This window comes from Hypanus sabinus, unplaced genomic scaffold (assembly GCF_030144855.1).
Source record: "Hypanus sabinus isolate sHypSab1 unplaced genomic scaffold, sHypSab1.hap1 scaffold_757, whole genome shotgun sequence".
NCBI classification, from domain to species: Eukaryota; Metazoa; Chordata; class Chondrichthyes; order Myliobatiformes; family Dasyatidae; genus Hypanus; species Hypanus sabinus.
In genome coordinates this window covers 1-231,000 of record NW_026781608.1, presented here as the reverse complement: position 1 = coordinate 231,000, position 231,000 = coordinate 1, and the positions used below count along the sequence as shown (strand labels likewise).

General features: G+C 44.6%; 6 protein-coding genes and 2 long non-coding RNA genes across 24 annotated transcripts; 3 read left to right on the top strand and 5 right to left on the bottom strand.

Moving 5' to 3' along the window:
* The first annotated feature begins 6,915 nt into the window (after positions 1-6,915).
* On the top strand, positions 6,916-55,717 carry LOC132390070 (zinc finger protein 235-like). 6 transcript variants are annotated; one of them, XR_009510768.1, is made up of 5 exons: positions 9,342-9,494; positions 12,154-12,330; positions 20,692-20,762; positions 24,949-25,048; positions 26,287-27,313. XR_009510768.1 is itself a non-coding variant. In XM_059962658.1 (4 exons), exon 4 carries the CDS (start codon positions 22,797-22,799, stop codon positions 23,985-23,987), a length of 1,191 nt encoding a protein of 396 aa, XP_059818641.1. In that variant the 5' UTR covers positions 9,379-9,494; positions 12,154-12,330; positions 20,692-20,762; positions 22,429-22,796; the 3' UTR covers positions 23,988-24,808. The 6 variants fall into 6 exon arrangements, 2 of the variants coding, with proteins under 2 accessions (XP_059818641.1, XP_059818642.1); XR_009510765.1 differs by lacking the exons at positions 9,342-9,494; positions 20,692-20,762; positions 24,949-25,048; positions 26,287-27,313 and adding exons at positions 6,916-7,048; positions 50,978-55,077; positions 55,585-55,717; XR_009510766.1 differs by lacking the exons at positions 9,342-9,494; positions 20,692-20,762; positions 24,949-25,048; positions 26,287-27,313 and adding exons at positions 6,951-7,048; positions 50,978-55,077; positions 55,585-55,717 and having other exon boundaries at positions 12,158-12,330.
* LOC132390069 (zinc finger protein 850-like) lies at positions 36,311-140,890 on the bottom strand. The gene is made up of 7 exons (XM_059962657.1): positions 140,171-140,890; positions 128,509-128,757; positions 111,813-113,222; positions 96,412-96,541; positions 92,464-92,552; positions 82,368-82,712; positions 36,311-38,257 (listed from the first exon to the last, which is right to left on the bottom strand). Exons 1-7 carry the CDS (start codon positions 140,762-140,764, stop codon positions 36,665-36,667), a joined length of 4,410 nt encoding a protein of 1,469 aa, XP_059818640.1. The 5' UTR covers positions 140,765-140,890; the 3' UTR covers positions 36,311-36,664.
* Positions 40,088-58,474, bottom strand: LOC132390073 (uncharacterized). Its single transcript, XR_009510769.1, has 3 exons — positions 57,183-58,474; positions 55,630-55,779; positions 40,088-40,379 (listed from the first exon to the last, which is right to left on the bottom strand). It is a non-coding gene; the product is annotated as an uncharacterized LOC132390073 (long non-coding RNA).
* Positions 67,091-96,141, top strand: LOC132390072 (gastrula zinc finger protein XlCGF26.1-like). Its single transcript, XM_059962660.1, has 4 exons — positions 67,091-67,159; positions 72,353-73,727; positions 78,444-78,449; positions 95,312-96,141. The coding sequence occupies exons 2-4, from the start codon at positions 72,761-72,763 to the stop codon at positions 96,130-96,132; spliced, it is 1,794 nt and encodes a 597-aa protein (XP_059818643.1). The 5' UTR covers positions 67,091-67,159; positions 72,353-72,760; the 3' UTR covers positions 96,133-96,141.
* Positions 119,629-128,647, bottom strand: LOC132390074 (uncharacterized). Its single transcript, XR_009510770.1, has 4 exons — positions 128,509-128,647; positions 124,742-124,914; positions 123,375-123,541; positions 119,629-120,008 (listed from the first exon to the last, which is right to left on the bottom strand). It is a non-coding gene; the product is annotated as an uncharacterized LOC132390074 (long non-coding RNA).
* Positions 140,891-155,131: 14,241 nt separating the features above from the next.
* LOC132390076 (zinc finger protein 850-like) lies at positions 155,132-170,097 on the bottom strand. 2 transcript variants are annotated; one of them, XM_059962670.1, is made up of 3 exons: positions 169,535-170,097; positions 167,890-168,239; positions 155,132-158,495 (listed from the first exon to the last, which is right to left on the bottom strand). In XM_059962670.1, exon 3 carries the CDS (start codon positions 158,089-158,091, stop codon positions 155,944-155,946), a length of 2,148 nt encoding a protein of 715 aa, XP_059818653.1. In that variant the 5' UTR covers positions 158,092-158,495; positions 167,890-168,239; positions 169,535-170,097; the 3' UTR covers positions 155,132-155,943. The 2 variants fall into 2 exon arrangements, 1 of the variants encoding a protein (XP_059818653.1); XR_009510773.1 differs by lacking the exon at positions 155,132-158,495 and adding an exon at positions 165,254-166,674.
* A 9,955-nt stretch (positions 170,098-180,052) lies between these two features.
* On the bottom strand, positions 180,053-188,509 carry LOC132390068 (zinc finger protein 229-like). Of its 2 annotated transcripts, none has more exons than XM_059962655.1 (2): positions 188,500-188,509; positions 180,053-183,379 (listed from the first exon to the last, which is right to left on the bottom strand). In XM_059962655.1, exon 2 carries the CDS (start codon positions 182,966-182,968, stop codon positions 181,913-181,915), a length of 1,056 nt encoding a protein of 351 aa, XP_059818638.1. In that variant the 5' UTR covers positions 182,969-183,379; positions 188,500-188,509; the 3' UTR covers positions 180,053-181,912. The 2 variants fall into 2 exon arrangements, with proteins under 2 accessions (XP_059818638.1, XP_059818639.1); XM_059962656.1 differs by lacking the exon at positions 188,500-188,509 and adding an exon at positions 187,350-187,494.
* A 14,151-nt stretch (positions 188,510-202,660) lies between these two features.
* On the top strand, positions 202,661-230,989 carry LOC132390075 (uncharacterized). Of its 10 annotated transcripts, XM_059962667.1 has the most exons (7): positions 202,676-202,862; positions 206,407-206,575; positions 220,207-220,373; positions 223,770-223,861; positions 225,443-225,609; positions 228,228-228,399; positions 228,498-230,989. In XM_059962667.1, exons 4-7 carry the CDS (start codon positions 223,852-223,854, stop codon positions 228,569-228,571), a joined length of 423 nt encoding a protein of 140 aa, XP_059818650.1. In that variant the 5' UTR covers positions 202,676-202,862; positions 206,407-206,575; positions 220,207-220,373; positions 223,770-223,851; the 3' UTR covers positions 228,572-230,989. The 10 variants fall into 10 exon arrangements, 8 of the variants coding, with proteins under 8 accessions (XP_059818646.1, XP_059818644.1, XP_059818652.1 ...); XR_009510771.1 differs by having other exon boundaries at positions 202,661-202,862; positions 206,411-206,575; positions 220,211-220,373; positions 228,228-230,989; XR_009510772.1 differs by having other exon boundaries at positions 202,661-202,862; positions 206,411-206,575; positions 220,211-220,373; positions 225,443-228,399.
* The last annotated feature ends 11 nt before the right edge of the window (positions 230,990-231,000 follow it).

Sequence of the window (231,000 nt, the reverse complement as noted above, 5' to 3'; positions counted from 1 at the left end):
CTGGTCTGTCTACCATTTAACCATGGCTGATTTTCATTCCAACACCACATTCCTGCCTTCCTCCTGTAACCCTGAGCTGCTCAGCAATCATCAGTATGTTAAACTCTGTCATATGTACACCCAAATGGCAGCTTCAACCACCCTCTGTGGCAACAAATTCCACAGATCAGACATCTTCTGGCCATAAATGTTTCTCATCTGAGTTTTAAGGGGAAGCATCTTTATTCTGAGACTGTGCTGTCAGATCACAGACTCTCCGTCTAATGGAAACATCCTCTCCATGTCCACTGTATCCAGGCTTTTCAGCATTCGGTAGGTTTATTAACCATACATCCCTCCACCACCCCCACCGGCCCTCTCAACACCATTGAGCACAGGTCCAGAACCATCATATGCTCCTCACACATAAAGCCGATCATTCCTGAGATTATTCATGTAAACCTTGTTAGGAACACTGTACTGAACACATTTCCAGGAAAAACAGAAAAATTGGTACCAGGATAATTGACAGGGAAACGTTGTGCTTTCTTTACAGTTCTACTATCACATGTGTTGGCGCGTGGCCAAGTGGTTAAGGCGTTGGTCTAGTGATCTGAAGGTTGCTAGTTCGAGCCTTGGCAGAGGCTGCCTGTGTGTCCTTGAGTGACGACACCGGTGCCAAGCTGTATGGGTCCTAATGCCCTTCCCTTGGACAACATCAGTGGAGAGGGGAGACTTGCAGAGACTCTAACGGAGGCCTACAAACTATCACAGCCATTTTCATTTCCAGGTTAAAACAGGTCCATTTCATGAAATATAAACCAAGAAATAAAAAGAAACTGGAATTACCAGAAAGACTCTGCAGGTAAGGAACAGCTTACAATACAATTCAATTAATAACATTTCATCAGATTGAGTTCAAACATTTTCAGTTTTTAGTGCAGATCTCCAGCACAGCTGCCTGATTTCCACTGTGTGATTTCCAAACACAGTTTGAACACCAGACTCAGGGTCTATTTCTACTGTTGTAAACATGGAACAGCCCATTTACTCACAGCCTCTCCCTGTGAGGATGGAATGGGAACTCATCCTCTCCTCAGACTGGCAGTCATTGCTTCCAAAGGAACTCCAGAAACAAACATCTGATCCCAGACCAGAAATACTCGATCAACAGCTCACAAGCCCAAACAGCTCGATCCCTGATTCCACTTTAGCTGGATTAAAAACTATGATATCCCAGGACCCAACACAGCTGAATCTGCCACTCACTGACCCTGAGAGTCTCACACATCGTCCCCACATCTCACACTGGATAGTGCAATCTGGGATTTCCCCACACCCAATGTCCAGCTGCTCGACATTTCTGCTTCATTGCAGGATGACCATCCGGCCCATCTGCAGAAGCTCAAACCAAAGTCAAAGCTAAAACACCAGCAGTTCCATTTGCCTGGAAAGCCGATCACAGGATTAGAGCCCAAGCACCAACTCTCCCAGTACTCTTTGCTGCCAGTAAAATGCTGCAGTGTGTCAGCCCGTCACTGTTCATAAACGAGCACCTCCACACCAATGCACAACAGACCTGGGACCCGATGACCCTCCGGCATTCCAGCTAACAAAAACTGATTCTGGAAATGACTCAGCGAGGCCAAAGGTACAAAAGAACACTTCACAATGAAGACAGAGGTTGGAAGAAAGATTGCTGATATATAACATTGAGCTGGTGGGATACAGGGTGGACCGAAGATGACCCAGATGGGAGATGTAAATCACTGAAGCAGGAAGATGGGTTTAGGAGACTGCACAGAGGTTGAACAAGATGAGCAGAGATAAGCAGATGGAACCAGGTGGGAGAAGGGATCATACATTCAGGGGTGCAGTGCTACCAGAGCTCACCGGACAACCGCTCCGGCACCTCTGTAAAAAAGTCAAAATAAACAAGCGGGTAATTTAACAGCGGCCACATATTAAAAAGAGGGAACTCTACGGAAGCAGGGGTTGGGAAGTGGGGGTGTTGGCTGGTGGGGAAAAGTGCCAGTAATAACATTAGGATATTTGATCGTTTTTGGTGAAATCCTGGAGCTGTGACTGTTTTTTATTTAGGTATTTGTGTAATTCCTTCTCGCTCGACCCGTTGTCCTAGGAAGCTGAGAAATAGCTGCACACAAATGCAAGCATTTTCCCGCTCTTTCCAATTTGTACCGTTGGATACCAGGAAGCAGTTATATTAAGCAAGGTATGAACATAGAAACTCTAGTTTAAAAGTTGAAAACAATGAAAGAAAAATTCACTGCTCGCTCATCTTTGTCCTGATTCTGATCAAATACACAAGCTAATCATCCAAAATCCTCTTCTACACCTGGATAAATTTAGTTTTGTTTTACAAGCTAAATGGAAAAAAAGCATTTCTGGGCTATAAGCTAGTTTTACGTCATTTCAACTATCATTAGTAGCGGATCAACCCCTTGGCCTCGCTCCACCAACTGTAGCTGATGGGAAAGAGGCTCTTTTTCTCTTTGTGTTGATAGGAAAAAGAGTAATTTAGTGAGGCAATGAACGAGATGAAATGCATTTCCAAAACTCCCAAATGGTTGCTGTCCTCCCCTGTTAACATTTGTCACTTCCAAACTACGAGATTTTCTATTTGTATAAATGCGATAACAATTTATGTAAAGATTCAAACTTCTTTAACTTTTTATATATTTAAAGACTAAACAGGATCTGTAAAGGTCGAACTATGTAACACCCAACGTGTGAGGAGATTGTATCGACACTCACACATACACTTCCCGTCCAACCATTTCTGCGAGAGAAACGGTACGAGGCAGAGTTGCCAACCTACCACTTTTGAGACTAGTATTCAGCAATATTCGTGGCTTTAGCAATAGTTCATCACAGTTTCTTTTTTCATCCTTGATTACTTGGTTCCAATTTAGGTGGCTAAAAGTGTAAAAAAATGAATTGCTTTATTTCTGTTATTTTTATACTTCTGAGGAACACTGCTAAGCGCTGCGGGCCCTGCCGTCTGCTCCGAATCAGTCGTATTAGTAAGGCTACATCTATGGTGGTCCGTGAATTACTCGCTAATCCTAAAGTAAATTTTTCTCACTAACAACCCTTTGCTTCTAAGCAAAGTTATTTTACTTGCTTGATAATTATATTCTATGATAATAGGTTAAGTGCAACCATGCAATACTTCGTCATATTATTAAATTAAGTATTATATGTTTAATCTTACCAGTTATACACTGAAATGTAATGATAGGCTGTAATCTTGTTAATGTCTTAGCTATCACTATATTTCTGTGGATCTCTGGAATTCATATATTTCTTTCACCTTGGTTTACTGCTTGACATTATAGGAAGCCCTATATATGTCACATCAAATTTGTGCACCTACTCATTGCACGAATGGGGCAAGGCAGTTGCCCAGTAAATGAAATGAGCATGTATACAAATTGGGTTTCACAAACTGGGGGTGATTGATAAGTTCATGGCCTAAGGTGTAAGGAGTCAATTTTACAAAACCTAGCAATTTTCAATTATCTGAAACAGAAATACCACAAAAGTTATTAACTTCAAACTTTCTGCATAATCACTCAAAGAGTTGAACGAAACGTGCAGGTACCGAGAGCTGTATAACTTCAGAACTTCCAAATTAGGCCACGAACTTATCAATCAAGCAATCTCCCGCACCCCCACACCCCCACAGCTAAAACATTACCACTGCAGCCATGCTCCAGCCGTCCGGCAGAGCTCGGGCCCGGCCCTTTCCCAATGCAACCGGCCCCAGAGTTACACAACACCGGGATCATTCCCTACTCACCCCTGCTCGAATCGGAGAACCGCCAACAACAGAGGCAGTCGGCACCGCGCATGCGTTCAGCAGGCGTTTCTTCGCAGCGCCACCGGCTGCCGGAGGTCTGCACATCGTCGCCGAAGGCCGGAGATCCGCACAGCGCCACCGCTGGCCGGAGATCCGCACAGCGCCACCAGTGGTCGGAAGCCGGAAGGACAACGGAGAGGTAAATCACAAACGAGACAAAGTCTGCAGATCCTTGAAATCCAAACCAACACAAACAAAATGCTGGCCGAACACAGCAGGCCGGGTAGCAACGGGAATGGAAATCAGAATGAAAATGTTTGGACACGGGGAACTCCCGCTCGGAGCGGATAGTTCAAAGGTTAGTTTATTATGAAAGCAGGTATCCATAAATAACAGGGAGTTTTTGTTTCTCCATAGAACCACGAAACAAAGAAAGAGCATGAAAATCGTTCACAGAGAAAAATCAAACTTCCACCCCACCCCCCGGATCAAGAAGAACGGGATCCCAATCATCAAACCCCAAAACCCACACCTCACGCACAAAAGTGAACAATAATATCGACCCCCGATAAAAAAAAAAACACCCCTACCCTCCACAACTGCGGAGGAGACGGTGTCATCACTGTCGAGGCGGCCGCATCGGGAGCAGCGGACACAAGAGGCGACCCCGGAAGATTCACAGGTGAAGTGTCGCCTCACCTGGAAGGATGTTTGGACAATGGAGAGACTTCGGCCGTCCGGCCCTTTCACTGTGACACCCCGAACTCCACATCAAATCCGTCCAAACGAATCTGGGTGAATTTAATGACCAATAAATATATTTCCTCTCAGCGATCAGCTGTCTGAATGATCCCCTGACTCTGAGAGGAAGGGGTATCTATGGTCCACACTGTCAGGGTGTTGAGTTTACCAGGAGACAAAGACTGCAGGGACGAGAGATTTTCTGTTGTCTAATACACTGTGTGTGGACCCCGCTGGCAATTCAGGTGTTGTGACCCGAATCGAGACAAACACCACGCTGCCCACTCCACCAACAACACGGCACAGCCGGACACATAACAGGGGACTTTACATCCCACAACACTGGATTCAGTGATGAAACCCGTGATTAATGTTGTTGTCCCACGGAAAAGTCCATTAAGGTGCTTTTGAATGCCAGCGCTCTCCCACAGGTGACGACACACAGCTGCTCACCCCACGCGCCTGACGTCACACATGGGCTCCCCACACCGGGATCTGCCCTCACGTGCGCGGTATCTTACGTCACCCACGCGCTGCTGTGCTCGAGCTTTATCGGTTTAACGGCTGGGCTAATAAGCACGTGACCAGCCCCTCCCCCACCGCTGTCAACAGAGGATTCAGGAGCTGCGCTATTCCCATTGGTGAGAAGCGATGTCAATCACTGGTTACAACCAGTCGCGGAGGTGGACAAGCCGTGTGGGCGTTACGCCGCTGAGTACGTCTCCCGCTCAAGCGCCGACCGCCTCCTCAGAGCGGAAAAACCTCAAAGTAAATGTCCGCTTTCTGATTTATTTCCATTTCCCTCCGAGGGAATTTGGGGGCGTTTGTGAAGCGTCTCCTGCGGCCGGAGTCTGATGTATCGCTGAGAGGTAGGAGGAGACCGCTCGGCCCGTCGGTTTGATGCTGGTTCCCCGGGGAGGTAAACCGGGGATTTTATTGACAGGATGAAGATGGCGTGAGATGCTGAGAGAGGGTGTGGACAAGATGTTTGTCCCGGTGGGGACAGGAGGGGCTCATCTGGGGAAATGTCTGAGCCCACGGTGGTGCCGAGCAAAGAGATTCACCACATTGGGGGCAAACACCGGCAGACTGTTGCCCTGCAAGCGGGGCCGGTGGTCCGGGCAAAGTGACAATTGTTTGGGCTTTGTTGAGATTGTACCTGGAATATGGTGTAAAATCCCGCTCCCCAGACTAACACGGGTTATACAGACCAAAGAACAAACTGCCAGAGGAACTCAGCGGGTCGGGCAGCATCTGTGGAGGGAAATGGACCGTCAACATTTCGGGTTGAGACCCTCCCTCTGGACTGAGAGTGGACGGGAAATAGTCAGAGAAAAGAGGTGGGGATGGGGCAAGAGCTGGGGAGTGAGAGATGGATCCAGGTGAGGGGGAGGTGGGAAGGTGGAAATAGTGACAGGGGTGCGAGGTGAGTGTTTGGGGCAACACGGGGCTGTAGAAGGTGGAAATTAATTCCATAGATGATTCACAAAGCGGTTAGAGAGTATTTGTTACCGAGAGTGCAATGAATACTCACCTGACTGATCCCTGGGGTGGTGGGGTCATCATGTGAAGAAAAATCAAATGTGATAACCATTTCATTCAGAGAATCGAGGACTGAGAGGTGAACAAATTGAAATGCACAACATCATTACCAGTTGAACAGGGATCCCAGTGTCTGAAAAAAGGGGTGGACTGGCCGGGACTGAGATGAGGGGAAATGTCTCCACTTAGAGGGTGTTGGATATCTGTAAATCCCCTCCACAGAGGGTGGTGAAGACTCGGTGATCGTCCTCACATTAAACAGAGGTCGGCAGATGTGTGGAGACGGAAGGGATCGAGGATATGAGGATCGGACAGAAACATGTGGCTGAGATGGGAGAGCAGCCGCCATCTTGTTGATGGTTAGAGGGGCTGAATGGCCTCCTGCTGTTTCTCACTTGAGGTCTCTGTGTTCCAATCCAGTCATGCTCCGGAGGAAATTAGTGTTTACAAACATAGACTGATCTTAATGAAACCTGCACATTTCCTGTGTGGGTCTGAATTGTGTGTCGGACCTGGATGGGAATCGAAACTAAGGCTGAGAACTCTGTGACCTGAGAGTGGAGGGAAAGGGATCGGGGAAGATATGGAGCGAAAGAATTAAAACTGTTGCTTTAATAATACGGGAAATAATGAAATAATGTAGGAAACGCGGCGGATGGGTTGGACAGCGTGTGGGGGGCGAGGAGAGGAGTCGCCGGGTCACGTGGGAGACCCCGCGGCCATCACGTGATCCAGTTTCACAGCGGATCCGCAGCATCCGCAGGTTCGACTCCTAGGCCCCGCATTAGGCCACATTAGACTCCTAGGCCCACCGCCCTGATGACGGGCTGACGACATCGCGCACGCTCAGTTCTTTCCGTTCTTTGTTCAAGCGGATCGCCATCGGGAGGTGTTCCTCGCCACCAGGGTGGGGAGCCGGGAACGAATGGTTCTCTGCGGGGCGAAACCTACGATTTTGTATTGGTGAGTGTTGAAGCCGGTCGCGAGTGGCGTAGGGGATCTGATGTTGGGCAGTGAGTCCCTTTAACTGTTCCGAACTCAAACAAGAGAAACCTGCAGATGCTGGAAATGCGAGTAACGCTCACAAAATGCTAAAGGGACTCAGCAGGCCGGGCAGCATCTAGGAAAAGAGTACAGTCGACACTACCGGCCGGAACCCTTCGGCAGGACTGGAGAATAAAAGGTGGGACGGAGAGAGAAACACAAGGTGATCGGTGAAACCTGAAAGGGGAGGGGATGAACTTTCCCGAACTGGCGGCCTCGCCTCGCTTCCTTCACAGAATCTGCCGGGGTCAGTCCGGGTTGTGAGACCTTCACACCGAACCGTCTGAGATGAACCGCCGCTCAGCCCCTGTTGTTCTGGTCCTATTAGCAGGATGAAGTAAAACATGTTTCCATATTGACACTGACGGAGATTTTGTATAATTTGTGTTCCGTGTGTTATCTGAATGTACTTGCCTGTGATTCTGCCACAAGTCAGTGTTTCTCTGTACCTGTACCTTCCCGTACTTGTGCACTGGGCAGTAAGTTTCGGGGCTTTGGAGCGGGTGCAGAAGAGGTTTACCAGGACACTGCCTGGAATAGAGGGCCTGAGCTATAACGGGAGGCTGGACAACCTTATGTTGTGTACTCTGAGCCGTGCCGGCTGGGGTGAGACTGAATAGACGTTTAGAAGATTACCAAAGGATTAGAAACAGTGTCTCAGAAAGGCAGCGTCCAGTATTAAGGAACTCCAGCACCGAGGGCATGCCCTTTTCTCAACGTTACTATCAGAGAGGGAGTTAAAGAAGCCTGAAGGCACACACTCAGTGATACAGGAACAGTTTCTTCCCCTCTGCCATCGGATAGCCAAATGGACATTGAGCCCTTGAACACGACCTCACTTTTAAAATATATAGTATTTCTGCTTTTTGCACAATTTTTAATTTATTCATAGAATAATAGAAACTTGAAGCACAGTACAGGCCCTTCAGCCCACAAAGTCGTGCTGACATGTCACTACCTTAGAAAATACTATGGTTACCCATAGCCCTTTATTTTTCTAAGTTAGTTTTTTCTCCAGTGCCACCAGGTTCCTATCCAAAAATCTTTGAAAAGACCCTATCATGCCCACCTCCATAACCGTTGCAGGCAGCCCATTACACCACTCTCCACCACTCTCTGACTAAAAAAACTCACCCCTGATATCTCCTCTCTATGTACTCCCCAGCACCTTAACCCTATTCCCTCTTGTGTAACCAATTCAGCCCTGGGAAAAAGCCTCTGACTATCCACATGATCAATGCCTCTCATAAACTTGTATACCTCTATCAGGTCACCTCTCATCCTCCGTCACTCCAAGAGAAAAGGCCGAGTTCACTCAACCTATTCTCATAATGTATGCTCCCCAATCCAGGCAACATCCTTGTAACTCTCCTCTGTACCCGTTCTAAGGTTTCCACATTCTTCCTGTAGTGAGGTGACCAGAATTGAGCACAGTGGAGTGTGACCAGGGTCCAATATAGCTGCAACAAAATCTCTCGGCTCCTAAACTCAATCCCACGATTAATAAAGGTCAATGCACCATATGTCTTCTTAACCACAGAGTCAACCTGCATAGCAGATTTGAATGTCCTATGGACTCGGACCCCAAGATCCCTCTGATCCTCCACACTGTGAAGAGTCTTCCCATTAATGCTATATTCTGCTATCATGTTTGACCTAATAAGTTGAACTGCTTCAAACTTATCCGGGTTGAACTCCATTTGTGACTTCTCAGCCCAGTTTGGCATCCTTTCGGTGTCCAGCTGTAACCTCTGACCGCCCTCCACACTATCCACAACACCTCCAACCTTTGTGTCATCAGCAAATTTACGAACACATCCCTTCACTTCCTCATCCAAGTCATTTATAACAATTACAGTGAGCAATGGTCCCAGATATACATATACTGTAATTTTAATTATTTTATTTTGTTTTATTTTTCTTCTATATTATGTATTGCATTGAAATGCTGCTGCAAAGTTAACATAGTTTACACAACATGACAGTGATAATAAACCTGATTATGAATCTGTGTGGACAGATGATATATTTTTCCTGAGAGTTCAAATATCTAATACACTTATGGGGAGACGAAATGTAAATGGCAAGTTTGTCTCTTTCCACAGAATGGTTGGTAGCTGGACTCTCTGCCTGGGGGGGGGGGGGAGACCCCACCAGTCACGTGATCCTGTTTGCCCCTCCCATTTATCCACAGATGTAACTAACTCTTCGCGCATGCTCACTGTCTCCGGTTGGGTGGTGTTTTCCTTTCTGCTCAGTGCTGAAGCGGATCGTCTGTGGGATTGGGAAAGGGTCCTCCCCTCCTGGGTCAGGAAGCCAGGGATCAGATCACAGTCTGCGGGCCGAAGATATCGTTTTCCCATCAGTGAGTATTGAGACCGATCCCGAGTGGGGAGATCCAACGTTAGCCATGAGTGCTGAACTGAGGGCCAATTACTCATTTATTTTCCAAATATCTGGGCTCTTCAAAAATATGTAGATGTCACTTAATCTGTATTGAACGATCCAAACCAGGAGCCCAGGCTGTTTATTACCACAGAGTTGAAATGGGAGACCCACCAACAGGACACATGAGCCTGTTTAACACTGATCTACCTCGCCCTCTGGTTTGTGACTCAAGATCATGTGGTGTGCGGTCAGAGTCCCCGGATGTGAGGTGATGCTTCCTCCATGTTGTGTTGGGGAATCTGATGTTGGCCACTGAGTCCCGTTAACTTCCCCCAGCTTGTCTCATTTCCTGAGCCTCCTCGCATTTGTCTTTGAGCTTTATGGCTGGTGTCTTCTCCCGGACTGGGGTGGGTGAGGAAAGAGAATGTCCCAGGCAGTGGGAATCTTTGATTTCACTACCTGCTTTCCTGTGGGACTGAGAAGTCTAGTGTGAGAATGGTTTCTGTGTTGTGCTGATCTGGATCCAAAGGTCTTTGCTGTTCCTCGCAGTCATGGGCAGAGCATTTACCATGAAAAGCATGAAGTGTCTGAACTTTCTAAGATGTGTTGAGAAAAATTTGGTGAGGGTTCAAAGTATATATGGCAAAGTTCTTGTTGTTTGTTCTAACTTTGTCATTTTAAGATCCTTTATACAGTAGTGTGTACTATTAATTCAGTATCTGTGTATTGCTGGAGAACCTTAATTGATCGTCCTTGATTTCTTCTCCCCCTCATTCTATCTGCTCATTCCCTGCCCATCTTGTTCAGTCTCTCTCCCACCAACTTCAGTGACATGCATCAACTATCTGGGTCAAACTTGGTCCACCCTGTATCACACCTCTTCAATGATATATATCGGCAATCTTTCTTGTCTTCATTGTGAGGTATTCTTTTACACCTTCGGCCTCACTGAGTTATTTCCAGAATCAGTTCTTGTCAGCTGGAAAACCAGAGGGTCATCAGGTACCAGTTCTGTTGTGCATTGGTGTGGGAGTTCTATTTTGTGAACTGTAACTGCTGACACACTTCTTCATATTACAGTCAGCAAAGAGTTCTGGGAGAGTTGGTGCTTGGGCTCTAGTCCTGTGATCAGCATTCCAGGGAAATGGAACTGCTGGTGTTTTGGCTTTGACTTTGCTTAGTGCTTCTACAGATGAGGCTGGATGGATGTCCTTCTTCGAGCAGCTGGACATTGGTTGTGGGGAAATCCCGGATTGCACTACCCTGTGTGAGATGGGAGGACAATGTGTGAGACTCTCCGGGTCGATGAGTGGCAGATTAAGCTGTGTGACTCTGTGAGGTTGGGTCCTGGGATATCATAGTTTTTGATCCAGGGAAAGTGGACCCGGGGATTGAGCTGCTTGGGCTTGTGAGGTGTTGATCGAGTATTTCTGGTCTGGGATAAGATGTTTGTTTCTGGAGTTCCTTTGGAAGCAATGACTGCTAATCAGAGGAGAGGATGTTCCCATTCCATCCTCACAGGGAGAGGTTGTGAGTAAATGGGCTGTTCCGTGTTTACAACAGTAGAAATAGACCCTGAGTTTGGTGTTCAAACAGTGCTTCGAAATCCCCCCCTCACTGTCATCTGTCTGTCACTCGGTGGAAATCAGGCAGAATCCCAAGTTGCTGGAGATCTGCAATAAAAACTGAAAATGCTTGGTCATTCTGACAAAACATTATTACCCTGAATTGTAAAGTTTGTTCCTCTCCCAAAGCTGTTCCTTACCTGCTGAGAATTTCTGATAATTCTAGTTTCTTTTCATTACATTTACCTTGGAATGGTTTATATTTCCTGAAATTAACCTGGAAATGGAAATGGCTCATTCTGTGCTAGTAGAAAAATAAAGAAATCTCAACTTACCCTGTAAATTATCCTGGTATCAATTTATCTCTTATTCCTGGAAATGTGTTCAGTACAATTGCTGCTAACATGGTTTACAAAAATAATCTCAGGAATAATCGATGTTATGTATGAGGAGCGTTTGGTGTTTCTGGACCTGTGCTCAATGGAGCTCAGAGGGACGGTGGGAGTGGTGGAGTGATGTATGGTTAAGTAAACCTACTGAATGCTGAAAAGCCTGGACACAGTGGACACGGAGAGGATGTTTCCATTAGACGGGGAGTCTGTGATCTGACAGCACAGTCTCAGAACAAAGATGCTCCCCTTTAAAACTGAGATGAGAAGAATTTTTTGGTTAAAGGATGTCTGATCTGTGGAATTTGTTGCCGCAGAGGTTGGTTGAGGCTGCCATTGGGTATATTTGTGGCAGAAATTAATATATTCATGATTGGTGCATAGCTCAGGATTGCAGGAGGAAGGCAGGAATATGGTGTTGGAATAAAAATCAGCCATGGTTAAATGGTGGGGCAGACCAGATGGATCAAATCACCTAATTCTGTTCCTGACTGTATGATGGCTCCTGCTTATCCCATATCGTTTTGTGATGTGTGAGGGACAATAGAAGGTTGTTCACTGAGATCATTATATCTGCCTTCAACATTTAAATTTCAGTGAGTTTTGTTCTTAGTAACATTCAGCAGAAATGTTTGGTTCTCCTTTTTAATGTTAACATACTTCATTATCTCTCTGGTTAAAGTTAGACCTGCGGTGAGAAGTTTATTTGAAGAAAAACCCCAACTGGAAGCAAACCACAGCTGAAGACGAGGGAACAGCAACAAGTGAATTGGCCCGAGGACTGAGAACAGCAACTGGAGAGACCAACTTTGCATCAAGAGACTCGGATTTCCCAGTGATTCAGTCAGGAGAAAGTTTGGTGAGTCTCATTTACTCAAAAACATGTACTTTGGACATTACATACCTGTACAAGGGAAAGTAGGAAATAGCTGGAGTGAAACTGAATGTGCCCAGAAGAACCAGTTATGCTTCTGACAGACCCAGTTGCAATCAGTCCCGGTCTGGTAATGTGCTTCCAGCAGCCCAGCCCTTTAAAACCACTCCCATTCAGTGGAAGTCGAATCTGGATAAAGTCACTCAGAGACCGTACGGTACAAACTCTTTGTTCCAAGCGCCCGGGGCTTACTCAGTTAGTCACTCAGACAGGAACAGACTGTGAATGCTCCCACCCTATCCACCAATTCCCCTTACACATTAGATGTATCTGTCCAGATACTCCCCCACACAAGACCGGATGGAGCCAAAGTTATTTACTGTGACAGCCCCTAAAGACAAATTACAAAATAGTCATAATGGCTTACACACACAGAACAGACTGATGCTGTCCTATCTCTACACATGAGTGCACAAGGAGATAAGCATCCTGAAACCGTAGCTCGCTACCCTCAAAAAGAAATATGGCTCAGCATGGCTTAGTACATCTGTTGATCATCAGGAGTTTCTTTCAGAAAAACAGGCTGTTATAGTTTAACGAAGTGTTAACCCTTTTACATACTTTATCATTCCCTTCTTTAGATCATTACATGATCAACAAAGCAGTAACTTTTTTACAGAGAAAGCAACTGAGTACAGCTTTGACTTCTCAGTGGGGAAAAACAACAGACATCAGTAATTATAACAATGATATGTACAACTTTTAGGAAATAGGATTAGGACTTTGCCCCACATATTACCTTACAGGCCTTTGAAGATCACCATTTCAACCCTTCGGTGAACCCGTGTAAATCCTGCCCTACTTTCTTGATGCTGTCAATCTCCTTTGCAGTGTGCTTGGAGAGGGATGTAACGTTAGTAGACTCATCAGGGATATAGGTGCTGCATTCTGTGTCAATAATAGCACAGGTTCCCCCTTTCTCAGCTGGGATAAAATCTAAAGTCGTACGATTCTGTACGACTGTTTGCCAGATTGCAATCATTTCAATGGATGTTTCTGTTACTTGGGCCTGTGTTTCTGTCACAGGGCCCCTGCAGCATTGTGGCCAGCTCCTGAAGTTCTTATAGCCAAATTGATTATCTCTCATGAATTTCTGGCTACGCTATAGGAGAGAAAAACTATCATCAAAAATCGCTCAGTCTCAGTTATTCCTCTCGGCTGCTGGGCTCCTGCAGATATGGCCAGGATGCATGTTTCCCAGCGTAGGAAGTTCCGCTTGGTGGGGCCCTGAGACACCATCCCTCAAAACACTGACAGCCACGGTCATCACAGACTGGACCACAGTTCCTCACTCTCTTCCCCGGGTGTTATTTGAAAAAGCCCAGGCAGATAGTTCCTCACTCTAGTTGAGCAGGATTACTGACATTTGAATCATACTTTTACCATACCGAGGAATTTCAGCACAAACCCAGCAGGCCCCTGGTTCTACCTGCTTGGCATAGGTGTGACAGAGAGACAGAAAGGTGTTAACATGGGGGCCCCCGGGTGCTGGGGTGAGCCCTCTTAAAGACATAAACACGAGCAGCACTGTTACGTACCCAATTGGTTTAAATGAACCAGCAGCTATAGACCACACCTGGAGTCTGGTTTTGATGTTAAAACCACTCTCTTTATTCGTATCTACTTATAATATAACAAATTAAGCAAAATAATCAAAAGTTAAAAAGTGTTATGAGTACACATACGTGTAAATATAACTCCCAAACCTTTGAGCTCAGGGAATACCAAGCTTAAAGTCTTAAGATGGTGAACTATGAAAGTTCAGTTCAGCCATGGAATAAATGACAGGTTAACAGTCGCTGTAGGTTCTATCCGTCGTCGTTCTAAATCTACATACAAATTATCACCAGAAGCAGCTTATCACAGGCGTACTGTCTTCAGAAGGAACTACCACACAAGCAAGGGTTGACACACAGGTAGATTCCACAAGGTACTCCCAATCCAGATCCAACACACAAAGTATTACCGACAGTGATTTCCACAGAATATCCCTTCTCACAAGTGGTTACCACATAACACACCCGAATCCGGCTAAGGGTTAACAAAAATGGTAGCCGCGAGATACTCCAACAACATCCCCAGATGGATTATACGAATTATCACCAGCAGTGATTGGTCACAAGGGTACCTCTTCAAGTGAATTACCACACCCAGGCAAGGGTTAGCACAAGTGGTCTTCACAGGATACTCCCAAGCCAACAGATCCACTCCTATGGATCAAACAAAGTGACAATCACACATTCAGTACACGCTGGATCAGTAATCAACCCACCTTGTGGGCACAGGAGAGTCCAAACAGTGGCCTTTGGCCACTAGGCCCTTTGTTTCGAACTTTCCATCTTCTTTCTTTCTCTCCGGCTGACTGTGTTCGTGACTATCCTTGCTTAAATAAAACAAACAGTGAGCTATATAAACACAAGCTGTGAAAAAGTGTAAACATGCTGCATAGTCAAATAGTTCCGCCCCTCTCTCTCTTAGTAAGAATCAAACAGGAGAATATTAGTTCCCTCCGGGGTTGATCGGGATTCGAAAGTCGGGTCCCAAAAATATGTCGAAGCTCGTCACATTCGATTTCGGTCATTGTCAGGCCAATCCATATTATTTGTATTAATAATGTTGGCTAACTTAGTTGGTAAGCATTGGAGCAGTAAGTCATTAATAATGGGTATTTGTCCCTCCAGTTTAAAGGCTTGGTCTCCTGTGAAACTGCCGTAGCAGGCCACAAATCACATCCACCCATTCACGCTCCGCTTTTAGCGGCTCCCAACCTTTGGGATTCCTTCTGCAGTACATACCTCTATCCCATTCCATTATTCCTCCAGCTTGCTGATAATATACTGTTCCACTTTAAACGTATGTCACATCCGGAACTTTTTCCAGTTAGCCGAGGATTTCCTTCCACACCGCTGTGCGGTGTTGGGAAATCATGTACAAGGCAAGTTACAGCAGTAGTTTGCCATTGCCTTCTGCTGGGTGAGTTGTTTTGTTTAAGAGATCACCAGCTGTAACCCAGCGCGGATGAAAGTGTGCAAGGGAGTCGGCTGGATTCGAACTCAAGACCTCTCGCCTCAAAGTCCAATTCTGAAGCCAGTAGGCCATCAGTGGCGTAGCTGGCAAAGTTTCATTTTACATCTGCCTTTTCCTTCCATTCCCTTTTCAATGATTTCCACTTCTTTCCTCAGTTCTTTTTCCATATCAGATTTACTGCTTGTTCTCATGAGGTAATAACCCAGGCTCCCCCACCCCCCTCCGTCCGAGGCCACATTTTGTTCCCCAATTTCTTACTCAGCGCTGCACTAAACATTTGAAAATCTTTTTCCTTGTCTGGAAAACTCTCACACAAAATTGTGTCGGGCTGCTCCTGGCACACTCGTATCAATCGACTGCAATTAACCGATTATCTCTAAGTAATTTATCAGGCACAAAGCCTCCTGCTCAATTAACAATCAGATAAATTTACCCGGCAGGCACCTCCTGCTCAATTGATGAATTTACCTGACATGTCTGCTTCCTGCCCACTTAGTAAAGTTCACCCAGTACCGTCTCCTGGCCACTTAATAAACTTTATCCAATACTGCCTCCTGCCCACTTAGTAAAAATTTTGCCTACCTTATACTAGTCTCCCGACAGATTTTTTTCCCGATCCTGTCAAGGTATGTGATCAGCCTTGGGCAAGGCACCATACATCCAAAGGAACTAACAGTGAGCGACAAATGTAAAATACCTATTGGGCTCCCGGTCAGTCCCCACAGTCCCCAGAGTGGTTCAGCTGCTTACTCAGCCCGTCTGCTCAGTGCTCTGTAGATAGAGATCCTGTTTGTGATGCCAAATGTTAAAGCTGAATCTGAATAAAACTCGAGAGACAAGCTTCTTATTGACACCACAGTTTATTGCACATTCTCCTGCAGGACTTTGAGCCCCAGTTGTCAAAGGGAAGGCACGTAAGCACTGCCACTATCTGACAAGTCGACTGACTTAGGTTACAGCCGTATATTTATACATAGTACACGCCATGCATCACTATTTCAAGATGTTATTTGAACTGGTATGCCCACCAAGTGTGTTGGTGCAAATCTTAATTACTTAGATAACAGAGTTTGTTATATTGAGGTTTTAATTATGGATGGATGTACTGTCCAGTCCTTATTCCCTTTGCAAAGCCCTGACTTAATTACAAACAGATGTTCATTCCTGTCCTTATCAGTGAGTCCTCTGCCCCTTACTCAAATGAGGGTAGAATGTATAATGGTATCAACTAACAACGGTACAGTATACAATGTTATCAGCTCTCAGTGTGTCTCTCTGCAAGCCACAGAGAACTGGCAATGAGCCTGGCTGAGCTAACCACTGAAGACAGTGTTTACTTCGGTTCAAATATTCCTATTCAGTCCCAATTATTCTTTTAGCCAGAGGTTACATAGGTTACATAGGTTTTGTTTTATATATCCTCAATTCCTCAGGAGGGTTCAGGGGAAATATTTATGTCCAATATAGAAACTGGTGTTACCTGTGTGTATTGAAGAATGAATTGGGAGAAATTGTTATGGGAAACAGGGAAATAGCAACAGAATTTAATGCATACTTTAGATCTTTCACCAGGGAGGACACAGGCAATCTCCCAGATGTATGCATGGGCCAGGGTCATAAGATATCAGAGGAATTGAGACAGATTGACATTAGGAAAGAAACTGTGATGAGTAGACTGGTAGGACTGAAGGCTAATAAATCCCCAGGTCCAGATGGTCTGCATCTGCGGGTTCTAAAAGAGGTGGCTCAGGAAATTGCGGATGCATTGGTAATCATTTTCCAATGTTCCTTAGATTCAGGATCAGTTCCTGAAGATTGGAGAGTGGCTAATGTTATCCCACTTTTCAAGAAGGGAGGGAAGGAGAAAACGGAGAACTATCGCCCTGTTAGCCTAACGTCAGTCGTGGGGAAGATGCTTGACTCCATTATTAAGGACGAAATAGTGGCACATCTTGATGGCAGTGATAGGATTAGGCTGAGCCAGCATGGATTTACCAAGGGCAAATCATGCTTGACTAATCTGTTGGAGTTTTTTGAGGGTGTAACAAGGATGTTAGACGAGGGTAAGCCAGTGGATGTTGTGTACCTAGATTTTCAGAAGGCATTCGATAAGGTGCCACATAGGAGATTGGTGAGTAAAATCAGAGCTCATGGCATTGGGGGCAGGGTTTCAACATGGATAGAAAACTGGTTGGCAGATAGAAAGCAAAGAGTAGCAGTGAATGTGTGTTTCTCGGACTGGCTGGTGGTGACTAGTGGGGTACCACAGGGCTCTCTATTGGGACCACAGCTCTTTACGATTTATGTCAACGATTTAGATGAGGGCATTGAAAACTATATCAGCAAGTTTGGTGATGATACTAAACTGGGTGGCAGTGTGACATGCGAAGAGGACGTTAGGAGAATACAGGGAGACTTGGATAGACTGTGTGAGTGGGCAGATACTTGGCAGATGTCATTCAATGTGAATAAATGTGAAGTTATCCAGTTTGGAAGCAGGAACAAGAGGGCAGAGTATTGTCTGAACGGTGTAGAGTTAGGTAAGGGAGAAATGCAAAGAGACCTAGAAGTCCTAGTTTGTCAGTCAATGAAGGTGAATGAGCAAGTGCAACAGGCAGTGAAGAGGGCAAATGGAATGTTGGCCTTTATTACAAGGGGAATTGAGTACATGAGCAAGGATGTCCTTTTGCATTTGTACAGGGAAGTGGAATAAAGTTAAATAGCCATCACAGAGAACTCTTGTTGTTATCCCACACAACAACAGATGGAACACTTTAGAAACTGTTGGGGTGGGGAGGGTAGATTACCTGACAGAGAAAAGTCAAAGGGGTGATAGTGAATTCATTAGTTAGGGGAACAGAACAGGAGGGGACTGAAATCCTAGTGGTAAGGCTTGCTAGTGCTAGTGTGGGTGAAGAGTGTGATGTGGTTAAAATAAGTTGCTGGGGAAATGGGAGCCAGAATGACAGAACAGATAGTTGAGAGGGTGAATTGAATTGAATTGACTTTATTCGATACATCCTTGCTGCACACGAGGAGTAGAAATCTTTACATTACATCTTCACCAAAATGTGCAATGTGTAATTAATAGTAACTTAAAATAGATAGTTTGTACATAGGACAGTCAGTATAACATTGAAATGCAATTGTATCAGCATGAATTAATCAGTTTGATGGCCTAGTAGAAGATGATGACCCAGAACCTGTTGGTCCTTTTGCTGTGGTACCGTTTCCTGGATGGTAGCAGCAGGAACAGTTTGTGGTTGTGGTGAATTTGGTCCCCAATATCCTTTGGGCCTTTTGACACACTTGTCCCTGTAAATGTCCTGAATAGTGGAAAGTTCACATCTACAGATGCGCTGGGGTGTCTGCACCACTCTCTGCAGTTTCCTGCGATTAATGGAAGCACAGTTCCCATACCAGGCAGTGATGCAGCCAGTCAGCATGCTCTCAATTGTGTCCCTGTAGAACGTCCTTAGGATTTTGGGTCCCCGTCCCCAACTTCTTCAACCATCTGAGGTGAAAGAGGTGCTGCTGTGCTCTTTTCACAACACAGCCAGTATGTACAGACGATGTGAGATCCTTGGTGATGTTTATGCTGACAAATTTAAAGCTGTTCACCTTCTTAAACCCAGATCGATTGATGTCAACAGGGGTTAGCCTGTCTCCATTCCTCCTGTAATCCACAATCAGCTCCTTTGTTTTTGTGACAGTGAGGGAGAGTTTGTTTTCTTGACACCAGTCAGATGTTGTTCAGACCTCAGATAGAGTCAGCAATCAAATGGTTGAGCATGGTGTGATGAATGTGCTGAGCTGTGTTTATCGCAATGCAAGAAGCATCGTAGGAAAGCCAGATGAGCTCAGGACAGGGAATTATGATACTGGAGCCATTATTGGAATTTGGTTGCTCCCAACAATCTGAGGGATTTAGAGGAACAACATTGTAGAGAGATTGCAGACCATGCCAATAAACAAAGGTTGATTCAGTAAGTGATTCTAACTTTACATATATAGACTGGACTCCCATACTGTAAAAGGACTAGATGGGGTAAAGTTTGTCAAATGTGCCCTTAATCAGTATGTGGAATTTCTGATATAGAAGTGTACAATAAGCTGTTAGGAAATGATCCAGGGCTGGTGACAGAATTTGTGATCATAATGCCATGAAATTCAAAGTAAATATGGAAAAAGAGGGGTCTGGACCATGGGTTGAGATTCTAAATTGGAGAGAGGTCAATTTTGATGGTATCAAACGCATCTGACAAGTGTGGTTTGGAACAGGCTCATTCCTGGCAACACAGTTCTTGTAAGTGGAAGGCCTTCAGAAGTAAAATTTTGAGGGTGTAGGGTTTGTATGTGCCTGCCAAAATAAAAGTTGAAAAGTTACAGGTGCAGGGAACCTTGCTTTTCAAGAGATATTGAGGCCCCGGATATTTTGTTCCTCCAAATGCCTCAGACTGTTGGGTGCTACCCGGACCCATTAATGATGACAATATCAGGACTCCACACCCTGAGCTCATGTGGCTTTTTTTTAAAGTTGTCTGCTGTTGGTTTCTAAAAGCTCCCCAATAGTCTTTGCTCTTTTGTTTGCCCACTCTTTGGCTTTTATGTTGGCTTTGGCTTCTCATTTCAGTCACGGATATGTCCTCCTGCCTTTCCAATGCTTCCACTTCTTTGGGATGTATCGATCACTCAGCTCCCGAATTGCTCCAGAATCTCCAGCCATTGCTGCTCCATTGTCACTCCTTCCTTTTCCCTTCCAAACAAGTTTGGCCAGCATCTCTGTCACAGAAACATGGAGAAGTTCAGTCCAGAAACAGGATATTTGGCCCATCTAGACAATGCCAAAAAACATTTAAGCGGTCTAATGCAAATACCTGCACCGGGACCATCACCCTCCATACTCCTACCACCCAGGGTCCCATCCAAACTTCCTTTAACTGGTGAAACTGAGCTGATTTTCACTACTTATATTCATCTCATTCCACACTGTCATGACCAGTGAAGAGCTTTTCCACATGTTCCCATTAAATTTTCACCTTCCCCACTTACCCATGACCTCTGGTTGTCATCCCACACAACCTCAGTGGAAAAAGCTGCTTGCATTTATCCTATCTATACCCTCATACTGTTGTGTACTTCTAAGAAATCCTCAAACCAGTGTACTCTTTCCTTGTTTATGTTTCGAGCCATTTTCAGGTGTATAAGATGATGAGGGGCATTGATCGTGTGGATAGCCAGAGTATTTTTTTCCCCCAGGTCTGAAATGGCTAACACGAGAGGACATAGTTTTAAGGTGCTTGGAAATAGATACCGAGGGGATGTCAGAGGTAAGTTTTTTACACAGAGAGTGGTGGGTGTGTGGAATGCACTGCCGGCTATTTGTGTGAGAGTGTTTCAGTTACTGTGGGGCCAGGCACCCATGCAGCTCAGTGGGAACAGGGAATAATACCAATGGAGAGAGTCAAACTAAGCCAGGTCACAGATTGGAGATGGCAAAAATGCCCCATTCTTATAGAGACAGGAAGAAAATCAGAGCGTTCAATGCTCATTCCAGATACCAGCACTGTGCCCAGTTAGAAGATGAATTCTCCATCCAACTTGGGTTGAACCTCACTGTAACAGTGTGATGTCAGATCACACCTTCACAACTCAAGTGATCTCATCAGAAATGTTGTTCTACACCAGGGGTGGGCAAACTTTTTGACTTGTGGGCCACAAAGGGTTCTAAAATTTGACAGGGGGGCCGGACCAGGAGCAGATGGATGGAGTGTTTTGGTAATACACCTCATAAGAGAAAATAAAATATCATGGAATATGTAGAAAACATGTGCTTTAATTTCAATTGAAAATGAACAAATGCATTACAACAAAATATCTGTCTTTGAAGTCCCATGGTATTTAGCTATTTATTGAAATGACTTTTAAAACACTGAAAATTAAATGAATAAAATACAGCCTTTTTTAATAGTAAATTATTATTTTAAAGCACTGAAAATTCTGTTATCCTTCAAGATATTATCATCATCACTCTCCTCCTGACTGTCTTTATTTCAAAAACGGTAGGAGATGCAGGTCTACTTGTCCTGCTCCTTCTTATTCAACTGTCCCCTGTGCCAAAACTCAACAACGACCAGCACAAAGACAGAACAGTGACAGCGCGCCAGTATGCGGAGCGCGTTATTTGATCTGGAGCGCATTTTTTATTTTGAGAACGTACGTGCACCTGCGCACTACTCATGTCCATCACTTAACAGAAATGACATGTAACATGTAAGGATTATTGAAAAAAATATTTTCAAATGCATTTTTTACATAACACAATGAAGAAACTTATTTTTAATTTCATTGGGAACAGTGTTGTTGGTCTCCCTTTTCAGCCAGCGCATCAAAGTCTGGATTTAGTTTTGTTGTGGCGATTCTCAGGATGGATCTGAGGTGTTGGTCAGTTAACTTGGATCTGTGGCTGGCTTTGTTGATGTTCATGACGCTGAACGCCTGTTCACACAAATAGGTCGAGCCGAACAAAGAGTAAAGCGCAAATGTGGAGTAATACGCTGCACCTCAACAAAGGTCAATGTGTAGCGGTGTGCTACATGCAGCGCTAAAATTACGACACGGAGTCGGTAACTGCAGTCGAAGAAAAAAAACTTCATTCGAAATCCCCAACCTCACTTTTAAGCCTCCCTCAACCTGCTCCCCGTGGCGCAGAGGCTCCAAAGCTCTGTGCTCGCAAATCTCCGCAGGCTATCTCCCTTAGCCGGAACGCTGGCTAATTGTGAGCCGGTTCGGATGTGCCAGGAAATGGGTCACCACAAATGTATATAGAGTGCGTCATCTATTGGGAAAACGCCAGAATTGTGGGGAAAAAAACGTTAACAAGGTTATTAATATAATTTCATCAAGTTCTGCAGGCCGGATTAAAAAGCTTAACGGTCCGCAGTTTGCCCATGCCTGTTCTACACCCACTGATGGATTTTTAAAATCTTTTTACAGGTTACAAATGACAAGAAATTTGTCTACTGAAATCTGGAATACAGTTTTGCTGTCTCAGTCCAGATATTTAAGAAATGGATCAAGGGATTCACTCGATCATCCTTCCTGCTCAGACTGTGGGGAGGGATTCACTCGATCATCTGAACGACTGGCATGTCCATCATTCTAATCAGGGGGGAAACCATTCACCTGCTCAGACAGTGGGAATGGATTCAGTCGGTCATTTCAACTGAATGTATATCAGCAAGTTTACACTGGCAAGGCCATTCACCTGTGCTGTGTGTGGACACTCCGGTCAGTTCACACTGGGCAGAGGCTGGTCCTCTGCTGAATTTGTGGTGTAAGGATTCACTCGGTCATCTGTCCTAATGGCTCACAAGCGAGGTCTCCCCGGGGAGCGGCCGTTTACCTGTTCGGACTGTGGGAAGGGATTCACTCAGTCATCTGAACTGAAGGTACATCAGAGAGTTCACACTGGGGAGAGGCCATTCACCTGCTCATACTGTGGGAAGGGATTCACCACATCATCTCACCTACTGATTCACCAGTCAGTTCACACTGCAGTGAGAGATTTCACCTGCTCAGTCTGTGGGAAGACATTCACTCGGTCATCTAACCTACAGAGACACCAGCAAGTTCACACTGGGGAGAAGCTGTTCACCTGCTCAGACTGTGGGAAAGGATTCACTCGATCATTCAACCTACAGAGTCACCAGCGAGTTCACACTGGGGAGTGGCTGTTCACTTGCTCAGACTGTGGGAAGGGATTCAGTCAGGCATCTCACCTACAGAGACACCAGTCAGTTCACACTGGGGAGAAGCCATTCACCTGCTCATTCTGTGGGAAGACATTTACTCAGTCATCCAACCTACAGACACACCAGCGAGTTCACACTGGGGAGAAGCCGTTCATTTGCTCAGACTGTGGAAAGGGATTCACACAGTTAGGTAGCCTACAAGCACACCAGTTAGTTCACACTGGGGAGCGGCCATTCACCTGCTCAGACTGTGGGAAGAGATTCACCACATCATCTCACCTGGTGACTCACCAGTCAGTTCACACTGCAGTGAGGGATTTCATCTGTTCAGTCTGTGGGAAGAGATTCACTCAGTCATCTAACCTACAGAGACACCAGCAAGTTCACACTGGGGAGAAGCTGTTCACCTGCCCAGACTGTGGGAAAGGATTCACTCGATCATTCAACCTACAGAGTCACCAGCGAGTTCACACTGGGGAGAGGCTGTTCACCTGCTCAGACTGTGGGAAGGGATTCACTCAGGCATCTCACCTACGGAGACACCAGTCAGTTCACACTGGGGAGAAGCTATTCACCTGCTCAGTCTGTGGAAAGTCATTCACTCAGTCATCCAACCTACAGACACACCAGCGAGTTCACACTGGGAAGAGGCCATTCACCTGCTCAGACTGTGGGAAGAGATTCACCACATCATCTCACCTAGTGACACACCAGTCAGTTCACACTGCAGAGAGGGATTTCACCCTCTCAGATAGTGAGAAGGGATTCACTCAGTCATCTGATCTGCTGGCACACCGGTGAGATCCACTGGGGAAAGGCCGTCGACCTGTGAATGTGGGAAGGCTTTCACACGATCATCTCATCTATTAGAACACCAGTGAGTTCACACCACGTCTGCTCAGACTTTGGGGAGAGATTCTCTCAACCGTCTCCACCAAAGCTGCATCATTATGTTCCACTGGGGAGGGGCCATTCACCTGTTGTGAATATGGGAAGGGATTCATTCAATAATCTAACCTTGTAACACACGACCGGGTTCACATTGGGGAGGGAGAAAGTTTCAATAAGCTGCAGGCTGAATGCATCCCCATTGCTGAATGCAATTTCGAGAGTGACAGGCGGAGTCTAGTACAAGAGGGCATGACTTGTGGTTTGCAGGACACCCATTCAGAACAGAGAATCAGAGAATTTTTTTTTGTCAGAGGGTGATGGATCTGTGGAATTTGTTGCCACGGGCAGCAGTGGAGGCCAAGTCATTGGGTGTGTTTAATGCAGAGATTGATAGGTATCTGAGTAGTTAGGGCATCCAAGGTGATAGTGAGAAGGTGGGGGAATGGGACTGAAGGGCAGATTGGATCCACTCATGATGAAATTGTGTAGCAGACTCGATGGGCTGAATGGCCGACTCTGCTCCTTTGTCTTATGGTCTAATGTGATTATTTTTTCTCATGTGCGTTATTCCTCTTCCTCCTTCTGTCCAAGGAAGTGTTAATCTAGGTGGGTTTGAGTGTAAGTAGTCTTTTCTAAACTTGTCATTTCTGTTCTTACTTATCTTTGTAAATTTTACTGAGTGAAATGGGACTAAGATATTTTCATTAAAAAAAAGTCAATGTCGGTATTGATGGAAGTGTTTATTGCCTTTGTTGTATTTGTTGAGCATAGAGCTCTGTTCCACAGTTTTTTAAAGCCTTGAAATAAATTTTGTCAAAGGTTTTCCCAATATTGCACTACTTTCTGTTGTTTTTGCTTGTTGATTTTCCAGATACGTGGTTATCACGAGTCCCAAAGAAGGGTCATGGCCGGAAATGTTGATTCCCATCCATTAATGCTGCCTGACCTGCTGAACTTCTCCAGCACTTTGTGTGAATTTCTCTTGATTTCTTGCATCTGCAGGTTATCCTGTTTCCCAGATATTTATATGTTTAGTGAAATAACAAGCCAATAGTGGGGTTGTGTGGCTCTGTTGGTAAAATATTAAATAAAATCATTAGATAAGAGGAGGCCATAGGGTTGGGCAGTGTAAAATCTGTGGGTAGAAATAAGGATCAGCAAATGTACAAAAAAATCCTTGAATGGAATTGTATAGTGACACCAAAACAGCATGTGGTCCACAATTTACAATGAGAGATAGAAAATGAGTGCCAAAAGGGCAATGTTACAATGTTCATGGGGGATTGTCATGCAGGTGATTAGGAAAATCAGGATGGTGTTGGTCTCAAGAGGAGGAATTCCTGGATTGCCTACAAGATGCTTTTTAGAGCAGCTCGTGATTGAGCCCACTTGGGGATCAGCTATTCTGGATTGAGTAATGTAAAGAACCAGAAATAATAAGGTCACTTGAGTTCAAGGAACCCTTTGGGACAAGTGATCTTAATATGATCAAATTCACCCCGACATTAGAGAAGGAGAAACTAATGTCAGATATGAATAAAAAGATAATTAGAGAGGCCTGAGAGAAAATTTGGTCAAAATTGATTTGGAAAGAACACGGGCAGGGATGAAAACAGAGCAGCAATGGCTGGAATTTCTGGAAGTGACGGGATATTCACATCACAAAGAGGAAGTAGTATTCTAAAGGTAAGGTGACAAAACCGTAGCTGCTAAGAGAAACCAAAGACAACATAAAGACGAAAGAGGGCACAGAACAAAAATCACCAGGCAGTTAGAGAATTGGGAAGTTTTAAAAATGAACAGAATGCATCTAAAATCATTAAGAAGGAAAAGATGGAATACTTAGGTGAGCTTGCCAGTAATATTAAAGAGGATACCATTTTTAATTTCAGGTACATATAATGTAAAAGAGAAACTGAAATGGATATCAAGCCACTGGAGAATGATGCTGGAGAGGGAATAATGGGGTGGGGGTGAAAGGTGATGGCTGATGAACTGAATAAGTATCGTACTCTTTGGAAGACACTGGCAGTAATATGGAAGTCCCAGATGTCAGTGGTCAGAATGTGTAAAGTTATGTTACTCGGGAGTAAGTAGAAGGAAAGGCAATGGGCTGTGATTTTTTTTTACTGGAAGGAGAAATCGATATTCATGCCTTCAGGTTGGAGCTATGCAGTTGGAATATGATGTGTTTCTCTTCAACCCTGAGGGTGTCAAGTGGATCAACTCCAGCCATTGCTATTCTGCCATCATCGCTGCCAGTGTACCCTTCCAATCAACTTTGGTAAGCTCTTCTCCAGTGCCTCTGTAGTTCCCCTCACTCCACTAATAATGATGCATCTTGTTTTACCTTTCCCCTCTCAAAGTGAAGGGTGAATTCAGTCATGTTATTATCATTGTATTCACCTGCTCCCTTTACCAAAAGCTCCCCAATCAAATTTGGTTCATTCCAAAATTAACTTTTCCCCAGTGGGCACAATTGCAAAGGTAGGTCACATCCGGAATTTTCAATTTAGCGGGCGATTTCCTCTGACGTATTGGGAAATCGTGTGCGAGGCTAGTTACAGCAATGGCTTCCCATTGTTGTATTTGCCTTCTGCCGGGTGAGATATTTTTTAAGAGATCACCAGCTCTTAAACCAGCACGGATGGAGAGCATGCAAGGGTGCCGGCTGGATTCGAACTCAGGACCTCCCGCCACTGATGCCACTACGCCACCAGCCAGCTGCACAATCCCAAGCTGTTCTGAAAGGCATCTCATTGGTATTTTCCAAATTCCCTCTCTTGAGATCAAGCACCAATCCAATTTTCACAATCTACCTTCACCCATCCCACTCATGGACTATTTGTCTCACTCCCATCGGGGGTAGATACGCAGCGACCTCACCAGGACTACCAGCCTCCGGGACAGCTACTTTTCCCAAGCAGTAAAGCTGATAAATATCACTACCCACTAACCCACACTTCCGCAACACCAAACACCTCTGCTTTATCATTTCCTATCTGTCATCTTATATGCAGGCATCCTATGCCGAGCGTCCCTTTATGAACATACAATCAATCCGTGCACAGTATATAAGCCGTGGATATATGTTGTTACTGTTGTGTTTCTGTGTTGCATTTGAACGGGAGGAATAATTATTTCGACCTCATTTACATGTGTCTGCTGGAAATAGAATTAAACAACCCTGAATCTTGAAGAAGCATTTCAGCAGGCTGAAGCTTCACATTTCTGTCTCTCAGTGTCATTACGACAGAGCGCCACCTGGTGACAATGGAGTCCACTGTTACGAATGTGCCACAACTCTGAGGGGCCGAAGGGTACAAAGTAGCCCCCTCATTTTTGAGAATCGCAAGATCGCTATTAATTCGGGTCTGGGACCCAGGAAATGAGAGAGAGATGTCCAGAATACACACGGTTTGGAATGTGTCCTGGCCTCAGCAAGACAAAGCCACGGATGACGGCCATTGTCTCTTGGAGACGGAATTGTGTATTGAGTACTGTACTATTCATTGAAGCCCTCAGGGAATGACCAGAGTGGTCTGGTTGAGGGATTGCATCATCCCAACCCGATCGACATCTGAGACCCCGTAAGTAAGGATAAAAGAGGGTCTGGGGAACAACCCCTTCAGACGCACCAGGAGAAACGCTAGAAATCCCGTGACAGCGTTTAATAGCGACAGCCGGTGGGGGGTTCGTGTGCGTCCTTTCCCTTGCCTGGGATTGGGACCTTACCACGGAAGAACGGCTTAGCTAAACGACTGGCTACACCAAGGGAACTCTCGAAGGATCGAATTTATGAAAAGGAAAAGCTGGCAAGTTTCTAAAAATCTCTCTCTTGACTCCAACCAAAGGCTGCAGCCTGAATGAACTGAGTGACTTTTATATTTCTATCGGACAATACATTATCCCCGAGACAACGATAGAGCTTATTTCTTATTGATTATTATTATACCCGCACTTTTAGATTCAGTATTGACGACGTATATTATCTGTATGTTTGTATTGATGTTATTTTTGTGTTTTTTTTTCTAATAAATACTGTTAAAAATAGTACCATCAGACTTCAACGGAGCTCTCTATCTTTGCTGGTAAGCGACCCAGTTACGGGGTTCGTAACACCACAAATCAGGGGGTCCTGTTATTGTGGTAAATCACCACGATAAGAAGGGTTGTAGGGGCTGGACGCCAACTGCAAGTAGATGAAGTGCCAGAGATGCCCCTAACCACTCTCCTCACCACTGGTCAGGGTCCCAAACAGTCCTTCCATTTGAGGCAACTTTTCAACATCGTGCTTGTTTGGGTCAGCTACTGTTTCCAGTTTTGCGGGTGTGCCCTCCTCGACATTAGAGAGACCAGATGTCGTCTCTGCTTTCTGCACTTTGTCCCAATGAGATTCTGCAGATGTTGGAGATGCAGTGTCACAGACACAAAATGTTGGAGGAAGTCAGGAGGTCCGGTAGCTTCGATAGAGGGGATAAAGCAAAACAGAGATTCCCCATTTCTACACTCATAGTTTGGAACACCTGCATAAGGTCACCTCAATCTCCTGCACTTCAAGGTGTGAAATCCCAACCTGTCCGGCCTCTCTCCAGAACTCAGTGCCTCAAGTATCAGCAGCATTCTCGTAAATCTTTTCTGCACTCATTCTAGCTTAGCGTCCTCTTTCCTAATATTGAATACAATAATCCAGGCGTGGATACCCTAACAATATCCGATCCCTAATGCAACCTCACTGGCCTCTTCTTCAGACCATGAGCCATGAGATATCAGACAGGGCCTGCTCAGCCAATCGAGTCTGCTCCGCCATTCCTTCGTGTCCAATTGATTATCTCTCAACCCCATTCTCCTGCCTTCTCCCCATAATCTTTCAAAATCCATTTAAAATACACTCAATGACTTGGCCTCTACTCCGTCCGTGGCAATAAATTCTAAAGATTTACCACTCCTGGATTAAAGAAAATCCTCCTCATCTCTGCTGTCAGTGGATGCCCGATGCATTGAGGTTGTGACCTGTGGTCCCAGACTCACACAGTACAGGGTGCATCTTCTTCAGTGCCACGCTGTCGAGGCCTTTCAATATTTAATAGGTTTTAATGAGATCCCCTCTCTGTCTTCTAGACCAGCGAGTACAGGGTCAAAGCTATCTATCGCTCCTCATTCGTTACTGGAATCATTCCCGTGAACGTTCTCTGGACCCGCTCCAATACGAGCACATCTGTTTTCGCAGGTTGTAAACTGTTCACAATACACGAAGTGCAATCTGTCCAATGCGTTTTAAAGCCGCAGTGTCACATCCTTGTTCTTATATGCTAACATTACAGTTGTCATCCTTCATCGATTCAATCTGCAAGCAAACCTTTAAGGACTCCTGCTCAAGGATTCCCAAGTACTTATGCACTTCTGATTTTTGAATTTTCTCCCATTTATTTATTTATTCCTTCCACAATTGTACATGCCCGTACATTTGCATACACTGTACATTTCCGTACATTTCATCCACGAATTCGTTGTCCGTTCTCCAAACCTATCGAAGACCTTTTACAGACTGCAGCTTTGCTCTAAACTATCTGTCTGTTATTAGTATCAACTGCAACGTTCTGTGGATGCTGGGAATCCAAGCAACACATACACAAAATGCTGGAGGAACCTAGGAGGCCAGGCAGCACATATGGGAAATAGCAAACAGTCGACGTTTCGGGCCGAGACCCTTCATCAGGACTGGGAACAAAAAAGATGAGACGTCAGAGGAAAAAGTGTGGGGGTGAAAAGGGTAGAAGAAGTGGTAGGTGATAGGTGAAACTACGAGAGGGGGAGTAGTGAAGGCAAAAAATAAATTCTTAGGATTTTATTTCCTTAACGACCCTCGAAAAATCATTGCTAATGCCTCCACATCTCTTCAGCCACCTCTTTCCGATCTCTGGGGTGTATACTATACTGTATAGGTGACCTGTTTACCTTCAGACCATCTCTGTTTCCAAGAACCTTCTCCCGAGTAGCGTAACTTCACACATTCTGACCACTAACATCTGGAACTTCTGTATTCCTGTCGGTGTCTTCGAGAGATTAGAGTGATGTACAATACTTATCCAGTTCATCTGCCATCACCGTGCACCCCGAGTCCATTAATACCTCTCCATCATCATTTTTCAGCGGTTCGATATCCATTTCCGCCTTTCTTTTACACTAGAATTACCTGAAGAAACATTTGGTATCCTCTAATATTACCAGCTAGCTCACTCAAGTGTTCCATCTTTTCCTTCATAATTAATTTAGTTGCATTCTGTTGGCTTTTAAAATCTTCCCAATCCTCCAACATACTAGTGATTTTTTGTCTATGGCCTCTCTTTGGTTTTTATGTTTTCTTTGCTTTCTCGTATAAGCCACGGTTTTGTCACCTTAGCTTTAGAATACTAGAAATTTGAGGGGCGAAGAACATCTCAAACAGAACTGTAGTCAGCTCGACTTCTTCGGTCTGCAGGGAATTCAAGGGAAACCTCTTCACCCACAGACTGGTGACTGTTTGGACCTCATTCACAGGGACAGTGAGAGGTGAACAACAGGGGAGGATTTGAAAGACCTGCTGTGGAACTGACAAGTTCAAGCCGGCCTGAGTTGACTCTCTGCTGTACACTAGGTGTGTTATAAATTCACTAAGTACCGGAGACAGTGTTTAATATAGAGTTGATTTATTTGTCACAGGTCTTGTCCCATTAAAGGTGACTATGCAGCAGAATAAACTCCTCCCATGCCCAGCGACCCGGGTGCAGAACTGGGTGTGGTGAGCAGCAGCAATACTTGCAGAGTTCAGCACCAAGTCACTCTCAAAATTGCATTCAGCAATGGTGATGGACAAATATCCAGCATGCAGCTCATTGAAACTTTCTCCCCATTGTGAACCGGCAGTATGTGGGAAGTGTAACGTGCTGGAAGGTTTCACTACTAAAGTAACGGCCTCTCTGCAATGTTTCGCTGCTGAGGTAATGGTTTCCCTGTAGAAGCAATGTTAAGGGTACGACTAGAGGAAATAGGGTTCTCGAGTGTGGGGCTATGCAATGACAGAAATATTCTTTCTTGTGAGTCTGGAAGAGAGATTTTCACGGTTTTTTGCTGGGGAGAGATGAGAAGACGTGAACGGAGAGAGTGGGCACTTTCTTTATTTTTCATTTTCTTTACTAACCCTATAGTCAAAGTAACTATTATAGAGCTGAATCGTTTAATTGCATATTGTGTATCGTTTGTAACTTCAGGATACTGATCTGTAACATGGGACACATCACACAGCATTCACCCAAATGAGATTTCTTAAGTTTGGCCGGGCTGGGGGTGGGGAGGGCTATCACCCCTTATATTAAATTGCCAGCTGAAGCGAAAGTTGAGTAAGGTTAGATGAATGAGTGAATAGCTTCCCTTATTCACAGCAGATGAACAACCTCTCCACAGTGTGAACTCAATGATGCACTTTTGGTTGATTTGGCTGTGGAACTCTCCTTCTAAAGTCTGCACAGGTGATCAGTCTCTACCCTATGTGAACTGGTGTCTCTGTAGTTGAGATGACCGAGTGAATCCCTTCCCACACATTGAAGCCTGAATTATTCTTCTCCGTCGAGGTAGCCGCGTACCCGACGCTGCACCCTCGGCTTTATCGTATCCCGTAGCCTAATGCGCACATTCCTAAAAATGCAACTACGCAGACAAAAACTGTGATTGGTCCACTTGGTAGCAGCCAGTTTCCTTTTCTTTTTCAATCGTTTTATTAAGTTTCAAATTTAATAAGCATAGCAATAATCTAATAATACAAAGAGATCGGAATTACATTAATAATGGTTATCATGTAAAAGCACAGATTCCAAATGACAAATATAGTTTAGCCTCCCAATCTCATAGCAACTAACCATGAAAGAGATATTATATAAGGAAAAAAAACGTAAACTAGAAAGAACACTAAACTAAAAAAAAGACAAAATTGGGCTGTCATATTACAACGGCTGAAATTATTTGGCGTTAACTCCGCTCGTCTATACAAGTACAAAAACTTATTACACAAGATTCAGAAAGGGTCAACTTGCATCATATGAAATTATTGAATAAATGGCCTCAAAGTCTCTTCAGATTCAACCGAAGGATCCACAGTACCGCTCCTAATTTTTTCCAAGTTTAGACATACTCTGGTTTGGGAAAACCATTCAAATGTAGTAGGGAGATTGGAATCTTTCCATTTAAGTAAAGTAGATCTGATGGCCATTAATGTAACAAACACAATTAGATGACAAGCAGACGAGGATAAATGACTGGAGTCTACCACCGGACCGGTCCTCCAAAAATTGTGGTAATAGGATGTGGCTGTAAATCAATACGCAGAACTACTGAGATAATATCTCAAAATATCCTTCCAATTTTTTTTAAGAAGAGGACAAGACCAGAACATATGTGTCAAGGAAGCTACCCCGGAATTACATCTATCACAGACAGGATTTATATGTCAGTAAAAATGAGCAAACTTATCCTTGGACATATGAGCCCGATGAACCACCTTAAATTGCATGAAGGCATGTCTGACACACACTGAAGAGGTATTTTCTAGTTCAAGAATTTTCTCCCATTTTTGTATAGGTAAAGGTATCCCAAGTTCTCTTTCCCACTCATTCTTAATTTTATCAGAAGTACCTAAGCGTATTTTCACAATTAAATCAAATAAATGATATTAAACTCTTCTGATATGGATTTAAACTTATTTTTTTCCATAACTTCAATTTGATGTGATATCGCAACGGAAGGTTCAAAGGTTTCTAATCTGCAAATATCTGAAAAAGTGTGATCCAGGCAGATTATATTTATTAGAAAACTGTTCAAAAGCCACAAAAGATCATCCATAAATAAATCATGAAAACAAAGAAAAGCTTGATCAATTCTAAATGGTTGAAAGAAAAAAATGGATGTCATAGAACTTGACAGTATATATTTATTTGGTCCAAAAAATTACCAACATTGAAACCATATTCCTATTGTATGCTTAATTATTGGAATTACCATCTGCTTATTAAATTTGGTAAGTGCAAAGGGAAGCACAGCCCCTAAAATAGAAGCCAATGAAAACTCCTGTCGAGACTCCCGCTCAATGTTCATCCAACTCTTGTGTCCAAAACATTAAATATCGAATATTAATTGCCCAATAATAAAATCTAGGAAACGGCAAAACCAAGCCACATACCTTTTTTGATTTCTTTAAATATTTCTAATATAACCTGGGATCTCTATTCTGCCATATATATGCAGAAATTTTAGAATCAATAATATATAAAAAAGTTAGAGATAAAAATTGATACCACCTGAAATAGGTACTGATATTTAGGTAAAATAATCATCTTAATAGCATGAATGGAACCAATCAAGGATAAGGAAAATGTGGACCATTTAGTAAACAATTGTTTAGCATGATCAATTAAGAGTAAACATTAACTTTAAATAGATCATTGTGCTTCTTAGTAATTTTAACACCCAAATAAATAAAATAATCAGCAAGCAATCTAAATGGTGACTTGTCTATAAATTGAGATTTGCATTTTTAATGGAGACAGCATACTTTTATTAAGATTCAGTTTAAAAGCAGAACTACTACTAAACTGAGCAAGTTGTGTTATTACTGCAGGAATGGATGTCTCTGGATTAGAAATATATAGCGAAAGGTTATCTGCATACAGTGATACTTTACGCATCCCATTCCCATGAGTAACACCAAATACATTGGATGAATCACGAATAGCAATTGCCAAGGTCTCCAGGCTAATATCAGATAGTAAGGATTTCAAAGGACAGCCTTGTCTAGTACCTTGGAAAAGCCTAAAGAAAGGGGGTCTCTGATCATTAGTGAAACAGAAGCCAAAGGTATATGTTATATCAATTGGATCCAAGATATAAATTTTGGACTAAAATTAAATCTCTCAAGAATTTTAAAATATTCCCATTCAAATTTATCAAACGCCTTCTCGGCATCGAGGGAGATAACACATTCTGGAGTCTTAGATAAAGTAGTGTATACAATGTTCATTAACCTCCAAACATTAAAATGTGTATAATGATTTTTAATAAATCCTGTCTGATGCTCGGCGACAATTTGTGGCAATATCTTCACCAATCTAATTGCTAATATTTGAGAAAGGATTTTAGATTCAACATTCAAAAAGATATAGGTCTGTCTGATGCACATTCAGTGAAATTTTTGTCATTTTTAGGAAATAAATAAAAAATAAAAAACAAACCACCCATTGTCAAAACATTACGAGAGGAATGTCAAGCAGATGTTAGAGAAAAACAGCCAATTGCAGACCAGAAAAGGTCTTAAAAAATGACACAAAATACAATCTTAATAATATTTCAAGAAAAAGGAAATAATCAGCAAATCAGAGTCTTAATGATTTTCAAAAGCAAACAATTAAAAATAAAAAAGTAAAACAATGAAGGAAAAATAAAGTAACTTTAACATGGAAACATAATAAGTATCCGAATGTCAAAACACAGTACGAATGTAATCAACCCAAGGGCAAATTTCTTAAGTGTCCAAATCTAGAAGCTGGTTGTTAACTAATAAACCAGATACACACATACAAAAAGGAATGGTAAATTTCAGAGACATCCAAGCTCAAATGTTGATCTTCAAAACATTAGACATCTACGTTCAAGCTCAGATCTTCGAGAAATTGTTTTGCTTCATTCACGGATTTAAAGCATTTGAATGATTTATCAGGCAGAGCAACCCTTAGGTGAAAGGGATATAACAAAGCTGAACAAAGATTCCTCTGATATAATTCTGACATCACCATTTTAAAATGCAATATTTCTTGCATACCTCAGGACAAAAATCTTCAACAAAATGAAACTTAAGATTCTCATGCTCAGTAACTCCTTTCTGACGAGCAATCCAAATGAAGAGCTCCTTATTATTCACATTGTGACATCGAAGAATTACATGACGTGGTTTTAACCCGTTCGACAGTTTTGGTTTCAGCACCCGATGTGCACGGTCGAGTGCAGGAAGGGAAGGAAATACCTCCGAGCCAAAGACCTCCATTAAGAATTTTTAAGATAGTACACAGGGCCCATATGTTCAAAGATAAATTGGCGCATATTTTTCCTAATATAAACCCTATTTGTGACAGGTGTAATGCAGAAGTGGCTACTCTAACTCATATGTTTTGTTCATGAGTTAAGTTTAAATAATTTTTGGAGGGATGTGTTTGGAATATTATCTAAAGTTATAGATGCAGATGTTCAACCTAATCCACACAGCAATTTTTGGGATTATTCCAAGGAAGCATTTTATCCATTTGATTTTGACATGATATACTTTCTGTTTTTACTACTGCTGTTTATATATTTTTTTATATTATCTACTTGTTAAACTCCTCTTCCAATTTGTATATTCTTTATTTGGAAACCAATAAAAAAGATTGAAAAATGAGATGAAGAATTGAGAAAAAAACTGAGTAAGATCCCGGCTCTCAACGTCCTCACTGAGTCTATTATTCGCAAATTCAGTCTGTGGCTTTGACTCTCCAAATCAGTAAACCTGACTTTATTCTGCTCCAATGTATGAGTGGTCAAAGTTCACTTCTTTTCCAAAGAATTCAATTTATGATCCCGGTTTAATAAGCTCTGAAAATTGCCGCTGCTGTTTTTCATTCTTCTTTTCAAGTGTTGCCAACCTACCTTCGCTCTCCTTTAACCATACTTCCAAGGTAGTAAATCTTTCATCAAGTTTTTCATCCAAAAGATTCGAGATAGCCTGTAAAGTAAGTTGAAACTTTTTAGGCTGTTCAAAGACATCTTCTTTCTTCCCATTTCCATCACCGGTTTCCTTGCCTTCGGCTAATGCCTTTCTTCCTCTGTTAGCCATTTCAGTCAAATCAAATTCAAATTCAAACAGATAAAAGTGTTATAAACACTTTGATAAAGATGTCAAAGGGGTGGTAAGGAAATTTAAAATGAACAGTGCAAAGCCAGAATGCAACCTACTCCATGTAGCGCCTCCATGAGAGTCCTTCGCCTAATGTAGCCTAACGCGCACCTTCTCAAAAATGCAGCTCCACGTCGCGGTAACACAGATGGCAAGAACTGTGATTGGTCCACTTGGCAGCTGCCAGTTTCCTCCTGCGCATTTCCTCTTGCTTCGAAGTTGGACAGTGGACCACATCAAGGAGAGGTTAGGTGAGGTAGTCAGAAAATATGTACATGTGCACGACTCTTCATTGGCAGACAATAAAGACTTGAAAATGGCATCAAAATCGTGCAAAGAAATTTCCAACATTGCTTTGGACATCATGGACTGCAAAAGGTAATGGAAAAACTTCTCATTTTTCTGCGTTGCAGTAATTTCAAAAAAAGTAACACTTCTGCAACATTGATTAGCTCCAACTCCAACAAGACGTAGTCAGCAGTCGCCATTGTTCGCAACTCAACACAAGTCAATTCAACACAGTAGCACAGAACCCCAACACCAACTAGCATTTTGGCAGTGATGCAGACACACAAAATCACAAGTAGAAATGCTCACAACGGCATAGCGTCTATGCAGAGGTATAATTCAGGCTTCAGCAGGTGAACAGCTTCTCCCCAGTATGAACTGACCGGTGTGCTTGTAGGCTGGATGACTGAGTGAATCCCTTCCCACAGTCTGAACAGGTGAACGGCCTCTCCCCAGTGTGAACTCGCTGGTGTGCTTGTAGGTTACCTAACTGAGTGAATCCCTTCCCACACTCTGAGCAGGTGAATGGCCTCTCTCTGGTGTGAACTCGCTGATGTACTTTCAGAGTGGATGATTGAATGAATCCCTTCCCACACTCTGAGCAGGTGAATGGCCTCTCTCCAGTGTGAACTCGCTGGTGTCTCAGTAGGTGAGATGCCTGAGTGAATCCCTTTGAACATTCCGAGCAGATGAACGGCCTCTCGCCAGTGTGAACTTGCCGGTGTGTCTGTAGTTGACATGATCGACTGAATCCCTTCCCACATTCTGAGCAGGTGAATGGCCTCTCCCCGGTGTGAACTCGCTGGTGTCTCTGTAGTTGAGATGACCGAGTGAATCCCTTCCCACACTCTGAGCAGGTGAATGGCCTCTCTCTGGTGTGAACTCGCTGATGTACTTTCAGAGTGGATGATTGAATGAATCCCTTCCCACATTCTGAGCAGATGAACGGCCGCTCCCCAGTGTGAACTCGCTGATGTACCTTCAGAGTGCATGATTGAATGAATCCCTTCCCACAGTCTGAGCAGATGAACGGCCGCTCCCCAGTGTGAACTCTCCGATGTACCTTCAGTTCAGATGAGCAAATGAATCCCTTCCCACAGTCTGAGCAGGTGAACGGCCTCTCTCCAGTGTGAACTCTCTGATGTAGCTTCAGTTTAGCTAAGCAAGTGAATCCCTTCCCACAGTCCGAACAGGTGAACGGCCGCTCGCCGGTGTGAAGCCGCTGGTGAACCAGTAGGCTGTACGACTGTGTGAATCCCTTCCCACAGTCTGAGCAGGTGAACGGTCTCTCCCCAGTGTGAACTCGCTGATGTGCCAGCAGCTGTGATGACAAAATGAATCCCTCCCCACAGTATGAACAGGTAAACGGCCTCTTCCCAGTGTGAACTGACATGTGTGATCGTAGGTGGGCAGACTGAGTGAATCCCTTCCCACAGTCTGAGCAGGTGAACGGCTTCTCTCCAGTGTGAACTCGCTGATGTATTTTGAGCTTAAATGACTGAGTGAATCCTTTCCCACAGTCTGAGCAGGTGAATGGCCTCTCACCAGAGTGAACTCGCTGATGTACCTTCAGTTCAGATGACTGAGTGAATCCCTTCCCACAGTCTGAGCAGGTGAACGGCCTCTCCCCAGTGTGAATTCGCTGATGTACCTTCAGATGGCATGACTGAGTGAACCCCTTCCCACAGTCCAAGCAGGTGAACGGCCACTCTCCAGTGTGAACTTGCTGGTGAGCCATTAGGCTGGATGACTGAGTGAATCTCTTCCCACAGACTGAGCAGGTAAATGGCCTCTCCCCAGTGTGAACTCTCTGATGTAGCTTCAGATGGCATGACCAAGTGAACCCCTTCCCACAGTCCAAGCAGGTGAACGGCCTCTCTCCAGTGTGAACTCGCTGGTGAGCCATTAGGTCAGATGACCGAGTGAATCCTTCCCCACAAATTCAGCAGATGACCAGCCTCTGCCCAGGGTTAACTGACTGATGTGTCTGCAGGTGGGAAGACTGACTGAATCCCTTCTCACACACAGAACAGGTGAATGGTCTCGTCCCTGTGTGAACTTGCTGCTGTACCTTCAGTTGAGTTGACCGACTGAATCCATTCCCACTGTCTGAGCAGATGTTTGAAATTACAGGCGTGCCAGTCGGTCAGATGATCGAGTGAATCCCTCTCCGCAGTCTGAGCAGGAAGGATGATCGAGTGAATCGCTTGCTCCTCTTCTTAAGTATCTGGACAGAGACAGCAAAACTGGTGTGTTGTGTTCGGGATTCCCGTAGACAAATTCCTTGTCATTTTTAACCTGTAAAAAGATTTACAAAATCCATCAATGTGTGTAGGACAACATTTCAGATGAGATCACTTGAGTTGTCAAGGTGTGATCTGACATCACACTGTTAAAGTGAGGTTCAACCCAAGTTGGTGAGAGAAATCATCTTGTAACTGGACACAGTGCTGGTATCTGGAATGACCATCAATTCCCTGATGCTGTTCCCGTTTCTATAAGAATCAGGCATTTCTGCCATCTCCAATTTGTACCTTGGCTGAGTTTGACTCTCTCCATTGGTATTATTCCTTGTTCCCACTGAGCTGCCTGGCCCCACAGTAACTGAAACAGTGAAGTCGGCAGTGTATTCCATGCACCCACCAGGCTCTGTGTAGAAAACTTACCCCAACATCCCGTCGGTATCTATTTCCAAGCACCTGAAAACTCTGCTCCCTCGTGTTAGACACTTCAGCCCTGGGAAAAATCCTCTGGCTATCCAGACGATCAATACCCCTCATCATCTTATACACCTAAAAAAGTTCTAAACATGAACACGGAAATTATACATTGCTTTGAGAATTTGTCAGACGTATACAATATGATGAGGGAGAAGATAGGGTAAATAAATGCAAGCAGCTTGTTCCACGGAGGTTCGGTGGGACTACAACTAGAGGTCATGGGTAAGTGGGGAAGGTGAATATTTAATGGTAACATGTGGAAAAGCTCTTTACTGAAATGGTTGTGAGAGTGTGGAATGAGATGCCAGCACAAGTGGTGAATATGATCTCAGTTTCACCGTTTAAAAGGAGTTTGGATGGGAGCCTGGATGGTAGGGGTATGGTTTTTTTTATAAAAAGGGCCCAAAGGATATTGGGAACCAAATTCACCACAACCACAAACTGTTCTTGCTGCCACCATCCAGGAAACGGTACCACAGCAACAGGCTCCGGGACATCATCTTCCACCAGGCCATCAGACTGATTAATTGCTTTCTTGACTGTCCTATATACAAACTAAACATTATAAATCAATTTCAATTACACATTGCACATTTAGACAGTAATGTAATGTAAATATTTCTACTCATCTATATGAAGGATGTACATAATAAAGTCAATTCAATTCACCATCTCCACTATCTGTTCTGTCATTCTGGCTCCCATTCCCCCTACAACTTACTTTAACCATATCAGCCCCAAACCCCACTAGCTCTAGTAAGCCTTACCACTAAGATATTAATTGCCTCTTGCTCTGTTCCCCTAACAAAGCCACTTATCAGCCCTTTGACTTTCCTCCCCCCAACAGTTTCTAAAGTGTTCCTCTTGTTATTGTGCAGGCATGGCACTGGAGTACTCTACGATGGCTATTTAATCTCATTCCCCTTCCCGATTCTCACCCAGTTTCCTGTGTCCTGCACCTTGGGTGGAACTCACCTCTCTTCATGTCATATCTTTCACCCCGTCCTACTGCTGGATGATCTGGAATTCACCATTTCAAGATCCAACACCTTAAAGTGCAGGGTTACAAACTGCAGCTGAATACACATCTTGTAGGTGAGGGCATCAGGGACACTGGAAGTCTCCCCTCCTTCCCTCCAATATTCCCTCTAATTTGTAGTAACCAGTGTGCACATGAATCGTGTACTGTTCATTTTTTACCCAGTGACAAGATGTGCACAGTGAATTTTATACAGAGAGGTATTCATTTTCACAGTTGGTAAATCACAGTCGATAGGAACTTTGAACTCCTCTGGGTTCGATCCAGTTCATCTGCACTTTCACACAATCTATGTAGCAGGCCTGTAATGGGTAACAAAGGATTTTCTCACCAAAGCTTTTACATATTGTCCATATGTGGTTTGCTTGCTAAATTACACTTTAAAAAGTCAGATTTCCAAATATCACTCCACTTCTTCCCACTTGCAAATTCTCCAGCAACTTTAGCACCACCATATGCACACAGGTATCACCAGTTTCTGGACTCTACATAAATATTTCCCCTGAACCCTCCCCCAAATGACTGAAAGTGGTGAACTGAGGGATGGCAATGCCAATGAATATGAAGGGAAGGGCAGTAGTCTGTCTCATTGGAGTCTGGCACATTTGTGATGTGAAACCACTTGTTGCCCAGGGCAAAGGTGTTTGCGATCATAATGAACCTAGAGAGAATGGTTCTCACCAGTAGAAAAGTCCAGAGCAAGAGGAGGTAGAACAAGCAACACACACAAAATGCTGGAGGAACTCAGCAGGCCAGGCAGCATCTACGGAAAAGAGTACTAATGCTGAATTCCTCCAGCATTTTGTGTGTGTTGCTTTGAATTCCAGCATCTGCAGATTTTCTCTTGTTTGTGATTGGAGGTAGAACAAAGGTGATTTTCTCAACTGCTGATGTAAAAGATTTTGTTCCCTTTCTCCGAGTTCCTAATCCTTGCATTTAGATAGCTGGAGCTCAGCTCTGTCTGAGAGATCCATCGGTTCCCATTCCCTCATCAGCCAGAAGTTCCCTGGGGCCTGTGTATGGATCGTGGGGTTGAGAGAGAGGGGAGAGAGCAGGACTGTCCGGGACTGCGGGTCACGGTGTCCGAAATTCACAGAAATTATCCCGAAGTTGGTGTTTAAGATAAAAACACGGAAAATCGCTGTTATCTATACCCGCCATTTTCAAGGCCTTCTGTGTACTGCACGCATGCGTGACACTCGGGGACGGCCTCAGCCAGACGCCTGCACATTTCATCGGCGTTTCAGCACCGGCGAAGTTTTTAACACAGGGCCTTATGGGTAATCACAGTGCTATTAAAGATTTCTGCAAGCACCGGTTCACTTTCCATAACTCAATTTTTTCGTGTGTATAGAAAAATCTGCAGCTGTTTTAACGCAGAAAGCGGCTCCCATAAACAATATACTCAATATCAACGTGTATCTAATGCCAAAGTAAAATGCAGATATAAAACATAGGAGATTCTGCAGTTGCTGGGAATACAGAGACACACACACACAAAATGCTAGAGGAACTCTGTAGTTCAAGCAGCAACTAAGCAGCGGAGTCCACAGCCTAGGCATGCTGAAAGGGCTCGGTGTAAATGTTGCCTTTTTATGCCTCTCCACAATTGCTGCCTGACTGTTGATTTCCACCAGTATGTTGCAGAAATTAACCACCTTTTTTTTTTGATCAACCAGTTTCCAAATGCTTCTAATCTTTCTTTTGTAGCTACATCCAGCTGGTCTGTTTCCTCCTTCTCCTCGTAAACTCTAGACCCCAACTCTCTCAGGAACCCAAAAGCCCTGACTCAGGCTGGCAACTCTTCGGTTTCTGACTCTGCTCCATCGAAGTTTCACTCGATAGTCTGCTGTCAGAACTTTAGAGGTGCATTGAATTGCGAGACCGGGGAGGGGGAGAGAGAGAGAGGGAGGGGGGGAGAGAGGGGGGGAGAGAGGGGGGGGAGAGAGGGGGGGGAGAGAGGGGGGGGAGAGGGGGGAGGGGGAGAGGGGGGGGGAGAGGGGGGGGAGAGAGGGGGGGAGAGAGGGGGGGAGAGAGGGGGGGAGAGAGGGGGGGAGAGAGGGGGGGAGAGAGGGGGGGAGAGAGGGGGGGAGAGAGGGGGGGAGAGAGGGGGGGGAGAGAGGGGGGGAGAGAGGGGGGGAGAGAGGGGGGGAGAGAGGGGGGGGAGAGGGGGGGAGAGGGGGGGAGGGGGGGAGGGGGGAGGGGGGAGGGGGGAGGGGGGAGGGGGAGGGGGGGAGAGGGAGGGGAGGAGAGGGGGGGAGAGGGGGGGGAGAGGGGGGGGAGAGGGGGGAGAGGGGGGAGAGGGGGGAGAGGGGGGGAGAGGGGGGGAGGAGAGGGGGGGAGGAGAGGGGGGGAGAGGGGGGGGAGAGGGGGGGAGAGGGGGGAGAGGGGGGAGAGGGGGGAGAGGGGGGAGAGGGGGGAGAGGGGGGGAGAGGGGGGGAGGGGGAGAGGGGGGAGAGGGGGGGGAGGGGGAGAGGGGGAGAGGGGGGAGGGGGGGAGAGGGGAGAGGGGGGGAGAGGGGGGAGAGGGGGGAGAGGGGGAGGGGGGGAGGGGGGGGGAGAGGGGGAGAGGGGGAGAGGGGGAGAGGGGGAGAGGGGGGGAGGGGGGGAGGGGGGGGAGAGGGGGGAGAGGGGGGAGAGGGGGGAGAGGGAGAGGGGGAGAGAGAGAGGGGGAGAGAGAGAGGGGGAGAGAGAGAGGGGGAGAGAGAGTGGGGAGAGAGAGTGGGGGAGAGAGAGTGGGGGAGAGAGAGTGGGGGAGAGAGAGTGGGGGAGAGAGAGTGGGGGAGAGAGAGAGGGGGAGAGAGAGAGGGGGAGAGAGAGAGGGGGAGAGAGAGAGGGGGAGAGAGAGAGGGGGAGAGAGAGAGGGGGAGAGAGAGAGGGGGAGAGAGAGAGGGGGAGAGAGAGAGGGGGAGAGAGAGAGGGAGTCAAAACCACAGTGAGCTCATCGTCTTGTTCAGCCGGAGAAAATCATGCAGGGAATTCATGCAGGTGTATAAGATGATGAAAGGCATTGGTCGTGTGGATAGTCAGAGGTTTTCTCCCAGGGCTGAAACCGCTAACACGAGGGGGAATAGGTTTAACCTGCTTGGAAGTACATACAGAGGAGATGTCAGAGCCAAGTTTTTTAAGCAAAGAATGCTGTGTGTGCGGAATGCACTGCCAGCGACGGTGGTAGAAGCGGATACAATAGGGTCTTTTAAGAGACCCTTAGATAGGCACATGGGGCTTAGGAAAATAGGTGGCTATGTGGTAGGGTAATTCTAGGCTGTTTCTAGAGTAAGATAAATGGTCGGAACAGCAATGTGGGACAAAGTATCTGTAACGTGTTATCGATTTCTATGTTTTGATGAAATTTATGGGAAACCTCCTATCCCACGGAGTGGTGATTAATTGCAACCTGTCATCTCAGGGAGAGTGAGAGGGGAACGGGAGGGGTAGATTTTGATATACTGATATGGAACAGAAACATGAGCAGGGACTAGATGGGCCGAGTGGCCTTTCTAGTGTACATAGTGATTGTGGTAGAGACAGTAAGTACCTGAGACACGGGATTTGATACCGAACTGATTTATCATTCACAGATCCACAATATTAAACACCAGTCTAGTTTAAGGCTAACATCAGCAGAACAGACTCCCCCAATGCTCAGTGACCAGGGGTCAGTCCTGGGTGTGATGAGCAGCCGCAAGAACTGCAGACTCTGACAGTAACAGTCCCTCATGGAACCTGCAGCTGCCTTCAGTCATCATGATGGTTAAACATTTAACACGGAGCTGATTTGAACTTCCTCCCTGATGTAGGAGCGCTCAGACCGAAGATGTAGGGGAGAAGGAAAAAAAAGAGATAATAAAGTTGTTCGCACAGATAGGGATAAACAGAGAGGAAGAGGTGGAGAGTTTCTTAAATGCATCTATTTTAATGCTAGGAGCATTGTAAGAAAGGTAGATGAGCTTAGAGCATGGATTGATAACTGGAAATATGATGTTGTATTTATTAGAGAAACATGATTGCAGGAGTGGTGTGATGGGCAACTAAATATTCCTGGATTTCATTGCTTCAGGTGTGATTGGATTGGAGGGGCAGGTGTTGCATTGCTTGTCTGAGAAAATATTATAGCAGTGCTTTGACAGGACAGATTAGAGGGCTCATCTAGGGAGCATTTTTCGGTGGAATTGAGGAATGGGAAAGGTGTAGTGGGGTTGTATCATAGACCACCTAATCGGGAGTGAGAATTGGAGGAGCAAATTTGTAAGGAGATAGCAGATACTTGCAGTAAGCACAAGGTTGTGATTGTGGGAGATTTTAATATTCCACACAGAGAAACATCAAAAATAGATGCAGGAGTAGGCCAAAGGGAATAATGTCACATTTATCCACGTTAAATTGCAACTGCCTTGAATTTGGCCACTCATCTAACCTATCCAAGTCACCCTGCATCCTCCTCACAGCTAACACTGCCGCCCAGCTTCGTGTCATCCGCAATCTTGGAGATCTTGCATTTAATTCCCTCATCTAAATCAGTAATATATATTGTAAACAACTGGGGTCCCAGCACTGAGCCTTGCAGTACCCCACTGCTGACTGCCTGCCAATCTGAAAAGGTCCTGTTTATTCCCACTCTTTTCTTCCTGTTTGCCAACCAATTCTCTATCCACATCAATACCACACCCCCAGTACCGTGTGCTTAAGTTTGCACATTAATCTCCTGTGTGGGACCTTGTCAAAAGCCTTTTGAAAATCCCAATATACCACATCCACTGGTTCTCCCCTATCCACTCTACTAGTTACTAATTACTCTTCAAAAAATTCTATAAGATTCATCAGACATGATTTTCCTTTCACAAATCCATGCTGACTTTGTCGGATGATTTCACCTCTTTCCAAATGTGCTATTATCACATCTTTGATAACCGATTCTAGCACTTTCCCCACAACCGATGTCAGGCGAACCGGTCTATAATTCCCCCATTTCTCTCTCCCTGCTTTTTTGAAAAGTGGGGTTACATTAGCCACCCTCCAATCCTCAGGAACTAATTCAGAATCTAAGGAGTTTTGAAAAATTATCACTACTGCATTCATTATTTCTTGGGCTACTTCCTTAAGCACACTGGGATGCAGACCATCTTGCCCTGGGGATTTATCTGCCTTTAATCCCTTCAATTTACCTAACACAACTTCCCTACTAACATGTATTTCCCTCAGTTCCTCCATCTCGGTCCTGTACTAATTCCATTAGATTATTTATGTCCTCCTTAGTGAAGACAGAACCAAAGTAATTATTCACTTGGTCTGCCATGTGCTTGTTCCCCATGATCAATTCACCTTGTTTCTGACTGTAAGGGACCTACATTTGTCTTAACTAATCTTTTACTTTTCACATATCTATAAAAGATTTACAGTCAGTTTTTATGTTCTCTGCCAGCTTTCTTTTATAATCTTTTTTCCCTTTCCTAATTAGGCCCTTTGACCTCCTCTGCTGGACTCTGAATTTCTTCCAGTTCTCAGGAATGCCACTTTTTCTGGCTATTTTACTATCCCTAATTTCCCTTGTCAGCCACGGGTGTACTACCTTCCCTGGTTTGTTCTTTTGCCAAACTGGGATGAACACTTGTTGTAGTTCATCCATGCAATCTTTAAATGCTTGCCGTTGCATATCCACAATCAACCCTTTAAGTATCATTTGCCAGTCTATCTTTGCTAATTCACGTCTCATACCTTCAAAGTTACCCTTCTTTAAGTTCAGAACCTTTGTTTCTGAATTAACTATGTCACTCTCCATCTTAATGAAGAATTCCACCATACTATGGTCACTCTTACCAAGGGGCCTCGCATGACAAAATTGCTAACTAACCCTTCCTCATTGCTCAATACCCAATCTAGAATGGCCTGCTCTCTAGTTGTTTCCTCGACATGTTGGTTCAGAAAACCATTCCGCACACATTCCAAGAAATCCTCTTCCTTAACACCCTTACCAATTCAGTTCACCCAATCTATATGTAGATTAAAGCCACCATTACAACTGCTGTTCCTTTATTTTACGCATCTCTAATTTCCTGTTTGATGCCATCCGCAACCTCACTAGTACTGTTAGGTGGCCTGTAAACTACTCCCACCTGCGTTTTATGCCCTTTAGTGTTATGCAGCTCTACCCATATTGATTCCACATCCTCCAGGCTAATGTCCTTCCTTTCTATTGTGTTAATCTCCTCTCTAACCAGCAACGCTACCCCACCCCCTTTTCTTTCCTGTCTGTCGCTCCTGCATATTGAATATCCCTGGATGTTGAGCTCCCATCCTTGGTCACCCTGGAGCCATGTCTCTGTGATTCCAACTATATCATATACATTAATAAGTATCTGCACATTCAATTCATCCACCTTGTTACAAATGCTCCTTTCAGTGACACACAAAGCCTTCAGGCTTGTTTTTACCACACTCTTAGCCCTTATACACTTATGTTGAAAAGTGGCCCTTTTGATTTTTGCCCTGGACTTGCCTGCCTGCCACTTTTACTTTTCACCTTACAACTTTTTGCTTCTAGTCTCATTTTGCACCCCTCTGTCTCTCTGCACTTGTTCCCACCCCCCCTGCCACATTAGTTTAAACCCTCCTGAACAGCATTAGCAAACGCTCCCCCTAGGACTTGGAGGAGGGACAGCCCTCAGTGATTCCTGTGTATGCTCCCTGGAAGCCTCAAGAAATGATAATGATCATGAATCAGGCCCCAGATAGAAAAGAAAAACCAGCACAGTTTGCTCAGTGTGTCCACAGTACTATGCATATGTTTAATGCGACTTGGCAAGATTTATTCAGTCTCTGCTGCATGACTCTCTCAGCTGATAAAGGGCAGAAATGGAAGGCAGAATTGCGATATCAATCCTATCATGTGTTACAGGCAGGAAACCATAATGAGAATGAACAGACAGACCAGATCATTCAAGCCTTGGAAAGGGCACTCCAGCAATCTGTAAACATCACTAAAGTACTTGAATGCAAACCTAACCCTGGGGAATCGGGACCAGACTATTGGGAGTGATTTGTGGCCTGCTACAGCACCTTCGCAGGAGACCAAGCCTTTAATGATGGGAATCTGTCCCCCCAGTTCAATGCCCTACTGCTCCAATGCTTACCAATGCTCCAATGAGTTAGTCAAAATCATTAAAACAAATAATATGGATTGGCTTGACAATGACCGAAATCAAACATGACGAGCTTTGACATATTACTGAGACCTGACTTTTGAACCTCGATCAACACCGAAGGGAAATAATATTAAAGGTGAATATTTTCAGCGGGAAGAAGGATGCGAATGGGCTATATCTAGGGAACAGAAATGGGAACAAAATCCTACCAAGGGACAGGTGGGGACAACAACCTGTTTAGAAATGGACAAGCAAGCATGCTTCCTACTGTGAGTACCACCCCTCAGGAAGAGCCCAGTGTAATATTGACAGGTGCTGGAATTTCAATTCCATTTATGACTGATGTGGGGGCAACCACAACCACTCTCAAACAGGAAACAGTATCGGAAAAGGGATTCCAGCAATCAGACGCTACAATCACTCTGTCAGGGTTCAAAGGTACGGAACATACGTACTCATGTGCCCAGAAACTGCAGGTGGAATTCCAGGGGAACCAGTGTGAGGTTTCAGTTACTGTCACCAGCAGACGGGGGTGTAATCTCGTAGGGAGAGACTTGCTCTGTCCATTGGAAGTTGAGATTCTATGCTCGGACAAGGATATCATGCTGGAACTGTGAACAATTAATAGCTTCCTCTGACCACCCAGTGGTGGGCACTTTATCTGGACTTCAGTACACTTGAACCCCTTCTGCCAGCAGCCAGCTCTCATGTGACTCTGTGCTATGACCCTACGTGGTGCTCACCTGAGGAAACCCCTCGAGGGACAGAAGTTCCCAGTCACGGTGATTGGAGAGGATAAAGGAAGAGACGGCATTGCATTTCTGGCAGAGGTTCCAGATTTCTTTTGGCGATAGACAGGATTGGTGGTTCCCCATACCACCGTTAGGGTTTGCCCTGGGTTCAAGGTAAAGAGCCGAGGGCTCCTTGCCTACACCCTGATGTAACAAGCCTCCAGCACCGAGGGAGACTGGCAAGACTTGATCGTGGTCCAACTCCAATATGGGAAGGAGTCTGAGGTGAAAACGGGACATCTGGTGAGACACTCTTTTAATAGTGACCAAACCCAAGACGTTGTACCCCATCTATGGGCACAGTCCATGAAGTCAGCCCTCCTGTCTGGATCACAGAGAAAGAAAGACAGACTCTCCCATCCATTCCGCAATATCCCCACTAGCCCGTCCAGATCACTGGGAAAGAAGGACAGACTCTCCCATCCATTCTGCAATACCGCCTCTAGGCTGAGGCAACATTTTATGAGGATGGAAACTCTTTTGTGGATCCAGCAGGAAAGTAATATTCTGACTATGCGATAGTGATGGACGGTGAAGTACGACTTCCTTTACAGGTGGATCTTTCTCGTGTCTACAAGTTGATTTTATTGAATTGCCGAGAGTACATTGCGATAGATACTGCTTAGTTATTATAGATCTGTTCAGTTGATGGATTGAAGCTTTAGCAACTACCATTAATACTGCTGTGACAGTTGTGAAGGTATTATTACGGGAAATAATTCCCAGGTATAAGCCGGAGATGCTGAGTTCAACAATGGCCCACACTTTATGGTGAAAGTAAATGAAGGAGTATGTAGCAAACTAGCTATCCAGCAACAATTCCACTGTGTACACCATCCACGGGCCGCTGGCAGAGTGGAAAGAGCCAATGACACTCTGAAGAGTAAACTAGCCAGACTAACAGCGGAGACTGGACTCACTTGGTTGAAGGTCCTACCATTAGCCCGATTCCACATGAGGGTTACCTCACAGGGGAAAACAGGGTTGTCACCAGCTGAAATCATTTCCGGACGACCCACGAGGACACCCTGGGAACAAAGTCTCAGGATTAAAGGCAAGGTGAATAAGAATAAGGAACCTTGGATTTTGATGGATATTGGAACTCTGATGAAGAAGAGAGAGATGTATGACATGTATAAGAAACAGGGAGCAAATAAGGTACTTGAGGAGTATAAAAAGTGCAAAAAAATACTTACGTAAGGAATCAGGAGGGCTGAAAGAAGACATGAGGTGGCGTTGGCATTCAAGGTGAAGGATAGTAAGAGCTTCCACAGGTATATTAATAGCAAAAGGATAGTTAAGTGATAAAATTGGTCATCTTGAAGATCAGAGTGGTCGACTATGCATGGAACCAAAAGAAATTGGGGAGATGTTAAATGGTTTTTTTGTGTCTGAATTTACTAAGAAAACTGGCATGGAGTCAATGGAAATAAGGCAAACAAGTATTTACATCATGGAACCTATACAGATAGAAGAGGAGGAGGTGCTTGCTACCTTGAGGCGAGAAGATAAATATCCAGGAACTGACAGGGTATTCCCTCGGACCCTGAAGGAGACTAATGTTGAAATTGCTGGTACCCTGGTAGATATATTTAAATGTCATTATCTACGGGTTAGGTGCCAGAGATTTGGAGGATAGCTCATGCTGTTCTGTTGTTTAAAGCAGGCTCTAAAAGTAATCCAGGAAATCATAGGCTTGAAAGTTTGATGCAGGTCATGGGTAAATTATTAGAAGGAGTACTAAGAGACAGGATCGACAATTATTTAGATAGTCAGGGACTTATTAGGGAGAGTCAACACGGCTTTGTGCATGGTAAGTCACGTTTAACAAATATATTAGAGATTTTCAAGGTGGTTACAAGGAAAGTGGATGAAGGCAAGGCAGTGGATGTTGTCTACATGGACCTTTGACAAGGTCCCGCATGGGAGGTTAGTTAGGAAGATTCAGCCACGAGGTATACATGGTGAGGTAGTAAATTTGATTGGGAATTGAGAATGGGAGAAGCCAGAGAGTGGTAGTGGAGGATTGCTACTCTGACTGGAGGCCTGTGACTGGTGGTGTGCCACAGGGATCAGTGCTGGGTCCACTGTTATTTGTCATCTATATCAATGATCAGGATAATAATTTGGCAAATTGGATCAGCAAATTTGTTGATGATTCAAAGATTGGAGGTGTAGTGCACAGCAGGAAGGTTTTCAAAGCTTGCAGAGGGATCTGAACCAGCTGGAAAAATGGACGATGGAGTTAAATATAGACAAGTGTGAGGTATTGCACTTCGGAAGGTCAAACCAACGTAGAACATACAAGGAAAATGGTAGGGCACTAAGGAGTGCACTAGAACAGAGGGATCTAGGAATACTGATAGAAAATTCCCTAAAAGTGGCATCACATGTAGATAGTGTAGTAAAAGGAGCTTTTGGTATTGTGCTGTCTTTACGACAGTTATTTAGTTTATAATATTTTCGCTTAATAATTCATTCGATAGTATTTTCTAATTAGAATTAGAAGTGTTTAAAGTATATTCATTGCATGTAAAATATATCGGCATGCGATGATGTCACATCCGGTTTCGCCGCGTCTTGTGGGAAAGTACCGGTTTGAAATTAACGCGAGGTTGGGGGCTCACCACGAGGCTCACCTGAGCAGAAGTTGTTTTGCAGGCATGAGAAATCACAGTGAGAGCAACGCTGTAAGTTAATAGATAATCGATATATTGAACTAAGATGTTAATGCTGATCCTGTTAAAAGTAACGACGGTCGATAATGTTTATGCTTTCGTTAGTTAAAGAGTTGCGGATAGTTTGCATTGAAGTGTATTTAAAGTAGTCAATGGAGCAGGTAAACTCTGCCTGTATACTGAACCTTAGTGTAATGTAGTTATAGTCACCTTTGCAAGTATTTACAATTGAAATGTGATATTAAGGAAGAAACAAATACTGTATCAATCTTGTATTGTTTTATCAACAGTTTTCACCATATGTTAATGTGAAGAGTGAACAGTAAATGGTTAATCTTACTGCGATCTGGTTTCATTCACTGTGGTTTATCTCGACATTGAATTCGGCGTTATTAGTACACCCGAAGGAGAACGTGACAGTGAAAAAGCGGCATTATCAGGTGTTTCAAGTGCTGCAATGTCAGCTCGATCCAGCATCAAGTCGACACCGCCCCGCGACAAGGACGGTAGAACGACATCAAGTAAGCCCACCCAGGTGTTATCAGGTGTTTCAAGTGCTGCAATGTCAGCTCGATCCAGCATCAAGTCGACACCGCCCCGCGACAAGGACGGTAGACCGACATCAAGTAAGCCCACCCAGGTGTTATCAGGTGTTTCAAGTGCTGCAATGTCAGCTCGATCCAGCATCAAGTCGATGGCGCCCAGCGACAAGGGCAGTAGAGCGACATCAAGTAAGTCCACCCAGGCAAGAGCCAAGGCATTAGCTGCCAAGGTGCGACTGCGTTACGCCAGACAAGAAGCAGTTTTGAAAATGGAACAGGCCACCAGAGAAGCCGAAATCCAGAAAGAAAAGGCTGCCAGAGAAGCCGAAATCCAGAAGGAAAGGGCCGCCAGACAAAGTGAAGCGGCCACCAGTGAAGCCGAAACCCAGAAGGAATGGGCCACCCAAGAAGCTGAAACCCAGTTGGAAATGACAAAAATATCGACAGAGTTGCAAGTGCTGCAGCTAGAAAGAGAAGGAGAAGCTGCCAAGGCGGAAGCAGAGTACATAGAAGAAGCTGAAGGGACGCATGATCTGACCGAAGTAAGATCTACTTTAGAAAGGACCAGATTGGAACGCACAAGCGACTATGTCCGATCTCAAATAGACAGGCAGGCTCGTCCTTCCTCTCCATATGTATTCGATAACTTCCCAAGATACAAGGAAGACAACTTACCCTTGCGACTCTGCGATGAAGTCAAGAATGAAAGAGCTGACATCCAATACTTCTCGACACCAAACTTACAAGGTTTGATGCGAAGAGATGCAGAGGTCGAATCCAGGACGGCAAATTCCATAAGAAACGTACGCTCTCAGTCATATAGGCACCAACGTACTTCTCCAGCCCGCATGCCGCTTACAAGTGATCCCGTGATGCAGTATTTAGCACGACGGGATCTTGTCACTTCGGAACTGTACCAGTTTGACGATAAACCTGAAAATTACCGTGCATGGTACTCCACATTCACCAACGCTATCGACGGAGTGTAGCTCAGAGCAACCCAAGAGTTGGACCTTATGGCGAAATGGCTGGGAAAAGAATCACGCGAACAGGTGAGACGCATACGTTCAGTGTACATCAACAAACCCGAGCTAGCTTTAAGCAAAGCGTGGGAGAGACTTCGGGAGGGCTATGGGGCCCCCGAAAATATTGAAGCGGCGCTATATCGACGTCTGGAAAACTTTCCTAAGATGACAGCCAAAGATCACTTTAAAGTTAAGAGAATTCGGAGATTTACTCATGGAGATCCAAGGCACCAAAGAAGACGGCTACTCAGCTGGTCTAGTATACCTAGATACTCCATCCGGGATTAGACAAGTCGTGGACAAACTTCCATTTGGGCTGCAGGACAGGTGGCTGTCCGTTGCTTTAGAATACAAGGTAAACCACGATGATCGATTTCCTCCCTTTAAGCTCCTCACTAGGTTTGTGTGCTGGGAGGCAAGGAAGAGAAACAACCCTAGCCTCGCGGGTCCAGGAAGCAGTACGATTTACACCAAGCCAGGTAGATCCTCTTCGAATGTTTTCAACATTGATAAACCCGCCTCACTGCTCAAGACTGAAGCCCTTACAACTAACAACGACCCTAGCAAGGATTGTCCACCGCAAACCGACAACGCTCCTTCACCCACACAACAGGACAGCGGGGAGGGAGAGGCTCACTCCAGGACAACAATTGTCAGCTCGAACTGTACAGAAGTTTGCGGTCAAGCTCAGTCAAGCCGTTCTTGTTCCAAGATCTGCCTCACTAAGGTGTACCCTAAAGGAGCCAAAGACAAGGCCATCAAAGCCTATGCGATTCTGGATGATCAGAGCAATCGCTCACTAGTCAGTCCAGAGTTCTTTAAATTGTTCAACATTGAGAGTGAGCAGTTCCCATACTACCTCAAAACTTGCTCAGGCAACATGGAAACCCAAGGAAGGAAGGCAGAAGGCATCCAGATCGAGTTCCTGGATGGTAAAGTCGTCATCTGTCTCCCTCCGCTCTTACAGTGCAATGGAATCATGAATAACTGCACTGAGATCCCCACACAAAGTGCGGCGCTACACCAGCCACATCTCCACCACATCGCCAAACACATCCCAGAACTGGATCCAAAAGCGGAAATACTCCTGCTATTAGGAAGAGATGTAATCCGGGTGCACAAGGTTAGGCAGCAGGTCAATGGACCACACGACGCCCCCTTTGCGCAACGCTTGGATCTAGGCTGGGTGGTGATAGGAAGGGTGTGCCCTGAAGACGTACACAAACCGATGGTTAAAACACTCAAGACCAATGTGCTAGAGAGTGGCCGCCATTCAATCTTTCAACCCTGCCCGAGTGTCCCGTGCATTACGGAAGCACAACAAGACGTTAACAAGCGTAAAGTAACTGACGAGACGTTAGGTCAGTCAGTTTTCATTCAAACCGAGCACGGAAACAAACTTGCACAATCAGCTCAAGATGCCATTTCTTTAAAAACAAAGGACACCAAGGTCTTCAGAGATGAAGCAAATAATGGGGTTGCCCCATTGCCTTTCAGAGAACCACGCCAGCGCTCACCAGATAACAAAGAGCAGGCAGTCAAACGGTTCACGTCCTTACGGAAAACCCGGAAAAGGAAACCTGAGATGCAGCAACGCACCGGATTGACCCATGAGGTACTGTGCACCCTAATGGCAGAGGTCACAGCCATTATAAACTCACAACCACTCCTGCCTGTGTCCTCTGACCCAGAAAACCCCTACATACTTTCGCCATCAACGCTCCTTACGCAGAAGGCAGGAGCTCCCCCTCCACCAGGAGGCTTCTCAGACGAGGATTTCTACACAAAGCAATGGAGACAAGTCCAGGCTCTGGCAAATCAGTTCTGGTCTTGCTGGAGACAGGAATATCTACCCTTGTTGCAACACAGACAAAAGTGGACAGAACCCCGCAGGAATCTTCAAGTTGGAGACTTAGTCCTGCTCAGGGACAAGCAAATCACCCACAACAGCTGGCCAATGGCCAGAATCACTGCTACATTCCCTAGCAGGGATGGACATGTCAGGAAGATCGAATTGAAGACTACCGACCAAGGCGATGTGAAAATTTACCAAAGGCCAGTTACAGAAGTTATTCTACTACCTAATGACTGATTAAGAGACTAAGTTTTGTACTCTGTTCATTATGACCTTACGAAGGTCAAGCGGGGAGTGTGCTGTCTTTATGACAGTTATTTAGTTTATAATATTTTCGCTTAGTAATTCATTCGATAGTATTTTCTAGTTAGAATTAGAAGTGTTTAAAGTATATTCATTGCATGTAAAATATATCGGCATGCGATGACGTCACATCTGGTTTCGCCGCGTCTTGTGGGAAAGTACCGGTTTGAAATTAACGCGAGGGTGGGGGCTCACCACGAGGCACACCTGAGCAGAAGTTGTTTTGCAGGCATGAGAAATCACAGTGAGAGCAACGCTGTAAGTTAATAGATAATCGATATATTGAACTAAGATGTTAATGCTGATCCTGTTAAAAGTAACGACGGTCGATAATGTTTATGCTTTCGTTAGTTAAAGAGTTGCGGATAGTTTGCATTGAAGTGTTTTTAAAGTAGTCAATGGAGCAGGTAAACTCTGCCTGTATACTGCATCTTAGTGTAATGTAGTTATAGTCACCTTTGCAAGTATTTACAATTGAAATGTGAGATTAAGGAAGGAACAAATACTGTATCAATCTTGTATTGTTTTATCAACAGTTTTCACCATATGTTAATGTGAAGAGTGAACAGTAAATGGTTAATCTTACTGCGATCTGGTTTCATTCACTGTGGTTTATCTCGACGTTGAATTCGGCGTTCCGTTACACCCGAAGGAGAACGTGACAGGTATATTGGCCTTTATAAATCAAAGTACTGAGTATATGAGTTGGGATGTAATGGTGAGGTTGTATATTGCATTTGTGAGGGGGAATTTGTAGTATTGTGTGCAGTTTTGGTCACCGAATTACAGGAAGATTATTAATAAGGTCGAAAGAGTGCAGAGAAGGTTTACAAAGATGTTGCCGGGACTTGAGAAACTGAGCTACAGAGAAAGGTTGAATAGTTTAGGACTTTATTCCCTGGAGCGTAGGAGAATGAGGGGTGATTTGATAGAGGTGTATAAAATTATGATGGGTATAGATAGAGTGAATGCAAGCAGGCTTTTTCCACTGAGGCCAGGGGAGAAAAAAACCCAGAGGACATGGGTTAAGGGTGAAGGGCGAAAAGTTTAAAGGGAATATTGGAGGTGGGGGGGGGGGGGTCTTCTTCACAACTGGGTCTGACAGAGGCATAACTGTTCCTCTGGGCACATTCTGTCTCACTCCCAACTATTTTGTACCTTCCTTTGCACAGGTATGTAATGTCTAAAGGACCAGTGTTTGAGTAAATGAGACTCACCAACTTTCTCCTGATTGAATCACTGGAATCTCCGAGTCAGACGGGTTCTCTCCAGTCGGTGCTCTCAATCCTCGGGCTGTTTCACTTGTTGCTGTTCCCTCGTCTTCAGTCGTGGTTTTTCTTCCAATAAATCTCTCACTGCAGGTCTAACTTTAACATGAAAGATAATGAAGCACATTAACAATACAAAGGAGGACCAAACATTTCTGCTTAATGTTAGTAGAAACAAAACTCACTGGAATTTAAACGTTGAAGGCAAATATAATGATCTCAGTGAACAATCTTTTATTGTCCCTCACATGAAATAGACAATATGGGATAAGAAGGAGCCATCATTCAGTCATGGTAAGACATACGACACAGGAACAGAATCCGGTGATTCGATCCATCTGGTCTGCCCACCATTCAACCATGGCTGATGTTTATTCCAAAACCAAATTCCTGTCTTGCTCCTGTAACCCTGAATCTACTTAGCAATCGTGAGTATATTAATCTCTGTCATAAATATACCCAAATGGCAGCCTCACTCAGACTCTGTGGCATCAAATTCCACAGATCAGACATCTTTTTGGCAAAAAAAAATTCTCAACTGAATTTTCACAGGAAGCACCTTTATTCTGAGACAGTGCTGTCAGATCACAGACTCTCTATCCAATGGAAACATCCTCTCCATGTCCAGTGTATCCAGGCTTTTCAGCATTCGGTAGGTTTACTTAACCATACATCCCTCCACCACCCACACCGTCCCTCTGAACTCCATCGAGCACAGGTCCAGAACCATCAAATGCTCCTCATACATAAAGCCGATCATTCCTGAGATTATTCATGTGAACCTCATTAGCAACAACTGTACCGGACACATTTCCAGGAATAACAGACAAAATGGTTCCAGGATAATTTACAAGGACAAGTTGTGCTTCCTTTACTGTTATACTATCACTCCATTTCCACACTAAAACAGCACCATTTCAGGAAGTTTGTATTACAGATCCTGTCTTGTCTATACTGGACCGACCGCCGTCGCTGGACTATAAACTTGCAGGAGTAATGTGTGGCTCAGCTCTACTGCGTGGAGCTGAGGCTGAAACCATTCTCCCCCGAGACTTCCCAGTCCCTCGGTAAAGCAGGCAGTGAAATCAAAGATCCCCACAACCTGGGACGTTCTCCTTTCTCACCCACCCCAGTCCGGGAGAAGACACAACAGCCATAAAGCTCCAATTCAAACGCGAGGAGCCTCAGGAAGCGAGACGAGTTCGGGGAAGTTAATGGGACGCAGTGGCCAAAATCACACCACGTGATCTGGCATCACAAAGCGGAGGGCGGGCGAATCTGCGGCATACAGCCTCACGTGACCTGTCGGCGGGACTTCCATTTCAATTCTGCAGAAACAGACAGCCTGGGCTCCTGGTTTGTATCGTTCAAAGCAGATTAAGTGAAGTCGACACATTTCTGACGAGCCCAGATAGCTGGAAAACAAATGAGTTCCTGGCCCTCAGTTCGGGGCTCACGGCCAACATCGGATCTCCCCACTCGGGATCGGTCTCAATACTCACCGATGGGAAAGTGATATCTTCGGCCCGCAGACAGTGATCCCGACGGAAGAGACGAAAGTCTTTCCCGAACACACAGCCGACCCACTTCAGCTCTGAGCGGAGAGGAAAACACCGTCCACCCGGAGACTGTGAACATGCGCGAAGGGATTGTTACATCATCGGGAGGCGGGGACGCGCAGGTGCTGCCAATCTACGGTTAAATGGGAGGGGCAAACGGGATCACGTGTCAGGATTGGTGACACCTCCCCCCCTCCCCCCAGGCAGAGACTCCAACTACACATTAGTCTGTGGAAAGAAGCAAACCTGCCGCTCACATCTCATCTCACCTTAAATGTATTAGACATTTTAACACCCAGGAAAAATATATCGTCTATCCACTCTATCTATTCCTCTCGTAATCTTATAAACGTCAATCCAGTCTCACCCCAGCCTGCGCCGCTCTGGAGAAAACAACACAAGTTTGTCCAGCCTCTCGTTATAGCTCATGCCCTCTAATCCAGGCAGTGTCCTGGTAAACCTCTTCTGCGCCCTCTCCAAAGCCCCGACATCCTTCCGAGAATGGGGGCGACCAGAACTGTGTGAAACACTCCAGATGTGGTCTAACTAGTTTTATAAAACTGTGTTACGAGCTGCAACGTTTTAGAAACGAACCAGCAGCAACAGAGTTCACAGCGGAGTCTGGTTTTGATGTTAAAACCATTCTCTTTATTAGTGTATAGTAACTTAATGAAATAAAGGAAAGTTGACAGTGTTAAGTGTATATATGTGTAAATGTAATTCCCAGACTATCGAGCCAGAGGGGACAAAGCTTAGATTCCTGAGATGGTAAAGTAGGAATGTTCAGTAATACACGGAATGATGGGACAGAGATATTTGTGATCCAGGGTGAAACGTAGAGAAAAGGCCATTACTTCAAAATAATCGCCGTCGAAGTTCTTATCCGTTGAATCCGTCCACAGACGAGTTATCAGCGAAAGTGACCTGTCACAGGAATACCGTTTTCCAGGGGTTGCCACACAACATGCCCAGGCAAGGGTTAACACAAGATATTCCATAACCCACTCCTATTGATTATACGAAGTGACAGCCACAGACGTTCTTTGTGGTTCCGTGTACCGATGATCAACCCACTCTTGTGGGCAGAGGAGAGTTCCAATCCTCAGCTGCGACTAACTGAAGCGATCAGCTTTTCCAGTCTCTCTCTCTCTCTCTCTCTCTCTTTAGACTGGCCGACTGCCTGTCTGCAGATCGCTCTCTCTCTCTCTCTTTTATGGTTCAGTCCACAGTCAGCGCTGTCAGCCTGTGACTGACGTCATAGTCCCGCCTCCTTGGGGTCTGAGATCCCTCTGATCATCGACACTGTTCAGGGTTTTGCATTTAACAGTGTACTGTCGCATACATTCGACCTACCGAGCTGCCAAGATGATCATCACTAATCAAATCTCACTGAGATTTCTCAGGTCCTGTTGAATTTATTGACAAGTGCACCAATACGGGAAGGTACAGGTACAGAGAAACACTGACTTGTGGCAGCATCACAGGCAAGTACATTCAGATAACACACGGAACACATACGATTCTCTGTCAGTAACAATCTGTAAATATGTTTTAAGTCATTAGCGATGTATAAAATACATTGTGTCATGACAAATATTAAAATGTGCATTTTGTCTCAATAACAGACATGGAAATGTTGAATTTGGTCCCTGTCTCCATTCCTCCTGTAATCCACAACCAGCTCCTTTGTTTTTGTCACAATGAGGGAGAGGTTGTTTTCTTGACACCACTGTGTCGGGGTGATGACTTCTTCTCTGTCGGCTGCCTCATTATTATTTGAGATTAGGCCAGTCAGTGTAGTGTCGTCAGCAAATTTAGTTAGCAGATTGGAGCTGCGGGTGGCGACACAACTCATGGTTGCACAGAGTAAAGGAGGGAGGAAGAAGACAACCCTGTGGGGTATGTGTGCTGAGGGTCAGAGAGAGAGGTGAGAGAGCCCACTCTTACCACCTGCCGGCTATCTGACAGGAAATCCAGGATCCAGCTACACAAGGCAGGGTGAAGGCCGAGGTCTCTGAGCTTCTTGTCGATACTTCACGCCTTGGTATGGCTACTGCTCTGCCCATGACTGCAAGGAACTGCAGAGAACTTTGGAGAGCAGTGAACATCAGAGAAACAAGCCTCCACTCCATGGACTCTCCCTACACTCCCCCTCCCTCGAAAAGCAGGCCACGTACTCAAGGACCCTCACAACCTGGACATCCTCGCTGCAAATCCGCTCCCGCATCGGGGAAGAGATACAAAAGCCTGACAGCGCGAACCACCCGGCTCAAGGACGGTTTCCTGTCTGTGGTTATAAGCCAAATGAATGATAAAATGGACTCGGCCTCACAATGTAACTCGACGTGACCCTGCACCATATGTCTATCTGCACTGCACTTTCTCTGCAGCTATAATGCTTTGTTACATTGTTGTCTTGTCATTTTCATTTTTCATTTTTAGAATTTTTTTTACTAGTACATAATCTTCTACAGCTACAGAATGAAACAAGACTTCAATAGATTAATATGTATATAATTAATAAAGTTGAAGGAAAAAACTAATCGTAAAATATAAAAATGGAAATTATATATAGGAAAAGGAAGGAAATAAAGAACCCCATCTAACTAGGGGGGACCCACGAACAACAAAAAAGGGAAAAAACCCATTAGGAATCAACCCCCCGGAGCAATACGTTTAACCATCATCTAAATATAAAATAGAATCATCAACCGCCATTTCATATTTATAATAAAATAAATTGGAAGGAAACCATATAGCATATTACAAATTAAATGATAATATTTGGCAAAGAACTCTATCTTCTCTCAAAATCGAATCGAGGATCAAAAGTTCTCCTATTTTTTTTCAAACTAAGACATAAGATTCCTTGAGAAAACCATTCAATTAATGCAAGGGAAGAAGTATCTTTGTATCTTAATAAAATAGCTCTTCTTGTCAATAGTGTAACAAATGCAATTACATGTTGATCTGAAGATGAAAATACCCTGAATATGATGTGGAACTATACCAAATAGAACAGTCAGTCTATTAGGTTGTAAATTCATTTTCAGAGCTTTAGATCTTGTTGGAAATAAAGACTTCCAAAACGATTTTAATGATGAACATGCCAGAACATATGTGACAAAGTAGCTACTTCAGTTTTATATATATCACAGCATTTGTCTATACTAGGAAATATTTTAGATAGTTTCTCCTTTGTTAAATAATAACGGTGAACAATGTTAAATTGAATTAAACAATGGAATATAGAAGAACAATTTCCGTTTTTCAAAACTCGAAGCCAATCTTCATTAACAAAGATCATATGAAGTTCTCTCTCCCAATCTTGTTTAATCTTTAGTGATATGTTCTCATTTGTAACAAAAATAAGTTATACATTCTGCCAATGGAAACTTTCTCTAAGGGATTCAATTTCAAAATGGTATCTAACAAATCAGATTCTTGTAAATATGGAAACTTAGGTAAGCATTGTTGTAAAAAATGTCGAAACTGAACATATTCCAAAAAATGTGTATGAGCGAGAGAAATTTTGTCAATTAGCCCTTCAAAGGTCATCAATCGACCATCACAAAATAAATCTCTAAAAGAATGGATCCCTTTATTGTTCCATAGGAGAAAAATGGGGTCAGTTGTTGAAGGTATAAATGAAAAGTTTCGATATAAAAAACTAGACAACTAAATTGTTTCAAATTTAAAAAAAATACGAAACTGAACCCAAATCCGTAGGAATAGTTTAATAACCGGGTAAAGATTTAAATTTGGAATTTTGGAGAGCTGTAAAGGTAATGGAGCTGCTAAAATTGAAGTTAAATGAAATTGTTTAACAGCTTTTAATTCCAAATCAACCCATAATGATTTTTGTTTCTTATCAAGCCAATATAACCAAAAACATAATTGTCTAATATTCACAGCCCAATAAGTACAGTCTTAAATTAGGAAGTGCAAGTCCACCATCTTGTTTAGATCTTTGTAAATTATACTTATTAATTCTTGGTCTCTTATTGTTCCAAATAAAGGAAGAAATAAGAGAGTCAATTTGATCGAAAAAAAATTTAGTTAAAATGATAGGTATACCAAACAAGGCAGTAAGGGGATTTGGGTCAAATTGGACCCAAAAAAGTTGTGAAAAGGTATGGAATACTTCCCGCCAAATCTTTTCAATTGTAGGGCCAAACCAAATGATATGAATTAAAGAGGCATCAGCAGAGTTGCATTTATTACAAAGTGGAGAAACATTCGGGTAAAAACTGGAGAGCTTCTGTTCAGAATCGTAAGCTCTATGAACCACTTTAAATTGTAGAAGAGAATGACGAGCACAGAAAGATGATTTATTAACCCGTTTAAGAATTTTATTCCATCTATCATCAGAAATCTGACAATTTACGTCATCTACCCAAGCTCTTTTTATTTTATCAAAGAAGTCTTGTCTAGACTCAATCAACAAGTTATAGATACCGGTAATAGAACCATTTACAAAGGTGTCCTGGTAAACCTCTTCTGCGCCCTCTCCAAAGCCCCGACATCCTTCCGAGAATGGGGGCGGCCAGAACTGTATGAAACACTCCAGATGTGGTCTAACTAGTTTTATAAAACTGTGTTACGAACTGTAACGTTATAGAAACGAACCACCAGCAATAGAGTTCACGGTGCAGTCTGGTTTTGATGTTAAACCCATTCTCTTTATTAGTATCTACTTATAACATAGTAATTTGACGAAATAAAGCAAAGTTAGCAGTGTTATAGATGTGTAAATATAACTCCCAGACTATCGAGCCTGAGGGAACAAAGCTTGAGTCTTGAGATGGTAAAGTAGGAAAGTTCAGTAATCCACGGAATAAATGATGGGAGAGAGATATTTGTGATCCAGGGTGAAACGTAGAGAAACGGCCGTTTCTTCAAAATAACCGTCGACGAAGTTCTTATCCGTTGAATCCGCATACGAGTTATCAGCGAAAGTGACCTGTCACAGGAATACCGTCTTCCAGAGGTTGCCACACAACATGCCCAGGCAAGGGTTAACACAAGATATTCCACAATCCACTCCTATGGATTATACGAAGTGACAGCCACACACATTCGTTGTGGTTCCGTGTACCGATGATCAACCCACTCTTGTGGGCAGAGGAGAGTTCCAAGCCTCAGGTGCGACTACTGAAGCGATCAGCTTTTCCAGTCAGTCAGTCAGTCAGTCAGTCAGTCAGTCTCTCTCTCTCTCTCTCTCTCTCTCTCTCTCTCTCTCTCTCTCTCTCTCTCTCTCTCTCTCTCTCTCTCTCTCTCTCTCTCTCTCTCTCTCTCTCTCTCTCTCTCTCTTATGGTTCAGTCCACAGTCAGCGCTGTCAGCCTGTGACTGACGTCATAGTCCCCGCCTCCTCACGCCGGCGCTCTTAAAGAAACACAGTACGACCAAACGCTCGTAACAGCCGCAACACAACTTTCCGACTTTTGAACTCAATGCTTCAACTAATAAAGACAACCATGTCATTTGCCTTCTTATCCACCCGATCAATCTGTGCAGTCTCTTTCAGGGAGCGATGAACTTGGAGTCTAAGATCCCTCTGATCATCGACACTGCTCAGGGTTTTGCATTTAACAGTGTACTGTCTCATACATTCGACCTACCGAGCTGCCAAGATGATCATCACTAATCAAATCTCACTGAGATTTCTCAGGTCCTGTTGAATTTATTGCCAAGTGCTCAAGTACGGGAAGGTACAGGGACAGAGAAACACTGACTTGTTGCAGCATCACAGGCAAGTACATTCAGAAAATACGCGGAACAGAAGTTATACGATTCTCTGTCCGTAACAATCTGTAAATATGTTTTATGTCATTAACGATATTTAAAATACATTGTGTCATGATCAATACTAAAATGTGCATTTGTGTCAATAACAGACTTGGAAATGTTGAATTTGTTCCCTGTCTCCATTCCTCCTGTAATCCACAACCAGCTCCTTTGTTTTCGTTACAATGAGGGAGAGGTTGTTTTCTTGACATGACCATGTCGGGGTGATGACTTCTTCTCTGTCGGCTGCCTCGTTATTATTTGGGATCCGGCGGATCAATGTACTGTGGTCAGCAAATCTAATTAGCAGATTGGAACCAGCCACTGCAGCCCTACAGTGCACTATGTACTGATTGCAAAGCTACAAAATTGCATGTGAATAGCCTCCCCTCCCTCAACTCCACTCTTTCTGCGTCACCAGCAGACTGGGACATCTCACATCTCGCTGCCTCCGCCAGGACATTAAACTGTGAACAACTGTGGTCAGGGACTGATCTCTGGGGTATTCCAAACGCTACCTCCTTCCAGTCTGAAAATGACCCACTCATCCAGACACACACTACCGGCAGTTTATCGATCTCCAACGAAAAAGCCTAATCACCTACTCCTGAGGGTCAATACCATTGCTGACTCGGAGTTTACAACCGTCAAATGCCGGGAGGGACATAATAATCAGAAAGTCTCTAGTCACAGCCGTGTGAATAAAATGTGATCTCAGTGGGTGTGTGGCGCATGCTCAGAATGCGAAGGAGACAGACAAACTGAGCCAAGTCACAGAGTGATGAAGGGGAGGAATGATCCATTTTGATACAGAGAGGGAAGCGGAGAGTTTGATATTGTTCCTGATGCCGGAACTGTAGCCTGTTAGAAGATGAAGTCTTGTTCCTCCAACTTGTTCTGAGCTGTGACAGTTTTTTTCAGAAGGCACCATGGAGAGTAAAATTACCTAAGTTGAAATGTTGTCCTTCACCCTCCAACGTGCTTTGTAAGCTTTTAACAGTGTAGAAAAGGCAAAGGAATTGTCTATGGGACTCACAAACACGTTAGTCTGCTGTATCTGTCAGGTCACCATCGCTTGAATGCCGCCGGTCCTTGAATGTGGAGGCGGAGATGTTGGAGAAGACAGCGCCCCACTCGCGACAAGGAGAGCCCGATCACGTGTCCATGTCCGTGATCTGATTGGATACATCGCCATGACGTTATAGCACTGTGACGTCATTCACTGGCTCTCATTTTGGAAGGGATTCAGTCGGCCATCGCAGATACACAAACAGCTTCGCACTGGGAAGCGGCCGTTCACCTGCTCCGTGTGTGTGAAGAGACTCATTCAGTTAACCCACCTTGTGATGCTCCGGTGAGTTCGCAATAAATAGAGGCCACATTTCTGTCCGGAGTGAGCAATGAGTTTTACTCAATCATCCCAGCTGCTGCAACACCAGAAACTTCACATCAGGGAGGAAGTTCAAATCAGCTCCGTGTTAAATGTTTAACCATCACGGTGACTGAAGGCAGCTGCGGGTTCATGAGGGACTGTTACTGTCAGATTCTGCAGTTCTTGCGGCTGCTCATCGCACCCAGGACTGAACCCTGGTCACTGAGCATTGGAGGAGTCCGTTCTGCTGATGTTAGCCTTAAACTAGACTGGTGTTTAATATTGTGGATCTGTGAAAGATAAATCCCGTGAAAGATAAATCCTGTATCAAATCCCGTGTCTCGCTTGAGAGGCCACTCAGCCCAGCTGGTCCCTGCCCATGTTTCTGTTCCATATCAGTATATGAAAATCTACCCCGCCGTTTCCCTCTCACTCTCCCTGAGATGACAGGTTGCATCTAGTCACCACTCCGTGGGATAGGAGATTTCCCTTGAATGTCATAGAATCACAGAAATCTACAACATATTATCGATACTTTGTCCCACAATGTTGTACCGACCATGTAACTTACTCTAGAAATTGCTTAGAATTACCCTACCGCATAGCCATCTATTTTCCTAAGCTCCATGTACCTATCTTAACAGACCTTTTTGTATCCGGCTCTACTACCGTCGCTGGCGGTGCATTCCACACACACGCCACTCTTTGTTTAAAAAACTTAGCTCTGACATGTCCTCTATACCTACTTCCAAGCAGCTTAAACCTATTCACCCTCGTGTTAGCCGTTTCTGCCCTGGGAAAAAGCCTCTGACTATCCACACGACCAATGCCTCTCATCATCTTATACACCTGCATGAATTTCCTGCATGATTGTCTCCGGGCTGAACAAGACGATGAGCTCACTGTGGTTGTGACGTTGTTCAGGGCTCCGGACGAAGTTGGTTAAACTCCTTCTTACCCGCTCTTTTCAACGTTTTGGGTCATTTTCACCAATTTTAAAGGATTGTGCCTCAGACAGCTGGGTTGTTGCAATTGTTACGTGCCAGCAGCAATAGATCACTAACGGAGTCTGGTTTCGATGTTAAAACCACTCTCTTCATTATTATAGTGACGGGGTCCTGAATTACCCTTATGAACTGTATTTTTGAAAAGAGAGAGGGAGATGTTCAACACCGGACACAGAGAGAGGGAGGGAGGGAAGGTGGACAGAGAGTGAGAGAGAGAGAGAGAGAGAGAGTTAGAGAGGAAGACTGCTCGGAGACGATGTTATGGTTTCTCTGCAAGCTTGTTGACACTTTTACAAGGACACTGTCAGCTTCTGTGTTCTTACAGAGAGAGAAGGGAGGAACTGTTTGATGGACAGCTGGGGCTCAGCACGATGAGATAAGTAGGAGGTCCGCTGATAGACCTCCAGACACATGGTTTTGGACACTGAATGAGCTTTGTTGTGTCCACAGAAAAAGTTGGGCTTTGGAAGATCGATCCGGAGCATCAATCAGTGGCTCTCGCAGTGTGAAAAGGCTGTGACCGGTGGGGAGTTATTCGTGTGTCCATCGCTCGCCTGGGTTAATAACTCCACCACTGAAGAACGGTCCCATTTATAGTGGTCACAGTCGGTGACTTCCAAAGGATTTCGGAGGACGAAGGGACTATCGACGGCGTCAGCTTACCTGAAGACTCAAAACTCTCCCTCTCTCTCTCTCCATCACTCCCCGACTCAATCCCACGAACTGAACCGAACTTCACTCATCACCGGAAGACGGTATCCATTCACCCCGAGGCGTGAAGAAGCTTGGCTTTCCTATTTACACACACACACACACACACACACACACACACACACACACACACACACACACAATCATTGCTAACCTGTTTGATATATCTGCATTTATATTGTTGTATAGCGTAGTTACTAATAAAGGGAATGTAGAGAGAAGGCAATTACGAAGAATTCCACACACATTCCACGCTGGGTAAACGAAATAACAGTCGCCGAAGATCTTATCCGTCGATTAGCTCCGAAATCCACTTAGAAATATCACCAGGTGACAGTCACAGGAATATCGTCTTCAAGTGATTACCACAGAACACCCCGATTCCAGGTAAGGGCCAACAAAAGTGATACCACAGGATACTCCAGCAAATCCACACATATGGATGATACGAAGTGACAGTCACACATCCGTTCTGCACTGCGTGTCGATGATCAGATCAACACAAAAGAGTTGCCAGCTTGATTCAGGGGCTCCAGAGAGAGATGGTGTCCAGAGGAGGAGGACGAATAAGACCAGCACGATGTGGTTAAAAGTGAAAGATTAGAAGCATTTGGAAACTGGTTGATCGAAAAAAAAAGGTGGTTAATTTCTGCAAAACACAGGTGGAAATCAACAGATAAGGCAGAAATTTTGGAGAGGAATACTTAGAAAATGTTTTCTCAGTATTTCCAGCAACTGCAGAATCTCCTATGTTTTATATCTGCATTTTACTTTGGCATTAGATACACGTTGATATTGAGTATATTGCTTATGGGAGCCGCTTTCTGCATTAAAACAGCTGCAGATTTTTTCTATACCCAAGATAAAAAAAATGAGGTATGGACATTGAACCGGTGCTTGCAGAAATGTTTAATGGCACCGTGATTACCCATAGGGCAATTCGCTGAAGCGCCGATGAAATGCGCAGGCGTCAGGCTGAGGACGTCCCTGAGTTTCACGCATGCGCGCAGTGCACAGAAGGCTTTGAAAATGTCGGTTGCAGGTAAGAGCGATTAATTGTGTTTTTATCTTAAATACCGACTTCAGGATAATTCCTCTGAATTTCGGACACCGTGGGCAGCAATCCCGGGACAGTCCTGCCCTCTTCCCTCTCTCTCAGCTCCACGATCCGTACACGGGCCCCGGGGAGCTTCCGGCTGATGCGGGAATGGGAACCGATGGATCTCTCAGACAGAGCTGAGCTCCAGCTATCTAAATCCAAGGATTAGGAACTCGGAGAAAGGGAGCAAAATCTTTTACATCAGCAGTTGAGAAAATCACCTTTGTTCTCCCTCCAACACAAACAAGAGAAAATCTGCAGATGCTGGAATTCCAAGCAACACACACAAAATGCCGGAGGAACTCAGCATTAGTACTCTTTTCCGTAGATGCTGCCTGGCCTGCTGAGTTCCTCCAGTATTTTGTGTGTGTTGCTTCCTCTACCTCCTCTCGTTCTGCACTTTTCTACCGGTGAGAACATGTTTTGTCCCATTCTCTCTGGGTACATTATGATATCAAACACCTTTGCCCTGGGCAACAAGTAGCTTTCACATCACAAATGTGCCAGACTCCAGTGAGACAGACTACTGCCCATCCCTTCATATTCATTGGGATTTCATTCACTGAGTTCACCACCGTCAGTCATTGGGGACGGGTTCAGGGGGAATATTTATGTAGAACACAGAAACTAGTGATGCCTGTTTGCATTTTGGTGATGCAAAAGTTGCTGGAGAATTTGCAAGTGGGAAGAAGTGGAGTGATATTTGGAAATCTGACTTCTTAAAGTGTAATTTAGCAAGCAAAGCACATATGGACAATGTGTAAAAGCTTTGGTGAGAAACTCCTGCATTTCCTGTTACAGGCCTGCTACATAGGTTGTGTGAGAGTGCAGATGAACTCGATCAAACCCAGAGGAGATCAAAGTTCCTATTGACAGTGATTTGCTAGCCGTGAAAATGAATACCTCTCTATATAAAATTCACTGTGCACATCTTGTCACTGGATAAAAAATACACAGTACAAGATTTATCTGCACACTGGTTATTACAAAGTAGAGGGGTATTCGAGGGAAGGAGGGGAGACCTGCAGTGTCCCTGATGCCCTCCCCTACAAGATGTGCATCCAGCTGCAACTTGTAACCCTGCACTTCAATGAGCTGCTTGAAATGGGTGAATTCCATATCATCCAGCAGTTGGAGGGGGTGATAGATATGACATGAAGGGAGGTGAGCTACTCCCAAGGTGCAGGACACAGGAAACTGGGTGAGAGTCAGGAAGGGGAATGAGGTTAAATAGGCATCGCAGAGTACTCTTGTGGCCATTTCACCCAACAACAGGTGGACCACTTCAGAAGCTGTGGGGGGAATTACCTGGCAGAGGAAAGTCAAAAGACTGATAGGGGATTCGTTAGTTAGAGGAACAGAACAAGAGGGGACGAATATCCTAGTGGTAAGACTTGCTAGTGGTAGTGAGCAGGGGAGGGGGTGATGTGGTTAAAATAAGTTGTAGGGGGAATGGGAGCCAGAATGACAGAACAGATAGTGGAGAGGGTGAATTGAATTGACTTTATTAGATACATATTTCATAAACATGAGGAGTAGAAATATTTACCTTACATCATCTAAATGTGCAATGTGTAATTTATAGTAATTTATAATAGATAGTTTGTACATAGGACAGTCAATATAACATCGAAATGCAATTGTATCAGCATGAATTAATCAGTCTGATGGCCTGGTAGAAGATGATGTCCCGAAGCCTGTTGGCCCTTTTGCTGTGGTACCGTGTCCTGGATGATAGCAGCAGGAACAGTTTGTGGTTCTGGTGAATTGGGCCTTTTTGTTGCTGATATTCGTTGGGCCCTTTTTACACACCTGTCTGTGTAAATGTACTGAATCGTGGAAAGTAGATTGTGCAATGTATAATTTCCTTGTTTATATTTAGAGACATTTTTTGGTGTATAAAATGATGAGGGGTATTGAGCATGTGAGTGGCCAGAGGAGTGTTTTTTCCCCCAGGGTTGAAATGGTTAATGCCGAGTTTCCACACTCCAAAGACCCTTTGTCCATCTCCTGAGTTAAGAGAGATGGAAAAATATTTAAGATCTCCCCCATCTGCTTTGGTTCCACACGTGGATTGCCATTCCGGTCTTCCAGAGGACCAACTTTGTGCCTTGCAATCCTTTTGCTCTTAATCTATCACTAGAATCCCTGAGGATTATCCTTCACCTTTTCTGTGTCAGCAACCTCATGCCATCTTTTAGCCATCCTGATTGATTTCTTATGTGTTCTCTTGCATTTCTTATACTCCATAAGAAACTGACTGCCTATCCCTGTTATGCAATTCCATTTTGTGCTTTACCAGGGTCTCAATATCTCGTGCAATCCAAGTTTCCCTACAGTTTCTATCTTTACCTTTTATTCTGACATACCCGCTTACTACTTTCAAAATTTTGCTTTGAAGCCTCCCATTTACCAAGCACACCTTTGCCATAAAGCAGCCTGTCCCAATCCACAGTTGCCAGGTCCTAGTGTTGATTCTAGGTGTTGATCCATGCACTGAACTCATCCACCTTTCCTGCACTGCTCCCTGTATTGAAATATACAGGGCTCAGCATATTCACTGCACCATGCTCAACTTTTTCATTCCTGAAATTTGTCTGAGGCCTGAACAACATCTTTCTCCACAACCCCACCACCATCTGTTCTGTTATTCAGGCTCCCATTCCCCCTGCAACTTTAGTTTAACACTCCTTACCCCCACCTCCCTCCATGCAGATCTATCACCTCTTTGGCTTTCCTCTCCCAGATCAATAAAAAGGAGGTGCATACCAGGTACAGGCAGATAGGAGCAAATGGGGTACTTATGAAATACAGGAAATTCAAGTGAACACTTATGAAAGAAATAAAAGAAGGCATGAGGTTGCCCCAGCAGACAAGGTGAAGGAGAATCCTCAGGGATTCTGCAGATATGTTAAGAGCAAAAAAGATTGCAAGGGAAAAAAAATTAATCCTCTGGAAGATCAAAATGGTAATCCACATGAAGGATAGCCTAGACTTGGGGAGATTTTTTTTGCATCCGTATTTACTCAAGAGATGGACACAGAGTCTAGAGAAGTGAGGCAAAGCCGCATTAACTTCATGGACGCTGTACAGATTACAGAGGTGGAGGGGTTTGCTGTCTTGAGGCAAATTAGTGTGGATCAATCCCCAGGGCCTGACAAGTTGTTCACTTGGACCCTGCGGAAGACAAGTGCAGAAATTATTGGGGTCCAAGCACAGATATTTAAATCATCCTTAGTGACAGGTGAGGTACTGGAGGATTGGAGGACAGACAATGTTGTTCTGCTGTTCAAGAAAGGCTGTAAAATAAACTAGGAAGTTATCCATTGGTGAGCTTGACATCAGAACTGGGAAAGTTATTGGAATGTGGGTGCAGGAACCAAGTATATACTGTAAGTATTTGGATAGATGTGGACTGATAAAGGATAGACAGTATGGCTCTAGCCAATCTTTCAGAGTCTCTCGAGGAAGTTATCAGGGAAGTGGATGAAGGCAAGGCAGTAGATGTTGTCTACATGGACTTTAGCAAGGCACTTGATAAAGTCTCATATGGGAGGTTGGTCAAGAAGGTTCAGTCACTCAGCATTCTAGATGAGACAGTAGATTGGATGAGACACTGTCTTTGGGAGAAGCCACAGTGTAGTAGCAGATGGTTGCCTCTATAACTGTAATCCTGTGATTAGTTGTGTGCCAAAGGGATCAGTGCTGGATCTGTTGTTGTTTGTCATCTATATCTGTAATCTGGATGATAGTGTGGTTAACTGAATCAGAAAATTTGTGGATGACAACAAGACTGGGGGTTTAGCAGCTGCAAGAAGACTTTCATGGCTTGCAGTGTGATCTGGGCCAGGTGGGAAAATGGTTTGAGAAATGGAAAATGGAATTTAATGCAGACCAGTGTGAGTCGTGGCACTTTGGTCTGACCTACCAAGGGAGGTCTTTCACAGTGACTGGTCGGGCACGGAGGAGTGTTGTAGAAGAAAGGGACCTGGGAATACAAGTCCTTAATTCACTGAAAGTGGTATCACAGTTAGATAGGGATGGAAGGAAATATTTTAGCCCATTGCCCTTCATGAACCACAGTAGTGACAACAATAGATGGATGTTATGTTGACTTGTAGAAGACATTGGTGAGGCCTTATTTGGAGTATTATGTGCAGTTTTGGTCACCTACCTACAGGAAAGATGTAAAAGAAGTTCAGAGATTTCAGAGAAAATACACAAGGATGTTGCCATGTCTGGAGGACTTGGATTATAAGGAAAGATTGAACAAATCAGGGCATTATTCTTGGGAATGTAGAAGATTGAGGGGAGATTTGATTGTGATAGAGAGGCACACATAGTGTTAATGCAAGCTGGCTTTCTCCACTGAGATTGGGTGGGACTACAACCAGAGGCCATGGGTTATGGGTGAAAGGTGAAATGTTAAGGGGAGCATGAGAGGAACTTCTTCACATAGAGGGTCATCCGGCTGTGGAATGAGCAGCCAGCACAAGTGGTGCATGCGAGCTCGATTTTAACGTTTAAGAGGTTTGTGTAGATACCTGGATGGTAGGGGTGTGGGAGTGGGCTGTTTAAATAGTTCAGCACAAACTAGATGGCCCAAAGGGCCTGTTTCTGTGTTGAAATTTTCTATGATTGCGACAAGAACCTGAAATAATACAAAAATTCACTCTAAGTCCTTTTAACAGATGTGCGGCCAACCAGTCATTTCAGCAGGAATTTTTTAAATGGCGTTAAAATTGTGGCATTTTGTTAATAATACACAAGAGAAGATCCCAGCTGCATGTCAAGAAAGACAATTTGCATGAGAGTGTTTCAGTCACTGTGGGACAAGGAACACGTGCCGCTCAGCAGGAGCCAGGAATAATACCAATGGAGGGAGTCAAAATGAGCCAGGTCACAGATTGGAGACGACAGAAATGCTCCATTGTTATTGAGACAGGAAGAGTATCAGGGAATTGATGGTCATTCCAGGTTCCAGCACTCTACCCAGTCAGGAGATGATTTCTCTGTCCAACTTAGGGTGAACCTCACTGTAACCGTGTGATACCAGATCAAACCTTGGCAACTCAAGTAATCTCATCTGAAATGTTGTCCTAAACCCATTGATGGATTTTGTAAATTTTTTTACAGGTTAAAAATGAGAAGGAATTCATCTCCAGGAAGCTCAAACACGACACGCCAGTTTTGTTGTCTCTGCCTAGATACTTAAGAACTGGAGCAAGGGATCCAATTGTCCACCCTTCCTGCTCAGACTGTGGGGAGGAATTCACTCGGTGATTTTGACCAACTGGCACGCCCATCATTTTACACAGGAAAAAGGACATTCACCTGCCCAGACAGTGGGAATGGATTCACTCGGTTATCTCAACTAAAGGTACATCAGCAAGTTCACACTGGACAAGGCCATTCACCTGTTCTGTGTGTGAGAAGGGGTTCAGTCGGTCATCCCACCTGTGGACACACCAATCAGTTCACACCGGGCAGAGGCTGGTCTTCTGCTGAACTTCTGGGTAAGGATTCACTCTGTCATCTGACCTAATGGCTCACCAGCGAGTTCACACTGGGGAGCGGCCGTTCACCTGCTCAGTCTGTGGGAAAGGATTCACTCTGTCATCCACCCTACTGGTACATCAGCGAATTCACACTGGGGAGAAGCTGTTCACCTGCTCAGACTGTGGAAAGGGATTCACACTGTCATCCCGCCTACTGGTACATCAGCAAATTCACACTGAGGAGAAGCCGTTCACCTGCTCAGTCTGTGAGAAGAGATTTACTCAGTTATCCAACCTACAGAGTCACCAGCGAGTTCACACTGGGGAGAAGCCATTCACCTGCTCAGTCTGTGGGAAAGGATTCACTCTGTCATCCACCCTACAGAGACACCAGCGAGTTCACACTGAGGTGAAGCCATTCACCTGCTCAGTCTGTGGGAAAGGATTCACTCTGTCATCCACCCTACAGAGTCACCAGCGAGTTCACACTGGGGAGAAGCCTTTCACCTGCTCAGTCTGTGGGAAAGGATTCACTCTGTCATCCAACCTACAGAGACACCAGCGAGTTCACACTGAGGTGAAGCCATTCACCTGCTCAGTCTGTGGGAAAGGATTCACTCAGTCATCCAACCTACAGAGACACCAGCGAGTTCACACTGGGGAGAAGCCATTCACCTGCTCAGTCTGTGGAAAAGGATTCACTGTGTCATCCATCCTACTGGTACATCAGCGAATTCACACTGGGGAGAAGCTGTTCACCTGCTCAGACTGTGGGAAGAGATTCACTGACTCTTCCACCCTACGGAGACACCAGCGAGTTCACACTGGGGAGAAGCCGTTCACCTGCTCAGAATGTGGGAAGCGATTCACTCGGTCATCCGACCTACAGAGACACCAGCGAGTTCACAGTGGGGAGATGCCGTTCACCTGCTCAGTGTGTGGGAAAGGATTCACTGACTCTTCCACCCTGCAGAGACACCAGCGACTTCACACTGGGGAGAAGCCGTTCACCTGCTTATTCTGTCGGAAGAGATTCACTCAGTCATCCACCCTACAGAGTCATCAGCGAGTTCACACTAGAGAGAGGCTCAGAATGTGGGAAAGGATTCACTCAGTCATCCCACCTCTTGGCACACCAGTCAGTTCACAGTAAGGAGAGGCCATTGTTATGAATCCTTTGGTTTTGTTTGCTGTAGACTGTCATTTTAAGAGAGAGAGAGAGAGAAATTAAGAAAGTGAATCAGTCTGACTTGCAGCTTGTTTACATCGCTCGCAGCTTGTTTAGTTTTAACTGAGGACACAGACACTCAGAGTCAGACGGAGACAAAGGAGGAAAAATGGAAGGATCAAAACCAGGGAACTAGTAGCCAAGGATCACTGTTTGGAACTTTCCTTCACTCACAAGGGTGGGCTAATTATCGATTCACCGTACATCGAATGTGTGGTTGTCACCTCATTTGATCCACAGGAGTGGATCTGATTTGCGATATCCTGTGGAGACGACTTATGTGTTAAGCCTTGCCTGGCTGTGGCGTGGTCATTCATTTGATGATACCACTTATGACAATTCACTTTAGGTGATAATTCGTATGTACATTTGTAAAGATGATGGATAAAATCTAGAGCGACTGTTCTCTCTTTTTACCACCATGGAACCTGTGGAATACAACATAATTGCCTTCTCTCAACATTTACCCTGGATTACAAAAATATCTCTCTCACATCACCTATTCTGTGAATGAATTGAACTTTAATACTTTAACATCTCCAGACTCCAAGCCTTGTTTCCCCTGAGCTCAGAAGTTTGGGAGTTATATTTACACACATACATACACATAACACTCATGAGGAAATCTGCAGATGCTGGAAATACAAACACAAAAAAAATGCTGATAGAACACAGCAGGCCAGGCAGGGAGAAGGGAGAAGCACTGTCGACGTTGTGGGCCGAGACCCTTCGACAGTACTAACTGAAATATAGTAAGAGATTTGAAAGTAATGAGGGGAGGGTGAAATGCAAATGATAGGAGAAGACCTGAGGGGGTGGGGGTGAAGCTGAGAGCTGGAAAGGTGATTGGCGAAAGTGATACAGAGCTGGTGAAGGGAAAGGATCATGGGAAGGGAGGCCTTGGGAGAAAGAAAAGGGTGGGGGTGTAAGTACCAGAGTGAGGGGGAGAACAGGTAAACAACTAAATATGTCAGGGATGGGGTAAGAAGGGGAGGACGGGCATTAACAGAAGTTAGAGAAGTCAGTGTTCATGCCATCATGTTGGAGGCTACTCGGCCGGTATATAAGGTGTTGTTCCTCCAACCTGAGTTTGGATTCATTTTGACAATAGAGGAGGCCATGGATAGACATATCAGCATGGGAATGGGATGTGGAATTAAAATGTGTGGCCACTGGGAGTAGTCTTTTGCTGTTGGTTCATTTCTAAAGCATTATGGTTTGTAACAAAATGGGGCTGTGTCTGGGATATGACAAATTTAAGGATTGATTAATTATCAATTTCATTGGGGAAATCCCTTTTGATTTACTTGTGTGTGGAAAACCAGCAGCAATGGATGTTGATAGATATCTGGAAGTGTGAACCTCTCAGGCATTAGAGGACACCAGAAAGATTGAGTTGTTGAGTATTGCTAGAACGTTAATACTTGCTAAGGTGAAATTGACAATGAGGAGGGCACAGATGCAGAAGATAATAGCTGAGCATTATGAATCTGAGGATGTGTTTAAAGTGAAGGAGTTGGAGGTGTTTCCTGAATGTAAACCTCGTGAGCTTGAGCTCCAATAGAAGTTAGAAATATTAAAGATGGAGGCTCCGGAAAGGCAGATGCAGTTTCAGGCTAAAGAGGCAGAAAAGCAGACAGAAAATTCTCTTACAAAGTGTACTTAAGGGGAAGGCTTAGCAACCCTATTCTGCTTTGACAGTTGCTGAAGCAGCTTATTATTTACTTATTTATGCTGCCCCAATCATCGCCACTGGGCTATAAATGTGCAGGAGCTGTGTGTGGTTCAGTGTTTTGCTCAAGGACACACAAGCTGCCTCGGCTGAGGCTCGAACTCATGACCTTCAGATCGCTAGTTCAACACCTTAACCACATGGCCACGCATTATGACCACATATTATGACGTAGTGAAACAGGCTGTGCTCAAAGCTTACGAGTTGGTCCCAGAAGCAGACAGGCAAAAGTTTAGAAATTTGAAGAAATCTGTGAACCAGATATACGGAATTTGCTTATGAGAAATTTGTGTCTATTGACCACTGGTGCACATCTGAACATGTAAATGATGATTTTAACAGCTTGAGAGATTTGGTTTTAATTGAAGAATTCCAAAGGTGCGTCCCTGATGACATAAAGACGTATTTAGATGGAAATGATGCTGCCACTCCGCAGGAATCTGCTGGATTAGCAGATCAGTTTGCTTTAATTCATGAAGTTATGTTTACCCTGAATAAGAGTTTCCAAAAGGCACTTGTCAAGTTGTGGGTAAACCTAATGAGCTCACCCCAGTGGCCTGTACCTGCATTCGGTGAACCCTTTTCCAAAGTTATAGTGGATTGTGTTGGCCCATTGCCAAAGTCTAAAGCTGGCCATCAGTATCTGCTAACTATTATGTGTACTACATCCAGATTCCCAGAGGCAATGCCTCTCAGAAATATTAAAGCTAAAACTGTGGTGAAGGCTCTTACCAAGATTTTCACTTTATTCGATTTGTCTAAAGAAATACAGTCTGATCAAGGATGTATTTGTATATCTGCATTATTCAAGCAGGTAGTTTATGAATTGGGAGCAAAACAGATTGCATCATTTGCATACCATCCGGAACCAGAAGGGGCTTTAGAAAGATTTCATTCTACCCTCAAAACAATGATTAAGACATATTGTGTTGAAAATGGAAAAGACTGGGATGAAGGGATACTTTTGCTTTTGTCCAGATGAAGGAATACATTTGATTTTGTCCACAGAAAGAGAGTCAGTACAGGAATCACTGGGCTTTACTCCATTTGAACTTGTATTTGGTCGCAGAGTGACCTTTGACCTTGTTAAAAGGAACCGTGGATTGATGGGGATGTACATGTTAACTCGTTAGACTATGTTTTGAAGTTCAAAAATAAACTACACCAAGCCTGTAGTCTAGCGAGACAAAACTTAAAGATTTCTCAAAACAAAATGAAGTGTTGGTTTGATAACAGGGCTCGCGAAAGAAAATACCAGGTGGGAGATAAGGTGCTTGCCTTATGTTGACGAATCCACTTCAGGCGAAATTCAATAGACCGTATGAGATAGTCTCTCAAATTAATAATGTGAATTCTGTTATTAAAACACCCGACTGACGTAAACTAACACAGGTGGTGCACATAAATATGATAAAGCCTTTTTTGACAAGCAGGCACCATCTGTGAGTATTGTTGTCAAAACAAATGAATCTGGTAACCCTGAGAATGAAACAATTGACTCGTCTGAGACTTTTCACAAGCCAAACATGGTCCCAGTTAGGCTAATGAACTCGGTTGTTCTAGAAAACATTGATAACGAGTTGGCTCATCTGCAGCCAAAGCAACAACAACAGCTGAAGGAATTAATTCTGAAGTACAAAGATTTATTTCCCGATGTTCCCAAGCAAACCACGGTCGCAGTACATGATGTAGATGTTGGTCAAGCCAAACCGATTAAACAACACCCACTTCGCATGAACGTCGAAAAGTGTAAATTGGCTGACCAGGGAATTGAGTATATGCTGGAGAATGGTATTATTAGGCCTTCAAAATGAGATTGGAGTCACTCTGCATTATTGTGCCCAAACATGATGGTAGTGTTAGATTTTGCACTGATTGTAGAAAGGTAAATGCAGTAACAAAAACTGATGCCTATCCTATCCCTAGGGTGGATGATTGCATCGATAAGGTTGGAATGGCTAATATCTTACAAAGATTGATCTGTTGAAAGGGTATTGGTGTGTTCCATTGACGGACAGAGGTAGAGACATTTCTGTGTTTGTGACAGCATCTGGGTTGTATGAATACAATGTTTTGCCTTTTGGAAGGAAAAATGCTCCAGGAGCATCCCAGAGAATGATTGATTTTGTAATTCGAGGGTGAGAACACACAGATACCTATATTGATGACTTAGTTACAGGGAGTGGCACTTGGGAAGAGCATATCTCTGCAGTAGAAAAGCTGTTTGACAGGCTTTCCCAGGACAACCTTACAGTTAACTTGGCTAAGAGTGAATTTGGCCATGCCAGTGTGACCTGTCTTGGCTATGTTGTAGGTCAAAGGAAGTTGGCTCCTGTTCGGGCAAAAGTCCAGGCAATTTCTCAAGTTCCTATTCTGACTGCAAAGAAGGCTGTTAGAAGGTTTCTGGGAATGGATGGATATTACCGTAAGAACTCTGCTGCTATCGCTCTTCCTCTGACCAATCTCCTGAAGAAGGGTGAAAAGTTTGTTTGGACCGAGCCTTGTCAGAAGGCATTTGATTGATTGTTATCAGTATTTCAGATTAGGCCAATCAATGTAGTGCTGTCAGCAAATTTAATTATCAGATTGGAGCTGTGGGTGGCAACACAAGTCATGGGTGCACAGAGAGTAAAGGAGGGCGCCAAAGAGACAGCCCTGTGGGGTATGTGTGCTGAGGGTCAGAGAGACAGAGGAGATGGAGCCTACTCTTACCACCTGCCGGTAATCTGACAGGAAGTCCAGGATCCAGCTACACAAGGCAGGGTGAAGGCCGAGGTCTCTGAGCTCCTTGTCGACACTTCACGCCTTCGTCTAGCTACTGCTCTGCCCATGACTGCAAGGAACTGCAGAGAACATCAGAGAAACAAGCCTCCCCTCCATGGACTCTTCCTATACTTCCCCTGCCTCGGAAAAACAGGCCACGGACTCAAAGATCCGCACAACCACAGACATTCTTGCTGCAAACCTGCTATCCCATTGGGAAGAGATACAAAAGCCTTAAAGTGCGTAACACCAGGCTGAAGGACGGCTTCCTGTCTGCAGTTATAAGCCAAATGAATGATAAAATGGACTCAACCTCACAATGTAACTGGACGTGACCCTGCACCATATGTCTATCTGCACCGCACTTTCTCTGCAGCCATAATGCTTTGTTACAGTGATTTTTTTGATGTATATCAGCTCAATGTACTGTTGAAATGTATCCATCTGTCTGGATGGTACATCAGGCAAGATTTTCACTGTAGCTCAGTACATGATGATAATAAACAAATTTCCCATTTTAATTGTGTGGAAATATTAGACAGACTGAGCTTCTGCTCTGGAACCACAGAAGGAAACTGAACTGTTGTCATTTCTGTGGAAAGCAAATATATGGAAAATACTTCAATCTCACATTACGATCTGCGGTAACTGGGATCAGGTAACCGGTGGTTGGTCTCCCATATCAATATCAGAATCAGGTTTAATAGCACCGGCATGTGTCATGAAATTTGTTGTCCCTGCGGTAGCAGCAGAACCTAATTGATAACAATAGTTTTGAAAAATTGTGATTTAAAATAAGAATATACATATATATAGTACAAAAATAGAGAAAAAAGTAATAAGCTATTTTAATTGTGTGGAGCAATTTGACTGACTGGGTGTTGCTTTGGAAATTCTGAAGTGAAGCTGAACTAAACTTTACACATTTATGAGAAGCTCAGAGAAATACAAATGGCTAAATTCTCACATAAACGGGTCAGACACCCAGAAACATCGGCAGCACTTCAGCACCTCAAAACAGTGAATGAAACATGCAGAAACTATTGCAGAGAAAAAAGACATTGTCCACCCACAACGAGAGGACGTGACAGATCCGGATCTCACTGCCTTGTCTGAACGGGGAAAGATGAAGCTACACGGACACATAGAACAGTGACCCGCAGATGCTGCAGATCTGCAGAAATATGTGAACAGGAACCGGGATCAGGTGACGGGTGGAGGGTCTCCCTCCTGAACTGTTGACTCTGCTCCTCGCCCCTCACATGCTGCCCGACCCATCCACCGCATTCCCCACATTATTCCATATTTACCCCAGATACATGATTATTTTTCCACACCATATCTTCCCCGATCCTTTTCCCTCCACGTCCAGGTCACAGAGTCACCGGCTCAATTCCCATCCAGGTCCAAAACATAATTCAGACGCAAAAAGGAAATGTTCACGTTTCATTTAAATCAGTTTTGTGTTTCTAAACACTAATTTCTATTCACATTCCTCCAGAGCCTTGCTGGACAGGAACACTGAAACATCAAGTGAGAAACAGCAGGAGGCAATTCAGCCCCTCTAACCATCAGCAAGATGGCGGCTGCTCACCCATCTCAGCCATGTGTTTCTGCCCGATCCTCATTTCCTCGATCCCTTCGGTCTCCACACATCTGTTTTACGTGCGGACAATCACTGAGTCTTCACCGCACTCTGTGGTGGGGATTTATAAACATTCACCACCCTCGGAATGGAGACATTTCCCCTCATTTCAGTCCCGCACAGTCTATCCCTGTTTCAGAGACTGAGATCCCTGGTTCAACCGGTAATGATGTTGTGCATTTCAGTGTGTTCACCTCTCAGTCATCGATTCTCTAAAAGAAAGGGTTATCACATTTGATCTTTCTCCATATGATGACCCCACCACCCCAGGGATCAGTCTGGTGTATCTTCATTGCACTCTCTCTAACAAATACTCTCTAACCTCTTTGTTAATCCTCTATAGAATTAATTACCATCTTCTGCAGCCCCGTGTTGCCCCGATCACTCACCTCCCACCCGTCACTATTTCCACCTTCCCACCTCCCCCCTCACCTGGATCCACCTCTCACTCCCCGGCTCTTGCCCCATCCCCACCCCTCACCTCCTTTCTCTGACTATTTCCCGTCCACTCTCAGTCCAGACGGAGGGTCTCGGCCCGAAACGTTGACGGTCCATTTCCCTCCACAGATGCTGCCCGACCCACTGAGTACCTCCAGCAGTTTGTTCTTTGGTCTGTTCAACCCGTGTTAGTATGGGGAGCGGGATTTTACATCATATTCCAGGTTCAATCTCAACAAAGCACAGATAATTATCACTTTACCCGGACCATTGGCCCCGCTTGCAGGGCAACAGTCTGCCGGTGTTTGCCCCCAATGTGGTGAATCCCTCTGCTCGACACCACCGTGGGCTCAGACATTTCCACAGATGAGCCCCTCCTGTCCCCACCGGGACAAACATCCTGTCCGCCCCCTCTCTCAGCATCTTCATCCTTTCAATACAATCCCTCCCTCCCCGGGGAACCGGCATCAAACCGACGGGCCGAGCGGTCTCCTCCTACCTCTCAGCGATACATCAGACTCCGGCCGCGGGAGACGCTTCACAAACGCCCCAACTTCCCTCGGAGGGAAATGGAAATAAATCAGAAAGCGGACATTTACTTTGAGGTTTTCTCCGCTCTGAGGAGGCGGTTGGCGCTTGAGCGGGAGACGTACTCAGCGGGGTAACGCCCACTCGGCTTGTCCGCCTCCGTGACTGGTTGTAACCAGTGATTGACATCGCTTCGCACCAATGGGAATAACGTAGCTCCTGATTCCTCTGTTGACAGCGATGGGGGAATGGGCTGGTCACGTGATTATTAGCCCAGCCGTTGTACCGATGAAGCTCGTGGGTGACGTAAGACACCGCGCACGTGAGGGCAGATCCCGGTGTGGGGAGCCCATGTGTGACGTCAGGCGCGTGGGGGGTAGGAGCTGTGTGACGTCACCTGTGGGAGAGCGCAGGCATTTAAAAGCAGTGGGACAACAACATTAATCACGGGTTTCATCACTGAATCCAGGGTTGTGGGATGTAAAGTCCCTTGTTATGTGTCCGGCTGTGCCGTGTTGTTGGTGGAGTGGGCAGCGTGGTGTTTGTCTCGATTCGGGTCACAACACCAGAATTGCCAGCGGGGTCCACACACAGTGTATTAGTCAACAGAAAACCTTTCGTCCCTGCAGTCTTTGTCTCCTGGTAAACTCAACACCCTGACAGTGTGGACCATAGATACCCCTTCCTCTCAGAGTCAGGGAATCATTCAAACAGCTGATCGATATATATTGGTCATTAAAATTCACCCAGATTCGTTTGGACGGATTTGACGTGGAGTTCGGGGTGTCACAATGAAAGGGCCGGATGGCCGAACTCTCTCCGTTGTCCAAACATCCTTCCAGGTGAGGCGACACTTCACCTGTGAATCTTCCGGGGTCGCCCGTTGTGTCCGCTGCTCCCGATGCGACCGCCTCTACACTGGTGACACCGGCTCCACCGCAGTTGTGCGGGGTAGGGGTGATTTTTTTTGTGGGGGGCTCGATGTTATTGTTCCCTTTTGTGCGGAGGGGTGGGTTTTGGGGTTTGATGATTGGGATCCCGTTCTTCTTGATCCGGGGGGTGGGGTGGGAGTTTGATTTTTCTCCCTGAGCGACTTTCATGCTCTTTCTTTGTTTCGTGGTTCTATGGAGAAACAGAAACTCAGTGTTATTTATGGATAGCTGCTCTAATAATAAACTAACCTTTGAACTATCCGCTCCGTGCGGGAGTTCCCGGTGTCCAAACATTTTCATTCTGATTTCCATTCCTGCTGCTACCCGGCCTGCTGTGTTCGGCCAGCGTTTTGTTTGTGTTGCTTTGGATTTCCAGAATCTGCAGACTTTGTCGTGTTTGTGATTTAACTCTCCGTTGTCCTTCCGGCCCCCGACCACGGGTGGCGCTGTATAGATCTCCAGCCACTGGTGGCGCTGTGCAGATCTCCGGCCTTCGGCGACGATGTGCAGACCTCCGGCCATCGGTGGCGCTGCGGAGAAACGCCTGCTGAACGCATGCGCGGTGCCGAGTGCCGCTGTTGTTGGCGGTTCTCCGATTCGAGCAGGGGTGAGTCGGGAATGATCCCGGTGTTGTGTAACTCGGGGGCCGGTTGCATTGGGAAAGGGCCGGGCCCGAGCTCTGCCGGACGGCTGAGGAGCAGGGCTGAAGTGGTAATTTTTTAGCTGCCGGAGCTGTGGGGGGGGGGGCGGTGGGTGGTGGTTTGATTGATAAGTTCGTGGCCTAAGTTGGAAGGCCTGAAGTTATACAGCGCTCGGTGCCTGCACGTGTCGTTCAACTCTTTGAGTGATTATGCAGAAAGTTTGAAGTTAATAACTTTTGTGGTATTTCTGTTTGACATAATTGAAAATGGCTAGGTTTTGTAAAATTGATCGGTTTTGTAAAATTGACTCCTTCCACCTTAGGCCATGAACTTATCAATCACTTCCAGTTTGTGATATCCAATTTGTGTACATGCTCATTTCATTTACTGGGCAACTGCCTTGCCCCATACGTGCAATGAGCAGGTGCACAAATTGGATGTGACATATATAGGGCTTCCTATAATGGCAAGCAGTAAACCAAGGTGAAATAAATATATGAATTCCAGAGCTCCACAGCTAAGACATTAACAAGATGACAGCCTATCATTACATTTCAGTGTATAACTGGTAAAATTAAACATATAATACTTAATTTAATAATATGACAAAATATTGCATTGTTGCACTTAACCGATTATCATAAAATATAATTATCAAGCAAGTAAAATAACTTTGTTTGCTTAGAAGCCAAAGGGTTGTTACTGAGAAAAATTTACTTTAGGATTTGCGAGTAATCCACGGACCACCATAGATGTAGCCTTACTAATACGACTGAGTCAGAGCAGACGGCAGGGCCCGCAGCGCTTAGCAGTGTTCCTCAGAGGTATAAAAATAACAGAAATAAAGCAATTCATTTTTTACGATTTTAGCCACCTAAATTGGAACCAAGTAATCAAGTATGAAAAAATAAACTCTGATGAACTATTGCAAAAGCCACAAATATTGCTGAATGTTATTCTCAAAAGTGGTAGGTTGGCAAATCTGCCTCGTACCATTTCTCTCGCAGAAATGGTTGGACGGGAAGTGTATCTGTGAGTGTCGATACAATCTCCTCACACGTCGGGTGTTACATAGTTCGACCTTTACAGATCCTGTTTAGTCTTTAAATATATAAAAAGTTAAAGAAGTTTGAATCTTTACATAAATTATTATCGCATTTATACAAATAGAAAATATCGTTGTTTGGAAGTGACAAATGTTAACGGGAGGACAGCAACCATTTGGGAGTTTTGGAAATGCATTTCATCTCATTCATTGCCTCACTAAATTACTCTTTTTCCTATCAACACAAAGAGAAAAAGAGCCTCTTTCCCATCAGCTACAGTTGGTGGAGCGAGGCCAAGGGGTTGATCCGCTATTAATGGTAGTTGAAATGACATAAAACTACCTTATAGCCCAGAAATGTTTTTTTTTCCATTTAGCTTGTAAAACAAAACTAAATTTATCCAGGTGTAGAAGAGGATTTTGGATGATTAGCTTGTGTATTTGATCAAAATCAGGAAGAAGATGAGCGAGCAGTGAATTTTTCTTTCATTGTTTTAAACTTCTAAACTTGGGTTTCTATGTTCATTCCGTGCTTAATATAGCTCCTTCCTGGAATCCAATGGTACCCGTTGGAAAGAGCAGGAAAATGCTTGCACTTCTGTGCAGGTATTTCCCAGCTTCCTTGGACAATGGGTCGAGCGAGAAGGAATTTCACAAATACCTAAATAAAAAACAGTCACAGCTCCAGGATTAAACCAAAAACGATCAAATATCCTAATGTTATTACTGGTACTTTTCCCCACCAGCCAACACCCCCACTTCCCAACCCCCTGCTTCCGTAGAATTCCCTCTATTTAATATGTGGCTGCTGTTAAATTACCCGCTTGTTTATTTTGACTTTTTTACAGAGGTATCGGAGCAGTTGTCCGGTGAGCTCTGGTAGCACTGCACCTCTGAATGTATGATCCCTTCTCCCACCTGGTTCCATCTGCTTATCTCTGCTCATCTTGTTCAACCTCTGTGCAGTCTCCTAAACCCATCTTCCTGCTTCAGTGATTTACATCTCCCATCTGGGTCATCTTCGGTCCACCCTGTATCCCACCTCCTCAATGTTATATATCAGCAAACTTTCTTCCAACCTCTGTCTTCATTGTGAAGTGTTCTTTTGTACCTTTGGCCTCGCTGAGTCATTTCCAGAATCGGTTATTGTTAGCTGGAATGCCGGAGGGTCATCAGGTCCCAGTTCTGTTGTGCATTGGTGTGGAGGTGCTAGTTTATGAACAGTGACGGGCTGACACACTGCAGCATTTTGCTGGCAGCAAAGAGTACTGGGAGAGTTGGTGCTTGGGCTCTAATCCTGTGATCGGCTTTCCAGGCAAATGGAACTATTGGTGTTTTGGCTTTGACTTTGGTTTGAGCTTCTACAGATGGGGCCGGACGCTCGTCCTGCAATGAAGCAGAAATTTCGAGCAGCTGGACATTGGTTGTGGGGAAATCCCGGATTGCACGACCCAGTGTGAGATGTGGGGACGATGTGTGAGACTCTCAGGGTTGGTGAGTGGCAGATTAAGCTGTGTGAGTCTGTGAGGTTGGGTCCTGGGATATCATAGTTTTTGATCCAGCTAAAGTGGACCCAGGGATTGAGCTGTTTGGGCTTGTGAGGTGTTGATCGAGTATTTCTGGCCTGGGATCAGATGTTTGTTTCTGGAGTTCCTTTGGAAGCAATGACTGCCAGTCTGAGGAGAGGATGAGTTCCCATTCCATCCTCACAGGGAGAGGCTGTGAGTAACTGGGCTGTTCCGTGTTTACAACAGTAGAAATAGACCCTGAGTCTGGTGTTCAAACTGTGTTTGGAAATCTTCCCCCCCCCACTGTCACACAGTGGAAATCAGGCAGCTGTGCTGGAGATCTGCACTAATATCTGAAAATGTTTGAACTCAATCTAATGAAATGTTATTAATTGAATTGTATTGTAAGCTGTTCCTTACCTGCAGAGTCTTTCTGGTAATTCCAGTTTCTTTTTATTTCTTGGTTTATATTTCATGGAATGGACCTGTTTTAACCTGGAAATGAAAATGGCTGTGATAGTTTGTAGGCCTCCGTTAGAGTCTCTGCAGGTCTCCCCTCTCCACGCCAACGATGTTGTCCAAGGGAAGGGCATTAGGACCCATACAGTTTGGCACCGGTGTCGTCGCTCAAGGACACACAGGCAGCCTCTGCCAAGGCTCGAACTAGCAACCTTCAGATCACTAGACCAACGCATTAACCACTTGGCCACGCGCCAGCACATGTGATAGTAGAACAGTAAAGAAAGCACAACTTTTCCCTGTCAATTATCCTGGAACCGATTTTTCTGTTTTTCCTGGAAATGTGTTCAGTACAGTGTTCCTAACAAGGTTTACATGAATAATCTCAGGAACGATCGGTGTTATGAATGAGGAGCATTTGATGGTTCTGGACCTGTGCTCAATGGAGTTTAGAGGGCCGGTGGGGGTGGTGGAGGGATGTATGGTTAATAAACCTACCGAATGCTGAAAAGCCTGGATACAATGGACATGGAGAGGATGTTTCCATTAGACTGTGATCTGACAGTGCAGTCTCAGAATAAAGATGCTTCCCCTTAAAACTCAGATGAGAAACATTTTATGGCCAGAAGATGTCTGATGTGTGGAATTTGTTGCCACAGAGGGTGGTTGAAGCTGCCATTTGGGTATACATATGACAGAGATTAACATATTGATGATTGCTGAGCAGCTCAGGGTTACAGGAGGAAGGCAGGAATGTGGTGTTGGAATGAAAATCAGCCCTGGTTGAATGGTGGAGCAGACCAGATGTATCGAATCACCTAATTCTGTTCCTGTGTCTTATGTCTTACCATGACTGAATGATGGCTCCTTCTTATCCCATATCGTCTGTGACATGTGAGGGACAATAAAAGATTCTTCACTGAGATCATTACATCTGCCTTCAGTGTTTAAATTTCAGTGAGTTTTGTTCTTAGTAACATTACACAGAAATGTTTGGTTCTCCTTTTCATTATTAATGTGCTTCATTGTCTCTCTGTTTAAAGTTCGACCTGTGGTGAGAGATTTATTTGAAGAAAAACCCCAACTGGAGGCAAACCACGACTGAAGACGAGGGAACAGCAACAAATGAACCAGCCCGAGGACTGAGAGCACCGACTGGAGAGAACCCATCTGACTCGGAGATTCCGGTGATTCAGTCAGGAGAAAGTTTGGTGAGTCTCATTTACTCAAACACTGGTCCTTTAGACATTACATACCTGTACAAAGGAAGGGAGGAAATAGTGGGGAGTGAGACTGAATGTGCCCAGAAGAACCAGTTATGCCTCTGCCAGACCCAGTTGCAATCAATCCAGGTCTGGTAATGTGCTTCCAGCAGCCCGGCCCTTTGAAACCACTCCCATTCCCTCACAGTGGTTACTCAGTAAAAGATCTTGCATCCTCTGATGTAGCTTTTGGTCAGATCTGAGTGGGGAGAGGGAAAGAGAGGGGAGTGTTTTTACTGACTGTCTTTCAAAGACATTAATTGTTTGAACTTGCTGCAGACTCTCTACCCATACCCTGTACTTTCTCAACCAAATTATTGACATAGATGACCAGTAGCAATGGGTGTAACCCCAGGGAACGTCACTAAGCATGGAACTCGAGTCCAAGAAACTGCCTCTCACCATCCCCCTCTGCCTCCTACCACCCAGCCATTCCCAGGCTCTGGGGCTCTGTAACAAACTCAATGTTAACAGGAAGATTAGTCAGTGATTAAGATGATGAGAGAATTGTGGCCTCCTGAAAGGACACGCGAGCTGAGCTGTCTGATTCACTGGACCAGTTCCACCCTCGTTGACAACGTAATTTACCCCTTGCCCATCCACCCAGGTCATGTTACTTCCGATCACCCACAGTACCCCAACCACTCTCCGTCCCGCCAGTGGCCCCAGACCCTTCTGACCATTCATCCCACACCGACACACAGAGAGGCCCCCTTCACCCACGTCCACCCTCCCAGCTTGGGGAACCAGAGCAAACTGATCCCGCGATCTCGACTCAGTGCAAAACTAAAACCAGGGATGCAAGACTGGAGAGCCCGGAGCCTCCCGCTGTCCGGCTCGGTCCCGGCCCTTTCCCACAGCAACCAGCCCTCGATTTACACAAACCCGAGATTAACCCCTTCCTCACCGCCACCTGAACAGGGGAAACACCCGCATCAGCTGGGGTTGAGCTGCAGTTGGTCCCCATATGAGTTAAAACTCCCCGCTATCGGATATGGAGACCAGAATCGTACGCGGTAGAACCACATAACAATTACAGCACGGAAACAGGCCATCTCGGCATTCCTAGTGCGTGCCGAACGCTTACTCTCACCTAGTCCCACTGACCTGCACTCAGCCCATAATCCTCCATTCCTTTCCTGTCCATATACCTATACAATTTTTTTTTAAATGAAAAAATCGAACCTGCCTCTACCACTTCCACTGGAGGCTCGTTCCACACAGTTACCACTCTCTGAGTAAAGAAGTTACCTCTCATGTTACCCCTAACCTTTTGCCCCTTAACTCTCAACTCATGTCCTCTTGTTTGAATCTCCCCTACACTCAATGGAAAAAGCCTATCCACATCAACTCTATCAATCCCCGCATAATTTTAAATACTTCTATCAAGTCCCCCTTCAACCTTCTATGCTCCAAAGAATAAAGACCTAACTTGTTCAACCTTTCTCTGTAAATTAGGTGCTGAAACCCAGGTAACAGTCTAGTAAATCTCTGTTCTCTGTTGACATCTTACGTATAATTTGGTGACCAGAACTGTATATAATGCTCCAAATCTGGCCTCACCAATGCCTTGTACAATTTTAACATTACATCCCAACTCCTGTACTCAATGCTCAAAGGTCAGCATACCAAAAGCTTTCTTCATCACCACATGAGCTTCCTCCTTCAGGGAAATATGCACCATTATTCCTAGATTTCCTCACACTGTCTACAAGCTTTCTCTATTTGTGAACTAACCTCTTCTCTCCTAGTCTCTTCAATCTGATTCCCACCCCCCCAACCATTCTAGTTTAAAGTCTCCCCAGTAGCCTCCACAGATCTCCCTGCCAGGATATTGGTCCCCCTAGCTTTCAAGTGCAACCCGTTCTTTTTGTACAGGTCACACCTGTCCCAAAAGAGGTCCCAATGATCCAAAAACTTGAATCCCTGCCCCCTGCTTCAATCCCTCAGCCACACATTTATCCTCCACCTCATTCCATGACTACTGTCACTGCCACGTGGCATAGGCAGTAATCCCGAGATTACTACCTTTGCAGACCTTCTTCTCAAATCCCTTCCTAACTCCCTATATTCTCCTTTCAGGACCTCTTCCCTTTTCCTACCTATGTCATTGGTACTTATATCTACCACGACCTCTGGCTCCTCACCCTCCCACTTCAGGATATCTTGGACGTGATCAGAAGTATCCCGGACCCGGCACCAGGGAGGCAAACTACCATCCGGGTCTCCTGACTGCGTCCACGGAATCGCTTGTCTGACTCCCTAACTGTTGAGTCCCCTATTGCTACTGCCTTCTCTTTCTCTACCCTTCTGAATTACAGGGCCGGACTCTGTGCCAGAGGCACGGCCGCTGTTGCTTCCCCCAGATAGGCTGACCCCCCCCCCAACAGTACTCAAACAGGAGTACTTAATTGTCAAGGGGTACAGCCACTGGGGTACTCTCTAGTACCTGACTCTTCCCCTTCCCCTCCTAACCGTGACCCACTTGTCTACCTCCCATGGCCCCGGTGTGACCACCTGCCTGTAACTCCTCTCTATCAACTCCTCGCTCTCCCTGACCAGACGAAGGTCATCGAGCTGCAGCTCCGGTTCCCTGGCACAGTCCCTTAGGAACTGCAGCTCGGCTCACCCGGCGCAGATGTGAACGTCCGGGATGCTAGGAAACTCCAGGACCTCCCACATCCGACACTGAGAACAGCAAGCTGCCCTCACACTCATAATTCCCAACATGGAACCGTAATCCCACGGTGGATTTGTTCCGTGACTTGTGAACATACATGATTAATGACCCTGCAACTGGGGACTGGATAAATAGTTAATCTAACAATTCAGATCATACACACCAATCTCCTTGCCTTTCTCCCTCACCCCGGGCTACTTACCCCATTTCCCTCACCACACCCTCCTCACAGTCCGTCTTCCTCATAGGGCCCTCTACTCCAGCCCTCCCTTCCTGCTCCCTCTCTCCCTCACTCTCAACTCTCCCTCACCCCTTCCTTATCATCACCCCTCTCAATCATCCGTGCTTCCTCACCGCCTCTCTCCCTCCCGCTTCTCTCTTCCCTATCCCTCTCAGTTACACTGCTACTTGACCAGCCTCCCACTCTCTTTCACCCCTTTCCTTGCGCTCTCCTTTTTTGCCACTCTCTCTACCCCTCTAATAATAAATCGTACTCCTCTCTCTTGTTTCTCTTCATCTCCTCACTCTGTCATGCCTCTTTTCATTTCTCTCTCACTCTCTCCCCTTCTATCCATCTCTCCATCTGTTTCTCTTCCATTCTCTCTCCCATTCCACAATCCCTGTCCCTACCCCTATCACCCGCCATCCCACTCTCAATATCAGTCGCCCTCTGTCTTCCCCTCTCCATCTCCTCCTCTCTCACGCACCTCAATCAAACTTGTCTCTCACTCACTCACCTCCGCCACTCTGTAACCACCTCCATTTGCAGCTCTCAACCTCTCTCTCTCTCTCCCTACGTCCCACCCTCCCCCCTCTCTCAAACACTCTCCCCGCTGCCTCCCGTATCCCACACTGTCTTCCCCTCTTTCTCACCCTCTAAATCTACCACTCACCCCACGCGTTCTCCCTCTTCGCTCCCTGTCAGTCCCACTCCTCCTCCTCCTCCTCTCTCCCGTCACACCCCACGCTTTCCACCCCATTCCATACAGTGGTATGCAAACGGCTGGGCACCACTGGTCAAACTTCCTGTTACTGTGAATAGTTCAGTGAGTAGAAGGTGAACTGGTCTCCAAAAGTCTCAAAATTAAAGACAAAATATTCAACATTTTAAGCAAGATTAGTGTATTATTAAAAACACAAAATGCTGGCAGAACTCAGCTGGCCAGACAGCATCTATGGGAGGAGGTAGTAACGAAGTTTCAGGCCGAAACCCTTCATCAGGAGTTTAGTGTATTATTTCTGTTTTGTACAATTTTAGAGTGGGAGAAAAAAGGGAAAGGAGCACCAAGGAAAAGTTCGGGCACCCCAAGAGATTTGAGCTCTCAGTTAAATTTTACCAAGGTCTCAGACCTGAATTAGCTTGTTAGGGCTATGGCTTGTTTGCAATCATCATTAGGACAGGCCAGGCTGTACAAATTGCAAAGCTTTATAAATATCCTGACTCCTCAAACCTTGTCCCAACAATCAGCAGCCATGGGCTCCTCTAAGCAGCCGCTGAGCACTCTGAAAGTTAAAAAAAATGATGCCCACAAAGCAGGAGTAGGCTATAAGAAGATAGCAAAGCGTTTTCAGGTAGCTGTTTCCTCAGTACATAATGTAATTAAGAACTGGCAGTTAACAGGAACGGTGGAGGTCAAGTTGATGTCTGGAAGGCCAAGAAAAGTTTCCGAAAGAGCTACTCGTAGGATTGCTAGAAAGGCAAATCAAAACCCCCGTTTGACTGTAAAAAACATTCAGGAAGATTTAGCAGACTCTGAACTGGTGGTGCACTGTTCTACTGTACAGCGACACCTGCACAAACATGACCTTCATGGAAGAGTCATCAGAAGAAAACCTTTCCTGCGTCCTCATCACAAAATTCAGCATTGGAGGTTTTTCTGACATTGAGGGAGAGGTTATTTTCTTGACACCAGACAGATGTTGTTCAGAGCTCAGACAGAGTCAGCATCAAATGCTTGAGCCTGGTGCGATGGATGTGTTGAGCTGTGGAAATCACAATGCAAGAAGCATCGTAGGAAAGCCAGATGAGCCCAGGGCATGGAATTGTGATATCGTAGGCATTACTGGGAATTGGTTGCACCCAACAGTCTGAGGAATCTGGAGGAACAAATTTGTAGAGAATTCACAGACTATACCAAGAAAAAAAAGTTGATATAGTAAGTGATTTTAACTTTCCATATATTGACTGGGACTCCCATACTGTAAAAGGACTAGCTGGGGTAGAGCTTGTCAAATGCTCCTTAATCAGTACGTAAAACATCCGGCGTAGAATTGTGCAATAAGCTGTTGGGAAACGATCTAGGGCTGGTGACAAAAATTAGTGAATGGGAACACTTTGTGTATAGTGATCATAATGCCATGAGATTCCAAGTAAGTATGGAAAAACAGAGGTCTGGACCTCTCTTGAGATTCTAAATTGGAGAAAGATCAATGTTTATGGTATTTGCAAGGATTTGAAAAGTGTGGACTGGGACAGGCTGTTTTCTGCAAAGGAGTACTTGGTAAGTGGGGGTTCTTCAGAAGTGAAATTTTGAGGGTGCAGAGTTTGTATGCACCTACCAAAATAAATGTTGAAAGGTAACTGGTGCAGGGAACCTTTGTTTTCAACTGATATCGAGGCCCCGGATATTTTGTTCCTCTAAATTCCTCAGGCTGTTGGGTGCTACCAAGACACATTAATGACTACAATATCATACTCCCACACCCTGAGCTCATCTGACTTTCTTTAGTTGACTTCTGTTGGTTTCTATAAGCTTCCCAATGTTCTTTGCTCTATTATTTGCCCTCTCTTTGGCTTTTATGTTGGCTTAGGCTTCTCATTTCAGCCACAGTTGTGTCCTCCTGCCTTTCCAATGTTTCCACTTCTTTGGGATGTGTCTATCTCTCACCTCCCGAGTTGCTCCCAGAAACTCCAGCCATTGCTGCTCCATCGTCATTCCTACCAGATTCCCCTTCCAATCAGGTTTGGCCAGCTTCTCTGTCACGGAAACATGGAGAAGGTCAGAACAGAAACATGCCCACTCTGGACGATCAGAATGGTAATCTGTACGGGAGACAAAATAGATGGGGGTGGTTTTAAATAGTAGTTTTGCATCCGTATTTACTCAGGAGATGGACACAGAGTCGATAGAGGTGAGGCAAGGCAGCATCAAATTCAGAGACCCTGGACAGATTACAGAGGTGGAGGTGTTTGCTGGCTTAAGGCAAATTAGCATGTATAAATCCCCAGAGCCTGACTAGTTGTTCCCAAGGACCCTGCGGAACACAAGTGCAGAAATTGTCGGGGTCCAAGCAGAGATATTGAAATAATCCTTAGTGACAGGTGAGGCACTGGAGGATTGGAGGAGAGACAATGTTGTTCCACTGTTCGAGAGGGGGTCTAAGGATAAATGAGAAAATGTTACGTTAGTGAGCGTGACATCAGTAGTGGGAAAGTTATTAGAACATATGTGCAGGAACCGGATATATAAGTATTTGGATAGATGTGGACTGATTAAGGATAGAGAGCATGGTTTTGTGCATGGTGGGTCATGTCTAACCAGTCTTACAGAGTCTCTCGAGGAAGTTATCAGGAATGTGGCTGAGGGCAAGGCAGTGGATGTTGCCTACATGGACTTTAGCAAGGCACTTGACAAAGTCTCATATGGGAGGTTGGTCAAGAAGGTTCAGTCATTCAGCATTCAAGATGAGACAGTAAATTGGATGAGACACTGTCTGTGGGAGAAGCCAGTATGGTAGCAGATGGTTGCCTCTCTGACTGGAACCTGTGACTATTGGTGAGCCACAGGGATCAGTGCTGGATCTGTTGTTGTTTGTCATCTATATCAGTAATCTGGATGATAAGATGGTTAGGGATCAGCAAATTGGAGGATGAAACCGAGTCTGGGGATTCAGCGGACTGTGAGAAGACTATCATGGCTTGCAGTGCGATCTGGACCAGGTGGAAATATGGCTTGAGAAATGGAAAATGGAATTCAATGCAGAGAAGTGCGAGATGTTGCATGTTGGTAGGACCTACCAGGGTGGGTCTTACACAGTGACTGGTCGGACATGTAGGAGTGTTGTTGATGAAAGGGATCTGGGAATACAGGTCTATGTTTCACTAAAAGTGGTGTCACAGTTCGATAGGGACGGAAAGAAAGATTTTGGCACATAGTCCTTCATAAACCAAAGTACTGGATGGTATGTTATGTTGACTTTGTACAAGACATTGGTGATGCCTAATCTGGAGTATTGAGTGCAGTTTTGGTCATCAACCTACAGGAAAGATGTAAAAGGGGTTCAGAGATTTCAGAGAAATGCCAGGTCTGGAGGACTTGGGTTATAAGGAGAGACTGAAACAGGTCAGGACTTTATTCCTTGGAATGTAGAAGATTGAGGGGAGATTTGATGGAGGTATACCACAATTATGAGGATTATAGATGGGGTAAATGCAAGCTGGCTTTCTCCACTGAGATGGGGTGGGACTACAACCAGAAGCCATGGGTTAAGGGTGAAAGGTGAAAGGTTAATTGGAACATGAGGGGAATATTCTTCACACAGATCCGGGTGTGGAATGAGCAGCCAGCAGAAGTGGTGCATGCGAGCTCAATTTCAAAATTTAAGAGGTTTGCATAGGTACTTGGATGAAAGGGGTATGGGAGTAGAAAGTTTAAATAGTTCAACACCAACTGGAAGGGCCTGTTTCTGTGTTGTACTTTTCCATGACAAGAACCTTAAATAATACTACCATTCACTCGAATTCCTTTAAGAGCTGTGCAGACCAACCATATATCTGAGTAGGAGAAATCCTCAATTCCAGAGTTTCTCCATGTCTCTCTAACGTTGAGGCAAGTTACTGCAGTGGTTTGCCATTACCTTCTGCTGGGTGAGGGGCCAAAGAGATCACCAGCTCATAATCCAGCACGGATGGAATGCGTGCAGGGGAGCCGGCCGGATTCACACTCAGGACCTTTCATCTCGAAGTCTGGCGCTGATGCGCCATGAGAGGGTTTCTGTTACTGTGGGGCCTGATACCCTTTCAGCTCAGTGGGAACAGGGAATAATACCATTGAAGAGAGTCAAACTGAGCCGTCACATATTGGAGATGGCAGAAATACCCCACCCTTATACAGCATCAGAGAGTTTGTGGGTATTTCCAGGTACCAGCACTGTTCCCGGTTCGAAGATGATTTCTCTCTCCAACTTGGGTTTAACCTCACTGTAACAGTGTGATAACAAATCAAACCTTGGCAACTCAAGTGATCTCATATCAAATGTTGTCCTTCACCCACTGATGGATTTTAAAATTTTTTACAGGTTAAAAACGACAAGGAATTTGTCTATGGGAATTCAAACACAACACACCAGTTGTGCTGTCTCTGTCTAGATATTTAAGGAGCAACAGATTCAAACAACCATCCTTCCTGCTCAGACTGTGGGGAGAGATTCACTCGGTCATCTGACCAACTGACACGTCCGTCATTTTACACAGGGGAGAGACCGTTCACCTGCTCAGACACTGGGAATGGATTCACTTGGTAATCTCAACTGAAGCTACACACTGGGCAAGGCCATTCAACTATTCTGTGAGTGGGAAGGGGTTCAGTTGGTCTTCCCGCCTGTGGACACACCAGTCAGTTCACCCTGGGCAGAGGCTGGTCATCTGCTGAATTTGTGGGGAAGGATTCACTCGGTCATCTGACCTAATGGCTCACCAGCGAGTTCACACCGAGGAGCGGCCGTTCACTTGCTCAGAATGTGGGAAGAGATTCACTCAGTTATCCAGCCTACAGAGACATCAGCGAGTTCACACTGGGGAGAAGCCGTTCACCTGCTCAGAATGTGGGAAGGGATTCACTCAGTTATCCAGCCTACAGAGACATCAGCGAGTTCACACTGGGGAGAAGCCGTTCACCTGCTCAGAATGTGGGAAGAGATTCACTCGGTCATCCCACCTACTTGAACACCTGCGAGTTCACACTGGGGAGAAGCCATTCTCCTGCTCAGAATGTGGGAAGGGATTCACTCAGTTATCCAACCTACAGAGACATCAGCGAGTTCACACTGGGGAGAAGCCGTTCACCTGCTCAGAATGTGGGGAAGGATTCACTGATTCATCCAGCAGACAGAAACATCAGCGAGTTCATAGCAGGCAGCGGCTGTTCACCTGCTCAGACTGTGGGAAGGGATTCACTTACTCATCTAATCTCAAGGTACATCAGCGAGTTCACACTGGTGACAGGCTGTTCACCTGCTCAGTCTGTGGGAAGGGATTCATTCAGTCATCCAAACTACTGAGTCATCAGCGAGTTCACACTGGGGAGAAGCCGTTCACCTGCTCAGTCTGTGGGAAGGGATTCACTCAGTCATCTACCCTACTGGTACATCAGCGAGTTCACACTGGGGAGAAGCCGTTCACCTGCTCAGAATGTGGGAAGAGATTCACTCGGTCATCCCACCTACTTGAACACCTGCGAGTTCACACAGGGGAGAAGCCATTCTCCTGCTCAGTCTGTGGGAAGGGATTCACTCGGTCATCTGGTCTCGAAAAACACCAGCAGGTTCACACTGGGTAGAGGCCGTTCACCTGCTCAGACTTGACAAAACTGTTTGACCAGGAAACAGAAATCTGGGAGCTTTGAGCTGGAACAGCAAGAGCAATAACCTGGAGTCCTGAAAAAGGAAGGAAATCAAGTTGAGATAAAAAAACATCAAAGCATCACTAAAAAGTTGTACTTTCACCTGCAGAGGGAATCAGACATGGCTGATCAAGCTATTGGGAAATCAGTTGAGCAACTCAAGCTAGAGAGAATGACAGCAAAACGATTGTTTTCTCGTCTGGCCAACAGTATTACCAGGACCTATGAAGACATGTCTGAAGAGGAGCTCAGAGTGAGTTTCAATAAACTCACAATAGAAGCCGAGGAAGTCATGAAAGCCAATGATGATGCGGAGGCCGGACTCACCGCAGAACGGGAGGCGGTGCTGAACACAGAGAAAGTAGCTGTGTTAACTGAACAGCAAAAAGCTGACCTGGCAAAGACGGCAAATGAGTGTGAGTTGAAACTAAAGGAAATCAGAAGGCTGATCCTGGAGACTCTTTGGACCAACTTTGGAAATGTTGAGTTGCTCATAGCACTACAAGCAGCAGAGGATGAATGTGAAGACGTCACTGCTGTACAACCTGATGGCCACCAGGAGGCGTATGGCTTCATGCTTAACCATCTGCAAGGACTGGTAAAGACAGCGAAGGAGGTGGGAACGATGGAACCGGCCAGGGGATCGGAAGCAACTTCAGAGTCGCCTAAAGGGGCTCAAACACCAAATCCCCAAGCTAGTTTCCAAGAAGGCCCACTTCATACAGGCAAGGAGAAAGGAGGACGCTGAAAGACTAACACCGACGGCATTGGGCTTTTCCTCCAATTTTCCCACGCCAGCCATCAGACTGAAACCGACGGCCCTTCCCAAGTTTACTGGCAGCATTTTCACAGGTGGAGAAAGGACTGGGAAGCACTCCAGAGGCAGAGAGAGCCAACCGGTTCAAGAGAGGTGGAAAAGGTTCAACTGCTGGACAGTCTTGACGACAAAGTCAGAAGAGACCTTCACCTCAAAACTTATAAAACTGCAGATGACATCTTCTGTGTTCTAGAAAACCGCTATGGAAATGGAGTGTGGAAATCGGAAGTGGGATAGTATTGGCGCAGCATGCGAGCCAAAATGCGGGGGTTGCGGCTGCGGAAACTGCCAGCCAGGCGGCAAAGGAATGACTCTTGCTGAAGAGAGGGAACTTGTATACAAATTCATATACAAAAAAAAATCAAAGCAATAGTGATAAGGGAGAAAGAAAGGCATGAATATTGACTTCTGTAACTTCTGTTAATGCCCCTCCTCCCCTTCTTACCTCATCCCTGACAAGCTTAGTTGCCCATCACTCCACTTGTTCTCCATCTCCCTCTGGTGCTCCCCTCCACCTTTCTTCCTCCCTAGGCCTCCTGTCCCATGATCCTTTCCCTTCTCCAGCGCTGTATCACTTTTGCCAATCACCTGTCCAGCTTTCAGCTTCACTCCACCCCCTCCGGTCCTCTCCTATCATTTTGCATTTCCCCCTCCCCCAACTGCTTTCAAATCTCTTAGTATCTTTCCTTTCTGTTAGTTCTGACGAAGGGTCTCGGCCAGAGCCGTTGACAGTGCTTCTCCCTATAGATGCTGCCTGGCCTGCTGTGTTCCACCAGCATTGTGTGTGTGTTTGAATTTCCAGCATCTGCAGATTTCCTCGTGTTTGCAGAATATTCGAAGGATACTTCACATTATGGATCATATATACAAAAAAGTAAAATCAAAGCAATAGTGATAAGCGTGGATGCTGAAAAGGCATTTGATTCGGTTAATTGGAATTTTCTTTACAGAGTTTTACATAGAGTTGGTTTCCATAACAATTATTAAAACTATACAGGCACTATATGACAACCCTACCGCTAGGATTAAAATCAATGGATATTTAATCAAATAGTCTTACCCTAGAAAGGGGCACAAGACAGGGTTTTGCATGGTCAGCACTACTCTTCGCATTATATCTGGAGCCATTAGCTCAATACATCAGACAAAGTGGGGAATTACTAGTAAAGGGACAGAGCATAAATTGGCTTGTTACATGGATGACATTTTGATCTATCTAGGGCAACCAACATACTCTTTACCTGAATTGATGCAATCCTTTGAACAATATGGTCAATTATCAGGATACAAGATCAACAAAGATAAAACCCAATTACTTTCATATTACTACAGCCCAGCAAGAGAAATTGAAAGTAGATAACCCCGGGCATGGCAAACAGAGTCTTTCAAATATTTGGGCATCATTATGCCAAAAGATTAGGCAACATTATCAGAATGTAATTATCAGCCTTTATATAAAAAGAACATTAAGGAATAGATAGCAAGATGGAACCTGATTCCTTTCTTTTAGTTTCAGTTCAAGGAGTGAGTCTATTATAATGAATACACTGCCCAGACTGTTATAGCTCTTTCAGCCCCTACCAATAGAGATTAATCAAAATCAATTCAATGAATGGAACAAGATGTTACCAAGGTATATTTGGCAAGGTAAAAGGCCTAGAGTTCATCTCAAAACTTTGCAATTAGCAAAGGAAAAGGGTGGATGCGGCCTAACTTCTCTTCGAGGTTATTATTTTGCAGCACAGTTGAGAGCTGTGATATGCTGGAGCAACCCATCGTATGACGCACAATGGAAAAACATTGAGGAGCGGGTACTTCCCATCCCCATACAAGCAGTTTTGGCTGATAATAACTTGCAAAGGTACATAAATAATATTGATAATCCATGGGTGAAATTGACACTTAATGTGGAAAACTACTCTAAAAGAATATAATCTCGAGGGAGATACTGCAATTCTTCAATGGTGTGCATATAACTTGGATTTTACACCAAATAAATTGGATGCTAGATTTAAGGACTGGACAGCTAAAGGAATAACAGTTCTTTGCAACATAATAAAAGAAGGAACACTGTTCAGCTTTGAAATGCTGAAAGGGAAACATTTAGAAAAATAAGATTTTTATCAGTATTTATAGATGCGACAGTATGTTAATAGGATGCTTAAGATTGTAACCAAGGCAAGTACGTGCATGTTAGAGCTGTTTAGAAAAGCATATAGTTCAGATAACGGTAGTGGAATTATTTCAAGCATGAATAAGGGTTTGTCAAATCTTAAAATACATTTGACTTCATACTTTAAAACAAAATGGGAGAAGGAAGGAGGGATAATTATATCTGAGGAAGAATGGACAACAATATGGAGGTATCAATGGAAGTGCACCAGTTCACAGAAATGGAGGGAGTTCGGACAGAAAAACTTGATAAGATATTTTATTACACCCTCTTAGAAATCCCATTATGATAGTAACCTCGCTGTTTGCTGGAGAAACTGTGGAAATCGAAATGCAAATCATTATTATATTTTTTTGTGACTGCCCTGCTATCAAAGACTATTGGAGGGGGATACACAATGCCCGACATGGCATCTTTAAGTGTGAAATACCCTTGGGGAGTAAGACCATATATTTTGGATATATACCTCAAGAATGGTTGAAAAAAGATAAATATTTAATGAATATGTGGTTGGTGGTTGGTGGCTGGTAAAAAGACTGTTACTGGGATATGGTTATCACAGGAGAGCCCAAGGTTAAATGCATGGATGGAAATTACAATGGACATTTACAAAATGCAGAAGATAATCATAATCTGGAACAATTTGATTCATACTGGGAAAAATGGTTTAACTACATAATGCCTCATAGGCCTGATTTTATTCTCACAAATCATTTAATATGTTGTTAAAAAAAGATCACTCCCTACTTGTACATAGTTTTTTTTCCTTTTGCTTGTTTTTTCTTTCACTCTTTTCTATAAGTGTATACCTCAGATAAATTCAATGCTGAGATTTGTGACATATTTGATTATATGATATATATCTACAAAGTCTGAAATACAACTTCTGGAAATGTTTGTTTGACGATGAACTTCAATAAAAAAAAACAAGAAAAACAGATAAAACGTTTAAGTGTATATTTTCAACAAAATGAACAGGATTCAGCTCTCCATGTGTGTATTTGCAATCGTGATAAGAAATACAGACCAGAACACGTACATGTGAGGCCAACTCAGAACAATCAATCATCACTCCAGAAGAAAACTTTAACCAGTGAAATGAGTATGACCCTCCATGCGAGACATCCCAACAATCTGAGTAGACTAGATGGTGACAAGGAAGCCGTGAGCACCTGACTGAGAGTTGGAGACCTCTCCCCAAAAAACAAAGGGGTTCCTTGCAGAAATAAAGGACGTTTGACAAAAGGGGGGAAACATCAAAAATACATGAAATATTAACAAACGAGGCAGTTAGTGCAGAAAATGCCAGAGAAAGCAGACACAATCCAACACATTCCAATATCCTGCAGCAGTTTAACTCAATCTGATTACTTACAAAGGTACAAACAAATGGCAAATATCATTTACCAAAATCTTGCTTGAAAATACAAACTCATGAAGGCCCATCACTTCATAAAGGTACCATAAATTCAAACCCGATACGGTTTTAGTGTCAAAATCTTACATATTATATGATAATCAATACATTATGTCAGATTGGACAATCCATAATAACCATCCGGTTGTAATATTACAGGATAACCAAACACGATCAACTCCCCCAGCAGATTAAACCATTCCCAACACATGTTCCTCAACCAGTGGAGCACCTCACCACAGTCATTTCTTGTGTCATCAATCAGACAACCAAATTATTTTCTCTGTCAATCAGCTTCCAAATGTTGCTACTCTGTCATTCGTTGCCACGCCCCGCTGCAGCTTCCCTTCTCCTCATCATACGTTCATAATCCAGAGCCCCACTCTCTGCCCTGTGTAGACTTCCCTCGGGTTTCTGACCCTGCTTCGTTGAACATCCGACAGGTGGTTCCCCATTCTGCTTTCAGTCTTTAAAGGACAGGGGTGTTTTCAACAACTTTTAGAAGCAGGGAAAATGACCCATAATATGGAAATGAGTCGTGAATAACGAGGTTAACTAGCAAAGTCATTCTTCCTCAGTCCAGAGATGAGAGGGGCGAAGAACATGTTGGAGAGAACTGCAGTCAGCTCGTCTTCTTCAGTCTGCAGATAACTCAAGGGGAACCTCTTCCCCCAGAAAGTGGTGACTGCAACCCATTTCGCAGGGAGAACGAGAGGGGAACAACAGGGGAGGATTTAAAAGGAGAGTCGTGGAACAGAATCAGTGGTAGGGTTTAGCAGGCCTGAGTTGACTCTCTACTGTACACTAGCACTGTTATAAATTCAACAGATTCCGAAGACTTACTAATGAGGCCGACATAATGCAGGTGTTCCAAACTATAAGTGTACAGAAATGGAGAAAGTGCGCTGTTGAGAGAATTCGGCCTTTTCTCCTTGGAGCGACGGAGGATGAGAGGTGACCAGATAGAGGTGTACAGGGTGATGAGAGGCATTGATCTTGTAGATAGTCAGCGGCTTTTCCTCAGGGCTACAATGGCTGCCGCGGGTTTAATGTGCTTGGGAGCAGGTACAGAGGAGATGTCACGGGTAAGTTTTATACTCAGAGTGGTGGGTGTGTGGAACGGGCTGCTGGCGACGGTGGTGGAGGCGGCTACGATAGGGTCTTTTAAGAGACTACTGGATAGGTACATGGAGCTTAGAAAAATAGAGGGCTATGGGTAACCCTCGTAAATTCTAATTTAGGGTCATGCTCAGCACAACTTTGTGGGCCGAAGGGCCTGTATTATGCTGTAGGTTTTCTAAGTTTATTTTTTTCTTTTACCCCATTTCTGTGGAATCAACAACCAGAGAGGACTGGTTTAAGGTAAGAGAGGATTGATTTAATAGAGATCCCAGGGGAAAATTATCAATCCACTCTCCCTTCCGGTTCATTGTTTAACTAACACGATGAGTGCACTCTCAGTTTGGAGGAGCAACACCTCATATTACTTCCGGGTAGCATGAGTAGCCATATCTTTAACTTCTATCTCCACCTTTTCATTTCATCAACCCACACGCCAGTCTCTTCCATTATGTCTCCTCACTTCTCTCTTCTCCACTGCGGATCGTCTCCCTCTGGTTCCCCTTTAGTTTCTTCCCCATTGACCGCTCTCCTCTCCTATCAGATTCCTCCTTTTCAGTCCTTTACATTTTCCATCTACCACCTCACAGCGTCTCACTTCATCTCCCCCCCCCCCACTCACTCACCTTCACTCTTATCTGGCTTCACCTATCACCTACCAGCTTGGACTCTTTCCACTCCCCGCTCCATCTTGTTCCGGCTTCTCCCCACTTCCAGTCCCGATGAAGGGTCTCGGCAGGAAATCTTTGTTTTGCTTTATCCCCTCTATCGAAGCTACCAGACCTCCTGACTTCCTCCAACAGTTTGTGTCTGTGACCCTGCAACTCCAACATCTGCAGAATCTCAGCGGGACAGAGTGCAGAATGCAGGGACTACATCGGGTCTCAGTAATGTCGAGGAGGCCACACCTGGAAAACTGGAAAAAATGGATGACCCCAACAGTCACGATGCTGAAAAGTTGCCTCAAATGGAAGGACTGTTTGGGACCCTGACTAGTGGTGAGGAAAGTGTTCTCGGGCAGGTCTGGCACTTCATCCACTTGCAGTTCGCTTCCAGTCCACTTCACTATCGCTGTAAACCTCTCCCTTTTGTGGACAACACTGCCACTTGCTGGTGATTTCCCACAATAACAGGAACCCCCCCCCTCCCGATTTGTGGACTCCATTGTCACCAGGTGGCGCTCTGCCGCAATAATTCTGAGAGACAGAAATGTAACGCTGCAGCCTGCTGAAATATTTATTCAAGATTCAGAGTTGTTTAATTCCATTTCGAGCAGGCATGTGTAAACGAGGTCGAAATAATTATTACTCCAGCTCCAATGCAACACAAAAACACAATAATAATAACATATATCCAAAGCTTATATACTATGTTCATAAAGTGACGCTCGGCATAGGATGCCTGCATATAAGATGACAGACGGGAAATGGTAAAGTAGAGGTGTTTGGTGTTGTGGAAGGGTTTGTTATTGGTTAGAGATATTTATCAGCCTTACTGCTTGGGAAAAGTATCTGTCCCAGAGGCTAGTAGTCCTGGTGAGGATGCTGAGCATTTACCCCCCGATGGGAGTGGGACAAGCAGTTCAAGAGCAGGATGGGTGGAGGTAGATTATGAAAATTAGGTTGGTGCTTGATCTCAAGAGAGGGAATTTGGAAAATACTAATGAGGTGCTTTTAGAATAGCTTGAAAAGTCTAATGCTTTTAGAAAAAGCATTTTAGAAAATGCTTTTAAAATTGCCCTCTTGAAAAATGTTTATTCTGGAATGGGTGTTGTCCAAGGAACCAAATTTGATTAGGGAGCTTATGGTAAAGGAACCACGTGGACGCTGTGATCATAACATGTTGCAATTCACCCTGCACTTTGAGAGGGGAAAGGTACAACATGATGCATCTTTATTAGTGGAGTGAGGGGAAATATGGAGGCACGAGAGAAGAGCTTACAGAAGTTGATTGGAAGGGGACACTAGCAGGGATGATGGCAGAATAGCAATGGCTGGAGTTGTTCAACTTGACAGCCTCAGGGTTGAAATGAACTGTCCAAAAACAATAGAAAGTATTGCAATATTGGGAAAACCATTGACAACATTTATTTCAAGGCTTTAAAAAACTGCGGAACAGAGCTCAATAATTAACAAATACAACAAAGGCAATAAACACTTCCATCAATACCGACACTGACTTTTTTTTAATGAAAATATCTTAGTCCCATTTCGATCATAAAATTTACAAAGATAAGTAAGAACTGAAATTACAAGTTTGGAAAAGTCTATTTACACTCAAACCCATTTAGATGAACACTACCTTGGACAGAAGGAGGAAGAGGAATAACACACATGAGAAAAAAAATCACAAAAGTCCATAAGACACAGGAGCAGAATCGGCCATTTGGCCCATCGAGTCTGCTCCATCATTTCATCATGAGCTGATCCAATTTGCCCTTTAGTCCCATTCCCCCGCCTTCTCACCATAACCTTGGATGCCCTGACTACTCAGATACCTATCAATCTCTGCCTTAAACACACCCGATGACTTGGCCTCCACTGCTGCCGGTGGCAACAAATTCCGCAGATTCACCACCCTCTGACTAAAAAAATTCTCCGCATCTCTGTTCTGCATGAGCGCCCTGCAAAATCAAGTCATGCCCTTTTGTACTAGACTCCCCCAGTCACTCTCGGCACTGCATTCAGCAACGGGGATGGACAAATATCCAGCCTGCAGCTTATTGAAACTTTCTCCCCGATGTGAACCCGGTCGTGTGTCACAAGGTTAGATTATTGAGTGAATCCCTTCCCATATTCACAACAGGTGAACGGCCTCTCCCCAGTGGAACACAATGATGCAGCCTTGGTGGAGACGGTTGAGAGAATCTCTCCCCAAAGTCTGAGCAGATGATCGGCCACTAAGTGGTGTGAACTCGCTGGTGTTTTAATAGACGAGATAATCGTGTGAATGCCTTCCCACATTCAGAGGTCGACGGCCTCTCCCCAGTGGAACTCACTGGCGTGCCAGCAGATCAGATGACTGAGTGAATCCCTTCTCACAATCTGAGCGGGTGAAATCCCTCTCTGCAGTGTGAACTGACTGGTGAGTCACTAGGTGAGATGATGTGGTGAATCTCTTCCCACAGACTGAGCAGGTGAACGGCCTCTCCCCAGTTTGAACTCGCTGGTGTGTCTGTAGGTTGGATGACTGAGTGAATCCCTTCCCACAGTCTGAGCAGGTGAATGGCCGGTCCCCAGTGTGAACTAACTGGTGTGCTTGTAGGCTACCTAACTGTGTGAATCACTTTCCACAGTCTGAGCAGGTGAACGGCTTCTCCGCAGTGTGAAATCGCTGATGACTCTGTAGGTTAGATGACTGAGCAAATCCCTTCCCACAGACTGAGCAGGTTAAATCCCTCTCTGCAGTGTGAACTGACTGGTGAGTCACTAGGTGAGATGATGTGGTGAATCTCTTCCCAAAGTCTGAGCCACACAACCCCATCAGTTCCATTATCCAAGTCATTGACAAACTATGTGAGAAGTAGCGGTCCGAATACTGACCCCTGAAGACCACTAATCTCTGCTGGCCAACCAGAAAAGTCTCCTTTTCTTCCCACTCACTGCCTCTTGGCTGTCAGCCGTTCCTCTATCCATGCCAGTATTACTTCTGACATTTATCCTGTTAAGCAGTTTCATGTGTGACACCTTATCAGAAGCTTTCTGAAAATCCAAGTAAATGATATCCACTGCCTCTCGTTTGTCCATCCTGCTTATGACTTCCTCGAAGATCTGTAACAGACTTGTCAGGCAAGATTTCCCTGTATAGAACTTATGCTGGCTTTGACATTACATCATTAGTCTCCTAGTACACCAAAACCTCAACTGTTATCATGACTCCACACTTTCCCAGCCACTGAGGTTAGGCTAACTGGACTATAATTTGCTTTACTTTGCCTTCCTCCCTTCTCAAAGAGTGGATTGGCATTTGCAATCTTCCTGTCCTCCGGGACCATGCCAGAATCAAGTGATCCTTGACGTGTCATGACCAATGCATCTGTTATCTCTCCAGCAACCTCTCTCAGGACTCTGGGATGTAGTCCATCTGGTCCAGGTGACTTATCCACTTCAAGAACCTGTGTTTGCCTCAAACGTTTTCCTTTGTAATAGCAATGGCACTCACTCCTGTTCCCTGACACTCATGGATCTCTGGCACACTGGTGGTGTCTTCCACAGACAAGACGGATGCAAAGTACCTATCAAGTTAGTCTACCATCTCTTCCCCATTTGTACCCCATGAGCATCATTTTCCAGTGGTCCAATATCAACTCTCGCCTCCCTTTCGTATATTTTATAACTGGTTTATATTATTGTATAGTTTGCTGTCATATTTCACCTTTCGCCTTATAGCTTTTATTTTAAATTTGCCTGTCGTTGGATGTTAAAAGCTACCCAATTATCCAACCTACTATTCACTTTTAATACCTTATATGCTTTTATACAGTCCTTAACTTCCTTTGTCGGCCACGATAGCCCAGCCCCGCTGTTTGAGAACTACGTCTGTGGGACATATCTGTCCTGCACATTATGAACTATTCCCAGAAACGTCAGCCATTTCTGCTCTGACGTCATCTCCACCAGCATCCTCCAATCCACCTGGGGAATCACCTCTCTCACGCCTCTGTAATTCACTTTCATTCCATTGCGATACTACACATGTGACCTGTGCTTCTCCCTCACAAATTGTAGTGGGACTTCAATCATATTATGATCACTGCCTTCTAATGGTTCCTTTACATTAACCTGCCTAATAAGATCTGGGTTATTACACAACACCCAATGTAAGATAGCAGTTCCCCGAGTAGGCTCAACCATCAGCTGCTCTAAAAAGCCATTTCGTTAGCATTCAATACATCCCCTCTTTTGCGATCTCACGCCAATCTGACTTTCCCAATCCTCCTGCAGAGTGAAGTCACCCACTACAGTTGTGTCAAACGTAAATGCCAAACATTCAGCAGTACCTGGGGCAGAAGTGAGGATACATGCTTTTACCAAGGAGAGAAGATGTTTTTGTAGCTGAAAGGCCTGAAGGTAGATAAGACACCACAGAGTTCAGAAAGAGGTAGCTGAAGAGATTGTGAAGGCATTAGAGTCATAAAACACTACAACACAGGAAAATGCCATTCGGCCAGTCTAGTCCGTGCTAAAGCATTAATCTTCCGAGTTCCAACAACTTCCACCTGGACCATCGCCCTCCATATGCTTCTCATCCAGTGACCTAAGCAAACTTCTCTTAAAGATTACAATCGTCCCTGCCACTTGCTCAGCAGCTCGGTCCACACTCTCCCCGCCTCTGAATGAAGAAGTTCCCCCTTAGTTTTCTCTTCAAGTGATGAGTAATGATCTATCACAAATCACTAGATTTTGGAACGGTTCTGGTGGACCAGAAATTTGCAAATGTCACTCCACAATTTAAGAGGAAAATTATTGGACAGTTTGTCTGACCTTAGTGGTCAGGAAGATGTTAAAGTGTGCTAAGAGTGTGTTTTTTGGGTACTGTAATTGGGGAAACATGATGAAGTAGGCCCAAGTCAGCCGGATTCCTTCAAGGAAATCTTGACTGACAAATCTCTTGGAATACTTTGCAGAAATAACAGGAAAGATAGATAAAGCAGAGGCAGTGTATGTTGTTTGCTTGGATTTTCAGATGATCTTCAACAAGGTACCCCATGCAAGGCTTATTGAGAAAGTAAGGAGGCATGGGATCCAAGGGCACATTGCTTTGTGGATCCAGAACTGGCTTGCTCACAGAAGACAAAGAGTGGTTGTATACTGGTCATATTCTGCATGGAGGTCGGTGACCAGTGGTCTGCCTCAGGGATCGGTTCTGGGACCCCTACCCTTCGTGACTTTAATAAATGACCTGGATGAGGAAGTGGAGGTACGGGTTAGTAAATTTGCTGATGACACAAAGGTTGGGTTAGGTTGCAGGGGGATATTGATAGTCTGCAAACCTGGGCTGAGAAGCGGCAAATGGAGTTCAACCCAAAGAAGTGTGATGTGGTTCATTTGCTTCGGTCAAATATGATAGCATATAGTATTAATGGTAAGCCTCTTGGCAGTGTGGAGGAACAGAGGGATCTTGGGGACGGAGTCCACAGGACACTCAAAGCTGCTATGTAGGTTGACTCTGTGGTTAAGAAGCCATACTGTGCGTTGGCCTTAATCATCCGCAGGCTTGAGTTTAAATGCCGAGATGTAATGTTGCAGCTATATAGGACTTTGGTCAGACCCCACTTGGAGCACTGTGCTCAGTCCTGGTCGCCAAACTACAGGAAGGATGTGGAAGCCATAGAAAGGGTGCTGAGGAGATTTACGAGGATGTTGTTTGGATAGGGATAGGTTGAGTGAACTCAGTCTTTTCTCCTTGGAGTGATGGAGGATAAGAGGTGTCCTGATAAAGGTGTTCATGAAAATGGGAGACATTGATCGTGTGGATAGATAGAGGCTTTTTCCCAGGGCTGAAAGTGCTAGCACGAGAGGGCATAGTTTGAAGATGCTTGGAAGTAGGTACGGAGGAGATGTCAGGGGTATGTTTTTTTTACATAGAGAGTGGTGAGTGATTGGAATGGGCTGCCGGCAATGGTGGTGGAGGCGGACATGATAGGGTCTTTTAAGAGACTCCCGGATAGGTAAACGGAGCTTAGAAAAATAGAGAACTGTAGGTAACCCTTGGCATTTCTAGAGCAAGGACATGTTCGGCATAGCTTTGTGAGCCACAGGGCCTGTAACGTGCCGCAGGTTTTCTATGTTTCTATGTTTCTAAGGTGCTGCACGTGAGGCTGCTTAACAGGATCACAGCTCATGGAATTACAGGGAAGAAACTTGTACTGACAAGGGAGAAAGAGTCAGAATAATGTGGGTAATTCTGTTTTGCTGTCGGTAACAAATGCTGTTGTGTAGGGGTCAGTATTGAGACCGCATCGTTTCATGTTAAATCTGAATGATATGGATGACGGCATTGATACCTTGGCGACGAACATTGCTGTTGATACAAAGATAGGTACGGGACAGGTAGTTTAGAGCAAAGCGGGAGTCTGCAGAAGGACTTCGATAGGCCAGCAAAGTAGCAGTTGAAATACAGTGTATGCAAGTCATGTACATTTGGTAGAAGTAATTGGGCGTAGAAAAAAAATAAATGGGAGAAGCTTGAAAAAATTAGAGGTGCATAAGTGCTTGTCAGTCCTTGAGCAAGAGGCCCTAAAGATTTGCTTGTAGATTGAGTTGATTAAGGGTGACAACTGCAATGTTAGCAATATAAGAGCAAGGATGCGATACTATAGCTTTATAACGCATTGGGCAGATCTCTGTTGATGTATTGTGAGCAGATTCCGACCTGTACTTCCGACTTATTATCTGAGCAAAAGATGTGTTCGTATTGAAGTGGGTCTGGAGAAGTGTCAAAGAATGATTCCAGGAAGACCAAGAGTGGATGACCTGGATGAGGAAGTACGTGGGAAGGGATTCACTCAGTCATCCAACCTACAGAAATTTATCAATATTCACTGCTGCTGATTTCCACACACAAATAAATCAAAAGGGATATGCCCAATCAAATAGATAATTAATCGATCAATAGCCCCCAAACAACTCGGCCCAGCCGGACACATAACAGGGAACATTAACATCTCACAACACTGGATTCAGTAATGAAACCCGTGATTAATGTTCTTGTCCCTCTGAAATCATAAGAAACGCACATTGAGGTGCATTTTAATACGAGCGCTTCCCCACAGGTGATGTCACACAGACCCCCCCTCGTGGCTGACGTCACGCATGGGCTTCACACACTGGGATCTGCCCTTACGTGCACAGTGTCTTACGTCATCCATGCGCTGCTGAGCTCGGGCTTTATCAGTTTAATAGCTGGGCTAATAGTCACGTGACCAGCCGTCCCCCACAGCTGTCAACAGAGGATTCGGGGGCTGCGCTATTCCCTCTGGTGCAAAGCGATGTCAATCACTTGTTACCACCAGTCGCAGAGGTGGACAAGTCCAGAGGGTGTTACCCCCGCTGAGTTAGCCTCCCCTCCGGCCTCAAACCACATCACACCGGAGTATATGTCCGTTTTTTGATTTATTTCCATTTCTCTCCAAGGGAAGTTGGGGTGTTTGTGAAGCGTCTGCTGCGGCCGGAGTCTGATGTGTCGCCGAGAGGTAGGAGGAAACCACTCGGCCATCGGTATGATGCCAGTTCCCTGGGGAGGGAGAGGAGGGATTTTATTGAATGGAAAAAGATAGTGTGAGAGGGGGCGGGCAATATGTTTGTCCCGGTGGAAATCTGTGGAAATATCTGAGCCCACAGTGGTGGCGAACAGAGGGATTCACACTGGGGGGGGGGGGGAAACACCAGCAGACGGTTGACCTGCAAGTAGGCCAATGACGGGGGTAGGAGGTGAGTGTTTGGGGCAACACGGGGCTGCTGAAGATGAACATTTTTTGCACAGATGATTAACCAAGTGGTTAGAGAGTATTTGTTATAGAGTGTGCAATGAAGTTTCAACAGACTCATCCCTGAAATGGTTGGGTCATCATATGAAGAAAGATCAAATGTGATAACCCTTTCATTTAGGGAATCGAGGACAGAAGTGAACACATTGAAATGCCCAACATCATTACCGGTAGAAACAGGGATCCCAGTCTCTGAAAAAGGGGGTGGATGCCTATATTTTATAATAAAACCCCTATTGTTTTACCTTTACCTCCTCTCCCAATTTTATGGTGGCCTTGGTCCTTCACACCCCCTTACCTGTTTAAGATTCAGCCCATTAGCAGCAGTCAGCAATTCATTTTTTTTTTTTGGCTTTTCGTAATGCCTCAGGGGTTGGCGCTTCCAGAAATTTATAAATGTCCATTGCTGCTGATTTCCACACACAAAAAAATCAAAAGGGATTTCCCCAATCAAACTGATAATTCATCGATCAATAGCCACCAAATTTGTTCATATCCCAGACGCAGGCCCCAAATTTGTTATGAACCATAATGCTTTAGAACCAAGCCAGCAGCAATAGACTACACCTGGAGTCTGGTTTTGATGTTAAATCTGTCTTTATTAGAATCTACTTGTAATATTGCAACTTAAACAAGATAAACAGAAGTTAATAGTGTTACGTTTATAAATGTGTGTAAATATAACTCCCAAACTATTGAGCTCGGGGGAAACAAGGCTCGGAGTCTTGAGATGGTAAAGTATGAAAGTTCAGTTCAACTACAGAATAGGCGATAAGAGAGAGAGATTTGTAATCCAGGGTAAATGGCAAGAGAAGGCAAAAATGTCGATACTATGTAGATAATATGTAGATATATGTAGATATGTAAATATGTACATTCCTCAGGTTCCATGGTGGTAAAACGAACGAACAGTCATTGTAGAATTTATCCGTCATCATTCCAAATCCACATACTGATTATCACCGAAAGTGACTTGTAACAAGGGGTATGTTTTCAAGTGAACTACCACACCACAGCCATTCAAGTGTTAACACATAAGTGGTCTCCACAGGATATCCCAAATCAGATCCACTCCTATGGATCAAACAATGTGACTTCCACACATTCGATGTACATGAATCGATAATTAACCCACCCTTGTGGGCATAGGAAACTTTTAAACAGTGACCCTTGGTCACTAGTTCCCTGGTTTCAATCCTTCCATTTTTCCTCCTTCATCTCCATTTGACTCTGAGTGTCTGTGTCCTCGGTTAAAGCTAAACAAGTGCGAGCGATGTAAACAAGCTGCAAGTCAGACTGATTCATCTTCTTAATCTCTCTCTCTTAAAATGAGAGTCCACAGCAAAGGAAACCCAGGGATTCATAACAACGGCCAGTCCCCACTGTAAACTGACTGGTGTGCCAGTAGTTGTGATGACTGAGTGAATCCTATCCCACAGTCTAAGCAGGTGAATAGCTTTTCTCCAGCGTGAACTCGCTGATGATTCTGTAGGTGGGAGGACTGAGTGAATCGCTTCCCGCATTCTGAGCAGATGAACGGCTTCTCCCCAGTGTGAACTGACAGGTGTGCCAGTAGTTAGGATGACCGAGTGAAACTCTACCCACAGTCTGAGCAGGTGAACAGCTTCTTCCCAGTGTGAACTCGCTGATTCTGTATGTGGGATGACTGAGTGAATCCCCTCCCACAGACTGAGCAGAAGAACGGCTTCTCCCCAGTGTGAACTCGCTGGTGTCTCTGTAGGTGGGATGACCGAGTGAATCTCTTCCCACAGACTGAGCAGGTGAACGGCTTCTCTCCAGTGTGAACTCGCTGATGTCTCTGTAGGTGGGATGACCGAGTGAATCTCTTCCCACAGACTGAGCAGGTGAACGGCTTCTCTCCAGTGTGAACTCGCTGATGACTCTGTAGGCTGGATGAATGAGTGAATCCCTTCCCACAGTCTGAGCAGGTGAACGGCTTCTCCCCTGTGTGCACTCGCTGATGTACCAGTAAGGTCGATGACAGAGTGAATCCCTTCCCACAGACTGAGCAGATGTATGGCTTCACGCCAGTATGAACTGACTGGTGTGCCAGTAGTTGGGATGACTGAGTGAAACTCTTCCCACAGTCTGAGCAGGTGAATGGCTTCTCTCCAGTGTGAACTCGCTGATGACTCTGTAGGTGGAATGAATCAGTGAATCTCTTCCCACAGACTGAACAGGTGAATGGCTTCTCCCCAGTGTGAACTCTCTGATGTCTCTGTAGTGTGGATGACTCAGTGAATCCCTTCCCACAGACTGAGCAAGTAAATGGCTTCTCCCCAGTGTGAAATCGTTGATGTCTCTGTAGGTAGGATGACAGTGTGAATCCCTTCCCACATTCTGAGCAGGTGAACAGCTTCTCCCCAGTGTGAACTTTCTGATGTCTCTGCAGGTCAGATGACTGAGTGAATCCCTTCCCACATTCTGAACAGGTGAACGGCTTCTCCCTTGTGTGAACTCGCTGATGATTCTGTACATGGGATGAATGAGTGAATCCCTTCCCACAGACTGAACAGATGAATGGCCTCTCCCCAGTGTGAACTCGCTGATGACTCTGTAGGGCGGATGAATCAGTGAATCCCTTCCTACAGACTGAGCAGGTGAACGGCCTCTCCCCGTTGTGAACTCGCTGATGTCTCAGTAGGTGGGATGACTGAGTGAATCCCTTCCCACAGACTGAGCAGCTGAATGGCTTCTCCCCAGTATGAACTGACTGGTGTGCCAGTAGTCGGGATGACCGAGTGAAACTCTTCCCACAGTCTGAGCAGGTGAACGGCTTCTCCCCAGTGTGAACTTGCTGATGACTCTGTAGGTTGGATGACTGAGTGAATCTCTTCCCACAGACTGAGCAGGTGTATGGCTTCTCCCCAGTGTGAACTCGCTGATGTCTCTGTAGGTTGGATGACGCAGTGAATCCCTTCCCGCAGACTGTGCAGGTGAATGGCCTCTCCCCAGTGTGAACGCGCTGGTGTGCCATTAGGTCAGATGACCGAGAGAATCACTTCCCTGAAATTCAGCAGATGACCAGACTCTGCTCAGTGTGATCTGACTGGTGTGTCCACAGGTGGGTTGCCCGACAGAATCCTTTCTCACACACAGAACAGGTGAATGGCCTTGCCCATTGTGAACTTGCTGATATACCTTCAATTGTGATAACCGAGTGAATCCATTCCCACTGTCTGAGCAGGTGAAAGGCCTTTCTCCTCTGTAAAATGACGGGCTTGCTGGATGTTCAAATGACCAAGTGAATCCCTCTCCACAGTCTGAGCTGGAAGGACGGTTGATTGAATACCTTGCTCCACTTCTTAAATATCTGGACAGAGACAGCAAAACTGGCGTGTTATCTTTGAGATTCCTGGAGACAAATTTCTTCTCATTTTTTATCCTGTAAAAGATTGACAACATCCATCAATGGGTGTAGGACAACATTTCCGATGAGATTACTTGAGTTGCCATGGTTTGATTTAGTATCACACTGTTACAGTGAGGTTAAACTCAAGTTGGAAGATAAATCATCTCCTGACTGGGCAGACTGCTGGTATCTGGAATGACCATCTATTCCCATATGCATTTCAAGTTCCAACTCCTTACAGTGCAGGGTTACAAACTGCAGCTGGATGCACATCTTGGAAGTGAGGGCATCAGGGACACTACAGGTCTTCCCATCTACCCTACAATACACCCTCTAACTTGTAATAACCAGTGTGTACATAAATCTTGCACTGTGTATTTTTTTTTACCCAGTGATAAGATGTGCACAGTGAATTTTTATAGAGAGGTATTCATTTTAAGAGCTGGCAAATCACTGTCAATAGGAACATTGATCTCCTCTGGGTTCGATCAAGTTCATCTGCACTCTCACACAACCGATGCAGCTGGCCTGTAATGGGTAATGAAGGATTTTCTCACCAAAATTTTTTGCATATTGTCCATATGTGGTTTGCTTGCTAAGTTACACTTAAAAAAGTCAGATTTCCAAATATCACTCCACTTCTACCCATTTGCAAATTCTCCAGCAACTTCTGCAACACCAGAATACACACAAGTATCCCCTGAAGCCTCCCCCAATGACTGACAGTGGTGAACTCAGTGATGGCAATGCCAATGAATACGAAGGGAAGGACAGGAGTCTGTCTCATTGGAGTCTGGCACATTTGGGATGTGAAAGATACTTGCTGCCCATGACAGAGGTGTTTGATATCATTACATACCCAGAGAGAATGGGACATGGGTTCTCATGGGTAGAAAAGTCCAGAACAAGAGGAGGTAGAACAAGCAACAGACACAAAATGCTGGAGGAACTCAGCAGGCCAAGCAGCATCTATAGAAAAGAGTACTAATGCTGAATTCCTCTAGCATTTTGTGAGTGTTGCTTGGATTTCCAGCATCTGCAGATTTTCTCTTGTTAGTGATTGGAGATAGAACAAAGGTGATTTTCTCAACTGGTGATGTAAAAGATTTTGTTCCCTTTCTCTGAGTTGCTAATCCTTGCCTTTATTATAGCTGGAGCTCAGCTCTATCTGAGAGATCCATCGGTTCCCATTCCCTCAGCAGCTGGAAGCTCCCCGGGGCCCATGTACGGATCGTGGTGCTGAGAGACAGGGACGAGAGCAGGACTATCCCGGGATTGTTGGCCACGGTGTCCGGATTTCACAGGAATTGTCCTGAAGTCAGTGTTTAAGATAAAAACACAGAGAATTGCTCTTATCTGTACCCGACATTTTCAAGGCCTTCTGTGTACTGCGCGCATACGTGACACTCAGGGACGGCCTCAGCCTGACGCCTGCGTATTTCATCGGCACTTTAGCGCCGGCAAAATTCTTAACGCATGGCCCTCTGAGACATCACGGTGCCATTAACCATTTCTGCAAGCACCGGTTCAATGTCCATACCTCATTTTTTTTATAGTGTGTGTAGAAAAAATCTGCAGCTGTTTTAACACAGAAAGTGGCTCCCATAAACAATATACTCAATATCAACATGTATCTAATGCCAAAGTACAATGCTGTTATAAAACACAGGAGATTCTGCAGTTGCTGGAAATACAGAGACACACACATGCACAAAAAGCTGGAGGAACTCTGCAATTCAGAGAGCAACTAAGCAGCGGAGTACACAGGCTAGGCATGCTGAAGGGGCTCGGCCTAAACATTATCTTTTTATTCCTCTCCACATTTGCTGCCCGAAATTAACCACCATTTTTTTTCGGTCAACCAGTTTCCAAATGTTTCTGACCTTTCTTTTGTAGTCACATCCTCCCGGTTCCTCCTGATTCCTCCTCCTCCTCCTCGTAAACATTGGACCCCATCTCTCTCTGGAGCAACTTTTGGTTTTTGACTCTGCACCATCGAAGATTCACTCGCTACTCTGCTGTCAGACTTTAGAGGTGCATTGTGTTTCGAGACCCCAGATTCACTTACAGTGAGTGTCGTTTTAAGTGCTTGACTGAGGTGGGGCTGTGACGTCAGTCTCAAGGAGAGAGAGAGAGAGAGAGAGAAAACATCAAAACCACAGTGAGCTCATCGTCTTTTTCACCCGGGACAAAATCATGCAGGTGTATAAGATGATGAGAGGCATTGGTCGTGTGGATAGCCAGAGGCTTTTTCCTCAGGGCTGAAATAGCTAACACGAGGGAGAATAGGTTTAAGCTGCTTGGAAGTAGGTACAGGGGAGGCGTCAGAGCCAAGTTTTTTGAGCAAAGAGAGGTGTGTGTGTGTGGAATGCACCGCCAGTGACGATGGTAGAGGAGGATACAATAGGGTCTTTTAAGATACTCTCAGATAGGTACATGGAGCTTAGGAAAATAGGTAGCTATGCGGCAGGGTAATACTAAGCAGCTTCTAGAGTAAGATACATGGTCGGCACAGCAATGTGGGACAAAGCATCTGTAATGAGTTGTGCATTTATGTTTCCATGCAGTTCACGGGAAATCTCCTATCCCATGGAGTGGTGACTAGTTGCAACCTGTCATCTCAGGGAGAGTGAGAGGGGAACGGCAGGGAGAGATTTTGATATACGGATATGGAACAGAAACATGGGCAGGAACCAGATGGGCTGAGTGGCCTTTTTAGTGTACATTATGAGTGTGGTAGAGACAGTAAGTACCTGAGACATGGGATTTGATACAGAACTGATTTATCTTTCACAGATCCACAATATTAAACACCAGTCTAGTTTAAGGCTAACATCAGCAGAACGGAGTCCTCCAATGCTCAGTGACCAGGGTTCAGTCCTGGGTGCGACGAGCAGCCACAAGAACTTCAGAATCAGAACCGTCCCTCATGAACCTGCAGCTGCCTTCAGTCACCGTGATGGCTAAACTTTTAACACAGAGATGACTTGAACATCCTCCCTGATGTAGGACTGCTCAGACCGATGATGTATGGGAGAAGGAAAAAAAAGAGATAATAAAGTTGTTTGCACCGTTAGGGATAAACAGAGAGGAAAAGGTGGAATGTTTCTTGAATGCATCTATTTTAATGCTGGGAACATTGTAAGAAAGGTGGATGAGCTTAGAGTATGGATTGATAACTGGAAATATGATGTTGTATCTATTAGTGAAACATGGTTGCAGGAGGGGTGTGATTGGCAACTAAATATTCCTGGATTTTGTTGTTTCAGAAGGGCAAGGGGGGAGGTATTGCAATGCTTGTCTGAGAAAATATTGCAGCAGTGCTTTGACAAGATAGATTACAGGGCTCATTTAGGGAGCCTATTTGGGTGGAATTGAGGAATGGGAAAGGTATAGTAACACTTATAGGGGTGTATTGTAAACCACCGAATTGGAGGAGCAAATTTGTAAGGAGATAGCAGATATTTGCAGTAAGCACAAGGTTGTGATTGTGGGAGATTTTAAATGTCCACACATAGAAACGTAGAACATAGGTGCAGGAGTAGGCCATTAGGCCCTTCAATCCTGCACCGCCATTCAGTATGATCATGGCTGATCATCCAACTCAGAACCCTGTACCTGCTTTCTCTCCAAACCCCTGATCCCTTTAGCCACAAGGGCCATTTCTAACTCCCTCTTAAATATAGCCAATGAACTGGCCTCAACTGTTTCCTGTGGCAGAGAATTCCACAGATTCACCATTCTGTGTGTGAAGAAGTTTTTCCTCATCTTGGTTCTAAAAGGCTTCCCCTTTATCCTTAAACTGTGACCCCTCGTTCTGGACTCCCCCAACATCGGAAGCAATCTTCCTGCATCTAGCCTGTCCAATCCCTTTAGATTTTTATACGTTTCAATAAGATTCCCCCTCAATCTTCTAAATTCCAGCGAGTATAAGCCTAGTTGATCCAGTCTTTCTTCATATGAAAGTCCTGCCATCCCAGGAATCAACCTGGTGAACCTTCTTTATACTCCCTCTATGGCAAGAATTTCTTTCCTCAGATTAGGGAACCAAAACTGCACACAGTACGCCGGCTGTGGCCTCACCTGGGCCTTGTACAACTGCAGTAGAACCTCCCTGCTCCTGCACTCAAATCCTCTTGCTACGAATGCCAACAAACCATTTGCCTTTTTCACTGCCTGATGTACCTGCATGGCCACTTTCAATGACTGGTGTACAATGACACCCAGGTCTCATTGCACCTCCCCTTTTCCTAATCAGCCATTCAGATAATAATCTGTTTTCCTGTTCTTGCAACCAAAGTGAATAACCTTACATTTATCCACATTAAATTGCATCTGCCATGAATTTGCCTACTCACCTAACCTCACCAAGTCACCCTGCATCCTCTTAGCATCCACACAGCTAACACTGCCACGCAGCTTTGTGTTATCCGCAAAATTGGAGACCCATGGTCCTCTACTATTTCCGGAAGATTATTTATATCCTCCTTAGCGAAGACAGAACTAAGGTAGTTATTCAATTGGTCTGCCATGTCCTTGTTCCCTATGATCAATTCACCTGTTTCGAACTGAAAGGGACTTACATTTGTCTTAAACAATCTTTTTTCTGTTCACTTATCTATAAATCATTTACAGTCAGTTTTCCACTCTCAATCAGGAAATAGTATCGGAAAAGGGATTCCAGCTATCAGACGCTACAATCACTCTGTCAGGGTTCGAAGGCACGGAACGTACATATTCACGTACCCAGCCTCTGCAGGTGGAATTCCAGGGGAGCCAGTGTGAGGTTTCATTTACAGTCACCACCAGACGGGGGGTGTAATCTCGTAGGGAGAGACTTGCTCTGTCTGTTGGAAGTCGAGATTCTTTGCACAGACAATGCTGTCACCCTTGTCAGGTGAACAACCGACGGCTTCCCCAGTTTCTGACCCCCAGGAGGAGGGCAATTACATTGGACTCCACTCCTTCTGCCAGCAGCCAACCCTCATGTGACTCTGTGCTTTGACCCTACAGGGTGCGCCACTGAGGAAAGCCAATATTATGCATCCCCCGAGGGACAGAAGTTCCCAGTCACGGTGATTAGAGAGGTTAAAGGAAGAGACGGTATTGCATTACTGGCCGAATTTCCGGATTTCCTTTGGCGACAGGCAGAACTGGTAGTTCCCCATACCACCATTAGGATTTGCACTGGGTTCAAGCCAAAGAGCCCAGGGTTCCTGCCCTACACCCTAACAAAACAAGCCTTCAGCACCGAGGGAGACTGTGGGTCGAGTCCAGGGGTGGGCAAACTTTTTGACTTGTGGGCCACAAAGGGTTCTAAAATTTGACAGGGGGGCCGGACCAGGAGCAGATGGACGGAGTGTTTTGGTAATACACCTCATAAGAGAAAATAAAATATCATGGGATATGTAGACAACATGTGCTTTAATTTCAATTGAAAATGAACAAATGCATTACAACAAAATATCTGTCTTTGAAGTCCCATGGTATTTAGCTATTTATTGAAATGACTTTTAAAACACTGAAAATTAAATGAATAAAATACAGCTTTTTTAAATAGTAACAGTTACTATTTTAAAGCACTGAAAATTCTGTTATCCTTCAAGATATTATCATCATCACTCTCCTCCTGCCTGTCTTTATTTCAAAACGGTAGGAGATGCAGGTCTACTTGTCCTGCTCCTTCTTATTCAATTGTCCCCTGTGCCAAAACTCCACAATGACCAGCACAAGGACAGAACAATGACAGCGCGCCAGTATGCAGAGCGCGTTATTTGATCTGGAGCGCATTTTTTATCTTGAGAACGTACGTGCACTTGCGCACTACTCATGTCCATCACTTAACAGCAATGACGTAACATGTAATGCTTATTGAAAAAAATATTTTCAAATGCATTTTTTACATAACACAATGAAGAAACTTATTTTTAATTTCAGTGGGAACAGTGTTGTTGGTCTCCCTTTTTAGCCAGCGCATCAAAGTCTGGATTTAGTATTGTTGTGGCGATTCGCAGGATGGATCTGAGGTGTTGGTCAGTTAACTTGGATCTGTGGCTGGCTTTGTTGATGTTCATGACGCTGAACGCCTGTTCACACAAATAGGTCGAGCCGAACAAAGAGTAAGGCGCAAATGTGGAGTAATACGCTGCACCTCAACAAAGGTCAATGTGTAGTGGTGTGCTACATGCAGCGCTAAAATTACGACACAGAGTCGGTAACTGCAGTCGAAGAAAAAAAACTTTATTCGAAATCCCCAGCTTCACTTTTAAGCCTCCCTCAACCTGTCCCCCGTGGCGCAGAGGCTCCAAAGCTCTGTGCTCACAAATCCCCGCAGGCTATCTCCCTTAGCCGGAATGCTGGCTAATTGTGAGCTGGTTCGGATGTGCCAGGAAATGGGTCGCCACAACTGTATATAGAGTGCGTCGTCTATTGGGAAAACACCAGAATTGCGGGGAAAAAACGTTAACAAGGCTTATTAATATAATTTCATCAAGTTCTGCCGGCCGGATTAAAAAGCTTAACGGGCCGCATATGGCCCCCGGGCCGTAGTTTGCCCATGCCTGGTCTAGTCCAATATAGGAAGGAGTCTATAGTGAAGACGGGATATCTGGTAAGAAAACCTTTTAATGGTGGCCAATCCCATGCTGTACCCCATCTCTGTGCAATTTCAGGCCAAGAAGTCTGTCGCACCAACTGCCCCCCTGTCTGGATCACCATGAAAGAAGGACAGACTCTCCCATCCATTTAGCAATATCCCCTCAATCCCGAGGCAAATTTTTATGAGAATAGAAGCTCTTTTGTGGATCCAGCAGGATAACAATATTCTGACTATGCAATAGTGATGGGCAGTGAAGTAATTGAGCAGGCCTCTTTTGAAGCAGCTGTCTCCACCCAGAAGGCTGAGCTGTTTGCTCTGACTCGTGCCTGTATCCCAGTAACAGACTAAAGTGGGAACGTTTACACAGACTCCCGTTATGCATTTGGAATTGTACATGACTACTGGGCTCTCTGGGAATGTGGGGATCCCTGACTTTCTCTGCCCACCCCATTAGTAATGCCACCTTTGTAAACAACTTACTCACCGCTCTACAGCTACCTCGAGTTTTGTTTTGTTTTTTCTCTGAGGAGAAGCGAAAACTGTGGTCCCAGATGGGGTGCCAGAAAGACCCCGACCTAGGTTTTTGGATCACCCAGTGGGACAGGTTTGTGTTCCTACACAGTTTTTACCAATATTGGTCGATTATATATGTAATTATACACACCTGGGAAAGGAGGGAATGGTTGGTAACCTGTACCCTGCACACTGGGTACGAGTCCCTTGCCAGGTGGACCTTTTCGTGTCTACAAGTTGATTTTATTGAATTGCCTAGAGTACATTGCTATAGATACTGCTTAGTTATTATAGATGTGTTTAGTAGATGGGTTGAAGCTATTCCAACTACCAACAATACTGTTATGACTGTTGTGAAGGTATTATTACAGGATATAATTCCCAGGTACGGCCTGCCAGAGATGCTGAGCTCTGACAATGACCCACACTTCGTGATGAAAGTAAACAAAGGCGTATGTAATGAACTAGCTATCCAGCAACAATTCAACTTTGTACACCACTCACGGGCCGCTGGCACAGTGGAGAGAGCCAATGGCACTCTGAAGAGTAAATTGGCCAAACTAACAGTGGAGAATGGACTCAGTTGAAAGTACTACCAGTTCCATATGAGGGTTACTCCACAGGGGAAAACAGATTTGTCACCAGCTGAAATTATTTATGGATGGCCCATGAGGACACCCTGGGGACTAAGACCTTCTGTACCATTGCTCCCAGAAAGTCTACCAACAAAATTGGATATTCATACCCAAGGGGAAGACATGGGGAAATATATATGCCAACTATCCAAAATTTTCCAAGCATACATTCACAGGTACGACAGACTTACAAGGAAGAGAACTACTCTGCAGAGAGGAGTGACTATCCCACCATGGAACCTGGGATACTTTTTTCCTGACAAACAACTGGGATTGAGGGAACCTTGGACCTCGGTGGAGAGGACCATATTAGGTGTTGCTGACCAGTTACATGGGATTGAAACTGAAGGGGCAATCTCGGTGGATACAGCAATTAGGTGCCAAACATGTTACTGAAGGAACTGTGTAGAAGGTCTCTCTTAGACTAATGGAAAATGTATTGGTTGTTAGTGGTGTTCATGGTTATGTCTTTGAGAGGGCTCACCCCAGCATCCAGGGGCACCCATGTCAACATTTCCATCTTTCTGTCATACCTATGCCAAACAGGTAGAACTAGGTGCCTGCTGGGTTTGTGCTGAAATTCCACAGCATGGTAAAACTGTGGTTCCAATGTCAGTAATCCTGCTCAACCAGAGTGAGGAACTCTCAGCCTGGGCTTTCTCAAATAACTTCTGGGGATGTGAGATGAGGACCTGTGGTCCAGTCAGAGATGACTGGCTGTCAGTGTTTTGAGGGATGGTGTCTCAGACCCCCATCAAATGGAACTTCCAATACTGGGAAACATGCATCCTGGCCATACTTGCAGGTGCCCAGCAGCCGAGAGGAACAACTGAGTCTGCTTGATTTTGAATGATTACTTTTCTCTCCTATGGAGTAGCCAGGAATTCATTAGAGATAATCAATTTGGATACAGCACTTGAGGAGCTGGCCACAACACTGCAGGGGCCCTGACAGTAACAGAAGCCCAAGTAATGGAAATATCCACTGAAATGATTGCAATCTGGCAAACAGTCGTACAGAATCGTACGGCTTTAGAGTTTATCCCAGCTGAGAAAGAGGGAACCTGTGCTGTTATTGACACAGAATGCTGCACGTATATCCCCTAATGAACCTACTAACATTACACCCCTCTCCGAGCACACTGAAAAGGAGATTGACAGCATCAAGAAAGTAGGGCAGGATTTACACGGGTTCACCGATTACACGGGTGATCTTTGAAGGCTATTTGGTAATATGTGGGGAATAAGACTGCATTATGGCCTAATATTTGTATATATCTTTATTGTAATTACTGTTGTACACTGCCTTTACCCACTGATAAGTCAATGCTGTCGTCAGTTGCTTTCTCTGTAAAAAGTTACTGCATTGTTGATAATGTAATGATCAAAAGGAGGGAAGGATAAAGTGTGTAAAATGGTTAACGCTTTGTTAAACAATAGCAGCCTGTTTTTCTGAAAGAAAATTCTGATGATCAATAGATGTACTAAGCCATGCTGAGCCATATTTCTTCTTGAGGGTAGCGAGCTAGGGTTTCCGGATGCTTATCTCCTTGCGCATTCACATGTAGAGATAGGATGGCTTCATTCTGTTCTGTGTGGGTAAACCATTATGACTATTTTGTAGTTTGTCTTTAGGGGCTCCAGCCTGTCATGTAGTACATAGCCTGTCTTGTGTGGGGGTATCTGGATGGATATATCTGTGGTGTAAGGGGAATTGTTAGTCAGTTAGTGGATTGGGTGGGAACAGTCACAGACTGTTCCTGTTTGAGCAACTAACTAAGTAAGCCCCGGGTGCTTGGAATAAAGAGTTTGTACCGTACGGTCTCTGAGTGACTTTATCCGGATTCGACTTCCACAGAATGGGAATGGTTTTAAAGGGCTGCGCTGCTGGAAGCTCATTACCAGACCTGGAGTGATTGCAACTGGGTCTGACAGAGGCATAACTGGTACTTCTGGGCACATTCAGTCTCCCTCCAACTATCTCCAACCTTCCTTTGTACAGGTATGTAATGTCTAAAGGACCAGTGTTTGAGTAAATGAGACTCACCAGACTTTCTCCTGACTGAATCAATGGAAACCCTGAGTCAGATGGGTTCTCTCCAGTCGGTGCTCTCAGTCCTCGGGCTGGTTCACTTGTTGCTGTTCCCTTGTCTTAGCCGTGGTTTGCTTCTAGTTGGGGTTTTTCTTCCAAGAAACCTCTCATCGCAGGTCTAACTTTAACCAGAGAGACAATGAAGCACAATAACAATAAAAAGGAGAACCAAACATTTCTGGTTAATGTTACTGAGAACAAAACGTAGAAAGCTGATATAATGATCTCAGTAAACATTTTTATATTGTCACTCACACATCACAAAACAATACGGGATAAGGAGGAACCATCATTCAGTCAGGAACAGAATTATGTGATTTGGTCCAACTGGTCTGCCTCACCATTTAACCATGGCTGACTTTCATTCCAACACCACATTCCTGCCTTCCTCCTGTAACCCTGAGCTACTCAGCAATCATCAATATGTTAATCTCTGTCATATGTATACCCAAATGGCAGCTTCAACCAACTCTGTGGCAACAATTTCCACAGATCAGACATCTTCTGGCTGAATTTTTTCCTCCTCTCAGTTTTAAAGGAAAGCTTCTTTATTCCGAGACTGTGCCATCAGATCACAGTCTAATGGAAACATCCTCTCCATGTCCACTGTATCCAGGATTTTCAGTATTTGGTAGGTTTATTTAACCAAACATCCCTCCACCATCCCCACCGTCCCTTTGAACTCTGTTGAGCACAGGTCCAAAACAATCAAATGCTCCTCATACATAAAGCCGAACATTCCTGAGATTATTCTTGTAAACCTTGTCAGCAACAACTGTACTGAACACATTTCTAGGAATAACAAACTAATTGGCACCAGGGTAATTTGCAGGGAAAAGTTGTGGTTACTTTATTGTTCAACTATCAAAGAGTGAGCCATTTCCACTTCCACATTAAAACTGATACATTTTAGGAAACATAAACCAATCCAGAGTGAATGTAATAAAAAGAAATTGGAATGACCAAACTGCTCAGCAGGTAAGGAACAGCTGTGGGGAGGGGGACAATCTTTACAATTCAGGTTAATAACATTTTGTCAGGATGACTTCAAACATTTTCAGTTTTTAGTGCAGATCTCCAGCAACTTAAGATTGTGCCCGATTTCCACCACTTCATCCAGATTTGACTTCCACAATATGTGAGTGATTTTAAAGGGTTGGGCTGCTGGAAGCACATTACCAGACCTGGTGTGATTGCAACTGTGTCTGACAGAGGCATAAATGTTTCTTCTGGGCACATTCAGTCTCAACAACTGTTTCCCATCTTCTATTGTACAGGTATGTAATGTATAAAGAACCAGTGTTTGAGTAAATGAGACTCACCAAACTTCCTCCTCACTGACTCACTGGGAACTCCAAGTCAGCTGATTCAGTGTTGTTCTCTCCAGTTGATGCTCTCAGTCCTCGGGCCAGTTCACTTGTTGCTATTCCCACATCTTTAGCCATGGTTTGCTTCCAGTTGGGGTTTTTCTTCCAATAAACCTCTCACCACAGGTCTAACAGTAACCAGAGAGATAATGAAGCACAGTAACAATGAAAAAGAGAACCAAACATTTCTGCTTAATATTACTAAGAAAAAAACTCACTGAAATTTAAACGTTGAAGCCAAATATAATAATCTCAGTAAACAATATTATATTGTCCCTCACACATCAAAAAACAATATAGGATAAGAAGGAGCCATCATTCTGTCATGGTAGTACAGGAACAGGATCAGGTGATTTAATCCATCTGGGCTATAAACATGTAGGAGCAATGTGTGGTTCAGTGCCATGCTCAAGGATACAACACACTGCCTGGCCTGAGGCTCAAACTCATGACCTTCAGATTGCTTAACCACTTGGCCACATGCACATCACAGAAACCACTCTCCCCCCTAGACTTCCCAGTCCCTCGGTAAAGCAGGCAGTGAAATCAAAGATCCCCAAAACCTGAGACGTTCTCCTTTCTCAGCCACCCCAGTCCAAGAGAAGACACAACAGTCAGAAAGCTCAAGGACAAATGTGAGCAGCCTCAGGAAACGAGGCGAGTTGGGGGAAGTTAACGGGACTCAGTGACCAACATCAGATTCCCCAACACAACATAGAGGAAGTACCCTGACCCATCTGGGGACTCTGAGCACACACCACGTCATCTTGCATTACAAAGTGAAGGGTAGGACAGATCGACAGTAAACAGACTCACGTGACCTGTCAGTGGGTCTCCCTTTTCAACTCTGTGGAAATAGACAGCCTGGGCACCAGGTTTGGATCGTTCAATGCAGATTAAGTGAAGTCTACACATTTTTGCCCAGCCCAGATAATCGGAAAATAAATGAGTAATTGGTCCTCAGTTCGGGGCTCACGGCCAACGTCGGATCTCCCCGCTCGGGATCGGTCTCAATACTCCCCGATGGGAACGCAATATCTTCAGCCCACAGACAGTGATTCCAACCCCTGGCTCCCCCACCCAGGAGGTGAGGAGCCTTCCCTCGATCCCACAGGTGATGCACTTCAGCACTGAGCGGAAAAGAAAACACCGCCCAGACGGAGACATTGAACATGCGCGAAGTGAGTGTCACATCATCCGGAGGGCGGGTCCTCGGAAACAGATGCACAGGTGCTGCCCATCTGCTGTTAAATGGGAGGGGCAACGGGATCACGTGAACAGTCGGGTCTCCCACCCCAGGCAGAGTTCTCCAGCTACCCACCACTCTGTGTAAAGAAACAAACTTGCTGCTTACATCTCCTCTCACCATAAATATATCAGACATTTCAACCCCCAGGAAAAATAGATTGTCTGTCCACTCAGAATCCGAATCAGGTTTATTATCACCGGTGTGTGTCATGAAATTTGAAAACCGTGCAGCAGCAATTCAATGCAATACATATTATAGAAGGAAAAAAAAAACAAAATAAAATAATAAAAATAAACAACTAAATCATTTACAGTTCATCTGAGACCCTTACTCTTTGTGATTTTGATAAATGACCTGGATGAGGAAGTGGAGGGATGGGTTAGCAAGTTTGCTGATGACACAAAGGTTGGAGGAGTTGTGGATAATGTGGAGGGCTGTCCGAGGATTCAGTGGGACATTGATAGGATGAACAAGTGGGCAAAAAAGTGGCAGATGGAGTTCAACCAGGATAAGTGTGAAGTGATTCATTTTGTTAGGTCAAACATAATGGTAGAATATAACATTAATGGTAAGACTCTTGGCAGTGTGGAGGATCAGAGGGATCCTGGGGTCCCAGTCCATAGGACACTCAAAGCTGCTACGCAGGTTGACTCTGTGGTTAAGAAGGCATATGATGCATTGATCTTCATCAATCGTGGGATTGAATTTAGGACCTGAGAGTTAATGTTGCAGCTATATGTGATGCTGGTCACACCCCAATGTGCTCAATTCTGGTTGCCTCACTACAAGAAGCATGTGGAAACCATAGAAAGGGTGCAGAGGAGATTTACGCAGATGTTGCCTGGATTGGGAAGCATGCCTTATTAGAAAAGTTTGAGTGAACTCAGCCTTTTCTACTTGGAGCAACAGAAGATGAGAGGTGGCCTGATAGACGTGTATAAGATAATGAGAGGCATTGATCATGTGGATAGTCAGAGGCTTTTTCCCTGGTCTGAAATGGTTATGGCAAGACAATACAATAGGTACCTGGAGACACTGGAGAAAAATAAAGAAATACTAGCTTAGAACAATAGAGGGCTATGGGTAACCATAGTAATTCCTAAGTTAGGGTCATGTTGGCACAACTTTGTGAGCTGAAGGGCTTGTATTGTGCTGTAGGTTTTCTATGTTTCTGTGAATCAATTAAAAATCGTGCAACAAACAGAAATACTATATATTTTAAATGTGAGGTAGTGTTCAAGGGTTCAATATCCATTTAGCAATCGGATGGCAGAGGGGAAGAAACCGTTCCTGAATCACTGAGTGTGAGCCTTCAGACTTCTGTACCTCCTACCTCATGGTAACAGTGAGAAAACGACATGCCCTGGGTGCTGGAGGTCCTTGATAATGGACGCTGCCTTTCTGAGACATGGCTTCTAATCGTCTGGTAATCTTCTAAACGTCTATCCAGTCTCACCCCAGCTGGCAAGGCTCCGGAGAAAACGACACAATTTTGTCCAACCTCCCGTTACAGCTCAGGCCCTCTAATCCAGGCAATATCCTGGTAAACCTTTTCTGCGCCCACTCCAAAGCCCCGCTATCCTTCCGAGAATAGGAGAGACCAGAACTGTATGAAACACTCCAGATGTGGTCTAACTAGTTTTATAAAGCTGCAACACAACTTCCCGACTTTTGAACTCAATGCTTCAACTAATAAAGACAACCATGCCATTTGTCTTCTTAACCACCCGATCAGTCTGTGCAGTCTCTCTCAGGGAGCGATGAACTTGGAGTCTAAGGTCCCTCTGATCATCGACACTGTTCAGGGTTTTGCATTTAACAGTGTACTGTCGCATACATTCGACCTACCGAGCTGCCAAGATGATCATCACTAATCAAATCTCACTGAGATTTCTCAGGTCCTGTTGAATTTATTGCCAAGTGCACAAGTACGGGAAGGTACAGGTACAGAGAAACACTGACTTGTGGCAGCATCACTGGCAAATACATTCAGATAACACACAGAACAGCAATTTTACAATTCTCTGTCAGTAACAAGATAGAAACATGTTTTACGTCATCCTGCTAATAGGACCAGAACAACGGGCTGAGCGGCGGCTCATCTCAGACGGTTCGGTGTGAAGGTCTCACAACCCGGACCGACCCCGGCAGATTCTGTGAAGGAAGCGAGGCGAGGCCGCCAGTTCGGGAAAGTTCATCCCCTCCCCCTTCAGGTTTCACCGATCACCTTGTGTTTCTCTCTCCCTTCCCCTCCCCCATCTTTTATTCTCCAGTCCTGCCGAAGGGCAGTAATGTCGGTAATGTCGACTGTATTCTTCCCCTAGATGCTGCCCGGCCTGCTGAGTTCTTCCGGCATTTTGTGCGCGTTGTTCGCATTTCCAGCATCTGCAGATTTTCTCTTGTTTGAGTTCGGGAAAGTTAACTCACCACACAACGTCAGACCACCCCGCTCGGGACCGGCTTCAATACTCACTGAATGGAAATTGTTGGTGTTGCCCCGCAGAGAATAATCCGTCTCCGGCTCCCCGTCCAAGGGGGCGAGGACCCCCTCCCGATCCCGATCCCGATCCCGATCCCGAACCCGGACCAGCCGCTGACCCACTTCCACAAAGAAAAAAAAATCACTGCCTGGCTCGGCACTGTGAGCATGCGCAATATGCTTCTTTGTTGCGTCACAGGCGGTGGGCGGAGCCACGGAAACAAACCTGCAAATGCTGCCGATCTGCGGTAAAACACGATCACGTTTCGCTGGAGGGTCTCCCATGTGACCGGTGACTGTTCCTCGCCCTTCACATACTGCCCTACCCACCGCCGCATTTCCCACATTATTTCATTATTTCCCTATATCATTTCCATACTTATTTAGATTTCCCCACCATATGTTCCCCCATCCCTTTCCCTCCAGCCCCAGGTCACAGAGTTCTCAGAGTTATAGTCTCGATTCACTTCCCATCCCGACACAGTTCAGACCCACACAGAAAATGAGCTGGTTTCTTTTAAATCAGTGAACACACACAAAATGCTAGTGGAACGCAGCAGGTCAGGCAGCATCTACAGGGAGAAGCGCTGTCGATGCTTCGGGCCGAGGCCCTTCGTCAGTCCTGAAACATGGACAGCGCTTCTCCCTGTAGATGCTGCCTGACCTGCTGCGTTCCACCAGCATTTTGTGTGTGTTGCTTGAATTTCCAGCATCTGCAAATTTCCTCGTGTTTGTCATTTAAATCAGTCTATGTTTATAAACACTGATTCCTATTCACATTCCTCTGGCCTCACTGGACAGGAACACTGAAACATTAAGTGAGAAACAACAGGAGGAGGCCATTCGGCCCCTTTAACCATCAGCAAGATGGAGGCTACTCTCCCATCTCAGCCACATGCTTCTACCGATCTTGATTTTCTCGATCCCTTGGGTCTCCACAAATCTGCCAGCCTCTGTTTTATGTGAGGACGATCACCGTGTCTTCAACACCCTCTGTGGTGTGGATTTACAGACATTCACCACCCTCGGAGTGGAGACATTTCCCCTCATCTCAGTCCCGACATTTTAACTGCCATCATATTTGACCTACTAAAATGAACCACTTCACACTTCCCAGGGCTGAACTCCATCTGCCACTTCTCAGCCCTGTTCTGCATCCTATCAATGTCCCGCTGTAAAGTCTGACAGCCATCCACACTATCCACAAAACATTCAACCTTTGTGTCATCAGCAAACTTACCAACCCATCCCTCCACTTCCTCATCCAGGTCATTTATAAAAAAACACAAAGAGTAAGGGTCCCACAACAGATCCCTGAGGCACTCCACTGGTCACCGACCTCCATGCAGAATATGACCCATCTGCAACCACTCTTTGTCTTCAGTGGGCAAGCCAGTGCTGGATCCACAAAACAATGTCTCCTTGGATCCCATGCCTCCTTACTTTCTCAATAACCCATGCCTTCCATGGGTTAACTTATCAAATGCCTTGCTGAAATCCATATACACTGCATCTACTGCTCTTTCTTCATCGATGTGTTTAGTCACATCATCAAAAAATTCAATCGGGCTCGTAAGGCACGACCTGTCCATCACAAAGTCATGCTGACTATTACTAATCATATTATACCTCTCCAAATGGTCATATCCATAGCGACTTATCCAACTTGATGCTTTCCAAAAGCTGCAGCACATTCTCTTTCTTAATATCTACATGCTCAAGCTTTTCAGTCTGCTGCAAGTCATCACGACAATCGCCAAGATCCTTTTCCATAGTGAATACTGAAGTAAAGTATTCATTAATTACCTCTGCTATTTCCTCCGGTTCAATACACACTTTCCCACTGTCACACGATATTTCAGGGTGAAAGGTGAAATATTTTTGGGGAATCTGAAGGGGGATTCTTCACTCAGAGGTTGGTGAGAGTGTGGAATGAGCTGCCAGTGGAAGTGGTGGATGTGGGTTCTAGTTAGACACTAAAGAGAAATTTGGGTAAGGACATGGATGGGAAGTGTATGCAGGTTGTTATTTCCACAGTCATGTGCTTTGCTGCTAATTACCGAACCCAGTAATTTACAGAATGGGTGTAGAGGCTGCCCAGTGACTGTTCCTGTGATCAAAGTCACTGAGACGTCTCATCACTGAGCAGATAATGTCTTCTCCATTCCCTTTCACTCAGTCCATCACTCAACACCTTCCATGTTTACAGGAAATCACAGAACTCACAGAGAAGGAAACCGTGACAGAGGATTCCCTGCTTTTCCTCAGACCTGGTGATGGGGAAAGGCTCCCAGTCGCAGAGAGTGATGTGGGAATCAGGAATGATTTGGCAAAGTTGGACAAAATGCTGAAAAGATTTCTGAAGCTCGGTATGGTAAAACAATGCACCGAACTGAAAATAACATTGAAATATTGCTGACGTAACAAAGAACGTCAACAAACTAACCCTGCAATATGGTGTAAAATCCCGCTCTCCATACTAATACGGGTTATACACACCAAAGAACAAACTGCCGGAGGAACTCAATGGGTCGGACAGCATCTGTGGAGGGAAATGGACCATCAACATTTCGGGTCGAGACCCTCCCTCTGGACTGAGAGTGGACGGGAAATAGTCAGAGAAAAGAGGTGAGGGCTGGGGATGGGGCAAGAGCTGGGGAATGAGAGGTGGATCCAGGTGGGGGGGAGGTGGAAGGTGGAAATAGTGACAAGGGTGGGACGTCAGTAGTTGGGGCAACACAGGGCTGCAGAAAGTTTAAATTAATTCCATAGAGGATGAACAAAAAGGTTAGAGAGTATTTGTTACAGAGAGTGCAATGAAGATACACCTAACTGATCTCTGGAGTGGTGGGGTCATAACTTGAAGAAAGATCAAATGTGATAACTCTAAGTGTCATTTAGAGAATCGAGGACTGAGATCTGAACACATTGAAATGCACAACATCATTACCGGTTGAACCAGGGACCCCAGTCTCTGAAAAAGGGGATGGAATCGAGCCCGTGACTCTGTGACCTGGGGGTGGAGGGAAAGGGATCGGGGTAGATATGGTGTGGAAAAGTAGACATGTATCTGGTATAAATATGGAATAATGTGGGTAATGCGGCGTATGGGTCGGGCAGCGTGTGAGCGGCGAGGAGCAGAGTCACCGGTTCAGGAGGGAGTCCCTCCACCGGTTCCTGTTCACGTTTTTCTGCAGATCTGCAGCATCTTCGGGTCACAGCTCTACGTGTACGTGCAGCTTCATCTTTCACCCGTTCAGTCAAGTCAGTGAGATCCGGATCTGTCACATCCTCTCGTTGTGGGTGGACAGCGTTTTTTTTTTCCCTGCAATATTTTCTGCATGTTTCATACACAGTTTCGACGTGCTGAAGTGCTGCCAACGTTTCTGGGTGTATGACCCATTTATGTGAGAATTTAGCCATTTGTATTTATCTGAGTTTCTCAGAAATGTGTAAAGTTTAATTCAGCTTCACTTCAGAATTTCCAAAGCAACAACCCAGTCAGTCAAATAGTTCCACAGAATTAAAAGTTTATTAGATTTTTATTTTTTCTATTTTTGAACTATATATATATTCTTATTTTAAATCACAATTGTTAAAATCTTTTGTTAAGAATTAGGTTCTACTGCTACCACAGAGACAATAAATTTCATGGCACATTTCCCCTTTCATGAGTTATATTTCATGGGTTGAAATTCCCCTTGGGGATGAATAAAGTATCTATCTATCTATCTATATGCCGGTGCTATTAAACCTGATTCTGATATTGATATGGGAGACCCACCACCGGTCACCTGATCCCAGTTACTGCAGATCGTAATGTGAGATTGAAGCATTTTCCATATATTTGCTTTCCACAGAAATGACAACAGTTCAGTTTCCTTCTGAGGTTCCAGAGCAGAAGCTCAGTCTGTCTAATATTTCCACAGAATTAAAATGGGGAAATTTGTTTATCATCATCACGTACTGAGCTACAGTGAAAATCTTGCCTGATGTACCATCCACACAGATCGATACATTACGACGGTACATTGAGCTGATATACAACAAAAAAATAACTGTAACAAAGCATTATGGCTGCAGAGAAAGTGCAGTGCAGATAGACATATGGTGCAGGGTCACGCTGAGTTATATTGTGAAGTCGGGTCCATTTTATCATTCATTTGGCATAACTACAGACAGGAAGCCATCCTTCAGCTTGGTGTTACGCACTTTAAGGCTTTTGTATCTCTCCGCCAATGTGGGAGCGGGTTCACAGCAAAAATGTCCAGGTTGTGAGGGTCTTTGAGTACATGGCCTGCTTTTCCGAGGCAGGGGATGTGTAGGAAGAGTCCATGGAGGGGAGGCTTGTTTCTCTGATCTTCTCTGCTCTCCAAAGTTCTCTGCAGTTCCTTGCAGTCATGGGCAGAGCAGTAGCCATACGAAGGCGTGAAGTATCGACAAGGAGCTCAGAGACCTCGGCCTTCACCCTGCCTTGTGTCGCTGGATCCTGGACTTGCTGTTAGGTCGCCGCAGGTGGTAAGAGTGGGCTCCATCTCCTCTGCCTCTCTGACCCTCAGCACACATAACCCAGAGGGTTGTCTCTTTGGCCCCCTCCTTTACTCTCTGTGCACCCATGACTTGTGTTGCCACCCACAGCTCCAATCTGCTGATTAAATTTGCTGACAGCACTACATTGATTGGCCTAATCTCAAAAAATAACTTTCAATCGATCAAATACCTCCTGACAAGGCTCGGTCCAAACAAACTTTTCAACCTTCTTCAGGAGATTAGTCAGAGGGAGAGCGATAGCAGCCAAGTTCTTCCAGAACTTACGATAATATCCATCCATTCCAAGCAACCTTCTAAGAGCCTTCTTAGCAGTCAGAATAGGAACTTGAGAAATTGCCTGGGCTTTTGCCTGAACAGGGGACAAATTGTATTGACCAACAACATAGCCAAGACAGGTCAGAATGGCATTGTCAAATTCACTCTTAGCTAAGTTAACTGTAAGGCTGGCCTGGGAAAGCCTGTCAAACAGCTTTTCTACTGCAGAGATATGCTCTTCCCAAGTGTCACTCCCTGTGACTAAGTCATCAATATAGGCATCTGTGTGTTCTAATCTCGAATTACAGAATCAATCATTCTCTGGAATGTTCCTGGAGCATTTTTCTTTCCAAAAGGTAAAACATTGTATTCATACAACCCAGATGGTGCCACAAATGCAGAAATATCTCTACCTCTGTCCATCAATGGAACACACCAGTACCCTTTCAACAGATCAATCTTTGTAAGATATTAGCTATTCCAACCTTATCGATGCAATCATCTATCCTAGGGATAGGATAGGCATCTGTTTTTGTTACTGCATTTGCCTTCCTATAATCAGTGCAAAATCTAGCACTGCCATCAGGTTTGGGCACTATAATGCAGGGTGAGCTCCAATCTGATGCTGAAGGACTAATAATACCATTTTTCAGCATATATTCAATTCCTTGCTCAGCCTATTTACACTTTTCATGTTCATGCAATATGGGTGTTGTTTAATCGGTTTAGCTTGACCATTATCTATGCCGTGTACTGCGACTGTGGTTGTTTGGGAACATCGGGAAAAAAATCTTTCAACTTCAGAATTAATTCCGTCAGCTGTTGTTGTTGCTTTGGCTGCAGATCAGTCAACTTGTTAGCAATGTTTTCTGGAACAACCGAGTTCATTCGTCTAACTGGGACCATGTTTGGCTTGTGAAAAGTCTCAGACGAGTCAATTGTTTCATTCTCAGGGTTACCAGATTCATATGTTTTGACAACAACACTCACAGATGATGCCTGCTTTTCAAAATAAGGTTTTATTATATTTATATGTACCACCTGTGTTAGTTTACGTTGATCAGGTGTTTTAATAACATAATTCACATCATTAAGTTGAGAGACTATTTGAAATGGTTCATTGAATTTCACCTGTAGTGGATTCATCAACATTGGAGATAAGGTAAGCACATTATCCCCCACCTGGTATTTTCTTTCGCAAGCCAGCGTATCAAACCAACACTTCATTTTGTTTTGAGAAATCCTTCAGTTTTGTCTTTCTAGAATACAGGCTTCGTGCAGTGTATTTTTGAACTTTAAAACATAGTCTAACAGGTTAACATGTACATCCCCATCAATCCACTGTTCCTTTAACAAGGTCAAAGGTCCCCTCACTCTGCGACCAAATACAAATTCAAATGGACTAAAGCCCAGTTAATCCTGTACCAACTCTTACTGCAAACAAAACCAAATACATTCCTTCATCCCATTCTTTTCCATTTTCATCATGGTATGTCTTAATCATTGTTTTGAGGGCAGAATGAAATCTTTCCAAAGCCCCTTGTGATTCCAGATGGTATGCAGTTGATGTAATTTGTTTAGTTCCCAGTTCATAAACTACCTGCTGGAATAATCCAGATGTAAAATTACTTCCTTGATCAGACTGGATTTCTTTGGGCAAACCAGATAAAGTAAAAAAATTGGTAACAGCCTTTGCCACAGTTTTAGCTTTAATATTTCTGAGAGCTATTGCCTCTGGGAATCTGGATGTAGTACACATAATAGTTAGCAGATACTGATGGCTAGCTTTAGTCTTTGGCAATTGGCCATCACAATCCACTATAAATGTTGAAAACGGTTCACCGAATGCAGGTATAGACCACAGTGGGGCCACTGGTGTGACCTGATTAGGTTTAACCACAACTTGACAAGTGTGACAGGTTCTGCAAAAGGTAACAACAACTTTCCTCAAATTAGGCCAGTAGAATTATTTCATAATCCTGTTTACAGTTTCATTCACTCCAAGATGTCGACGTAAGGGCATACTGTAGGCCAAAGTTAAAATTTCAGCCCTAAAAACTTTAGGAACTACAACTTGGTGAACAATTGCCCATTCCTCACTCACTGGTATAGCAGGTGGCCTCCACTTCCTCATTAACACGCCATCCTTGAGATAATACCCTACTGGCACTTTCTTAATCTCATTATCTGAGAGAGCTGTTTCTTTTGAAGCTTCAATCTCAGGGTCTCGGTTCTGTTCTGCTATAAACTCCTTCCTAGACAGGGACAAATCTTTCTCATCAGACTTACGACCTGAATCCTGTTGAAACAATGAAGGCAGAAATTCCCTGACAAGTCATCATAACCTGAATCCCGATTTTGGCTATCATGGGTATCAGAATCATGCTGCACAGAACTCTCTGCATTGGTAGACTTTTTAGCCATACTTTGAGTTCCTGCGTAGGAAGGATAAATGTTAAAATCCATCTGTGGGTCATCAGTGGTTGGCTTAGTTGTGAACTGCACTGCAGGAACAACTTTACCATCTGCCAGGTCATTCCCTAACAGCAAAGTAACATCTTCCTCCGGTAAACTGGAGCACAATCCGATCTCAACAGGTCCTGAAACCAATCCTGATTATAAAGTTACCTTGTGCAACGGCACAGAAACCACACCGCCCCCAAAGCCTTGAATAAGATTTAACCCACCAGTGTTAGACTCATCACCAAACTTTAGAACACTGTCTAATATAAGTGACTGAGAAGCCCCAGTATCTCGAAGAATTTTCACTGGTACTGGGGTTGATTCTTCATTTACTAATACAAACCCATCTGACATAAAATGATCGAACACCTTCTTAACTCAGTCAGACCTCTCAGTCCTTAACTGAGCCTCAACAGAATGTTCAGAACCCTGTGGGTTTATAGGTGCTTCAACATACTGACCACGGGCATTTGGGACTGCCACCTTTTCCATTTTCTTCTTCAGGACAGAACAATTAGCCATCACATGACCAGCTTTCTTACAATAGTAACAAGCAAGACCAGAATATTTCACCTTCAACTGTTTCCCTTCATCCTTACTCTTGTCACTAGTCCCAGCTTTAATTTCTGGTTTACCCTGGTGATCCCTGCTACTCTTTTGGAAGCTCTTATTCGGGGTAAACTTAACCTTATGAGTTAAAGCAAACATCTGCTAATCTAGCAGACTCCTGCAAAGTGGCAGCATCATTTTCATCTAAATATCTCTTTATGTCATCATAGACGCACCTTTTGAATTCTTCTATTAAAACCAACTCTTTCTATCTGTAAAAATCATCATTTATATTTTTATATGTGCACCAGCGGTCAAAACACACAAACTTCTCAGAAGCAAATTCCATGTAAGTCTGTTTCATAGATTTCCTCCAATTTCTAAGCCTTTGTAAGCTTCTGGAACCAACACATAAGCTTTGAACACAGCCTGTTTCACAATGACATAATCAGCTGCATTTTCAATTGATAGGGCAGAATGTGTGTGTTGAGCCTTGCCCTTAATTATACTTTGTAACTAAAGAGTCCAGCTTCCTTTCGACCGCTTTTGACTTTCAGCCACTTTCTCAAAAGGCTGGAAGTATTTACCTACGTCGGTTTCATCAAATGGAGGGACCAATTTAACTTCCTGGCTGGCAATAAATGGTACAACCAACTCCTTTGAGACAGCAACTTCTTTCTTGAGCCTTAACTTATCTGTCAGAACCTGCCTCTGTCTTTTTCCTTCTTCCCTCTGTTTGTCTGCTTCCTCAGCTTCAAAACACCTTTTTTTCTGCTTCCTCCCTCTGTTTGTCTACCTCTCTAGCATCAAACCCCCTCTGTCTCTTTTTCTTCAGCCTCTAATCTAAATACATCAGTCCTCAATTGTTCTAGTTGTAACTGGATCTCCTCTTTACTCACAGGAAACCTCTTTAACACTTCCTTATCAAATACCTTCATAGATATATAGTGCTCAACTATTTTCCTCTGAATTTCTGGCTTTCTCATAGTCCCCTGTGGCGTCTGCAATTCGCAGCCGCACCATCAGCCGGGCCTATTAAAGTGTCCTGTAGCCGACCGTCCTCCTGATAACCTGGGAAATGACTCAGTGGCTGCATGACACCAGCCTATGTGGATGGGGCTGGATAATTGGATTCTGCTACAGCCAGAGGGGTGTTCTCTGGAGCTGCGTCATTTATGGCATATCTTTTAAAGGAGGGGAATGTTTTCTGTCCCATGCAATTTACTATTGAATGGCCAGCATCCAATATAAGCCCACAGCCAGGAGCTGAGTGGTGTCTCTAGGTCTGAGGAGTATTTCGCTGCATTGTTGTAACCCAGTTTTGTTCTGTTTAGCTGATTCAAGTTTAGACTCTAGAACAATTCTGTTGAGTTTATAAACATTTTGGGTAATAAAACCCCTATTTTTTTCACCTTTACCTGCTCTCCCAGTTTTATGCTTCCCCTGGTCCTTCACACTCCCTTACCTCATTGAGGTTCAGTAGTCAGCAATTCATTCTTTTTAGCTTTTCCTAATGCCTCAGGGGTTGGTGCTTCCAGAATTATATAAATATCCACTGCTGCTGATTTCCACACACAAATAAATCAAAAGGGATCACCCCATTCAACTCGATAATTAATCGATCAATATTTCCCCAAGTTTGTTCATATCCCGGACGCAGGATGCAATTTTGTTATGAACCGTAACGCTTTAGAAACAAACCGACAGCAATAGACTACATCTGGAGTCTGGTTTTGATGTTAAAACCACTATCTTTATTAATAACTACTTATAATATTGTAACTTAAACAAGATAAACATAAGTTAACAGTGTTATGTGAATAAATGTGTGTAAATATAACTCCCAAACTACTGAGCACGGGGGAAACAAGGCTTGGAGTCTTGAGATAGTAAAGTATGAAAGCTCAGTTCATCCACGGAATAGGTGATGAGGGAGATATTTGTAATCCGGGGTAAATGTCAAGAGAAGGCAATTATGTCGAATTCCAAAGGTTCCATGGTGGTAAAGCGAGAGAATAATCGCTGTAGATTTTATCCATCGTCATTCCAAATCCAAATACGAATTATCACCAAAAGCAAATTGTCACAAGGGGTATCGTCACCACACCCAGGCAAGGGTTAACACATCAGTGGTCTTCACATGATACCCCAAATCAGATCCACTCCTATGGATCAAACGAGGTGACAACCACACATTCGATGTACGATGAATCGATAATTAACCCACCATTGTGGGCATAGGAAAGTTCCAAAGATTGACCCTTGGCCTCCAGTTCCCTGGTTTTGATCCTTCCATTTTTCCTCCTTCGTCTCCGTCTGACTCTGAGTGTCTGTGTCCTCAGTTAAAACTAAACAAGTTGTGAGCGATGTAAACAAGCTGCAAGTCAGACTGATTCACCTTCTTAATCTGTCTCTCTCTTAAAATGACAGTCCACAGCAAACAAAACCCAGGAATTCATAACAACAGCCACTCCCCATTGTGAACTGACTGGTGTGCCAGTAATTGGAATGACTGAGTGAATCCTTTCCCACAGACTGAGCACGTGAACGGCTTCTACCCAGTGTGAACTCGCTGATGATTCTGTAGTTTGGATGACTGAGTGAATCCTTTCCCACAGACTGAGCACGTGAACGGCTTCTCCACAGTGTGAACTCTCTGATATACCTTCAGTTTTGTTGAGCAAGTGAATCTCTTCCCAAAGACTGAGCAGGTGAATGGCCTCTCCCCAGTGTGAACTCGCTGATGTACCAGTAGGTTGGATGATTGAGTGAATCCCTTCCCACAATCTAAGCAGGTGTACGGTTTCTCCCCAGTGTGAACTCTCTGATGTACCTTCAGTTTAGATGAGCAAGTGAATCTCATCCCGCAGTCTGAGCAGGTGAACGGCTTCTCCCCAGTGTGAACTCGCTGATGAATCTGCAGTATGGATGACAGAGTGAATCCTTTCCCTCATTCTGAGCAGGTAAATGGCTTCTCCACAGTGTGAACTCACTGGTGTCTCTGTAGGTGGGATGACAGTGTAAATCCCTTCCCACATTCTGAGCAGGTGAATGGCTTCTCTCCAGTGTGAACTCGCTGATGTCTCTGTAGGTGGGATGACAGTGTGAATCCTTTCCCACAGACTGAGCAGGTGAACAGCCTCTCCCCAGAGTGAACTCGCTGATGTACCAGTAGGTCAGATGACTCACTGAATCTCTTCCCACAGACCGAGCAAGTGAATGGCTTCTCCCTAGTGTGAACTCGATGGTGTCTCTGTACGTGGGACGACAGTGTGAATCCCTTCCCACAGTCTGAGCAGGTGAACGGCTTCTCCCCAGTGTGAACTCGCTGATGAATCTGCAGTATGGATGACTGAGTGAATCCTTTCCCTCATTCTGAGCAGGTAAATGGCTTCTCCACAGTGTGAACTCACTGGTGTCTCTGTAGGTGGGATGACAGTGTAAATCCCTTCCCACATTCTGAGCAGGTGAATGGCTTCTCTCCAGTGTGAACTCGCTGATGTCTCTGTAGGTGGGATGACAGTGTGAATCCTTTCCCACAGACTGAGCAGGTGAACAGCCTCTCCCCAGAGTGAACTCGCTGATGTACCAGTAGGTCAGATGACTCACTGAATCTCTTCCCACAGACCGAGCAAGTGAATGGCTTCTCCCTAGTGTGAACTCGATGGTGTCTCTGTACGTGGGACGACAGTGTGAATCCCTTCCCACAGTCTGAGCAGGTGAACGGCTTCTCCCCAGTGTGAACTCGCTGATGAATCTGCAGTATGGATGACTGAGTGAATCCTTTCCCTCATTCTGAGCAGGTAAATGGCTTCTCCACAGTGTGAACTCACTGGTGTCTCTGTAGGTGGGATGACAGTGTAAATCCCTTCCCACATTCTGAGCAGGTGAATGGCTTCTCTCCAGTGTGAACTCGCTGATGTCTCTGTAGGTGGGATGACAGTGTGAATCCTTTCCCACAGACTGAGCAGTTGAATGGCCTCTCCCCAGTGTGAACTCGCTGATGTACCAGTAGGTCAGATGACTCACTGAATCCCTTCCCACAGACCGAGCAAGTGAATGGCTTCTCCCTAGTGTGAACTCGATGGTGTCTCTGTACGTGGGACGACAGTGTGAATCCCTTCCCACAGTCTGAGCAGGTGAATGGCTTCTCCCCTGTGTGAACTCGCCGGTGACTCTGTAGGTTGGATGATTGACTGAATCCCTTCCCACATTCTGAGCAGGTGAATGGCTTCTCCCCAGTGTGAACTCGCCGGTGACTCTGTAGGTTGGATGATTGACTGAATCCCTTCCCACATTCTGAGCAGGTGAATGGCTTCTCCCCAGTGTGAACTCGCTGATGAATCTGTAGTGTGGATGACTGTGTGAATCCCTTCCCACAGTCTGAGCAGGTGAATGGCCGCTTCCCGGTATGAACTTGCTGGTGTGCCATTTGGTCAGATGAACGAGAGAATCCCTTCCCTGAAATTCAGCAGATGACCAGCCTCGGCCCAGTGTGATCGGACTGGTCTGTCCGCAGGTGGGATGCCAAATAGAACCCTTCCTCACACACAGAACAGATGAATGGCCTTGCCCAGTGGGAACTTGCTGATGTACCTTCAACTGAGATAACCGAGTGAAACCATTCCCACAGTCTGAGCAGGAAGGATGGTCGATTGAATCCCTTGCTCCACTTCTTAAGTATCGGGACAGAGACAGCAAAATTGCCGTGCCGTATCTGAGATTCGTGGAGACAAATTCCTTCTCGTTTTTAACCTGTAAAAAGATTTACATAATCCATCATTTGGTTTAAGACAACATCTGAGATGAAATTACTTGAGTTGCCGAGGTTTGATCTCGTATCACACTGTTACAGTGATGTTAAACCCAAGTTGGACAGAGAAATCATCTCCTGACTGTGCACAGTGCTGGTATCTGGAATGACCATCAATTCCCTGAAGCTCTTCCTGTCTCTATAAGAATGGGGCATTTCTGCCATCTCGAATTTGTGCCTTGGCTCAGTTTGACTCTCTCTAATGCTCGTATTCCCTATTCCTGCTGAGCAGCACGGGTGCCTGGCCCCACAGTATCTGAAACGCAAATAGTCTTTCTTGACTTGCTGCTGGGAATTCTTTTATGTATTATTAACTTAAAGTGCCACTGTTTTAACGCCATATAAAAAATTCCTGCTGAGATGAATGGTTGGTCCACACAGCTGTTTCAAGTTCATAGAGTACATATTAGAATTATTTCAGGATCCTGTCACAGGCATAGAAAAATACAAAACAGAAACAGGCCCTATGGGCCATCTCGTTTGTGTTGAACCATTTAAACTGCCCACTCCCATACCCCTGCCATCCAGGTACCTATTACAAACCTCTTAAATGTTAAATCGAGCTCACTTACACCTAAAAAAGGCTCTAAGCATAAACAAGGAAATTATACAAACACCATTTCCAGAAAAGTTGGGATATTTTCCAAAATGCAATAAAAACAGAAATCTCTGATATGTTAATTCACATTTACCCTTATTTTACTGACAAAAGTACAAAGAAAAGATTTGAAATAGTTTTACTGAACAACTTAATTGTAGTTTGTAAATACACAAATGTAGAATTTGATGGCTGCAACACAAACACACTCAACAAAAGTTGGGACAGAGGCATGATTACCATTGTGTTACATTACCCTTTCCTTTTAATAACATTTTTGAATCGTTTTGGAACTGAGGATACTAATTGTAGTAGATTTGCAATTGGAAATTTTATCCAATCTTGCTTGATGTAAGACTTCAGCTGCTCAACAGTCCGTGGTCTCCGTTGTCTGATTCTCCTCTTCAAGATGCGCCATATGTTTTCAACAGGAGATAGATCTGGACTGGCAGCAGGCCAGTTAAGCACACGCACTCTGTGTCTGCAAAGCCCCGCTGTTGTAGCCCGTGCGGAATGTGGTCTGGCATTGTCCTGCTGAAATAAGCATGGACGTCCCGGGAAAAGACGTCGCCCTGATGGCAACATATGTCTCTCTAAAATCCTAATATATGCCTCAGAGTCAGTGTTACCTTCACATACATGAAACTCACCCATGCCGTGGGCACTGATGCACCCCCATACCATCACAGATGCTGGCTTTTGTACCTTTCACTGATAACAATCAGAATGGTCGTTTTCACCTTTGGCATGGAGAACTCAATGCCCGTTTTTTTCTTAAAACTAGCTGAAATGTGGACTCATCTGACCACAGTTCCACAGTCTTTCAGTCCATCTGAGATGAGCTCAGGCCCAGAGAACTTGCTGGCGTTTCTGCATAGAGTTGATGTATGGCTTCCTTCTTGAGTAATACAGTTTCAAGTTGAATTTCTGGATGGAGCGACAGACTGCATTAAGTGACAATGGTTTTCCGAAGTACTCCCAAGGCCAGATGGCTATAATTGTCACAATAGCATGACTGTTTCTTAGGCAGTGCCGCCTGAGGGCTTGAAGATCACGTGCATTCAACAGTGGTTTCCGACCTTGCCCTTCACGCACTGAGATGTCTCTGAATTCTCTGAATCTTTTCACAATATTATGTACTGTAGATATTGAAAGACCTAAATTCTCTCATGAATTTTGGCACAAAGGGGTGAGCCATGACCCATCCTTGCTTGCAAAGACTGAGCCTTTGATGGACGCTACTTTTATACACAGTCATGATACCTCACCTGCTACCAATTAGCCTGCTTCATGTGGAGTCTTCCAAACCGGTGTTACTTGAATATTCTGTGCACTTTTCAATCCTATTTTAACTCTGTCCCAACTTTTGTTGAGTCTGTTGCAGCCATCAAATTCTAAATTTGTGTATATTTACAAAATACAATTAAGTTGGTCAGTAAAACTATAGAAAATCTTTTCTTTGTTCTTTTGTCAGTTAAATAAAGGTTCACGTGAATTAACATATCACAGATTTTTGTTTTTATTGCATTTTAGAAAATATCTCAACTTTTTTGGAAATGGAGTTTGTACACTGCTTTGAGGATTTGTTGGAAGTATACAGAATTATAAGGGTATAGATAGAGGTATTTGCAAGCAGCATTTTCCACTGATGTTGGGTGGGCTGACAAGCAGAGGTCATGGGTAAGTGACTTCACCATTTATACAATACAATACAGGCCCTTCGGCCTACAATGCTGTGCCACATATTACTTACTTTTGAAATTACCTAGAGTTTCCCATAGTCCTCTATTTTTCTGCGCACCATGTACCAGAAGCCTCTTAAAAGACACTATTGCATCCGCCTTCATCACAGTCGCCGGCAGCCCATTCCGGACACTCATCACTCTGCGTAAAGAAACTCACCCCCCCGTGGTGATATCACGTGCCAGGACGTGACTGGACAGAGTTCTGAGAATGCGCAGAAATGAAGAATGATCGAGAAGCATGGCAGTGTAAAACGTGGTTTTGTTGCTGTTAAATAAAAGGTCAATTCTTCCCTAATATAGTTTGTTATGAGTAACCCACGGTCCGTATAAAGAACACAACACCCCTGACATCTCCTTCGTACCTGCTTCGAAGCACCTTAAAACTGCGCCCTCTCCACGGGTTTTCTCTTGTTTGTGATTGGAGGTAGAACAAAGAAGATTTTCTCAACTGGTGATGTAAAAGATTTTGTTCCCTTTCTCCGAGTTCCTAATCCTTGCATTTAAATAGCTGGATCTCAGCTCTGTTTGAGAGATCCATCGGTTCCCATTCCCTCAGCAGCCGGAAGCTTCCCAGGGCCTGTGTACGGATCGTGGGGCTGAGAGAAGGGGAAGACAGCAGGACTGTCCCGGGATTGTGGGTCACGGTGTCCGGCATCAGAGCAATTGTTCCACACTCGGTGTTTAAGATAGCCGCCCGTAGATTCATTCTTACCTTGAACGCTCCTGCTGAGTCCTTTTGTGTACAGCGTGCATGCGATCTGAATACGTCAACAACCTTGACGCCTGCGCATTTGATTGGTGGTTCAGAGGCAGAGAAATTTTAAACGCACTGTTTTATGGGTAATCACGGTGCCATAAAAAGTTCCTGCAAGCACCGGTTCTATGTCCACACCTCAGGGTTTTTTCTGTGTAGAAAACTCAGCAGCTCTTTTAACGTAGAAAGCGGCTCCCAAAAACAATATCAACAGGCATTCTGTTTATCTAATGCCGAAGTACAACCCTCTTACAAATGAAGATATAAAACACAAACGATTCTGCAGTTGCTAGAAATACAGACACACACACACAAACCCACAATGCTGGAGGAACTGTGCAGTTCAGGCAGCAACTGAGCAGAGGAGTCCACAGTCTAGGCATACTGAAGGGCTCGGCCTAAACGTTGTCTATTTATTCCTCTCCACATCTTCTGCCTGATATGTTGATTTCCTCCAGTATTTTGCAGAAATTAACCACTTTTTTTTCAATCAAGCAGTTTCCAAATGTGTCTGATCTTTCATTTGTAGCCACATCCTGCAGGTTCGGTTTGTCTTCTTCCTCCTCCTTGTAAACTCCAGGCCCCATCTCTTTCTGGAGCCCCAAATCCCTGACTGGCAACTTGGTTTCTGACTCTGCTCCATTCACTCGCTAGTCTGCTGTCAGACTTCAGATGTTCATTGTAACAACCCAGCAGTTCGAAGCGAAGACCTTTGAAATTAGTGAGAGTGACCTAAAACGTTGAAAAGGGCGGGTAAGAAGGAGTTTAACCAACTTCGTCCTGAGCCCTGAACAACGTCACAACCACAGTGAGCTCATCGTCTTGTTCAGCAGGAGAAAATCATGCAGGAAATTCATGCAGGTGTATAAGATGATGAGAGGCATTGGTCGTGTGGATAGTCAGAGGCTTTTTCCCAGGGCATAAACGGGTAACACGAGGGGGAATAGGTTTAAGCTGCTTGGAGGTAGGTACAGGGGAGGCGTCAGAGCCAAGTTTTTTTTTAAACAGAGAGTGATGTCTGTGTGGAATGCACCGCCAGCGTCGGTAGAGGCGGATAAAATAGGATCTTTTAAGAGACGCTTAGATAGGTACATGGAGCTTAGGAAATAGGTGGCTATGCGGTAGGGTAATTCTAGACAGTTAAGAGACTAAGTTACATGGTCGGTACGATATTGTGGGCCAAAGCATCAGTAATATGTTGTAGATTTCTATGTTTCTGTGAAATTCAAGGGAAATCTCCTATCCCACGGAGTAGTGACTAGTTGCAATCTGTCATCTCAGGGAGGGTGAGAGGGGAACGGCAGGGATAGATTTTAATATACTGATATGGAACAGAAAAATGGACAGGGATCAGCTGGGCCGAGTGGTCTCTCAAGTGAGACACGGGATTTGATACAAACTGATTTATCTTTCACAGCTCCACAATATTAAACACCAGTATAGTTTAAGGCTAACATCAGCAGAACCGACTCCTCCAATGCTCAGTGACCAGGGTTCAGTCCTGGGCGCGATGAGCAGCCGCAAGAACTGCAGAATCTGACAGTAACGGTCCCTCATAAACCTGCAGCTGCCTTCAGTCACCGTGATGGTTAAACATTTAACACGGAGCTGATTTGAACTTCCTCCCTGATGTGAAGTTTCTGGTGTTGCAGCAGCTGGGATGATTGAGTAAAACTCTTTGCTCACTCCAGACAGAAATGTGGCCTCTATTTATTGCGAACTCACCGGAGCATCACAAGGTGGATTAACTGAATGAGTCTCTTCACACACACGGAGCAGGTGAACGGCCGCTTCCCAGTGCGAAGCTGTTAGTGTATCTGCGATGGCCGACTGAATCCCTTCCAAAATGAGAGCCAGTGAATGACGTCACAGTGCTATAACGTCATAGCGATGTATCCAATCAGATCACGGACATGGACACGTGATCGGGCTCTCCTTGTCGCGAGTGGGGCGCTGTCTTCTCCAACATCTCTGCCTCCACATTCAAGGACCGGAGGCATTCAAGCGATGGTGACCTGACAGATACAGCAGACTAACGTGTTTGTGAGTCCCATAGACAATTCCTTTGCCTTTTCTACACTGTTAAAAGCTTACAAAGCACGTTGGAGGGTGAAGGACAACATTTCAACTCAGGTAATTTTACTCTCCATGGTGCCTTCTGAAAAAAACTGTCACAGCTCAGAACAAGTTGGAGGAACAAGACTTCATCTTCTAACAGGCTACAGTTCCGGCATCAGGCACAACATCAAACTCTCCGCTTCCCTCTCTGTATCAAAATGGATCATTCCTCCCCTTCATCAGTCTGTGACTTGGCTCAGTTTGTCTGTCTCCTTCGCGTTCTGAGCATGCGCCACACACCCACTGAGATCACATTTTATTCACACGGCTGTGACTAGAGACTTTCTGATTATTATGTCCCTCCTGGTATTTGACGGTTGTAAACTCCGAGTCAGCAATGGTATTGACCCTCAGGAGTAGGTGATTAGGCTTTTTCGTTGGAGATCGATAAACTGCCGGTAGTGTGTGTCTGGATGAGTGGGTCATTTTCAGACTGGAAGGAGGTAGCGTTTGGAGTACCCCAGAGATCAGTCCCTGACCACAGTTGTTCACAGTTTAATGTCCTGGCGGAGGCAGCGAGATGTGAGATGCCCCAGTCTGCTGTTGACGCAGAAAGAGTGGAATTGGGGGAGGGGAGGCTATTCACATGCAATTTCGTAGCTTTGCAATCACTACATAGTGCACTGTGGGGCTGCAGTGGCGGGTCCCAATCTGCTAAGTAGATTTGCTGACGGCACTACATTGATCGACCGAATCCGAAATAATAACGAGGCAGCCGACAGAGAAGAAGTCATCACCCCGACACAGTGGTGTCAAGAAAACAACCTCTCCCTCATTGTGACAAAAACACAGGAGCTGGTTGTGGATTACAGGAGGAATGGAGACAGGGAACAAATTCAACATTTCCAAGTCTGTTATTGACACAAAATGCACATTTTAATATTGATCATGGCACAATGTATTTTATATATTGTTAATGACATAAAACATATTTATAGATTGTTACTGACAGAGAATCGTATAATTTGTGTTCCGCGTGTTATCTGAATGTACTTGCCTGTGATGCTGCCACAAGTCAGTGTTTCTCTGTACCTGTACCTTCCCGTACTTGTGCACTTGGCAATAAATTCAACAGGTCCTGAGAAATCTCAGTGAGATTTGATTAGTGATGATCATCTTGGCAGCTCTGTAGGTCGAATGTATGAGACAGTACACTGTTAAATGTAAAACCCTGAACAGTGTTGATGATCAGAGGGATCTTAGACTCCAAATTCATCGCTCCCTGAAAGAGACTGCACAGATTGATCGGGTGGTTAAGAAGGCAAATGGCATGGTTGTCTTTATTAGTTGAAGCATTGAGTTCAACAGTCGGGAAGTTGTGTTGCGGCTGTTACGAGCCTGTGGTCGTACTGTGACTGTTTCTTTAAGAGCGCCGGCGTGAGGAGGCGGGACTATGACGTCAGTCACAGGCTGACAGCGCTGACTGTGGACTGAACCATGAGAGAGAGAGAGAGAGAGAGAGAGAGAGAGAGAGAGAGAGAGAGAGAGAGAGAGGAGAGAGAGGAGAGAGAGAGGAGGAGAGAGAGGGAGAGGGAGGGAGAGAGGGAAGAGGGAAGAGGGGAAGAGAGAGAGAGAGAGAGAGAGAGAGAGAGAGAGAGAAGAAAAGCTGATCGCTTTAGTTAGTCGCAGCAGATGCTTGGAACTCTCCTATGCCCACAAGAGTGGTTTGATCATCGGTACACGGAAACACAACGAATGTGTGTGGCTGTCACTTCGTATAATCCATAGGAGTGGATTGTGGAATATCTTGTGTTAACCCTTGCCTGGGAATGTTGTGTGGTAACCCCTGGAAGACGGTATTCATGTGACAGGTCACTTTCGCTGATAACTCGTCTGTGGACGGATTCAGCGGATAAGAACTTCGACGGTGGTTGTTTTGAAGTAACGGCCTTTTCTCTACGTTTCACCTTGGATTACAAATATCTCTCTCCCATCATTTATTCCGTGGATTACTGAACTTTCCTACTTTACCATCTCAAGACTCTGAGCATTGTTCCCTCACGCTCGATAGTCTGGGAGTTATATTTACACATGTGCTGTCTTTACAACAGTTATTTAGTTTATAATATTTTCGCTTAGTAATTCATTCAATAGTATTTTCTAGTTAGAATTAGAAGTGTTTAAAGTATATTCATTGCATGTAAAATATATCGGCATGCGATGACGTCACATCCGGTTTCGCCGCGTCTTGTGGGAAAACACTGGTTTGAAATTAGCGCGAGGGTGGGGGCTTTCCACGAGGCTCACCTGAGCACAAGCAGTTTTGCAGGCATGAGAAATCACAGTGAGAGCAACGCTGTAAGTTAATAGATAATCGATATATTGAACTAAGATGTTAATGCTGATCCTGTTAGAGGTAACGACGGTAGATAATGTTTATGCTTTCGTTAGTTAAAGAGTCGCGGATAGTTTGCATGGAAGTGTATTTAAAGTAGTCAATGGAGCAGGTAAACTCTCCCTGTATACTGCACCTTAGTGTAATGTAGTTATAGTCACCTTTGCAAGTATTTACACTTGAAATGTGATATTAAGGAAGGAACAAATACTGTATCAATCTTGTATTGTTTTATCAACAGTTTTCACCATATGTTAATGTGAAGAGTGAACAGTAAATGGTTAATCTTACTGCGATCTGGTTCTTATTAACTGTGGTTTATCCGGACGTTAAATTCGGCGTTTCGTTACACCCGAAGGAGAACGTGACAACACATATATACACATAACACTGTTAACTTTCCTTTATTTCGTTAAGTTACTATATTATCAGTCGATACTACTAAAGATAATGGTTTTAACATCAAAACCAGACTCCACTGTGAACTCTATTGCTGCTGGTTTGTTTCTAAAACGCTACAGTTTGTAACACAATTTTATAAAACTAGTTAGCCCACATCTGGAGTGTTTCATACAGTTCTGGTCGCCCCCATTCTCGGGAGGATGTCGGGGCTTTGGAGAGGGCGCAGAAGAGGTTTACCAGGACACTGCCTGGATTAGAGGGCATGAGCTATAACGAGAGGCTGGACAAACTTGTGTTGTTTTCTCCAGAGCGGCGCAGGCTGGGGTGAGACTGGATGGACGTTTACAAGATTACGAGAGGAATAGATCGAGTGGACAGACGATATATTTTTCCTGGGGGTTGAAATGTCTAATCCAGTTAAGGTGAGTGGAGATGTGAGCGGCGTTTGCGTCTTTCCACAGAGTAGTGGGTAAACGGACATCTATCTGGGGGTGAGAGACCAAAGCGGCCATGTGATCCCGTTTCCTGTTCACGTTTCTCTGCAGATCTGCAGCATCTGCGGGTCACTGCTCTACCTATACGTGTAGCTTCATCTTTCACCCGTTCAGACAAGGCAGTGAGATCTGGATCTGTCACGTCCTCTCGTTGTGGTGGACAATATGGTTTTTTTTCGGCAATATTTTCTGCATGTTTCATTCCACTGTTTTCACCTGCTGAAGTGCTGCCGATGTTTCTGGGTGTCTGACCCACTTATGTGAGAATTTAGCATTTATAATTATCTGAGCTTCTCATAAATGTGTACAGTTCAGTTAAGCTTCACTCCACTACTTCCAAAGCAACAACCCAGTCAGTCAAACAGTCGGCACAGTTAAAATAGTTTATTACATCTTTTTTTCATTTTGTACTATTTATATAATTTAACAATGTGATATTAATATTCTTATATTAAATCACAATTGTTAAAATCTATGGTTAAAAATTAGGTTCTACTTCTGAACGTATTTCATGACATATGCCGGTGCTATTAAACCTGATTCTGATGTTAATATGGGAGACCCACCACCAGTCACCTGATCCCACTTACCGCAGATCGTAATGAGAGATTAAAGCCTTTTCTATTTACTTGCGTTCCTCAGAAAGAGAACTGTTCAGTTTCCTTCTGTGGTTCCAGAGCAGAAGCTCAGTCTGTCTAATATTTGCACACAATTAAAATGGGGAATTTGTTTATTATCATCATGTACTGAACGACAGTTCAAATCTTCCCTGACGTACCATCCACACAGATCGATACATTACAACGGTACATCGAGCTGATATACGATAAAACAATAACTGTAACAAAGCATTATTGCTGCAGAGAAAGTGCAGTGCAGATAGACATATGGTGCAGGGTCACGTCGAGTTACATTGTGAGGTCGAGTCCATTTTATCATTCATTTGGCTTATAACTGCAGACAGGAAGCCATCCTTCAGCCTGGTGTTACGCACTTTAAGGCTTTTGTATCTCTTCCCCGATGGGGGAGCGGGTTTGCAGCGAGAATGTCCAGGTTATGAGGTTCTTTGAGTGCATGGCCTGCTTTTCCAAGGGAGGGGAAGTGTAGGGAGAGTCCATGGAGGGGAGGCTTGTTTCCCTGATGTTCTCTGCTCTCCAAAGTTCTCTGCAGTTCCTTGCAGTCATGGGCAGAGAAGTAGCCAGACGAAGGCGTGAAGTATCGACATGGAGCTCAGAGACCTCGGCCTTCACCCTGCCTTGTGTAGCTGGATCCTGGACTTCCTGTCAGATCGCCGGCAGGTGGTAAGAGTGGGCTCCATCTCCTCTGTCTCTCTGACCCTCAGCACACATACCCCACAGGGTTGTCTCTTTGGCCCTCTCCTTTACTCTCTGTGCACCTATAACACTGTGTTGCCACCCACAGCTCCAACCTGCTAATGAAATTGGCTGACAACACTACATTGATTGGCCTAACCTCAAATAATAACTTTCAATCGATCAAATGCCTCCCGACAAGGTTCGGTCCAAACAAACTTTTCACGCTTCTTCAGGAGATTGGTCAGAGGAAGAGCGATAGCAGCAAAGTTCTTACAGAACTTACGATACTATCCATCCATTCCCAGAAACCTTCTAAGAGCCTTCTTAGCAGTCAGAATAGGAACTTGAGAAATTGCCTGGACTTTTGCCCCAACAGGAGCCAACTTGCTTTGACCAACAACATAGCCAAGACAGGTCACAGTGGCATGGCCAAATTCACTCTTAGCCAAGTTAACTGTAAGGTTGTCCTGGGAAAGCCTGTCAAACGGCTTCTCTACTGCAGAGATATGCTCTTCCCAAGTGCCACTCCCTGTGGCTAAGTCATCAATATAGGCATCTGTATATTCTAACCCTCGAATTAGAGAATCAATCATTCCCTGGAATGATCCTGGACCATTTTTCCTTCCAAAAGAGAAAACATTGTATTCACACAACCCAGAAGGTGTCACAAATGCAGAAATTTCTCTACCTCTGTCCGTCAATGAAACACACCAATACCCTTTCAATAGATCAATCTTTGTAAGAAATTTAGCTTTTCCAACCTTATTGATGCAATCATCCTCCCTAGGGATAGGAGAGGATTCTGTTTTTGTTAATGAATTTACCTTCCCATAATCAGTGCAATATCTAACACCACCATCAGGTTAAGGCACAATAATGCAGGGTGAGCTCCAATCTGATGCTGAAGGACTCATAGTACCATTTTCAGCATATATTCAATTCCTTGCTCAGCCAATTTACATTTTTCAACGTTCATACAATATGGGTGTTGTTTAATCGGTTTGGCTTGACCAATATCTACATCATGTACTGCGACCGTGGTTTGCTTGAGAACATCGGGAAATAAATCTTTAAACATCCGGATTACTTCCTTCAGCTGTTGTTGTTGCTTTGGCTGCAGATGAGCCGACTTGTTAACAATGTTTTCTGGAACATCCGAGTTGATTAGCCTAACTGCGACCATGTTTGGCTTGTGAAAATTCTCAGACGAGTCAATTGTTTCATTCTCAGGGTTACCAGATTCATATGTTTTGACAACAACACTCACAGATGGAGCCTGCTTGTCAAAATAGGCTTTATCATATTTATGTGTACCACCTGTGTTAGTTTACGTTGGTCAGGTGTTTTAATAGCATTATTCAGATCATTAATTTGAGAGACTATTTCATGCGGTCTATTGAACTTAGCCTGAAGTGGATTCATCAATATTGGAGATAAGGCAAGCACCTTATCCCCCACCTGGTATTTTCTTTCCAAAGCCAACTTATCAAACCAACACTTCATTGTGTTTTGAGAAATCTTTAAGTTTTGTCTCACTGGACTACAGACTTGTAGTTTATTCTTGAACTTCTACACAAAGTCTAACAAGTTAAGATGTACATCCCCATCAATCCACTGTTCCTTTAACAAGGACAAAGGTCCCCTCACTATAAATTTTAAAAAGGGTTCACCGAATGCAGGTATAGGGCAGAGTGATTCGGTTTACCCACAACTTGACAAGTGTGACAGATTATGCAAAAGGTCACAACATCTTTCCTCAAATTAGGCCAGTAGAATTATTTCATAACTGTTTACAGTTTTATTCACTCCAAAATGTCGACCTGATGGCAGACTGCAGGCCAAAGTTAAAATTTCAGCCATATAACTTTAGGAACTACAACTTGGTGAACAATTGCCCATTCCTCACTCGCTGGAATAGCAGGTGGCCTCCACTTCCTCATTGACGCTCCATCCTTGAGATAATACCCTACTGGCACTTTCTTAATCTCATCATCTGAGAAAGTTGTTTCTTTTAAAGCTTCAATCTCAGGGTCTCGGTTCTGTTCTGCTATAAACTCCTTCCGACACAGGGATAAATCTTTCTCATCAGACTTACGACCTGAATCCTGTTGAAACAATGAAGGCAGAAATTCCCTGACATCATAACCTGAATCCCGATGTTGGCTATCATGGATATCAGAATCATGCTGCACAGAACCGTCTGCATCGGCAGACTTCTTAGCCATACTTTGAGTTCCTGCACAGGAAGGATAAATGTTAAATTCCATCTGTGGGTCGTCAGTGGTTGTCTTAGTTGTCAATAGCGCTGCAGGAACAACTTTAGGTCATTCCCTAACAGCAAACCAACATCTTCCAATGGTAAAATGGAGTATAATCCGATTTTAACAGGTCCCGAAACCAACCCTGACAGTAAAGTTACCTTGTACAACGGCACAATGCCTTTAATAAGATTTACCTCACCAGTGTTAAATCTCATCACCAAACTTTAGAATGCTGTCTAATATAAGTGACTGAGAATCGCCAGTAACTCGAAGAATTTTCACTGGTTCTTGGGTTCACCCTTACTTTACTAATACAAACCCATTTGACATAAAATGATCAAAAGCCTTCTTAATTCGGTCAGAACTCTCAGTCCATAACTGAGCCTCAACAGAATGTTCAGAACCCTGTGGGTTGATAGGTGCTTCAACAGACTGATCACAGGTATTCGGGACTGACACCTTTTCCTTTTTCTTCTTCAGGACAGAACAATTAGCCATCATATGACCAGCTTTCTTACAATAGTAACAAGCAAGACCAGAATATTTCTCTTTCAACTGCTTCCCTTCATCCTTACACTTGTCACTAGTCCCAGCTATAATTTCGCGTTTACCCTGGTGATCCCTGCTACTCTTTTGGAAGCTCTTATTCTGGGTAAACTTAAACTTATGAGTTAAAGCAAACTCATCTGCTAATCTAGCAGACTCCTGCAAAGTGGCAGCATCCTTTTCATCTAAATATGTTTTTGTGTCATCAGGGACACACTTTTTGAATTCTTCAATTAAAACTAACTCTTTCAAGCTATTAAAATCATCATATATTTATCATCATCATATATATCATCATATATGTGCACCAGCAATCAAAACACACAGACTTCTCATAAGCAAATTACATATGTCCGGTTCACAGATTTCCACAAATTTCTAAACTTTTGCCTGTATGATTCTGGGACCAACTCATAAGCTTTGAGCACAGCCTGTTTCACTATGTCATAATCAGCTGCTTCATCAACTGTCAAAGCAGAATAGGCTTGCTAAACCTCCCCCTTTGTAAGAGAACCAACCCTCTTTTGGCCACTTTAAATTCTAAGCAACCTTCTCAAAATGCTGTAAGTATTTATCAACCTCTGTCTCATCAAATGGAGGTACCAATTTAATTTCCTAACTGGCCTCAAACTCATCACCAGAGTCTAACGCTAGACCCCTTTGCTGCAACCACTGTATCTTTTCCAGCTCGAATAGCCTCTGTCCTTCTGCTTCCTCCCTCTGTTTTTCTGCCTCCTCTCTGATTTTCTGCCTCGATAGCCTCAAACTGCCTCTGCCTTTCCGCAGCCTCCATCTTTAATTTTTCTCACTCATACTGGAGCTCAAGCTCACTAGATTTACTTTCAGGAAACACCTCCAACTCCTCCACTTTAAACACACTCTCAGAAACATAATGTTCAGCTGTTATCCTCTGCAACTGTGCCCTCCTCATTGTCAATTTCAACATAACAAGTTTTAACCTTCTAACAAGACTCAACAACTCAATCCTTCTGGCATCCTCTAATGCCTCAGAGGTTGCTGCTTCCAAACAATAATCAGCATCCGCTGCTGATTTTCCACACACAAATAAATCAAAAGGGACTTCCCCAATGAAATCGATAATTAATGACGACGCCCCCATAGATGTTCATATCCCGGATGCAGGCCCCAATTTTGTTATGAATCGTAAAGCTTTAAAAAAGAATCAGCACCAATAGACTACACCTGGAACAACACACACAAAATACTGGTGGAACACAGCAGGCCAGGCAGCATCTATAAGAAGAAGCATAGTCGACGTTTCAGGCCGAGACCCTTCATCAGGACTGCCTGAGACTGCCGGACAAAGGGCCTCGGCCTGAAACGTTGACAGTGCTTCTCCTTATAGATGCTCCCTGGCCTGCTGTGCTCCACCAGCATTTTGTGTGTGTTTGAATTCCAAGCATCTGCAGATTTCCTCGTGAAGACTACACCAGGAGTCTGTTTTTGATCTTAAAACTATCTTTATTAGAATCGACTTATAATGTAGTAACTTAAGCAAGATAAACAAAAGTTAACAGTGTTATGTGTATATATGTGTGTAAATATAAATCCAAAACTATTGAGCTTGGGGAGAACAAGGCTTGGAGTCTTGAGATGGTAAAGTATGAAAGTTCAGTTCAACCACAGAATAGGTGATGAGAGAGATATATGTAATCCAGGGTAAATGTCGAGAGAAGGCAATTATGTCGAATTCCACAGGTTCCATGGTGGTAAAACAAGAGAACAGTCACTGTAGATATTATCTGTCATCCTTCCAAATCCACATAATAATTATCACCCAAAGTGACTTGTCACAAGACGTATCGTCTTCAAGTGAATTACCACACCACACCCAGGCAAGGGTTAACACATCGGTGGTCTTCACATGATACCCCAAATCAGATCCACTCCTATGGATCAAACGAGGTGACAACCACACATTCGATGTATGATGAATTGATAATTAACCCACACTTGCGGGCACCTATTTCCCTTGTATCGATCTTTCCATTTTTCCTCCTTCATCTCCGTCTGACTCTGAGTGTCTGTGTCCTCAGTTAAAACTAAACAAGCTGTGAGTGATGTAAACAAGCTGCAAGTCAGACTGATTAAACTTCCTAATCTCTCTCTCTTAAAATGACAGTCCACAGCAAACAAAACCTAGGGATTCATATCAACTGACTGGTGTGCCAGTAGTTGGAATGACTGAGTGAATCCTATCCCACATTCTCAGCAGGTAAATGGCTCCTCTCCAGTGTGAACTCGCTGATGTCTCTGTAGTGTGGAAGAGTGAGTGAATCTCTTCCCACATTCTGAGCAGGTGAATGGCCTCTCTCCAGTGTGAGCTCGCTGATGTTCCAGCAATCTGGATGAGTTATTGAATCTCTTCCCACAGACTAAGCAGATGAACGGCTTCTCCCCAGTGTGAACTCGCTGATGTTCCAGTAATCTGGATGACTCAGTGAATCTCTTCCCACAGACTAAGCAGATGAACGGCTTCTCCCCAGTGTGAACTGACTGGTGTCTCTGCAGGGAGCGTGAGTGACTGAACCTCTTCCCACATTCTGAGCAGGGGAATGGCTTCTCTCCAGTGTGAACTCGCTGATGACTCTGCAGGTCGGATGAGCGAGTGAATCTCTTCCCACATTCTGAGCAGAGGAACGGCTTCTCCCCAGTGCGAGCTCGCTGGTGTCTCTGTAGGGCGGATGAATGAGTGAATCTCTTCCCACATTCTGAGTAGATGAACGGCTTCTCCCCAGTGTGAGCTCGCTGGTGTTTCAGAAGGTTGGATGACAGAGTGAACCGTTTCCCACATTCTGTGCAATTGAACGGCTTTTCACCAGTGTGAACACTCTCATGTCTCTGTAGGTAGGATGACTCAGTGAATCCCTTCCCACATTCTGAGCAGATGAACGGCTTCTCCCCAGTGTGAGCTCGCTGGTGTCTCTGTAGGGCGGATGAATGAGTGAATCTCTTCCCACATTCTGAGCAGATGAACGGCTTCTCCCCAGTGTGAGCTCGCTGGTGACTCTGTAGGGCGGATGAATGAGTGAATCTCTTCCCACATTCTGAGCAGGTGAACGGCCTCTCTCCAGTGTGAACTCGCTGATGACTCCGTAGGTTGGATGACTGAGTGAATCCCTTCCCACATTCTGAACAGGTGAACGGCTTCACCCCAGTGTGAATTCGCTGATGACTCTGTAGGTGGGATGACACAGTGAATCTCTTCCCACAGACTGAGCAGGTGAATGGCTTCTCCCCTGTGTGAACTCGCTGGTGACTCCGTAGGTCGGATGACTGGGTGAATCCCTTCCCACAGTCTGAGCAGTTGAACGGCTTCTCCCCCGTGTGAACTCGCTGATGTCTCTGTAGGCGGGATATCAGAGTGAATCCTTTCCCACAGTCTGAGCAGGTGAATGGCCTCTCCCCAGTGTGAACTGGCAGATGACTCTGTAGGTGGGATGACTGAGTGAATCTCTTCCCGCATTCTGAACAGGTGAACGGTTTCTGCCCAGTGTGAAGTCGCTGATGTCTCTGTAGGGTGGATAACTCACTGAATCCTTTCCCACATTCTGAGCAGGTGAATGGCTTCTCCCCAGTGTGAACTCGCTGATGTCTCAGTAGGCTGGATAACTCACTGAATCCTTTCCCACATTCTGAGCATGTGAATGGCTTCTCCCCAGTGTGAACTCGCTGATGTCTCAGTTGGCTGGATAAATCACTGAATCCTTTCCCACATTCTGAGCAGGTGAATGGCTTCTCCCCAGTGTGAACTCGCTGATGTACCAGTAGGTTGGATAACTCACTGAATCCTTTCCCACATTCTGAGCAGGTGAATGGCTTCTCCCCAGTATGAACTCGCTGATGTCTCCTTAGGTTGGATGACCGACTGAATCCCTTCGCACAGACTGAGCAGGTGAATGGCTTCTCCCCAGAGTGAACTCGCTGATGTACCAGTAGGTTGGATAACTCACTGAATCCTTTCCCACATTCTGAGCAGGTGAATGGCTTCTCCCCAGTGTGAACTCGCTGATGTACCAGTAGGTTGGATGACCGAGTGAATCCCTTCGCACAGACTGAGCAGGTGAACGGCTTCTCCCCAGTGTGAGCTCGCTGATGTCTGTGTAGGGCGGATGAATGAGTGAATCTCTTCCCACAGACTGAGCAGGTGAAGCGCCTCTCTCCAGTGTGAACTCGCTGGGGACTCCGTAGGTTGGATGACTGAGTGAATCTCTTCTCACATTCTGAACAGGTGAACGGCCTCTCCCCAGTGTGAACTCGCTGGGGACTCCGTAGGTTGGATGACTGAGTGAATCCCTTCCCACAGACTGAACAGGTGAATGGCTTCTCCCCAGTGTGAACTCGCTGGTGAGCCATAAGGTCAAATGACTGAGTGAATCCTTTCCCAGAAATTCAGCAGATCACCAGCCTCTACCAGGTGTGGTGTGAACTGACTGGTGTGTCCACAGGTCCAACTGAATCCTTTCTCACACACAGAACAGATGAATGGCCTTGCCCAGTGTGAACTTGCTGATGTACCTTTAATTGTGATAACTGAGTGAATCTACTCCCACTGTCTGAGCAGGTGAACAGCCTTTCTCCTGTGTAAGATGACTGGCTTGCTATTTGGTCAAATGATCAATTGAATCCCTCTCCACAGTCTGAGCATGAAGGATGGTCGATTGAATCCCTCGCTCCACTTCTTAAATATCCAGACAGAGACAGCAAAACTGGCGTTTTCTGTTTGAGATCCCCACGACAAATTCCTTCTCGTTTTTAACCTGTGAAAAGATTTACAAAATCCATCAATGGGTTTAGGACAACATTTCAGATGAGATAACTTGAGTTGCCATGGTTTGACTTGGTATCACACGGTTACAGTGAGGTTCAACCCAAGTTGGACAGAGAAATCATCTTCTGACTGGGCACAGTGCTGGTATCTGGAAGACCATCAAACTCTCTGATGCTCTTCCTGTCTCTATAAGAATGGGGCATTTCTGCCATCTCCAATCTGTGACCTGGCTCAGTTTGACTCTCTCCATTGGTATTATTCCCCGTTCCTGCTGAGCTGCATGGGTGCCTGGCCCCACAGTAACTGAACCAGTCTCACGCAAATTGTCTTTGTGGATGTGCATCTGGGATTTTCTTTTATGTATTATTAACTTAAAGTGCTACAGCTTTAACACCATGTAAAAAAATTCCTGCTGAGATGACTGGTTGGTCCGCACAGCTGTTAAAAGGGGTTAGAGTGAATTTTTGTAATATTTCAGGTTCTTGTAGAAAAGTACAACACAGAAACAGGTCCTTTGGGCCATCTAGTCTTGTGCTGAACTATTTAAATTGCCCCTCCCACACCCCTACAATCCAGGTACCTACACGAACCTCCTAAATGTTGAAATCGAGCTCGCATGCACCACTTGTGCTGGCTGCTCATTCCACACCCAGATGACCATCTGTGTGAAGAAGTTTCCCCTCATGTTCCCCTTAACATTTCACCTTTCACCCTTAACCCCTGGCCACTGGTTGAAGTCCCACCCAATCTCAGTGGAGAAAGCCAGCTTGCATTTACACTATCTGTGCCCCTCTACCACAATCAAATCTCCCCTCAATCTTCTACATTCCAGAGAATAAAGTCCTGACCTGTTCAATCTTTCCTTATAACCCAAGTCCTCCAAACTTGACAACAGCCTTGTGAATTTTCTCTGAAATCTTTGAATCTCTTTTAAATCTTTCCTGTAGGTAGGTGACCAAAACATCACACAATACTCCAAATTAGGCCTCTTTTACAAGTCAACATAATATCCATCTATTGTCAGTATTTGGTTCACGAAAGCCAATGGGCTAAAATCTTTCTTTCCGTCACTATCGAACTGTGATACCACTTTCAGTGAATTAAGGACTTGTATTCCCAGGTCCCTTTCTTCTACAACACTCCTCCGTGCCCGACCAGTCACTATGAAAGACCTCCCTTGGTAGGTCAGACCAAAGTGCAACAGCTCACACTGGTCTGAATTAAATTCCATTTTCCATTTCTCAAACCATTTTCCCAGGGGGTCCAGATTGCACTGCAAGCCATGATAGTCTTCCTCGCTGTCCACAACACCACCAGTCTTGGTAGTCATAAATCTGCTAATCCAGTTAACCACACTATCATCCAGATTACTGATATAGATGACAATCCACAACAGATCCAGCAGTGATCCCTGTGGCAACCACTAGTCACAGGCTTCCAGTCAGAGAGGCAACCATCTGCTGCCACACTCTGGCTTCTCCCAAAGACAGTGTCTCATCCGATTTACTGTCTCATCTTTAATGCTGAGTGACTGAAACTTCTTGACCAACCTCCCATATGAGACTTTGTCAAGTGCCTTGCTAACGTCCATGTAGACAACATCCACTGCCTTGTCTTCAACCACTTTCCTGATAACTTCCTCAAGAGACTCTGTAAGACTGGTTAGACATGGCCTACCATGCACAAAGCCATGCTGTCTATCCTTAATCAGTCCACATCTATCCAAATACTTATATTTCCGGTTCTTGCACATACGTTCCAGTAACTTCCCCACTATTCACTACTAGTCACCACTCCGTGGGTTTGGAGATTTCCCTTGAATTTCATAGAATGATAGAAATCTATAGCACCTTACAGACCCTTTGGCCCACAGTGCTGTGCCGACTATGTAACTTACTCTAGAAACTGACTGGGGTTTCCCTAGCGCATAGTCCTCTATTTTTCTGAGCTCTAAGAGAGTGTTAAAAGTCCCTGTTGTATCCGCCTCGACAACCGCTGCTGGCAGTACATTCGACACATCCAACACTCTCTGTGTAAAAAACCTACCCCTGATATCCCCTCCGCATATATTTCCAAGCACCTTAAAACTGTGCCCCATCCTGTTAGCCATCTTAATGCTGGGAAAAAATCCTCTGGCTATCCACACACTCAATGCCCCTCATCATCTTATACACCTAAAAAAGGCTCCAAACATAAACAAGGAAATTTTACATTGCTCTGAGGATTTGTTAGAAGTAAACAAAATTATGAGGGTATAGATAGGGTAAATGCAAGCAGCTTTTTCCACTGAGGTTGTGTGGGATGACAACCAGAGGTCATGGGTAAGTGGGGAAGGTGAAAATTTAATGGGAACATTTGGAAAAGTTCTTTGCTGAAATGGTCGTGAGAGTGTAGAATGAGATGTCAGCACTAGTGGTGAATATGAGCTCGATTTCACCATTAAGAGAAGTTTGACAGGTACCTGGATGGTAGGGGTACGGAGGGTGATGATCCCTGTGCAATGGCATTGACTAGATGGGCCAAATAGCCTGTTTCTGTACTGAACTTCTCCATGTTTCTGTGACAGAGAAGCTGGCCAAACTTGTTTGGAAGGGAAAAGGTAGGAGTGACAACGGAGCAGCAATGGCTGGAGTTTCTGGGAGCAATTCGAGAGCTGAGTAATCGATACATCCCAAAGACGTGGAAGCATTGGAATGGCAGCAGGGCACAACCGTGGGTTAAATGAGAAACCAAAACCAACATAAAATCAGAGGAGAGGGCAAACAAAAGAGCAAAGGACCATTAGGAAGCTTTTAGAATCCAACAGAAGACAACTAAAGGAAAGGCAGATGAGTTCGGGAGTGGAATTATGAAATGACTGTCATTAATGAATTTTGGTTGCAACAACAGTCCGCGGCATTTAGAGGAACGAGATATCCAGGGCCTCAATATCTCTTGAAAACCAAGATTCCCTGCACTAGTTACCATTCAACTTTTATTTTGTCAGACACATACAAACTCTACACCCTTAAAATTTCACTTCTGAAGAACTCCCACTTACCAAGTTCTCCTTTGCTAAAAAACATCCTGTCCCAATCCACACTTGTCAAATCCTTGTAAGTATCATAAAAATTGGATTTCTCCAATTTAGAATCTCAAGAGAGGTCCAGGCCTCTGCTTTTCTGTATTTACTTGGAATCTCATGATCAGTAGATACAAAGTGTTCCCATACACTAATTTCTGTCACTCGCCCTAGATCACTTCCCAATAGCTTACTGCACACTTCTACATCGGGAATTTTACATACTGATTAAGGTAGATTTAATAAGCTCTACCCCATCTAGTCCTTTTACAGCCTAGGATTCCAGTCAATAAACGGAAAGTTAAAATCACTCACTTTAACAACCTTTGTTTCTTGGCATAGTCCGCAATCTCTCTACAGATTTGTTCCTTGAAATCCCTCAGACTGTTGGGCGCAAGCAAGTCCAAGTAATGGCTACAATATCGTAATCTCATGTCCTGAGGTCTGAATGACATCTGTTTGGTGTCAAAAACAGAACCTTGCCCTCAATGTCACTGAAACAAAGGAGCTGGCTGCAGACTACAGGAGAAATGGAGACAGGCTGACCCAGGATCTGGGGTTGAGAGGGTGAACAGCTTTAAGTTCCCTGGCACACACAACACCGAGGATCTCACCGGGTCTGTACATACTGGCTGTGTGGTGAAAAAGGCACAACAGCACCACTTTCACCGCAGGCGGTTCAGGAAGTGTGGAACGGGGCCCCAAATACTAACAACTTTCTACAGGGGCACAATTGAGAGCATCCTGACGGGCGGCATCACTGCCTGGTATGGGTGCTGTACTTCACTCAGTTGCAGGACTCTGCAGAGAGTGGTGCGGACAGCCCAGCGCATATGTAGATGTGAACTTCTCACTATTCAGGACATTGACAAAAACAGGTGTGTAAATAGGGCCACTGTGTAAAAAGGATCTTTGGGGACCAGAGTCACCCCAACCACAAACTGTTCCAGCTGCTACCATCTGGGAAACGGTACCACAGCCTGAAAGCCAGGACCAACAGGCCCAGGGACAGCTTCTTCCACCAGGCCCTCTGATTGATTAATTCATGCTGATACAATTGTACTTTTATTTATCCTGACTGTCCTGTTGTACATACTATTTATTATAAACTAAAATTAACATTGCACACTTAGACAGTGACATAACATAAAGATTTCACAACTCGTGTATGAAGAATGTAAGTAATAAAGTTAATTCGATTCAATTCAACCTCTCCACTATCTGTTCTGTCATTCTGGCTCCAATCCTCCCTGCAACTTTAGTTTAACCACCCACCCCACAGGGGAGCACCAGCAAGCCTTGCCACTAGGATATTCGTCCCTTTCTAGTTCTGTTCCACTAACTAACAAATCCCCTATCACCCCTTTGACTTTCCTCTGCCAGGTAATTCCCCCCAACAGTTTCTAAAGTGTCCACCTGTTGTTGTGTGGGATAGCAACAAGAGTACTCGGCGATGGCTATTTAACCTCACTCCCCTTCCTGACTCTCACCCAGTTTCCTGTGTCCTGCACCTTGGGTGTAACTCACCTCTCTGCACGTCATACCTATCACACCCTCTGACGCTTGGATGATGCGGAATTCATCCAGTTCCAGCTCTAACTCCTTAAAGTGCAGCTGGATATACACCTTCTACGTGAGGGCGTCAGGGACACTGGAGGTCTCCCCGCCTTCCCACCAATATCCCCTCTAATTTGTAATGACCAGTGTGTGCAAAACCTTGTACTGTACAATTTTTACCCAGTGACAACAACATGTGCAAACTGAATTTTATATAGAGAGGTATTCATTTCAACAGCGAGCAAATCACTGTCAGTAAGAACTTTAATCTCCTCTGGTTGAGTCTTGATTGAGTTCATCTGCACTCTCACACAACCTAAGTAACAGGTTAATGAAGGATTTACTCGCCGCTGCTTTTGCAAACCACCTATTTGTGATTTTCTTGCTAAATGATGCTTTCAATTTCAGATTTCCAAATATCACTCCTCTTCTTCCCACTTGAAAATCCTCCAGCAACTCTTGCATCACCACAATACACGAAGTATTGTACATAAGTATTTCCCCTGAAGTCTCACCCAGGTGACTGACAGTGGTGAACTCAGTGATGGTAATGCCAAGGAATACTGCCTTTAAGGACAGTAGTCTGTCTCCCTGGAGTCTGGCACATTTCTGATGTGAAGGCTACTTGTTGCCCAGGGCAAAGGTGTTTGATATCATTATGTAGCCAGACAGAATTGGTGGAAGCGTGTTCTCACTGGTAGAAAAATGCAGACCGAGAGGAGGTAGAACAAGCAACACACACAAAATGCTGGAGGAACTCAGCAGGTCAGGCAGTATCTATGGAAAAGAGTACTAATGCTGAATTCCTCCAGCAATTTGTGTGTGTAGCTTGGATTTCCAGCATCTGCAGATTTCCTCTTTGTGATTGGAGGTAGAACAAAGATGATTTTCTCAACTGGTGATGTAAAAGATTTTAGAGCCACAGAATAGAACACTGCAGCACAGTACAGGCCCTTCAGCCCTCCATGTTGTGCCAACCCATATAAACCTTAAAAAAAAGAACTAAACCCACACTACCCCGTAACCCTCCATTTTTCATTCATCCATGTGCCTGTCCAAGAGGATGTTAAATACCCCTAATGTTTTAGCCTCCACCACCATCCCTGGCAAGTCATTCCAGTCACTCACAACCCTCTGTGAAAAAAAAAACTTACCCCTGATGTCTCCCCTAAACTTTCCTCCCTTAATTTTATACATATGCCCTCTGGTGTTTGCTGTTGGTGCCCTGGGAAACGGGTACTGACTATCCACCCTGTCTATGCCTCTCGTAATCTTTTAGCCCTCTATCAAGTTCTAGACCAGGCATGGGCAAACTACGGCCCGCGGGCCATATGCGGCCCGTTAAGCTTTTTAATCCGGCCCGCAGAACTTGATGAAATTATATTAATAAACCTTGTTAACGTCTTTTCCCCACAATTCTGGCGTTTTCCCAATAGATGACGCACTCTATATACATTGACCTTTGTTGAGGTGCAGCGTATTACTCCACATTTGCGCTTTACTCTTTGTTCGGCTCGACCTATTTGTGTGAACAGGCGTTCAGCGTCATGAACATCAACAAAGCCAGCCACAGATCCAAGTTAACTGACCAACCCCTCAGATCCATCCTGAGAATCGCCACAACAAAACTAAATCCAGACTTTGATGCGCTAACTAAAAAGGGAGACCAACAACACTGTTCCCACTGAAATTAAAAATAAGTTTCTTCGTTGTGTTATGTAAAAAATGCATTTGAAAATATTTTTTTCAATAAGCCTTACATGTTACATGTCATTCCTGTTAAGTGATGGACACGAGTAGTACGCAGGTGCACGTACGTTCTCAAAATAAAAAATGCACTCCAGATCAATAACGCGCTCCGCATACTGGCACGCTGGTATTGTTCTGCCTTTGTGCTGGTCGTTGTTGAGTTTTGGCACAGTGGACAATTGAATAAGAAGGAGTAGGACAAGTAGACCTGCATCTCCTACCGGTTTTGAAATAAAGACAGTCAGGAGGAGAGTGATGATGATAATACCTTGAAGGATAACAGAATTTTCAGTGCTTTAAAATAATAACTGTTACTATTTAAAAAAGCTGTATTTTATTCATTTAATTTTCAGTGTTTTAAAAGTCATTTCAATAAATAGCTAAATACCATGGGACTTCAAAGACAGATATTTTGTTGTAATGCATTTGTTCATTTTCAATTGAAATTAAAGCACATGTTTTCTACATATCCCATGATATTTTATTTTCTCTTATGAGGTGTATTACCAAAACACTCCGTCCATCTGCTCCTGGTCTGGCCCCCCTGTCAAATTTTAGAACCCTTTGTGGCCCACAAGTCAAAAAGTTTGCCCACCCTTGTTCTAGACCTTTCATATTATTTCACATTTCATAAAGATTGAAACAGAATAGGCTGAAACACACTGTTCAAAAGTGCTGGTGTTCAATCCACTTGGTGCATTGACTCATTACATTTTTTGGGTTTATGTTTGTCAGAAACACATCCAACAGATTTCCCATCAGAAGTGCAGGAAAATTCTGGACCTGATTTCAAATGAACCACTGAGCACTCTGAAAAAAAGGTGTGGCAGAGGCCGATTTCTCCCCTGTGCTTTTATTTTCAGTGTGAACTATGTAACATTGATGGTGATTAATGATCATTACTTTCAGGCGACAGCCCTCCAAACATGTGACGAACCACAGTAAAACTTAGTGAACCTGCCATGGTTGGGTCTTGGGTGTCGGACCAGCAGATTTTCTGTATTATTAGATGTTCTCATATTAATACATCATACCTCACTTCCAAATCACTGTTTTTAGACATCACATTATAGAATGATATGTTCCACATAACCTGCAAGTTTAAAAGAAGCTCAGAAAATAAGGTCAAAGTAAGTTTCAAAGGCATCTCGGAAACAGAAACGTGCAAGTTTAAAGGGAGCAGAGATACCTGACTGACCTGCATGAGGTGTTGAGCTACCTAAAATGCATTCTTGAACGTATAATGTAGATTTAAAGCAATAATTGGATTTAAATTATTTTATTAAATTAACATTATCTTGGATCTCTTAATCGTAATTCACATTTAATGTAGTATTAACCTTTCTGCATTTGGATAACTACAATTTTTGTTCTTTTCTTTCGAAAAATGCAGTCACATCATAACACTATTCAAACTTCAGACCAAAAGTCTTCTTTCTCCCCCTTCTATTTTTTCCCAGGAAAAAAATACTATAAACTTTTTGCTATTTAAAATTGGTAACATTTATCAATTCATGCTGTTGTTTAAAATTAAATTGCTTAACTCCATGAAGCAAACTTGCAAGTTCACTAGCTAATAAAGAATTGAACAAAGAGGATTGTATATTTTACGCACAAAGCAGCATAATATCAATGCTCCTACATCATAAATTGGGAGACAAATGTACACATCCCAACCTTATTAGGTATTTGTACTCAATTTTTCCCACAGATGGTGAACTGCTAATCTTGGCTGGTTCATCAGGCACAGCATGGAGTAGATCTGAAGGGAGCTGGAGTGGTTTGTGTATTTGCAGCAGTGCTGGGAGGAAAAATCAGCATGAATGATGAATGTCTTTAATGTCCCTTCCTATAAAATGCTCGACAGATGGTTCACACTTATTTGACCTTGAGCTTTTTTTTAAAAACCATATTACAATTTAGTCAGGATTACTTAGAATTTCAACATCTCTCTTCCAGTGAAAATAATAAGTGGGAAGGGGTATAATTTAAAGATCCTATATATTCAGTTTAATCCACCCCGTTCTAATGAAATGTTTATTCAGTTATTTATGCTATTGACAAGGCTCCGAATAAAGCAAATGAGGACCAATAGGTGTGATCCATTCTTACAACCAGTTCAATGGCATAATTTTAAACTCACTTCCCCAAGTTTTCACATTTAGGAGCAGAATCACAAGAAGAGCTGGCAAATGACCAGGGAAAGCTTCACACAGAATCACAGAATAATTATTATAAAATTATTGTTGGCATGAAAGGAGATCATCAACCAGAACTATCCTTTCAACAACAATCCTTTTCTCTTGCCCTGCATCACTGCAAAAGTTCACTCTCATTTCCTTTCCAATTCTATTTGAAAGTACTGTCTTAGTCTTCGACAGTACTGTCCTGTGGATATCCAGTAACTGTGCTCTGGAAGTCCAATCCAAAGTAGAATCTTTGCTAATCTACAATGCTAGCAATGTACCTCACCATACTTTATCCCTATTTTCTAATCACAGGAAAGACTAAGTACTAATTTAAAACAAAGGCTAAGATTTAAACTTTCATCTTATGGTGATGATCATCTAATGTTATACTGCTATATATAAATAAAAGGGGTGATAGATAAGTTTGTGGCCTAAGGTAGAAGGAGACAATTTTAGAAAACCCAGCACATCTATTTTTCAACATAGTCCACTCCTACATTTACACACTTAGTCCAGCGGTCGTGGAGCGTACGGATCTTGCACCTCCAGAAAGTGTCCACAGATGGGTGATTGATAAGTTTTGTTCCCTTTCTCCGAGTTCCTAATCCTTGCATTTAGAAAGCTGGAGCTCAGCTCTGTCTGAGAGATCCATCGGTTCCCATTCCCTCATCAGCCGGGAGCTCCCCGGGGCCCGTGTACGGATCGTGGGGCTGAGAGAGAGGGAAGAGAACAGGACTGTCCCGGGATTGCTGGCCACGGTGTCCGAAATTCAAAGGAATTATCCCGAAGTCTGTGTTTAAGATAAAAACACGGAGAATCACTCTTACCTGCATCCGACATTTTCAAAGCCTTCTGTGTACTGCGCGCATGCCTGAAACTCAGGGACGTCCTCAGCCTGACGCCTGCGCATTTCATCGGCGCTTCAGCGCCGGCGAAATTCTTAATGAATGGCCCTATGGGTAATCACGGTGCCATTAAACATTTGTGCAAGCACCGGTTCAATGTCCATACTTCATTCTTTTCGTGTGTATAGAAAAATGTACACATCCCAATCTTATTAGGTATTTGTACTCAATTTTTCCCACAGATGGTGAACTGCTAATCTTGGCTGTTTCATGAGGCACAGCATGGAGTAGATCTGAAGGGAGCTGGAGTGGTTTGTGTATTTGCAGCAGTGCTGGGAGGAAAAATCAGCATCAATGATGAATGTCTTTAATGTCCCTTCCTATAAAATGCTCGCCAGATGTTTCACGCTTATTTGACCTTGAGCTTTTTTTCTAAAACCATATTACACTTTAGTCATGATTACTTAGAATTTCAACATCTCTTTTCCAGTGAAAATAATAAGTGGGAAGGGGTATAATTTAAAGATCCTATATATTCAGTTTAATCCACCCCGTTCTAATGAAATGTTTATTCAGTTATTTATGCTATTGACAAGGCTCTGAATGAAGCAAATGAGGACCAATAGGTGTGATCCATTCTTACAACCAGTTCAATGGCATAATTTTAAACTCACATCTCCAAGTTTTCACATTTAGGAGCAGAATCACAAGAAGAGGTGGCAAATGACCAGGGAAAGCTTCACACAGAATCACAGAATAATTATTATAAAATTATTGTTGGCATGAATGGAGATCATCAATCAGAACTATCCTCTCAATTCCAATCCTTCTCTTGCCCTGTATCACTGTAAAAATTCCCGCTCATTTCCTTTCCAATGCTATTTGAAAGTACCATCTTAGTCTTTGACAGTACTGTCCTGTGGATATCCAGTAACTGTGCTCTGGAAGTCCAATCCAAAGTAGAATCTTTGCTAATCTACAATGCTAGCACTGCACCTCACCATACTTTATGTCCAGTAATTTAACCAAGATTCCGATTTTCTAATCACAGGAAAGACTAAGTACTGATTTAAAGCAAAGGCTAAGGTTTCAACTTTCATCTTATGGTGATGATCATCTAATGTTATACTGCTTTTCCATATACATATATATATATATATATATATATATATATATATATATATATATAAATAAATAGATAGATAGATAAATAAATAAATAAGGAGTGACAGATAAGTTTGTGGCCTAAGGTAGGAGTCAATTTTAGAAAATCCAGCACATCTATTTTTCAACATAGTCCACTCCTACATTTACACACTTAGTCCAGCGGTCGTGTAACATACGAATCTTGGACCTCCAGAGAGTGTCCACAGACGGGTTTTGTTCCCTTTCTCCGAGTTCCTAATCCTTGCATTTAGATAGCTGGAGCTCAGCTCTGTCTGAGAGATCCATCGGTTCCCATTCCCTCATCAGCCGGGAGCTCCCCGGGGCCCGTGTACGGATCGTGGGGCTGAGAGAGAGGGAAGAGAACAGGACTGTCCCGGGATTGCTGGCCACGGTGTCCAAAATTCAAAGGAATTATCCCGAAGTCTGTGTTTAAGATAAAAACACGGAGAATCACTCTTACCTGCATCCGACATTTTCAAAGCCTTCTGTGTACTGCGCGCATGCCTGAAACTCAGGGACGTCCTCAGCCTGACGCCTGCGCATTTCATCGGCGCTTCAGCGCCGGCGAAATTCTTAATGAATGGCCCTATGGGTAATCACGGTGCCATTAAACATTTGTGCAAGCACCGGTTCAATGTCCATACTTCATTCTTTTCGTGTGTATAGAAAAATGTACACATCCCAATCTTATTAGGTATTTGTACTCAATTTTTCCCACAGATGGTGAACTGCTAATCTTGGCTGTTTCATGAGGCACAGCATGGAGTAGATCTGAAGGGAGCTGGAGTGGTTTGTGTATTTGCAGCAGTGCTGGGAGGAAAAATCAGCATCAATGATGAATGTCTTTAATGTCCCTTCCTATAAAATGCTCGCCAGATGTTTCACGCTTATTTGACCTTGAGCTTTTTTTCTAAAACCATATTACACTTTAGTCATGATTACTTAGAATTTCAACATCTCTTTTCCAGTGAAAATAATAAGTGGGAAGGGGTATAATTTAAAGATCCTATATATTCAGTTTAATCCACCCCATTCTAATGAAATGTTTATTCAGTTATTTATGCTATTGACAAGGCTCTGAATGAAGCAAATGAGGACCAATAGGTGTGATCCATTCTTACAACCAGTTCAATGGCATAATTTTAAACTCACATCTCCAAGTTTTCACATTTAGGAGCAGAATCACAAGAAGAGGTGGCAAATGACCAGGGAAAGCTTCACACAGAATCACAGAATAATTATTATAAAATTATTGTTGGCATGAATGGAGATCATCAATCAGAACTATCCTCTCAATTCCAATCCTTCTCTTGCCCTGTATCACTGTAAAAATTCCCGCTCATTTCCTTTCCAATGCTATTTGAAAGTACCATCTTAGTCTTTGACAGTACTGTCCTGTGGATATCCAGTAACTGTGCTCTGGAAGTCCAATCCAAAGTAGAATCTTTGCTAATCTACAATGCTAGCACTGCACCTCACCATACTTTATGTCCAGTAATTTAACCAAGATTCCGATTTTCTAATCACAGGAAAGACTAAGTACTGATTTAAAGCAAAGGCTAAGGTTTCAACTTTCATCTTATGGTGATGATCATCTAATGTTATACTGCTTTTCCATATACATATATATATATATATATATATATATATATATATAAATAAATAGATAGATAGATAAATAAATAAATAAGGAGTGACAGATAAGTTTGTGGCCTAAGGTAGGAGTCAATTTTAGAAAATCCAGCACATCTATTTTTCAACATAGTCCACTCCTACATTTACACACTTAGTCCAGCGGTCGTGTAACATACGAATCTTGGACCTCCAGAGAGTGTCCACAGACGGGTTTTGTTCCCTTTCTCCGAGTTCCTAATCCTTGCATTTAGATAGCTGGAGCTCAGCTCTGTCTGAGAGATCCATCGGTTCCCATTCCCTCATCAGCCGGGAGCTCCCCGGGGCCCGTGTACGGATCGTGGGGCTGAGAGAGAGGGAAGAGAACAGGACTGTCCCCGGATTGCTGGTCACGGTGTCCGAAATTCAGAGGAATTATCCCGAAGTCGGTGTTTAAGATAAAAACACGGAAAATCACTCTTACCTGCAACCGACATTTTCAAGGCCTCGTGTGCTGCGCGCATGCGTGATACTCGGGGACGTCGTCAGCCTGACGCCTGCGCAGTTCATCAGTGCTTCAGCGCCTGCTAAGATTTATTCGCGCAGGGCCTTTTGGGTAATACCGGTGCCATTAAACAGTTCTTGAAGTACCGGTTCAATGTCCATATCTCATTTTTTTTCGGGTATATAGAAAAAGTCTGCAGCTTTTTTAACGCAGGAAGCGGCTCACATGAACAATATACTCAATATCAACGTGTATTTAATGCCAAAGTAAAATGTGGATATAAAACACAAGAGATTCTGCAGTGGCTGGACATACAGAGACGCGCACACACACAAAATGCTGGAGGAGCTCTGCAGTTCAGGTAGCAACTAAGCAGCGGAGTCCACAGTCTAGGCATGCTGAAGAGGCTCGGTCTAAAAGTTGTTTATTTATCCCTTTCCACAATTGCTGCCTGATCTTTTGATTCCCACTAGTATTTTGCAGAAACTAACCATCTTTTTTTTCGGTCAACCAGTTTCCAAATTTTTCTGATCTTCCCTTTGTAGCCATATCCTGCTGGTCTGATTCCTCCTCCTCCTCGTAAACTCCAGACCCCATCTCTGTCTGGAGCCGCAAAGCCCTGGCTCAGGCTGGCAACTCTTTGGTTTCTGACTCTGCTCCATCGAAGATTCACTCGCTAGTCTGCTGTCAGACTTCAGAGGTGCATTGTGTTACGAGACCGCAGATTCGTTTACTGTGAGTGTCGCTTTGAGTGCCTGAGTGAGGCGGGGCTGTGACGTCAGACAGGCGCTGCAGCAGAGACAGAGAGACAGAGGGGGGAGGAGAGGGAGGGGAGAGAGAGAGATAGAGGGAGAGGAAGAGAGGAAGAGTGAGAGAGACTTCAGCTTGTCACTGCTATGCCCAAAAGATTGGGTTGATCATCGGCACGCAGTGCACAACGGATGTGTGACTGTCACTTCGTATAATCCATATGTGTGGATTTCCCTTACCCGGAATCGGGGTGTTTTGTGGTAACCACCCGAAGACGATATTCTTGTGACTGTCACCTGGTGATATTTCTAAGTGTATTTCGGAACTAATCGACGGATAAGATCTTCGGCGACTGTTATTCCGTTCACCCAGCGTGGAATGTGTGTGGAATTCTTCGTAGTTGCCTTCTCTCTACATCTTCGTGTGGATTTACAAATCTCTCCTCTCACTCACTTGTTCCGTAGATTACTGAACTTTTCCACTTTACCATCTTAAGACTTTAAGCATTGTTTCCCAAGTTTGATAGTTTGGAATACGTACAACACCGTTAATTGCTGTTTATTTCGTTCAATCTTTTAGATTTGGAGTAGATACTAATGAAGAGGGTGGTTTTAACATCGAAACCTGACTCCGTTAGTGATCTATTGCTGCTGGTACGTAAAAATTGCAACAACCCAGCTGTCTGAGGCACAGTCCTTTAAAATAGGTGAAAATGACACAAAACATTGAAAAGAGCGGAGAAGGAGTTTAACCAACTTCGTCCGGAGCCCTGAACAACGTCACAACCACAGTGAGCTCATCGTCTTGTTCAGCCCGGAGAAAATCATGCAGGAAATTCATGCAGGTGTATAAGATGATGAGAGGCATTGGTCGTGTGGATAGCCAGAGGCTTTTTCCCAGGGCAGAAACGGCTAACACGAGGGGGAATAGGTTTAAGCTGCTTGGAAGTAGGTACAGAGGAGATGTCAGAGCTAAGGTTTTAAAACAAAGAGTGGTGTTTGTGTGGAATGCATTGCCAGCGATGGTGGCAGAAGCGAATACAATAGAGTATTTTAAGAGTCTCTTAGATAGGTACACGGAGCTTAGGAAAATAGGTGGCTATGCGGTAGGGTAATTTTAAAGCAGTTTCTAGTGTAAGTTACATGGTCGGCGCAACATTGTGGGCCAAAGCGTCTGTAATGTGTTGTAGATTTCTATGATTCTCTGAAATTCAAGAGAAATCTCCTATCCCACGGAGCGGTGACTAGTTGTAACCTGTCATCTCAGGGAGAGTGAGAGAGGGGAACGGCAGGGGTAGATTTTAATATACTGATATGGAACAGAAACATGGGCAGGGACCAGATGGACAGAGTGGCCACTCTAGTGTACATTGTGAGTGTGTTAGAGACGATAAGAACCTAAGACACGGGATTTGATACAGAGCTGATTTATCTTTCACAGCTCCACAATATTAAACACCAGTCTAGTTTAAGTCTAACATCAGCAGAGCAGACTCCTCCAATGCTCAGTGACCAGGGTTCTGTCCTGGGTACGATGAGCAGGCGCAAGAACTGCAGAATCTGACAGTAACAGTCCCTCATGAACCTGCAGCTGCCTTCAGTCACCGTGATGGTTAAACATTTAACACGGAGCTGATTTGAACTTCCTCCCTGATGTGAAGTTGCTGGTGTTGCAGCAGCTGGGATGATTGAGTAAAACTCTTTGCTCACTCCGGACAGAAATGTGGCCTCTATTTATTGTGAACTCACCGGAGCGTCACAAGGTGGGTTAACTGAATGAGTCTCTTCACACACACGGAGCAGGTGAACGGCCGCTTCCCAGAGCGAAGCTGTTGGTGAATCTGCGATGGCCGACTGAATCCCTTCCAAAATGAGAGCCAGTGAATGACGTCACAGTGCTATAACGTCATGGCGATGTATCCAATCAGATCACGGACATGGACACGTGATCGGGCTCTCCTAGTCGCGAGTGGGGCGCTGTCTTCTCCAACATCTCCGCCTCCACATTCAAGGATCGGCGACATTCAAGCGCTGGTGAACTGACAGATACAGCGGAACTAACGAGCTGTTGTGTTTGTGAGTCCCAGCATGAAAGTCGTTCAGAGAGAAAAATCAAACTCCCACCCCAACCCCAGCTTAAAAAAAGAACGGCATCCCGATCATCAATCTACAAACCCCACCTCTCTGGACAAAAGGGTTATTTCAGGTTGGAGAGGGGTGTGGAGTTTTGAAATCAATTCCTTGTGGTGCCACCATCGTTAATTTAGCATGTCCGGATTGGTGGATCACACAGCACGGAAACAGGCCTTTGAGCACCCCCCCCCCCCCCCCCGCCAAAGGAAACAACCCTACCCCGCACAACAGCGGAGGAGCCGGTGTCACCAGGGTAGCTGAAATCTGGAACTCACTGCCCGAGGTGGCGGTGGAGGCAGGTCCCTTCACAACATTTACGAACAGGATGAGCATTGAAACTGCCGAGATACAGTCGGCTGTGAACCAAGTGCTGATAAATGGGACCAGTGTAGACAGTGAGTGGATGGTCAGAACAGGTATGGCCGGCCAAAGGCCTGTTTCCGTGCTGTGTGATCCGCCACTCCGCACATGCTAAATTAACGATGGTGGTACCGCGAGGCATTGATTTCAAAACTCAACACCCCTCTCCAACCTGAAATAAACCAGACTGCACCCCTTTCTTACGTCTGGGAATATCTGTTTCTGTCAAAGTAGCATAGAGATTGGTCACTTCTGCTAAACAACTGGCAACTGATGAAGTTCCTGTGTCTTCTTGCATTAATGTTGCTTCCTTGCAGCAAAACTAACCCTCTCACTGTGTCAGAATCAGTGATTAAATCAGACCCCAAACACTGTGCTTTCATCCCTGCACGTTATAACTGGAACCATCTCACTGAGGGTCTGATGGAGACATAGGATCACATCTCCCCTGCTTCTGACATTTCAAATACCCTCAGAATGGTTTTCTGATTCAGTCTGAAGGTTATGGTACATTCAGCTCGTCATCAGACCTGAAAAATCATGTCTTCCCACAGCTGGTTCCGCCTGTTGGTGTGTCCTCTTTCGTCCACCTCCAGGGAAGCTGCATCTCCACACAGACTCCTCACTTGAGAATACACACAGTGTATTCTGTTGACTAATACACCGTGTGTGGACCCCGCTGGCAATTCTGGTGTTGTGACCCGAATCGAGACAAACACCACGCTGCCCACTCCACCAACAACACGGCACAGCCGGACACATAACAGGGGACTTTACATCCCACAACACTGGATTCAGTGATGAAACCCGTCATTAATGTTGTTGTCCCACCGAAATAATAAGAAACGCCCATTTTGGTTCGTTTAAATACGGTGACGTCAGACACCCCCACTCGCCTGACGTCACACATGGACTCCCCATACCGGGATCTGCCCTCACGTGCGCGGTGTCTTACGTCACCCACGCGCTGCTGTGCTCGAGCTTTATCGGTTTAACGGCTGGGCTAATAATCACGTGACCAGCCCCTCCCCCCACAGCTGTCAACAGAGGATTCAGGAGCTACGCTATTTCTATTGGTGCTAAGCGATGTCAATCACTGTTTACAACCAGTCGCGAAGGCGGACAAGCCGAGTGGGCGTTACCCCGCCGAGTTCGTCTCCCGCTCGAGCGCCGACCGCCTCCTCAGAGCGGAGAAAACCTCAAAGTTAATGTCCGCTTTCTGATTTATTTCCATTTCCCTCCGAGGGAAGTTGGGGCGTTTGTGAAGCGTCTCCTGCGGCCGGAGTCTGATGTATCGCTGAGAGGCAGGAGGAGACCGCTCGGCCCGTCGGTTCGATGCCGGTTCCCCGGGGAGGGATTTTATTGAAAGGATGAAGATGGTGAGAGAGGGGGCGGACAGGATGTTTGTCCCGTTGGGGACAGGAGGGGCTCATCTGTGGAAATGTCTGAGCCCATGGTGGTGTCGAGCAGAGGGATTCACCACATTGGGGGCAAACACCGGCAGACTGTTGCCCTGCAAGCGGGACCAATGGTCCGGGCAGAGTGACAATTATTTGTGCTTTGTTGAGATTGTACCTGGAATTTGGTGTAAAATCCCGCTCCCCATACTAACACGGGTTATACAGAGCAAAGAACAAACTGCCGGAGGAACTCAGTGGGTCGGGCAGCATCTGTGGAGGGAAATGGACCGTCAACATTTCGGGCCGAGACCCTCCCTCTGGACTGAGAGTGGACGGGAAATAGTCAGAGAGAAGAGGTGAGGGGTGGGGATGGGGTAAGAGCTGGGGAGTGAGAGGTGGATCCAGGTGAGGGGGGAGGTGGGAAGGTGGAAATAGTGACAGGGGTGGGAGGTGAGTGATCGGGGCAACACGGGGCTGCAGAAGATGGAAATTAATTCTATAGAGGATTAACAAAGTGGTTAGAGAGTATTTATTATAGAGAGTGCAATGAAGATACACCAGACTGATCCCTGGGGTGGTGGGGTCATCATATGAAGAAAGATCAAATGTGATAACCCTTTCATTTAGAGAATCGAGGACTGAGAGGTGAACACACTGAAATGCACAACATCATTACCGGTTGAACCAGGGATCTCAGTCTCTGAAACAGGGATAGACTGTGCGGGACTGAAATGAGGGGAAATGTCTCCATTCCGAGGGTGGTGAATGTTTATAAATCCCCACCACAGAGGGCGGTGAAGACTCAGTGATCGTCCGCACGTAAAACAGAGGCCGGCAGATGTGTGGAGAACGGAGGGATCGAGGAAATGAGGATCGGGCAGAAACACGTGGCTGAGATGGGTGAGCAGCCGCCATCTTGCTGATGGTTAGAGGGGCTGAATTGCCTCCTGCTGTTTCTCACTTGATGTTTCAGTGTTCCTGTCCAGCAAGGCTCTGGAGGAATGTGAATAGAAGTTAGTGTTTAGAAACACAAAACTGATTTAAATGAAACGTGAACATTTCCTTTTTGCGTCTGAATTATGTTTTGGACCTGGATGGGAATTGAGCCGGTGACTCTGTGACCTGGACGTGGAGGGAAAAGGATCGGGGAAGATATGGTGTGGAAAAATAATCATGTATCTGGGGTAAATATGGAATAATCTGGGGAATGCGGTGGATGGGTCGGGCAGCATGTGAGGGGCGAGGAGCAGAGTCACCAGTTCAGGAGGGAGTCCCTCCACCCGTCACCTGATCCCGGTTCCTGTTCACGTTTTTCTGCAGATCTGCAGCATCTGCGGGTCACTGTTCTATGTGTCCGTGTAGCTTCACCTTTCACCCGTTCAGACAAGTCAGTGAGATCCGGATCTGTCACGTCCTCTCGTTGTGGGTGGACAGTGCTTTTATCTCTGTAATAGTTTCTGCATGTTTCATTCCACTGTTTTGAGGTGCTGAAGTGCTGCCAATGTTTCTGGGTGTCTGACCCGTTTATGTGAGAATTTAGCCTTTTGTATTTATCTGCGCTTCTCATAAATGTGTAAAGTTTAGTTCAGCTTCACTTCAGAATTTCCAAAGCAACACCCAGTCAGTCAAATTGCTCCACACAATTAAAATAGCTTATCACTTTTTTTCTCTATTTTTGTACTATATATATGTATATTCTTATTTTAAATCACAATTTTTCAAAACTATTGTTATGAATTAGGTTCTGCTGCTACCGCAGGGACAACAAATTTCATGACACATGCCGGTGCTATTAAACTTGATTCTGATATTGATCTGGGAGACCCACCACCGGTCACCTGATCCCAGTTACTGCAGATCGTAATGTGAGATTGAAGCATTTTCCATATATTTGCTTTCCACAGAAATTACAACAGTTCAGTTTCCTTCTGTGGTTCCAGAGCAGAAGCTCAGTCTGTCTAATATTTCCACACAATTAAACTGGGAAATTGGTTTATTATCATCATGTACTGAGCTACAGTGAAAATCTTGCCTGACATACCATCCAGACAGATGGATACATTTCAACTGTACACTGAGCTGATATACATCAAAATAATCACTGTAACAAAGCATTATGGCTGCAGAGAAAGTGCGGTGCAGATGGACATATGGTGCAGGGTCACGTCCAGTTACATTGTGAGGTTGAGTCCATTTTATCATTCATTTGGCTTATAACTGCAGACAGGAAGCCGTCCTTCAGCCTGGTGTTACGCACTTTAAGGCTTTTGTATCTCTTCCCAATGGGAGAGCAGGTTTGCAGCAAGAATGTCTGTGGTTGTGAGGATCTTTGAGTACATGGCCTGCTTTTCCGAGGCAGGGGAAGTGTAGGAAGAGTCCATGCAGGGGAGGCTTGTTTCTCTGATGTTCTCTGCAGTTCCTTGCAGTCCCTTGCAGTCATGGGCAGAGCAGTAGCCATATGAATGCGTGAAGTATCCACAAGAAGCTCAGAGACCTCGGCCTTCACCCTGCCTTGTGTCGCTGGATCCTGGACTTCCTGTCAGATCGCCAGCAGGTGGTAAGAGTGGGCTCCCTCTCCTCTGTCTCTCTGACCCTCAGCACACATACCCCACAGGGTTGTCTCTTTGGCCTTCTCCTTTACTCTCTGTGCACCCATGACTTGTGTTGCCACCCACAGCTCCAATCTGCTAATTAAATTTTGCTGACAGCAGTACATTGATTGGCCTAATCTGAAATACTGATAACAATCAATCAAATGCCTTCTGACAAGGCTCGGTCCAAACAAACTTTTCACCCTTCTTCAGGAGATTGGTCAGAGGAAGAGCGATAGCAGCAAAGTTCTTACGGTAATATCCATCCATTCCCAGAAACCTTCTAACCACCTGTGTTAGTTAACATCAGCCCGGTGTTTTATTAACATAATTCACATCATTAATTTGGGAGACTATTTCATACAGTCTATTGAATTTCACCTGAAGTGGATTCGTCAACATAAGGCAAGCACCTTATCCCCCACCTGGTATTTTCTTTCTCGAGCGCTGTTATCAAACCAACATTTTGTTTTGAGAAATCTTTAAGTTTTGTCTCGCTGGACTACAGGCTTGGTATAGTTTATTTTTGGACTTCAAAACACAGTCTAACAAGTTAACATGTACATCCCCATCAATCTACTGTACCTTTAACAAGATCAAAGGGCTCAAATGGAGTAAAGCCCAGTGATTCCTGTACTGACTCTCTTTCTGTGGACGAAAGCAAATATATTCCTTCATCCCAGTCTTTTCCATTTTCAACACAATATGTCTTAATCATTGCTTTGAGGGTAGAATGAAATCTTTCTAAAGCCCCTTCTGGTTCCGGATGGTATGCAAATGATGCAATCTGTTTTGCTTCCAATTCATAAACTACCTGCTTGAATAATGCAGATATACAATTACATCCTTGATCAGACTGTATTTCTTTAGACAAATCGAATAAAGTGAAAATCTTGGTAAGAGCCTTCACCACAGTTTTAGCTTTAATATTTCTGAGAGGCATTGCCTCTGGGAATCTGGATGTAGTACACATAATAGTTAGCAGATACTGATGGCCAGCTTTAGTCTTTGGCAATGGGCCAACACAATCCACTATAACTTTGGAAAAGGGTTCACCGAATGCAGGTACAGGCCACTGGGGTGAGCTCATTAGGTTTACCCACAACTTGACAAGTGCCTTTTGGAAACTCTTATTCAGGGTAAACATAACTTCATGAGTTAAAGCAAACTGATCTGCTAATCCAGCAGATTCCTGCGGAGTGGCAGCATCATTTCCATCTAAATACATCTTTATGTCATCAGGGACGCACCTTCGGAATTCTTCAATTAAAACCAACTCTCTCAAGCTGTTAAAATCATCATTTACATGTTCAGATGTGGACCAGTAGTCAATAGACACAAATTTCTCATAAGCAAATTCCGTATATCTGGTTCACAGATTTCTTTAAATTTCTAAACTTTTGCCTGTCTGCTTCTGGGACCAACCCGTAAGCTTTGAGCACAGCCTGTTTCACTATGTCATAATATGTGGTCATAATACGTGGCCATGTGGTTAAGGTGTTGAACTCGCGATCTGAAGGTCATGAGTTCGAGCCTCAGCCGAGGCAGCGTGTGTGTCCTTGAGCAAAGCACTGAACCACACACTGCTCCTGCACATTTATAGCCCAGTGGCGATGACTGGGGCAGCATAAATAAGTAAATAAGCAGCTGCTTCAGCAACTGTCAAAGCAGAATAGGCTTGCTAAGCCTTCCCCTTAATTACACTTTGTAAGAGAACTTTTCTTTCTGCTTTTCTGCCTCTCCAGCCTGAAACTGCCTCTGCCTTTCCGGAGCCTCCATCTTTAATTGTTCTAACTTCTACGGGAGCTCAAGCTCATGAGGTTTACTTTCAGGAAACTCCAACTCCTCCACTTTAAACACACCCTCAGATACATAATGTTCAGCTATTATCGTCTGCAGCTGTGCCCTCCTCATTGTCAATTTCACCTGAGCGATTATTAACATTTTAGCAATACTCAACAACTCAATCCTTCTGGTGTCCTCTAATGCCGGAGAGGTTCCAGATATCTATCAACATCCATTGCTGCTGATTTTCCACACACAAATAAATCAAAAGGGATTTCCCCAATGAAATCGATATTAAATCAATCCTTAAATTTGTTCCTATCCCAGACACAGGCCCCATTTTGTTACAAACCGTAACGCTTTAGAAACGAACCAGCAGCAACAGACTACTCCCAGTGGCCACACATTTCATTTCCACGTCCCATTCCCATTCTGATATGTCTATCCATGGCCTCCTCTACTGTCAAAATTAATCCAAACTCAGGTTGGAGGAACGACACCTTATAGACTGGCTGGGTAGCCTGATGGAATGAACATTGACTTTTCTAACTTCCGTTAATGCCCCTCTTCCACTTCTTGCCCCATCACTGACATATTTAATTGTTTGCCTGTTTTCCATGTCTCTCTGGTGCTTCCCCCCACCTTTCTTTCTCCCGAGGCCTCCTGTCCAATGGTCCTCTCCCATCTCCAGCTCTGTATCATGTTCGCCCATCACCTTTCCAGCTCTTAGCTTCATCCCACCACCTCTGGTCTTCTCCTATCATTTCGTATTTCACCCTCCCCCCACTACCTTCATATCACTTAGTATCTTTCCTTTCAGTTAGTCCTGACGAAGGGTCTCAGCCTGAAACATCAACAGTTCTTCTTATAGATACTGCCTGGCCTGCTGTGTTCCACCAGCATTTTGTGTGTGTTGTTTGAATTTCCAGCATCTGCAGATTTCCTCGAGAGTGTTGTGTGTATAAATGTGTATAAATGTGTATAACTAAAACTCCCAAACTATTGAGCTCGGGGGAAACAAGACTTGGAGTCTTGAGATGGTAAAGTATGAAAGTTCAGTTCAACTACATAATAGGTGATGAGAGAGAGATATTTGTAATCCAGGGTAAATGTTGAGAGAAGGCAATTATGTCATATTCCACAGTTTTCATGGTGGTAAAATGAGACCAACAGTCACTGTAGATTTTATCTGTCATCCTTCCAAATCCACATACTAATTATCACCCGAAGTGACTTGTCATAAGGGGTATCGTCTTAATGAATTACCACACCACAGCCAGGCAATGGTTAACACATAAGTAGTCTCCACAGGATACCCCAAATCAGATCCACTCCTATGGATCAAATGAGGTGACAGCCACACATTCGATGTAAGGTGAATCCACCCTTGTGGGCAAAGGAAAGTTCCAAACAGTGACCCTTGGCCACTAGTTCCCTGGTTTCAATCCTTCCATTTTTCCTCCTTCGTCTCCGTCTGACTCTGAGTGTCTGTGTCCTCGGTTAAAACTAAACAAGCTGCACACGATGTAAACAAGCTGCAAGTCAGACTGATTTGCCTTCTTAATCTCTCTCTCTCTCTCTCTCTCTTAAAATGACAGTCCACAGCAAACAAAACCTAGGGATTCATAACAATGGCCACTCCCCATTGTGAGCTGACAGGTGTGCCAGTAGGTGGAATGACTGAGTGAATCCTTTCCCACATTCTCAGTGGGTGAACGGCCTCTCCCCAGTGTGAACTCGCTGATGACTCTGTAGTGTGAATGACCGAGTGAATCCCTTCCCACAGACTGAGCAGGTGAATGGCTTCTCCCCAGTGTGAACTCGCTGATGTCTCTGTAGGGTGAATGACCGAGTGAATCCCTTCCCACAGACTGAGCAGGCGAACGGCTTCTCCCCACTGTGAACTCGCTGGTGACTCCGTAGGTGGGATGAACGAGTGAATCCCTTCCCACAGACTGAGCAGGTGAACGGCTTCTCCCCAGTGTGAACTCGCTGATGTACCAGTAGGGTAGATGACAGAGTGAATCCCTTCCCACAGACTGAGCAGTTGAACGGCTTCTCCCCAGTGTGAACTCGCTGATGTACCAGTAGGGTAGATGACAGAGTGAATCCCTTCCCACAGACTGAGCAGGTGAACGGCTTCTCCCCAGTGTGAACTCGCTGATGTACCAGTAGGTCGGATGACTGAGTGAATCCCTTCCCACAGACTGAGCAGGTGAATGGCCTCTCCCCAGTGTGAACTCGCTGATGACTCTGTAGGTGGAATGGCCGAGTGAATCCCTTCCCACAGACTGAGCAGGTGAACGGCCTCTCCCCAGTATGAACTCGTTGGTGACTCCGTAGGTGGGATGACTGAGTGAATCCCTTCCCACAGACTGAGCAGGTGAACGGCTTCTCTCCAGTGTGAATTCGCTGATGACTCTGTAGGGTGGATGGATCAGTGAATCCCTTCCCACATTCTGAGCAGGTGAACGGTCTCTCTCCAGAGTGAACTCGCTGATGACTCTGCAGGGTGGAAGAGTCAGCGTATCCCTTCCCACAGACTGTGCAGGTGAACGGCTTCTCCCCAGTGTGAACTCGCTGATGTCTCTGTAGTTGGGATGACTGATTAAATCCCTTCCCACATTCCGAGCAGGTGAACGGCTTCTCCCCAGTGTGAACTCGCTGATGTACCAGTAGGGTAGATGACTGTGTAAATCCTTTCCCACAGACTGAGCAGGTGAACGGTTTCTCCCCAGTGTGAACTCGCTGGTGAGCCATTAGGTCAGATGACTGAGTGAATCCTTTCCCAGAAATTCAGCAGATGACCAGCCTCTGCCCAGTGTGGTGTGAACTGACTGGTGTGTCCACAGGTGGGATGACCGACTGAACCCCTTCTCACACAGAGAACAGTTGAATGGCCTTGCCCAGTGTGAACTTGCTGATGTACCTTCAATTGTGATAACCGAGTGAATCCATTCCCACTGACTGAGCAGGTGAAAGGCCTTTCTCCTGTGTAAAATGACGGGTTGCCAGTTGGTCAAATGACCGAGTGAATCTCTCCCCACAGTCTGAGCAGGAAGGATGATCGATTGAATCCCTCGCTCCACTTCTTAAATATCTAGACAGAGACAGCAAAACTGTTGTGCTGTGTTTGAGCTTCCTGGAGACAAATTCCTTCTCATTTTTAACCTGTAAAAAGATTTACAAAATCCATCAATGGGTGTAGGACAACATTTCTGATGAGATTACATGAGTTGCCAAGGTTTGATCTGGTATCACACTGTTACAGTGAGGTTCTACCCAAGTTGGACAGAGATATCAACTTCTAACTGGGCAGAGTGCTGGTATCTGGAATGACCATCAATTCTCTGATGCTCTTCCTGTCTCTATAAGAATGGGGCATTCCTGCCGTCTCCAATCTGTGACCTGGCTCAGTCTGACTCTCTCCATTGGTATTATTCCCTGTTCCTGCTGAGCTGCATGGGTGCCTGGCCCCACAGTAACTGAAACACTCTCACACAAATAGTATTTCTTGACGTGCAGTTGGGATCTTCTTTTATGTATTATTAACTTAAAGTGCCACAGTTTTAACGCCATATAAAAAATTCCTGCTGAGATGACTGGTTAGTCCACACAGCTGTTAAAAGTACTTAAGAGTGAATTTTTGTATTATTTCAGATTGTTGTCACAATCATAGAAAATTTCAACACAGAAACAGGCCCTTTGGGCCATCTAGTTTGTGCTGAACTATTTAAACAGCCCACTCCCACACTTCTGCCATCCAGGTACCAAACAAACCTCTTAAATGTTGAAATCGAGCTCGCATGCACCACTTGTGCTGGCTGCTCATTCCACAGCCGGATGACCATCTGTGTGAAGAAGTTTCCCCTCATGTTCCCCTTAACATTTCACCTTTCACCCTTAACCCATGGCCTCTGGTTGTCGTCCCACCCAATCTTTGTGGAAAAAGCCAGCTTGCATTAACAGTATCTGTGCCTCCATATCACAATCAAATCTCCCCTCAATCATCTGCATTCCAAGGAATAAAGTCCTGATTTGTTCAATCTTTCCTTATAACCCAAGTCCTCCAGACATGGCAACATCCTTGTGAATTTTCTCTGAAATATCTTAACTTCGTTTACATCTTTCCTGTAGGTAGGTGACCAAAACTGCACACAATACTCCAAATTAGGCCTCACAAATGTCTTCTAGAAGTCAACATAACATCCATCTATTGTTATCAGTACTTTGGTTCATGAAGGGCAATGGGCTGAAATCATTCTTTCCATCCCTATCTACCTGTGATACCACTTTCAGTGAATTAAGGACTTGTATTCCCAGGTCCCTTTCTTCCACAACACTCCTCCGTGCCCGACCAGTCAATGTGAAAGACCTCCCTTGGTAGGTCATACCAAAGTGCAAAAACTCACACTGGTCTGCATTAAATTCCATTTTCCATTTCTCAAACCATTTTCCCACCTGGCCCAGATCACACTGCAAGCCATGATAGTCTTCTCGCAGTCCGCTAAACCCCCAGTTTTGTTGTCATACACAAATTTGCTGATCCAGTTAACCACACTATCACCCAGATTACTGATATAGATGACAAACAACAACAGATCCAGCACTGATCCCTGTGGCAACCACTAGTCACAGGCCTCCAGTCAGAGAGGCAACCATCTGCTACCACACTCTGGCTTCTCCCAAGGACAGTGTCTCATCCAATTTACTGTCTCGTCTTGAATGCTGAGTGACTGAACCTTCTTGACCAACCTCCCATATGAGACTTTGTCAAAGTGCCTTGCTAAAGTCCATGTAGACAACATCCACTGCCTTGCCTTCATCCACTTCCCTGATAACTTCCTCGAGAGACTCTATAAGATTGGATAGAGCCATGCTGTCTATCCTTTACCAGTCCACACCTATCCAAATACTTACAGTATATACTTGGTTCCTACACACACATTCCAATAACTTTCCCAGATCTGATGTCAAGCCCACCAACGTATAATTTCCTAGTTCATTTTTACAGCCTTTCTTGAACAACAGAACAACATTGTCTGTCCTCCAATCCTCCAGTACCTCACCTGTCACTAAGGAAGATTTAAATATCTGTGCTAAGGCCCCGATAACTTCTGCACTTGTCTTCCGCAGGGTCCTAGTGAACAACTTGTCAGGCCCTGGGGATTGATCCACACTAATTTGCCTCAAACCCCTCCACCTCTGTAATCTGTACAGGGTCCATGAAGTTGATGCGGCTTTGCCTCAGTTCTATAGACTCGGTGTTCATCTCTTGGGTAAATATGGATGCAAAAAAAAATCTCCCCAAGTCTATGCTATCCTTCATATGGATTAGCATTCTGATGTTCCAGAGAAATAATTTTTTTCCCTTGCAATCTTTTTGCTCTCAACATCTGCAGAATCCCTGAGGATTCTCCTTCACCTTGTCTGCTGGGGCAACCTCATGCCTTCTTTTATTTTTTTCATGAGTGTTCACTTGAATTTCCTGTATTTCATAACTACCCCATTTGTTCCTATCTGCCTGTACCTGGTATGCACCTCGTTTTTATTGATCTGGGAGAGGAAAGCCAAAGGGGTGATAGATCTGCATGGTGGGAGGTGGGGGTAAGGAGGGTTAAACTAAAGTTGCAGGGGGAATGGGAGCCTGAATAACAGAACAGATTGTGGAGAGGTTGTGGAGACAGATGTTGTTCAGGCCTCAGGCAAAGTCAGGAATGAAAAAGTTGAGCATGGTGCAGTGAATATGCTGGGCCCTGTATATTTCAATAGAAGGAGCAGCGTAGGAAAGGTGGATGTGTTCAGGGCATGATCAACACCTGGAATCAACACTAGGACCTGGCAACTGTGGACTGGGACAGGCTGCTTTATGGCAAAGGTGTGCTTGCTAAATGGGAGGCCTTCAAAGCGAAAATTTGAAAGTACAAAGCAGGTATGTCAGAATAAAAGGTAAAGATAGAAACTGTAGGGAAACTCGGATTGCAAGAGATATTCAGACCCTGGTAAAGCGCAAAATGGAATTGCATAACAGGGATAGGCAGTCAGTTTCTTATGGAGTATAAGAAATGCAAGAGAACACATAAGAAATCAATCAGGATGGCTAAAAGATGGCATGAGGTTGCTGTCACAGAAAAGGTGAAGGATAATCCTCAGGGATTCTAGTGATAGATTAAGAGCAAAAGGATTGCAAGGCACAAAGTTGGTCCTCTGGAAGACCGGAATGGCAATCCATGTGTGGAAACAAAGCAGATGGGGGAGACATAAAATATTTTTCAAACTCAATTTACTCAGGAGATGGACAAAGGGTCTATGGGATTGTGGAAACATGACATTAACCATTTCAACCCTGGGTAAAAAACACTCCTCTGGCCACTCACACGCTCAATACCCCTCATCATTTTATACACCAAAAAGTGTCTCTAAATATAAACAAGGAAATTCTACATTGCACAATCTACTTTCCACGATTCAGTACATTTACATGGCCAGGTGTGTAAAAAGGGCCCAACGAATATCAGGGAGCAACAGGCCCAATTCACCACAACCACAAACTGCTCCTGCTGCTACCATCCAAGAAACGGTACCACAGCCAAAGGAGCAACAGTCCCCGGGACATCATCTTCCACCAGGCCATCAGACTGATTAATTCACACTGATACATTTGAATTTTAATGTTATATTGACTGTCCAATGCACAATCTAGCTATTATAAATTACTATAAATTACACATTGCACATTTAGATGGAGATGTAAGGTAAATATTTCTACTCCTCATGTTTATGAAGTATGTATCTAATAAAGTCAATTCAATTCACCCTCTCCACTATCTGTTCTGTCATTCTGGCTCCCATTCCCCCTACAACTTATTTTAACCACATCACCCCCTCCCCTGCTCACTACTACTAGCAAGCCTTACCACTAGGATATTCGTCCCCTCTTGTTCTGTTCCTATAACTAACGAATCCCCTATCAGCCTTTTGACTTTCCTCTGCCAGGTAATTCCCCCCAACAGCTTCTAAAGTGCTCCACCTGTTGTTGTGGGGGATGGCCACTAGAGTACTCTGCGATGCCTATTTAACCTCATTCCCCTTCCTGACTCTCACCCAGTTTCCTGTGTCCTGCACCTTGGGTGTAACTCACCTCTCTTCGTGTCATATCTATCACCTCCTCCAACTGCTGGATGACCTGGAATTCACCCATTTCAAGTTGCAGCTCATTGACGTGCAGGGTTACAAGCTGCACATCTTGTAGGTGAGGGCATCAGGGACACTGGAGGTCTCCCCTCCTTCCCTCCACTACCCCTCTAATTTGTAGTAATCTCCCCTCTAATTTGTAATAACCAGTGTGCAGATATATCTTGCACAGTGCATTTTTTACCCAGTGACAAGATGTGCACAGTGAATTTTATATAGAGAGGTATTCATTTTCACAGCTGGCGAATCACTGTCAATAGGAACTTTGATCTCCTCTGGGTTTGATCGAGATCATCTGCACTCTCACACGACCGATATAGCAGGCCTGTAACAGGAAATGGAGGATTTTCTCACCAAAGCTTTTGCACATTGTCCATATGCGATTTCCTTGCTAAATTACGCTTTAAAAAGTCAGATTTCCAAATATCACTCCACTTCTTCCCATTTGCAAATACTCCAGTAACTTTTCAATCACCAAAATGCAAACAGGCATCACTAGTTTCTGTATTCTACATAAATATTCCCCCTGAACCCTCCCCCAATGACTGACGGTGGTGAACTCAGTGAATGAAATCCCAATGAATATGAAGGGAAGGGCAGTAGTCTGTCTCACTGGAGTCTGGCACATTTGTGATGTGAAAGCTACTTGTTGCCCAGGGCAAAGGTGTTTGATGTCATTACGTACCCAGCGAGAATGGGACAAAACATGTTCTCACCGGTAGAAAAGTCCAGAGCAAGAGGAGGTAGAGGAAGCAACACACACAAAATACTGGAGGAGTTCAGCAGGCCAAGTAGCATCTACGGAAAAGTGTCCTAATGCCGATTTTCTCAACTGGTGACGTAAAAGATTTTGTTCCCTTTCTCCGAGTTCCTAATCCTTGCATTTAGATAGCTGGAGCTCAGCTCTGTCTGAGAGATCCATCGGTTCCCATTCCCTCATCAACCGGAAGCTCCCCGGGGCCCGTGTACGGATCGTGGGGCAGAGAGAGAGGGAAGAGGGCAGGACTGTCCCGGGTTTGCTGGTCACGGTGTCCGAAATTCAGAGGAATTATCTCGAAGTCGGTGTTTAAGATAAAAACACGGAGAATCGCTCTTACCCGCGCCCGGCATTTTCAAAGGCTTCTGTGTACTGCGCGCATGCGTGAAACTCAGGGACGGCCTCAGCCTGACGCCTGCGCTCCAGCGTCGCCGAAATTCTTAACGCATGGCCATATGGGTAATCACGGTGCCATTAAACATTTCTGCAAGCACCGGTTCAATGTCCATATCTCATTTTTTTTATGGGTATAGAAAAAATCTGCAGCTGTTTTAACGCAGAAAGCGGCTCCCATAAGCAATATACTCAATATCAACGTGTATCTAATGCCAAAGTAAAATGCAGATATAAAACACAGGAGATTCTGCAGTTGCTGGAAATACAGAGACGCACACACACAAAACAATTCAGAGAGCAACTAAGCAGCGGAGTACACAGGCCAGGGATGCGGAAGGGGCTCTGCCTAAAAGTTTTTTATTTATTCCTCTCCAAAATTTCTGCCTGATCTGTTGATTTCCACCTGTGTTTTGCAGAAATTAACCACCTTATTTTTTTCGACCAACCAGTTTCCAAATGCTTCTAATCTTTCACTTTTAACCACATCCTGCTGGTCTTATTCGTCCTCCTCCTCTGGACCCCATTTCTCTCTGGAGCCCCTGAATCAAGCTGGCAACTCTTTTGTTTCTGACTCTGCACCATCGAAGATTCACTCGCTAGTCTGCTGTCAAACTTCAGAGGTGCATTGTGTTACGAGACCGTTTACTGTGAGTGTCGCTTTAAGTGGCTGAGTGAGGCGGGGCTGTGACGTCAGACACAAGCTGCAGGAGCAGGAGCGGGAGAGGGAGACAAGCTGTTGGAACTTCAGCGTGTGCCTGCTATAGGCTGCAACTCTTCCATGCCCAAAAGGTACGGTTGATCTGATCATCGGCACGCAGTGCACAACGGATGTGTGACTGTCACTTCGTATCATCCATATGTGTGGATTTGCTGGAGTATCCGGTGGTATCACTTTTGTTGACCCATACGTGGAATCGGGGTGTTCTGTGGTAATCACTTGAAGACGATATTCCTGTCACTGTCACCTGGTGATATTTCTAATCTTCGGCGACTGTTATTTCGTTTACCCAGCGTGGAATGTGTGTGGAATTCTTCGTAATGGCCTTCTCTCTACATTTTCGTGTGGATTTATAAATCTCTCCTCTCACTCACTTATTCCGTGGATTACTGAACTTTTCCACTTTACCATCTGAAGACTTTAAGCATTGTTTCTCAAGCTTGATAGTTTGGGAGCTATATATATATATATATATATACGCATAACACTGTTAACTTCTGTTTATTTCTTTATAAAATCTTTTATATTTGGAGTAGATACTGTTACGCACCCCGTGACGGGTCAAAGAACCAGCAGAAATAGAAAACACCGTGAACACCGTGGAGCCTGGTATTGCTGTAAACTAATGCTGTTTATTAGTAACTACGCAATACAGCAATATAAATGCAGATATATCAATCAGGTTAGCAATGATTATATGTGTGTGTGTGTGTGTGTGTGTGTGTGTGTGTGTGTGTGTGTGAATAGGAAAGCCAAGCGTCTTCACGCCTCGGGGTGAATGGAGACCGTCTGACGGTGATAAGTGAAGTTCGGTTCAGTTCGTGGGATTGAGTCGAGTAGTGATGGAGAGAGAGAGAAGGAGAGGTTTGTGTCTTCAGGTAAGCTGACGCCGTCGATAGTCCCGTCGTCCTCCGAAATCCTTTGGATGTCACCGACTGTGACACTACAAACGGGACCGTTCTTCTGTGGTGGAGTTATTAACCCAGGCGAGGGATGGACACACGAATAATTCCCCACCGGTCACAGTCTTTTCACACTGCGAGAGCCACTGATCGATGCTCCGGATCGATCTTCCAAAGCCCAACTTTTTCTGTGGACACAACAAAGCTCATTCAGTGTCCAAAACCATGTGTCTGGAGGTCTATCAGCGGACCTCCTACTTATCTCATCGTGCTGAGCCCCAGCTGTCCATCAAACAGTTCCTCCCTTCTCTCTCTGTAAGAACACAGAAGCTGACAGTGTCCTTGTAAAAGTGTAAACAAGCTTGCAGAGAAACCATAACACCATCTCTCTCTCTCTCTCTCTCTCTCTCTCTCTCTCTCTCTCTCGCCAATGATTACAATACAACAACCATAACTACATCAGCACTCATGAACTGAACTGAACTGAACTATATACTTTTCTATGACAATTCATTTACCCCTAGACATCGATAGAGCTTCTTTATTATTGCTTGTTATTATTCCTACACTTTTAGGTTTATTACAGCTAACTTGTTTTATATGTATATTCGCATTATTGATATGGTTTTGCTTATTTTTATTAATAAACACCTTTAGTTTGGTACCACCAGACTCCAACAGATTCTTCTTTCTCTGCTGTTTAAATACCCAGTTACGGGGTACGTAACAAATCTCCTATCTCATAGAGTGGTGACCAGTTGCAACCTGTCATGTCAGGGAGAGCAAGAGGGGAACGGCAGGGATATATTTTTATATACTGATATGGAACAGAAACATGGGCAGGGATAAGATGGGCCGAGTGGCCTCTCCAGTGAGACACGGGATTTGATACAAACTGATTTATCTTTCACAGATCCACAATATTAAACATCAGTCTAGTTTAAGGCTAACATCAGCAGAACAGACTCCTCCAATGCTCAGTGACCAGGGTTCAGTCCTGGGAGCGATGAGCAGCCGCAAGAACTGCAGAATCTGACAGTAACAGTCCCTCATGAACCCGCAGCTGCCTTCAGTCACCGTGATGGTTAAACATTTAACACGGAGCTGATTTGAACTTCCTCCCTGATGTGAAGTTGCTGGTGTTGCAGCAGCTGGGATGATTGAGTAAAACTCTTTGCTCACTCCGGACAGAAATGTGGCCTCTATTTATTGTGAACTCACTGGAGCATCACAAGGTGGATGAACTGAATGAGTCTCTTCGCACACACGGAGCAGGTGAACGGCCGCTTCCCAGTGAGAAGCTGTAGATCTCGGGCTTCGGTCTTGGCCCGAAACGTTGACTGCTCATTTACACTGATGCTGCCCGACCTGCTGAGTTCCTCCAGCGTCTTGTACGTGTTGCTTTGACCACAGCATCTGCAGTGTACTTTGTGTTCAAGCGCTGGTGAACTGACAGATAGAGCGGAACTAACGTGCTGTTCTGTTCGAGATTCCCATACACAAATCCTTTTAATTTTCTACACTGTTAAAAGTTTACAAAGCACGTCAGTGGGTGAAGGACAACATTTCAACTCAGGTAATTTTAGTCTCCATGGTGCCTGTGCTGTCTTTACGACAGTTATTTAGTTTATAATATTTTCGCTTAGTAATTCATTCAATAGTATTTTCTAGTTAGAATTAGGAGTGTTTAAAGTATATTCATTGCATGTAAAATATATCGGCATGCGATGACGTCACATCCGGTTTCGCCGCGTCTTGTGGGAAAACACCGGTTTGAAATTAGCGCGAGGGTGGGGGCTTTCCACGAGGCTCACCTGAGCAGAAGCAGTTTTGCAGGCATGAGAAATCACAGTGAGAGCAACGCTGTAAGTTAATAGATAATCGATATATTGAACTAAGATGTTAATGCCGATCCTGTTAGAAGTAACGACGGTAGATAATGTTTATGCTTTTGTTAGTTAAAGAGTCGCGGATAGTTTGCATGGAAGTGTATTTAAAGTAGTCAATGGAGCAGGTAAACTCTCCCTGTATACTGCACCTTAGTGTAATGTAGTTATAGTCATCTTTGCAAGTATTTACACTTGAAATGTGATATTAAGGAAGGAACAAATACTGTATCAATCTTGTATTGTTTTATCAACAGTTTTCACCATATGTTAATGTGAAGAGTGAACAGTAAATGGTTAGTCTTACTGCGATCTGGTTTGCATTGGCTGTGGTTTATCCGGACGTTAAATTCGACGTTATCACTTACACGCGAAGGAGAACGTTACAGTGAAAAAGCGGCATTATCAGGTGTTTCAAGTGCTGCAATGTCAGCTCAATCCAGCATCAAGTCGACGCCGCCCAGCGACAAGGGCGGTAAACCGACATCAAGTAAGCCCACCCGGGCGTTATCAGGTGTTCCAAGTGCTGCAATGTCAGCTCGATCCGGGATCAAGTCGATGGCGCCCAGCGACAAGGGCAGTAGAACGACATCAAGTAAGTCCACACAGGCAAGAGCCAAGGCAGAAGCCGCCAAGGTGCGACTGCATTACGCCAAACAAGAAGCAGTTTTGAAAATGAAACTGGCCACCAAAGAAGCCGAAAGGGCCGCCAGACAAAGAGAAGAGGCCGCCAGAGAAGCCGAAACCCAGTTGGAAATGACAAAAATATCGACAGAGTTGCATGTGCTGCAGCTAGAAGGAGAAGGAGAAGCTGCCATGGCGGAAGCAAAGTACATAGAAGAAGCTGAAGGGTCGCGTGATCTGACCGAAACAAGTTCTACTTTAGAAAGGACCAGACTGGAACGCACAAGCGACTATGTACAATCTCAAATAGACAGGCAGGCTCGTCTCCCCTCTCCATACCTATTCGATAACTTCCCCAGCTACGAGGAACCTCAGAGAGTCACGATTGCATCACATCCATACGAGGAAGGAAATTTACCCTCACGGCTCCGTGATGAAGTCAAGAATGAAAGAACCGACAACGCTCCTTCACCCCCACAACAGGACGGCGGGGAGGGAGAGGTTCACTCCAGGACAACAATTGTCAGCTCGAACTGTACAGAAGTTTGCGGTCAAACTCAGTCAAGCCGTTCTTGTTCCGAGATCTGCCTCACTGAGGTGTACCCTAAAGAAGCACAACAAGACATTACCAAGCGTAAAGTAACCGACGAGACGCTAGGTCAGTCAGTTTTCGTTCAAACCGAGGACGGAAACAAACTTGCACAATCAGCTCAAGATACCATTTCTTTAAAACCCAAAAACACCAAGGTCTTCAGAGATGAAGCAAATAATGGGGTTGCCCCATTGCCTATCAGAGAACCACGCCAGCGCTCACCAGATAACAAAGAGCAGGCAGTCAAACGGTTCACGTCCTTACGGAAAACCCGGAAAAGGAAACCTGAGATGCAGCAACACACCCGATTGGCCCACGAGGTACTGTGCACCCTAATGGCAGAGGTCACAGCCATTATAAACGCACAATCATTCCTACCTGTGTCTTCTGACCCAGAAAACCCCTTTATACTTTCGCCATCAACGCTCCTTACGCAGAAGGCAGGAGCACCTCCTCCACCAGGAGACTTCTCAGACAAGGATTTGTACACAAAGCAATGGAGACAAGTCCAGGCTCTGGCAAATCAGTTCTGGCCTCGCTGGAGACAAAAATATCTACCTTTGTTGCAACAGAGACAAAAGTGGACAGAACCCCGCAGGAATCTTCAAGTTGGAGACAGTCCTGCTCAGGGACAAGCAAATCGCCCGCAACAGCTGGCCAACGGCCAGAATCACTGCTACATTCCCTAGCGAGGATGGACATGTCAGGAAGATCGAATTGAAAACTACCGGCCAAGGCGATGTGAAAGTTTACCAAAGGCCAGTTACAGAAGTTATTCTACTTCTACCCAATGACTGATTAAGAGACTAAGTTTTGTACTCTGCTCATTGTGACCTTACGAAGGTCAAGCGGGGAGTGTGCTGTCTTTACGACAGTTATTTAGTTTATAATATTTTCGCTTAGTAATTCATTCAATAGTATTTTCTAGTTAGAATTAGGAGTGTTTAAAGTATATTCATTGCATGTAAAATATATCGGCATGCGATGACGTCACATCCGGTTTCGCCGCGTCTTGTGGGAAAACACCGGTTTGAAATTAGCGCGAGGGTGGGGGCTTTCCACGAGGCTCACCTGAGCAGAAGCAGTTTTGCAGGCATGAGAAATCACAGTGAGAGCAACGCTGTAAGTTAATAGATAATCGATATATTGAACTAAGATGTTAATGCCGATCCTGTTAGAAGTAACGACGGTAGATAATGTTTATGCTTTTGTTAGTTAAAGAGTCGCGGATAGTTTGCATGGAAGTGTATTTAAAGTAGTCAATGGAGCAGGTAAACTCTCCCTGTATACTGCACCTTAGTGTAATGTAGTTATAGTCACCTTTGCAAGTATTTACACTTGAAATGTGATATTAAGGAAGGAACAAATACTGTATCAATCTTGTATTGTTTTATCAACAGTTTTCACCATATGTTAATGTGAAGAGTGAACAGTAAATGGTTAGTCTTACTGCGATCTGGTTTGCATTGGCTGTGGTTTATCCGGACGTTAAATTCGACGTTATCACTTACACGCGAAGGAGAACGTTACAGTGCCTTCTGATTAAAACACTGTCACATCTCAAAACAATTTAGAGGAACAAGATTTCATCTTCTAACTGGCCACAGTTCCGGCATCAGGGTCAACATCAAACTCTCTGCTTCCCTCTCTGTGTCAAAATGGATCATTCCTCCCCTTCATCAGTCTGTGACTTGGCTCAGTTTGTCTGTCTCCTTCACATTCTGAGCATGCGCCACACACCCACTGAGATCACATTTTATTCACACGGCTGTGACTAGAGACTTTCTGATTATTATGTCCCTCCCGGCATTTGACGGTGGTAAACTCAGTCAGTAATGGTATTGACCCTCAGGAGTAGGTGATTAGGCTTTTTCGTTGGAGATCGATAAACTGCCGGTAGTGTGTGTCTGGATGAGTGGGTCGTTTTCAGACTGGAAGGAGGTAGCGTTTGGAGTACCCCAGAGATCAGTCCCTGACCACAGTTGTTCACAGTTTAATGTCCTGGAGAGGCAACGAGATGTGAGATGCCCCAGTCTGCTGGTGAGGCAGAAAGTGTGGAGTAGGGGGTGGGGAGGCTATTCACATGCAATCTCGTAGCTTTGCAATCAGTACATAGTGCACTGTGGGGCTGCAGTGGCGGGATCCAATCTGCTAATTAGATTTGCTGAAGGCACTACATTGATTGGCCGAATCCCAAATAACAACGAGACAACTTACGAAGAAGAAGTCATCACTCCGACACAGTGGTGTCAAGAAAACAACCTCTCCCTCATTGTGACAAAAACACAGGAGCTGATTGTGGATTACAGGAGGAATGGAGATAGGGAGCACATTCAACATTTCCAAGTCTGTTATTGACACAAAATGCACATTTTAATATTGATCACTACACAATGCATTTTATACATTGTTAATGACATAAAACATATTTATAGATTGTTACCGACAGAGAATCGTATAACTTGTGTTCCGTGTGTTAACTGAATGTACTTGCCTGTGATGCTGCCACAAGTCAGTGTTTCTCTGTACCTGTACCTTCCCGTACTTGTGCACTTGGCAATACATTCAACAGGACCTGAGAAATCTCAGTGAGATTTGATTAATGATGATCATCTTGGCCGCTCGGTAGGTCGAATGTATGAGACAGTACACTGTTAAATGCAAATCCCTGAACAGTGTTGAAGATCAGTGGGATCTTAGACTCCAAGTTCATCGCTCCCTGAGAGAGACTGCACAGATTGATCGGGTGGTTAAGAAGGCAAATGGCATGGTTGTCTTTATTAGGTGAAGCATTGAGTTCAAAAGTCGGGAAGTTGGGTTGCGGCTGATCCGAGCCTGCGGTCGTTCTGTGACTGTTTCTTTAAGAGTCCGGCCTGCGGAGGCGGGGCTAAGACGTCAGTCACAGGCTGACAGCGCTGACTGTGGACTGAACCATCAGAGAGAGAAAGCGATCTGCAGACAGGCAGTCGGCCAGGAGAGAGAGGGAGAGAGGGGGAGAGGGGGAGAGGGGGAGAGAGGGAGAGAGGGGCAGAGGGGGAGAGGGAGAGAGGGAGAGAGAGAGAGAGAGAGACTGGAAAAGCTGATCGCTTCAGTTAGTCGCAGCTGAGGCTTGGAACTCTCCTATGCCCACAAGAGTGGGTTGATCATCGGTACACGGAACCACAACGAATGTCTGTGGCTGCCACTTCGTATAATCCATAGGAGTGGGTTTTGGAATGTCTTGTGTTAACCCTTGACTGGGTATGTTGTGTGGTAACCCCGGGAAGACGGTGTTCCTGTGACAGGTCACTTTCGTTAATCGTATGTGGACGGATTCAGCGGATAAGATCTTCGTCAACGGTATTTTGAAGTAACGGCCTTTTCACCCTGTAAGACTCTAAGCTTTGTTCCCTCAGGCTCGATAGTCTGGGAATTATATTTACACATATATTCACATAACACTGCTAACTTTCCTTTATTTCGTTAAGTTACTATATTATAAATAGATATTAATAAAGAGAGTGGTTTTAACATCAAAACCAGACTCCAGTGTGAACTCTATTGCTGCTGGTTCGTTTCTAAAACGTTACAGTTCGTAACACAGTTTTATAAAACTCGATTAGACCACATCTGGAGTGTTTCATACAGTTCTGGTCGCCCCCATTCTCGGAAGGATGTCGGGGCTTTGGAGAGGGCGCAGAAGAGGTTTACCAGGACACTGCCTGGATTAGAGGGCATGAGCGAGAACGAGAGGCTGGACAAACTTGTGTTGTTTTCTCCAGAGCGGCGCAGGCTGGGGTGAGACTGGATGGACGTTTATAAGATTACGAGAGGAATAGATAGACGGGACAGACGATATATTTTTCCTGGGAGTTGAAATGTCTAATACATTTAAGGTGAGAGGAGATCTGAGCGGCAAGTTTGCCTCTTTCCACAGAGTATTGGGCAGCCGGAGTGTCTGCTTGCGGTGGGAGACCAAAGCGGTCACGTGATCCCGTTTCCTGTTCACGTCTTACCGCAGATCTGCTGCATCTGCGGGTCACTGCTCTACGTGACGTGCAGCTTCATGTTTCCCCGTTCAGTCACGGCAGTGAGATCCGGATCTGTCACGTCCTCTCGTTGTGGTGGACAGTATGCTTTTTTCTGCAATATTTTCAGCATGTTTCATTTCACTGTTTTTATCTGCTGAAGTACAGCCGATGTTTCTGGGTGTCGGACCCACTTATGTGAGAATTTAGCCTTTTCTATTTCTCTGAGCTTCTCATAAATGTCTACAGTTCAGTTAAGCTTCACTCCACTACTTCCAAAGCAACAACCCGGTCAGTCAAAAAGTTCCACACAATTAAAATAGTTTATTACATCGTTTTTTTTTAATTTTGTACTATTTATATAATTTAAGTATGTAATATTTATATTCTTATATTAAATCATAATTGTTAAAATCTATAGTTATGAATTAGGTTCTATTGCTGCCGCAGAGACAACGAATTTCATGACAAATGCCGGTGCTATTAAACCTGATTCTGATATTGATCTGGGATACCCACCACCGGTCACCTGATCCCAGTTACCGCAGATCGTAATGAGAGATTGAATCCTTTTCCATTTATTTCCTTTCCACAGAAATGACAACAGTTCAGTTTCCTTCTGTGGTTCCAGAGCAGAAGCTCAGTCTGTCTAATATTTCCACACAATTAAAATGGGGAATTCGTTTGTTATCATCACGTACTGAGCTACAGTGAAAATCTTGCCTGACGGGCCATCCACACAGATCGATACATTACAACAGTTCACTGAGTTGATATACGACAGAACAATAACTGTAACAAAGCATTATGGCTGCAGAGAAAGTGCAGTGCAGACAGACATATGGTGCCGGGTCACGTCGAGTTACATTGTGAGGCCGAGTCCATTTTATCATTCATTTGGCTTTTAAACACAGACAGGAAGCCGCCATCGAGCTTGTCATTCCTAATAACTGCAGGTCTTCTTTTTTTCTCACTTTCTCGTGGCACTAGACAGGGATGTCCATTAACCCCTTTATTATTTAATCTTGTATTGGAGCCTCTAGCTATAACACTACGTGAAGCTAAAAGTATTCTTGGTATCTCTATGAATGGAACCATACATAAGATTTCTCTTTATGTAGATGATCTTTTGGTTTTTATTTCAAATTTTGAGGAATCAATTCCTAATCTTTTGGAAACACTTAAAGATTTCGCTAAATTTTCTGGATTTAAACTTAACTTGAATAAAAGAGTATTTTTCCATTAAATGTCCCTGTTAGTGTATATAATGATATTCCTTTTAGAACTGTTAATACATTTAGATATTTAGGTATTATAGTTACTAAAAAATATAAAGATCTCTATAAAGCGAATATAGTTCCTTTAATGGACTTAATGAAACAATTTTCTAGATGGAATCCACTTACTTTTTCTTTAATAGGTCGTATTCATGCTGTGAAAATGATTTTACCTAGATTTTTATATATTTTTCAAAATATACCTATCTTTTTAGCTAAAAAAATTTCGATCAAATTGAAAACCATATCAGCAAGTTTGCTGACGATACTAAACTGGGTGGCAGTGTGACATGCGAAGAGGACGTTAGGAGAATACAGGGAGACTTGGATAGGCTGAGTGAGTGGGCAGATACTTGGCAGATGTCATTCAATGTGAATAAATGTGAAGTTATCCACTTTGGAAGCTGGAACAAGAGGGCAGAGTATTGTCTGAACGGTGTCGAGTTAGGTAAGGGAGAAATGCAAAGAGACCTAGGAGTCCTAGTTCACCAGTCAATGAAGGTGAATGAGCAAGTGCAACAGGCAGTGAAGAGGGCAAATGGAATGTTGGCCTTTGTTACAAGGGGAATTGAATACAAGAGCAAGGATGTTCTTTTGCATTTGTACAGGGCCCTGGTGAGACCACACCTGGAATATTGTGTACAGTTTTGGTCTCCAGGTTTAAGGAAGGACATTCTGGCAATTGAGGAAGTGCAGCGTAGATTCACTAGGTTGATTCCTGGGATGGCAGGGCTGTCTTACGCAGAGAAATTGGGCTTGTACACGCTGGAATTGAGGAGATTGAGAGGGGATCTGATTGAAACGTTTAAGATAATTAAAGGATTTGATAGGATTGAGGCAGGAAATATGTTCCAGATGTTGGGAGAGTCCAGTACCAGAGGGCATGGATTGAGACTAAGAGGTCAGTTATTTAAAACAGAGTTGAGGAAGAGCTTCTTCTCCCAGAGAGTTGTGGAGGTGTGGAATGCACTGCCTCGGAAGACGGTGGAGGCCAATTCTCTGGATGCTTTCAAGAAGGAGCTGGATAGATATCTGATGGATAGGGGAATCAAGGGATATGGGGACAAGGCAGGGACTGGGTATTGATAGTGAATGATCAGCCATGATCTCAGAATGGCGGTGCAGACTCGAGGGGCCGAATGGTCTACTTCTGCATCTATTGTCTATTGTCTATCAACCGTCATTTCATATTTATAAAATAATGGAAGGAAACCATATAGCATAATTCAAATTATGATATTTGGCAAAAGAACTCTCAAATTCGAATCGAGGATCAAAGGTTCTACTTCTATTTTTTCCAAACTAAGACATAACATTCCTTGAGAAAACGATTCAATTAATGTAGGGGAAGAAATATCTTTCCATTTTAATAAAGTAGCCCTTCTTGTCAGTAGTGTAACAAATGCAATTACATGTTGATCTGAAGATGAAATACCCTGAATATGATGTGGAATTATTCCAAATAGACCAGTCAATCTATTAGGTTGTAAATTTATTTTCTGAGCTGTAGAACTTGTAGAAAATAAAGATTTCCAGAACTATTTTAATGAAGAACATGACCAGAACATATGTGACAAAGTAGCTACTTCAGTTTTACATCTATCTCAGCAATTGTCTATACTAGGAAATATTTTAGATAGTCTCTCCTTTGTTAAATAATAACGATGACTAGTTTTACATTGACTTAAACAATGGTTGGCACATATAGAAGAAGAATTTATGTTTTTCAAAACTCGAAGCCAATCTTCATTAACAAAGGACATAATAAGTTCTCTCTCCCAATCTTGTTTAATCTTTAGTGATAGGTTCTCGTTTTGTAACAAAAATAAATTATAAATTCTGCCAATGGAACCTTTCACGAAGGGATTCACTTTCAAAATTGTATCCAACAAATCAGATTCTTGTAAACATGGAATCTTAGGTAAATATTGTTGTAAAAAAGTCTAAACTGAACATATTGCAAAAAAATGTGTATGAGCGAGAGAAAATTTGTTAATGAACTCTTCAAAGATCATAATGGACCATCACAAAATAAATCTGTAAAAGAATGGATCCCTTTATTTTTCCATAGGAGAAAAATGGGGTCAGTTGTTGAAGGTATAAATAAGAAATTTCGATGTAAAAAACTAGTCATCTTAAATTGTTTAAATTTTTTAAAGAAACGAAACTGAACCCAAATCCGTAGGGATTGTTTAATAACCGGGTAAAGATTTAAATTTGGAATTTTAGAGAGATGTAAAAGTAATGGAGCTCCTAATATTGAAGTTAAATGAAATTATTTAACTGCTTTTAATTCCAAATCAACCCATAATGGATTTTGGTTCTTATCAAGACAATATAACCAAAAACAGAATTGTCTAATGTTCACAGCCCAATAATACTCTTAAATTAGGAAGTGCAAGTCCACCATCTTCTTCAGATTTGTGTAAATGATACTTATTAATTCTTGGTCTCTTATTGTTCCAAATAAAGGAAGAAATAAGTGAGTCAATTTGATCGAAATTTTTTTAGTTAAAAAGATAGGTATATTTTGAAAAATATATAAAAACTTGTATGTGGACGGATTAGCACACAACAAATAGAGAGATATTTGTAATCCAGAATGAAACGTATAGAAAAGACCGTTACATCAAAATAACCGTCGACGATGTTCTTATTCGTTGAATCCGTCCACATACCAGTTTACAGCGAAAGTGACCTGTCACGGAATACCGTCTTCCAGGGGTTACCACACAACATACCCAGGCAAGGGTTAACACAATGTATTCCAAACGCCACTCCTATGGATTATGCGAAGTGACAGCCACACACATTCGTTGTGGTTCCGTGTACCGATGATCAACCCACTCTTGTGGGCATAGGAGAGTTCCAAGCCTCAGCTGAGACTAACTGAAGCGATCAGCTTTTCCAGTCTCTCTCTTTCTCTTTATGGTTCAGTCCACTAGACTTCCTGACTGGGAGACCTAAGTCAATCCGGATCGGGATCAGCCGCTCCAACACCATCACACTGAGCACGGGGGCTCCCCAGGATTGCGTGCTCAGTCCACTGTTGTTCACTCTACTGACCCACGACTGTGCTGCAACTCACAGCTCGAACCACATCATCAAGTTCGCCAATGACACAACCGTGGTGTGTCTCATCAGCAAGAACGACGAGTCAGCTTACAGAGAGGAGGTGCAGTGGCTAACGGTCTGGTGCAGAGCCAACAACCTGTCTCTGAATTTGAACAAAACAAAAGAGATGGTTGTTGACTTCAGGAAGACACGGAGCGACCACTCCCCGCTGAACATCGACGGCTCCTCGCTGGAGATCTTTAAGAGCACCAGATTTCTTGGTGTTCACCTGGCGGAGAATCTCACCTGGTCCCTCAACAGCAGCTCCATAGCAAAGAAAGCCCAGCAGCGACTTTACTTTCTGCAAAGGCCATGGAAAGTCCATCTCCCCCCCCCATCCTCATCACATTCTACAGGGGTTGTATTGAGAGCATCCTGAGCAGCTGCATCACTGCCTGGTTCGGAAATTGCAACATCTCGGATAGCAAGACCCTGCAACAGATAGTGAGGTCAGCTGAGATGATCATCGGGGCCTCTCTTCCCGCCATCACGGACATTTACCCAACACGCGGCATCCGCAAAGCAAACAGCATCATGAAGGACCCCACGCACCCCGCATACAATCACTTCTCCCTCCTTCCCTCTGGGAAAAGGCACTGAAGCATTCGGGCTCTCACAACCAGACTATGTAACTGTTTCTTCCCGCAAGCTATCGGACTCCTCAATACACAGAGCCTGGACAGTCACCTTACTGCCCTATTGTCTTGTTTATTATTTATTGAAATGCCTGCACTGTTTTGTGCACTTTATGCAGTCCTGGGTAGGTCTGTGGTCTGGTGTAGTTTTTTTTTCTTTTCTGTGTTATTTTTTATGTGGTTCAGTCCAGTTTTTGTACTCTGTCATGTAACACCATGGTCTTGGAAAAAAAACACGTTGTCTCATTTTTACTGTGTACTGTACCAGCAGTTATGGTCGAAATGACAATAAGAGTGACTTGACTTGAATCGGCAGCATCTGCGGATTTGTCTCCGAGGCCCCGCCCACGCTCTGATGACGCAATAAGCACACTGCGCATGCTCACATTCCCGGGCTGGGCAGTGATTTTTTTTCTTTGTGTTGAAGCGGGTCTGGAGCGGTGGATTGTCCACGGGATCCGGATCGGGAGAGGGTCCTCGCCCCCTCGGGCGGCGAGCCGCGGGGGCCGGTCGGATCATTCTCTGCGGAGCGGGACCGACAAGATCCATGCGGTGAGTATTGAGTTCGGTCCCGACCGATGCTGGGCAGTGAGTCCCAGTAACTTCCCCGAACTCGCGGTCTCACCCCGCTTCCTGAACAAAACCTACCGGGGTCTGTCCGGGTTGTGAGACCTTCACCTCGAACCTGGGGATATTTTCTACGATGTGTTGATAAAAGTTGGTTCAGGGAGAAGGGTAAATGCCAAAGTTCCTGTTGCTCTATCTTTGTCATTTTAGCACATAGTAGTGTGTACTGTTAATGCTGTATCTGTGTATTGCCGGAGGGCCATCAGTGATCGTCCTTGATCCCTGCTCCCCCCCCCCCGTTCCATCTGCTTAATCCCTGCCCATCTTGTTCAACCTCTGTCCAGCCTGTATCCCACCACCTCGCTGATAAATGTCGACAATCTCTCTTCTACCGTTGCCTTCATTGTGAAGTCTTTTGCCTCACGGAGTTATTTCTGAAATCAGTGTTTGTTACCTGGAACTGCCAGAGGATTTATTTAATGCAGAATGAGGGAGGATAAAGGCAGTCACTACAATTTTAGTTTCAAAGTTACCAAACGGCCGCTGTGTTAATCTTTGCCAGACGGAAACTCCCAGTATTTAAAGTTGAGTCCGATATTTCCTGTTTTGGTCATGTTTGGAGAGGCAAATTCCCTGTTGCCAGGATCAGCCACAGGATCTGCAGGGAGTGGAGCACAGTTTTATCGCTCTCTGGTCACTTCCTCTCATTGAGAGTTAGTGGCCTCGGGAGCAGATGTAACAGACTGATAGTGGGTGGGGAGGATGTTGTGAGCATTCACTGTGTCGAATGCATTAACCCTGTGTTGGAATGCAGAGAAAACTAATGAATGTGGGACTTAAATTTGTGCAACTTCGTTCAGGCCGTCACAAACATCTTGTAATCAGTCAATAGTTGTGCATCATTTAAAGTCAAAAGAGAAAATGCTGAAACCGTTCAGCAGATCGGGCAGCGTCAATTCTGATAGTGAGTCTTCCACAGTTTCTCTTTCCATAGATCCAATCTGATGTACCGAGTTTCCAGCATTTAATTTCAATTTGAAATGAAAAGCCTGTTGTTCCTGTTAGCCTACAGGAAATGCGACGGCAAATTGTACTGGGCAAATTCTCATTTAACAATCGGATAATGATAAAATGCTTTCAGTTTAGCTGGTGGAGACAATGTGAAACGTATCCCTGCCTGCTGGTGACCCGCGCCCAGGTTTTCCAGCCCGATATCTGGCCCAGTCAGAGGTTTATCAGGTTCCCATTCTGCCATCGGTTGATGCAGGAGTGTCAGCCTTTGAACTCTGAATGGCGGACACATGTTACCGGCAGTAAGGGAGTCCTCTGAAAATTGGTGTTTGGACTGTATACCTGGGGTGTAGACTCCGGGAAGATGGAATAGTCAGTATTTGGGATTTGACCAGGTCAGTACTTCTGTAGCTGGGGCTGAATGTTCCTCCTTCCATAATGAATCAGAAGTCTCGGGTTGCTGGACATTGGTTGTGGGGGAATCCCTGATGTGGGGAGGATGTGTGAGGATTCTGGGGTCGGTAAGTGTCACGTTCAGCTGTGTGACCCGATCACAGATTGTGGCCTTGGTGAAGTGGATCTGGAGATCGGGCTGCTCGGGCTCATCAGGTGTTGAGAGAGTGTTTCTGGTCTGGTCTCAGTTGTTTGTTTTTGGGGTTCCTTTGGAGGCAATGAGTGATAATCTGAGGAGAGAATGAGGATGCTCAGAGGATGTGCAGACCAGCTAGCAGATGTTCTCACTGACATCTTCAACATCTCCCTGAGCGGCGCCACCGTTCCAACTTGCTTCAAGGCCGCCACCATCGTTCCCATGCCGAAGATGTCTTCAGCGTCCTGACTAAATTACTACCGCCCTGTTGCACTTACATCCATCATCATGAAGTGTTTTGAGAGGCTCGTCATGAGGCATGTCAAGACCCTGCTGCCCCCCTCACTGGACCCCCTGCAGCTTGCATACCGTACCAACTGCTGAACAGATGACGCCATTGCAACCAGCCTCCACCTGGCCCTAACCAACCTGGACAAAAAAGACACATGCGTTCGGACGCTGTTCATAGACTTCAGTTCAACATTCAACACAATCATCCCCCAGAAACTGATTGGAAAGCTGTGACTACTGGGTCTGAACACCTCCCTCTGCAACTGGATCCTAGACTTCCTGACTGGGAGACCTCAGTCAGTCCGGATCGGGAGCAGCATCTACAACACCAGCACACTGAGCACAGGGGCTCCCCAGGGTTGCCTTCTCAGTCCACTGCTGTTCACTCTGCTGACCCACGACTGTGCTGCAACACACAGCTCGAACCACATCACCAAGTTCGCCAATGACAGGACCATGGTGGGTCTCATTAGCAAGAACGATGAGTCAGCTTACAGAGAGGAGGTGCAGCGGTTAACGGACTGGTGCAGAGCCAGCAACCTGTCTCTGAATACGAACAAAACAAAAAAGATGGTTGTTGACTTCAGGAGGACATGGAGCAACCACTCTCCACTGAACATCAACAGCTCCTCAGTAGAGATCATAAAGAGCACCAAATTTCTTGGTGTTCACCTGGCGGAGAATCTCACCTGGTCCCTCAACACCAGCTCCATAGCAAAGAAAACACATCAGCGTCTCTACTTTCTGTCAAGACTGAGGAATGTCCATCTCCCACCCCCCATCCTCATCACATTCTACAGGGGTTGTATTGAGAGTATTGGAGCAGCTGCATCATTGCCTGGTTCGAAATTGCACCATCTTGGATCGCAAGACCCTCCAGCGGATAATGAGGTCAGCTGAGAAGATCATTGGGGTCTCTCTTCCCACCGTAACGGACATTTACACTACACGCTGCATCCACAAATCAAGCAACATTATGACGGACCCGACGCACCCCTCATACAAACTCTTCTCCCTCCTGCCATCTGGGAAAGGGCACCGAAGCATTTGGGCTCTCATGACCAGACTATGTAACAGTTTCTTCCCCCAAGCTATCAGACTCCTCAATACCCAGAGCCTGGACTGACACCTTACTGTCCTATTGCCCTGTTTATTATTTATTGTAATGCCTGCACTTTATGCAGTCCTGTGTAGGTCTGTAGTCTAGTGTAGTTGTTGTTTGTGTGTGTGTTTTTTTTTTCTCTTTGTGTTGTTTTTTTTACGTAGTTCCATCTAGATTTTGTACTGTGTCCTGTAACACCATGTTCTGGAAAAACGTTGTCTCATTTTTGCTATGTACAATGCCAGCAGTTGTGGTCGAAATGGCAATAAAAATGACTTGACTTGAGTTGAGCTTCAGGGTTACAGGAGGAAGGCAGGAATATTGTTTTGGAATAAAATCAGCCATGGTTGAATGGTGGAGCAGACTCGATGGATAAAATCACCTCATTCGGTTCCTGTGACTTATGTCTTTCAGTGAGTTTTTATTTAGGAACATTCAGATCATTATATTTGTCTTCAATCTTTAGATTTCAGTGAGCAGAAATGTTTTGACCTCCTTTGTATTGTTAACATACTTCATTATCTTTCATGTTAAAGTTAGACCTGTGGTGAGAGATTTATTGGAAGAAAAGCCCACAACTGGAAGCAAACCACGACTGAAGACGAGGGAACAGCAACAAGTGAACCAGCCCGAGGACTGAGAGCATCAACTGGAGAGAACCCATCTGACTCGGAGATTCCACTGATTCAGTCAGGAGAAAGTTTGGTGAGTCTCCTTTACTCAAACACTGGTCCTTTAGACATTACATACCTGTACAAAGGAAGGTAGGAAATAGCTGGAGTGAGACCGAATGTGCCCAAAAGTACCAGTTATGCCTCTGTCAGAACAGTTGCAATCACTCCAGCTCTGGTGATGTGCTGTCAGTATCCCAGCTCTTTAAATTCACTCACATTCCCTCAGTGTTTGTTCATTTCAAGGTCTTCCATCCTGTGAAGCAGCTTTTGGTCACTTCTGAGTGGGGAGATGGAAACGAAGGGGAGAGTTTATACTTAATATCTTTCCAAATAAAAAAATACTTTGAAATTACTTGCTGCAAACTTGCTTGAGCTTTTCTCAACAACACACTCAAAATGCTGGTGGAAGACAGCAGGCCAGTCAGCATCTATAAGGAGAAGCACTGTCAACGTTTCAGGCCGAGACCATTCGTCAGGTCAGGAGATGAAGGGTCTCGAGCTGAAACATCGACGATGCTTCTCCTTATAGATGTTGCCTGGCCTGCTGTGTTCTACCAGCCTTTTGTGTGTGTTTGAATTTCCAGCATCTGCAGATTTCCTCGTGTTTGCCCTCAGCATCACCCCTTGCTTCCTGCCATTCAGCTGTTCCCAGACTCTGGGGCTCTGTCACAAACACAATGTTCAGGAAGGTTAGTCAGATGGACCAAACAGAGTGTTTGGCTGACCTGTCCTTTTAATGTGACACCCCTGAACTCCACTTCAACTCTATTCAACTATATCTGGGAGAACTTCAATGACCATTCCTCTCAGCAAACAGCTGTTTGAATGATACACTGACTTACAGGAAGGGGTATCTGTGGTTCTCATTGTCAGGGTGTTTTGTTTACCAGGAGACAAAGACTCCTGAGTTTACACTGCAGCCGAATCCGGTTTACATCAGTCAAGCCATTGTTTATGAAAATAGTAAACAGTAGATTACTGCACTGGCTGAACCACCCAAACCAGATCACCCTGGAAAGTCCTCCCCAGAAACATTTGGGGTTTTGTGACCCAATTCAAGAAAATGGCCATGCTGCCCACTCCGTCAACAACATGGCAAATCCGGGCATGTGGCAGGGGACTTTTCCTCACACAACACTGGGTTCAGCGATGACATCTGTTATGCTTCCTTCATTATCCCCATGAAATCATTAAAAATGTCCAGTAAACAGCTTTTGAAAACAAGTTCTCACCCACATGTGCTGTCACTCTGCGCCCCCACATACCTGATGTCACGTGTGGGTTCCCCACATTGGGATCTGACATCGCGTGTGCAATTCCTTACATCACACTGGCGCAGAAACAGTTGAACTTTACTGGCTGAGGTAACAATGGTCTGACCCACCCACCCCACCCCACAGTCAACAGAGGAATTACTCTCTTCCCATTGGTGTGACGCAATGACACAAGGGATAAGGGGGCTCGTCTGTGGAAATGTCTGAGGCCATGGTGGTGGCGAGCAGATATATTCACCACTTTGGGGGACAATTGCTGGCAGACTGTTGACCTGCAAGTGGGGCTAATGGTCTGGGCAAAGTAGATTGGAGTGGTGATGGGAGCAAGGATGGACTGGTGTTGGGTATTATTAAATTACAGGATGGACATGATGGGCCAAGTGGCCTGTTCCTGGTCCTGTGTTTAAAGAGAAAGAATAACCAGACCCTTCTTGGCCCTACAGGATGTCCCAGTTGGTGTTTTAGCGACCAGTGCTTGGAGCTCAGTTGTTCCCAAACTGTGTCAACAATTTGGCTGACGGACCAAATTAAACATTTCCAAGTCAGCTCTTGGAAAAAATGTATATTTGTATAATGTTAATGACAGAGAATGTATATTTATGATTATTGATACATTTTTGTTTCCATATTTTTAATGATATAAAACTTATATTTACAGATTGTTACTGACAGAGAATCGTATAATTTGTGTTCCGTGTGTTATCTGAATGTACTTGCCTGTGATGCTGCCACAAATCGGTGTCTCTTTGTACCTGTACCTTCCCGTACTTGTGCACTTGGTAATAAATTCAACAGGACCTGAGAAATCTCTGTGAGACTTGATTAGTGATGATCATCTTGGCAGCTCGCTAGGCCAATGATAGAGATACTACAGTGTCAAGTACAAGACCTTAACAGTGTCGATGAATAGAGGGATCTTGGAGTCCCAAGTTCATCGCCCCCTGAAAGTGGCTACACAGATTGACAGGCTGGTTAAGAAGGCAAATGACATGCTTGCCTTTATTAGTCATGATATAGCATTCAAAATTCAGGAAGTTATGTTGCAGCTTCATGAAACGTGAGTTTGGCCACATCTGGAGTATTTCATACATTTCTGGCTGCCTCATTCCAGGGAGGATGTCAATGTCCCTGGAGAGCGTGCAGAAAAGGCTTACCAGGATATTGCCTGGATTCGAGGGCATGAGCTATAACAACTTGGGTTGTTTTCTCTGGAGTGACATAGGCTAGGGTGAGACGATGGAGGTGTATAAAATTATGAGAGGCATAGATAGAGAAGACAGACAATATTTTTTTATCCTGGTTGTAAATGTCTAATACAAAAGGCCATGTATTTGATGTGAGAGCGGCTAGTTTGAAAGGAGATGTGAGGTACAAGTGTTTTTACCAGACAGAGTGGAGGGTTGCTATGATGTGCTGCCCGGGGTGATGGTTCTGGCAGACACAATATTAAGAGATATTTAAATCAGCACCTGGATGTGAGGAAGCTGTGGACATTATGTCAGCAGAAGGGATTATTTGGCCATTTGATTCCTAATTTAATTAGCTGAGCAAAACATTTTGGGCCGAAGGGCATGTTCAGGTACTGTACTGTTCAATGTTCTGTGTCTTTTGTCGAGAGGTTTCAGGCAGACGGAGGCAAAAGGAGTGAGTGGGAGCAACAGGTCAGCTGGAGCCCAGTGTGAGATCACCCAGTTCTGTAGGAGAAACAGAAACTGTGTGTTTAATGGTGAGGGACTGAGGTGCAGTGGGTAGGGAGGGAGGTAGAAGGTACATTGGGTAGAAGGTGTGGGAAAAGGCTCCGAAGCATTCAGGCTCTCACGACCAGACTATGTAACAGTTTCTTCCCCCAAGCTATCAGACTCCTCAATAGCCAGCACCTGGACTGACACCTTGCCCTATTGTCCTATTTATTATTTATTGTAATGCCTGCACTGTTTTTGTGCACTTTATGCAGTCCTGTGTAGGTCTGTAGTCTGATGTCGTTGTTGTGTTTGTTTTTTTTTCTGCTATGTGTTGTTTTTTTACGTAGTTCAGTCTAGTTTTTGTAATTAACACCATGGTCCTGAAAAACGTTGTCTCATTTTTACTATGTACTGTACCAGCAGTTATGGTCGCAATGACAATAAAAGTGACTTGTCTTGACATTGTATTTATTGTAAGAGTTATTAGGTATAAGAGTGAAAATGACTTTAACGATTATTTGGACTTTGTTGAGATTGTACCTGGAATATGGTGTAAAATCCCGCTCCCCATACTAACACGGGTTATACAGACCAAAGAACAAACTGCCGGAGGAACTCAGTGGGTCGGGCAGCATCTGTGGAGGGAAATGGACCGTCAACATTTCGGGCCGAGACCCTCCCTCTGGACTGAGAGTGGACGGGAAATAGTCAGAGAAAAGAGGGGAGAGTTGGGGATGGGGCAAGAGCTGGGGAGTGAGAGGTGGATCCAGGTGAGGGGGAGGTGGGAAGGTGGAAATAATGACATGAGTGGAAGGTGAGTGGTTGGGACAACACGGGGCTGCAGAAGATGGAAATTAATTCCATGGAGGATTAAAAAACCTAGTGAGCTGGGATGCAGTCCATCTGGCCCAGTCTCTGAAAAAGGGGATGGACTGAGATGAGAGGAAATGCCTCCACTCTGAGGGTGGTGAATGTCTGAAAAACCCCACCACAGAGGGCGGTGAAGACTCAATGATCATCCTCACGTAAAACAGAGACTGGCAAATGTGTGGAGACTGAAGGGATCAAGGAAATGAGGATCGGGCAGAAACATTTGCCTGAGATGGGAGAGCAGCCAACATCTTGTTGATGGTTTGAGGGGCTAAATGACCACCTCCAGCGGATTCTCACTTGATGTTTCAGTGTTCTTGTCTAGTGAAGCTCCGGATGGATGTGGATAGAAAATAGTGTGATTCCAATGAAACCTGCACAATTCCTGTTCGGGTGGGAATTTTACGTCGGACCGGGATGGGAATCGAGCCCATAACTCTGAGAACCGGGAGGTGGAGCAATGGGGACGGGAAGATACAGAGGGAAAAATTAAAAATGTAACTGGTGTAAATATGAAATAACGTGTAAAATGCGGCAGGTCGGTCGGGCAGTGTGTGAGGGGCTAGGAACGTAGTCGCCAGTTCAGACGGGAGACCCTCCACCCGTCACATAATCCAGGTTCTCGCTCCCATTTCAAATGCAGATCTGTAGCATCTGAGGTTTTCGCTTCCGAGGCCCCGCCCCCACTCTCACAGTCTCCGGATGGGCTGGGGTTTTCTTTCCGTTCTCTGTTGAAGGGGATCGTCGACTGGGAGCCAGTGAACCGATCACTGTCTGCGGGACAAATTGATCAAGTTCTCATCGGTCAGTATTGAGGCCGGTCACTCGGGGTGAACACGACTGACAATTTCCCATCGGTGACTACTGGGGGAGGGGGGAACCTGATGTTAGGAAGTGAGTCCCATAAATTTCCTCGAACTGGCGGCCTCGTCCCACTTCCTGGATACAACCTGTTGTGGTCGTTCTGGTTATGGGACCTTCACACAAAACCGTCTGACATGAACTGCCGCTCAGCCCCTGGTGTTCTGGTCCCAGGAGCGATGTCAGGACTAAGCCCATCCGTTAAGTTGTACCTGGGGAACTTTACCTCCATCACCCAGCCCGGTAGTGGATCTAGTCTTCACCTGGATCGATGCCTGGGGTCGATAACTGTTTTACATATTTCCAGCACACTGGAAGCGGACGTTCGGTACATTGTGTCCTTGCAGACGGAGGGTTAAACAGAGTAATCGCACCCTCGGGACACTGCTCCTCGTGTATGGGTAGTTTCATCTTCCCCGTTCAGACAGGACAGTGAGATCCAGATCTCTCACGTCCTCTGGGGAGAACTGGGAAGTTTACATCATCTTCTTCTATTTCTGCGACTTGACAGCATGCAGCCAATGTTTCCCGATGTGTGGCCCTATTAATGGGAGAATTAAGTTTTTTTCATGTATCTGAGTTTCCCGGAAATCTGTACACTCCTTCCGGAATTTCTAAAGGAGCAACCCAGGCTGTCTAATATTTCCCCACGATTAAAATGGGGAATCTTCTTTTTACATGTTACCAATGTACAGTGAAACATTGTCTTTGGTGTCATCCCCACAGATCAATACATTACAACAACACATTGAGGTGATATAAGGTGAAACAAAAACAGAATGTAACAACTCATTCTGGTTACAGAGAAACTGCACTGCAGGTAGATATGTGATGCAAGGTCACATCTTGTTAGACTGTGAGGCCAGGAGTCCATCTCATCACACTGGGGAACATTCAGTTTGCTTATAACAGCAGAATGGACACCGCCCTTGACACCGTCAGTGGGAAGTATAGGCTGACTCCATGGAGGGGAGGTTGGTTTCTATGTTGTACACAGCTGTGTCCACAGTTCTCCGCTATTTCGTTCAGTTAAAGGAAGAGCAGTAGCCATATGAAGATGTGAAGTATCAGGATGGGATACTTTCTGCGGTGCATTGATAAAGTGTGTAGAGTTGAAAAGTATACCAAAATTCTTATTGTTTGTTCTGGCTTTGTTATATTGGAATCTGTTATCTCCTAGCATGTACTATTATCTCAGGATCTGTGTACTGCTGGAGGACCATCAGAGATTGCCCTTGATCCTCTTCTCCCATCAGGCTCAATCTGCTCATCCCCTGCCTATTTTGCTCAACATCTGCCCTGCCTGTATCCCAACACCTCAATGATATATATCAACCATCTTGTTCAACCTCTGTCCAGCCTATATCCCACCTCCTCAGTGAGATATATCAACCAACTTGTTCAACATCGGCCCTGCCTGTATCCCATCACCTCAATGATATATATCAACCATCTTGTTCAACCTCTGTCCAGTCTGTATCCCAATGCCGCAATGATAGATTTCAGCAATCTCTCTTTCAAACTTTGTCTTCATTGTGAAATTTTGTTTTGCATCTTTTCCAGGATATTTTTATATAGACAGGACTACCAGAAGTTTAATTGAACACAGCACGTGGCAGGGTAATTGCAGCCATTTCAATTTTAGTTTCACCGTTACAAAATGGCTGCAGAGTTAATCTTTGTCATAATTGAACTCATAGCATCTGATGTTAAGTTTGTTATTTCCTTTCTCGGTTATTTTCAGGGAGCCACTTCCTCTGTTTCCAGGGTAACGGCCCGTCAGAGCTGAAGCAAGTGTTGCACTTTTTATCGCTCTGTGGTCACCGCCTCTCAGCGTAGAGACAGTGGCCTCGGGAGCAAATGTAACAGAGTGATAGTGGGAGGAAAGGATGCTGTGACTATTGACTGTATAGGATGTGTTACACCAGGGTCAGAATGAACTCAGAACTAACAAATTAGTTGGGGTGGGGTGGTATTTACAGTCTAGGGTGGCAATCAGTTACTATCTGTGCATTAAAATGAAGAGGCAGAAATACTACAGTTGCAGGAAATTTAAGGAGATAATACTGAAAACGCTCAGCAGATCGGCCGCATCTTGGACAGTCTCAGTTCTGGAACTGGGTCTTCCACCATTTTTCCTTTCAGAGATGTATTCTGATGTACTGAGTTCTCAGCATTTTCTACTGTATAATTTTACATTTTGTTCCTGCTGCACTGCAGGAAACATGGCAGCCAGCTGTGCTGGGCAAGATCCCACACAGCAGGAAGATTGTGATCAAATGTGTTCGGTTTAGCCTCTGGTGTCAGGCTGAAGTGTACCCGCATTCTCTATACAGACCGGGGAACCAGCCTGACCACCCGCCCCGGCAGAGGGTCATTAGGTTCCAATTCCACCTCAGTTTGTGAATGGGAAATTGCAGAAACACCACGGCAAATCGCCGGCACCAAAGCGTCTTTGCATGGGTGATGATATTGGGCCGGTGACTCTGAGGATATGGAACTGGCAGTATACGGGCTTCAGTCCAGGTTGGTAATTCTGCAGCTGGGATCGGAATTTTCTCAGTCTGCAGTGAAGCTGAAATCCCGGGATGTTGGACATTGGTTATGGGGAAATCACCATCAACACTGCCCAATAGGCCATCACATCTGTGAAGTATTTTGGAGATTATTTAAAAGTTAACTAGGTAGTTGGGTGAAGTTGGGCAGTGATGTTGTTCATCTGAACTTTGGTAAAGTCTGTAACAAGATCCCGCATGGCAGCTGATCGGGAAGGTTCAGTCACGTGGGATTCACGGGGAGCTGGCGAGGTGGATTCACACCGGGCTCCAGAACAAGAAACAGAGGGAGATGATTGAAGATGGTTTTAGCAAATGGAGGCCTGTAGCGAGTCGAATGTGTGTGTCAGTGTCGACACCTCTGTAATTCATTATTCATGCCATTGATTTGTACATGAATGTACAAGGCACGATTAGCAAATTTGAATTGAATTGTACTAAATTGACTTTATTTCTTATATCCTTCACATACATGAGGAGTAAAAATATTTACGTTACGTCTCCCTCTAAATGTGCGATGTGCAAACAAAGTAATTTATAATTTAAAATCATTTGAACATTCCATATAATATAGATTACCACAGATCAACGTGAGTTAATTAGCCTGATGGCCGGGTGGAAGGAGTTGTTCCGGAGCCCGTTGGTCCTGGTTTTTTATTCTGCGGTGCATTTTTTCGGAAGGTAGCAGCTGGAATAGATTGTGGTTGGTGTTTCTCTGGTCCCCAATGATCTCTCGGGCCCTCTTTACACACCTGTCCTTGTAAAGATACTGAATCATGGGAAATTCACAACTACAGATGTGCTGGACTGTCCGTACCACTGTCTACAGAGTCCTGCGATTGAGGGATGTACAGTTCCAATACCAAGCAGTGATGCGAGTTAGGATGCTCTCAGTTGTGCCCCCATAAAAAAAAAATCTTCTTCTGATTTAGGGGTGTTGGCATATAGATGAGGGTAGTGCAGTGGACGTGATCTACATGGATTCTAGTAAGGCGTTTGACAAGTTCACACAGTAGGTTTATTCAGATAATCAGAAGGCATGGGATCCAGGGAAATTTGGCCAGGTGGATTCAGAATTGGCTTGCCCGCAGAAGGCAGAGATCGTGGTGGAGCGATTACATTCAGATTGGAGGGTTGTGACTAGTGGTGTCCCACAAGGATCGGTTCTGCGACCTGTACGTTTCTTGATTTTTATTAATGACCTTTATGTCGGGGTAGAAGGGTGGGTTGGCAAGTTTTCAGACAACACAAAGGTCGGTGATATTCTACATAGTGTAGAGGATTGTCGAAGATTGCAGAGAGGTATTGATAGGATGCAGAGGTAGGCTGAGAAGTGACAGATAGAGTTCAACCCGGAAATGTGTGAGATGGTACACTTTGGAAGGAAAAACTCCAAGGCATAGTACAAAGTAAATGGCAGGATACTTGGTAGTGTGGAGGAGCAAAGGGATCTGGGGGTACATGCCAGAGATCCCTGAAAGTTGCCTCACAGGCAGATAGGGTAGTTAAGAAAGCTTATGGGGTGTTAGCTTTCATAAGTCGAGGGATAGAGTTTAAGAGTCGTAATGTAATGATGCAGCTCTATAAAACTCTGGTTAGGCCGCACTTGGAGTACTGTGTCCATTTCTTGTCGCCTCACTATAGGAAGGATGTGGAAGCATTGGAAAGGGTACAGAAGAGATTTACCAGAATGCTGCCTGGTTTAGAGAGTATGGATTATGATCAGAGATTAAGGAAGCTAGGGCTTTACTCTTTGGAGAGTAGGAGGATGAGTGGAGACATGATAGAGGTGTACAAGATATTAAGAGGAATAGACACAGTGGACTGCCGGCGCCTCTTCCCCAGGGCACCAATTGCTCAATACAAGAGGACATGGCTTTAAGGTAAGGGGAGGAAAGTTCAAGGGGGATATTAGAGGAATGTATTTTACCCAGAGAGTGGTTGGTGCGTGGAATGCACTGCCTGAGTCAGTGGTGGAGGCAAATATACTAGTGGAGTTTAAGAGACAACTATGGTAAACGGAGGAATTTAAGCTGGAGGGGGGTATATGTGAGGCAGGGTTTGATGGTCATCACATTATTGTGGGCCGAAGGGCCTGTAATGTGCTGTATTATTCTATGTTCTATGATACCGAACTTCCTCAACCGTCTGAGGCGCTTTTGTGCCTTTTTCACCACACAGCTGATGTGAACAGACAGTGTGAGATTCTTGGTGATGGGGAAGCCGAGGAACTTAAAGCTGTTCACTGACTCAGCCCCAGATCGACTAATGTCAACAGGGGTTTACCCGCCTCCATTCCTTCTGTAATCCACAACCAGCTCCTTTGTTTTTGCGACATTGAGCAGAAGGTTGTTACTTTGCCACCACTGTGTCAGAGAGATGACCTCTTCCCTGTAGGCCACCTCGTTATTGCTTGAGAGGAGGACAATCTATGCGGTGTCGTCGATAAATTTCATTAGCAGATTAGAGCTGTGGGTGGCGACACAGCCATGGGTATACAGGGAGACTAAATTCGGGAGACTGGTTGTTATGGCAACAGCTGACACTGAATTTCAAAGACATCTTGGTCAGCTTTTGAGATGGGCTGAGGAATGGCAAATGGTTTTGAACTTGGTCAAGTGAGAGATGATGCATTTTGGACAGTCAACTAGGTAGGATTGGTATAGTGAACAGGAGGACTTCGGGTGTTGTGGAACAGAGCGACCTGGGGTGAAAAGAGTACAGTTCACTGAAAGTGGACGTGCAAGTATAGAGGGTGAACAAGAGGGTTTTAATAATGCTGGCCATCAGTTAGGGTATTGAGTTCTGGATTATGGGCATTATATTGTGTTTATATAATTTTTTGGTGCGGATACACAAAGTATTACGTACAGTTGTGTTTACCCTACTGTAGTACAGATATTATCAGTCTGGAGAGGTTGCAGACGAGATTGCTGAAGATGCTGCCTGGACTAGAGGGCCGAGTCATAGGAAGAGTTTGGCCGAGCTGGATCTTCATTCCAGAGGAGAATGGAGGTGACATTGTAGGAGTTTAGGAAATCAAGAGGGAGTATAGATAATGTGGTTGGTCATATTATTTTTCCAAGGGTTCAGGATTCAAGCTTGCATAATGTCATTCCAGTACAGCAGAACAAAATAATTGTTACTCTGTGTTCGAAGCAGGACACAGAGAAAAAAAAAACAACAAAATGACAGAGACCACAATAATACAAATAAAGTATGAATGCTTAAAACATTGATTGTATGTCCCTAAAGTGACGATAGGCACAGGGGAATCTGAAGATATGGAGACTGATATTGATTGTCTGTCCATAAAGTTACTTTAGGCAGAGAAGTGCCTAGAACTGTCAGGAAACTAGTAGTGGTTAGGGTGTGGAGGGTGGGTTATGAGTATAGGTGTTGATCAGGCTCATACTTGGGGGAAATGACTGTTTGGAGCCTAATTGTCCTGGCGTGGATGTTACAGATCCACAATTCCTTTAAGTTAGCACCAGAGTCGTAAAGAGAGTTTTGGGCATCTTGACCTTTATAACGCAGGTTATTAAGAAGAGTGGTTTGATATTAATGCTAAAGTTGTAACAGACACCGTGATTTCCAAATTTGCGGAATTGTGTGCAGTTCCGTTCAGCTGCTGGGAAGAAAGATATCGATAAGCGTGAAAAAGAGAATGGAAAATTACACGGACATTGCTGGTTTTTCAGAATATCATTATAGTCATAGGTTGAACAGGTTAGAACTTGATTACCTGGAATACAGAGAAATGATGGGGTATATGCAGGGTTCCAACTTTTTTTTTGCCATTTGCCCCTACAATTAAAGCAGAGGTCCATGGATCCCAGGTTGGGAACCCCCGCTTGAGATATAGAAATCTATGATGGTATAAATAGGGTGAATAAAGGTAGGACTTTTCCCCTCAGGTTGGGTAAGATCATGGATTTAGGGCAAAAAGTGTCACATTTATGGGGAATCTGAAGGGGAACTACTTCAATCAGAGGGTGGTGCGAATGCGGAACCAACTCCCAGCAGAAGTAAGAGATGGAGGCTCGATTGTAGAATTTGAGAGATGTTTGGGTGGGTATATCAATGAGGGAGGGATAGAGGGCTATGGTCTGGGTGCAGGGAGATGGAACCACACCGAACATGGCACGGACTGGATGGGCTAACAGTCCTGTGTCTGTGCTCCAAGGGCTCTGTGAATCTCAATTGAAACTTCTACACACAATCGACAGGTCGAATCCAACAATGTGATTTTATTTTGGACCAGCGTCTGCACTTCTGAGAGCTCTGTAGAGCTGAAACTACCATGAAACTACTGAATGCACCCAGAAAGGGTGAATACAACCACTGGAATTTTAGTATCACCGTTACAAAAAGGCTGAATGTTCAGTTCACCTTTTTCACAATGAAACCGAGAACGTGTCACACTGAGTTTGTTGTTTCCCCGCTCGGTTATCTTTGCGAGTCACTTCCTCCGTCACCAGGGCAACAGCTCACCAGAGCTGCAGAGAGTGTTGAACATGTTTCTCGCTCTCTGGTTGCTGACTCCCAGCGGAGAGAGAGTGGCCTCAGATACGAGGATGCTTCGAGCGTTTACTGTCCGGGATGGAATGAAGAAGATTGTAGGGATTGTATTTATGCAATTCTGTTCAGTGTGTCAAACATCTTGCAGTCAGTCAATCATTTCTGCATCAAAAGAACAAAATTAAATCTGCTGTACTGAGTTACCAATGCTATATTTTCAATTTTATATTTAAAACATTTTCTTCCTGTTACACGACGGGGAAAGTGGCTGCTAATTGACCTGGGCTACACCACACTCAATAAAATAATGAACAACTGTGTTCAATGTAACTGTGGGAACAAGCTAAAATGTATCAGCACCTTCTTTGTGGTCCAAGGCCCATGTTTTACAGCTAATCCCCGTCTAGAAAGAGGATCATCAGGCTCCAGTTCTGTCACGGGTTGGTGTGGGAGTGTAAGTTTTATGAACTGGGATTAGCTGAGACACTGCCGCATATTACCGGCAGCAAAGAGCCCTGGGAGAGTTGGTGCTTCAGATACAATCTTGGGATGTGGTTTCCAGGAATATGGGACTGGCAGTGTTTGGGCTTCGGTCCACGTTGGTGCTTTTACAGATGCGGCTGGATGTTACTCCTTCCGTAATTAAGCAGACGTCTCAGGTGGCTGGATATTAGTAGCGTGAATCTCTCAGAGTGAGATGCGGGAACACCCAGTGTGAGATGTGGAAAAGATGTGCGGGCTGTGACCTTCTGAGGTTGGATCCTGGAATACCACACATGTCTTGAACCAGATAAAATGAATCAGGGAATCAAGTTGTCAGGGTTTATGAGATGTTGAGTGAGTATTTCTGTTCTGTGCCCAGATGTTTAGTTCTGAAGTCTCTTTGGAAGCAAAGCAGAGAATGAGTTCCCATTCCATCCCTCACAGGAAGAGGCTGTGATTAAATAGGCTGTTTTGTGTTTGCACCAGTAGAAATAGACCGGGGTTTCAGAAATCAATTCACAATTGGAAATTTCCCCTCACTCTCACCTGTCTATCGGCCAGTGGGAGTCAAACAGAAACTCAGGATGCTGAAGATAGAACAGAACATGACAGGAACAGGCCCTTCGGCCACAATGGTGTGCCAAACCAGCTGAAAAGTAAATCACCCCCCCCCCCTATATCTAGGGTTGGTTGGGGGGTGGGGGTTGAAGTTACGGAGGGGATGAATATTTTCCAAATGAATAACAACAAGCCTGCTTGAAGTGGGAATGGAGAGGGTGTCTGGATTAGATGGAGAGTCTGGGATCTGAGAGTGCAGCCTCAGAATAAAGAAGCGTCACTTTAAAACTGAGATGAGAGACATTACTTCAGCCAAAGGTTGTTTGATCTGTGGAATTTGTCACCACGAACAGTGGTGGAGGCTATCGTTGGGTATATTCATGTTCTGGATTTCTAAATTGGTTGAAAATTATAGCAGGAAGCAGGAATACGGTGTTGGAAAATACTCCTCCATGATTGATTATGGAGAAGACTAGAATGACTTTATCACATAATTCTCCTGTTATATATTATGACTTGTATCTTATACTATGACTGAATGATGACTTCCTTGTATTCCGTCACAAGCAAGAGAAAATCTTCAGCTGCTGGAAATCCAAGCAACACCCACAAAATACTGGAGGAACTAAGCAGCTGGAAGAGAGGAGCATTGACATCCAGATGCTGACTGGCCTGATGAGTTCCTCCAGCATTTTGTCTGTGTTCCTTTGTATCCCATATCAGGCTTTGTAAAGTTTGAGGGACAGTTACAGATTTCTTCACTCGGATCATGACATATGCGCTCAAAATTTAAATGTCAGGTTAACGCTTTGTTCTCGTTTGTTTTAGTAACATACTTCATTACTTCTTTTATTGAAGTTAGATCTCCGGTGAGAGGTTTATTGGAAGAAAAGCCCACAACTGGAAGCGAACCAGAACTGAAAACGATGGAACTGCAACAAGTGAACCAGCCCGAGGGCGGAGATCATCAATTCGACAGAACCCTTCTGACTCGGAGTTTCCATTGAAAGTCAGGAGAAAGTTTGGTGTGTCTCATTTACTCAAACACTGCTCCTTTAGAAATTACATTTCTGTACCAAGGAAAAGAGGAAATAGCTGGAGTGATGCGGAATAAATGTAGAAGTGCCAGTTGCAATCATTCCAGATCTACTGATGCGCTGTCAGCATCAGCTCTGTGAAGCCATGCATATTCCTCACATTATTTGCTCATTTCAAACTCTTTATCTGGTCTGATGTTTCCTTGCTTGTCTGTGTTAGGTCCCAATCATCTCAAAATGCGTTGAAAATTTTCTCCCTTTAGAAGACACCGCAGCGCTTCCGGCTCTAGTGAATGCAGAAATGTGGAGTTACCATGAACTACAGGAACATGTCATTGACTCCTCTGTCTATTGCAAGCTGCAATGATATACTTGCCCTCGAGTATATCATCGTGCAAGCCTCTGCTAGGAGCAAACCATCTTGAAGCCAAATGTCCCAGCACCACATTTCATTCAGTCTGAACTAGCAAATGCCAACGAATAATTTAAATTTACATACCCTGTCGTCATCGTGTTTTTCTACCAATAAATTGTCAGAACCTATGAATCTGTGATTAAGCAGAAATAGGTTTTGCAATGTTCCCATTTGATCCTGTACCAAAGCCATGGGTTATACCTGTACTTGAGATGAACGAATGTCCTTGCAGCCAAGACTACTGGAGCTGCCGGAGTCGGTTTAAACTCAGTATGGGAAGCAGCGTGTTGGGTCAGATGATGGAGGAGTTGATATAAAGGTAGATGCAATGTTCAGAGAGACTGTGGAAAGATTGGCTGTGGAGAGGGCATCGCAGCAACAGTTTCCCCTCCCCCTCCCCACTCACCCTCTTACCCTCCTATTCTTTTGCCAATATTGATCGCGGGAGTTAGGAACTCTTTCTGCTCACTGCCCAGAGAAATTAAAGCCTTTTATTCCATTCAAAGCTCTGTTTGTTTATGAAGAGTGGGTTTGAAGTGTTAACGAAATGAACATGGGAGAATGCGTAACGAAAGTTTAAATCAGATCAGCAGCAGGTTCGGTAGGCCGAGTGGTCCACTTATGTACTTGGTGTGTTGATTAGAAAAGTTCTGACAGTTTAATTAGTGTAAGCCAATATAAGTTCAAGTGAAAAGAAACCATACATTGATTAAGTACATACATCAAGATATGTGTGTTAATGTTGTATCCCAGCAGGTTGCAGATCGACCATGACACACTCGGTGAGCTGGTCCGCACGGTACGGGACCGAGGGACGCGCTCCCCGTTCCCTGTTACTGACTCTACAGTCTCCCCATCTACCGCACGCACCAGCTCACCGCCCACGCGCGCCCTCTCGCGGAAATTCGTCACCCTCGGGCTGACGTTGAGAAGATTTAAGCATGCTGCGCGTGACCGGTATCTCTCGTGAAGTGACGTGACATTTACTTGTCTCTCATTGGTGAAACCAAATACCAATTTAGCATACCAACCAATAGGGATATGGGCTTCGTCATTAAGGAGTTTCCTTAACAAGGAATTGGCGGAGCTGTCAGGGCAATGGACTGAAGTGGGAGTTCAGGGGATTTATCTCCTCAGAATGAGCTCGGATGGAGAAGGCTTCAGCATATTTTTAGTGCACACCGATAAAGTGTTGCCTGCAAGTGCGGAGTCGGGTGATTTTAACAGCAAGTCAGGATCTTACTATCTGACACGTTGGGCTGGAGGGACCCGGTGGCTGCTTTTTGTTTGAGGTGTCTGGGTTTAAACAATGGAGTAAACAGACACACCTTGGACCAGCAGGCTGCCCCAGTGGGTGTTCTGTGGTCAGATGCTTGGAGTATGGCTGCTCCCTGTCTGCATTAGGGACAAAATGCAACACTTACAAGTCTGTTACTGACTGAAAACATCTATATTCATTCTTTTTTTTTGTTTATGATACAATCATTGTCCAATTTATGTTCAAGTTTAGTAGACATTCAAAACATACATGAAAACACATGAACACAGCCAAATACAACAGCATTACTGCACACAAAGCCTCTTTACTGGAGACTGCCTCTCTAAGATGCCCCAAGGGTATAGGCATTTCCTGAATATTATTATCTATCCATCGTAGCCTCTGCCATCCTCTCCTTCTTTTGCCTTCTGTTTTACCGAACATGAGAGTCTTCTCCAAGGAATCCTGTCCCCTCATGATGTGGTCAAAATAATTGAGCTTTTCAAGCTTCCCAGTGAGCAGTCTGGCGTATTTCTCCAAGTATTGACTTGTTGGATCTTCTTGCTGTCCAGCGAACACTTTCCCCCAACATCCAAGTTCAGAGGCGTTGATTATTTTGTATTCAGCCTTATTAATACTCCAGCTGTTACAGCCTTACATCACAACTGGAAATACTATATACTTGACTCTCCGGTCCTTCGCAGACAATGTTATGTCTCTGCACTTCAGTATTTTATCTAAATTTGCCATTGCTACCCTCCCCAGAAGTAAGCGCCGTTTAATACGCTGCATTTACCATCATTTTCAATCTTTCTTTATTGATTAAAAAATTTATATGAATAGATACGAATCAGAGGTGAAGTTATATCAAATACATAATAGAATAAACGTACAAACAAAGAAAATGATATACACTGTCTAAATCATGTGTAATATAATATTAGGCTATTATATATAAACAGAGAACCACAACTCCTCTTGACAATTCATACAAAAAAAGTCTGGAAATGTTCAATTTATAGGAGAGAAATAAAACACTAAACAAACTAAAAACTAAAACAAAAAAAAAGGGGGGAACTGGGCAGTCCACTTGAGGACAAGATTACAAAAAAAGAAGAAAGCGTCCTTGTTGTTTATATTTTCCCAGATCTGCTGGAAAATTGCATGCAACACTTTTACAGCATCACCTTTTAGAAATTTCAACAATTTTACTGAAATCCTGTCATAACCTGCAGCCTTATTATTGGCAATGTTTTCTAACACCCATTCGACTTCGCTTTCCAGAATGTCTGGCTCTAGATCGATGAGGGAGTCATTGCTAATGTCTTCACTGTTGGATCTTTTTACAATTCTTCTGTGTGTTCCTGCCAACTCCCTTTGATGCCCTTTGCTTCTGTAAGGTCCTTCCCTTCTTTGTCTTTTCCTATGCTCATTTTACATGAAATGTTCCTATGATATCTCAATTCTTCTGCAACAGATCTCTTCTTTTTTCCAATTCTGTTGGCTTCTTCAGCTTCAATGCATCGCTCCTTTAAGTAAGTTTCCTTATATTTCCTTGCTATCTTCTTGAAATTTGTGTTCAGTTGGAGGTCTTTGCTCCAATCTCCATTTGCTCCCTGGAATGTCGGAGAGTGAGCAGTGACGTTACAAAAGTGTTTTAAATTTGAAGGACAGAGTAACTGACTCATACTTTTTTATTTGTGTAATTCAGGTCATTGCCAGCAGGTGGGGCTTTCTTCCACCCGGACGTCGGACAAGCAGACGATAATCAACCAACGTCAGTCAGAGTCAGAATGGACACAGGTATGTTCACTGGGCTCTTTCTCATTAAAACTCTGTCGTCATGGTACACGTGTCGTCAAATCGGCAATAATTCAGAGGGATAAACTTGGGCGATAAAGGGGCAGAGAGAAAGTACCATCATTGTTCCAACTGGTAAAGAGTCCATGAGCATTGGAACAATTCACTAGCTCCAGCGCTGGGACCTAACGAGGGTAATGATCGAATCGCTCCCCTCACCACACAAATCTTCACCTGAGTGAAAGGAGAAGGAGCCCCTAAATAAGGTGGCTGTGGGTAACACTCAGACAGGAATACAACAGCGGGCAATGTAACAGTCGAGAGAACAGATAGAATTTCCGTCAGCATTCGGTACGCCCTGATGTGGGAAATGCCTCCGACAGCCAGTGAGAGAAACAGAAGGTGTTTTCTGTTTGGAAGGGCAATGGTGAATTCTCCCCAGATTAACGGGTTGTTGTACAATGGAGGTGAGGGGAGTTCCCGGTGTTTGTTTTCTGTGGCCGAGTTAAAGGTCGTTATATTGAGGGAGGACGGGCTGGGTGCAGGAGACAGTGAACAAGAGAAATTGTACACAGGGAATATGGGGGGTGGGTGGCTACTGAAGCAATGAAATGTCCTTGGCGAATAGGATTAAAGTAAAATAAAATAATAAGTGGAGAGGGCACCGTACAAAATGCTGGAGGAACTCAGCAGGTCAGGAAGCACCTATAGTGAAAAAAATAACCTTCAATGTTTCGGGCTGAGAATCTGTAAGTTGATTTCAAAGTCGTCTTAGGTACACAAAATGGAGTCAGCACGAGAGGAGCGTTGTTCTGGCTGAAGGTCTGTGACCAGTAGTGTTCGCAAGGATCACTGTTTCGCCATGCATCGTGTGTGTGAATCAAATAGGTTAATCATATGATATACTAGGTGGACTTATTCGTTGATTTACAGAGTTGGAGGAGTTGAATAAATTTGGGACTGTTGTCAATGTGTTCAGAATCCAATTAGAAATATGAACAGAGAGTCACCAAGTACAGATAATTCAGGCAAATGTGAGAAGTTGCATTTTGAGAGGTCATATTCGCGAGCAATGTGCACAGTGAATGTTGGGACTGATAATAAGATTGATGTACTGTCGGGTCTTGTGATGGATGTGCCCAGCTCCCTGAAGGTGGCAACACAATTAGTAGTGTGCTAACGATGAGTTGAGGTATTTGTTAAAGTTAGACTGTAACTGGATACGCGTTGGTTAAGAGACTATTTCAGTATTGTGCACAAATCGAGAATGATGTGGAGGGTCTGTAGAGGGTGTAGACGAGTTTCACCACAAAAACCTGAGGTAACAGGTCTGTTTAGATGGTAAAGTTTAAAGGGGATTTACGATGCAGGTTTTCCACAGAGAGTGATCGGTGTCTGGAATGAGCTGCCGTGGGAGGGACTGGAAACAGATACTCAGCAGCTTCTGAGAGGCGTTTGAACTCATGAGTCGGCCGGGAACGGGGGACATTGACTGTGTTCCTGAAGATGCGATTAGTTTAAAATGGCATCATGTCTGCATACGCATGGTACATCTACTATTTTACGTTCTATGACCGACTACAGATCTGAACTCCGCCATCTCCGCCTTCCTGTCAAATTGTGACGATCACCAACTGTTTCGGTTGACGAGATTCTACAAGGAGCGACTGGAGCAGGCGATTGAGGAGGGCGTGGAGGGAGTCAGCTTCATGCTAATGAGGGAGAATCACTTCACTGGGCAGGAGTATCACGTAAGTGGAAGGGACATACACTGACTGTATATTCTACTGAATCTATCACAAACCGACAGAACCGGTGTAACGACACCTCTGGGCTGTAAAAATCCTGTAATGCTTGTGGTCAACATCAAGAAAAGAGTTTTCATTTGCGAAAAACCCTGAACTTTTATTAACCAACACAATCCTCTCTCCAGTTTTCTGATCACATTCATTTATAGACAGATTAGTATACAGGCAATGATTGACTGGTGAATTTAGTGATGTGACACTTGACGGACATTGCAAGTGGACAGATAACCACTCTACACCACTCATCACATCATGTTCCCAATGGTCGACCTTAATGGCCACTGACCAATCTGTGTTCTCCTGATGACCCACGGGTCTCCCACAAATCAAATATATAGTGACTTATTTCTCAGCTCATTCTCGGTCGACCTTCAACCCCATCGTCAGTTCAACACTGACTGTCATCTCTCATTTGAACTGCTGACCCTTTTTTTGATCAATATCCCAACATGCCTCATGGTTCTGTTACTTCTGTTCCTTGTGACTTCCAATTTGAGTTTGTAATTACCATAGCATATACTGTTAACATGGGAAGTGCAACATTAGTGCCACTGAAAATATTCCAAACATCTACAGCTAACATAGAATTACAAGGAAACAGCTTTCCAATGGTCCACGTGCTACTGGACTGCGTTCACCTTTTACCACCTAGAATGAATATTAGTGAAGAGCCAGACACCATACTGAGCATTGCATTCCACATGAGGCAGCTGAGAATTTCAGTCCAAACTTCTTACTCAACATTACCACCGGTCGGCTTTGGTCTGTGACACATACACAATAGTCCTGAGTTTGCTGGCTGCTCCTCACTGCCAGTTCCCAGCTGTTGGCTGGCACTGGACCCCTCATGGATCCTGGCAGTGAAGGGTGAAGCTGCTGCGGTTCACCAGGGATTACCCTGGCAAAACTCAACAGTGGCCCGGCCATAGTTTCACCTAGTCATAGTCATCAAACCTTACAGTACAGCAACAGGCTCTTCTGCCCACCTAGTCCACACCGACGTATTATCTGAGTCCCATTGATCTGAACTCGGACTGGAGACGTCCAAAACTCCCCCATTGAATGAACTTATCCAAACTGATCTTAAATAATCAACTTGAATGTACATCGACTAATTAAGATGGCAGCACGCTCCGCGCTCTTCAGCAACCTCTGAGTGAACAGGTTCCCCTTCACTTTGCCTTTCACCTGTCATCATTACCCTATGATCTCTAATTCCAGTCTCACTCAACCTCAGTAATAAATGCATTTTCGCAATAACTCTCTGTATACCTTTTATAAACTTGTATATCTCTTTCACATCTCTCATGGTCCTCCGACACTCTATGGAATAATGTCCTAGCCTATTCACACTTCCTCTATATCTTAGATCCTCAACTCCTGGTAACAATCTGTATTTAATTCAGCATTCGTTCAATCTTATTGATATCCTTTCAGGAGGTAGATGTACACATTGCTTCAATTTAGCCTCTGAAACATCAACTTCGACATAATATCCCAACGTCTGTATTCAATATTTTGATTTACAAAGCCCCATGTCCAAAAAGCTTTACAACGCCATCTACCTTCGATAATACTTTCAAGAAATTTTGGATCTGTATCACTTTGCAGTATCTCATCACACTTCCTACTCTTGTCATTGGTACCAACGTGGACCAAGACCTGCTCATCCTGCCCTTAAGGAAGTTTCAGAGTCGATACGAGATATCACTGACCTTGGTAACACACCATCCAAAAATCCTGTTCTCGTAAATAGAATCTCCAGTCTATTCTCCTGATCATTTTATTCCCCGTCAGTGAATCTCAGCACTTCTCATCCCTTCCGAGTCACAAAGCCAAACTCAGAGCCAGAGGCATAATCACCGTGGCTTTCCTCTGCGAGGCCATACCCCGAAACAGAAAGCCGTATCCCTGTTACAAAGAGTTTCCTGTAGTGGCTGCCTGTTCCCTTCCCCCTCCTGACAGTCACCCAGTTCCCTGTGTTCCGGGCCTTGTGTACAGCTCCCTCCCTGTATAGCCTGAGTCAATCTCTCAGCCTCCGGAATGATCCTGAGTTCACCCAGCTCCAGCTCCGATTCCTCAGCACATTCTGTATTAAGCTGCAGCTGGATGAAATTCCTGAAGGTGTAGTTATCGGAGACACTGAACGTCTCCCTGTCTTGCCGCACCCTGTAGGAAGAACATCCCACTATCCTGCCTGGCTTTCCCACTGTTCTAACCGTGAAAAAGAGAAGGGAAGTATTACCCAAGATCAACCCAAGCCTCCGCCTCTCCTCAATGAACCCTCTCTGACACAAAGCATCAATAACCTACTCTATCTCTGGCTCACTCACACTATGACTGCTCTGTTTAAACCTTGCCAAGTGGATAAGTACCCCGCAATCTGTGGCGTTCAGAAAGTCATCATTGGCCATGCTAACTTCTTTTAATTTCTTTTTCCTGCTACAAACAATTGCTGTCAGTGATTTGCGACGAGCAGAATGTGCTGGGTCTGTCCATGTTCAGGGTAGATTTGAACCCATCCCTCCGTTCCTCAATATATTCCCCATTGTTCATTACAGAGCGTGACTGAGCTCGCGAAGAAGGGAAACCGAGCGGGCGCTTCCAAACTCCTCCTGGATCTGGTGATGGAGAGAGGCTCCGGGGCCCGGAAGGTGATGTGGGAATCCTTTGTGAAACTGCACCACCATTTACTGAAGCTGAGCAGAATATTGAATGAAATACGGGAGCGAGGTACGGTGTACAATACACTGTGTGTTACAGATGTAAATGCTGATGAGTTTACAGTATTACACAGAACAGACTTCATGCAGGTAAATCTGTTTGAACAGGTGACGGCCAGTTCGCCTACATGGACACTGAACGGGATTTCTCTGAAGTGCCCAAACATCTGAAAGGTAAGTGATGGAACGGAAATCTGAAAGTCTGTATTTCACACTGAGAGTCTGAATACGTCTCTGTAGAGGCCTGTTTAGAGACTGTCAGTCTGGGAGACAGGTTTTTGTTGTTATTTCACACTGAGAGCCTGAATACGTCTCTTTAGAGGCCTGTTTAGAGACTGTCAGTCTGGGAGACAGGTTTTTGTTGTTATTTCACACTGAGAGTCTGAATACGTCTCTTTAGAGGCCTGTTTAGAGACGGTCAGAGTCTGGGAGACAGGTTTTTGCTGTTATTTCACTCTGAGAGTCTGAATACGTATCTTTAGAGGCCTGTTTAGAGACTGTCAGAGTCTGGGAGACAGTTTTTGTTGTTATTTCACACTGAGAGTCTGAATACATCTCTTTAGAGGCCTGTTTAGAGACTGTCAGAGTCTGGGAGACAGGTTTTTCTTGTTATTTCACACTGAGAGTCTGAATACGTGTCTGTAGAGGCCTGTTTAGAGACTGTCAGAGTCTGGGAGACAGGTTTTGTTGTTATTTCACACTGAGAGTCTGAATACGTGTCTTTAGAGGCCTGTTTAGAGACTGTCAGAGTCTGGGAGACAGGTTTTTGTTGTTATTTCACTCTGAGAGTCTGAATACATCTCTTTAGAGGCCTGTTTAGTGACTGTTAGAGTCTGAGAGACAGGTTTTGTTGCTGTGGCTGGAGGACACGAAGCAATTTGCATTTGTCACAACACCTTTTCTGTGGGGCCGAGTATCTGGAGATTTGACAAAACTGAAGCCAAACGATTCCAATTGGAACATCCAACTCCAGCAAGGGAAATCTCGCACCTCTGATCCAAAGTGGAGCCGAGATTTGTTGTTATTCCTCCATACGAACATGACATGGGAGCAGAATTCGGCCATTCAGCCATTCAGTCTGCTCCGCCATTCCATCATGGCTGATCCCCGATTCCACGCAACACCATACACCTGCCTTCTCGCCATATCCTTTGATGCCCTGACCGATCAGGAACTTCTGCCTTCATTACATCCATGGACTCGGCCTCCACTGCAGTCTGAGGCAGAGCCTTACAGACAGTCATTATTCTCTGGCTCAAAGAGTCCTCCTTACCTGTTGTAAAGGATCGCCCCTCAATTTTGAGGCCCTGGCCCCTAGTTCTGGATGCACCTGCCACAGGAAACATCCTTTCCACATCCACCCTATCTGGTCCTTTCAACATTCTGCAGGTTTAAAAGAGATTCCCTTGCATTCCTTAAAATTCCAGTGAGTACAGGCCCAAAGTTGCCAAAACACACCTCATATATTAACTCCTTCATTCCCGGAATCATCCTCCTGAATCTCCTCGGGACTCTCTCTAATGACCACACATCTTTTCAGAGGTACTGAAAAGCTGTTGACAACACACCTGCAGTGCAGCCTGACTATACAGTCTTGTAAAGGCTCAGCATTTATATTCGATTCCCTTTTTTGCCACCTTTACCACAGACTCGACCTTTAAACTAATCTTCTGTGAGTTTTGCTCGAGGCTCCGATGTCCCTTTGAAGTCGCTCTGCACCTCTGATTCTTGGAACTTCTTCCTATTTAGTTAATAGTCCGCTCCTTTCACCAAAATGCATTATCATACATTTCCAACAATGAATTCCATCTGCCACCTTTTAGCCATTTTTTCCAATATGTCTCAGTCCTGTTGCAATTGCACTACCGACCCCTCCACCTATCTCTGTATCATCCGCAAACTTTACCACAAATACATACATTCAATCATCTAAATCATTGATAAACAATCTGAAAGTCAGCGGTCCCAATACTGATCCGTGCGGAACACCACCGGTCACTGGCAGCCAACCAGAAAAGGCCCCTTTTATTCCCACTCGCTGTCTGCTGCCTGTCAGCAATTCCACTGCACAAACCAGTATCTCTCCTGTGACGCCATAGATTTTTATCTGGTTAAGCAGACTCCTGTGCGGCAGCTTATCAAATGCCTTCTGAAAATCCAAGTAAATGGGATCCACTGACTCCTTTGTCCACCCTGCTTCTTACTTCCAGGATGAATTCCAACAGAAACCATGCTAACTTATATTGTCATTAGTCTCCAAGCACCTCGAAACCTCAAACTTAATAAGAGACTCCAACTCTTTCCCAGTCGCTGAGGATTGGCTAACTGGCCGATAATTTTCCTTCTTTTGCCTTCCTCCCTTCGTAAAGACCAGAGTGACAGTTGTAATCTTCCAGTCCTCCGGGACCATGCCAGAATAAAGTGATTCTTCAAAGATCATGACCAATCCATCCGTCATCTCTTCAGCAACCTCTCTCAGATCTCTGGGATGCAGTCCATCTGGCCCAGGTGACTTTGCACCTGAAGAGCTTTCAGTATGCCGAGATGCTTTTCTTTTGTGATAGCAATGGCACTCACTCCTACTGCCTGTCACTCGCAGACTGCTAGCGTC

Excerpts from the sequence above, each read along its gene's own strand:
- LOC132390070 (XM_059962659.1), top strand. The coding sequence starts at position 22,797 with ATGGCTCACAAGCGAGGTCTCCCCGGGGAGCGGCCGTTTACCTGTTCG.
- LOC132390072 (XM_059962660.1), top strand. The coding sequence starts at position 72,761 with ATGGCTCACCAGCGAGTTCACACTGGGGAGCGGCCGTTCACCTGCTCA.
- LOC132390069 (XM_059962657.1), bottom strand. The coding sequence starts at position 140,764 with ATGGCACACCAGCAAGTTCATACCGGGAAGCGGCCATTCACCTGCTCA. Across the intron at positions 128,758-140,170 it reads TGTCATCCCACCTACAGAGA|ATCGGCAGCATTTGCAGGTT; the intron begins CACCAGTGAGTT and ends GTTTTACCGCAG. Across the intron at positions 96,542-111,812 it reads TGTTCACCTGCTCAGACTGT|CACCGCCTCCCGTTCTGCGG; the intron begins GGGTAGAGTTTC and ends CTCTGTGTTCAG.
- LOC132390076 (XM_059962670.1), bottom strand. The coding sequence starts at position 158,091 with ATGGCTCACCAGCGAGTTCACACTGGGGAGAAGCCATTCACCTGTTCA.
- LOC132390068 (XM_059962655.1), bottom strand. The coding sequence starts at position 182,968 with ATGGCTCACCAGCGAGTTCACACTGGGGAGAAACCGTTCACCTGCTCA.
- LOC132390075 (XM_059962661.1), top strand. The coding sequence starts at position 202,689 with ATGCTCACATTCCCGGGCTGGGCAGTGATTTTTTTTCTTTGTGTTGAA. Across the intron at positions 202,863-206,410 it reads GGACCGACAAGATCCATGCG|ACCTGTGGTGAGAGATTTAT; the intron begins GTGAGTATTGAG and ends TGTTAAAGTTAG. Across the intron at positions 220,374-223,769 it reads GAAAGTCAGGAGAAAGTTTG|GTCATTGCCAGCAGGTGGGG; the intron begins GTGTGTCTCATT and ends TGTGTAATTCAG.